We start from the raw sequence: 228,932 nt of genomic DNA, 5'->3' as shown, positions 1-228,932 counted from the left end.
GGAGAGCATCGAGTACCTTAAGTATTAGAGGGGGGGGGGGGGGGTGAGGAACCCATGCCACATCACCCCCGAAGACACCCATACCCCAGCTCTAGCGGTTGTCCTAAAATCCAGCCAAGGCTGCCAGACTGCATTATGGCCATATCCTCCTCCGCCCTCATCTCCTCGTATCTGGCCAGCGTATTAACCGCTTCCATCCAATGGACCCTGGAGGGGCACAAGTTGGAACGCCAAAATCTCGGGATTACCTGTTGGACTGCATGGATAAAAAATCGCAACAGGCTTTTTTTTACGCTTGCAACAGATCACAGGAACATGGACAGCATCGCCATCTCGCAGGTAAGGCCCACAGACAGGCCGCATATATCATTATATAACCCCACTATGTCTGCCCACTGTGCAGCCACAGGGGGGCACTCCCACCAGATATGGAGCATACTTTCCCTGCCGCTGGAACAACGCCAGCACGTGGGGGCGGCCTGAGGGAACATCATGTGTATCCGCTCTGGGGTCCTATACCAATGTGCCAGGATCTTGAAATTAAGTTCCTGTAACCTGGAATATGCAATCCCCTTATGCGTTAGGGTAAAGGCCTTATGCCAGGTTTCCAGAGGGAAATGTCTTCCCAACTCCTCCTCCCATGTCCGTGCATAACCTGGGAGCCCATCCCCCACCTCCAGGTTCAGCAGCATCCTGTAAAGGAGTTAAGTGTCTGGGAGAGTCGGAGGACATGCAGATTACCTCGAAAGGAGTCAGGGTTTTAATCAGACCAGATCCGGGTGTCAGGGATTCCACCGAGCTCCTCAGCTCTAAATAAGTCATCCACGCTCCAGGTGGGACGTGGCGATCAGCAAAGAATTCCGTTAATGGTTTCAGTCCCGATTGGTCCACCACGTCTTTCAAGCGCAGAAAAGGGATCATGGGAGTAAGCAGCTAGGACCTATTTTGCTCGAAGGCTTTGAATTGGGGATTGGCCAGCAATGGCGTGAGAGGACCCGGGACCGACACCAATGCGCTTTTCACTGCGAAGCCCCCCCCAGGACACTTTGCCTTCTTCACCATCCTCATAATTTTTCCAAAAAGTAGTCGTTGACTATCCTAAAAATTTACACCAGGAAGTGGCTAAATTAAAGTGACCAGATTTTCCCAGGGTCAAAGCGGGACATAGGGGTGTGGTCAGGGGCGGGGCTTTTCACTACGCATTATTTTATCTGTCATTATAAAATGTACAGGGCTGGTTCAAAAATAGACGGAGCAAATTCCGCAGCATTTTTGCAAACAGTCAAAATATGTACCATTGGTCTGGATTTTGACTGGAAATTAGCTGCATATCCGCAGCTGAGTTCATACCATCTGGCGCTCTCTCTCACCTTCTCTGTAGGTTTTTTGCTGCTGGTGCTCGTTGGCTTCCGGTTTCCAGCGGCTTGTAGCCACATCACCTGACCAGTGGCATTGCACCTAACCAGGCTACTAGGTACCAGAAGCTGGGGAGCGCTGACAGTGGGAAGCCCTTGGAGGAGGTGAGGGGGAGTGCCGCTACGTATCAGCAGCTGATTTTTAGTCAAAATCTGCACCAATGGTACAGATTTTGACAGTTTTTTTAGCTGCGGAAATTTACACTGCGGACACTCCACAGCATTTCCGCCATGTGTAAACACATCCTAAGTCAGCTTGAGGTACGCTGCCACGTGCAGAGTGGCCACAGTAGTGATAATGTCCCCTATACCAGCCCCAGCAATAATAGTGACCCCCACAGTGGCCACAGTAGAATGAGCACTCCCTTATACCAGCCCCAGCAATAATAGTGACCCCCACAGTACCACAGTAGTATTAGCGCTCCCTTATACCAGCCCCAGCAATAATAGTGACCCCCCACAGTACCACAGTAGTATTAGCGCTCCCTTATACCAGCCCCAGCAATAATAGTGACCCCCACAGTACCACAGTAGTATTAGCGCTCCCTTATACCAGCCCCAGCAATAATAGTGACCCCCACAGTACCACAGTAGTATTAGCGCTCCCTTATACCAGCCCCAGCAATAATAGTGACCCCCACAGTACCACAGTAGTATTAGCACTCCCTTATACCAGCCCCAGCAATAATAGTGACCCCCACAGTACCACAGTAGTATTAGCGCTCCCTTATACCAGCCCCAGCAATAATAGTGGCCCCCACAGTACCACAGTAGTATTAGCGCTCCCTTATACCAGCCCCAGCAATAATAGTGACCCCCACAGTACCACAGTAGTATTAGCGCTCCCTTATACCAGCCCCAGCAATAATAGTGACCCCCACAGTACCACAGTAGTATTAGCGCTCCCTTATACCAGCCCCAGCAATAATAGTGACCCCCACAGTACCACAGTAGTATTAGCGCTCCCTTATACCAGCCCCAGCAATAATAGTGACCCCCACAGTACCACAGTAGTATTAGCGCTCCCTTATACCAGCCCCAGCAATAATAGTGACCCCCACAGTACCACAGTAGTATTAGCGCTCCCTTATACCAGCCCCAGCAATAATAGTGACCCCCACAGTACCACAGTAGTATTAGCGCTCCCTTATACCAGCCCCAGCAATAATAGTGACCCCCACAGTACCACAGTAGTATTAGCGCTCCCTTATACCAGCCCCAGCAATAATAGTGACCCCCACAGTACCACAGTAGTATTAGCGCTCCCTTATACCAGCCCCAGCAATAATAGTGACCCCCACAGTACCACAGTAGTATTAGCGCTCCCTTATACCAGCCCCAGCAATAATAGTGACCCCCACAGTACCACAGTAGTATTAGCACTCCCTTATACCAGCCCCAGCAATAATAGTGACCCCCACAGTACCACAGTAGTATTAGCGCTCCCTTATACCAGCCCCAGCAATAATAGTGACCCCCACAGTACCACAGTAGTATTAGCGCTCCCTTATACCAGCCCCAGCAATAATAGTGACTCCCACAGTAGCCCCAGTAGTATTAGCGCTCCCCTATACCAGCCCCAGCAATAATAGTGACCCCCACAGTACCACAGTAGTATTAGCGCTCCCTTATACCAGCCCCAGCAATAATAGTGACCCCCACAGTACCACAGTAGTATTAGCGCTCCCTTATACCAGCCCCAGCAATAATAGTGACCCCCACAGTAGCCCCAGTAGTATTAGCGCTCCCCTATACCAGCCCCAGCAATAATAGTGACTCCCACAGTACCACAGTAGTATTAGCGCTCCCTTATACCAGCCCCAGCAATAATAGTGACCCCCACAGTACCACAGTAGTATTAGCGCTCCCTTATACCAGCCCCAGCAATAATAGTGACCCCCACAGTACCACAGTAGTATTAGCGCTCCCTTATACCAGCCCCAGCAATAATAGTGACCCCCACAGTACCACAGTAGTATTAGCGCTCCCTTATACCAGCCCCAGCAATAATAGTGACCCCCACAGTACCACAGTAGTATTAGCGCTCCCTTATACCAGCCCCAGCAATAATAGTGACCCCCACAGTACCACAGTAGTATTAGCGCTCCCTTATACCAGCCCCAGCAATAATAGTGACCCCCACAGTACCACAGTAGTATTAGCGCTCCCTTATACCAGCCCCAGCAATAATAGTGACCCCCACAGTACCACAGTAGTATTAGCGCTCCCTTATACCAGCCCCAGCAATAATAGTGACCCCCACAGTACCACAGTAGTATTAGCGCTCCCTTATACCAGCCCCAGCAATAATAGTGACCCCCACAGTACCACAGTAGTATTAGCGCTCCCTTATACCAGCCCCAGCAATAATAGTGACCCCCACAGTACCACAGTAGTATTAGCGCTCCCTTATACCAGCCCCAGCAATAATAGTGACCCCCACAGTACCACAGTAGTATTAGCGCTCCCTTATACCAGCCCCAGCAATAATAGTGACCCCCACAGTACCACAGTAGAATTAGCGCTCCCTTATACCAGCCCCAGCAATAATAGTGACCCCCACAGTACCACAGTAGTATTAGCGCTCCCTTATACCAGCCCCAGCAATAATAGTGACCCCCACAGTACCACAGTAGTATTAGCGCTCCCTTATACCAGCCCCAGCAATAATAGTGACCCCCACAGTAGCCCCAGTAGTATTAGCACTCCCCTATACCAGCCCCAGCAATAATAGTGACACCCCACAGTATCTCCAGCAATAGTAGTTACCCCTTCAGAAGCTCCATAATATTAGCACTTCCTCTAAGCCCCTATGCTTAGGTCTTCCTGGTCTTCACAGTATCGACACTCCTCTAAGCGCTGCTGCCGGCGGGTGGAAGAGTTCGCGCCGGTAGCAACACCTCCTTCCTTTTCTTCTCCTCTTGTGGAACTAAAGAGAAGAGGTCAGGGGAGGAGGAGACAAAGATCCTGGTTACACACACTGCCATCAGTGTGTGTATCCGCCCCACGGTGCTGCACAGTGATTACCCCGCCGATAATCACTATAATGGTGACCCGACGTCCCGAAAGCTGGACAAATGGCTGTCCTGCTGGGGTCCCGGCATTTGATTTCCTGGCACACAAGATTTCCTTAGATGTGTCACATTTGTTAAGAGGCGAACACCTCTTCGTATAATTGTCGCTTTACACTCCACTGCACTTTAGATGAAGACTCGCATACAAAACAGCAGTCCAAGTGAATATATACACTCATACCCCTTTTGCACATTGAACATGGCCACAAGGATTCATCCAGTTCACCACCTCCAGCCACTATGGTTCTGGTTGTGCGTGGGCAGTGAGAGTCTTCAGCCGTGAGCCTTAAGCCACTTCCACACGGGCTTTTTTTCTTGCGCAATTTTGTTGCAATGCGACAGTGCTACAAATCACATGTATGTAGAGACCATGCTTTCCTATGGGTTCGTCCACACGAGCGATATTTTGAAGTCTGCGACATTGCGAGACTGCAAAATCGCGGCATGCATTTAGCGATTTTTTTGTAGCCCCCCTGTTTCCCTATGGAACCTTCTTTTGTGTTGCATCGCACGATGCGGTACGATGCAACTTTGATAGTAGGAAATTCTACTGTCAAAGCCCTAAAACAAGCCCTGTGTGCTTCCCAAAAAAATTATACATCACCTATCTGGCGCTGTCATCTCCGGTGCTTGTCTCCCCTGAAGCCCCGGGACACTTTTCTGTAGACAGCAGGCAACCCTTCCTGGATTAGAGGATTAAAATCCTTGCCTCCAGGAAGTGCTGGCTGTGATTGGTTCTCGAGTGCCGCCGCTTAGCCAATCAGGGCCAGCGCTCAATGAACCAATCACAGCCATTCAATTTTTTTGGATGCACATAGGACTTATTTTTGGAGTAGGGCTGATATTTCAAGCACCCCCCCCCCCCCCCAAAAAAAAAACAAGGCAAAACAGCGCTGCAAAGTTGCGCACCTTTGTAGCAACACAAAATCGTGTTATTGGCGCAAGAAAATGCAGTGATTTCGCACAGAACACAGATGCGATATCGCTGCGATTTTCTCACATCCATATCATTGTCACCCGTGTGAAGCGGCTTGAGGCCGTATTTGTATAGCCAATAGCCAGTTTCACAAGAGACTTGGCTAGAACTTCATTCTATTCTATTCTACCTGACTTACAGTAAATAGTTTACTGTGTAGTGCATGTGTCAAACTCGACCATGGGCCAAATCCGGCCAGCCACATTATTTTATGTGGCCCATGAGGTCCAGACGGAGAAAGTCTCTTCTAGGTTGGAGAGTAGTGAGCTGTGCCAGAAAGACCTTTTCGCAAACCGTGGACTCATTTATCGGCCTGCCGCTGTGTACTGTGATCGTGGCTGCCATCTTGGTCCTACACTGCAATGTTGGGTGCACGAGGACTGAGCGCTGTAGCTGTTACAGCAACCCCCACATCCTTTGGTGTGCACTCCCCTGGCTGCTTCTCCCGCTGAGTCTATCCCACAGTACAATGTCGCTTTCCGGGCTCAAGCAGTAAGACGGCTTGTACATCCCAGCTGGTCCTCCCTACCATCCTGTGGAGAACAGTCTGTTCCAGCCTCTCTGTCCGTATCCTGTGTAGCGGTTTCTAGTACTGGATTAAAGCCTCAGGTGTAGTAGCCGAAGGTCTGGAGAGTTGTCAGAAGGAAAACCAGGGGTCGGTATCAGAAGGTCTCAGTAGCAGTACAAGTGGATGAGGCTAGTAGTGTATTCAGAAGGGAAGCCAGGGGTCTGTATCAGAAGGGCTCAGTAGAATTGCAGAGGAGCTAGAGCTTCATTAAGGCTTGGAGCACAATAATCACACGCTGGTGCAGTGACAGGGTCAGGCTTTTATAATGAACACAATCAGGAACAGAGGCAGGATCAGGAGGCACGGGCTAGATATCTTGAATCAAGGAACAAAGCTGAGAGTCATGCAGGGGAACTATCCACAGGCTGGATGGCTCAGTAGTGTGAGCTACCAACTGAAGCACAGGAAGTCCCGGGTTCGATTCCTGACAACCTCTCAGCCTGCTACAAAGATCAGAAAACACCTTGTGTTATACTGTTGTCTAACCTGTTAAGGGCTCTGCCCTAAGGAATTTTTGGGGAAACTTTCATAAGTTTCTGCTGACTCCCTTAATTTCCACTATATACGCAGCCAATAAGGCACATTAGCTTGTTATTACCCCCATAAAACTTAACCCTTTGCAATCCAATTTTGGATTCAGGGTTTCCTAGGGGTTTTCTCTTTCTGCTATTATACAATGGCGCCACCTGCTGGCTAGAGCCAGTACTGCGGTATGGGACATGCCGGAGAGGCCTCCGACAACAGAGCGGCCAGTAATTATACAGTAAGAATACCCTGCCGGACGTCTTCCGACATTGGAGCTGTACTGCTTTCAATTAGAATGTCTGAAGACGTCAGACAGTGGATTGGAAAGGGTTAACTTTTATTATACAACTTAAAACCATCTCAATTGTCTATTAAAATATGCCGTCTGTGTTTGCACTATACCCCTGATTCCTAAAGACTCCTGCGTAACCAGAGTTTACTAACTGGTATATATTTGTGTACATGCTCCCAACATTTAAAGTCAAATGTCTGTGTTGGGGAACTTGTGCCCCAATTTTTCTGGGCTAGAACCTTGCTGTGGTCCGTCTGCCTTACTCCCCACTCCCTTGTTTTAACTACATCCTTTAAAATACAGTTTTAAAATTTAAAGGCAGCCATAAGACTGATGCGGTCCTCCGTGAAGAGGAGTTTTATACCCCTGTTGTAGTGGACGAAATGAGCCAAGAACACAGGCTGTCTCTACCTCCATGTATCCAGGAATACAGCTATGTATCACATTTCTAGTTATTATCCCTATGAGGGACTACTATGATTGACAGCTTAGAAAGATCTGTTGCCTACAGGTTTCAGATTGCTTTATGCCAGTTCTGTTTCTTGTCTGCAGCTCTGAGATCAACATTCCCCGGAGGTTATATGCAGAGTGAATGTACCAAACCCTGTTCGCAGATCTTCACAGCCGATCTCACTCACTACAATCACAATGAAATGAAATCCACGTTAAAACCTGTCGCTTTCCTGCAGCAGAACGTGGATTTGAAGATCTGCGGTGCGACTATCTCCTGCGAGTGAGTTGGGTTAGAGCCTGGTCTGTTTAGACAGGTAGATGCATCGATGGCTCCTGCAATCTTTCACATAAACTGTTTAAGCTGAACAAGCCAACAATGATTGCATAAAATGAACGACCAACCAAATGCGAACGGGGCGCCTCCACACGGCCTTAGGGCGCCTCCACACGGCCGTAGGCATTTTTATGTGCCCCCGAAGGCACCTTAAAAACGTGTGAACGGGCGCACAAAATCTAACGCTTGTGCACCCTTTCAGATGGCACAGGCCTGGCGCATACATGCCGAGGCTGCAATGCCGTTGGGCCTCCCCTCCCTCCTCAGCTCACTTCCTCTCTCCTCCCGTCCGGCTGTGTGCAATGGGAGGAGGTTGAAACTGGGGCGAAGCTAAGCTCCCGCTCACCCCCCTTGTCCGCAGCCAGCATGGGGAGGGGCGGAGCATAGCTCTGCCCACGTCCCACCCCCTTCCATTGCAAACAGCCGGAGGGGGTGAGAGAAGATGGAGGGAGTTTAGCAATCACGCTGCTAAACTCCCTCCCACCTCCCTTCTCCGACCGCTGTGATTGGCTCCCATAGGAGCCCATGCAGCGGCCGAAGTATTCCGGCCCGAACAATAGTTCCAGGACTATCTTTGCGGCCCAGCATGAAAGCGTCGGGCACTTTCACGCCACGGGAATAGAATGGAATCCAATGCATCAGATTATAGCGTATATCAGACGGACGTGAAAATGGCGGCCGATATATGCTTGCGTGGAAAAGGCCGTAGACAGAACGATTATTGTTCCCTTTTGCTCATTGAACGACAATCGTTCTGTCTAAAGGCACCTTAAGTGCGGAGGAGGGTGGGGGCCCCAGGGGCCACCTAACCTTTGGATAGGTGATAACGCGTGTTCTGGTACAACCCCTTTATGCACATTTTCCTTCAGTCCTAACAAAGCTGGTGTTTTTTTAAGCAGTTTGTTGTGTTTAAACACAAATGAAGCATTATAGAGATAAAAACCATTTATTAGCAATATTATACACTTTATTATACACAGAAGTTACATTTTTTAAACAATCTTTAATCTAGCAAACTTTACCCACAATCTAATTTTTTTTTACTTTATTGGGCTTTTCCGGGCTCTTTCTATTAATGAACTATCCTCGGGCCAGGACACCAGCAGTTCATCATCAGGGGTCGGCTCGTTAGCGCCAAAACACAGTGAATGGAGTGGAAACAGGCAGTTCCAAGCATTGATAGCCCTCATTGATTTTACTAGGAGCGGCGCCTGCTATTACCAGCACCGACCACTATGCAGGGCTCAGCGCTATGTGCTTCCACTCTCTACACTGTGTTTTAGTGCCGACAGTAGGCACCTGAAGAGCTGATTGGCCGGGTCGCGAGCGGAGGACCGCATTCGATCGACTGATTTCCTATCCTGAGGAAACGTCATCAATACAGATAGTCTGGAAAACCTCTTCAAAGGAAAGCAGTCAGCTACTTTTAGTCCTACCAGCTAAGCTTATGGGCTGAAAGTAGGCGACCCGCTAAGTCCGGGGATGTAAGGGTTACAATCTCGTAATCAATAGTAGTTCCCGCAGCACCGTTTTCAATACCCAATCATGGGGAGGAAAATACTGCAACGCCGATCAGACAGGTGTACCAACCTTCCCAACACACAGCCAAGTTGCAAAGAGGATCCGCAGCAGACCAGGAGATGATAAAAGAATAGTCCTTTATTTCAGTCCCAGTACCACTGGTTGGTCTTTATCAAGCAGTGGTCGAAACGTCGCTGCCTGTACTTTCCATTTTATGGGACTGAAATAAAGGACTATTCTTTTATCATCTCCTGGTCTGCTGCGGATCCTCTTTGCAACTGGGATGTAAGGATTATACCTACTTTCTCTTCTCCGTTGTTCCCCCGCTGTCAGCGCATTGAGCGGTGTGCTAAGTAGACCCCTCATAAATTTAGAACGAGAGGACTACTTATCGTGCGCTGCAGCGGTCGGTTTGAGCGCCGACACCAGGAGAACAGCGGAGAAGGTAAGTATAACATTTACATCCCCGGACTCAGCGGTCAGGCACTTTGAGCCCTTAAGTCTGGCTCATTGGACTAAAGTGGCCAATAGAGTTTCTTCAAATGTGTTTTTCCCCAGCTAAAACTATTGAAGATGTGGGAGAGGTTCTCAGTAGCAGATCGTCGGGGTCCGCTGCTCAGAACCCCCTGCCAGGCAGCTGATGAGAACCGGCTACAGATGTCAGGAATGCTCCGTAGTGCAGCAACCCCTTCTGGTATCAGAACTCTACCGTTCACTTAGATGGGAGAGTGCTGCAATACCAAATCTGGCCACTGCACTATAGACAGCATGCCATAGTAGCTTCTCATCAAGTGAGCAGAGTGGCAGAACCCAATGACCTGCTACTTATTAACTATCCAAAGTCATTAATAGCCTTACCCATGACCCTCCACTAAGATTGCACCACGCACCCTCCTCGTGTCATCCACAGGGTACACCCCACTCTCACAAAAGTTGCCCCCCCCCCATGTATCCCTGTCCGCTCACACACAGGTTGCATCCCCCTTTCATATAATACTGCTGCATGAGTGTATAAGTGAGATACTCCCAATGGACCCCCTCGCTCACAAAAACTCAAAAACTATGATACAGACCGCCTAAACTAGCTATACAGTACATCGCTGAGACCCCCAAGTACCACAGAGACCCCCACACCAGTCATACAGTACATCGCTGGGACCCCCAAATACCACAGAGACCCCCACACCAGTAATACAGTACATCGCTAGGACCCCCAAATACCACAGAGACCCCCACACCAGTCATACAGTACATCGCTGAGACCCCCAAATACCACAGAGACCCCCACACCAGTCATACAGTACATCGCTGAGACCCCCAAATACCACAGAGACCCCCACACCAGTCATACAGTACATCGCTGAGACACCCAAATACCACAGAGACCCCCCACACCAGTCATACAGTACATCGCTGGGACTCCCAAATACCACAGAGACCCCCACACCAGTCATACGGTACATCACAGAGACACCCAAGTACCACAGAGACCCCTACACCAGTCATACAGTACATCCCCGAGACCCCCAAGTACCACGGAGACCCCCACATCAGTCATACAGTACATCCCTGAGACCCCCAAGTATCACAGAGACCCCCACACCAGTCATACAGTACATCCCCAAGACCCCCAAGTACCACAGAGACCCCCACATCAGTCATACAGTACATCCCCGAGACCCCCAAGTACCACAGAGACCCCCACATCAGTCATACAGTACATCCCTGAGACCCCCAAGTATCAGACACCCCGACACCAGTCATACAGTACATCGCTGAGACCCCCAAATACCAGAGAGACCCCCACACCAGTCACACGGTACATCACAGAGACACCCAAGTACCACAGAGACCCCCACACAAGTCATATAGTACATCGCTGAGACCCCCAAATACCAGAGACCCCCACACCAGTCATACAGTACATCGCTGAGACCCCCAAATACCACAGAGACCCCCACACCAGTCATACAGTACATCGCTGGGACCCCCAAATACCACAGAGATCCCCACACCAGTCATACAGTACATCGCTGAGACCCCCAAATACCGCAGAGACCCCCACACCAGTCATACAGTACATCGCTGGGACCCCCAAATACCACAGAAACCCCCACACCAGTCATACAGTACATCCCCGAGACCCCCAAATACCAGAGACCCCCACACCAGTCATACCGTACATCCCCGAGACCCCCAAATACCACAGAGACCCCCACACCAGTCATACAGTACATCGCTGAGACCCCCAAATACCACAGAGACCCCCACACCAGTCATACAGTACATCGCTGAGACCCCCACACCAGTCATACAGTACATCGCTGGGACCCCCACACCAGTCATACAGTACATCACTGAGACCCCCAAGTATCACAGAGACCCCCACACCAGTCATACAGTACATCACTGAGACCCCCAAGTATCACAGAGACCCCCACACCAGTCATACAGTACATCCCTGAGACCTCCACACCAGTCATACAGTACATCCCCAAGACCCCCAAATACCAGAGAGACCCCCACACCAGTCAAACAGTACATCCCTGAGACCCCCAAATACCAGAGACCCCCACACCAGTCATACAGTACATCCCTGAGACCCCCAAATACCAGAGACCCCCACACCAGTCATACAGTACATCGCTGAGACCCCCAAATACCACAGAGACCCCCACACCAGTCATACAGTACATCACTGAGACCCCCAAGTATCACAGAGACCCCCACACCAGTCATACAGTACATCCCCGAGACGCCCAAATACCAGAGAGACTCCCACACCGTTCATACAGTACATCCCCGAGACCCCCAAATACCAGAGAGACCCCCACATCAGTCATACAGTACATCCCTGAGACCCCCAAGTATCAGAGACCCCCACACCAGTCATACAGTACATCGCTGAGACCCCCAAATACCAGAGAGACCCCCACACCAGTCATACGGTACATCACAGAGACACCCAAGTACCACAGAGACCCCCACACAAGTCATACAGTACATCGCTGAGACCCCCAAATACCAGAGAGACCCCCACACCAGTCATACAGTACATCCCCGAGACCCCCAAATACCACAGAGACCCCCACACCAGTCATACAGTACATCGCTGAGACCCCCAAATACCACAGAGACCCCCACACCAGTCATACAGTACATCGCTGAGACCCCCAAATACCAGAGACCCCCACACCAGTCATACAGTACATCGCTGAGACCCCCAAATACCACAGAGACCCCCACACCAGTCATACAGTACATCGCTGAGACCCCCAAATACCAGAGACCCCCACACCAGTCATAAAGTACATCCCTGAGACCCCCAAGTACCACAGAGACCCCCACATCAGTCGTACAGTACATCCCTGAGACCCCCAAGTATCACAGAGACCCCCACACCAGTCATACAGTATATCCCTGAGACCCCCACACCAGTCATACAGTACATCCCCAAGACCCCCAAATACCACAGAGACCCCCCACACCAGTCATACAGTACATCGCTGGGACTCCCAAATACCACAGAGACCCCCACACCAGTCATACGGTACATCACAGAGACACCCAAGTACCACAGAGACCCCTACACCAGTCATACAGTACATCCCCGAGACCCCCAAGTACCACGGAGACCCCCACATCAGTCATACAGTACATCCCTGAGACCCCCAAGTATCACAGAGACCCCCACACCAGTCATACAGTACATCCCCAAGACCCCCAAGTACCACAGAGACCCCCACATCAGTCATACAGTACATCCCCGAGACCCCCAAGTACCACAGAGACCCCCACATCAGTCATACAGTACATCCCTGAGACCCCCAAGTATCAGACACCCCGACACCAGTCATACAGTACATCGCTGAGACCCCCAAATACCAGAGAGACCCCCACACCAGTCACACGGTACATCACAGAGACACCCAAGTACCACAGAGACCCCCACACAAGTCATATAGTACATCGCTGAGACCCCCAAATACCACAGAGACCCCCACACCAGTCATACAGTACATCGCTAAGACCCCCAAATACCACAGAGACCCCCACACCAGTCATACAGTACATCGCTGGGACCCCCAAATACCACAGAGATCCCCACACCAGTCATACAGTACATCGCTGAGACCCCCAAATACCGCAGAGACCCCCACACCAGTCATACAGTACATCGCTGGGACCCCCAAATACCACAGAAACCCCCACACCAGTCATACAGTACATCCCCGAGACCCCCAAATACCAGAGACCCCCACACCAGTCATACCGTACATCCCCGAGACCCCCAAATACCACAGAGACCCCCACACCAGTCATACAGTACATCGCTGAGACCCCCAAATACCACAGAGACCCCCACACCAGTCATACAGTACATCGCTGAGACCCCCACACCAGTCATACAGTACATCGCTGAGACCCCCACACCAGTCATACAGTACATCACTGAGACCCCCAAGTATCACAGAGACCCCCACACCAGTCATACAGTACATCACTGAGACCCCCAAGTATCACAGAGACCCCCACACCAGTCATACAGTACATCCCTGAGACCTCCACACCAGTCATACAGTACATCCCCAAGACCCCCAAATACCAGAGAGACCCCCACACCAGTCAAACAGTACATCCCTGAGACCCCCAAATACCAGAGACCCCCACACCAGTCATACAGTACATCCCTGAGACCCCCAAATACCAGAGACCCCCACACCAGTCATACAGTACATCGCTGAGACCCCCAAATACCAGAGACCCCCACACCAGTCATACAGTACATCACTGAGACCCCCAAGTATCACAGAGACCCCCACACCAGTCATACAGTACATCCCCGAGACGCCCAAATACCAGAGAGACTCCCACACCGTTCATACAGTACATCCCCGAGACCCCCAAATACCAGAGACCCCCACATCAGTCATACAGTACATCCCTGAGACCCCCAAGTATCAGAGACCCCCACACCAGTCATACAGTACATCGCTGAGACCCCCAAATACCAGAGAGACCCCCACACCAGTCATACGGTACATCACAGAGACACCCAAGTACCACAGAGACCCCCACACAAGTCATACAGTACATCGCTGAGACCCCCAAATACCAGAGAGACCCCCACACCAGTCATACAGTACATCCCCGAGACCCCCAAATACCACAGAGACCCCCACACCAGTCATACAGTACATCGCTGAGACCCCCAAATACCACAGAGACCCCCACACCAGTCATACAGTACATCGCTGAGACCCCCAAATACCAGAGACCCCCACACCAGTCATACAGTACATCGCTGAGACCCCCAAATACCACAGAGACCCCCACACCAGTCATACAGTACATCGCTGAGACCCCCAAATACCAGAGACCCCCACACCAGTCATAAAATACATCCCTGAGACCCCCAAGTACCACAGAGACCCCCACATCAGTCGTACAGTACATCCCTGAGACCCCCAAGTATCACAGAGACCCCCACACCAGTCATACAGTATATCCCTGAGACCCCCACACCAGTCATACAGTACATCCCCAAGACCCCCAAATACCAGAGACCCCCACACCAGTCATACAGTACATCGCTGGGACCCCCAAATACCAATGAGACCCCCACACCAGTCATACAGTACATCGCTGAGACCCCCAAATACCAGAGACCCCCACACCAGTCATACAGTACATCGCTGAGACCCCCACACCAGTCATACAGTACATCGCTGAGACCCCCAAATACCACAGAGACCCCCACACCAGTCATACAGTACATCGCTGAGACCCCCAAATACCAGAGACCCCCACACCAGTCATAAAGTACATCGCTGAGACCCCCACACCAGTCATACAGTACATCGCTGAGACCCCCAAGTACCACAGAGACCCCCACATCAGTCGTACAGTACATCCCTGAGACCCCCAAGTATCACAGAGACCCCCACACCAGTCATACAGTATATCCCTGAGACCCCCACACCAGTCATACAGTACATCCCCAAGACCCCCAAATACCAGAGACCCCCACACCAGTCATACAGTACATCGCTGGGACCCCCAAATACCAATGAGACCCCCACACCAGTCATACAGTACATCCCTGAGACCCCCAAATACCACAGAGACCCACACACCAGTCATACAGTACATCACTGAGACCCCCAAGTATCACAGAGACCCCCACACCAGTCATGCAGTACATCCCTGAGACCCCCAAATACCACAGAGACCCCCACACCAGTCATACAGTACATCGCTGAGACCCCCAAATACCACAGAGACCCCCACACCAGTCATACAGTACATGCAGCTCCCCACAACTCCTCTAGAGGCCGCCTCTGCTGGGCTCACGTGACCATAGAATGTCACCTGACCCTCTGACGTCAGGCCTCCTTTCACCCACTCCACTCTAGCCTGTTCCCACGTTTGCAGCTGGCGGCTGCTGACATGGCGGTCCCGGGGAAGGCGGAGGGGGAAGCGGCTGCCCGCGGTGGCCCTCTCCTCCTTCCCGGGTCCTCCATGTCTCTCCGGTGGTCCTTGCTGTTGCTGAGCCTGGCGTGTCTGGCCGGGCGGTGTGCGGCGCTGACCGAGGGGCTGTACTGCGGGCGGCAGGTGTGCTACGACGTGCTGGGGGTCAGCAGGGAGGCCGGCAAGGCGGACATCGCCCGGGCCTACCGGCAGCTGGCCAGGAAGTACCACCCGGACCGGTACCGCACGTCCGAGGACCGGGAGAGCGCGCACAAGAACTTCCTGCTGGTGGCCACGGCGTACGAGACCCTGAAGGTACCGGCGGGGGGAGGATGTAGCAGAGCGGAGTGTGCGGGGCCGCAGAGCGGGGTGGGGATGGAGCAGAGCTGAATGTGCAGGAGAGCTCAGTTTGTCACTTGGTCCATCCACTTAAGTAGTGAATCCATGGTGATGGGTCCAGCGGTGGTCCGAGGGGGTCTTCGCCCGGCGCCCCCATACTTTGCAGTGCTGGGATCTGTAGTCCGCTTGTTACCCCGGTTGGGTACTGACTGTGATATTAGGACGCATCGGTTTAGTAAATGGCCCCCATATTTACCCATCTGCTGCCCGCACTTCGCTCCTGACGTGATGTGGGTCACATTCGCGGGCGGTACATGTGTCAGACGTGTTGGGATTCCCTCGCTGTCCCGCAGGTTCCCCAGTGCCGGAGTGTGCTGGCAGCTTCTCATTGGTCGGTGACAGGACTGTCCAGCCTCGTCATCCCTGAGCGGCACACGTATGTCCTGTGCTGACATGTCACCCTGCACCTCGCATTTAGGGCTCATTCACACGAGTGTCGTGTTTCGTTTGATCGCGTGATACGACGTGGCGTATCTTGGGTGCCTTTATGCCTGAGCCTATGGATATTGATGGGCGTGCGTAAATGTGCGCACCGTAGGCAGAACACCCGCGTCTTCGCTCAGTCAGTGTGATTGGGTGGTTTGTGTGCGCACAGTTATGTGTCGGCGTGGGGAAATCGCCTTCTGGTCGTGCAGACATGTGGCGTATTTGTGCGGCCAAAATGCACCGCGTGACCGCGCCATTGTGTAGAATCAGCGCCGCGCTTTACAGAAAGCCACATGGTGACATGTAGGATTACGTCACTATAAGGCTGGGTCCCACGGGACGGAAATCCACAGCGGGACCGCACGGAAGGCCGCTTCAAAACCTGCGCCATTTCAACGGTTTCAAGTGGCTTTTCCGTCTGTATTCCGCTGCGGCCATCTCTCCCCATAGAGAGCCGCAGCGGAAATGGAGACGCAACCAACATGTCGCAGATTTGAATTCTGCGCCGCATGTCTGTTTCCGCGCGGCTCGTCCACTTTGCTGCTCCATCTCGGGTTTAAAAACGCACGCAAAAGCTCCGTGGCGATGTCGCCCTGTGTGATCGCAGCCTGAGGGTGCGACGTCCGTCCGAGTGACTGTAAGGTGTGATTCGGGATGCGAGCGCGATGTGCGCACTTTTTACTTTTCTTTTTAGGAAGAATGCAGCCGTTGCAATAATTGCGTCTACGGGTTTCCGACTTTCACGAATGCAAAAAACTGCAAGTGCTTCTAATACTCTTCAGTGGTAAAAATCACACCGTACCGCGAGGGCAAGCGTAACGTGATTTATTCTTTAAGATCCCGTAGGAAATAATGGGCAAATCGAATCGACCCAAAGTAGGACGTGCGACATTCCGTAAATCGCTGTTGTGAATAATTACATTAAAATCAGTGTGTTATTAATCGCACGCGTTCTGTCTGTACCGCTGTCAGGCGACTCACGTGCAGAACTGACCAATTATAATTGTAGTAATAACGGCCCCTGTACTAATAATACTCTTTATTTGTATAGCGCCAACATATTCCGCAGCGCTTACATAGACGGGGGATACAGAAGGACAAAAGTACAAACATTACAGAACCACGGTTACATAGTAATCCAGGGGTGTCAAACTCATTTTCACCAGGGGCCACATCAGGTTTTTGGTGAACTTCAAAGGGCCGATTATAAGACAGTACAGTAAGGGCCTGTTCACACAAGTGTATTTGCGTACATAATATGCAGAGAACAGAAGCCATTGATGTCAATGATTTCATTCACATGATGTATATTGTCACACAGCAGGACCTATATTGTTTCAAACTACGCACCCCGATAGGCCATTGAAGTGAATGGGCCGCGCAAATACATGGTGAATGCGCAGGAAACCTGTGTATTCAATGCATATTTGCGCACCATCTCAGGGGCCCATCTGCGTTCTTTTCTGCGTGCCCAAATACGCAGGCATAAGCGATTTTCGATTGCGCAAATACGTAGCGTATTTGTGCGACCGAAATGCAATTACGCCCGTGTGAACGAGCCCTAATAGTGACCCCCATAGTGGTCGCAGTAGTAATAGTGACTCTGATAGTGGCCCCAGTAAAAATATTGACCCCCACAGTAGACCAGTTAGTAATAGCGATCCCCACAGTGGCCCCAGTAGTAATAGCGACCCCTACAGTAATATTACTCCCTCCCAGCAGCAATATTACCCACTCCCAGCAACAATATTAACCCCCCCACACAGCAACATTAACCCCCACCAGCAATATTAACCCCTCCCCCCTGCACCAATATTAACCCCCTCCCAGCAACAGTATTAACCCCCACCCACCCAGCAGCAATATTAACACCCCCCCCCCCCCTCCTCCCCTTCCCAACCCGGCAGCAATATTAACCCCCTGCCAGCAACAATATTAACCCCCTCCCAGCAGCAATATTAACCCCCACCAGCAATATTACCACACCACCCGACCCCCGCAGCAATATTAACCCCCTGCCAGCAACAATATTCACCCCCACCAGCAATATTACCACCCCACCCGACCCCCGCAGCAATATTAACCCCCTGCCAGCAACAATTTAACCCCCACCCCCACCCCCCAACACACCAGCAATATTAACTCCCTCAGCCCCGGCAGCAATCAGCATTATTAACCTTCTCCCAGCAACAACAATATTAACCCTCACCCCCCAGCAGCAATATTAACTTCCCCCTTCCCCAGCCATGTGCTTACCTCCACGATCCGAGGAGGAACGGTGCTGAGCCCGGGTGGCATATGAACTTTTCCCACAAGACTTCTGCACTATTGAGCAATTCCAGCAACCTGATTGGTTGTTTGGGGAATCAGCCAACCCAGACAACCAATCAGGTTGCTGGAATTGCTGACTAGTGCAGAAGTCTTGTGGAAAAAGTTCCTATGCGTCCGGGTGTGCACTGACATCAGTGAGCAGCACGGCACGCTTCCTCCCTGAGTTCTCTCCTGCGGAACTGAAGAGCAGGGGACTCAGGGGAGAAGGGACCAGCGCTGTCAGTGTGATTACCAGCGGGGAGCTGCGGCACCCCAGCTGGTAATCACTACAGTGGTGAGCGGCCGTCGGCACGCCGCGGGCCACATAACACAAGGCAGCGGGCCGGATTCGGCCCGCGGGCCTTGTGTTTGACACATGTGTAGTAATCAGTTGATGGAAACAATAGGGGTGCGGGTCCTGCTCCAACGAGCTTACATACTACAAGTAATGGGGGGATACAGAAGGTAAAGGGGCTGGAGATGTGCACGGTATGGCGAGGTGGAGAGTGAGGGGTGATATACACATAGACAATGGTCAGACATTTAGCCATGTGACGGCAGAAACAGTATGACTGCAGGAGCGGTTTATGATGGCTAGCAGGGATTGCAGTCAGTAGGTCAGGGAGCATGTTATCAGGCGGAGTACAGAGAGGTTTGTTTAGGGAATGCGGTATGCCTCCCTGAAGAGGTGCGTTTTTAGAGCACGCCTGAAGTTCTGCGAGTCCTGGATTGCTCGGGTAGCCTTTGGTAGTGCGTTCCAGAGGACCGGTGCTGCTCTGGAGAAGTCTTGGAGGCGGGAATGAGAAGTTCGAATGAAAGGGGCGCTCAGTCTGGTTTTGTTAGCAGAGCGGGGGCTGGGTGATGGATTGAGATGAGGGAGGCGATATAGGGTGGTGCTGCACTGTGGAGGGCTTTATATATGAAGGTAGTGAGTTTGAATTGAATTTTGTATTAGATGGGCAGCCAGTGCAGTGACTGGCACAGGGCAGAGGCGTCCGAGTAGCGGCTGGACAGGAGGATGAGCCTGGCTGCCGCATTCAGGATGGATTGGAGAGGGTAGAGTCTGGAGCAGGGGAGGCCGATCAGCAACGAGTTACAATAATCGAGTCGGGAGTGGATGAGGGCAATAGTAAGCGTTTTTGGGCGTGTCCACAGTGAGAAAAGAGCGGATTCTGTACTACCTTGTTTCCTGAAAAATAAGACCTGCCCTGATGGTTTTTTTTTTTAGGATTTTCAGGGAGGCTTGAAATATAAGCCCCATACTGAAAATAAGCCCTAGCTGTGTTGTATTTAAAAAAAAAAAAAAATTACCTAGCTCGCTTGGCCCAGGTTTCTCCCGCTGCTCTCCGAAGCTCCATCGTGCTTTCAGCAGTCCTCGGCCGCCCGCAAAAGATCGCTTCCTGGTTACGGGATTTATAAATCCCATCTCCAGGAAGCAATGGCTCTGATTGGCTGAGCAGCACTCCAGAACCGATCAATGCAGTGCTTGATGAACAATGCAATGGCTGTGATTGGTTCATTGAGCAATGCATTGTTTGGCTGATTAGCGGTCGAAGAACCAATCACAGCCATCTCGTTGTGGAGGCAGGCTTTATGAATTAGCCAATCAATGCTGCGGCTCAGCCATTTTATGAATCCCGCCTCCACAACACGATGGCTGTGATTGGTTCTTTGACCGCTGCTCAGCCAAACAATGTAGTGCTCAATGAACCAATCACAGCCATTGCATTGTGGAGGCGGGATTTATGAATCCTGTAACCAGCAAGTGATCTTCTGTGGGTGACAGAGGACTGCATGAAGCACTTCGGAGCTCCGGAGGGACCTGGACCAAGCCTGCTAGGTAAGTAACATAAGACCCTGTGCCTCTTTTGGGGCAAAAATTAATGACAGGGTCTTATTTTCGGGGAAACACAGTAATAGTGACCCCAGCGTCAATAAGTGCCGATGAGAACACCGATCCACGCTCTTAACCCCTTACATACATTGATTGATGTGCATCGAAGGGTTCACTGAGGGAACAGGGACATAGAAAAAAAAACATTAAAAAAGTGTCTCAATGCTTATTTTGTTCATTTTGGCAATCAAAAAAACACAGGACTGGTCAAAAACGCCGTATTTACCCTAAAATGGCACCACAGTTTCGGTGGTATCGTAATCGTAGCACAGAAAATGTATTGTGATTTATGCGGCATGACTGATTGGTCAGGCCGGTGTGACGTCCGCGCAGGACCTGCCGGCTGGAGGCTCCATCACAGGTGAGGCTGCAAATACCGCATGCATGCAGCGCTTCTGTCTAAAAGCTGGTCGGAAAGCCGGCGGACCCCATTATAGTCAGTGGGGTCCGTCTGGCGCTGTTCACTTCTGTCCAAGGACGGATCCGTTCGGCCGTGGGGTTTTTCCCCTTTATTGCTCCATGAGCGTAGCGGAAAAAATGCAATCTCCACAAGGTGTGAAGCCGCCCGGACTTGTGGTGGCAGCTACATACACCGATCCTCTAGTGAAGACCCCCGCTCCTGTTCTGTGTTGTCCCACAAGGGACTGGTAAATCCTATAATTATCTTGTTCCCCCCACTAGGATGAAGAGACGCGGAAGGACTATGACTACATGCTGGACCACCCCGAGGAGTACTACCGCCACTACTATCATTACTACAGCAGGAGGCTGGCGCCAAAGGTGGATGTGAGGATCGTCATCCTCGTTACAGTCTGCGTCATCTCGCTCTTCCAGGTAACTAGTAACGGAACCAACTACTAACGGAACCGCCTCGGACTGTCAAAATAACAATTTGCTGGATTGTTCGAATTTGAACAATAATTGCTCAGTGTAAACGCAGCCAACGATTGGCCGATGAGCGGTGACTTGCTTATCTTCAGTTCATGCAGCATAAAAACCATTGTAGACTCATTCTCTAATGGTCGGGTTTAAATACTGTCCGTTCAGTCATTTGCAGATCCTGTAAAGAAAATACGATCTTTGTGTCTAAACTGACCGCCTGAGCGAATGAGCAAACGGTGACGTCAAAAACCCATCGCTTCAGGGAAGTAGTGATCCTCCGGCGCGGCCAAAAGGATCGTCACGTTTTCCATGGCCAGGCACCTTGCATGCACCTTGCTCAGTGTGAGATGTTTTTTTTCGTCCCTATTGAAAACAGTGGGCGCGTGTCGTGTGTTTTTTTTTTTTTTTGTTTTTTTTTTCTTCCAAGCACCACGATGCGGGAAAAAACCGTTTGTGTTTGTGACCCCATTCAAAAGAATGAAATGCACAAATCTCTTGCAACTTCCTCGGCCGTGTGAAAGCAGCCTAATAGGAAAATGCTCTTTGTTGCCATTTTCGGAGTCCCATAACTCTTCCTTTTCCAGCCCATGCTGCCCTGTGAGGCGCATTTCTCTGTGGGGTGAGCTGTAGTTTTTATTGCTCCCATTTTTGGCTAGATGTGACTTTTTAATCCCTTTTCATTCAGTCTTTATTTGGAGACGGGTGAATATAGAAATGCGATTGTGGCACTTGAAATTTTTTTTTTTTTATTAGCGTTCCGCGTGTGATATAGATGCAATACTTAAAATAGTTTGTACTTTTTAGGACGCGGCGATTCCAAATGCATTTTTTTAAAAACTTCTTTTGATAAATTTGAGGGGAATCTGATAAAATGCTTTTTTTTCTTTTAATTACAAATTTTATTTGACTTTTTTTCTAGTGCTTTCAGGATTGATCACTTCTACAGTACACTGCAGCATTTTAGTATTGCAGTATATTGTATTTTTCACTTTCCTATTTTAAGCCACAATTGGAGCTTAATGTGGTTAAATACATGGCTGAGCGAGGAGTCTGTACAAGGCCCAGGGCTACTGTGGCTACCATCAGCACCCCGAAATTGCATCACAGGGGCACCGGATGGTGCGTCAGAGAGGGGTTACCCCGCCTCTGTCTGGCAGTTTACATTCCATGATCAGCATTGACCGTGCATGTAAGTGTCAAACAGCCGCGATTGTTGCCATCTCATGACTGTTTGCTGTGGGTATCCGCTGCTTCACTCTCCCCTGTGACGTTGTGCCTATTGGCTGCAGCAGCCTATTGATGGAGCGTCACAGGCTTACTGCAGCCTGTAAACACAGACCCGGCACGGAGGTCCAAGCTGCGTTACAGGGGATGTGAGAACCCGGCAGAGGCAAGTATAAGCTTTCTTCTTTAGTTTTAGCATGGGGAACATGCTTAAAAAAGTTCTTGGCCAGCCCCTTTAACTTAGTTTTACCTTTTCGCATAACTGAGCAGCACTTTCTTCAGTTTTACAGCTGGAGGAGCAGCTATAATGAAGCCATTAAATACTTATCCACTGTGCCAAAATATCGGATCCAGGCCACTGAAATCGCAAAGCAGCAAGGCCTACTGAATCGTGGGAAGGAGAGGGGGAAGAACAAAAGATCGAAGGAAGAACTGAAGGAGGAAGACGAAGAGATAATTAGGGACATTATCAAGAACAAGATAGACATTAAAGGGGGGTATCAGAAGCCCCAAATCTTCGACATCCTGCTGTTCCAGATAGTCTTGTTCCCCTACTACTTCATCCAGTATGTGAGCTGGTATGCCCGCTGGGTCTACACCTTCAGCATCAAGCGGGAGGAGTACGGCGAGACGGAGAAGCTCTACCTCATCCGTAAATACATGAAGATGTCTCAGTCCCAGTTTGACAGTTTAGAAGATGAAAGGAAGAAGATGTTTCTTGAGGAAGAGCTGTGGATCCGCGAGAATTATGAGGTAAGTGCCACCTTCGCTTCAGCTTCTTTAGGCTGGCGCTATTTTTGTGTGTCCTGAAAGCAACTTCAGCTGCAAATCGCTGATATGTAGCGGCTGCAATAATGCTCAGGAAGTCAGAAAACGCTTCCCGTTCCACCGGCGAGTGATGGAACTCTATGTAATTCCATGTACATTGTCACCCTCCTGCAACTTTGTAAGAACATGACTTCCATTCCTTGTATTACATTTTTGTTAAGCCCTTCCATTGCCAGGACATATCTAATACTTCGTGCCTTATAATGCAGGGTGGCATTTTTTTACAATGTGCCCGCCCCCATGAAATATGTGGCTATTAGCCCCTTAGGCCTCATGTCCATGGGGAAAATCGGGCCCGCTACGGATTCTCCATGGAGAATCCGCAGCGGGTCCCTCCTGCCCCGCGGACATGAGGGCTTAAAATAAGAGTAAACTTACCCTCAGCCGACCGTACAGGTCTTCTCTTCTTCGCGGCCGGATCTTCTTTCTTCGGCCCGGCGGATGTGCTCGGCATGCTGGCTGCGTGCCAGGCGCACCCGCCGGGCACATCTGCCGGGCCGAAGAAAGAAAATCCTGCTGTGAAGGAAGGAAGATCTGCATCGCCCGGAGCAGGTGAGTTTAATTCAGGCTTGGGTCTTCTGCGGATCCGGACGGCTTCCATAGGCTTCAATAGAAGCCTGCGGGAGCCGTCCCCGCGGGAGACCCGCACGAAAATGGAGCATGGTCCTTTTTTTTTTTCCATGCTCCAGGATTTTTTTAATTCACCTTTATTGACCATCCGCGAGTATTTATCTACCTGTGGGTGGTTAATGCATCCCTATGGGGTGCGGATCTGCGTGCGGGTGATCCGCTGCAGATTTAAAATCTTCTTTTTCCCCGTGGACATGAGGCCTTAATGCGCCATGATGTACAGTGACGTCATGGAGGTTTGGGTGTTGAAACCCACTCTATACATCGCAGGTGCCCGCTGTTTCTTGCAGCTGACAGATACGATCAGCACGCACACTGATCTCTGCTTTTAACACTTTAAGTGCCGCTGTAAATTCTGACAGGAACATTTAAAGGTCCCAAACGTCCCTCCGCGACGAATTTGCAGTGTGCTTGTTCGACTTCTATGACAGCCGGGGGCCTTCTGAGAGCCCCCCAGAGCTGTCATTGCAGATTGCCTATCAAGCCTTGTCTGTGACTTGATAGAATGCCTGTTGGATCGCGGTATAATGTAATACTATGGTATTACATCATACTGCAGGAGCGAGCAAAGCATCGTTAATTCATGGTCCCTATAGGGACTTAAAAATAACTTTTTTTAAACTGTGTTTTGCGTTAATTATTAAAAAAAAAAAACAAAAAAAAAACACTTCAAGAATTCTCGCAGCGGGATGCGGCCAGCGGCTCAGCTCCTCCCGGCGTCTTGTCTTTGCTCTGCTATGTGCCAACTGGGGCAGAGTCAGCGCGTCAGCGGTGACAGTTCTGTGCGGGCCCCTCTGCGAGGCTCGCACAAATATACCGCGTTTAGCACAGCTTTTTCAGCGCTGTACAATGCTCCCATTCATTTCAGTGGGGCTGCTCACACAAAGCATTGACAGCGTTGCATGTTCTGTTTTGGGCCGTTTTCAGCCCTGCGTTACTCATTGAAATGAATGGGCACAACTTGGTTGCGCACTTTTGGCAGCGCTTAACGCCCTAGCTACACTGCTCACTCGATACTCACCTTGCAGGTGATGTTGCTGTTCCTGCCGACGCTCTCGGGACTTGTCAGCCGGCAGGGGAACTTACGCTGGTAACAGAGATTCTAAATCCCCGCTGAGCCAATCAGAGCCAGTGCTGGATGCGTCCAATCAGCCGTTCAATGAATGAATGGCTGTGATTGGACACATCCAACGCTGGCTCTGATTGGCTGACTGACAGTCGGCTGAGTCGATCACAGGGATCTGCTGGTTTCACAAGGTCCCGACAGAGTTTGTTGGGGATAGCAGTTTCACCTGCTAGGTGAGCATTGCGATAGATAGAATTTATCAGCAGCTGAAAACGCCGGCATAAATCTTGGCAGCGCTGCTGAAACCAGGCGGAATCGGCAGTAAACGCAGCGTTTTTGCAAACACCTATGTGAGGGAGGCCTAAGGCTAATACTCACATGAAATTAGGGCTGATAGCGCCCCCCGGTTGCTGCAGGAATTCCACATTCGAGAGAATAGTGGAGAATTATTGGTGATGCCCTCGTGTATATAACCGGTGTACCCCGAGATCCTTCAATACACTAATTTATAGGGCTCTGTATGTTATTTTCCATAGACGTACAAAAAAGAGCAAGAGGAAGAAATGAAGAAAAAGATGGCTTCAGACCCTCGATGGAAAAGATATAGGCGGTGGATGAAGAACGAGGGCCCGGGCAGACTCACCTTTGTGGATGACTGACGGCTTGTTGCTCCTCCAGATATTATTTTCATAAAATAAAATATAGGAATTTATCTGTTTGCAACATCCGGGTTGTAAATGTATGACCCACATCTTGGCCTTGTTGTTGGTGCCCATGGGCACGGATAGGGCGACTGCTCACCTCCACCAGACGGCTTCTCCTTTTATAAATATATCCGACAAGAAATGTATTTTAATCACAGGAAGACTAACTTCATCGTCTCGAGGCGACCGCCCGCCGTACCGTTCATGGTGTACCTGCACTGCGGCAGGGATGGTACCTTACTGGCATACACATACCCAGAAGTAGTCCATGATTTGTCCCGGTGCTTTATCTTATGGAGCCGCTGTCATTAAGGGCCTGGCCGAAGGAGTGGACCAAAAATAAACATATTAACAATTTTTAACACATTTTGCATTAAAATTCGGCTACTTCTGTTTTACTGGGCTATGTGACTATTTATTTACCCCACCTGCCCCTACTCTACTCGTTCTAACTTCTATTAATTGCATTAAGTACATAATACCTAATTAAAAGCTATACATGTCTGTGTCACCCTTTCCACCACGGTGCTACGTATCCAGTGTCTTAGGTTCTGGTGTACTCCTTGTAGGCTGAAGTGAATGAGACTCGCTGGGGAGCCTGAGCTGCTCTGCTATTGATGACCTATCCTGAGGGTAGGTCATCATTAGTCAACTATGGGACAACTTCATAATTTCCACAGAAGTGAATTTCAATTCACGGTAAATGAGACGTTTACCGTTTTGTACGTTGCACTTTCTGCCATAATCGGTCACTTCATGGGGAGGTATGGAAACTGTGTAGAACAGTCTACAGGGCTACTTCTGGGAAAGCAGGGTCGGGGAGAAGTTTTCTAGAGAGGTGGGGCCTGGGACTAGCCAAAACATTTCTGGGATCGGAGTGCATCTATTAGCATCAAAGCCCAATCAGCTATAAACTTCATGTAGGTGAATTGTATGAATGGTATTGGGTCAGTTTCCTGAGACACAGTAGATCATTTGTGAGGCATGTAAATGATCACCGGTGAGAGACCATCCAGCTGGACAGGAAACGGGAACCTCCCGAATCACATTGAAGGCAGAAACCCCTTCCATATCCTCAGTTGCTGGCCGAGCGGTGGGTTGTTCTCTCTTGGCTTTTCCCAGCTCCCTGGATGGGCTATGGGTGCCATAGGACCTTTGACATATAAAAGACCTACTGGGTGAAAGTTCCTGGTTCAGTCTCCGCATCAAGCCATTGAAACCTTTGGCTCTCCTCTGTGTTGGATACAGGGCCCCCTTACCTTCAGGGGCCAGTAAGTTCCTTGATGCAGTAGGCTCTATGGAGTCCCTGCAATGCTGAAGTAGGGGTGGGGTGGGGTGGGGGGTGTCTGCTCCATGCTGCTTGGTTGGGGTCCTGGTACTGCTGGGCTACACTTCCTTTCTGCAAGCTGTTCTTTCCCTCTGTGGCTCTGATGTGATGACAGGTTGGAGGTTCTGGTTATGTGACTGGCTTCACTTCTGGGATACAGTGATCATGCGGATCTGTCAAAGGTTGTGAAATTTGGCAGCGTGCAGTGGCCCTTTTCTGGAGCCATTAGTGGTATCAGGAAGGCACCAATAGGAGAATTAGGAGGAAATAGGAGATTGGGGGATAGAAGGAGCTTTTTCAGAAGGGCCCAGGCTGGCACATTAGTATGTTAACACACAGGCATATACCCACACCATGCAGAACAATGGCGATTGGCAGCTCTTGGAACACCCCGATCCAATCCAGGAAACCATCTTGGTAATTCGGTGGGGTAAGAGGGGATTTTCCCCAGGAGCTATTTTTACTTAAGTTCATTTAGCTAACTTTGATTTAGGGCTCTATGGATATTCCGAAGGAGGCTTTCAGCAAACCGAGGAATAGAGAATGTGCTTCATGTAAAAGGAAACTCCCTTTTGCGTCTACTAAAGCCTTGCGTCAGCCTTGCTGGAGAAAGGAGTAGCTGATGAATCTCTATCTTCAATTCAAAATATTAAGGAGATTGTAAAGCCCGAGGTGCAGAGCTCTATGGACATTTTTAAAAGATGTCTTCCCAGTACCTTGGGGGGTTAAATCTCCTTGAGGCCTACAATGCGTTTGGAAGAAACTGGGGACTCCCGTTCTGGTCAGGATGAAATGTTTGCTAGCCTTAGGCGAAGAAGCTTTATCCCCTTCCAATCCAGTGTGGGACCTCGTCTGACATTAGGATTTCCCTGCATAGCTCTGATGTCAGGGGCTGGTCTGCGTATCTATGCTGCAGTATGGAGTGCTGTAGACATATGCAGAACAGCCTCCAACATCAGAGCTATGCAGGGAAATCCTAATGCCCAACAAGGGCTGCCACTGGATTGGACATTCTTTGCAATCCAATTTTGGATTCTGGGTTTCCTAGGGAGATTTCTCTTTCTGTCATTATACAATCACGCCACCTGCTGGCTAGAGCCAGTACTGCGGTATTGGACATGCTAGAGAGGCACCCGACAACAGAGCGGCCAGTAATCTACAGTAAGAATACCCTGCGGGATGTCTTCTGACATCAGAAGCCTTCAATCAGAATGTATTTAGACGTCAGACAGTGGATTGGAAAGGGTTAAGTTAAATCATCAGGACGGGCCATTTTTGTGTTTCAGTTGAGTAATTCCAAGGAATCCACAACAAGCTTTCCCACCCGAAGTAAATAGGGGCTGGGGAGCGTGCGGGTGGCAGGGAACTTGGATTGGAAAGAGTTAAGGTTTTTACGCTTCAGGCGAATATAAAATCCTTGATTAATACAATTTCCCAATCAGGATACTTCCACTCTCTGTGTCTAGGTTTGCTAAAAGGAAGTACCCCCTTAATGAGGAGGAGGTGGCTGATTTTGGGGATGAGGCCCAAAAAATTGATGTATTCGTTGTAAGATTTCAAAGAAATCAGCTCTTCCATTTGAAGATCTAAGATATTTAACCCTTTCCAATCCACTGTCTGACGTCTGAAGACATTCTGATTGAAGGCTGTACAGCTCCGATGTTGGAAGACGTCCAGCAGGGTATTCTTACTGTATAATACTGGCCGCTCTGTTGTTGTGGGCATCTCCAATATGTCCTATACCGCAGTACTGGCTTTAGCCAGCAGATGGCGCCATTGTATAATGGCAGAAAGAGAAAGTCCCCTAGGAAACCCTGAATCCAAAATTGGATTGCAAAGGGTTAAAGTATCCTTTAAATAGAAGAGCAGAGGTCTACCTTGGGGCTCATGTCCACGACCATGTTTTTATCGTGCATCACACGTGTTACACACACACACACGCACGTCATTCACGGTGGAGTCAATAGATTTTTAATAACCCATGCACACCGGTGTGTGGACACTGTGCATCGATACACAAGAGAAATCGCAGCATGCGCCATTTCTCTGCATACGTATGCCGCCTGAGCCCTATACACTTGTATGGGCTGCATATGATACGCCGGCCATACACAATACATTGCGTATACGCATCCCTGCTCTGAACAGCGGGGAATTACAAAATAAATTTAAAAAATCAAACTGTGCATGTGATTCCTGGGTATGCGTAAAGCCATACACAGCCATATGGTCTCTGCATATGTGTGAAATGCTGTGGGGAGACGTGCAGCGGTTTACATAGGGCCGTGGGCATGAGCCCTTATAAAGAACGAGGAGGCAGCGATGACCTGTTTAAAGCCTTGTATTGCAGCCACCGCTGTAGCACCAGATATGGTCGGGTGACATAGAGAACCAATCCTGGAAGCTTCTCCTCCTCTGCCTGAAGTGACTGATTATACTCCAGATGCATTTGAGGTATAGACCTACGGCAGCGGCCTTACGGCTCCGATACACTTGCATTTTTAATGCGATTGTCAATGGGTCTTTCTAATATTAACCCCTTAATGACACGGCCTATTTTGGCATTGAGGACCAAGCGATTTTTTTGGTATTTTTCCATCTCCATTTTTCAAAAGCCATAACCTTTTTATTTTTCCGTGGACGCGGCCGTATAAGGGCTTGTTTTTTGCGTGGCGATCTGTAGTTTTTATCGGTGCCACTTTCGGGTACATAGACTATATCGTAAAATTTTTTTTTTTTATGATAACAGGGAGAGAAAACGCATCAATTCTGCCATAGATTTCTTTTTTTTACAGCATTAATCATGCAGCATAAATGACACACTAAATTTTTTCCGCGGGTCGGTACGGCTACAACAATACCAAAATTGTTATATATTTTTTCGTTTTTTACACTTTTTTGCAATAAAACCCCCTTTTTTTTGGAAATCTTTTTTTTTTTCTCTATAGCTGCATTCAAAGTCCTGTAACTTTTTTATTTTTCTATGTAAGGAGCTCTATCAGGGCTTATTTTTTTCGAGACAAGCTGTAGTTTTTATTGGTACCATTTTGGGGAATGTACGGCTTTTTTGATGCCTTTTATTGCATTGTTTGGGAGGCAAAATGCTAAAAATTAGCATTTTGCCTGTTTTTTAGCGTTTTTTTACGCTTTTTGTTGTACAAAATAAAAAGCGTGTTTAACTTTTTATACACGTCGTTACGGACGCGTCAATACCAAATATTTCCCCTTTTTTATGCTAATAGAAAAAGCATAAGAAAGGGGGTTTGTTGCAATTTGTTTTTTACATTTTTCTTTTTTTTACACTTTTCTTTTCTTTATACTATTTGAGTCCTTCTGAGGGACTTACATCACTGTGCCTATGATCGCTGTCATAAGGCATGGCAAAGCTACTGCTCTGCCATGCCTTATTGCTTATACAGCGATCATAGGCATAGGCAATACAGGACGCCAGTGTCTGGCGTCCTGTTGCCATGGTGACAGGCCGGGCTCTCGCGATGACATCGCGAGAGCCGGCTGGAGACACAGAGGGAGCGCGCTCCCTCTGTGAACTCTTTCCCTGCTGCGATCTACTTAGATCGCGGCAGGGAAGGGGTTAACAGCGGGGGGCGCATCTCCGATGCCCCCCCGCTGTTGCAGCGGGACGCCGGCTGTGACTGACAGCCGGCTCCTGCTGCGGGATATCGCAGGATCTTATGTGATCTCGCGCTATCCACAGGACGTACCGGTACGTCCTGTTGCGGGAAGTACCAGGCTCCCAGGACGTACCGGTACGTCCTGGAGCGGGAAGGGGTTAAAAACGTATCGCACAAAAATGGTAAAGCACCAACTTGTGATACATTTTCACCATTAGGTCCCATTGACATTCGCGTTAAAAAAAGCAAGTGTGTGGGAGCCCTTATCTAATTCAGCAAGAAGAACCTTATGGCCGCCTGCAGACGGGCGGAAATTCCACCCTTGGAAGCCGCCATAGGATTGGCCGCCATAGGCCGTTACATCACAGAAATACTGCAGATTGGCAGTAATAACCGAGCGTTCTGTATTGCATCTTCAATTCCAGGCCTTACCATATGGAATATCTCAGGCCCCGAAGCCTCATACTAAATGGACTGCGGAGATAATGGCTCATGGGAGAGAGCCGGATATAGTCATCATCCCATACCTGGACGATGTCCTCTTGGTTGGTCCCTTAGTGGAGATTCTGAAAGTTCACATCCAGAGGCTTTTTATCGATAATGTCCAACCTCGGCTGAAACATAAACTGGGAAAAAAACTTGTCTTGTCCCAAACATGAAATGCAGATTTCGGGGGTTCCTTCTGGATTCTAGCTTACAGAAGGGGAAATAAAAAAATAAAAACAATCACAGAAAATGGCCGTTACTTACTGACTGGGGAGTGCATATAGGTGCATCCTCCTCTCACCATGCAGGTAGCTGACTACCAAATGGAGGAGCTGTGTGGCATTAAGACTCCAGGGGGAGCCCAGGGTGGCAGTACCAATGTGGTTCACTGATGGATATGCAGGGCAACCCGCCGAATTATCATGGCGTCATTAATAGGTTGCTGGTCTGCATGGTGAACTACATATATCAGAATGGTCTGGCACCCTGTATCCACTATGTGTGGGAGTATACACCAAGCATCCACCCCCCTCATTATCAGGAGGCAGTGTGAGTGGCTGTTTTATCGGTGCCTGCACAGGTGTTATTGGCTCCTCCATTGGTAGTCAGCTACCTGCATGGTGAGAGGAGGATGCATCTATATGCTCTCCTCACTCAGTAAGTAACGGCCGTTTTCTGTGGATTCTAGCTTACAGTTATACCTTCTACCTCAGGAAAAAGCTCAGCTAGTAAAGGAGAGTTGCTTGAGGTTAATGGACTCCAGGACAACTTCTCTCAGACGAGCCATGTCTGTTCTGGGTCTACTGCCTCCATGCACTCCTGGAGGCTCAGGTGACGTCATCGGACCTCCGTGATGTTGGGGTGATGGATTGCCATGGCGACTGGACGCCAGATACTGGTGGCCCGGCTTTCCATTGCCTATGATCGTTCTTGTAAGCGATAATGCATTTCAGGACTTCTGTTCTGCAATGCCTTATCATAGCAGTTGTGGTCAAGTACCGTACAGGCACATAAAAAATGTATTTAAAAAAAATATATAACAAAAGAATCCACTTTTTTTCACAATTTCCTCTTTTTGTATAAAAAAATTAAAAATCCGACATATTTGAAGCCATAATGACCTGTACAATAAGTTTAACACACTTTTCATCCCACAGGGCAAAACCTGTCCAAAAAAAGAGAAAAACTAAAAAATCTGAGACAAAATGCTTATGTTTATTTTTTTCTTCCAAAAAAAAGTGATAAAAAAAGTTGTGTTACAAAATGGTCCCAATAAAGACTACGGCTCGTCACGCAAAAAGCAACCCTCACAGAGAGCACAATCTAATGTATTGGAGCTACAAGTCTGATGCTTAGATTTCGGGTCAGGAGCCCCGCAGTCAGGCTGGGAGACTCATGGGTATTATGGACACATAATTGTGGGCCGGACTATGCTGGGGTGTCACCGGCCGAAGGGTAAAGCTCCAGTACCCAGTGAGCAACTTGTCGGGTGATGTGGAAGTGCCATCACCCGACCAGCAGTGCTATGCCCACTAGTGGTCGCTGGGGGAACGGGTCCGCTGACAGAGCGAAGACCTCCGAGGTGAAGGGGGGGGGGCGCGCTTGGGGCCGTTTTTTACACAAATCCACAGCAGAAGTAAATTTTGGCAAAATTATGATGTGGATTTTCCGCTATGTGCTTACGTAGCCATAAGCCGTGTTCACACTGGGCGGATTTTCCGTCTGGGCTCTCCCCGCAGCATTTACAGTAGCAGCAATGCGTATGAGATTTTAAAAATCTAGTCCAAATACTATGGACCAAAATCCACACAAAATCAGTGCGGAAATCAACATGCAGGATGGAAAGGAAATCTGCAGCCTGACAATTTGCTGTGGATCTGCAGTGTGGATTACACCTTTGAGATTTCAACAAAATCTGCGTTATTTGTGGTGGATTTTGACATGGAATTACTGCGGCTGACAATCTGCAGCACATAGGCCCCCGTGTGGATGTAACCTTACTATAGGGATTGTATGGAGGCATTATTGGGTCCCTCTGTAGTACTAGTAGTCAGCATGCAGTGGTATTATTATTGCACTGTGTGACAGCCAGGAACAACGACGCTTTAAAAAAATAATCCCGCCCCCTAGAGGTTGTTGTTTTGCTACAAAACTCGTCCTGCAGTTCCATCTCAGGCAGATCTGTAAATGATGGGAGTTGTGGTGATTAGAGGGACAGTCTTGTCACCGGAGGCCCTAAAAGTGGTTCCCCCTTGGCCTATAAAAGGCTCTTGGAGGCTCTTTGTGTGTAGTGACCTCTTCTTCCGCTTGTGTAGAGCTTGTTGACCACTAGACGCCTCTAAGACGCGGAAAAGAGATGTCACCCTGTTACCAGAGTCTGAGAGGGGAGAATTGGGGTGTAAGAAGTTGAATGGTCGTAGCCAGGAATTGTACCCACTGGCCGTTCTGACCAGACTGTTAGGAGGTGTTGGGACCAGTGGATGTGTGAGGGCACACAAGGTCACTGGGCTCAGGACGCCCCCGACAGACCACCAGTAGAGAGGAGCGTCTGACCAGACTGTTAGGAGGTGTTGGGACCAGTGGACGGAGGCACACAAGGTGACCGGGCTCAGAACGCCCCCTACAGACCACTAGTAGTGAGGAGCGTCTGACCAGACTGTTAGGTGGTGTTGTAACCAGTGGATAGGGGCACACAAGTCGACTGGGCTCAGGAAGCCCGACAGACCACCAGTAGGGAGGAGCGTCTGACCAGACTATTAGGAGGTGTTGGGACCAGTGGATGTGTGAGGGCACACAAGGTGACCGGACTCAGGACCTCCCGACGGACCACCAGTAGAGAGGAGCATCTAATCGTCCGACAAGCAGTAACAACTGTTCCGTTGTCCACCATCAAGAGCCAGGTGGCACCATCTTTACACCCCTGTGTCTGTTGGAACCATTTTCTAGTGCTTGGCTGAAGGACATTTGGTTTCATGGCGCCCATTACCTGTCCTGCCTCTGACACCCACCTTCTCGTCCATTAGTGGTGTTGTGAACAACGAAAATGGCAAGTTTCCTGCAGGTTAATGCTTGGCCGCACACACAAAGGGTCACAGGAATGTCTCCACACACATTGTCACACTTCCGGGGCTGCCCGGTCGCCAGAATTATCACCTATAGAACATGTATGGGACCATAGTGTCCTCAGTCTACCGCCAGCTAACGACAGCCGTGTGTCACCGTTTTGCTCCTCCGTCTACTGCCGGCTAGCGATGGCCTTGTGTCACTGCTCTGCTCCCCCCGTTTACTGCCGGCTAGTGATGGCCGTGTGTCCCCGCTCTGCCACTTAGTCTACCGCCGGCTAGCAATAGCCGGGTGTCACGGCTCTGCTGCTCCGTCTACAGGAGACTAGTGATGGCCGGGTGCCACCGCTCTGCCCCTCCGTCTACCAGCGGCTAACAATGGCCTGGTGTCACTGCTCTGCCCCTCCGTCTACCAGCGGCTAACGGTGGCCGGGTGTCACCGCTCTGTCCTCAGTCTACCAGCGGCTAACGGTGGCCGGGTGTCACCGCTCTGCCCCTCCGTCTACCGTCAGCTAGTGATGGGCAGGTGTCACCGCTCTGCCCCTCCGTCTACCGCTGGCTAGTGATGGCCGGGTGTCACCGCTCTGCCCCTCATTCTACCGCCGGCTAGTGATGGCCGGGTGCCACCACTCTGCCCCTCCGTCTACAGGAGGCTAGTGATGGCCTGGTGTCACCGCTCTGCCCCTCCGTCTACAGGAGGCTAGTGATGACCTGGTGTCACCGCTCTGCCCCTCCGTCTACCGGCGGCTAACGATGGCCGGGTGTCACCGCTCTGTCCTCAGTCTACCGGCGGCTAACGATGGCCGGGTGTCACCGCTCTGCCCCTCCGTCTACCGCCGGCTAGTGATGGCTGGGTGTCACCGCTCTGCCCCTCCGTCTACCGCCGGCTAGTGATGGCCGGGTGTCACCGCTCTGCCCCTCCGTCTACCGCCGGCTAGTGATGGCCGGGTGCCACCGCTCTGCCCCTCCGTCTACAGGAGGCTATTGATGGCCTGGTGTCACCGCTCTGCCCCTCCTTCTACAGGAGGCTAGTGATGACCTGGTGTCACCGCTCTGCCCCTCCTTCTACCGGCGGCTAACGATGGCCGGGTGTCACCGCTCTGTCCTCAGTCTACCGGCGGCTAACGATGGCCGGGTGTCACCGCTCTGTCCTCAGTCTACCGGCGGCTAACGATGGCCGGGTGTCACCGCTCTGCCCCTCTGTCTACCGCCGGCTAACGATGGCCGGGTGTCACCGCTCTGCCCCTCCGTCTACCGCCGGCTAGTGATGGCTGGGTGTCACCGCTTTGCCCCTCCGTCTACCGCCGGCTAGTGATGGCCGGGTGCCACCGCTCTGCCCCTCCGTCTACCGCCGGCTAGTGATGGCCGGGTGCCACCGCTCTGCCCCTCCGTCTACAGGAGGCTATTGATGGCCTGGTGTCACCGCTCTGCCCCTCCTTCTACAGGAGGCTAGTGATAACCTGGTGTCACCGCTCTGCCCCTCCTTCTACCGGCGGCTAACGATGGCCGGGTGTCACCGCTCTGTCCTCAGTCTACCGGCGGCTAACGATGGCCGGGTGTCACCGCTCTGCCCCTCCGTCTACCGCCGGCTAACGATGGCCGGGTGTCACCGCTCTGCCCCTCCGTCTACCGCCGGCTAGTGATGGCTGGGTGTCACCGCTTTGCCCCTCCGTCTACCGCCGGCTAGTGATGGCCGGGTGCCACCGCTCTGCCCCTCCGTCTACCGCCGGCTAGTGATGGCCGGGTGCCACCGCTCTGCCCCTCCATCTACAGGAGGCTATTGATGGCCTGGTGTCACCGCTCTGCCCCTCCGTCTACAGGAGGCTAGTGATGGCCGGGTGTCACCGCTCGGCCCCTCCCTCTACAGGAGGCTAGTGATGGCCGGGTGTCACCGCTCTGCCCCTCCATCTACAGGCTAGTGATGGCCTGGTGTCACCGCTCTGCCCCTCGTCTACCGGCGGCTAACGATGGCCGGATGTCACCGCTCTGCCCCTCGTCTACCGGCGGCTAACGATGGCCGGATGTCACCGCTCTGCCCCTCGTCTACCGGCGGCTAACGATGGCCGGATGTCACCGCTCTGCCCCTCAGTCTACCGCCGGCTAGTGATGGCCAGGTGTCACCGCTCTGCCCCTCAGTCTACCGCCGGCTAGTGATGGCCTGGTGTCACCATTCTGCCCCTCCGTCTACAGGAGGCTAGTGATGGCCTGGTGTCACCGCTCTGCCCCTCCGTCTACCGGCGGCTAACTCTGGCCGGGTGTCACCGCTCTGTCCTCAGTCTACCGGCGGCTAACGATGGCCGGGTGTCACCGCTCTGTCCTCAGTCTACCGCCGGCTAACGATGGCCGGGTGTCACCGCTCTGCCCCTCCGTCTACCGCCGGCTAGTGATGGCCGGGTGCCACCGCTCTGCCCCTCCGTCTACCGCCGGCTAGTGATGGCCGGGTGCCACCGCTCTGCCCCTCCGTCTACAGGAGGCTATTGATGGCCTGGTGTCACCGCTCTGCCCCTCCGTCTACAGGAGGCTAGTGATGGCCGGGTGTCACCGCTCGGCCCCTCCCTCTACAGGAGGCTAGTGATGGCCGGGTGTCACCGCTCTGCCCCTCCGTCTACAGGAGGCTAGTGATGGCCGGGTGTCACCGCTCTGCCCCTCCATCTACAGGCTAGTGATGGCCTGGTGTCACCGCTCTGCCCCTCGTCTACTGGCGGCTAACGATGGCCGGGTGTCACCGCTCTGCCCCTCAGTCTACCGCCGGCTAGCGATGGCCAGGTGTCACCGCTCTGCCCCTCAGTCTACCGCCGGCTAGTGATGGCCAGGTGTCACCATTCTGCCCCTCCGTCTACAGGAGGCTAGTGATGGCCTGGTGTCACCGCTTTGCCCCTCCGTCTACAGGAGGCTAGTGATGGCCTGGTGTCACCGCTCTGCCCCTCAGTCCACCGCCGGCTAGTGATGGCCAGGTGTCACCATTCTGCCCCTCCGTCTACAGGAGGCTAGTGATGGCCGGGTGTCACCGCTCTGCCCCTCCGTCTACCGCCGGCTAGTGATGGCCGGGTGCCACCGCTCTGCCCCTCCGTCTACAGGAGGCTATTGATGGCCTGGTGTCACCGCTCTGCCCCTCCGTCTACAGGAGGCTAGTGATGACCTGGTGTCACCGCTCTGCCCCTCCTTCTACCGGCGGCTAACGATGGCCGGGTGTCACCGCTCTGTCCTCAGTCTACCGGCGGCTAACGATGGCCGGGTGTCACCGCTCTGTCCTCAGTCTACCGGCGGCTAACGATGGCCGGGTGTCACCGCTCTGCCCCTCCGTCTACCGCCGGCTAACGATGGGACGGGTGTCACCGCTCTGCCCCTCCGTCTACCGCCGGCTAGTGATGGCTGGGTGTCACCGCTCTGCCCCTCCGTCTACCGCCGGCTAGTGATGGCCGGGTGCCACCGCTCTGCCCCTCCGTCTACCGCCGGCTAGTGATGGCCGGGTGCCACCGCTCTGCCCCTCCGTCTACCGCCGGCTATTGATGGCCTGGTGCCACCGCTCTGCCCCTCCGTCTACAGGAGGCTATTGATGGCCTGGTGTCACCGCTCTGCCCCTCCGTCTACAGGAGGCTAGTGATGGCCGGGTGTCACCGCTCGGCCCCTCCCTCTACAGGAGGCTAGTGATGGCCGGGTGTCACCGCTCGGCCCCTCCCTCTACAGGAGGCTAGTGATGGCCGGGTGTCACCGCTCTGCCCCTCCGTCTACAGGAGGCTAGTGATGGCCGGGTGTCACCGCTCTGCCCCTCCATCTACAGGCTAGTGATGGCCTGGTGTCACCGCTCTGCCCCTCGTCTACTGGCGGCTAACGATGGCCGGATGTCACCGCTCTGCCCCTCAGTCTACCGCCGGCTAGTGATGGCCAGGTGTCACCGCTCTGCCCCTCAGTCTACCGCCGGCTAGTGATGGCCTGGTGTCACCATTCTGCCCCTCCGTCTACAGGAGGCTAGTGATGGCCTGGTGTCACCGCTCTGCCCCTCCGTCTACCGGCGGCTAACTCTGGCCGGGTGTCACCGCTCTGTCCTCAGTCTACCGGCGGCTAACGATGGCCGGGTGTCACCGCTCTGTCCTCCGTCTACCGCCGGCTAACGATGGCCGGGTGTCACCGCTCTGCCCCTCCGTCTACCGCCGGCTAGTGATGGCTGGGTGTCACCGCTCTGCCCCTCCGTCTACCGCCGGCTAGTGATGGCCGGGTGCCACCGCTCTGCCCCTCCGTCTACCGCCGGCTAGTGATGGCCGGGTGCCACCGCTCTGCCCCTCCGTCTACCGCCGGCTAGTGATGGCCGGGTGCCACCGCTCTGCCCCTCCGTCTACAGGAGGCTATTGATGGCCTGGTGTCACCGCTCTGCCCCTCCGTCTACAGGAGGCTAGTGATGGCCGGGTGTCACCGCTCGGCCCCTCCCTCTACAGGAGGCTAGTGATGGCCGGGTGTCACCGCTCTGCCCCTCCGTCTACAGGAGGCTAGTGATGGCCGGGTGTCACCGCTCTGCCCCTCCATCTACAGGCTAGTGATGGCCTGGTGTCACCGCTCTGCCCCTCCGTCTACCGCCGGCTAGTGATGGCCGGGTGTCACCGCTCGGCCCCTCCGTCTACCGCCGGCTAGTGATGGCCGGGTGTCACCGCTCGGCCCCTCTGTCTACAGGAGGCTAGTGATGGCCGGGTGTCACCGCTCTGCCCCTCCATCTACAGGCTAGTGATGGCCTGGTGTCACCGCTCTGCCCCTCGTCTACTGGCGGCTAACGATGGCCGGGTGTCACCGCTCTGCCCCTCAGTCTACCGCCGGCTAGCGATGGCCAGGTGTCACCGCTCTGCCCCTCAGTCTACCGCCGGCTAGTGATGGCCAGGTGTCACCATTCTGCCCCTCCGTCTACAGGAGGCTAGTGATGGCCTGGTGTCACCGCTTTGCCCCTCCGTCTACAGGAGGCTAGTGATGGTCAGGTGTCACCACTCTGCCCCACCGTCTACAGGCTAGTGATGGCCTGGTGTCACCGCTCTGCCCCTCCGTCTACTGGCGGCTAATGATGGCCTGGTGTCACCGCTCTGCCCCTCAGTCTACCGCCGGCTAGTGATGGCCAGGTGTCACCATTCTGCCCCTCCGTCTACAGGAGGCTAGTGATGGCCTGGTGTCACCGCTCTGCCCCTCCGTCTACTGGCGGCTAATGATGGCCGGGTGCCACCGCTTTGCCCCTCCGTCTACAGGCGGCTAATGATGGCCTGGTGTCACCGCTCTGCCCCTCCGTCCACAGTCGGCTAGTTATAGCGGGTGTCACCGCTCGGCCCCTCCACCTGGTAGTCATGCCCGTGTGTCACCGCTCGGCCCCTCCACCGGCTAGTCATGGTCATGTGTCACCGCTCGGCCCCTCCGTCTAGTCATGGTCATGTGTCACCGCTCTGCCCCTCCACCTGGTAGTCATGCCCGTGTGTCACCGCTCGGCCCCTCCGTCGGCTGCTCTCTATATATGACCATTGGCCGGCCGGCGGCGCTGCCCCCACTTCCTGTCCCCCGGCTCTAGGCCCGGCCGGCTCCCCTCAGCCCGGCACCTCTGACTGGAGCAGCGCCGCCCCGGCTCCGCCCTCCGGCAGCACTACCGGTGAACATGGCCGCTGCTGTGCCTTCAGCCGCTTCTCAGGATGAGCTCAGTAAGTTGGGGCGGAGGGGTAGCCGGGCGGAGGGGTCGAGTCACTGTCGCCGCCGCCGGGTGTCCCTCCGCCCGCCGTGTGCTGTGGAGGGCGCTGCATCATCCCCGTGTGCGGGCGGGGAGAGCGGGCAGTGCCGGCCGCTACATGAGGGGAGCAGAGGGGCTGCTGAGGGGCGGACAATGGTGGCAGCCGGGCCTCCTGCACAGCCCTAGCTGGAGGGGAGAGCCCAGCGTGCGCTGTCCGCAGCCAGGGGGCACTGCAGGGGCTGAGCGCCCTAACCCGAGGAACAGGTGCGGCCCCCCCTCAGTGGCCCCCCAGGAGAAAAGGTGTGCCCCCTGCTCTCTGCACAGAGTGCAGGCTGGAGTAGAGAGCTCTCACGCCCCCCTGGAGAACAGGTGCGGGCGCTCCTCAGTAAATCCTCATAAACTCTTACAAGTGGCCCCTGGGCCCCCCTGTTGGCCCGCACTGTACCAGGATTTATTCTTTGTGCTAAGGGTTTCCCACGGTCTGATGGGACATAGAGAGTGTGGGGGTGGGGTGGTCAGACTCGTCTTCACCGAGGGCCACATCAGCCCCATGACTGCCGCCAAAGGGCCGATTTGATGGCACCCCAGTAGTAAGTGACCCCTGTATTGGTCCTGTATATATAATGTCCCCTAATTGATGGCCCCAGTACTAATAATGACCCCTGTAGGAATAGTGTCCCCTATATAGGTGGCCCCAGTAGTAATAATGACCCCCATGGTGGCCCCAGTAGTAATAATGACCCCCATGGTGGCCCCAGTAGTAATAATGACCCCCATGGTGGCCCCAGTAGTAATAATGACCCCCATGGTGGCCCCAGTAGTAATAATGACCCCCATGGTGGCCCCAGTAGTAATAATGACCCCCATGGTGGCCCCAGTAGTAATAATGACCCCCATGGTGGCCCCAGTAGTAATAATGACCCCCATGGTGGCCCCAGTAGTAATAATGACCCCCATGGTGGCCCCAGTAGTAATAATGACCCCCATGGTGGCCCCAGTAGTAATAATGACCCCCATGGTGGCCCCAGTAGTAATAATGACCCCCATGGTGGCCCCAGTAGTAATAATGACCCCCATGGTGGCCCCAGTAGTAATAATGACCCCCATGGTGGCCCCAGTAGTAATAATGACCCCCATGGTGGCCCCAGTAGTAATAATGACCCCCATAGTTGTCATCCCAGGAGTCATAATGACCCCCAGAGTAATGGGGTCCCCTATATTGGTGGCCCCAGTTGTACTAGCATCCTTATAGGCCCCCCACCCGCTCAGCCTGCAGCCGCGGTCTGGCAGCTGACTTCTTACCTTGGGGTCTGCGCTGCATACAGACGGCGCACGCTGACCTCGAGGTTGGGGGTCCGCAGTCAGTCTCTGCAGTGTTGCGGTCAGACTGCTGCTGGCTGGAGGGCCCTTTAGGTCGCTGCACGACCGGCGGGTCACATACAATAGGTGGCGGGCAGATGTGTCCCACAGCCCTTGTGTTTGACGCGTGTCATGAGGGGGTGGCGTCCGGAGGGGTGGTCTGGTTACAGGGGGCGTACAGGACAGCGGGAGCCATAGAAACCCCAGTGCGCGGAGTGAGACGTGCGGCCACCATACTGCGGTCCGCTCCACACCATATGCGTCAGTAGCGGGGGGGTCCGCCACACACATGACTATACTCACCATGGCTGCAGCTATACTGTGGCGCCCTCACCGGACAGTGTGGTGCGGAGACGTTCTCTAGTAGTAAGACTCTGCGGCGTGTGACGCCCACCAGCGGGATTACAGCTTCGTCATCGAGGCTTATTCACATCTGCGCTGAGGATTCCGGTTTCCTGCGCCGTTACGGGGGGAGCAGAACAGAATCCCTTGGATGAACGGAACCAAACTGTGGCGACCGGACCCGCTGATTATAATGGAGTCCATTCTGTTCCTGCACCCGTCCGGCATCTTCACCGGACGAAGAAGTCCTGCATTCGTGGCCTTTTTTGTCCGCCATCTTTTCTTTTCTGTCAAAGTGTTTAAATACAAAACCAGTTTAATCTACAATGTAGATGTTTCAGCCGAAGCGCTGTGACCCCGGGTGCTGCCCCCCCCCTGGTGCTGCCAATACGACTCCCAGAAGGGTGGTCATCCAGCTCTTCTGGGCGGAATGTGTCATTGTGCAATGGTTCCAATTTGCCTCTCAGCGGAGTGACAGCGTGAAGCAGAGCTGCTACACCGGTGGCTAGTCGGGAGGTGGAGGTTGGTCTACAGTGGTGTCCTACGGAACACTTACTGTAGCGAGGGGTTTCTATTCAAAGTGCTGTAAATGTATCAATCTTTGCAAATGTGAGAATGAAATTGCCATGACAACACGGGTATTAGTGTATCTTGACGCCACCGGAAGCTAGGGGTTTGACAGGAGGGACGCCCATCTCACACCCCTAGCTCCCGATAGGACCAAGGCTGCCAGGTGCTGGTAGTACAGTGTAGAATGCTGCATGAAGGTGTAATAATGTAAGCCTCCTAACAAATGTTACCCTCACCCTAAGGTCCCCCGCTCAGAGCTCGCAGAGTCACCGCTTAGGCTGCACTGGGTGCATTGTTACCTCCGTGTCCGAAGCTACCCCGGTCACAGCTGGTGGCCTCACATTTTGTTCTCCCTAGCCGTCAGCGTGTGGTCCGTGGACAACGCTCCCCCGCTGCCAGATGCCGCCGTCAGCGCTTCTTGTCCGCACCTGTCGGGACTGTCAGATCCGTGCCATAAGTTCCCTCGCTGAAAGCTGGCCGCCTCATCGCTTCTGGTCCACCGGCGGTAAAGACGCATCCATTGGGGGGACAGGATGCGGGTGTGGTCAAGCAGTGTTTGGCAGGCAGATCAATGTCTGTGTCTCACCCTGGCCCTGTTGCCTCTCTGCAGCTGCCGGCAAGTTACATAGGTTTGCGGTGGGTTTGAGTAATGTGGAGCGCCGCCACAGGCAGTGCTGGAAAGTGTGCCTCAGTCAAAAACCCCAAGCCATGCTGCGTCGTCTGCCTCGGGGGCCAGGAAGGGTGTGTGATCTCTGGCTGTGCCTTTGCAGTAGGCACTACTGGATGTATTTGGCAGCCAAATTGTAATGCCCTTCCAGGACCTATGTGGCAGCATGCTGTACAGCCAATCAGCTACAGGGGGCGTCACCCCCCTGTCAATCTTGACTCCACCTGGATTTCATGGTGGACTCAAGATACACTAATACCAACAACACGAGCTGTACACTTAGGCCTTATGAACGCGGGCACACACGAATTCCGCAGCGGAATCCTCCTGTGCCCGGAGACATAGGATTAAAAGACGGGTTCCTACCTCTCCGGATCCAGCGCGGGTCTCTGCCGTCACGGCCGGATCTTTTTTCTTCAGCATGGCGGATGCATCCGGTCACGCCGGCCAACATGCCTGGCGCATACACAGTGCCCTTTTTTAAAATCTCCTGCTTTGTTGCGTATCCGCGGCTCGTCTGCAGTGACAGCTGCGGTTGGACTGCAGATCGGACGGCTTCCATTGACTTCAATGGAGGCCAGTCCCTGCGGGATCTGCAGGAATATAGAGCATGCTGCAATGCACGCTTTTATCTGCTCTGCGGGCGCCCGTGTCTCCCTATGGGCGGCTTGATTTGCGGATCTCCCGCAAATCAAATGCGCCCGTGTGTATGAGGCCTTATGCCTTGTAAGTTTGATGCATTGACATCTACCACATTTTGTTGCGGAGTGTCGTCTCACTTCAGCAATTCAAGAGTCCTCCAATTTGGTCAAATAAAACGGTCCCTTTTCTTAAGAACTGACGAGGTGGTAAGCTGTAGTGCGAAAGTCAAACACCTCCCCGCTGCTCCCTAGGGTCCTTCTTGGACCAATCCATCCTCGTTAGAACAAGCGAGTGACGTCACCATTTGCCCTCGTTCGGCCTGTTTGGACACGCACCCCTTTTGGCTCGTTCATAGCGAATGTGAAAGACTGAACGATAAGTGAACGAACCAACAGCCATTTTTATGCCTACATAAAGTGAAAGACGAGCAAAAAGTGACTGATTCGTGTTCATCATTCAGTCATTTAGGTCGAACGATTATCATGCGCTTTCACTTTGACTGATTTATATACTATAATCGTTCCGTCTAAAGTGGTAACCGTTGTCAGAGGAGCCGCCCAGTGACCGGAGCCCTCATCAGTCCCTTACATTGGCGCAAGCAGCGTTCATTCACACCCTTTTACACGGGCTCACTCCAGAGCACCCTTGTCCAAGCAGTGATCAGTGCCTTTAGGGATTGGGGGCATCGTACAGGAATGGATTTTAATTGATCGCCGTCCACATAAAATGCGGGCATTAAAAGGCGCATGTAATTTAGATTTTTCAGTTTACACTGGCAGGCACGAATTGCACATTCGGAAGAAAAATCGCAGCATGCTCTACTTTGGTGTAGATTCCGCCCGGACGGCCCTTATTTAAGTAAATGGTGGTGTTCTATCGCCCATACCCAATTCACACTGCGTATGAGCGTCAGAAACGCTTGCAACTTCAAAGAAAAATAGAAAAGACCACATGCTGGCTGGAGGGGAGATCTTTCTTCGGCGCCGACAATCCGTTGTGCGTAGTGTACATCCGCGTGGAAAAACGCACCCGTGATCATTCACAATTACTTTCCGCAAACATTCGCTTGCGGTTTCCGCCCCGTTCGTGTGAGCCTGCCTTCCACAGGAACCATTACTGCAGCCCACATCCATTCGCAGTAAATGGGCAGTCCTCCATAGGTTAAAGGCCGCCTCTTTACACGGGCCGTTCAGTTTTTAGGGTTAGATTGAATGACTAACGATGATATACTGAATGATTATCGGCTCGTCGTGTGTGTTGGAAGTTGCTGTCAAGAATCTCAGGCACAACTCTCTCTTGGCTGTGTGAATGCGGCTCTAGGAAGAAGGCGCTGAACTGTTACCGTTCTTCATCCCTGATCCTGCTCTCCAGAGGGCAGAGGGCCTGCTCCCACGTACCTTAGGCCTTGTTCACACAGCTAGGAGTCCCATTCATTTCGATAAGGAATCTACGCAGTCGTTCACTCAGCGCGAACCTCAAATCCGCGATGCAGAAAAAAAAGCAGCATTCCACTTTTTGGTACAGAACCCTTGTGGAGTAATCGGCTGGTGGGTTAGACCCATCGAATATGGCTAATCCATGTGAGGATCCACAGCGGCTGCAGCTCCTTGGCAGGGGCCTAATCAGAGGCTTGGTGACACATTTCCGCCACGGATTGTGATGGATCCATGTTATGTTTCTCTGACGTAGATTTTACTCGTCTTCACATAGATTGTTATCAGCGCTCGCAAATAATCAGTGAATATTATGGCCAGCTTAAAGGGAAGCTGTGATCCGGTTCACGCTGCTGGACCACAAATAATTGTGTCTTTACAGAGAAAACATGATGGGCACAGACAGTGTTTCTCCAAGAATAAGACCTTGTCTTATATAAATTTTTGCCCCCCAAAAAGATGCTAGGTCTTATTTACAGGGGATGTCTTATACTTACCTACCTGGCTCGGTCCAGGTCTCTCCCGCTGTTCTCCGAAACTCCAGCGCGCTTCTTGCAGTCCTCGGCCGCCCACAGACGATCACTTCCTGGTCGTGGGATTCATAAATTCCGCCTGCGGCAAGTGATGCCTCTGATTGGCCGAGCAGCACTCAAGAACCAATCAGAGCCATTGCATTGGTTCATCGAGCGCTGCATTGATTGGCTGAGCAGCGGTCGAAGAACCAATCGCAGCCATTGTGTTATGGAGGCGGGATTTATGAATTGGCCAATCAATTCTGTGACTCAGCCAATTCATAGCCAAACGCGATGGCTGTGATTGACTGTGCAGCGGTCAAAGAAACAATCAATGCAGCACTCGATGAACCAATCGCAGCCACCGTAGAGAAAACGTGACTCTTGTAACAGTTTGTAACATTTTCTTGTATATGTAGCAGCACAAGTGGTTAAGAACATGACTATTGCCAAGTTTGTAGCGTTGCTTGGAGTAACGTTAGCTGGATGCGGCTTTGTGATGTCCTGGATGCACAAACTGCAGATAAGCCACAGAGGTTGTTTCCCCTCTTGATAAACATAACTTTATATCGAAGGATGTCGTCTTATAAGACTGTAGACTCCCGTATAAAATGGTTACATCTGATTGGTCTTACTGGGTGGGGTTTATACCAACCTCTGTGATCTCTTGTTAACCTGACATGTTTAATGGAAACAGTTTCCTCTTTAATGCAGTGAATGTGTTTTTCCCAACAGATCAGCTTGAACGTGTGTTTTTGCGCCTCGGCCATGCAGAGACAGATGAGCAACTGCAGAGTATCATTTCCAAGTTCTTGCCTCCTGTCCTTCTCAAACTGTCTAGTGCTCAAGAAGGAGTACGGAAGAAGGTAAATCTTTGGCAGCGGACCATTGTTCTGACTTACTAGCTTCTTCCAGGGTTCTAGCATCAGTGTTGCAGGTGGAAGAAATGCTTCAGTTCAAAATTCCCCTATGTGCTTTTTGGAAAACGATTATCATATATAGTGGAGCAGACGGGTCTGACTGCTGAATTGGTTATGCACCCACAGTGATGGCCCTTTTAGGCCTCATGCCCACGGCCGTGACGAACTCGCCAGCAAAATATCAATGCGGAGTCTGCCCCCTTTCCACACACAAAAGACCCCATACTCACCTGTCCGGATCCGCTGTGCGCGTTACTGCCTGGTGAGCTAGTGCGCATGTGCAGTACAGCGTGTGACGCGCTGGCAGTGCGGGATGACACGGCCAGCGGTGGGCAGGGATGAGTAATCATACGATACTTCCACTGTGCTACAATGAAAGTATAGCGTGACGGGCGGCTTCCTTTGACTACAATGGAAGCCAGCTGCGCGTATTCCTGCGACAATTAGAGCATGCCGCTGTTTTTTCACGCGGTAGAATTTGGCAGCGTGAGCATTGAGCTATTAGAACCTAATAGCTGCGTGAAACGTAGCAGAAATCCAGCAGTCGCCATTAGCCGTTATACAGAATGACCTGTCAGGAGCAGATGCTCAACAGGTCGTCACTGCGATAATCGTGACCGCCCGCCGGCCTCCATTCATAAGGAACAGGCAGTCATTAATTAATGGACGACTGCCTGTTGACTAAGGGCTTTCCGTTATTCAGATTTCTACATACAGAAACTGAGCGACGAATTAGAAGCAAATTCTCGTTCATCACTCAGTCGAGGCATGCATTTACACCAAACGATAATCCTTCAAATTACCGCTGGATGGTGGAGTCTGATCGCTTCATTGGCCCAAGTACAATGACCCTAAGGAATCCTATTCCTCCCATCCCTCTTACCCCATTGACGTGCATGTTCGGCTCAGCCAATCTTCCTTGTGTACTCAGCAGGAACCGTGTATGATAGGGGAAGTATAGGAACTACCTTCCTCTGTACAATATAAACCTGTGGCCACGAGAGCCGTCACTGGGAAATGCAGAATTTAAAACCTTTTATTATAATGCATTTAAAATGCAAATATTGTAAAGAAAAGCTGTAGAAAGCTCCGCTCACAGCTGCAAATCCTGCACTTTCTATGGTTTAAATCCTGTGGTTCTCAATAGGGATACAGGAGTGATCCACTGCTGGATACTTCTGGTGGGGCCTCATCTCCCATGGGGACAGAGAATAGAACATGCCCAATCCTTCTTTCCTTTGTCATCCATCATTGGGGGAGAATCAGAGCACCCTTGTGTATTATGTGGCCAGGCTGCTTCTAGTGGAATTGCCAGGATCAGGATCCTATCTATGTTAAGGGTTTCCGTTTTCCTGCTTCATCATGGGGCTCAAGAAAATGTCACCCCGTGGCAAAACAGATCTATCTTGTAACAGGACTGAACAGCGCTGAATGAACCCCATTGACTAGAATAAGGTCCATTCAGTTCCCATCCGGCATTTTCTAAGACAGAATTGAGCTACATGCAGCGCTATCTTATCCTGTGTTTTAATGGAATTTGCTGATGTTAACCCTTTCCAATCCAATTTGTATCCTGGTTTTCCTAGGGGGCTTAATCTTTTTCTGCCGTTATACAACAGCACTATCTGCTGGCTAAAGCCAGTACTGCATGACGTGACACGTTGGATAGGCTCCGACAGCAGAGACGCTGGCAATATACAGTAAGAGAATCCCGACGGATATCTTCCAACATCGGAGCTGTACAGCCTTAAATCATAATGTCTTCAGACGTCAGACAGTGGATTGGAAAGGGTTAATAGACACTCAGCAGATGTTCATCAAATGTGTAGATGCCTCATGCTGTTCTGTCCATATTTCCTTGGAATATTGAGTAGCACTCTCCTCCCACAGGACCTACCGTAATACTGCAAGGCTCAGTTTACTGCCCGTATTGACTTCAGCATCCGCTCGCTACGGACTGCATAGCATTTTAGTATTTGTTTGAAGCATCGTTATTTTGAATGCATGTTACTTGGCTTAGGAAAACCAAACTTTTCATGTTTCCATCTTTTTAGGTTATGGAGCTGCTTGTTCACTTGAACAAAAGGATAAAGAGTCGATCCAAAGTACAACTGCCGGTGGAGACCCTTCTAGTCCAGTATCAAGACCCAGCTGCTGTCTCTTTTGTTACGGTGGGTACAATAAGTCACTGCATCAGATATTCCCCCGATAAATACAACTTATTAGATAAAAACCCAACTTGTTAACGATAAATGCAGTGATGGCAGTAAAGTTGGTAGATAAATAGACAACAGCGCAGTGTAAATAAAGCAACAGAAAACTGTAGCACTTCCTTGTGTGTCCTACATCAAGCGATGTGTGCGCTAGAAGTTTGGGCTTTCTTTTTTTGGTCCCCCTGGTGAACCCTCTGGACTTCAGTTAAGGGGGAAACACGTTGGGACTATTTTCTAGAGGAATTTCATCCTGGACCATCGGTTTATAAATGTTCTGGTGTGGTCACACATGCTCAGGCTTGCTTCTCTCTCTGCTCCATTAGGTATGTGGAGAGATCCCTGGTGTGGTGACCGGCTGCTTCTGAACCTTCAGCATCTTCTCTGCTTGTCGGAGGAGTTTCTGAGCAAGTGCGATTGCAGTAACACTGTCTCGCTCTCCTATCACTTGCTCAGCTTCTCTTCTGACATCACAGAAGATGCTGGAGCTTCAGACTCAGCCGGTCACCACACCAGGGATCCCTCCACTTACCCCAATGGAGTAGAGAGAGAGAAGCAAGATGGAGCGTGTGTGACCACCCCAGATCATTTACTGAGGTGGACTGGACATAGAATGGCTCCTCAATAGAAACAGCAGGTGGCGCTATTCTAGCATAATTTCAAAAATATATTATTTTTAATATATGCAAATGCACAGAATGCTTTATAATTATGGGCTAGATAAACAATATGTATTATGGGACAACCTCTTTACTTTTTATGTTCATGGAGTTGAAAAGCACAATGACTACATTTATTGCCTTTGTGCACTAACTCGCTGGGCTGTAATGGACTTAAATATAATCCCTGCATTAAATCACTTTCTAAAATATGCCTGATTCATCTTGTATTATATGCAATTTCCATTTTACTAGCGTATGCTTTACTGAAGCATTAAATCATACACTCATCATCTCGACTTATAGAATAAGACAGGAGTAGACTGTTGCATTAGTCATAACAGAAACCCTAGATATGGAGGAGGGCTTCAACCATTAAATAATAACTTTATTGATTTAAAAGCATACATCTAACAGGTAAACGCTGAACACGTTTCGGCCAGACGGTGGCTTTGAGGTGAGCCCCTATTCATTTGTTTCCTTTTTTACTTATTGCATTAGTCAGTCTATTTAGGTTGGTCTTTCAATCTAGAATACTGTTCAGACATCCTGCTGAGTTCTGCACGCTCTCTTGGAACATATTCACATACGATAGATTTGTTGCAAGAACTCGGTGACTGAAAACCTCTTCTATTCTTCTGAATGGGTTTTTTTTTTTGCAGCAAGTTCCATTCAGATGATTGGGATAGTTTCATGTTGCTGCAACAAATCTGCCGTGTGTGTGTGTGTGTGTATATAATATATACACACCTCCAATCTCTTTATACTTTCCCACCCATCAGTAATGCTAGTGGTCTTACAATTGCTAAGATCAGATGTTTCTTTACTGAATTCTCCCGCCTTCCTCCATACTGTTCTCCCTTTCTCGCTGTACTGTTTATATTGTGCTTGCACATACATCGGCTGGTTGAATGGCTCAATCATCATTGATTATAACCTGTACGGGATTTCTAGCTTGTCCAGTAACTAGTCCTCATAGGACAGCTTCTTTAATACTACATACAGGGGCTGGTCTGCGACAGCCATTCATTTTCATGAAAAAAAGTTAGTGGAGGTCGTCATTGATAAATGAAATTGTACAACCTGAATTCCAAAAAAGTTAGTATGCTGTGTGGAGTGAGAGAAAAGAATGCAATTATTTGAAAAACTCCTAACCTTATTTTATTCACAATAGAACACCTATCAGAAGGGGACTGTGCAAGAACGAACTCATTTAGAAATGGATGGCAGCAACACATCTCACAAAAGTTGGGTGGAGGAGTAACAAAAGGCTGCAAAATTAAGAAAGACAGCTGGAGGGTTAATTTTTTTAGTAAGTCACATGGCTGTAGAGCATGGTAGAGAGGCAGAACCTCTCAGAAGCAAAGCTAGTCAGAGGTTCACCAATCTGTGAAAAAGCACATCTTAAAAACCTCAGAAAAATTTCTCAGCGTAGCATTGCGACGACGTTGACTAACCCACCATCTACAATACATATTATCAAAGGATTTAGAGAATCTGTAGCAATTCATGTGCACAGGTACAAGGCCAGCAGTCAACATTGGATGCTTGACATCTATTGGCACTCTGGAGTCGCTGCATTAAATACAGGCATGATTCTGTAATGCACATCCCTGCATGGGCTCGGGAATACTTCCAGAAATCCTTGTCTGTGAACGCTGGTCCAAAGCTGATTTAAAACGGACCAAGGCAAAATTAAAAACTGTTCTGTGGTCAGATAAATCAAAATGGGAAATTCTTTTTGGAAGCCACAGACACCAAGTTCTGCAGACGCAAGAGGAGAGGGACCATCCAGTTTATCGGCGCACAGTACAAAAGCCTCCATTTCTGATGGTAACATGGTAACATTGTCTACTTTCAGCCTAACATACTATGTCCATCCAGTTCAGCCTGTTTACACCCCCACTTGTTGATCCAGAGGAAGGCAAAAAACTCTTATGAGGCAGAAGCCAATTTAGCTCTTTTTGGTAGAAAAATTAAATTCCTTCCTGACTCCATAATGGCAGTCAGAATAATACCTGGATAAACATTTGAAATGTTCCTACCTTGGGAGATGAGATGGGAGGAGGCGCTCGGTGGACGATTCTCCAGAGAGCTCTGGAACAAGTCTTACATCCTAACCCACAAGATGTCCATGTCAATTAAGGCCCAGGAACTTAACTATAAAATAGTTTCGAAATGGTATAGAACCCCGGACAAACTCCCCAGAATCTTCCCCGAGGTACCAGATGAATGCTGGAGATGCTGTTCTGAGGTAGGCTCTGTTACACATCTGGAGCTGTCCGCTAATTGCTTTTCTCTGGGGAGATATTGCTAGCTTCTATGGTACGGTGTGTAGGTCCCCTCTGGTTTTGACTCCCGAGATCGCTCTCCTCTCTGTTACCAGGTTCTATCTCTTAGTCCAAAAAAGGTCTTCTGAGACACTTCATCATGCTGTGCACCACATCATCTCCCAAACATTGGAGACAGAGGGGAGTGATCCCGAGGGCTGCCTGGGTGGAAGCTGTAGATTTCATCAAATATATGGAGGATCTCAGAAGCTCTGATCTTGAGCTGGACCTGGAGCCAGTCTACACCTACGCCATTTGGGCTGTCTGGATAGATTTTAAGGGATCTCAGTCTCTCCATAAATGGCTTGTGGACGAATCGTTGTAAAAGGAACCAAAGAATTTGTTGGTCAACGCCTTGTTTTCTCGTTCCCATTTACTTACCTATTCTACTAAATGTACATTTCAGGCGAAGTCGAGGAACTGCCAGTCTCCCCAGGGATCTCCGTCTCTCCTACACAATGGTAGATGTGGCCCCGTCCAACTTTTGTGAGATGCGTTGCTGCCATTAATTTCTAAAACAAAATGGGAAAAAAAAGTTTCCCTTTCCCCTCTGATATGTTCTATTGTGAATAAAATATGGTTATATGAGATTTCCAAATCGTCGAATTACTATTTTCTCTACATTTATTTACATTTTATGCTGACTCCTTTTTTCAGAATTGGGGGTTGTACAATTTGTGTGTCTAGCTGTCAGTAAGTCATTTGTACGTATTTGCTTTCAGAACTTCACAATAATCTACATAAAAATGGGATACCCCCGCTTACCACTGGAGAAGCAATGTGAGCTAGCGCCAAGTCTCCTGACCGCTATGGAGGGCAAACCTCAGCCTCAGCAAGACGGGTGAGCTAGGTTCAGTCCTACGTGTGTAATTGTGTTTCTGAATGTGTATCATGTTACAAAATTAGCCTTTCTGACTTTACAGAGGACTTCCCACGTCTCCTGACACGTCTGTTTTAGGAAAATAGCTGTACTGCCCATAAAGTAACACTTCTGGGGCATCTTTTCTTTGAGCTGTTCTGTTCCTCTGTTTGTTTATAAATTTTGAGTAGGAATAAGGCCTTATGCACACGGCCGTGACGGGCTCCGCAAGCGGAATACCACAGCAGAGCCCGTCACGACGCCCCCCCCCCCCAGAGACCCCATACTTGCCTCCGGATCCGCTGCCCGACGTCCCGCATGACACTCTGGAGCGCATGCGCAGTAAAGCGCATGACGTGCTGGCAGTGTCATGTGACACGCCGGCTGATTCACATGACATGCCCACTGCGTCATATGACGCGGCCAGCAGTAGGCGAGGAAGTGTTTTCACACTATCTTCCGCTGTGCTGCACAGTGGAAGATAGCGTGATGGATGGCTTCCATTGACTGCAATGGAAGCCATCAGCACGCACACCCCCGCGGCGAAATAGTTAGTACATGTGATTTCACGGTGCGTAATTCCACGGTGGAATTCCCCACACTGAGCACTGCTCTATTAGGTTCAATAGAACCTAATAGCTGCGGGACAACACGGCCGATTTCCGCCGCGTAATACGCGGTGGAAAGCCGCCCGTGCGAATTGGCACTAAAGTGACAACTGGGTGTTACTGTTCTCCTTGTCAAAATAAGTGTGTCCCTACTGGACCTATACACTCTATTGCTGTCAGCGCAATATGTTTTTTTAAATCCCACCCCCTACTCCTCCCAAAAAGATTGTATTACATGATAGATGGATAGATAGATGGATATCTCCCAAAAGGGTGCCATTAAAATGCAACTCATCTTGCAAAGAAAACAAGCCCTCAAACAGCTATGTTGATGGAAAAATAAAGCAGTTATAGCTTTTTTTATTAATGCAAGAATGGTAAAATGAAGAAGAAAATGTCTTGGTCATTAAAGGGGCTCTATACTTGCCTATTTCTTCCCCATCAGGCTACTTACCAGATCTTTACGTCTCCCATCTTCTTCTGCAGTCCGGGGGTCACCTCACCTCCAGCTGGCTGGTTCATCTCCTTCCTGTAAGGCTACGTACATTGCTGGCAGTCGTCTTCCTGCCAGCCAATGTACGTTATATCACAGGCCAACAGGGGGAGTGCCGAGCGATCTCAGAGACTGCTCATGGATCAGAATTCCTTCATAGGCAGGGAACGCTACAGCACAGGGATGTGAGCTTCTCATTTCTTCCTGCCGGGTCAGTGAGGAATGCCGCCTTCATAACAGGCCGGCGTGCGGTGAGGTGACCCCGGGGGCACTGCAGAAGCTCAGCCAGGAGAAGATGCGATAAGGAAACTTATGGGAAAGAAATAGGTGTTGTGTCGGTCCGATCTCTGGGAGTTGTGCCTGTTTTGAGTTTAGGTCCCCACTTCTCCGGCCACCCTTAATGCAGGAGCTGTGAGCAGTGGAGGGGGGACATAACTCAGTGCTCCCGGCACCTCACTGTTTTCATAGCTCTAATAAACGTCAATGAAAGTTGTGCAAACAGCATAGCACCGTGAGCTGCGCTGCTTCTGTAACTTGAGCTGCATAAGCAGTGTTACTTGCTGTGCTAAACTGTGTAACATCTACGGAGCGACGGAAACCAGAGCTCATCTGAGTCATGCACGGTTCCATCATCCCGGCCCCCTCCCAATCAGCTCTTCACAGTCATAAAGTTACAAACTCACTGAATTTATTTTCATACATCCTTTCTTCTAGGGCAGTGATGGCGAACCTTTTAGGGGCAGACTGCCCAAACTGCAACCCAAAACCCACTTATTTACTGCAAAGTGCCAACATGTCAGGGGGCGGGGCTTATAACGATGTATGATTTTTACCTCCGTCATTCTAAAAAGTACAGGGACGTCTCAAAATAGACAGGGAGGTACATCCTGTTTTTTTGTTTTGTTTTCCCAACTGGAGTACCATTGGTGCGGATTTTGTCTGGAAGTCGGTCGCGTACCAGCAGCTGACTTCATATTATGCTGCGCTTCCCCTCACCTCCTCTGAAGGCTTCCCGCTGTCAGCGCTCTTCAGCACTCAGTTCACAGCGGCCTGTAGGGGCTTCACCTGACCAGGCCGGTGGGAACCAAAAGCCGAGCAGCGCTGACAGCAGGAAGCCTACCGAGGAGGTGAGGGGAGCGCCGCATAGTATTAGCTGCGGATACGTGGTTAATTTCCAGTCAAAATCCACACGAACGGTATGGATTTTGACTGTTCTTTGGAAGTGGAAATGCTGCAAAATTTAACACGAAAATTTCCGCTGCAGACATTCCACAACATTTCCGCCACGTGTAAACATACCCTGAGTCAGCTTGAGGTACGTGCACAGTGGCCCCCAGTAGTAATAGTACACCCCCCCCCCACACACACGTGTAAACATACCTCAAGTCAGCTTGAGGTAGGCTGCCATGTGCAGGGTGGCCCCAGTGGTAATGGTGTCACCCCCCCCCCCCCCCACACACACACACTTCCACATACAGTAAAATACATCCATCCAGTGACCCCAAAAGTATAGACTTTTTTTGATTAAGTGAATGTATTTGGCTGTTGTACAAAGTACATTCCAGACATCTTGCATAAAACTTACTAAAATATGTGTAAACCACAAAACCTTAGTAATCTGTATTCTGTTCTTCACTTTAATATGCTCCTTCCAGTTTGATGCATCTGCTGATACCAGCCCTCTATCATATGAAGTATTCAGGCGAGCCCTCCAAGACCCCAACAGTGTTTAACCTTGCAGAAAAACCAAAGACTGTTCAGCTGCTTCTGGACTTCATGCTGGATGTCCTCCTGATGCCTTACGGGTAAAATACATTAGTGGTGTTTAATACAGATGATCCTTTATCATGGGACGTATTGACTCTTTCACTTCGTATCTGTGAACATCTGTCAGTCGTTCTGAAGCCGTCTACTCTTAATTCTTGTTTAGATTTGTGCTGAATGAACCCCAGAATCGGCAGAGTGCGCCGTCTGGCCAAGGCTCCTCAGCGGGGGGGACAGGAGGAGTGGGAATCCCTCAGCCTCCACCCGGTTTAAGCTTTTATGCAGCAAAGCGAGTTGTGGGAGACAATCCGTGGACAGCAGAGCAACTAGAACAGGTAAAGCAAGACCATCGTAACTCCTTGGCGATATTCCATGTACTTGTATGTTGGGCGTGCATGGCTTGTGTGGAACAGGCTGGGGAGCCAAGCCCGCTCCATTTGCTTGTGGGTGTCAGATGGCTTTGGCTAACACCCGCCTGTAGTGGCAGGGATTGGAGTCAACTCTGATCCCAGCCATTAGCCAATACCGGCAGGGGCATTTAAATGGCTTAACAGAAGGAGTGGGGAGCGCTCCCCATGCCACCTGAATGGCTTGCTTGTGATGAGATGGTGGGCATCTATTTATTTGGCATGGCATCTTGATTCCTTGTGAAGGCCCCACGGTTGTCATGGATTTTTGACCACTAAGCGCTGCCTGCTCAAATACAATATACTGCAACACTGAAATATTGAGGAATATTGTATAAGCAATCAAATTATCACAAGTATAAGTCCGCTATGTGGGCTAAAAGAAAGTTAAATATATTTTGCCAAATTTGAAGCTTTAAGTAAAAGCTAATGCATCCCTATGGGTGGCAAGAGGTGCGGATTTTATAATTAAAATCTACCCATGGGCATTAGGCCTTACAGTGTCCATAAAAGTAGGATCCGGTAAAATAACGGATTACTTATTCTGCGAGGTGAATGCCGTAAGAAGAAGAAAAAATCCACAACACCAGCATTGTGTAAATTTTATTTTGCCACCCCATCTCCAGAACCTTTTTTCGGGGGTCATATGTACCCCAAGAATGGTATCAATAGAATCTACAGGTTGTCCTGCAAAAAAAAAAAAAAAAAAATCTCCATGTAACCCCATAAAAAATTTTAAAAGCTATGCGGGTCAGAAAATGGCGACAAACCCTCCCCCCTCCCCCCCCCCCCCCCCCCAGGTTCAGCCACGTGTCTTTTGTTTCTTACCATGTCGACCCGCTTGAAAACAATATTTTACATTTTTGCTGCATTATATGACACAATAAATAGTATTTTTGAAGAATATCCCACAAAAAGGGGAGATCCCGGGATTTAAATGTTCTTATCGCTGACCTATAGATGCAAGACTATAGAAGGATCTGTGTGTGTATGTATATAAATATATATGTGTATATATGTGTGTGTATATATGTGATTTATAAAACTTGGGTGCGCTTTTGCTACTCGGATTAATTAAGTCTATCAGAGCTACGTTATGTATTTTGCTGGAGTTTCTTGCTGAATGTTTAAGCTATTTCTCTGTTCCTGCAGTGCAAACTTGGGATAGTGAAGTTTCTCGAGGCGGAACAGGTGCCCGAGCTGGAATCTGTCATTCATCTGGTGATTGCCTCTAGTGACACAAGGCATAGTGTGGCCACTGCTGCAGACCTGGAGCTGAAGAGTAAGCAAAGGTGAGATGCAGCAGACAAACTATCTCGAAGGAGCTTCTCCTACGATGGGTCATCTTCGTTGAACTCGCACTTGGATATTTCTAGCAATATGGTACAACATATAGAGGACTGGCGTAACTATAGAGGATGCAGGGGATGCGGTTGCAACCGGCCCAGGAGCCTTAGGGGGCCCATAAGGCGTCTCTTCATATAGGGAGCCTAGTACTATGAGTAAGCATTATAATTGGGGGCCCCGTTACAGGTTTTGCATTGGGGCCCAGAAGCATCAAGTTACGCCTCTGTGTTAGGGGTTAAGAGAAGTTGGGAGGCCCCAAGATAAACTTTTGCACCCGGGCCCATGAGCCTTTAGCTACGCCCCTGATAGAGTTTTATTCTTGCTCCAGTTCCCTAATCTACTGATGCTGTTTAACCAAAGTGCATATTATAACTTTGATTATGTTTTAATTAATGTTGTTTATTTTTAAGCTTAATTGATTGGAATGATCCAATCATTATCGGCAAGATGTACAAGGTTTACTTGGGAGACATACCCCTTAAAACAAAGGAGGTAAGAAGAATTCATAGCATGACTAGTTTCTTCTCCTTCCCGCCCGGTACTGTAATGTGTAATGAATGTGCATTTATGATTTTAAAGGGAAATGTACTGAAGCCAGAACTCAAAAGGGATCCCGTCAGCACCCGTGTTAAACTGAAGATTGTCCCTCATCTCCTGAGGTCGCGGCTGGCAGCAGAGTTGTTCCCTGCTAATATACAGGTACTTTGGTCTAGTTTTTGCATCGGCTTCCCAAGATTTTTCTTTTCTCTAATTCTTTGAATCTCTAAAAGAGAAGTCGCATATCTTCCTGTATGAACATTGATTGTATGTTGTGCTGTTATGTGACTTTGTCTTCCTGCAATCTGTGAGCGCACAACAAAGGACAGCCTAGGATGACCGCAATGTTCTGCCTAATTGGTTGCAATAGATGAAGTCTGAACTTCTGTAATGTCTTTGATGTTGGAAGAATTCTGTATTAGAATATTGAAAATGACTAAGTAATGTACCTAGCATTGTTTAACGCATTATTGTGCTACTGTTCTGATGTGTTAGCAAATCCATGAGCCTGAGCCCAGCCATCTTGTTCTCCATGAGTCTGAGTCCGGTCACCTTGTCCTCCAGTGGTATATGGGGTCTTACACGATTCAGGACTTCTCTGTTTGTTACTCTCACCGTCCAGGACATATGCAGAAGCTTTAACCAGCACCACAGCTCAAACGCATCGATCCTCCTTCTATCAGCTTTTTTTGCAGTCCAGCTTTCACATCCATACATGGCTCTAGGGAAACAATGGTTTGCACTATCCTGCCTTTAGTTGTGATGGCGATATCCCTACTTTTCCAGATTTTGTCCATGTTTAGCATCGCGCTTCAACCCAATGCTATCCTATGTTTTATCTCTGGCATAGATTCCCCAGCCTGGTCAACTTTTGAGCCAAGGAAGATGAAGTCTCGCACACATTCTATGACCTCCTTGTCGGTTTTGATTGGAATTTGGCCATTTCTTGCATTTGTTATAATTTCAGTCTTCTTTACATTCAGGCAGAGGCCCATTATTTCACTTTCAGTTTTACTCTTACATATCAGCTGCTTCAGACCGGCTTCTGTTTCTACAAGCAGATTTGTGTCATCCGCATAACGGAGATTGTTGATGCTTCTGCCACCTATTCTCACCCCGATTTCCAATTCTTCTAGGTCCATTTTCCACATGATCACTTCCGCATGTAGGTTAAACAAGAGGGGTGAGATGATGCAGCCCTGTCGGACGCCTTTGCCGCTCCCAAACCAATCTGTGTCCCCATACTGTGTTCTCACAGTTGCTTTTTGATTTGGTATAAAGTGATTGACTAGATGTGCTAATACGCCTGACTCTTGTAGGACCTGCCATAGCTTTATGGTCGGTGCAATCAAAAGCCTTGATGTAGTTGATGAGGCATATGTAGATGATGTTTTGGTATTCTCAAGTTTTTTTCCATGGTCCATCGCAGGTTTGCAATATGGTTGCGGGTGCCGCATCCTCGCTAGAATCCTGCCTTCGCATCAGGGGGCGCCGCTTCAACTACTGATCTCAGTCTTTCCTGTATAATTTTAAGAATGATCTTGCTTACATGTGAAATGAGGATTATTGTTCGGTAGTTGGAGTCTCCTTTCTTTGGTGGAGGGACGAAGGCAGATCTTCTCCAGTCCTGTGGCCATTGTGCGGATGCCCATAATGCCTGGCACAGCCCTGTGATGGTTTTCACTGGTACTGGCAGCAGTAGCTCTGCCGGTATGTTATCTATGCCTCGTGCTTTATTTTTGGCTAGTTGTTGCATTGCCATAGACACTTCTGATATGGATATGGCCTTTAAAGACTCCTGCTTCTAGTTGCTTGCAACGCTCATTCCAGTCCACTTCCTTATAGCGTTGTTTTCCTGCATCTTATAGGTGTTATGTTTACTGGCTGTTTCCATAACTGTTCTTTTGGAAATGAACAAAAGAAGCTAGTTTGTGGCAAAGATGGATTTATCTAGTTAACTCCAGTGATTACTGCTAAGGGTACGTTCACAAGGCGGAATCCAACGTGGAATCTTCAGTGCAGATTCCCCCTCTAAGACCATGGCGACAATCTACAGCTAAGCTACACAGATCCACATACAGATTTGTCTTTGTCAATGGGCAAAATCCGCATGTGGAATTGCTGCCTCCTCTGCATGAAATCGCATCAGAAATTCCACGCCTTTTCCCCATTCGCTGACGGAGCTAAGTTAGTACGTGGATCTGCAGCGGAACAGCCAAGGATGGCTGCTGGGAAACGAATGCTCTGTGATCTGTGTTTATATGCAAGAACCTTTTTAACCCCTTTGCGTGTGCTCCTACTGCGTCATCGTACTCTTATGTTGTTGCAGGTTGTTTACGACGGGCTTTTTGGTGGAAACACAAATGCCAAATTAAGGATTTTATCTCTGCAATTTGTGCACCATATCTGTGGAACGTAAGTAGCTGAAATAAGTAAGACGCTCTTATCGCTGCTATACATCAGAGGTTCCTTGGGACTGTAAGGCTGCGTTCTCGCCGGGCGGAAGGTTCACGGAAATTCCGCAAGATTTCTCAAGCAAAAAGGCCGCTTCAAGACCTACGCCATTCGCGCGGATATGTAGCCGCTTTTCAGCTGCAGATATCTCTCCCAATAGAAACAAGAGAGCCCACAGCGGAAACGGCGATACAATCGACATGTCGCAGATTTGAATTCCGTGCAGCTTATCTGCTGCGTTTAAACAAGATTTTTTGCAAATCTCACCCGCTTTGGTCCTTAGTCTCAGGTTTAAAAATGCAGGCGGAATTTCCATGCATTAAGTCCACACGGAAATTCCGCGGCAATTCCGCCCCGTGTGAACCCAGCCTAAGATTGATTGGTAACGGGTGACATTCCTGATGACAAGCTGCTGTATCCAGAACTAGTCTACTAGAAGTGCAGCCCCACTCACTTCCTTCTGGCAAGTTAATCCACATGTACAAGACGTGTTGTATGTTCAGCGCTCTGTTGATCAATACCTGACACAATCTCTGTTTTGCAGTTACATTATTAAAAAAATGGCCTAAACATTTAGAGATTACTGGATTGAAGTAGATTAAGCAAAACCTTAGTAGCTGAAATAAGGAATAACATATTTTATATTAACAGTTGCCCTGATGCTAAAATAAAACCTCTGGGTCCGATGCTACTGAATGGGCTTACAAAGCTGATCAATGAATATAAAGAGGTCAGTAGTCATTATTTTTATTACTTTTTTTAAAATCTGCAGTATGGCCATATTTGGGGATTGTTTGTTTATTATAGGTCAGCTATTAGATACCGTATGACATTAGGATGTAGATAATGTAATGTTGGATTACACGGACAGTGAGCAGAATTTTAAAAATCACTATGGCTATTAGGCCAGGGTCACACGGCCGTACGCGTAAAACCCTGTGTGAGTCGCACAGGATCTTACCGCTATGGAGTCGGCCTATCGTCGCGTATGCACGCTGTCATGCACAGGCTTTCTTTGTTTTGGTTTAAATTTCCCACGACGGCGCGTATATACGCCGCCCATACGCAATGTAGTTATAGAGAGCAATGGGCACTCTTGCACGTAATGCGCTGCAAAATAGAACATGCTGCATTTTTTTTTTGCGCTCTCATGTTACGCAATGTATACATGCAGCTGTGAGCGAAACAGCGTAAGGTAATGTATTTTGTCTGCGAATTACCGTGTATTGCACACATGTACATCATGAGCGTAATACATGGTAAACTTGCGCTCGTGTGAGCCTGGCCTTAACGCAGAAGACAACTTGTACCTTCTCTACATGTTTGGTGTTTATTGAAGCCGTATCGCTGTGTATTAATCGTTGGTGTAATAACGGTATAGATGGTTATTGGCCCTGCTGGGATTGTGTTCTAAGACTTGTTCCCGTATCCTGCACTTCTCACCCTATATAGTGTTGTATCAGGTAAGTGATGGTACAATATATCCCAAAGAAGTCAAGTGTGTACAACTTACTATAAATTATAGGAAAATGTATTTATCATAAACTGAAAATTTGCATTAAAGGGGTTGTCCCGCGGCAGCAAGTGGGTCTATACACTTCTGTATGGCCATATTAATGCACTTTGTAATGTACATTGTGCATTAATTATGAGCCATACAGAAGTTATAAGAAGTTTTATACTTACCTGCTCCGTTGCTAGCGTCCTCGTCTCCATGGTGCCGACTAATTTTCGGCCTCCGATGGCCAAATTAGCCGCGCTTGCGCAGTCCGGGTCTTCTCCTGTCTTCAATGGGGCCGCTCGTGCAGAATGCCAGCTCCGTGTAGCTCCGCCCCGTCACGTGCCGATTCCAGCCAATCAGGAGGCTGGAATCGGCAGTGGACCGCACAGAAGAGCTGCGGTCCACGGAGGAAGAGGATCCCGGCGGCCATCTTCACCGGTAAGTATAGAAGTCACCAGAGCGCGGGGATTAAGGTAAGCACTGAGCGGTATTTTTTTTTACGTCCCTGCATCGGGGTTGTCTCGCGCCGAACGGGGGGGGGGGGTTGAAAAAAAAAAAAACCCGTTTCGGCGCGGGACAACCCCTTTAAGAAGGAAGGTTTTTGTTCTTGAACATGTGATTTCAGCTGTAGATGCTTTATTCCTGATGACTGCTTAGCTAATCTGTAAGACTCATTTTTTTTTCTCTCACTTGCTGTAAAGGATCCAAAGTTGCTCTCCATGGCATATTCCGCGGTCGGCAAGCTCTCGGGGTATGTTCAATAAGACAAACCTGGTAAATACAATTTACAGTCTTTCATGATCTTCACCTTATTTCACTTTTTCTTTCCTTTTTATTTCTGTCTAGTCGGATGCCTGACCTTTTCACGAAGGACTTGGCGTTAGTTCAGCAGTTCTTTGAAGCCATGAGGAAGGTGAAAAAAAACTCTACTGTGGTCCATAATAGTCTTCCCCCCTCTTTTCTAACATTTATTTCCCCCTTGACATTATATAAGCCCTCTGGGTGTCATTCACATTGTTGTGTATCTTCTTTTTTTTTGTCCTTCTCTCACTCTTCCACTGTAGCTGGGGCATTCATAGAAGCAGCATACATAGGAACCCCAGTTACAGGGAAAAACATCCTCCTGTGGTGCCAAGTCATTGGCAGAACTAATCTAAAACCCTGCAACTCTGCTGTGCCATCGGGCACCCAGTGGTCACACGATTGCTGGGTCAAATAACAGAAGTAACACTTCAGCTTTCCCTCAGCACTTGATGAGGGCTATGTAGTGCAATGTAGCCTAGAAAGAAGGCAGAATCAGTTAAAAACTGCTACTCCCTTCTCCTCCGTGTCCTCAGCTGTGTCTGACAGCCAAGGACTTAATCCGCTTCTGCTTGATTGCAGGAGTTTTGATCCCGTGCCGTACTCTCACTACTTGCTGGGATTAAAGCCCAGGACTAAGTGCCATATATTTAACGTGTTTGGTCGTTAAGGGGTTCAGGTCAGGGGTTCTATCTCCAAAATGTAAATATAATGTAATATTTGTCCTCTAGATTCTGGATGGTAGCGTTCACTTTTCTACATCCATGGTAGCTATTTGCATGGGTTGGACTTATGTGGATGGGACTTCAGTTGGTTGGTTGACTGAGTCTTTGTGATGAGCATGCTTGACTGTGAATGTGTTAAAGGGATTCTCCATCTCTAGAGAATTAATGGCTTAAGGGTAAGCCATCAATATAGGATTAGTGGAGATCTGATCTCTGGCGCCCCCTGCTGATCAGCTGAGTAAAGAGGTTCTAGCACTCCAGTAAGGGCCGCATCCCCTTCACTTTTTCAGGGATGGCTCTGTACATTTCATAGTGGCTATACCTGGTATTACAGCTCACTTCAGCTTGGTTCTGTTCAAGTGAATACAACTGAGCTGCAGTATCGGGCACAGCCACTACCAGAAGTACAGCGCTGTGCCTGGTAAAGACTGAAGATGTGACCTTAAAGGCAGATGGATGCTTACCAGTCTGATATCATTGGCCATCATTTTGTAGATCTGGAGAACCCCCTTAATAGCTTGCCGACACTGATTTTGTCAATATGAGCAGTGCATTGGGATGAAGTACAAAGGTGTAGTAACTCCTAGTAAGGATCAGCGTTAAATAGTTTTCCTGTTACCAAGTCTTACTAATTTCCTAGGTAGGATGGTTGTGGATTCCTGGTGTTATATATGTGTTGTGGGAGCTCAGAGGGCTTTTTCGGGTTTATCTCAGTACGGTTGGAATCACACAAACAGTTTTTAGAGTCAAACGGTCATTATGAGGAAGTTATTCTTTTATACTTCCATTTGGATCCACTTCTTGCTTTGGCTCAAGAACTGAATGTGGGATTTCAGCCCAAAGCTCCATCATTGTATAATGAACGGTTATGCAACTTGCGTTCTAATATACTTTGTGTTTTAATACTCGTCATTTTCAAGATCTTTTTTTTGCTGTCAGGGAATGGAAACCTGTTTAAAGGGACAAAGATGCTGAAAATCGATCCTAGTTATGCTATCCTACCAAAAGTGATTTAATTGGGCACCTGAGCTATAATTAAAAGTAGTATTTATTTCTGTGTGTCAATACCTAGTGGGGTCTCCTTTGGACCTAATGACATCAGATACTCTCTGTGGTATCCTTTCTACTAACATCTGATACATTTCAGCTGGTATTTCCCTTCATTCATCCTGCAAACATCTGCCCAGTTCTCTCAAATAAAGTGGACGATAATCGTATTTCCTGACCCTGCGTTTCAGTTCGTCCCAAGGATGTTCAGGTTGGGACTGTGTGCAGGCCAGTCCATCCATATCCTCAAACCAACGTAAAACAGCATTGTGTTGTTGGAATATTGCTGACCATTCGCAGAGTATTACCACTTTGTCAGCAGCACATTATTGTCTAGACTGTCAGGGTACACCTCCATGTTCATGATTCTTGCCACTACAGCAAACGGACTAAGACCATGCCACATAAAACATTTCCAGGCCATAATAGAACCTCTGTCGTACTTAGGCACACTCGGGCCAAAAGCATTACCCAGGTATCCTCCACACCCAGGTATGGCCATCCGATTTGAATATGGAGTACCGTAATTTATCACTTTATTTAATGCTCTTCCATTACTTAACTGTCCAATGATGACACTCCTTGCACCATTGTAGACAGGTCGATGCATCTTTGTCATAATTCGCCAGACATTTGCAGGATGAATGGAGGCAAATACCATACTTTAGAAAGTAATGCACAAAGTATCCCATGTCCTTAGGGCAAAAGAAGTAAAAACATATGTATATAAACACTACTTTTTTGTTTGTTGCTTAGGTGTCCAATTGCTATCACATGTGGATTGATTGTCACAACTAACTTTTAATGAGCTTATGGTTTCCAGTAATTTTGATGATGGGGAGTGAGCAGTCTGCAATGCTCTGTCGATCTTCAAAAATATTGGAACCCTGATAAACGGGAAACTGCGTAATAAGTCAATAGGGTTCGTCAGGTTTGGTCATTATCTGCGTGCCAGCAAATCAGAAAATCGCATAACTCTTCATTAAACAATAATTAATCTTTACGGACATAAAATCAAAGGCCCTTTTAAAAATGTGCAAAAAGTACCAACACTTTTCTTTTAATGTATAGAATAGGTAATTCTAAGCATTTTTGCAATAGGTCTTATTAGCCTATTCTGTTCATCTTTCTTAAACCCTCTTCTGCTCTGCAGCTGGGTGAAGATGGCGCTGAGAAGTCTGCCTTTACCTAGCTTCATAACTGTAGAGGGCGCTCCATCTAGCTGCGTCTGTACCTGTTGTCTCTAGAACAGCTGCAGACACAACTGTTCTGTTCCCATATTACAGTTTTTTAAATTATCTATTACATATAACTTATTTATAACAGCCCTGTGTTCCACCATCCCTGTGGGTTTTACTGCTCTCCCATTCTGCTCATATGCCGCCGTCCCCAGGAGCTGTGAAGGGGAAGCTGTTCTATTCCACATACGGCTTCTCCTCTCAAAGTGCTCTCTCCCCGCCGACAGGGCTTTCAGTGCATCGTGTGTACACTACTATATGTCACTGCCCCTGACAGTGCATTAGGTCCAATGGGAAGCTAGCGCTGTGAGGGGAGAAGCAGTCTACAGAATAGAATTGCTTCTCATTCACAACCCTTAGGAGCAACGACGTATGAACATGGGGGAAGGAGGGCATAGGGCTATTAAAAATATATATATAATACAGACCCTTATTAATAAACTGTGATACAGGAACAGAACAGTTGTGTCTGCAGCTGTTCTATAGTTGGAGCGCCCTCTACTGTTATGCAGCTAGGTGAAGACTGATCTCTCAGCCCTGTCTTCACCCATCTGCATAGCAGAAGAGGGGTTTTGTAAGTGAAATGTACAGAATAGGCTGATAAAGCCTATTGCAAATACGTTTAGACTTGCCTATTGTGTAAATGTTTAATAACACATGCATGCCTGAGAACTAAACCTCGGACTGCTTGTTTGTGTGAATCTCTGATCTTTCAGAATGTGAATATCCTATTCTAACAGCATGAACTATTTCTGCAAAGCAAATATGACCAGCCCAACTTCTTGGCTTGGAAACAATCATGGTCTACTTTGATAAGTTCTCTCGTCGCTTCAGTAAGCTTGGGAGTGCAGTGAAAAAAATTTGTCAAAACATGAATTTCTTTTGAAGAACATGAAGTTCTTTACAAATGAGCTGATTGAAGTCTATGTGCATCACCTGTCCCATTGTGGGTATATCTCCAAGTTCAAATTATTCATCGCTGCAGATTTCTGTCCTATTTGTATTATTATTATTATAAGGGTTATTCCAGTGTTAAGTCATGTCATATCATTGAGGTATGCTATCGTAGTAACACGGTGTGTAAGGCTGAAATATACATATGTCCTTCGAGTCAACCCCCTCCCCACAATGTTCAAAGACTGGTAGAGTTGGAAGTGACCCCCAGGGTCATCGGGTCCAACCCCCTGCACAGTGCAGGATTCATTAAATCATCTCAGATAGATGTCTGTCCAGCCTCTGTTTGAACTCTTCCATTGAAGGAGAACTCCTCACCTCCCGTGGTAACCTTTCCACTCATTGATCCCCCTCACTGTCTAATATCTAATCTGTGCCTCCTCCCTTTCAGTTTCATCCCATTGCTTCTAGTCTTTCCTTGTGCAGATGAGAATAGGGCTGATCCCTCTGCACTGTGACAGCCCTTCAGATATTTGTAGACCGCTATTAAGTCTCCTCTGTCTTTTTTGTTTCAAGCTGAGTCCTCTTAGGACATGATTTGCAGACAGCTCACCATCTTGGTGACTCTTCTCTGAACTTGCTCCAGTTTCTCTATGTCCTATTTTAAATTGGGGTGCCAGAATTGGACAGTATTCCAGATGAGGTCTGACTAATGTCCCATTTAGACAGGCTGAGAGTCATCTAACCGACTTCACGAGCACTGATGTCACCACTAAGGTCGTTGGCACTCATGCAGAGCGTTTAGACAGGCAGAGAACACCGCTGGATCACAGGCTTCTTGCACAGCGCTTCACCTTCTATGTGAAGCAGGTAGCATTTACACTAAGCAAGACTCCCGCAATCCAGTGGTGGTTTTTATGCTGACTGAAGAGTAGAGGGGGATAATTACCTCATGTGATCTAGACTCTGCTTCTCTTAATACTTCCCAGAACTGTGTTTGCCTTTTTTGCTGCTGCATCACATTGTTGACTCATGTTCCTTCTGTGATCTGTTAGTATACCCAAGTCTTTCACATGTGCTGCTGTTTAGCTCAATTCCTCCCATTCTGTATGTGCTTTTTTAATTTTTTTTCTTGCCCAGATAACTAGGAGACTTTGCATTTCTCCTTGTAAATACCATTCTTTTAGTCGCCACCCATTGTTCAAGCTTTTCTAGATCTTATCAAATACTCTCTCTCTCTTCCCTAGAGTTAGCTATCCCTCCTAGCTTTGTGTCCTCAGCAAATTTGATCAGTTTCCCCTCAGTTTCCTCTTCCAGATCGGTACCCCACTTGATGCATTCTTCCACTCGGATGTGCAGCCATTTATGACCCCTCTTTGAGCCAGTTGTGAATCCATCTAACAGTTGCCTTGTCAATCCCATATTTGGTCATTTTTTCAATAAATATAGTATGAGATACTTTGTCAAATGCTTTACTCAGGTCTAGAAAAACTATATCCACTGCATTTTTCTGTTCAGCCCAGTTGGTGATTCTGTTATAGGAGGAAATTAGATTCGTCTGGTATGATTTGTTTGTTACAAACCCGTGCTGGCTCTGGTTAATTACTGCATTTTTATCCAAGTACATGCTGTTTAATAATCTGTGCAAAGATCTTTCCTGGTGTAGAAGTCAGGCTCACGGGCCTGTAGTTTCCTGGATCCACCTTCTTCCCTTTTTTGAAGATAGGGACAACATTTACCCTTTTGCAGTCGTCTGGGACTTCTCTTCTCCAGGAATTTTCTAAGATTACAGCGAGTGGTTCAACAATTACCTCCGCTGCTTCCTTAAGTATCCTAGGATATATTTCATCTGGACCTGGAGGCGTATATGTACTATGCAGGGTGCACATCTGTGAGCTATTGCGCAAGGAACAGCACGATTTATTGTGCTGCCGGGACCGCTCACATCAGCATGGTCACGGCAGTGCCATGTTTGAGGAGGCGGGCCAGCTGACCTAGTAGGCCCAGGTGTCTTTGTTTAAGCCTGCAAAATCGCACAGTTCACAGCGTTATTTCAGGCAGACGTGGGCCTTGCATGCGCAATTATCACTTGTCGTTCAGTCACTGCCGGCATTCACACTGAACGATGATTATTCAGATTTTCTCCATCCAGCAGGATCAGAACAATTATAGTTCACTGTAAAAGGCCCTTACCAAACAAACGGCTCCAGGGTAGGTAATGACCTAAAAAATACCCTCTCATAGTGCCTGCAGGCCATTACCTTCTGGGTCCCCTCTGTCACATGACTGCTGCAGCTAATCACTGGCCTCGTGTGTGTCCAATGTTATTACCATACCGCTACAGAGACACTACCTATTATGGAGCACCAGTATTTGCCTGGTCTTATTATCTGGGACCCTTTTACATGTGTATGCTATAGCTTCTGACTTTATTCTCAACCACGTGAACCCACTATGAGGTAGGCCAAAACTTTTTGAGCCGCGGATCGGACGGCTGCCATTGACTACAAAAATCGAGTATGCTGCGATTTCCTCCCCCTCCTGTTGCGGAAACCACAACTGGTTTCCAAAAGTGCACAGGAAGATTCTATTTCCTATAGCATGCTTTGCGCAGTATTTGCTGTGGAGCCGCAGTGTGGACTCCCACCAGCAGCAAAAATCCACCCGTGGGCAGGTGGCCTAACTGTGAAACCCAAAATGTACATATTTTATTAAAATATCGCTTAAGGCTTTTATTTTATTTTATTTATATGTAATCGATATAAAAGCTACTTCATATCTATTTTCACTATATTTGACGATGTCCGTTTTAAAGCTCATGGAGGTAATCGGATAGCAGAATAAGTGAAGTAAACTGGTATGCTAAAGGAATGCTAAACAAATCCCTGGTACCAATTAGCCAAGGTGCCTAGAAATTTGCCATTTAAGCCCAATTTTTAGGGTTTTTGGCTGATTGTTCTAGCCGGACAGCTAGAAATGTCATTTACAGTATTTTGCCTGTCATTGCATTTAAAGGATTGTCCAGTTGTAAAGTATTGATGACCTATTCTCAAGATCCTCAATAGTAGATTAGTGGGCGTCTGCCATCTGGGACACCCACCAATTAGCTGTTCTTTGGGGCAATGTACTTGTACAGTGAGCTGATTTCTGCAAGAAGTAGACGGCTCCGTTCCCACTGCAGTGGTCAGGATTGTTGTTACATTGACGTGTATGGGAACTTTACCTGCAGTAGCAAGTCTGGCCACTGCAGTGGGAACGGAGCTGTCTGCTTCGTACAGACATCTGCTCTCTGGCCACGTGCATGGGTCCTGAGAACCGCTAGTTGGCAGGAGTCCCTGTCTGTCTACTACTCACGATCTATTTTAAGGGTAGGCCATCAATAGTTTACAACTGGATAACCCCTTCAAAGTTTGCTTTAAAGACACATTTAAACGGTAGTTAATTGCTAGATGTGACTGCAGATCTGCACGCAAATTATTGCCACCCAGTGTGGCAAGTCTGTGTGTGGCGGTCCAACACGTTTCCGCAAAAAAAACTACGTCAAGAGTTAACATTTACATTCTTTTTTTAACTGGTTGCAGGTTTCAAATGCAGAAGATGCGAATCTGTGTCGTTCATGTAATGGACAGAAAGGTTACAATATGTGCATCGGAGCGGTGCCTTCTAACAAGCTGTACACTTGTGTACCCATCATATGAATAGCATCAGATTTTTAGCTTCTGGGAGTAAAAATGAGACTTAATATTAAACCACGCAAATTAACCCTTTCCAATCCAATTTTAGATTCAGGGTTTCCTACAAGGCTTTTTCTTTTTGCGGTTATACAACGGTGCCATCTGCTGGCTAAAGCCAGTGTGTGTGCGCCAGAGAGGCTCCGACAGCGGAGTGGCTGGTAATAGACGGTAAGAATACCCTGTCGAGCGTCTTCTGACATTGGAGCTGTACAAGCTTCAATCAGAATGTAGGAAGATGTCAGACAGTGGATTGGAAAGGGTTAGTACAGGATGTAGACTGCAACATGTAGTAACTTTGCACTATAGTGGGGGGCGCTGATAAGTCTTTGACTCTTCCTATCACAATATTATTCTGCTTGTATCACATCAAAGTATGATGGTCTGTTTTTAATGGTCTGACCTACATTTCATCAGTTTACAGCCTGATTAGTCCGTATCTTTTAGCAGATATGAAGTGAACACGGTCTCCAAACATCAAGGCGAGCTTTCAAAAGGTAACCAGAAATTAGCAGATCAGTGACTAGGCCCGGCGTTCCTGAACTTCAAAGTGAAGATCTGCCTAGTCTTGGCGTGTATGCCTGCCTTGTCAGGTGCCACATTGTCTTGGAGGAATAATCAGGCTACAACTATGAAATGTAGGTCAGACACACAAATATGCTTGGATGCGATACAAGGATTGGCCTAAAAAACAAACCCCAAAAGTATCATAGAGGTGATACATTTACTGGTCAAACAGAGCCTGTTTTCTTCTGGTAGGACAATAAATGTGTTGCCCTTTTATAATACTTTTTGTCTTTTTTATACAAGAGTGTTTAACACCCCTTTGATTTTCGTGGCTAACAAGGTCCCACATCTAAAAGTAGATGGAATGGGAAATGCCAAAGACGTATCAGCAACCGGTCATACAAGAAAATAACCAGAGACCAGAATACCCTTTGATACATTTTCCTTTTATTTTGTAACTTTTACAGACCGAATTCTAACTAACTCGTCCCGTTTTCTCACCTGTAGGAAGACATGGATGTTAGGCTTTCCATCCAAGAAGCCTTGTCAATGATGGTTGGGGCTTACACAAACCTGGAAGGAGCTCAGCTGACCCTTATGGAAGCTCTTGTTGGATCCTACTTAGTAAAGGTGAAAAAACAAAATCATTTAAAGTGGTTTGATTTCTGCAATATAGAAGTAATCTACCTGATCAGCAGTACACAATCTAAAGGCCCATTTACACGGACGATTATCGGTCCTGCACACCCGTGGGAGTTTAGACAATAATCATCCAGTGTAAATGCATGCAGAGACTGACTGATTTAGTTGTTAAGTCATGCAGAAACCTGAACAACTAGCCTTCAGTGTAAACAGCAATCGTGCAGTTCTGAACGACTGTTTGCTTACTGTGAATGCAGGCGGGTGAGGGAAAAGCACTCCCCAGCGACCCTGCCTCCATGCCGGAAGCACTTTGGGCGATGCTCGCTCCTGTGTAGCAGTGCAGGACTGAGCTTCACTGAGACGAGCTGAGGGGCATTGTCTGCCTGACAGTTGGGGGGCTTTAGGAGTTCTGTCCTTGGAGCCACGTATGAGCATGCAGCCGCAGCAAGACTGAGCGCTCTCAGTATACAACAATGCTTACTCCAGCCATTTGATAATCATTGAAAAGAAGCATTGAAAACTCCCAAACCCGGAGAACTTTACTTCCATTATACCCACTTGGTGAAGGGGTAGGTAAAAAGTGTATTCTAATCCTATTTTCTGACTGAGATGTGCTGAATGCGCCCGTCTTGAGCGGGGTGAAGTCCTTTTTACCATCCCTACTGTAAGGGCTGCGTCCACGTGGTACAGGGGTGCTTGGCATTATCTGTCCAGGTTTTTTGGGGTGCGAAATTTTGCACTGTTTACAGAAGCAGGAAAGTGGATGAGAAGACCAGATCTCATTCACCCGCTGTATAAAAGCAATGTGAGGAAATTGTCCTGCTGTGCAGATTTAAAATCCCCAGCATGTCCATCTATACTGTGGATTTCACCCGTCACTTAGCAAGTGGAGGGAAATCCACAGCGAATCAAAGTAAACTATGCCAAACAATCTGCATGTGACACGGGAATGTTTCCACAGAATTATGGCAAAATCTAAAAAAATAGCTATACGTGTAAATATACCTTAAAACGGCGCTTATAGGTGGCTTTTAACTTGCCATTAGTATATAAACCCCAACATATTTTACACCTGGGGAGATTTGTTACGTGATTTGAGCCGGTTTCCCAGGATAAAGTTTGAACGTTTTGGTGCATGATTTGTTTATGCGAAAACTAGTAACTTTTTTTTTTTTAAGTGGGCGAAGCTTAATGGGAGGGGCGGGGCCAAATGCAGCCCAACAGATTTATAACAGAGTATGGCATGAATTTGTGGAAGTTTTATGGTCGCTGTTGCTGTCATATATTTCAGTTTGTGGTGCACGAACAGCCCAAGATGTGCCTTTTTTTGTTAAGAGGCATGCACCTATTAATACAACTAGCACATCTCAGTCCATTGGGCTTTTGTGTGTGACAGATGCATGAAACACTAGTCTTAACCCTTTGCAATCCAATTTTGGATTCAGGGTTTTCTAGGGGGGTTTCTCTTTCTGCCATTATACAGTGGCACCATCTGCTGGCTAGAGCCAGTACTGCAGTATGTGACATGCCGGAGAGGCCAGACAACAAAGCATTCGGGAATATATAGTAAGAATACCCTGCTGGACATCTTCTGACATCGGAGCTACACAGGCTTCAATCAGAATGTAGGAATATATCAGACAGTGGATTAGAAAGGGTTAAATAATCTAACTCATTGATTTTTAGCTACAATTTTAGTTTGCTCTTTTCATTTAGCCTGAAGTACAAGTTCGGCAAGTAGCAGTGAAATTTGCAAGCAACGTCTTTGCTCCCGACCACATACCTTCCAGATATTTGCTGTTGCTTTCAGCTGGAGATCCGTAAGTACTCTTAGGAATCCTTTATGTATGGCAGAGGATTGCATTCTATTTCGCTATGTTAGCGGGGAGCTGAAGTCTAACTTTTGGCTGTCATTTACAACGGGGGTAACGAGGGGTCGATGGGTGCTTCTACGAAATGATTGACAAGAAGTCTAGTTTCTGACTGAGATGTGCTGAATGCGCCCGTCTTGAGCGGGGTGAAGTCGTTTTGCCATCCCTACTGTAAGGGCTACGCCCACGTGGTACAGGGATGCTTGGAATGATCCGTCCGGGTTTTTTGGGGTGCAAAATTTGCACTGTTTACAGAAGCAGGAAAGTGGATGAGAATACCAAATCTCATTCACTTGCTGTATAAAAGCAATGTGAGGAAATTGATCTGCTATCCGAATTTGGAAGCACCCAAGGGGTGGGTGGGTTTTTTGTTTTGTTTTGTTTTGTTTACTTTGTCGGATAACTTTCACATTCATAAAGTTCGAATTCAGTAAAAAATATCACAACACCAAGTTTCTTCTGTGTTGCAGTACTTCTGTACTTGCAGTATTGCAGTATATTGTACATTTTACTGTCTGCCTATTAAGCTCTTCCACAGGCACAGCTTAATAGGAAGAAATTAATTGTAGGTTAGGTGGGGCCTTCACAAGGCCCCCAGGATACCATGGTAACTAAACAGCGCTCTGTAATATCATCATAGGGGGGCTTATGGGACACGGATGGAGTCCTCTTTCAGGCCATTTAAGTGCTGCTGTCAGTACTAAACTTCCCTTGATCACAGTCAGTCATCCAAAACACTCACAAAGTATGTGGTGGGTTCAGCTCCTGAGCCTGCTACATACACTGACCTATATGGTGACTGTCAGAAAGGGGTGAAAATAGTTCAATACTTTGGGTATTACACTGCAAATGTTACATTAAATGTTGTAGCACATAGTTCTAGTGAAAGCAACATAACTAGCTGAAGGATGACAAACCATTAGCTAGGATCAGTGCCATCTCATAAAACCTCTAATGTGTCAGAAGATTTGCTAGGAGGGGTTTGGTTGCTTGGACCTTCACTGATCGCCAGAGAGAAGGTGCGCTGTGCTCACGCGGTGCTCGGGGAGCCTGGGACAGACTTTAATAAAGAGCCATAAGATTTAACCAGCGCCTCCATTTCAGACTGCATATTTCTAATCCTTTTTTCTCACCTGTGTCATTGGTGAACACCACTTAAGACCTTGAGTATAACTGCTGCCACTAGGAGGTGGACACTAAGCACAAGTGTTAGCTCCTCCCACCAGCTATGCCCCTCCTGCAGACCCGGAGCTCAATTACTTTGTACATGAGCAATAGAAGAAACACAGTAACACGGGACATCAAATAATGCAGACCATAATAAGGAAATGACCGTACCATGTAAGATTCAGAGAACACTGAGGATCTCTTATGGAAAGACAACCTTTTGGAAAGGGCCCATGAAAAACAAATTATTGGGTGCTGTGTCCCCAATACAAGATGAGAAATGGGTTTTATGGTAAGTAACAAAAATCCTTTTTCTCATCTGTCATTGGGGGACGCAGCAAGACCTTGGGATGTTCCAAAGTGGTTCCCAAGGGTGGGTAAAGCAGGAGGTGGGTGCAATCAGTATGATGGAACCTGCTGAAGCCTTGGAAGGGTTCTTATCGCCAGGATGGCTGAAGCACTTGTCGATTGGCAAACAAAAAAATATCGCTATAATGGAATGTTGTTTCTGTGCTAGATGTATATGGAATGGTTAAAAATAAAGAAAATTCAGTGTTTATATTTTAGTTTTCAGTATTAATAAGGAATCCTTATGATGGGTGAATAACGTAATTCTACCAATTGTGTTTAATTGTAGGAGAGAGGAGGTTTATGGGGAAGCGCAAAAAGCACTCAGATCATTTTCCGTCGGCCCTGAAAATGAAGGCACTCCACTGAAGCTGCCTCCTTTCCCAGTAATGGTCAGCCATATCATGGATAAGGTAACCTCTTCGCTTACGTCACAGTTAACTAATCAGAAATTGGTTAAATACCATTTATAATTAAAAAAAAAACGGAGTTCCATCAGCACCGCTCCTGTCTCCAATTATTTCTGCTGTCTGGACGCTCTACCTCCTGTGGCACAGAGGGATGTGTCACGTGAGCCGCTGCTTAGAGACCTGAACGGTTAGAGGGGCATCTGTAGCTGAGACTGTATGAGAGGGATATTTGTGGAAGGCAGTTCTTGGGGGCATCTTTACTTGTGAAAAGGGACCGATCCTTCGTATGGAAACTTTTTTTTGTTTTTTTTTTCTTTTAATCCTTTTGCTGCGTTTGTGGTGTGTGTGGTTGTTATGTTTTTTTTTTTTTGTCCCTGTGGGGACGTAAACCATAAACTATGATTCCTTACAATAGCGATCATAGGCCAAGGCGGGTCCTGACAAAAGTGACTGGCATCCAGTTACCATGGAAAAATATCGTCTCTCTGCGATTACATTGCAGAGGGTCGATTACTTAACAGAGGTAGCATGCTCCCTCTATAGACCCTTTACATGCCACGGTGTACATTGATTGTGGCGTGTAGGGGGTTAACAGTTGAGATCACTGTTCTAATCAATCCCCACTATCGCAGTCGGAGGCTTGCTATGGGTGGCAGCTGGAGGCCGTCGCTGCAGGATGGTGCAAGTTCACCATCCACAGGATGTAAGTTAACGCAACACGATGTAAATTACCCTCCAAGCAAGGACGTAAACTTGCGTCCTGTGGCATTAGGGGGTTAAGGACCTTATAGGATAGAGGAGGCATTTATTATGGGCATCATCTACTGTATATTATCCTTAATCCTGTAAATGTCACCAGGCCGCCTTAAGCCCCATTTACACTGTTAGATGATCACTCAAAACTCACTCAAACGATAGTTTGAGTGACAGTTGTGAGCGATCATCCTTGCATACTTTATAGTAGCTAAGTAGCTTCTATAGAATATGCAAGCGGAGCGGGACACAGCTGTGGCCTCTAGTAGAATACAGCTGTTTTGCATAAGCAAACAGCTGTATTCTTCTCAGCTCTGACTGCTACTGTCCCGCTGTGAATTCACAGCAGGACACAGGCACATAGAATCTAATCAGCACAGCAGGCTGATAACAGCTGGTTGCTCAATTCTAGCAAGCTAGAATTCAGTGATCAGCGAATCGTGCACAAAAACTGCACAATGTCCCTGCATTTAGAAGAAAGAAGGATCGTTTAAAAGATGGCTTTGAGAAATTTTCGTTGTGTCTAAAAGGGCCTTAAAACGTCCTTCCCACCACCCAGACGGAGCGTTTGACCAGTAAACCTGTATACAAAGTCGTTCAGTTTAGATAATATTCAGCCAGCTAATACTCTTATTGACCATGTGGTGTCGGGATTTGAAGACCTTGTAGATACAGTATATGGAATTTTAAGTGACGTAACGTTTGAACTGTTATCTTGTCTTTTTGTAGGCATCCGGTAGAATGAAGACTCCTGTGAAGTTTGTAACGACCACGTCTGTCCTCCCCTTTAATCCAACCGCCTTTTTAGAGGTATAATTGTTATTGCTGATTGGCGTAACGCACTGATGTAATGACCTGCTGTGTACGTGCTTCACTTCTACTTTATTTCTCCACGCAGATAATCCTGTATTTGAGAATGTGCCTGGCTCATAGTGCTGGTGTCGATGCCAGCTGCCAGTCTTTAGTAGATATGCAAGATCAGGCACCAGCTCTGGGACGATATGTTAGAGAGCTAATGGCTAATGACATCACCGCGCCAAACTCCCCCAAAAATGGAGACCTGAACCCTGTAGACATGTACATAAGCCTTATTGAACAACTGTTATCTGCAGCTGGAGGTAACTTTACCAAATAATGGGTCAATGTGTCATGTTTTACTGTTTAGTATTGGAGACTAACCCTGTTTAAAGCAGTTTTCCAGGCAGCATCGGGTGTCAGTGCCAGGCTATAGCAGGGTCGGAGCGGAGCTTCTACCCCCGTCTAGTGTCCGGAGCTCAATATTGCAGGTGCAGCTCTCATTAAAATCAATGGGAGCTATGCTTGTAATTGCAGGTTGGGGGTCTCATTGATTTAGATGAGAATGCAATTACGAGCGCCAGTCGCTATACGGCTTGGAACAGTGGCTTCTGCGCCAACCCCGGTGTAGCTGGCACTACATTTTTTTAGAAGAGGCTCTCATGAATGGGTCAGATTCCGCATGCGGGGGAGGCCCACTGAGAATTCTGGCTGTGAGCCTGGCTGCTGACCCTTCATTCTGCAGGTACCTGTATTACGGATGCTGCGCAGGCTTGCAGGCGTTCATGCGCAGTACAGAGCTTTTTTTTCTTTGTATTTCCCGTGTTGTCGCTTACCGATGGTACCGGCAGCCCATACGGATTCCGGGGCAAAATAGCCATGTATGAAGGAAAAATTTAAAGTACATACCTTTCAATGCCCACGTTTTACCACGGGTCGTCAGCACGGAATCAGCAATTCAAATACAGTTGCGTGAGACCGGCCTTACACCTTGTTTATTCTCGTGTGTTTTTTTTTTTTTTATTAAAGCTGTAATTTTATCTTTGAGATTCGCTACAAACAGATTTGTGTTTACATTTCTTTTAATTGCAGGTTTAAAGGTAATGTATTGCCTCCTTGAGATCGTGTCTGTATACCCGGAGAAGCTGGCTGCCTCCTTAGTAGAGAAAATAGATTGGATAAAAGTACGTAGCAGACCCTCGCTGCCTATTTATCTAATTCTTACTCTGTAGTTTTAACCCTTTTCTTTCTCCCTCCCATATTTGTAGTTCGCACACATTCTGTTAATGACGTTATTTACTGCTATCAATAATTGTCTGTGTATTCTCAGAGCCTGATGACCGCTAACAAGGAGGAAATGCGGGAGCTGGCCGCTCAGCTGTTTGCGCTAGTTGTGGTTACGTTACCCGGTCCGGAGCTGGAGTCTAAAATCCAGGGCCTGATCAAGACTGCTAAGGATCCCCATGTAAGTACAGTCCAGGGTGTCCCATCTGCAGTCCTCGAGGCACCCGTCATGTTTTCAGGACATTCTAGAGTAAAGAACACCTGGTTATAGTCAGTGATCGTTGGCATTTTTAGTCAAATGGAACCTATCAGGAGATCCGAATCACTGAACTAATGGCGGTATGAAATACTGACAGTTTCCCTCGCTACAAACTGCTATGTTTTACCATGACTTCTCCCTGCCCAGCTGGATTGGATGGTCTCTCCCCATTTGTATCTATCAATCCAGCCAAGCCCGGCAGGGAGAAGTTAGCAGAAAGCCACACAGATGATCCTTTTTGTCCCTGTTTTCAGCTCGTAGCTGTTTAGAATGAGGGAGCCTGTCAGTATTTCACGCTTCTCGTTGTTGGGGCACATGGCTCTCCTGGGAGGTTTACTTTTAGGCATCTTTCACACGGCGTATGCGTTTTTACATTGTCTGTACGCGCCCTAAAATCACATGAATGAAGAATAGCCGCAATCAAGTTCCGATTTTAATTCGTGTATAATCGGCCATTCACACGAGCGGCTGCAGTGTCTCTAAGAAAAAATACTCTGCAGCGCAGAAATCCTCGGAATGACTGCTAATGCTTAAATAGAGGCAGCTGTCTTTTCCAGGCGTTGCACATAGCTAAACTCCCTCCCCCCCTCCTTTTTTTTCCCCCAGCTCCCATTGAAGTCTATGGGAGCTTCCAGCGTATCTTGGCAAAAGGTAGGGCAAGACCTATCTTTGGGCGTAGTGCATAAAAACAGCGACTGAAAACTGTCACAGATGCGCTATTTTTGCCGGCACAATTTTTTTTTTACGTGGCCAAAAATTGCCTATCTGAATAGATACGTCCGAACCCAACGCTTCAGATGGTCACGATTTTTGGATGCAGCTACATTAGCTGCGTGTATACGGTCGTGTGCAGGCAGCCTTAAGCAGATGCACTAAACCATTGCACTTCTCTTGTAGGGAGCTTGGTACATGGGTATAAATGTGAACATATTTCAGGGTTACCTGATAAACCTTTACTGTTAGTGAGCAGCAATGTTGCTGAGTGCAACGAGGGGATAAAGGTCGTCGGTAAGGAAGTTGGAAGGAAACGGTTTTGGTATTTCTTTACAGAACCCAGAGGCTCAACATGGATCTCTGCTGGCCTTGGGATATCTGATTGGAAGATACTTGGACATCGCCAAAACTAAGAAAGAGCTCCAGATTATGGGGAAGCCAGGATCCTTGCCTCTTCCTGGTCAGGATGAAGCCATCCAAGCTTGTGTGGAAACCATTGGTAAGTCTGTTACATAGGCACATGTGTTTTCAGCTTGACACTTTGTATCGAACATGTTGCTGCATACAAAATGGTCTAGCAGGAAGTTTTACCGTCCGTTTTCTGTTACATATTGTTGTAGCCGTCCATTTCACACGATTGATAGTCATTGAGAGAAGTGAGGTGAGCGCATCGGAGATCTCTTCTGGCCGCTCACCTCCTTTCATGCAAATAGGCAGTCGTTCTTAGACTAACGACTGCTGGGCTAAAAACCAAGTGACTCCCAACAGGTGAGGGATTTCTCGCTGTGCCCTGTCGGTGGTTGTGTATACACGGGACGACTATTCCTTGAATTCGCTATTTACAGCTATTATTCGGGTGATGGCCACCCCGTGTAAGGATGCCTTCACTCTACAGGTTTAGGTCTAGCCAAGTGTGAAATGTAATTGGCTATAATTGACCCATTTACCATGGATGTGATACGCCATGCAGCCACAGTCCAATGACTGCTCCAATTAGAAGGGATTATCATTACATTTACAAGCAGTTTTAGCTAATTTTTAGCTTACAAGGAATGAAGTGTATTTTAACCCCTTAATGACACGGCCTATTTTGGGCTTAAGGACGCAACGATCTTTGGCGGATTTTTATCTGCATTTTTCAAAAGCCATACGTTTTTTACTTTTCAGTTGACTCGGCCGTATAAGGGCTTGTTTTTTGCGCGGCGAACTGTAGTTTTTGTTCGTGCCATTTTTGGGTACATAGACTATATTGTAAAACTTTTATTATTTTTTTTTTATAATCGCAGGGAGAGAAAACGTTTCAATTCTGCCTTAGATTTTATTTTTTTACAGCATTAATCGTGCAGAATAAATGACCTTATTCATTTTTTCTGCGGGCTGCTACGATTACAATGATACCAAAATTCTTATTTTATTTTTTTTTTAGGTTTTTTTCACTTTTCTACAATAAAAACCCCTTTTTAAAGAAATTTTTCTCTTTTTTTTTTTCCGCTGAATTCAAAGTCCTGTAACTTTTTTATTTTTCTATATACGGAGCTCTGTGAGGGCTTATTTTTTGCGAGACGAGCTGCAATTGTTTTTTGTACCATTTGGGGGTACATATGGCTTTTTTGATCACTTTATTGCGTTTTTAGGGAGGCATAATTTGCCTCAGTTTTTTAGCAGCATTTTTTACGCTTTTTTCAATGCAGAATAAAAAGCATGTTCAACTTATTGTATACGCCGGTATCTGGCGTCCTGTTGCCATGGCAACCAGCCGGGCTCTCTGCGATTATATCGCGAGAGCCCGGCAACTTTACAGAGGGAGCGCGCTCCCTATGTGAACCCTTCCCATGCCGCAATCTACATAGATCGCGGCAGGGAAGGGGTTGACAGTGGGGGCCGCATATCCGATGCACCCCTGCTGTTGCAGCGGGAGGCCGGCTATCAGTGACAGCCGGCTACCGCTGCCAGATAGTGCGAGATCAGAAGTGATCTCGAGCTATCCCCAGGATGTGAGTTTACGCCCTGGAGCGAGAAGGGGTTAGGAGCAAAATCCATAAAATGGAAGTACTAGCTTCTTCTAACTGGATTTAATAAACAAGTTGATATATTCTTTTATATTTTCTATATCTATGTGCAAAAGTTTTAGGCAAGGGTGGAAAAAAAGTTGCAAAGAAAGAATGCTTTCAAAAATAGAAGTTAGACCCAATGCCTACAGACAGATTATCGCTGCGCCCACCGCGAATTCCGCAGCAATGTCCTTGCATAGCATGCAAAGAAATTCTTCCATGAGCAGAAATCAACGGCGATTTTCCAGCCCCCCGCCCCCTTCCCCTTCCCTTCGCAGGCAAGAATTGCGGCATGTTCTATTTTGTGAGGGGAAAATCGCTCGGACGGTTTCCATTGCAGTCTGTGGGAGCCGTCTGATCCGATGCGATACCAAAATGCCAAGTTTAAAATTGCCGGGCAATCCGTGTCCTCACCGGCGTGACGGCAGACTCATGCCCTACACTGAGACATTCGCTGTGGATCCGGACAGGTGAGTATAGGGTCTCTGGCCGGCACCGGGTCTGATTCCGCTGCGAGATTTCACAGTCTGAACCCGACCGTGGGCATGAGGCCGTAATAGTTGTTTTTTTGTTTTTTTTTTGTCCAACTAACATTGCAAGGGGGATGAACCCAAAAGAAACCCAGATCAATGTTTGCGGTGACCCTTTTGCCTTCAAAACAAATGAATTTCTAGGTATGCTTACAGAAAGTCCAGGATTTGATAGGATTCTAGTCAGGGGTTTGATTAACCAGTTATACCAAGCCGGTGATAATAATCAGCATTTTGATATGTAGCTTGAAGCAGTCATTAAGTGAAACAGAAGCAGCTTGTAAGAGACTTAATACTGGGTGAGAAACAGCCAAACTCTGTCAAAAAGGTGAGGTTGTGGAAGTCCTCTACATGTCCCAGGTCGTACATCATGGCAAGAGTTAACACAGCAACAAGACACAAGGTAGTTTTACTGCATCAGCAAGGTCTCTGCTGGGACTTTAAAGTAGACTGGGGCTTCAAGATGTGATCTTCAAACTCTTTTGAAAAAAACTAAATAAATGGGTAACATTTAGGACCGGAGACAGTGGTCGGCCAAGGAAACTTAGTGCAGTAGATGAAGGACAACACATGCTTGCTTCCCTGTGAAATCTGAAGATATCCAGCAGTGTCATCAGCTCAGGACTGTCTGAAGCCAGTGGGACCTAGGTACACACATGTATTCAAATAAGTCTTGCCAAAAGTGGTCTTCATGGAAGGATTGTGGCCAAAAAGCCGTACCTTCAATGTAGAAACAAGTGCAAGTGACTCAACTATGCACGAAAACAGCACGTGCTGCCATTTTTCTGAACCTCCGTTCCTAAGAATTTGAAATATTTGAAGGCAGTTTGTTCACCGAAGGGCTGGAGAGCGGTACAATGATGAGTGTCTGTAGGCAGCAATGAAGCATGGTGGAATGCGGTACAATAATGAATGTCGGCAGGCAGCAGTGAAGCATGGTGGAGAGCAGTACATTAATGTGTCGGCAGGCAGCAGTGAAGCATGGTGGAGAGTGGTACAATAATGAGTGTCTGCAGGCAGCAGTGACGCATAGTGGAGAGCAGTACAATGAGTGTCTGTAGGCAGCAATGAAGCACAGTGAAGAGTGGTACAATGAGTGTCTGTAGACAGCAGTGAAGCACAGTGAAGAGCTGTACAATAATGAGTGTCTGTAGCCAGCAGTGAAGCATGGTGGTGAGCGGTACAATAATGAATGTCGGCAGGCAGCAGTGAAGCATGGTGGTGAGCGGTACAATAATGAATGTCGGCAGGCAGCAGTGAAGCATGGTGGAGAGCAGTACAATGAGTGTCTGCAGGCAGCAGTGAAGCATGGTAGAGAGCGGTACAATAATCAGTGTCTGTGGCAGCAGTGAAGCACGGTGGAGAGCGATACAATAATCAGTGTCTGCCGGCAGCAGTGAAGCATGGTAGAGAACGGTACAATAATGAATGTCGGCAGGCAGCAGTGAAGCATGATGGAGAGTGATACAATGAGTGTCTGCAGGCAGCAGTGAAGCATGGTGGAGAGCGGTACAATGAGTGTCTGCAGGCAGCAGTGAAGCATGGTGGAGAGCAGTATAATGAGTGTCTGCAGGCAGCAGTGAAGCATTGTGGAGAGCAGTACAATAATGAATGTCTGCAGGCCGCATTGAAGCATGGCGGAGAGCGGTACAATAATGAGTGTCTGCAGGCAGCAGTGAATCGGTAGAATGAAGGTTCTTGCAAGTTTGGCGCTGCATTACAGCAAATAGAGTTGGGATTTGGTCAGGATTAATGGTGTACTGCACTTTTTAGGTATCATCATATTAGAGCAGTTACACTTGGACAGTGCAATGTCTTCAGAGCAGCTTTTGCCTTTGTACATATTGCAGTGTGCAGATATACACAGAGGATAAATACCCGGCCCCATTACAGTCTGTTCAGTGGGAAACAAACTCTTCCTGCTGTCTGTTGCTTGTCTTTTAATATGAACTTTGAAGTGTATCTCTTTTCAGCTATTACATGCGGTCATGTTTTATGTTTTTATTTTATGTTTTTCTAGGTACATTATTGGATAATGGATCTCCCTTGTCAATAGCTGCAGTTATAGCTTTGGGGGAGATCGGACGCAATGGGGCTCTGCCTATACCAGATGAAGGACCTGGGCTCACCAAAAAACAACTGGTAGAAAACCTTTTGGCCAGAATACCTTCTGGTAAAGAGACAAACAAGGTAAAGCTTATTGTAATGTTATTAAAGGGATATTCCCACAATTCTATTTGTATCTCGTTGTACACAACAAAACAGCTTCTTTAAGCCGCTTCCACACGGGTGACTATCGCGTGATTTCGTCACAATGCAACAATGCTATAAATCGCACGTATACAGAGCCCATATTATCCTATGGGTGCATCCACACGAGTGATGTTTTGTAGCCTGTGACACTGCGAGACTCAAATTGTGGCATGCTCTTTTTAGCCGCGCTTTGCAATTTTATTTATTTATTTTTGCAGCCCATGCATCCATATGGAGCCTTCCTTTCTGTTGCACACACCGTACAAAACCCACGCTTTTGTGCGATGCAACTTTTATAGTAGGAAATCCTACTGTAAAAGCCCTAAACTAAGCCCTAGCTGCATCGGAAAAACAAAACCTCACCTAAGAGGCGCTGTCATCTCTGCAGCGAGTCTCCTCTTCACCTCTGGGACTTGTCTTTAGTCTTCTGCCAGCCATTCCTGGATTGGAGAATCAAAATCCTCGCCTCCAGGAAGGGCTGGCTGTGATTGGTTCATCAAGCACCAGCTTTGATTAGCTGAGCCACGGCACTCATGAACCAATCACAGCCAGCCCTTCCTGGAGGCAGGAATTTTGATCCTCCAATCCAAGAAGGGTTGGCAGAAGACTTCAAGTGCTGGGGAGCTTCAGGGGAGAAGATGCGCCGGAGATGACAGCGCCTCTTAGGTGATTGTATTGTTTTTTTTGTTTTTTTTTTCCTGCAGCTAGGGCTTATTTTTGGGGTGAAAAGTGAAGCCAGCTTCAGACTTCAAAACCGCCACGGTCCAAGTATGTAGCTGGTTTCACATTAATACGTCCCCTACTGATGAAGGATGTGCGGTCAATACCTGTATTCGTCTAGAACAGGTGTTCTCTCCTTTCTGTGCAGCGAGGCAGTGCCTGCTTAGTAGCGCCGTCTTCACTGCACGGGGTGGACATGTTCGTTCTGCACTAGCTGCTGTGTTATGGGCACAACCAAGCAAGTGTACAACTATTATCCACTCCACCACCAATGGTAGTGCAGGAAGCCCTGCGGCACAGTGAACACCGGGCTCTTACCCTCCCAACACCTGAGAGCTTTAACTCCGCAGCTCTGTGTAAAGTTAGGCGTCTAAGTCCTATGTGACGGAGCATCCAAACCTGTGCCGCTCTGTTCTCCTGGTGCTACCCCCATACTTTCGGCTGGGTGCCTTCAGTAGTGCTACTGCATCTCATCTGGTGTACCTGGACTGTGGCTTACCTCTCTCCAGGATGTTTGCCCTTCCCTGCTTTCTTCTTTGACCTGAAGTGTAGAAATGAAGTTGAAAGTGAAAGGAGCCCGGAGGTGAAGGACGGTGCTTGTGGGAGATAGTAGGTCACAATTTGTGGAAAAATATGTGGACCAGGGGCCAGAAATGGTAGAACCAAAGCAGATGTTAAGTATGTGAAGGCATGTTTAGGCTGCTTTAAAGACGCTATAAGACACAATATTTATTTTTGTGTGTGTTTTTTGGGGCGGAGAGGGGGGGGGCGCTTTGATTTTGGGATAAGCCATTTAATGATTTCCTGTTTTGTATTTAAAAATATGATGGATTCGAACTCAAGGTCTGTGCCACATACATTGCACAAGAAATTACGGTTAGCGTCTGTGAGCATGAAAGGGCTTCTCAATGTAGCTTGCTGATACTGTTCCGAGATGCTTGTAAAAAAAACATGTAATTCAGATGAAAAATTCATTGTAAATGTAGTGAAAGGAAACCCAATATAATGTAATGTACTTTTAAAGGGGTTTCCCAGGCAAATACTATTCTATCCTTAGTTGAACGGATGGGATCCACCGCTGGGGATCCCAGCTGATCGGGCGCATGCTGTCAGCGCTATATGCTAGGTACAAAGTAGATGCCCTGTGGGATAGTGGGCGCTGGTAATTTCAGACGCAGCAGTCATTGATTTTAATGAGATCAGCGCCTGCAATTACCAGCGCTGACCACTACACTGGAGTCTGAACAAACTTTGTACCCTGTGTGTTGTGGCACTGAGAGACTTCTTATCAGCTGAGCGGTAGACCCCAGACGATCAACTATTGAGGACCTACCCGGAGGATAGCTCAATAGGATTGGTCCGGCCAACCCCCTTTAAACTGCTTCACTTTCTTGAATGTTCATAACTCTAGTTCCTAGACTATATGGAGTAAGCCCTCTTCTTGTATAATATGACTTGGTCTATATCACTAGTATTGCATCTCATCCACTGCTTGGATCTTCCAGGCAAAAGAACGAGCCATTAGAACGCTGGGCTATTTTCCGGTTGGGGATGGTGCCTTTTCCCATCAGAAGATGCTTCTGCAAGGATTAATGGAATCGGTAGAAGTAAGTTATCAGTTCTTGTGACAGCTCAGTCCAACAGGGTGCCTTGTTACATCCATGGACATACGAGTTTCCTAGTAATGCCCTCCATGCTGTCTGACTTGTTCACTTTGTTTAAGCTTTTGAAACCCTGTTTCCAAACTGTAGCGCCCAAGAAATGGTATTAACCCCTTCACTGAATACCGTGTGATTCTTGGCATTAAAGGGGTTGTCCAATTTGAGATCTTTTTAAAAAAGCTATGTTCTCAATCCATAAAGATCATAATCCCATGCTCGCCCCTCCCAGCGCCGCATCAATGGGTTTCCACGATAGAGAGTAAAAAGTTGTGTCAGCAGCACCAATATAAATCCCAATTCGGACCGGGCTAAAGAGGCAACAGCCAAAGTCACAGGAGACCGAATCCACACTCCTGAGAATGTCCAAGTATGAAGAAAGACTTCAGCGGCGTGCAGGGGTGCAAATCCAAAGAATGATGTGTTCTCCCATCACATACAACATGGTGACATTCTGGGCTGTTGGCCTTTGTCAAGCTTGTTTGTTAAACTGATTAATCTAATATGATCCGATTAGTCTACAGTCCACTCGCTGGATATCACGGCTTTATCCTCTGTCCACATAGAACAGGCGTCTACTTTGTGGCTGCTGCAAAATAATTTGAAAAGCATTTTTTTTTCACCCCAGAATTGAAGAGCTATAGAATTTTTTTTTGTAAGATACAAGTTGTATTTTTTTAATGGCACCACTTAATGCACCATATAGATATTGGAAAACTTTTTACGAATTTTAACCCTTTCCAATTCACCACTGTCTGACGTCTGAAGACATTATAATTTAAGGCTGTGCAGCTCTGATGTTGGTAGACATCCGTCGGGGTTCTCTTACTGCATATTGCCAGCCTCTCTGCTGTCGGAGCCTATCCAATGTGTCACCTCATGCAGTACCGGCTTTAGCCAGCAGATAGCACCGTTGTATAACAACAGAAAAAGAGTAAGCCCCCTGGGAAAACCAGGACACAAATTGGATTGGAAAGGGTTAAGTGGGATGAAATGGAGAAATAAAATGCCAGTGCATCATTTTTCAGAGGGATTTGCTTTTGCAGCAGTAAAAATCACGTTAACTTCCTTCTAGGAGTCAGTACTGTTACGTCTCTATGCTTAGACTCTTTTTTTCCAATGTTTTACTGCTTTAAAAAATTTTGTTAAACTTTCATTAAAAAGAAAAATTTTTTTGTTCAGAATTCCATGACTTTTTTTTTTTTTTTTTTTACTTTTTAGTTTTTTTGGGGGGGAGTGGGGGGGTGTATTGGATTGTTTTTTCACTGCAATCAGAGATGGCTCAGACTATGGCTGTTTGTGGCAGCCGTCACCTGTCAGAAACAGCCGGCATCAACAAGGTATGAAGTGGGCTCAGCTCATACCCACCTTGCACCTCTGTGGTGCATCAGAGGGGGGAAGGGTTAATAGTTCTATATAATCTGTTGGATAACATCTAGTGGATAACCTTTGGTGTGATTTGCAATGTCTCCCCTTACTCTATAGGCAGATGTCTCGGTGGTCCTGATCGTATGCAGATTAAGATGAACTAATGTCTTCATTTTATAGGCAAAGCAAATTGAGCTGCAGTTTACGATAGGAGAGGCGATCACCAATGCATCTGTCGGCACAAAGTCCACAGCAGCCAGAGACCTATGGATTGTTGCAGAGGAGGATTATCGACCTCGTGAGGGTAAGTCAGGTCTACTATTCCTGCACTACATTAATATACAGCTAAGCATTATTGCAGTGTTTTTTTGTTACTTGACTTCAATCATTTTGCTCGTTATTTTTAAAGAGTCACTTCGTTATTTATTTGTTTTTTCCATTATGTGTCGCCACTCCCCCCCCCCCCCCCCCCACCAAGTATTTGTAAGTTGACTAGTAGTAACTTGGTTAATTTCATTCTGTCTGAATCTCCCAGCCTCCATCAGTTAACTGGTTATGATCACACAGCTTTTGTCACACAGGTATAATAGAAGAGATCACTGCTCATTCTCCGGACTATATACTTATGGTCTGTAGTTTATCTAGGTGATGATAGATGGTAATGATAATTAAATTGTCAACCCCTGCAGGCAAAAATGATGCAGTGTTTAGTCTTAAAGGGGTTATCCCATTTCTAGTTGTTTTGCTGCAGCTCCATACATTCTGAGTTCCATTTATTTCAATAGGACTCAGCCTGTAGTATCAACACAGACCGCTGAACGACGTATGGAGCTGTAGCGGAACTGCTAGAAATGGGGAAAAAACCCTTTAAACTAATGGCTGATGCATTATGGGATTGCTTTAAAAGTAAAAAAAAAAAAAAATCTCAAGATTAGTGTCTTATAAGCATTGGAAAGAATACACAGTGGAGACCTCTGCAGTGTGACAGGCGACCAGGTGAGGGGGGCGGGCATGGAAAAAATGTTTTAGCCGGAGTGGCCCTTTAAATTATTTTTATGCATTTATAGAAATTCTCTGTCTTCATAAGTTGAATGTTTTTTTTTCTTCTTTGTTTATGCCAGATGTGAGAGACAATGATGTTGTTCCGTGGGTTTTGGACCAGATTCTTAACAAGCATGTTAACAGTGTGAATCCACATGTCAGACAGGCATCCTGTATATGGCTGCTATCCCTTGTGAAGAAACTGAGTAATCACCAGGAAATAAAGGTTGGTTAGAAGGACAAGATCACCATCGGGTATTACACTATATGGTATATGGATAGATTCTCTCATGCGCACACAGTAATTGTCACTTTAACTGTCTAAGGGTACTTGAACACCGCCCAACTATCAGCTGAAAAATCACTCAAAAGAGCAATTTTGACTGATATTTGTCTCATGTAAACGTGGGACCCAACAGGGTATTGAAGAAAAAAATCGCTCATTAGTCACTAATATTATTCTTTCAGCTCACAAAAACTAATACCCCATTTAGATACAACAATTACCACTCAAAAGCCGTCCTTTGAGTGATGATTGTCGTGTCTAAACGTGCAGCCATCATGCACTATTCACTCATCCCTAACTTTCAGCTAGCTGAAAGTTAACAATGAGCCTCATCAGTCCCGTGCGCTGAGTTCTCAGTGGAATACAGCTGATACTATTGTTTCAGCTGGTATCCCACTTGGAGAAGACAGCAGGAGTATGGAGAACACAGCGCTTCAGCTGTCTTCTGTATACCCAACTTGGAGCACTCAGCTGTATACCAGCTGAGCGCTCCGTAAACAGCAGAAGATAGTGCTTCAGCTGTCCTCTCTATACCCTGCTCGGAGCGTTCAGCTGTATACCAGCTAAGTGCTCTGAGAACACAGCAAAAGTATACAGAAGACAATGCTCCAGCTGCCTTCTGTATACCCTGCTCGGAGCGTCCAGCTGTATACCAGCTAAGTGCTCCGAAAACACAGCAGTTTTCGTAACACGCTAAATGCACACAACGATTATAGCTCAAAAAAGTGCCTTTGAGCGAACTTTAAGCGATAATCGTTGTCTAAATGGGCCTTTAAGGATTTAATGAGCGACTCGGTATAAACAGGCAGTCATTCAACTTTGAATGACTGCCTGTTCACCGTTAATGCTGGGTGGCCCAGAAGATCTTCACCTCAATTCACTGAACGACTGTCACTCCTGTGTGAAAGCACTGCAGCGATAGACGTCCCGTCTGTAAAATTACCCCAAGGCAGGTCAGATTCTGCGTGCGAGAGCCCCCAGCGGAATCCCACCCTGTCCACGGTTGAGAACCCTGCATACCTGTGCGGGCAGGCGGTGGACCTCTGTACTTCCGGGTTTTCTGTACTGCGTCAGACATGCGCAATATAGATACATGGAAGCCATCCATGCGGGAACAGCACAGAAATGGAGCATGCTCCAATTTGTTTTCCAGACCAAAAGGTCCATAAAACAAATCCGCATGCTTTAAACAATTTGCGGACGCCCATGATTCCCTATGGGCAGCCTGATTTGTGTATTCTGCAGGTTAAATCCGTCCGTGGACATCGGGCTTTACTAATGCAGCTACTATTCTCAAGATAAGCTAACCTGAGTTGTTACAATTACTGTGTTTTACACTAGCAGCTTTCAGGTCGATAGGGGTTCGCTCAGCTGCATTTACCTGGAGCGATTAAGACTACTGTATATGCCTGAACGATGGCTGGTATGATTGGGCATATACCGTTCCATTGTCAGCAACATATCGCTGTTTACACATCAGTGTGCGGCCAACAGAAGATGATTCTTGGGGCCACATAAAGGGCACAATGCCCAACAAAGAAAATTTAGATTGTTGGGTTATTGGCGTCACTTCCACACATGCAAATGATTCGTTAGTATCATGGGCTGCATTGGATAAATGTATATTTTATTTCATCCTTACAAACGTAATACATACAGAAGCAAAGACAATCCAAGATGTTTTCCAGTCTGCTGTTGACCTATCTGCAGGATAGGTCATTGGTAGCATATTAGTAGGTGGTCTGCCCTCTAGGAGCCCGCCAATATGTTGATGTGAAGGAGCTTGCAGCCAACCAGAAGTCTCAAAACCCCGTCCATGCTGCTGTTACTCGGTATGATGGTGCAGCTCCTTCCCATTCACTTCAATCCTGAGGATCGATATCAATAGCTTTGGACCGGAAAGCCCCTTTAATATTGCACTGCTTGCAGTATCCTTTCTCCTTTCGTCCGTCTTAGTTCCACACTTATGTTTGCGCTTGTTTTTTTTTTTTTAATGTCTAAAGCAAATTCTGTTCCTTTTTTTTTCTCTTACAGTCAAAGCTCAAAGAAATTCAAAGTGCCTTTATATCTATCCTCTCCGATAACGATGGTATGTACCTTGTGCCTTGACCTGCCTCTTGAAATGTTTGAAACATATGAAATATAAGTTTCTTGTATTTTTTATAAGTTAGTATATTCTGGAAGCCTATAACGTGGTTCACGCAACGGACCTGATTATTAACTTGGTTAATCACTCCAAATATATGTCCCCACACGTATATATAATCATCAATATATTTTAAAAAAAAGTGTGCGTGCGTATATATATTATAAATAACATTTGGAATCCACAAAAGGTCTTGGTGGCTGCACAGCTCTGAGCATTGCCGCGGTACGACATCTGATCAATGCAGTGCAGCCTCCAGCTTTAGGCCTAGAACTGCAAGTAACGATCATTTAGCATAGAAGTCAGAGATTACAAAAATGTACGTTTTTAATGGGGTATCTCCATCTCTTCTTTTAATAGCGGATATGAGGAACCCCTGCTATACTTACCGGCCAGCCCGGCGCTGTCTTTGTAGCTCACATTGAAGTAACTGAGAGCTGTGGAAAATTGTAGCAGTTTCCAGAACTCGGGAGTTACAGAAACAATGTAGCGCACTGTACTCTACGGATTTCATAGTTCTCAATCCTTTCAATAAGAGCTACACAGACCGGGATGGGCTGAAACGCTCCGCTGTTTCCAACAGGTGGGAAAACTCAGCCCCCTTTTTCTGACCATCTCGGCCATGAGAAGCGGAGATGGGAATACTACTTTTAATATATGGTAAACTGGCTTTCTTAAAATCTTTTCCTCCGGTATGCCTTGTTGTTGCATCCACCCCCTTCCAAGTATGGAGGATGAGGGCTGCGTCGTAACCATTCATTAGTCTGCCTTATAATTGAGGGCTTTGTCCTCTACATCAGTACTGCTTGGAATATAACCTAGAATGAAGTATAAGATGTTTACCGCCCATCCCCCACCTTACCTTTATGGATGATTACACATTTTTGTAAACCGTACAACCTACACCATTACATGCAGTGACAAATAGTTGTTGCTGACCAGTCAATATACACTGAATGGCCACTTTATTAAAGTCTCCAGCCCTTTCTTGGTTGGAGTTTTCCGGTATGGAAATGAGACGCATGACCCCGGATTGCAGCATAAGATACAGTGAGCAAGTCTAGCATGGATCAGTTTCAGTATGAATCCATATTAGAATTAGGGCTTTTACCCACTGGCGTTTTTTTTAACGCTGCGCTATCGCTGTGTTTTTTTTACTGCAAATGTCAATGGGACTTTCTAATGTTAAAATCGCATCGCACATCAAATCGCAGAAGCGCAAACTTGTGATTTTTGTGCGATGCAGTTGTAACATTAGAAAGTCCCAGTGGGTAAAAGCCCTTAGTAGAAAATCCAGCATTCTGAGGGACAGGTAATGAGGCCTGCCCATCGGGGCCAGTATTACAAAAACTGCCAACCTTGTGAAGAGTCAAACAAAATTGAAGCCAACTGCAACGCTGGGGCTGCAACCAACATGTCCAAATGCGCAACTCATCGTTTCTTAGCACAGATGGGCTGTAAACAGCAGACGAGTCGAAGTGCCATTGCTGACTAAGAGACACCAAGTCTAGACTCCAGTGCGCGAAAAAGTGGATCACTGAGCAGTGAAAAAACATTGGGTCTTCACGCCGGGCCGATATACGCTGTCCCTCTCTGCTGGGGAGGAGGCACAATGGGCCAGGAGCAGTGCAATGAGCTCCCGCCCCCTCTCCGCCCCTCATTACTATTTGCGATGGGGGGGGACTTATCTCCACCCCCGTCCCGCCCCTCCCATTGCAAACAGTGGCTCATTGCACTGCTCCCGGCTCTTCCAGCCTCCTCCCCCTAGAGAGAGGGACAGTGTATATCAGGCGGGTGTGAAAACCTGGTCGATATACGAATGTCTGAATAAGCCCTAAATCTGTGAACCGTGCCTGTCAGGGGTTGTCCAGTTGTTAACTAATTATGGCCTACCCTCATGACAGGTCATAAATAGTGGATCGGCAGGGGTCCGGAACCCTGGATGTCAGCTCTTCAATGGACACGTGTTTCTATGCTGAGCTGAATTCTGCAGGAAACAGCTCTGTTCCCACTGCAGTGGCCAGGTTTGATATTACAGGCAAATTTCCCGTTGATGAGCATATTAACTTTGCCTGTAATACAAAGCTTGTGGATGGACACCACAATGAATTACTGCTATTCTGAAGGCCAAAGGAAGTCCAATGCATTACTAGATGGGCTTTCCTAATAAAGTGGCCATGCAGTATATCTGAGTTTTGGGAAACTTGAAATGTGGGTACTATGTATGTACGCGTATCCAGTTAATGTCTCAGTCCATTTATCAGCCTAACTCCTTTGAGTCTATTGATAATTGCACACAATCTGTTGCAGAACTTAGCCAGGATGTTGCTTCGAAAGGTCTTGGGTTGGTATATGAACTGGGCAGTGAACAAGACCAACAGGAGCTGGTGTCCATACTAGTGGACACACTCATGACTGGGAAAAGGTACTGTGACTCATTGTCTTTTAAGTGTGTCATTAATCGGGGTATGACTGATACTGCTAATACTAGATTATATGCTTCTGGTGTCTTTATATCGGTAGTTTCTGCAGTTGCGTGCACATTGTGGTATTATTGAGAGGATTGGGATTGCATTTTGTGCATGTGTATTGCTGGGAGTCTAGATCTCGATGAAGAGTTTTTCAAAATCTTGCATTAAACTGTAATTGATTTCTGGATTTTGGTTTCAAAATCTTTACCAAATCTGAACGTGGCCGTACAATGATTTCATAGGGGGTACCACTACAGAAGGAGAATGATGTATTCTAAACATTCTGCCCATATTCACATTTGCTATTTTTGGTTATTTAATTTGGACAGTATTAACCTCCTCACTTTATTCCAGAGCAAAGCATGAAGTTTCTGGAGACACTGAAGTTTTTCAAGGCTCCTCCATTGGCAAAGCTCCAGATGGGTAAGATTTACTAACTTAGCTCACGTTTTCTCTAAGAAGCTAATATAAAGTGGACAAGTAATATTGCAACACCCCAGAGTGGCTTGTCTTGATGGCCGAGTGGTTAAGGCTTTGGACTCAAAATCCAATGTGGTTTCCCCACGGTTCGAATCCGGTTGGCGCCAGAGGGGTACCCCGGACCCTTGACTAATGTGAAGAGCTGGGAGGGTTAAGTGTCCCAGAGGGATGACACGCAGCCAAGGCCAAAGCAGGATTTCAGGCCACCTTCCATACCCCTAGGATAGGGAATGCCAATAAAGCGGGATGAGGGGAGTAGTAGTAGACACGTTCCCACACACCGGTATGCTACGCGGCGGAGAATAAACAGAGACTTGTGTATAGTACCTCGGCTCCCCAGGAACGGTTAGGGCCCGGTATAACTTTACTTGACTTATGCAAACAATTATTTAAAACAATGCAGGTACAATTCTTTTAAGTGCAGGCAGAACAGAGCTCAGAGAGGATACACAGGATAACACCAGTCCTTCAGTTCACTTTATCTGTACGGTACTGCTCCTGGACTGGGAGCATTGGGGGGTAGAGGTCACTCCACAGACACTCCGGCCACTATTTACTTGTAACTATAAATTTCTTTTCTTCCCAAAACTCATTACTCTCACAGAAAAACCGCATCTTGGCAAGCGCAATATCGGTCAGAGATTATCACACTCACCCATGTAAACGTGGCCTAAAGCATAAGTAAATGATTAATTAGAACATGTAAATAAAAATCACTCATCAGACTCCTGGCATGTGCTCTAATTAACTTTAAAGGGGTTGTCTCGCGATAGCAAGTGGGCTTATACACTTCTGTATGGCCATAATAATGCACTTTGTAATATACATCGTGCATTAAATGAGCCATACAGAAGTTATTTACTTACCTGCTCCGTTGCTAGCGTCCTCGTTGCCATGGTGCCATCTAACTTTAGCGTGGGGAGGGGCGGGGGCAGAGATAAGCGTCGGGACTTAGCTCTGCCCCCCTCTCGCCCCCTCCTATTGCAAATAGTGGCAAGGGGTGGAGATGGGGCAGGAGCTCAGTTCCTGCTCCTGGCTCTTCCATCCCCCCCCCCCCCCCCCCCCCCCCTACAAACAAGGACACCGTATATCGACTCGGCGCGCAAACCGAGCCGATATACGGTCGTCTAAATAAGCCCATTCAAGTGTTCAGTTTCTGCAACAAAGTATCTTTTTATGCTGATATTAAGCTCACTTGTATCAATGTTACAATCGCAGTGTTTACATTTGATTCTAACAACTCCTAGGTGCTTCATTTTATTTTTTGTTTTTGACTGTGTATATACACATGGGAAGGTGGAGCAATACCTCTGCAGCGCCACCTATTGGAAGGCAACATTCATGCAAGTCCATGTTAAAGTTTTTAAACACGTCTTGTAACAATTACTGGGAATTGTAAGTCAGAGCCAGAATAACCATGCACAGACAGCTTTGGAGTGATTACCCTTCAGTGATGTGCAGTAGCTTTCTGGCTTGGCTAGTGAGAGGCCTACAGACGTGCATCAGGAAGGGTATCGTTTCTCGGTAAGGAGAGTATCTTGAAGGCATGAGGAGACTTATAAGGCCATCCATGTTCCTCTGGGAAATATGTAAATGAGGTTAAACAATACCTCTGTAGTGCCACCTATTGGAAGGCAGCATTCCTGCAAGTCAATGTTTGGCTTAGAATTCCCAGTCATTGTTACAAGACTTGTTTAAAATGTCTTGTAACACTAGCGCTAGGGACTCCGTTATGAGGGCATGAAAACGGAACCCACAGGCCGAACAGAACTGTCATATAACTGAACTCAGTGGCTCTGAACACCATTGACTTTAATGGCGTTCATTCAGTAGCTGGCGGTCTGTCTTGCCTTTACGGGAGAAAATTGCGCTGTGTGCCGCTATTGCAGTTTTGTCCTTTTTAATGAAATTCAGTGATGGAGCAATGCAAATTCCTGCTCTACAAAAGGTCTGAGCGGGTGGCCTCCTCTCCGCTACTAGGACAGTGCTGTGAGAGCAGAGATGGGCCCTAGCAGGAATACATTGCTGGCACTGGGCGTGCAGGGGGCGGGGCCACCTCTACTAGGACAGTGCTGTGAGAGTGGAGATAGACCTAAGCAGGGATACAATGCTGGCACTGGGCGTGCAGGGGGCGGGGCCACCTCTACTAGGACAGTGCTGTGAGAGCAGAGATAGACCTAAGCAGGGATACATTGCTTGCACTGGGCGTGCAGGGGGCGGGGCCACCTCTACTAGGACAGTGCTGTGAGAGCAGAGATAGACCTAAGCAGGGATACATTGCTTGCACTGGGCGTGCAGGGGGCGGGGCCACCTCTACTAGGACAGTGCTGTGAGAGCAGAGATAGACCTAAGTAGGGATACATTGCTGGCACTGGGCGTGCAGGGGGCGGGGCCACCTCTACTAGGACAGTGCTGTGAGAGCAGAGATGGGCCCTAGCAGGAATACATTGCTGGCACTGGGCGTGCAGGGGGCGGGGCCACCTCTACTAGGACAGTGATGTGAGAGTGGAGATAGACCTAAGCAGGGATACATTGCTGGCACTGGGCGTGCAGGGGGCGGGGCCACCTCTACTAGGACAGTGCTGTGAGAGCAGAGATAGACCTAAGCAGGGATACATTGCTTGCACTGGGCGTGCAGGGGGCGGGGCCACCTCTACTAGGACAGTGCTGTGAGAGCAGAGATAGACCTAAGCAGGGATACATTGCTTGCACTGGGCGTGCAGGGGGCGGGGCCACCTCTACTAGGACAGTGCTGTGAGAGCAGAGATGGGCCCTAGCAGGGATACATTGCTGGCACTGGGCGTGCAGGGGGCGGGGCCACCTCTACTAGGACAGTGCTGTGAGAGCGGAGATAGACCTAAGCAGAGATACATTGCTTGCACTGGGCGTGCAGGGGGCGGGGCCACCTCTACTAGGACAGTGCTGTGAGAGCAGAGATAGACCTAAGCAGGGATACATTGCTTGCACTGGGCGTGCAGGGGGCGGGGCCACCTCTACTAGGACAGTGCTGTGAGAGCAGAGATAGACCTAAGCAGGGATACATTGCTTGCACTGGGCGTGCAGGGGGCGGGGCCACCTCTACTAGGACAGTGCTGTGAGAGCAGAGATGGGCCCTAGCAGGGATACATTGCTGGCACTGGGCGTGCAGGGGGCGGGGCCACCTCTACTAGGACAGTGCTGTGAGAGCGGAGATAGACCTAAGCAGAGATACATTGCTTGCACTGGGCGTGCAGGGGGCGGGGCCACCTCTACTAGGACAGTGCTGTGAGAGCGGAGATAGACCTAAGCAGAGATACATTGCTTGCACTGGGCGTGCAGGGGGCGGAGCCTACTCTTGGCTTAGTTCATCCAACAGTTGCAGAAGGTATATGGATGTCTTCAGGCCATTTTTAATAGATCATAAGAAGTACGTTCATGACCAACCACCAATGCCAATCATCTGTATTATGGTACAGCACTGAATGTTTAGTGCATAACACTGTTCTAAAGTCCTAATTGTTTGCTGGGACAGTAGTTCACTTTGAGGATTCATTGTAAAAGAAATGTGTTCATACAGCAGTGATTATTGTGTAAGTTGTCAGTCCGCTCTTCACACTTGTATGACTGCTCTTTTATGGTTTTTCAAAGACAGGGGCTGTCTACCTACAAGGAGTTGTGCTCACTCGCCAGCGATCTCAGCCAACCGGACCTCATATACAAGTTTATGAATTTGGCTAACCACCATGCTATGTGGAACACAAAGAAGGTAACGTCTTCCCTTTATATCATCTCATTGTTATCCTGTACATGGTTAAAGAGCATCCTGCTGGTCGCATGTACATTATGCAGATGAGTCCCTCATTCCATTTAAGCATTAATATTTGTCTCCCCAACAATACTCCTCCCGTATTTGTATGTACAGTCCTTTGCTCAATCAGCATTTATATGATAAGACCTATTAAACATACACCGATGACCCATAACATTAGGGATGCTGTGAATGTACAGCCAAAAACGCACAAGATACCAGAAACTTCCATAGTTTTTGTGATAAGGTCTCTGACCACACCGCAAGTACAGATGAGGCCCATAAAGGCCATTTTTATTTAGTGACGATGGCATGGGTGTGATATGTTAGGCAGCTTGGGAACAGTCAGTACTTGAAGTTGATGTGTTGTGATCAGGAAAAATGGGCAAGCAGAATGGTCTGAGCGATTTTTGCCAAGACCCAATTATGGTGGCTAGATACCTGGGTCAGAGCGTCTCCAAAATGGATAGTGCTTGTTGGGTGTTCAAAGTACGCTGTATCAAACGCGATTCAAAGAACAACCACCAGTGAAACCTACAAAAGGGGTCACGGGCACCCAAGGCTCATTGATGCTCTTGAAGGATGGATACTAGCCCATCTAGTCCAATCCCACAGAAGAGCTACTGTAGTACAAATTGCTGGCTATGGTAAAAAGCTATTGGAACCCACAGGGTATCCCACTATGTTACATAACTTCACACCGGCTCAACTCACAGGACTGGTAAGGATCTGTTTCCAGCGGTTTGGTGCCAGATACAACAGGACATCTTCACAGGTCTTATTGGGTCTATGACTTGATGGTTCAGGCAGTATTGGTGGCATGATGGGGACCTACTCAATTTTATGTAGTTGGTTTTAACGCTTTCCAATCCACTGTCTGACGTCTGAAGACATTATGATTTAAGGCTGTACAGCTCCGATGTTGCAAGACATCCGTCGGGGCTCTCTTACTGTATATTGCCAGCCTCTCTGCTGTCGGAGCCTATCCAACGTGTCACCTCATGCAGTACCGGCTTTAGCCAGCATATAGCACCGTTGTATAACGGAAGAAAAAGAGTAAGCCCCCTAAGAAAACGAGGATACAGATTGGATTGGAAAGGGTTAAAAGAGTTTTCTAGGCCTTATCAAAAAGTTGCTAAAGGCCAGGAATAGATAGAAAATAGAGATGAGCTAGCATACTCGCTAAGGACAATTGTCGTTAGCGAGTATCTCCCCGCTTGGCAGAGAAGGTTAGGCTGCCGACGCGGGTAAGAGGTGAGTTGTGGCAGTGAGCAGGGGGGCAGAGAGGGAGAGAGATCTCCCCTCTGTTTCTCCCCGCTCTCCCCCGCCGCCGGCAGCTGAATCTTTGCTCACGAGCGGGCAGGTACTCGCTAAGGGCAATGCTCGATCGAGCAATTGCCCTTAGCGAGTATGCTCGCTCATCTCTAATAAAAAACTAAGCCGTATTCACCTATTGTGTCCTACTTGAACCAGCACAGTCCTCGCCACTCCAGTCCCGGAAGCCCCTGCAGCAGTCACATACTGTTCACATGACTGCTTCGGCTCTGGCCTCCGGAGTCTTGTGCCGTCTATGCACATATGACTGTTTGCTTCTCTTTTACATTTATATGCCCCTAAGTCTCAACTTTCATTGTATTTGTCTGTGATGATGATGAGATGACTGCTAACATGTTTTCTCTACAGAACAGGAAGAGTCAGAGTATCATTAGATTTAGTGGTTAATGGTAAAGAGGCAGGATTTTAGGCTTTTCTTAGATATAGATTGTAACTGAATTTTTTTCTTAAACATCGCCAAAACTTATTTAAAGGGTTGTCAGTTTGGGGGAAAAAAAACTATTCCCCATGCAACAACATAACAGTCCTATCAAGCTCTGAGCTCTGTTGTTGGCTGCAGCAGCCTGTGACGTCCCATAAACGGGCTGCTGCAGCCTGTAAATATTGTGCTATGGGGGAAGCCTGGAGCAGTAACTCTCCTACTTATGACTACTGGAACACAAAAGTAGGTAATCACTAAGGTGTTAACGTTTACTTAAAGCATGGGAGTTATGTGCTAACTATATTTACTGCAGACATACTTTTTAGACTTTGGAGATGTTTCTATTTTAAATGTGACCGTTAGGGGTTTAATGCACCCACCACAGGGTCTCCTAGGCTCGTTGTGACATGATTGTGGCCGACGTCAATGTGTCGATGTCTCTCTAAAATAGATTAGCACATAAACTACATTTGAGGTTATGTATCGCTGTCACTGAAAATAACACTTATCTGTTCTTTCTCCCTTTGTGTCAGGGTGCGGCCTTTGGCTTCAATGTGATTGCCACCAAAGCTGGAGAGCAGCTCGCTCCTTTTATGTCTCAGCTGGTCCCACGTTTGTATCGCTATCAGTTTGACCCCAACACTGGAATCCGCCAGGCTATGACTAGTATTTGGAATGCCCTGGTCACAGACAAAACTATGGTGAGGCCGCCGCTTCAGTAGGGTTTCTGACTAATCGGGCGTTACAAAAAAAAATTTTTTTTTGCTCTACATTAGCTATTTGCTGTCACAGGCGTGCTAATCTGATGGGGTCCCCTGCTTAGGAACCCCTCTGTTTAGGCAAGACATCCGTGACCATATTAACTGCTAAGGGGCAGAGATCAGAATGCAAGTAAATGCATGGAAAGGTTTTGCACAAAACCAGGCAGCTTCTTGTACACGATAATGGACCTGATACATTGTTGTTTAACCTAAAAAAGTTCCTCTGGTTCTTTCCCTGGAATCCACTTATGATCACTGCGTCGGTGTTATTTACTGGCGATTGCAGGCCGACACCTGAACTCCTCAGTTCGATCACTGTGGCAGCGTCAATCTGAGCAACGTAATGGTTTTACTAAAATATACTAATATCGTTTATGGTGATGCTTCCTTATTCAGTTCTCAAGGAGCTGCAGCAACTCAAGTTCTGAGGCTTTCCTCCTCAATCCCTTAACGATACGGTTCTTCTCTTTCTTTCCTCTCACACTGCAGTAAAAAGCCCGTTCTATGTTTTGGGGCCTTTCGTTATTTTTTTTTTTTATTATAATTATGGGAAAAGATGTTTTTTTTGCACCTGTTAAAATTTAAGAAAAAAACACAAATTACAGATTTTTACCTTTTTTTTAAAATTGTCCCTATAGGGGACATGAACTTGCCATGGTTTGATCACTCCTGCAGTATAATGTAATAACATAGTATTACATTAGAGCACGATCCATAAGGCAATCTATCAAGGCACGCCTTGATGGGCAATTTGCAATGGAAGCTCTGGGGGCTTTCAGAAGATCCCTGGCTGCCATGGCAATCTAACACCCCACGTTCTCTTTGTAGGGGGGCCATTCAGGAACGTCAAACCATGATCGGGGCATTTAAAGGGCTAACGGCTGCTATCAGCTGTGACAAAACAGCCAGCACCCTCATTGTATGGAGCGGGATAGGCTCCTGATCCCCTCCATACAAACCCCGAACCTCCATGATGTAACTCTAAACCTGTGTTTTGGGGTTTTTTTCCCAGGTGGACAAGTATCTGACAGAAATTCTTCAAGATTTGATAAATAACCTTACAAGTAACCTGTGGAGGATCCGGGAATCCAGGTATGTAGTAAGGTGGTGGGAAACAAGTAGGTAACTCCTTATGTACTACTGCAACCTTGGTGAAGATGCGCTGACCTGCTGATAGCTTCACATAGACGTATTTATGCGCAATACACAGAGAATAGAACTCATTGACTTCAATGGGTTCGTACACATTTGCATATTTTGAATGCACATTTACGTGCCAGAGGTCCCCACAGAAGGCAATGGGGGTACGCAAATGCACGTGCAATACGCAGGGAGATGCATGAAACGCTATGTGATTCTGCTGGAAGAACACATCTGGAACTCGTTAGACAAATTAGCCATTTCAATCCGTGCGTCTGTCTTGCGCGTAAAAAGACGTGGGCAGAAAAGGTGCGGTGCAATATGCTAATTCGTGCGAAAAAAGCCTTGTTCATAGCGCCAAGCTGCGCACAATTGCACTGGAGTGAAGCCAGCATTAAAATCGTGGTCTTTGACACTATTAATGGGTTTTATGTTCCCTTCTCTGCAGCTGTTTAGCATTAAATGACCTGCTGCGAGGTCGCCAGCTTGATGACGTTGTCGACATGCTTCCTGAAATATGGGAAACGCTCTTCAGAGTCCAAGATGATATAAAGGTAAGATGGCGTCTTGTTCGAGAAATAAAAATGCTAGAAAGTGTTAAGTGTGATGTTCACAGACGGCCGATATACGCTTACATCTGAGCAGTACCCCCCTCACCGGCTCTCTGCCTCTCTCCTCTGAGCAGTTTGCAATAGGAGGGGCCTGGGCTGAGCTCCCGCCCCTTGTCCATAGCCAGCAATGTGAGTGGGCTGGATAGGGTGGAGCTTAGCTCCGCCCTCTCCCATTGCGAATGCTGGACTGGAGGACAGAGGCAGAGAGCCGATGAGGGAAGGGGAGGGGGGGGGGGGGGACTGCTTAGATGGAAACATATATCGGCCGGGTGTGAAAACCTACGCTCGTTTTAATAGTCTCTGAGCTTTACGGACTTGTCGATGGCGCCACATCTGGTTGTGCTTCGGTGGTGTATTGACATGAGTCCGTTTTTGCTGTAGCAGAATCACAATACACTTGACACAGAGCTCTAAATGCATCGGCTGAACAATTATTTCATCCATCTCCTTTCTGCATCACATAAATATGCATCATGCAGTTGGAGTTGGTTCCATGCTGCTCGGCCATTAGCTGCCCTTACATGCTGCTCGGCCATTAGCTGCCCTTACATGCTGCTCGGCCATTAGCTGCCCTTACATGCTGCTCGGCCATTAGCTGCCCTTACATGCTGCTCGGCCATTAGCTGCCCTTACATGCTGCTCGGCCATTAGCTGCCCTTACATGCTGCTCGGCCATTAGCTGCCCTTACATGCTGCTCGGCCATTAGCTGCCCTTACATGCTGCTCGGCCATTAGCTGCCCTTACATGCTGCTCGGCCATTAGCTGCCCTTACATGCTGCTCGGCCATTAGCTGCCCTTACATGCTGCTCGGCCATTAGCTGCCCTTACATGCTGCTCGGCCATCAGCTGCCCTTACATGCTGCTCGGCCATCAGCTGCCCTTACATGCTGCTCGGCCATCAGCTGCCCTTACATGCTGCTCGGCCATCAGCTGCCCTTACATGCTGCTCGGCCATCAGCTGCCCTTACATGCTGCTCGGCCATCAGCTGCCCTTACATGCTGCTCGGCCATCAGCTGCCCTTACATGCTGCTCGGCCATCAGCTGCCCTTACATGCTGCTCGGCCATCAGCTGCCCTTACATGCTGCTCGGCCATCAGCTGCCCTTACATGCTGCTCGGCCATCAGCTGCCCTTACATGCTGCTCGGCCATCAGCTGCCCTTACATGCTGCTCGGCCATCAGCTGCCCTTACATGCTGCTCGGCCATCAGCTGCCCTTACATGCTGCTCGGCCATCAGCTGCCCTTACATGCTGCTCGGCCATCAGCTGCCCTTACATGCTGCTCGGCCATCAGCTGCCCTTACATGCTGCTCGGCCATCAGCTGCCCTTACATGCTGCTCGGCCATCAGCTGCCCTTACATGCTGCTCGGCCATCAGCTGCCCTTACATGCTGCTCGGCCATCAGCTGCCCTTACATGCTGCTCGGCCATCAGCTGCCCTTACATGCTGCTCGGCCATCAGCTGCCCTTACATGCTGCTCGGCCATCAGCTGCCCTTACATGCTGCTCGGCCATCAGCTGCCCTTACATGCTGCTCGGCCATCAGCTGCCCTTACATGCTGCTCGGCCATCAGCTGCCCTTACATGCTGCTCGGCCATCAGCTGCCCTTACATGCTGCTCGGCCATCAGCTGCCCTTACATGCTGCTCGGCCATCAGCTGCCCTTACATGCTGCTCGGCCATCAGCTGCCCTTACATGCTGCTCGGCCATCAGCTGCCCTTACATGCTGCTCGGCCATCAGCTGCCCTTACATGCTGCTCGGCCATCAGCTGCCCTTACATGCTGCTCGGCCATCAGCTGCCCTTACATGCTGCTCGGCCATCAGCTGCCCTTACATGCTGCTCGGCCATCAGCTGCCCTTACATGCTGCTCGGCCATCAGCTGCCCTTACATGCTGCTCGGCCATCAGCTGCCCTTACATGCTGCTCGGCCATCAGCTGCCCTTACATGCTGCTCGGCCATCAGCTGCCCTTACATGCTGCTCGGCCATCAGCTGCCCTTACATGCTGCTCGGCCATCAGCTGCCCTTACATGCTGCTCGGCCATCAGCTGCCCTTACATGCTGCTCGGCCATCAGCTGCCCTTACATGCTGCTCGGCCATCAGCTGCCCTTACATGCTGCTCGGCCATCAGCTGCCCTTACATGCTGCTCGGCCATCAGCTGCCCTTACATGCTGCTCGGCCATCAGCTGCCCTTACATGCTGCTCGGCCATCAGCTGCCCTTACATGCTGCTCGGCCATCAGCTGCCCTTACATGCTGCTCGGCCATCAGCTGCCCTTACATGCTGCTCGGCCATCAGCTGCCCTTACATGCTGCTCGGCCATCAGCTGCCCTTACATGCTGCTCGGCCATCAGCTGCCCTTACATGCTGCTCGGCCATCAGCTGCCCTTACATGCTGCTCGGCCATCAGCTGCCCTTACATGCTGCTCGGCCATCAGCTGCCCTTACATGCTGCTCGGCCATCAGCTGCCCTTACATGCTGCTCGGCCATCAGCTGCCCTTACATGCTGCTCGGCCATCAGCTGCCCTTACATGCTGCTCGGCCATCAGCTGCCCTTACATGCTGCTCGGCCATCAGCTGCCCTTACATGCTGCTCGGCCATCAGCTGCCCTTACATGCTGCTCGGCCATCAGCTGCCCTTACATGCTGCTCGGCCATCAGCTGCCCTTACATGCTGCTCGGCCATCAGCTGCCCTTACATGCTGCTCGGCCATCAGCTGCCCTTACATGCTGCTCGGCCATCAGCTGCCCTTACATGCTGCTCGGCCATCAGCTGCCCTTACATGCTGCTCGGCCATCAGCTGCCCTTACATGCTGCTCGGCCATCAGCTGCCCTTACATGCTGCTCGGCCATCAGCTGCCCTTACATGCTGCTCGGCCATCAGCTGCCCTTACATGCTGCTCGGCCATCAGCTGCCCTTACATGCTGCTCGGCCATCAGCTGCCCTTACATGCTGCTCGGCCATCAGCTGCCCTTACATGCTGCTCGGCCATCAGCTGCCCTTACATGCTGCTCGGCCATCAGCTGCCCTTACATGCTGCTCGGCCATCAGCTGCCCTTACATGCTGCTCGGCCATCAGCTGCCCTTACATGCTGCTCGGCCATCAGCTGCCCTTACATGCTGCTCGGCCATCAGCTGCCCTTACATGCTGCTCGGCCATCAGCTGCCCTTACATGCTGCTCGGCCATCAGCTGCCCTTACATGCTGCTCGGCCATCAGCTGCCCTTACATGCTGCTCGGCCATCAGCTGCCCTTACATGCTGCTCGGCCATCAGCTGCCCTTACATGCTGCTCGGCCATCAGCTGCCCTTACATGCTGCTCGGCCATCAGCTGCCCTTACATGCTGCTCGGCCATCAGCTGCCCTTACATGCTGCTCGGCCATCAGCTGCCCTTACATGCTGCTCGGCCATCAGCTGCCCTTACATGCTGCTCGGCCATCAGCTGCCCTTACATGCTGCTCGGCCATCAGCTGCCCTTACATGCTGCTCGGCCATCAGCTGCCCTTACATGCTGCTCGGCCATCAGCTGCCCTTACATGCTGCTCGGCCATCAGCTGCCCTTACATGCTGCTCGGCCATCAGCTGCCCTTACATGCTGCTCGGCCATCAGCTGCCCTTACATGCTGCTCGGCCATCAGCTGCCCTTACATGCTGCTCGGCCATCAGCTGCCCTTACATGCTGCTCGGCCATCAGCTGCCCTTACATGCTGCTCGGCCATCAGCTGCCCTTACATGCTGCTCGGCCATCAGCTGCCCTTACATGCTGCTCGGCCATCAGCTGCCCTTACATGCTGCTCGGCCATCAGCTGCCCTTACATGCTGCTCGGCCATCAGCTGCCCTTACATGCTGCTCGGCCATCAGCTGCCCTTACATGCTGCTCGGCCATCAGCTGCCCTTACATGCTGCTCGGCCATCAGCTGCCCTTACATGCTGCTCGGCCATCAGCTGCCCTTACATGCTGCTCGGCCATCAGCTGCCCTTACATGCTGCTCGGCCATCAGCTGCCCTTACATGCTGCTCGGCCATCAGCTGCCCTTACATGCTGCTCGGCCATCAGCTGCCCTTACATGCTGCTCGGCCATCAGCTGCCCTTACATGCTGCTCGGCCATCAGCTGCCCTTACATGCTGCTCGGCCATCAGCTGCCCTTACATGCTGCTCGGCCATCAGCTGCCCTTACATGCTGCTCGGCCATCAGCTGCCCTTACATGCTGCTCGGCCATCAGCTGCCCTTACATGCTGCTCGGCCATCAGCTGCCCTTACATGCTGCTCGGCCATCAGCTGCCCTTACATGCTGCTCGGCCATCAGCTGCCCTTACATGCTGCTCGGCCATCAGCTGCCCTTACATGCTGCTCGGCCATCAGCTGCCCTTACATGCTGCTCGGCCATCAGCTGCCCTTACATGCTGCTCGGCCATCAGCTGCCCTTACATGCTGCTCGGCCATCAGCTGCCCTTACATGCTGCTCGGCCATCAGCTGCCCTTACATGCTGCTCGGCCATCAGCTGCCCTTACATGCTGCTTGGCCATCAGCTGCCCTTACATGCTGCTTGGCCATCAGCTGCCCTTACATGCTGCCTGGCCATCAGCTGCCCTTACATGCTGCCTGGCCATCAGCTGCCCTTACATGCTGCCTGGCCATCAGCTGCCCTTACATGCTGCCTGGCCATCAGCTGCCCTTACATGCTGCCTGGCCATCAGCTGCCCTTACATGCTGCCTGGCCATCAGCTGCCCTTACATGCTGCCTGGCCATCAGCTGCCCTTACATGCTGCCTGGCCATCAGCTGCCCTTACATGCTGCCTGGCCATCAGCTGCCCTTACATGCTGCCTGGCCATCAGCTGCCCTTACATGCTGCCTGGCCATCAGCTGCCCTTACATGCTGCCTGGCCATCAGCTGCCCTTACATGCTGCCCGGCCATCAGCTGTTTTTGACAGCCATCAGCAACTGTCAAGATCAGACTTACTGTAGCTTCAATAGTAGCCATTAATTATTTTTATGCTACAGACAAAGCTAACCATGCATAGAAGTAACCAACGGACCTCCAGCGCCCTATCGCGCATCTCGCTATGAAAGAAGGGTTTTTAAGGGTCAGCAGGGCAGCCTGGGGCTTAGTGAAGACTCCCAGGGCTGCCATGCATGAATGCCTGTTTAAGCTTTGTAGATAATTTATTAAAATATGCTATATACTGTAATACTGAAGTATTGCAGTACATGGTACAAGCAACCATAAGTCCAAGTACCTTTTTTTTTAATATAAAGAAATGAACGCTGTAAGTTTACATCCTGGCAGGATGGTAGGTAATGCAACAGGATGTAAACCTGCATCCTGTGGGTGGCGCAGGCTCAGAAGTTAGCCCATGACATCCCGTAGCAGGAGCTGTCTGTGACTGATAGCCGGTCTCCCGCTGCAACAGCGGGGATCGATAACAGCGAGTCCTGCTGTTAACCCCCCTCTATGCCACAATCAGTGTACACCGTGACATGTAAAGGGTTTACAGAGAGAGCGCGCTCCCTCTGTGTCGTTGTCAGCCCTCTGTGTTGTAATCGCAGACGGCCGATGGATTGCCATGGCAACCGCAAACCAGACACTGGTGTCCCAGCCTGCCGTGGCCTACTAAAACTATTGTAAGTAATAAGACATTGCAGGACAGAAGTCCTGCAATGCATCATCATAGTGATCATAGCTTTTATGGTTCAAGTCCCCTATAGGGACACACAAAATGTCGAAAACAAAAACCTTTATTGTTGTAATGGTATCAGCCCGCAGAAAAAAATGGTCATTTCGGCCGTATCGACTGAAAAAGTTATGACTTTTGAAAAGTGGAGATGTAAATCCCCCAAGAATTGTAACTTCTCTATGGTCAAAATATGCAGCGTCACTAAGGGGTTGAATCATTGTCCCATTTTTCTTATAAAAGAATAAATGGAAAAATTCAAACATAATTGGTATCATAGCAACCATAAATGGGGGGGGAGAAAGTACAGAAAGACAGAAATGGATTTACATTTTGCTGCCCGGTCTCCAAAAAAATGTAATAAGTTATCACAAGGTTGTATGTACCTTACAGTGGGGCTAATAGAAACTGCAGCTTTCCCCACAAAAAATGATCATTCATGCAGCCCAATCATTAAAAAAAAAAAATTAGAGGTCTCAAAATATGGCGACAGAAAGTAATTTTTAAGTAAGTTTTAAAAGTTTTGCTTTTTAAAAGTAGTAAAACATAAAAAAAAAACCTCTATAAATTTGGTTTTGCAATTGCTGTGACCCCAGTATAGAGTGCATCATTTACTGCTCCATGAATACAGTGAAGACTGAACTCCCCAAAAAGGTGGAATTTTTTTCCACCCCACGTTTTTATGATTTTCTCATACATTGTTTGGTACATTAAATGGCGCCATTTAAAAAAATGCAACTCTCCTCAACGAGAACACGTGTGCGGTCTGCATGAGCAACTACCTGTTGGTTTGTAGGCTTTATACTAGTGCTTTTTCATAACCAGTATGTAGCAGAATCTAGAAGCGGCTCTCGGGGGGGGGGGGGGGGGGGACGGGACGGTAATTAAGTTGTGTGAGAGCAGCGTCTTTATTTCCATTTTTCAGCATTCTTACTTCCTTTATTTCTCACCAGGAATCTGTCAGGAAAGCGGCAGAACTGGCTCTGAAAACTCTAAGCAAGGTACATCTCTCCTTTTTGATACATCACACACACGTGTGTGTCTATGTATGTGTATATAGGTATGTGTGTATAATATTACACAGATTGAAATTAAAAATGGATTGTTCAGAAGCTAATTCTCCAACAATTGCGCGTCTCCTGTGGCCTAATAAACAGGGTGATCAGAAAGTAGTGGGGCCAGCATGTTGGGCGATACCGTCATTAACGCAACGTGGAATCGATTCCAGTTTGTGGAGTTGGACTCTATAATCATATGGAAATATGTCTTGCCTTTATGGAAAACATATGAAAATTGAAAAGTATTGTAGCCAAGCGATCATCACTAAATGTACTTTCATCTATTTCTGAGCAGGTATGCATAAGGATGTGTGAACCATGCAAGGGAGCAGCTGGGCAGAAAACCATTGCTGTTCTATTACCGTGCCTTCTGGACAAGGGAATTATAAGCACAGTGACTGAAGTCCGGGCCCTTAGGTAAGTGGAATAGCATTACTGGAACCATCAGCAAGCTGTGAGAGAAGGAGGTAAAATAATAAGCGTATCTAACCCAAACAGGGAAATGTGAGCTGTCTGTAGAAAAAACTTTCTAAATATGCCTGTCATTGCAGCAGCCTCTTCACTATTTTAGAGGCAAGCAATAAAATTGTGACTACAGTTACTATACAGGCTGTAACTCAGGATGCAATCTGTTAACTTCAATGGTTTATGTATATTAGTTTTGTAATTATAAATGTATTTTTCTTCATATAATTGGAGATGCTGCAGCTTGGGAATAGGCCCTGTCTCTAGGATGCCTCCTCTCATCTGTCCCTCTTCATTGTGTTAAGGAGAAGCCGTTCTGTGCTGACAGCCTCTCCTTTTCCCAACATGCACATTCTCTGTCGGACCCTCATGCACTGTCAGTGTATGCCACAACCTGAAGCACTGACAGTGCTTGGGGTCCAGAGGGGAACAGGTGTGCTGTGATGAGTAGAAGCTGTCGATGTAGAACAGCGTCTCTACACAGTGCCAGGGAACGGATGAGAGGAGGCAGGAGAGGAATACAAAGCGTGGAGGACAAATCAACCCACCACAGAAAAGTTATGGAACAGCTATTGGGAAAGTGTGCATGAAAACAAATTAAATAAAGACTAATATGGACAACTGTTGTGCCTGTACTAGAGATAACAGATGGGGGCTTCCTGTTCAGCTATGCTGTTGGCTGAAGACTGAACTATCTAGCTGCATAGCTCAGCATGGGTTTTCTATTCTATTAAAATGTAGAGAATAGGCTAATAAACACATTGAAAAGCGTTTATCATCTATTCTGTACATTTAAAAAAAAAAATAAGTGCGATTCTACTGAAAAGTTATAATAAGACACACAATTCAGGACGCTATAACTAAATACATTTAAATATAAAAAGTGAAATCAAGTAGGAAAAGCTGTACTCTGCTGATGTGGGTTTACTTAATTTATTAGAGCATACCTTTTATTGTATTAGTGCAGACGTTTACACCTAAAAAATGGCATTAACAGACTTCACTGAAAACCAGATATAATAAGTATGTCCTGCTAATGTTGTAAATCATGGCTGAATCACTAACATAGGAGTATTTATATAAATCAATAAAGGTTATGTTTTACTCCTATCAGGTGTCATGAATGATGCCCACTGCGATGGAGCAGCATCTCTCTCAAAGTTCATATATTAACCCCTTCCCGCTCCAGGACGTACGTTTACGTCCTGGAGCGTTGGGGTATGTATGCAGAGAGGTCGCGGTCTGCATACAGCGCGGGCGTCAGCTGTTTACTACAGCTGACACCCACGGGCAATAGCTGCAATCGCTCGATCGCGGCTATTAACCCTTGTAATGCCGCTGTCAATTCTGACAGGGGCATTTAAAGCCCCCGAACGCTGTTCGGGGGTCCAGTACGGCCCCCCCTGCGGTGAGATCGGGGAAGCTATGCAGGTGTCATGGCTGCCGGGGGCCTTCTGAAAGGCCCCAGGGCTGCCTTGAGAGACTGCCTATCAAGACATCCCCATGGGGTGGCTTGATAGGCTGCCTGTCAGAATGCAGGAGCGATCAAAGCATCGCTGGTTATCGTCCCCCAGGGGGATTTAAAAGTAAGGTGAAAAAAAGAGCAATACTTTTTTTTTTAAAGTTTAAATCACCCCCCTTTTTGCCATATCTATAATTAAAAAATCGAAATAATAAAATATACATATTTGGTATCGCTGCGTCTGTAAAAGTCTGATCTATCAAAGTAATGCATTATTTACCCCGCACGGTGAACGTCGTCCGAAAAAAAAAATAAAGAACACCAGAAACGCACTTTTTCAGTCACCCTGTCTCCCAGAAAAAACGCAATAAAAAGTGATCAAAAAGTCTTACGTATACCGAATTGGTGCTAATGGAAACTACAGGACAACCCGCAAAAAATGAGCCATCGCTGAACTACGTCAACGGAAAAATAAAAAAGCTATTGCGCTCACAAGATGACCGCAGAAAATAATTGAAAAAAATTAACTGTCTTTGGAAAAAAAAATAGTAGTATAGTAAAAAAAAAAACAACTATATTCTATGGGTCAGTACGGTTACTACGATACCAAACTTGTAAAGTTATCATGTCGTTTTTGGTGCAGTTTGTGCGCAGTAGAAACAAGGCGCACTGAAAGATGGCGGAATGTCCGTTTTCACTACATTATATGGTACATTAAAGAGCACCATTAAAAAATACAACTCGTCCCGCAAAAAACAACAAGCCCTCATACAGCGAAGTCGATGGATAAATGAAGGAGTTACGTTTTTTTTTTTTTTTAAGGGGGAAGGAAAAAACGAAAATAAGGGGGGCCGTGTCATGAAAGGGTTAATGAAACCAATCAAGGTTGTGTTTTAGTCCTATGTTAGTAATTCAGCTAAAAAATGGCATAGCCTGGATTAGTTCTCTGTAATGCATCCTATTGATGGCTGTCACCATGCTTCTTCCTATAACGTTATGTGACACCTGGCTCAGCGTTGAACATTCAGGTAAATGACGGGCGAACAGGAGTTTATTGTGGAACAGAAATTGTGCAGCATTTCAGCATCAGGTCTGTCCGTGTCTAAACAGGGGCCACTTCGGTATTGTTTTCCCCATCTCCTCTGTTCGCGTTGTTTTTAACAGTTAGCCTGTTAAAAGTAAATTACCTACGACGAGTGAAGTAAAAGTTAAGTAGCTACGACATGACTTAGGCCTCATGTCCACGGGGAAAATCAGGCCCACCGCGGATTCTCCATGCAGAATCCCGCAGCAGGTCCCTCCTTTCCCACGGACATGAGGCCTTAAAAAGATTTACTTACCTGTCCGAACACTGCGGATCTTCCCTCTGTCGCGGCCAGATCTTCTTTCTTCGGCCCGGCGGCTGTGCTCGGCACCCCGGCAGCCTGCCGCATGCATGCGCCGTGCACTTTTTTTTTTTTTATTAACTCCTGCTCTCCCGCGCCGGAGAGCAGGAATTCATCTGCGGGTGTGCCGCGGATCCGGACGGTTTCCACTGGCTTTAATAACTCCAACTAAAATGGAGCATGCCGCGGGTGTTTTCCCGCAGACGCAATCCGTGCCTCAAGGAAAAAATGACATCCGCAGGTATTGAACTACCTGCAGGTGTCCAATGCATCCCTATGGGGCGCGGATCACGCGTGCGGGAAAAACGCTGCAGATCTGTCCCAATACATGCGCAGTTTAGTACTTGTGGTAATAACCACAATAATCCTTATTCCATATAATCCCAATTTAGTTATTCTATGGATGTTCCTGTGTGCTGACCGAGCACATGAAGGTCATATAACCCTGTTGCTTACTGGATGCTATGGGTCACATGTCCAAGTCCTATTGAGTTTGGTCATGGATGCATTACACAAGACTACACGGTAGATTGGTATAGCCCATGGACCAGTGAGATAGCGGACCAATGCACTGATATGAGAAAGGGATTTGTATATACATGTATATTAGTAAATTGCATGATTTTCTGTTCTGTAAGCAAATAAAAACAAGAATACCCCTTTAACTAGAAGCTTTACTCGAATGCCCATCTGTACCAGGGATTTAATCCCATATGGCAGTGCCTGGTGATGGGACTCTAGTACAGAGCACACCACTGTAATGTAGTTATCTAGACAGTTATCATTCAGCTCCTTTTTTAATTTTTTTTTTTACATATTTGTTTTGTTTCCTTATGAATTGTGGAAAAGGAAAAAGTGTAACTAAGGCCCAGTGCCCACGGACGCATTTTGCTGCGGAATTCGCAGTGAGACGCCCGCTGCGAATTCCTCAGCAATGGCTGTTTATAGATATGCTAGGTTAAATGATTCTTCCCTGCCAACGAGCAGAAATCAACTGGTATTTTCTGCTCGCGGGGAAGAATCGCATCATGTTCTGTTCTGTGCGGAAAATAGCACGGACGACTTCCATTGCAGTTAATGGAAGCCGTCCGTCTCGCGATACTTCCGCAATGAACACTGCAGAAGTATTGCAGGAATCCGCGACATGTACTGCACTGCGCACGCTTGCAGGACAAGACACTTGCGCACGGATCCGGACAGATGAGTATAGGGTCTCTGGGGGGCCCCGGGTCTGATTCTGCTGCGAGATTTCGCACTCTGAATCCTACCCGGCCGTGGGCATCAGGTCTATGGCATAACGGCCTGTTTTGTATTTACTTTGTCTTCTGAAGCCCAATTACCGATCACTTAAACTGGATGCCACATGTTTATTACTCTTCTTCCTAGTATCAACACGCTGGTGAAGATCAGTAAAAGTGCTGGGGAATTATTGAAGCCTCATACCCCGAAGCTCATCCCAGCTTTGCTGGAATCGTTGAGTGTCTTAGAACCTCAGGTGCTGAATTATCTAAGTCTCAGAGCTACAGATCAGGAGAAGGTAGGTGTTACCTAATACCATCATCTGGTTCTCGATTAAACCAAGCTTGCTTTAAACGCTACTACTTCAAAAAGTTATTGGCCTACTCTTCAAGTAGGATCTGCGCTGCGGCCCTGCCAATTAAGTCCGCTTCAATTCACTCCCAAGCTCCTCTGATGCATGTCTAGTTCAGAGGTACAAGAATAAGAGATGAATGTGATCTTAAAGTCATAACTGTGGAATTGATTTGTTCTCATTTGAGCAGGCTGCAATGGACAGTGCAAGACTAAATGCTGCGAAATCCTCCCCAATGATGGAAACCATAAATATGGTAAGTCTGTTTGATGGATTATAGTCTTTGTGCTCATTATGTAATAATTATGATAAATCCAATAATAATATTTTAACCTAAAAATGACACTTTTCAAAAGAAGAAATACCTGTCGGTACTTAATAACCTGTTTGTGACTTCTGTAATCACCAAACTGCTAATTTCACATTCCATCGTCTCAGTGGATGCGCATAGAGTTCCATACATGGTTGCTCACATGTAGTGCTGTAAAGTTTCAGTTTGAAATACTACATTGCATCGCTGCTTCTTCGCAAACCAATGGAACCAAAGGTTAGTCAGGCCTGGTTACTGAGAGATTGCTTTCTTCTTACAGTGTATTCAGCATCTGGATGTCAATGTCCTGGCTGAACTAGTACCAAAACTTTGTGAATTGATCAAGAGTGGACTGGGGTTGGGCACAAAGGTAAGAGTCCAAAAAATACAGAATCCTTTTTTTAGAATTCAGATTCTTCTTGCTGTGTGACACTTTTTCAGTAAGAAGAAGATCTTTTATCAAGATTTTAGCCTGAAGTCAGGGGGATCAGGCAGTGCCTGAGCCCCCTGACCACTGTCTTACTTAATTGGACAAGGCTCTCATGAAGTGCTTTCCCTGATCAGAGGCAGGTTATTGGCAGAATCCTAAAACAGATGTCATGTTTATGGCCAACCTTGGTGTTGTCACACTACTGACAAGGCCTTGTAGCCAAATAGAATGTTTACTAATTGACCTTTTTAAGAAGATGATTATTCCACATTCAACTGGTAATTAATTATCTGGCAAGGTCTATGTCTGGCCTCTGCCATGGCCAATGTAATACGATATCAAGCAATTCATCATGTGGCTTATTGTTTATCCTCTACCGGCTGTGTATAGCCAGCTTTACAGTATCACTCATTATGTGCTCTTTGTTAAAGGGAGGATGTGCCAGCGTAGTTGTATCTTTAGCGACACAGTGTCCTCAGGATCTGATGCCTTATTCTGGTAAGTTGTCATCTCTGTAGAAGTGCTTGAATACATTTAAATCACTATGTTCCCATGTATTCTACCATCTCCAATCTGCACGAGATCATATTTGCAGCACCATCAATTGGAGGGCTGTTTTCCTATAAATCAATATCCGACCATCTAACTGGCCTTGGCTTATATTCCCAGTCATGTTACAAGGCCGGAGTCTTTTGCTTCAGAGGCATTGTATCATCTCCCATTGGAATAGCAAATTTCCTAGAGGAGCATTGCATGCCTTTATAGGACTTTTCACACCTACCAGGCGGTTTCCACAAAAATAAAGTATACCCTTCTTGACCCATTGCATGTCTTAAACAATCACTTGAAGCCTAGAATTCTTAGAGAATTTTTAATATAAAGAAACTTAAGGCAGAATTAAAAGTATAAATTGTGCTAGAAAAAAAATATAATAGCGCAGCATATTTTGTGAAAATAGAGCAAAAACCACTTTGGTGTACGTGTACTAATGTTCACTCAAGTCATGTAAATATTCAGTCTTTTTAAAGGGAAGGTGTCATCTGAAAAAGACATGTTGTTTAAATCAAGTGTTTGTTAAACTTTTTTTTTTTTTTTAATTAATTGCAAAAAAATCCTGAAAACTTGCAGTTTTCACTCTGAACCTCATCATAGGCTGCCGCTTCCCGTTCTGTAGAGATTACTTTTCAGGAGTCATCTCATTATCACAGGCAGGATTACAATTTTGAGATGATGATTCCAATATATAAATAACGCAGGACCCTCCATTCACAATAGGGGATGTCACAGCTCACCTCCTCCCTGTACAGTGACCTCTCTGCACAGATCATGCCTAGAACACTCTCCCATTAGTCAGTGAGTCATCTTCAGACTACAGGTTCTCGTGGCCGCTGTAAGGCTGCATTCACAGGTCGCAGGAATGCTGCAGTTGTTCCGCAATGGACAAGTTTACTTTAAAGTGAACGTGATTAAAGCGAATCCTGATCCCGTGTGGAGGGGAAAATACTGTGGATTCTCTGCTGAAATGGTGCTAAATCAGCATTTAGAGATCTGTGCCTTAACACATTTCCAAAATGCTTCGAACAGCAGCTCGGCAAGATGGCAGCCCCCGCAGTCACATACAGAAAATTGTATAAAAAAATTACAATTAAAAATAGAAACTAATTAGAATAAAATGTTTCACTATCTGTTTTCATTGTTAAAAATATATATATATACGCGATACATTCTGTCTAAAACATGATAGAGAACATGAGCAGATGGCTTAGTATCTCCGTATAATAAGTACCTTTTTATATAATAACAAAATGTATCTCAAATACTACTTTTTTACCATAACAGATTACTAGGAAGTAAAGAGAAATTTTTTTTTACTAAACTTTTTTTTTTTAAATCTTTGTACAGGAAAACTGATGAGTGCTTTACTAAATGGATTGTGTGATCGTAACAGTGTAGTACAGAAGTCATATGCCTTTGCTTTGGGACATTTAGTTCGGGTAAGTTTTTTTTATTTTTAGTTATTTTAATAGACTTTATAGTTGGATTGGGTTCTTAATTTGAATCGTCTTTGTATGTTGACTATGTATATTCTGAATGTATTTATTCACAGACAGCCCGGGATACTAGCACTGAGAAACTTCTCCAGAAGTTGACTGGCTGGTACATGGAAAAGGAGGGTGAGCAACGTTCTCCCATTTCAATAGATTTGGCCATCATAGTCAATGTATTGAGTATAACATATGCAAACGCTCAACTGTCCTCAATAAAGCTGGGTTAACCACTCATGTGAAGGATAAAGGATTCCATAGGAATCCAGTGAACTTCAGTCAGACTATCACGGCTGATGTATTATGTAGTTTACGGAATATCCTTGTAGTTACTGCATGAAGCCACAGGATACGGTTTCATGTGAACTGGGCTCTGATCATTGTAACAATCTATGACCTGTTCTTCTGTGTTCTCTTTATAGAGGCGGCATATAGAACAGGATGCACTTTAACAGTTCATGCCATCAGCCGCTACAGTCCTGATGTGGTAAAGAAGCACGAGGGCATGGTGTTACCATTGGCCTTCCTTGCGATGCACGAGGTTCCAGATGATGATAAAGGAGAAAAAGAAGACTCAAACCCTTGGAGAGAAGTGTGGCAGGAAAATGTGCCCGGTATGTAAAGAGATACTTAGGAGCTAATGAGCGGAGTTTGATGTACAAAACTAAATTTACAGGGGGTCCCCATTTTTTCTGAATCCACTGTGATGTTTAGTCCTTCCAGAAGAGTACATATTTGTTAGTATGTGACCTAAGGGTCCCCCCGCCCCCCAATCTTTATTCATAGCACTGTTGGATATCCCAAATTATAGAACCATTCCAGTTTTATTTTCTGACCTTTCAGAAGGCTTGAAAGTGGAAATTCCTTAAAACAAAGATTAATACATTTTTTTGATCTTGCGTTAAAAAAAAAGTCCACAAGAATGTAATTATGAAGATACTGTAATGTTTACATTTGACTCTTTGCTAGAAGCAATCGTACAGCATACTTTTACTTCTGTAATCCACAATGCTGCTATCCCTTAACCCCTTCAGTGGCGCGCCCGGAAATTTTCCGGGACTAGCTCCACTGCCCATATGATATAGCCCCGAAGATTTCCAGGCTGTGTTTCACTATGGGACCTGCAGAGCACATTGCTATAAGCTGTAGCAGTGTGCTCTGCCTGCACAGACCCACACAGAACAGTGCAGGACTTTAAAAAAAGAAGCAGGAAGATATTACCCATCTGCCGGTAACTTCCCGCTTCGTTTTTTTTAAACTTCTGTACTGTTTTGTTTACAGGTTGCCACGGAGACATTCGGCTTGTCAGAAGCTGGCCGATGGTCCCTGTGGGAGGGAGAGCTGGTGATGGGCTGTCAGAGGATAGCCGGGCACCAGCTCTTACAGCAGACAACGGAGAAATCCTCCGATCCCTGCTGTTTAACCCTTTACATGCTGTGGTCTATGCGACCACAGCATGTAAATAGCTGTCACCATCGGACCTCCGCAATGTGATCAGGGGGTCCCAATGGGTCTCTGTGGCACCCGGAGGCTTGAATATAGCCTCCGGGTCTGCCAGCTTAGGCTATGACGCTCAGACGGAGTGTGAGCATCATAGCCTGTCTAATACCTTGCTATACCTCAGTATAGCAGAGTATTAGATTAATTTTTTTTTTAAATTATGCAAGTCCCTTAAAAAAACATTTAAAAAAGTTAAAGTAAAAAAAAAAATAGTAATAAAAATTATAAAAAAGTTAAACGACCAAAACCCCACCTTTCTCCCTTTACTTTGTAAAAAAATTAAAAACAAAATGACCCAGAGAAGGAAGTTAGTACATTATTTGACCCCTTAATAAATGCAGCGCTGAAAAACAATTTTTTAATTTATTTATTTTTTTAAACTGTGAAAAAGTAGCGAAAAAGAAAAAACATTATAATTTGGTATTGATATAATCGTACTGTCCTGTAGAATTACTTTAATATATTATTTATACTGCTCAGAGAATGCAGTGAAAAATAAAAGTAAAAAACATGCCAGAATTACAGATTTTGTTAATCTTGCCCCTAGAAAAAATGGAATAAAAAACAAGCAAAATTTTACATGTTCCTAAAAATTAGATAAATGAAGACTAAAAGTTCATCCCGCAAAAAACAAGCCCTTCTAGGGCCCTGGCAATGGAAAAAAAAAATGATACGGCTCTTAGAATGTGGCAACACAAAAGCAAACCTTTAAGAAGAAAAATGTTTTAAATGTACTAAAATAGCAAAACATAAAAAACTGTATAAACTTGGTATCGCCGGAATCGTGCTGACTCAGAGAATAATATTATCACATTATTTATTCTGCACGCTGAACGCCGGAAAAATGAAATCCAAAAAACAATTGGCAGAATTTCTTTTTTTTCCCCCACCAATCTCCCTACAAATTTTTTTACAAAAGTTATGCAATACATTATATATACCCAAAAATGATGCCATCAAAAAGTACAACTTGTCCCGCAAAAAACAAGCCCTAATATGACTGTCAGTGGAAAAATGAAAAAGTTATGATTGGCCCATTTAAAAAAACCTTACCTGGTGGGTCTGAATGGGTGGTAAGAAACCCACCACTCAAGGGGTTAAAGGGAATGTAACAGCTTGAACATTCTGTCTGAGACAGCTTGTTATAGAGCTGGAGGAGGTGAGTAGATACAAGTTATACTGAATCTTTTCCCTTAAAGCTATATATTTTATTCATTTGAACCTCTGCATATTCTGGGTTTCGGAGTCCAGTGGGCGGTCCGATCAATGATTGCCTGCCTATTTTCTGTATATACACTCATACACACCTGTGGACCGCCCATTGGACTCCTAAAGCCAGAATGTGCAGTGGTTTAAGTAATACAGGTTATACTGAATCTCTGATGCTCTATAACATATCGGCAGCTGGGACAGCATGTTCGAGCTGACAGATTCCCTTTTAAAAGGATATTCCTAGCTTGACCCATCCTGGCTCTGATGGGGATACTTCTGTGCACGAGGCAGCCAGGCAGGTCGAAAGTGGACATGTCCATAAAAGCCTAAGATGGGGATAGGAACACCCCTGTAAACTTTTAGCATAACTTTTTTTTTTCTTTTTTTTTTAGATTCTTGCTAGTTTGCCCTGAAAAAGAAATCTAGTCTGTAATTCAATGCTTCCCTTAATAGGAGAGAACAGCCCACACTTATGGAAAATATGTAGAGATGAGCGAGTAGTGCCTTAGCAGAGTATCCTCCTGCTTGTCTCTAAAGATTCGGGGGGCAGGGAGCAGCGGGAGAGAGCGGGGAGGAACGGAGGGGAGATCTCTTATCTCTTACCCCCCCCCCCCCCCCCCCGCTCCTCCCTGCCTACCGCCGCAACTCACCTGTCACCCGCGCCAGCCCCCGAATCGCTCGAGTAGTTAGCCTTAGCGAGTATACTCGCTCATCTCTAAAAATACAGTCACAGTATTGTAGTCTGACACTCTGTGTAGCAGTTTGCATTTGTTACAGCTGAAGGGACATTAAACTAATGGCTACTAACATATGCAGGAAGTATCAGTGGCGGCATCCGATTGTACATGGAAGAGTTGATAGACATTTCTCAGAAAGCTCTCCAGTCTCCGTCCTGGAAGATGAAAGCACAAGGTGCCGCCGCCATGGCTTCAATTGCAAAGCAGCAAACTGGATCGCTGGTTCCTCCACACTTGGGAATGGTGATTGGCACACTCTTGCAGGGTTTACCAGGAAGAACGTGGACTGGAAAGGTATGGACTGAATGTTAATAAGCATTACAAGCTGTAATACCCATGCCAAAGGCATATTTATTTAAATAGTTATTTTCAGTAAATGGCCACCCTGCAGCTGCCAGCCGACGGACCTCTAGCATTTAAAGGACCACTCCAACAAAAACACATTTTTCCATACCTGCGCAACTCAAAGGACTGCCTGTCGCACTCAGGCGGTCTCCTCTGTGTATTCCAGCCACTTCCATGCAGTGCAGCCCCCTGTCTGATGCTTATGAGGCACCATCTTGAGACTGAGATTTTTTTACTTTGTTTCACATCAATCCCATGATGCATCAGCACAGCATTAGTTAAGACTATATTATTCTGCCTGCTGGAGGGTGGGCAGTTTAATTATCATTACCTTTTATAGTCTTTTAAATACGCTATAGCCCCTAAATATACAATCAGGAGGATGAGTTGTGATCTCCTCTATTAGAACTGTGTGACAGGAGTCGTGTGATCACCAGCAGTAACTGTTACAGGAATACCTATATACACCTGTAAGTTGTTTCAGTGGTAGATCAATATGACAGCATCACAGAAACTGAGAATCTGACTAGAAAGGGAAGACCTAACCCCCAAGTAATAGCAAGGCAGAGGCAGCAGCATCAAAGGTGTAGAATAAAGTTTAAAATCCTTTTATTGCTTCCTTATTGAAAAAGACATGTAGTTGAAACGTTGCATTTTGCTATATGGAAGCAATAAAAGGATTTTAACCCTTTCCAATCCACTGTCTGACGTCTGAAGACATTCTGATTGAAGGCAGTACAGCTCCGATGTCTGAAGACGTCCGGCAGGCTATTCTTACTGTATATTACTGGCCGCTCTGTTGTCAGGGGCCTCTCCAGCATGTCACATACTGCAGTACTGGCTCTAGCCAGCAGATGGTGCCATTATATAATAGCAGAAAGAAAAAAAACCCTAGAAAACCCTGAATCCAAAATTGGATTGCAAAGGGTTAAACTTTATTCTACACCTTTGATGCTGCCGCCTCTGCCTTACTGTTATGGATTGACCCGGAATTGGAGGTCCATGATCCCACGGACTGGTGGCTGTGCATATATCTACCTCGCCCATTTGGGAAAGCTGTGTTTGAGTGCTGCCGGACCTCTATGTATTGGATATAACCCCCAAGTAAATCTGAGCTGGACAGATGTTGAGATCACATGACCATCTGATGAAGAGGAGGCTGGGAGATTCAAACAGAAATAAGTAACCAAGATTACACTAGCTCACTTCTATATACTGGGGGATAGCTGTATAATGAATGAATTTAACAAACAAGGCTACAACCCCTGTGAAGATGATATGACCTAAATCTACATAGAATTTTGGACCTATTTACATGAAAGTTACTATGGTGTTCACAAGTGACAAAATAGGATTTTTATTAGTATAAAATCTATTTCTCGTCTGTGTCATTGGGGAACACAGTAAGGCCTTGGGTATAGCTGCTGCCACTAGGAGGCGGACATTAGGTACAAAAAGTTAGCTCCTCCCACCAGCTATGCCCCTCCTGCAGACCTGGAGCTAAATCCGTTTCTAATTAAGCAATAGGAGAAACACAAATTGGCTTCAAATAATACAGACCATAATAAGGAAATGAGCGTACCTTGTAAGATCCAGGAAAGACTGAGGATCCTTTCTGGAAGGACAACCAGAGCCTGTGAATAATGATTATTGGGTGGATGATGTGCGCCCAATGAACAAGATGAGAAATGGATTTTATGGTAAATGACAATGCTGTGTTCTCGTTTGTCATTGGGGAACACAACAAGACCTTGGGATGTTCCAAAGCAGTTCCCAATGGCCGGTAAAAGAAGGTGAGTGCAGTCCGTATGACGACACCTGCTGATTCATGTGGCCAGGTAGGGGGTGATGCCCTTGGCTTTACAGGATATGCTGTGCGAAAAGTCAGATGGGGCAGACTAGAGAACAGCGTACCAGAACATGGAAGAACATGGGATCCCTTTAGGGTGGGAGGGGAGGCCGGCTTCCTGAAAAACATCACAGCTCTGATTTTTGAAAAAATCTATACTTGCCTATTCCTCCACAGTCTGTCTTCTTACCGCATCTTCTTCTGTTCTCCTGACTCCTCCAGTCCACCAGGTCACCTCACCTCCAGCTGGCCGAATCCTCTTCTTCCTGTTTTGGAGCGTCCATTCTCGGCAGTCTCCTTCTAGCAGGTCAAAGTACGCTACATCACTAGTGACTTAGCATTCACTGCCTAACAAGGAATGCCGGCCTATTTCCGAGACTGCGCATGCCTCGCCGCGAGTGTTTATATACTTATTGATGCGAGACTGTGCGCATTTGCAATCTCGGCGGTAGCATGGCATAGGAGTCTGCATTCCTTGCTAGGTTATGAATGCTACGTCACTAGTGACTGGGTACATTGACCTGCATGAAGGAGACTGCCGAGAATGGATGCTTCATCACAGGAAGAGATGAGGTGAACCGCGGCACTGGAGTAGCCAGAAGAAGATCAGCGAGGAGAAGAAGCAGTAAGAAGACTGATGGGGGAGGAATAGGTAAGTATTGATTTTTATTTTTTTGATTTTTTTTCTTAATGACTGAACCCATTTAAGGTCCCAAGAAAACCTGTAGGTTAAAAGGCATCTACGGTATATGAGCCATGCCTTGCAGAGGATACCTGATATCTGACCGTAATGAGAGTAGGGACAGAACCAAAGCTTTAAAAAGGCTGAAAAACAGGTAGAAAAAGGAAAGAAGCTGAAGTACAGTTTCATCTCTCCTTTGCTAGTGGCCAAAGCAAGCCAAGATTATGGTAGAATCAATGTTAAAAATGTCTTCTGTGCTTCGTCAGAGGAGAAGAGCTCACTCTCTGAGCTGGTCTGATCACATGTGGAGATGTTGTCCACTTCTGGAATATAGCAGGCAAAGAGAGATGCCATGTGGGACTCAGTCTGCCGCAGGATGCTGGACAACTGACATGACCCTGGCACCACTTGTCTTTTTTGGATTGCCTAGGTAGGCCATTACTGTAGTGTTCTTCAACTGACCTAAGCAAGAAAAGGGCACCTTGTAAATGTAGTGAATGAATGGTAGAGGGAAGACTAAAAAATGCAGGACAATAAGTGCAAGGGGGATTCTGGAGAGAACTGTACCTGAATGCTGGAAAGTATAGGCCAGACCCTCTTTGGGGAGGAAGGCAGCCTACTAGACAGTGATCCGCTAAGGGAATTAAGATGGCCAGATGGTCCAAAGTGAGTGTGAAATTTGGGGGGAGGGAAGTTTCCCTACTTACCTAGCCTAGGATATTTTCTTAAATAAGGTGCTTTAGATAGAAAAAATACAGCAGTGCGCCCCCCCCCCCCCCCCCCCGACACTCCTTCCCTTGGTGAGGAAGGGGCTCGCCCTGCAGGGGGTCTGCCTCCTACTGACACAAAGCTAAAACTGATTTAGCCCGGGGCCTGCAGAAGGGACCTAGCTGTTGGAAAGAACTAACAGTCTTGTGTGCTTGGTGTCCGCCTCCTAGTGGCAGCAGCTATACCAAAGGTCTTGCTGTGTCTTCCAATGCCATACAAGAAACTTACTGTAATGCACATAACTGTTTGTGCAGCATGTAATAAACGCGCATATATATATATATATATATATATATCTATCATATTTTTCATATAATTTGCAGGAAGAACTCCTGAAGGCTATTGGGACAGTGGTTTCCAGCTGCAGGTGAGGACTGTTCTTTCACGTTGCAGAAATCTTTAACATTGTCTGTATTTTTAAATGTACAAAAAAAAAAAAAAAGATTTAATTAAATGGAAAAAAATTCAGAACTAAATTGGTATCGTCACACTTCGTTTGTTATTCATTGACTTGTATGTTGTGAAGTGCTCCCAGAGTTCACTTCTGACAGATGACTGATGCCATACCACTGTACACTGTGCTCTTTGGCTGTTGCGATTTAATTCACAGTATTCTTTTCTGAGATGCCCGGCTACATTGGGAGGCACAACAGGTGCCAACATTTTTTTTGGCATCAGGGCAGCCCATTGGACATATTTGGCTTTTGCTCTGGTCACTCATCAATGAGAAGGGAGAAAACTGGAGATGAGCACGAGTACACTGGGCTAGGCACTTCTTTGCTACAATTTCTGGGCCAGCAATAGTGAGCCTGAACTTATTGCATATGTCATTTAGTAAGGGCAGCATATTCAATTTAAGGTTATATTCAATGGAGATATTAAATATTTTTAAGCTTACTATGGTATGAGGCCAGCAGAGAATTGGGGAGATTCCTTTTAAAAATAGGTTTTCACCCCACAAGCATTTTAATAGCATATTAGCCGTACCATTAATGTATAATCACTTAGGTCTGTGTTGCAATCCTACAAGTAGGGGTTTGTTGGCTCTTTTGAGCGATAATCGTTGCATGTAAATGCTACCATCGTTTGCTTTTCGGCCGAACAATGATTTTTAGTTCAGCATAAAATCCATAATTCGGCTAGGTATCTGATAGCAGGGACCACATGCTGTGATTTTCCACCAGTGCTGATAACATTGTTTTCAGCTGCTGTCCCGCCGGAGAACAATGGAGCCGTATGCAGATAACGGACCACCTACTGTTATCTGCATACAGGGAAGGGAATGAAGCTAATATACTAATAATAGGCATTAGTGCCCATTAGTAGTTTATGCAAAATGATCGCTCAAAACTGTTACTCAAAGTGTCTTTTGAGCGATCATCTTTGCATGTAGATGGGGCTTTAGGGTACTTTTAGACGAGCCAATTCTCATTTGTATGAGCGACTGACGTCACCACTAACTTGTTCACACTCATCTTGGAATTTAACACGTTTGTGCTGGTGCTGCCTACAGACTCCGCAAAATGGAAATTTTGGGTAGGCAAATTTACACTTTTTCCTATAGCGTACAATTCTCTTGTTTTGTGCGTTACAGTACACAGCTGAAGGATCCGGTTCCCGCACAACCAAGCATAGACGAGATTATTCAGGCAGTATTAAAAGAGTGCCGGAAAGAAAACGTCAAATACAAAATTATAGCGCTGAAGTGTGCGGCAGATGTGGTGGAGTCCACAAAGGAAGATCGCTTCCAGGAACTCGCTGACATCCTGTTTCCCTTCATTAAAAAGGTAAAGTCCATATCATTAGGATGTGATAAACCGAGTCTAAAAAGGTGTATTTGGGGTGTTGGAATCCAGTGCTTGTTTATAATACAGTCATTACGGTGGGGATATGTGCAATCGGAGAGATCCACTATGGAAGTCGTTGAGCAGGGCTGTAGGGATTTGACGGCACATTTGGGTTTAGAAAAGAGTCAAAGCCCTTGTGACTTGTGCTGTATCTATAAGATGTTAATTGGGACCAAAGCATTCAATAAAGAGAATTAATCACTGGGAGAGACCCGTTTACCTTCCAAGCGGTACCTGCTAAGTGGTCCCCATGCTACCAGATAGCTGACCAATCCGTGTTGCAGAATGCTATGAGTCCATGTAACCTCCTTCACATTCTAATATGTGAGGTGTCATGCACGTGACTTGGTCCCACTCTACATATTGGTTGTTTCCAAGTTTATTTCATGCAACCCCCTACATAGGAATTTGGAGTCCATGCCAGGGATGGGGAAGCATTCGTTGGCTTGGTTTTCCATGGCCTAAGTTAGATCTGTCCTAGTTATGAACTCCCTTCCAATGTATGTGCATTGTGTTATTACTCATTAATTAAACTGGGAGATGGAAACCTGGATATTTTATATGCAGGTGACATTTACTATCTCCGTCCTCTTATATCTCAGTGGAGATCTGATCGATTTGGCCCAATTACTACTAGGAGACTTTCCAGTTAACAAAGGAAGATAGTTTTGGTAGGAGAGGCCTGATCTCCCTTCTAGAGGGTTTCTTTCAATGAACATCTCAGGAAATGTCTTGTTTCATTCATTGTTGTTGTACTCAGGCTTCTAAGGAAACTGTAGGTGCTCGCTCCCCGAAGGAGGAGGAGGATGAAGATGAGAATGCAAAGGCAAAAGAACTGCATACAGAAACTTTAGTGTGTGCCTTCTCAACTCTAGGCAAGGCCTGGCCCAGAAGTCCTGACACACAACGTAAGTTATACCGACGGAGTCCAACATGTCCGATACAAACTGGAGCTGCATCACTGCTTCCAACCTTCTCTAAACTAGCTGGAACGTGACTTGTTCCTGTAGGCAAGGACTCTGCATGTGTCTTCATACATGAGGCCCGTGCTGTGAAAGAATACCATTATTAAGCTTTACAGCAAATACTTGAATGAAGTACATATATATTATTGTATACGCCTCACTGCGCTTTTTCATGGTATAATAGGTTGCTACCGGTTTGAAGTTTGCAAGTTAATGTGTGACCGGTTGAAGCTGAGCACATGGAAGGTTCAGCATGCCGTCCTTCAGTCCATGAACGCATATTTTCAGGGGTAAGTTTGGTCACCGTGAAACTAAATATCCGTCCTCTGAGAATGGGATATAGATCACTAATTAACAAAAAGACGGTTTACATCAGCGGCTGCCTGCAAAGCACTGTGGGTGGTGTATCGAGTCATCAATACTTTGTAGCAATCGATCATATGCACACATAACTTTTTAATCACTTTGTTTTCAATTTGGGGGTGATGGGCATGACCAAAAAGAAACTGTGCCAGAATGTGTTTTTTTTTCTCCCCTTTCCCCTTTCCCCTTTCCCCTTTCCCCTTTCCCCTTTCCCCTTTCCCCTTTCCCCTCTCCCCTCTCCCCTCTCCCCTCTCCCCTCTCCCCTCTCCCCTCTCCCCTCTCCCCTCTCCCCTCTCCCCTCTCCCCTCTCCCCTCTCCCCTCTCCCCTCTCCCCTCTCCCCTCTCCCCTCTCCCCTCTCCCCTCTCCCCTCTCCCCTCTCCCCTCTCCCCTCTCCCCTCTCCCCTCTCCCCTCTCCCCTCTCCCCTCTCCCCTCTCCCCTCTCCCCTCTCCCCTCTCCCCTCTCCCCTCTCCCCTCTCCCCTCTCCCCTCTCCCTCTCCCCTCTCCCCTCTCCCCTCTCCCCTCTCCCCTCTCCCCTCTCCCCTCTCCCCTCTCCCCTCTCCCCTCTCCCCTCTCCCCTCTCCCCTCTCCCCTCTCCCCTCTCCCCTCTCCCCTCTCCCCTCTCCCCTCTCCCCTCTCCCCTCTCCCCTCTCCCCTCTCCCCTCTCCCCTCTCCCCTCTCCCCTCTCCCCTCTCCCCTCTCCCCTCTCCCCTCTCCCCTCTCCCCTCTCCCCTCTCCCCTCTCCCCTCTCCCCTCTCCCCTCTCCCCTCTCCCCTCTCCCCTCTCCCCTCTCCCCTCTCCCCTCTCCCCTCTCCCCTCTCCCCTCTCCCCTCTCCCCTCTCCCCTCTCCCCTCTCCCCTCTCCCCTCTCCCCTCTCCCCTCTCCCCTCTCCCCTCTCCCCTCTCCCCTCTCCCCTCTCCCCTCTCCCCTCTCCCCTCTCCCCTCTCCCCTCTCCCCTCTCCCCTCTCCCCTCTCCCCTCTCCCCTCTCCCCTCTCCCCTCTCCCCTCTCCCCTCTCCCCTCTCCCCTCTCCCCTCTCCCCTCTCCCCTCTCCCCTCTCCCCTCTCCCCTCTCCCCTCTCCCCTCTCCCCTCTCCCCTCTCCCCTCTCCCCTCTCCCCTCTCCCCTCTCCCCTCTCCCCTCTCCCCTCTCCCCTCTCCCCTCTCCCCTCTCCCCTCTCCCCTCTCCCCTCTCCCCTCTCCCCTCTCCCCTCTCCCCTCTCCCCTCTCCCCTCTCCCCTCTCCCCTCTCCCCTCTCCCCTCTCCCCTCTCCCCTCTCCCCTCTCCCCTCTCCCCTCTCCCCTCTCCCCTCTCCCCTCTCCCCTCTCCCCTCTCCCCTCTCCCCTCTCCCCTCTCCCCTCTATTTTAATAGTTTGTGGTTTACTTTTTGTTTAAACCACACTGTGCTTTTAAGACTTTCAGATTTTCCTGGTGAAATTTTTTTTTTCTAGCACCTTTTAATATTTTTCAATATATAAAAAAAGTGACTTTTATGTAGAGGAAGGCTCCCACGTTGTTTTTTTTTTTCCAATTCACCTCACTTAAGTAAAAAAAAAAAAAAAGGGTTCCTTCCCGACTCCAATCCAGCAATCAGAATAATCCCGGATCACCGACCCTTCTGAAGTAATCATTGATATAACATGTAATATTGTAACACTCAAGAAAGGCGCCCAGCCCCTGTTAACCCCTTAAGTAGTAAGTGCAGTAAATATATAGCGCTTGGTCCTGGGCTTTAATCCTGGCCGATAGCAGAAATATTTTGTGGGATTAAAGCCTCTGCTCCTGCAATGAAGCAGGCCGGGTATTATTCACAGCCAAGGACCAAGAGGAGAAGCTGTTTTTAACCGCTTCTGCCTTCCCCTTTCACTCTTTAGTACATAGCGTTGAGCACTATGTAGCTTGGAAAGGAGAAGCATTACTTCCACTATGCAACCCAGCAATCATGTGACCGCCAGGTGCCCTCTGTCACAACGGAGTTGCAGGGTCCTAGCAGCCCCTGAGCAGCTCTGTTAGTGAACCACTTGGTCATGTTTTCCCCTGTAACTGGGCTCCTATGGATGCTGCTCCTATGGATGCCCCAGCTACAGTTAAAAAGTGTGAAATAAAAAAAAAATCAATGTGAATGACCTGCAGAGGTCTTATATAACGTCAAAAGGACATAGACAGTCAAAAAAAATTTTACAATGACCCGCTACCAACCAAAACAGTCGTCCTATGCACCCTGTAATCCAAACTTATAGAAAGTATATGTCAGAATGTCTGAAACAAATAGGGAACCATTCCCGTACTTTATTTTTAAAGTTAATATATTAACGCTAAAATAAACTATAGATTTAAAAAATCTTTTTTTTTCTTTTTTCTTTTAGCTTTTTAACCCCAGTATGACGAAAAAAATCGAAAAAAGTCAGTGAAAAAAGACATAAAGAAATAGCCCTATATGTCACAGAAAAAGAACGCAGCAAAAGAGAATAGGGCAGTAAAACCACCACATGGGTAAAATCCCTAAATAGTGTCTGGTCCTTTTTAGGTACAAAACAGCCTGGTCCTTAAGGGGTTAAACTCTGCCTGAGGATATGGTGATGGCAAATTCACTAGGAGTTCCATAGTCTCACTGCTCTTACAGTAAAGAACCCCCTTCTATGTTGTGTAGAAACCTTCTTTCCTCTAGACGTAGAAGGCGCCCCCTTGTTACAGTCCTGGGTATAAATAAATGATGGGAGAGATCTCTGTACTGACCCTTGAAATATCTCTACTAGAGATGAGCGAACGTACTCGTTTCGAGTACTTACGCACCCGAGTACCGCCATTTTCGAGTACTTCAGTACTCGGGTGAAAAGATTCGGGGGGCGCCGGGGGGGCGGGGAGAGGCGTGGCGGTGCGGGGGGTAGCAGCGGGGAACAGGGGGGAGCCCTCTCTCTCTCCCTCTCCCCCCCACTCCCCACTGCTACCCCCCGTGCCGCCACGCCGCCCCCGAATTTTTTCGCCCGAGTACGGAAGTACTCGGAAATCGCGGTATTCGGGCGAAAAAGGGGCGTGGCTGAGCACGTTCGCTCATCTCTAATCTCTACATAGTTATTAGATTCACCCCCTTGTTACAGTCCTGGGTATCATAGATGATGAGAGAGATCTCCTGTACTGACCCGTGATATATTTATACATAGTTATTAGAGCGCCCCCTTGTTACAGTCCTGGGTATAATAGATGATGGGGGAGATCTCTGTATTGTCCCCTGATATAGCTGTACATAGTTATTAGAGCACCTATTGTTACAGTCCTGAGTGTATATATAGATGATGGGAGAGATCTCTGTACTGACCCCTGATATATCTATACATAGCTATTAGAGTGCTCCCTTGATAGATGATGGGAGAGATCTCTGTACTGACCCCTGATATATCTATACATAGCTATTAGAGTGCCCCCTTGTTACAGTCCTGGGTATATATAGATGATGGAGAGATCTCTGTACTGACCCCTGATATATCTATACATAGCTATTAGAGTGCCCCCTTGTTACAGTCCTAGGTATAAATAGATGATGGGAGAGATCTCTGTACTGACTCCTGATATATGTATACATAGTTATTAGAGCGCCCCCTTGTTACAGTCCTGGTTATCATAGATGATGGGAGAGATCTCTGAATTTTTCCCCGGCATATTTATACATAGTTATTAGGTCGCCTTTTTTTCTAAATAAATAACCCCAATTTTGATAGCCTCTCTGGGTATTAAATCCACTGATACCATGTATTACTTTAGTTGCCCCCCTTTGTACCCACTCAAGTTCTGATATGTCCTTCCTGAGTACTGGTACCCAACACTGTCCACAATACTCCATGTGTGGTCTGACCAGTGACGTTTATAGAGGAAGAACAATGTACTAGTCATGAGCTCCTAGACCTCTTCTGATGTCCCCCATGATCCCATCTGCCTGTCACTGAACCTGTAGAAGACCGGAGAACTGTTCTATTAAATAGTATGATGTTTGTAGTCCTGTGGTATTTCATCGTGTTACTGAGAATACAACTTTGTTTATGATGGAACATTTTCAGTAACCATTTCCTATTTTTCAGCTTGCTGATCTTAGAAAAGGAGCATTCAGACATCGCAGCCCTTAAAGAAATCCTCACAGAAGCCTGTCCTGCGCTTGTACATTCTCTAGGTACTGTGATCTGTCACCATCTCTCTGCTCTCCTCTCCGAGGGCGGTAAGAGGTAGTGACCGGCACGCTGATTGTCTTATGTGAGCTTCTGACAGACATAAAATAGATCACTGCAAACTACTTCGCAGACACAAGTATCGGCACACCGAGGACTATGGGAAGTAGTCCTAAATAGTCAGAGCCGCACCAGCCTCCAGCTACTGGTTGTCAGCTGTCTCTCTATGTGACTGGAGGGTGGGTGGGGCTAGCCTGTAGCTCATGAATATCAAGGACTACTTCCTGGAGTCCTCTGTGTGTGCTATTACTGATTTTAAAATGAACCTGTCTGACAAACTACTTCACAGATACATAAGACAGACCTATCGCTGTCACTACCTTATGCTGCCCTCCAGAGGTAAGTGTGAACATACAGGTAGATCACCTTGAAGACATTGTTATAAGGGTCGCAGATAGTTTTCTCATGAGTTCCAAAATGGCTTGCACAGACAATTCTATCTGCCTCCAGCCACCACTAGAGGGAGCTTATCCAACACGGTTTCATTTTCTGTGTGCAATTTCTACTTTTATACACTGAATTTTCAAAGATTCTAAATCTACCAGCAGAATCCTTCTTTACCTATTTGTAAGTTTGACTTGTAATGTGAGACTACATAGGACGAAAAAAAAAAGAATTGAAGTCTTTGTGTGTCTCAGGAGCTTGTAGCATGCCCCCCTTCTCTGCTTAACTGTCCTCTATGTGGCTGTAAGCCTCCCCCCCACTGAAGTAACATTAAGCTCCGCCTCAATAGCTAAGCTCCACCTCTGCATCGGACTCCGCCTGAAGATGAAATGGATCAACCGGAGATGGACTCCTACCTACTCTGCAGGATTAAGACTTTGTCGGTCTGCAACATTTTCTGCAAGTCCCTGAAGCAGATAGTTTGGGCAAGATGGCACAGGTTTACTGTTCCTTCTATAGCAAATCTGCAGCCAAGTGGTTTCTGGAGGTAGAAGTTTATCATTTAACTCTGCAGTAGATGTGATTCAAAATTGGGGTCTGGGGGGTCAAAACTGGTTGCAAGGGGAAGGGGTCATCATTTTTGGACATTGGTTGCCATCTTGAGCTGCAGTATACTAATTTTCCCTTTTTTTTTTCTTTTACAGAAAATAAGAGTTATGCATCTGTAAGAGCAGAAGCTATCACTGTAGTAGAAATACTCCTTAAGAAACTTGAAGGTGAGTGAAGTAAAGCTGAGAATCAATTATGCATGTTGACTTTTTAGAGACTACAATTAAAGGGGTTCTCCCACTTCTAGCCGTTTTCAGACAACTCCGTATATAGCATAGTACCAGGTTGGTACTGCAGGCTCAATCCCTTTGAGTTGAAAGGGACTCGGCCTGCAGTACCAACCCTGGCCACTGCGCAGAGTCTCTTTCACTTTGATAGGATTCAGCCTGCAGTACCAATCTGGGCCACTGTGCTATATATGGAGTTGTCTGAAAATGGCTAGAAGTGGGAGAACCCCTTTTAAGGAAGCAGGTAGCCAATCATTTGCCTATATGTGCAAGGCCAGTGTTTTTGGTCCCTCCTCCTTTCTAAATTGCTTCCCTGCCCAACTAGCTTAGTCTTTCGTGTTGCAGTTGGGATGGCGTGTATGGACAGTTGACAGCACTGCAGCCAATCATTTTATGTGTATAGCCTGCTTTATAGTCTGAAAAGAAAATTCAGCCATTATGGCGGATTCATCCAAATATGTAATTGAAAAGAAAAATCAGAGGTGAGAGAAAAAATAAGGACATTATTCACTGAAAAGGAAGCCTGTACTGCAACACCTGATAGACTGCAGGCGGCACAATCGCTGTAGACCCTAGTAGAATGCAGTGGGCCATACGATAATTTGGAGGGGTCGCACTCCTGTATAGTGAGGCGCACCTATGTGTTGTTGGTATCTTTGGTATCCGTTCACATGTGCAGACTATGGTTGTTTGCAGTCACTCCTCCCCAATCTGGGCTGGGTTGAGAGTGGCTGCAGTATTAATTTGGAGGAGCTACTTGTTCAATGCAGACTATCGTATGGCCCACTGCATTCTACTAGGGTCCATGGCGATTGAGCCTGGCCTGCAGTCTATAAGGTGTTGCATTACTGGCTTCCTTTTCAGTGGAAATCTATAATTGGCCTTCATGTGATCCGTCTACAAGCAGAAACGAGCAGCAGTTCTTTACTTTGTATCCTTCTAATTCCAGATTCAGAACAATGGGAAAGCCTTACATTAGACAACAGAAACCTTCTCCTTACGTCTTTAGCCGCCATGGAGCTGGACAGCAGGCCAGACCTGAGAGATAAAGGATTATTGCTCAAGAAGAAGTTGGAGAACTTAAATTAATGTGTATAGAATGAAAACCCGCGCAATTAACCCCAAACCTGTTTTGTGGATTTTGAGAATTTATCCCAAGATTACACTGTAGCATGCCTCATTCCTCACCTACAATAAATATGTCCATGAAGTCTGTTCTCTGGTACATTTGCTAGGTCACACTGGTAGCTAAACGTAGGCTTAAAGGGAACCTCCCCCTGGGTTCATGCTGTCTGGATCACGGGAGCCCGTTGCCTGTGGGGGGGGGGGCCTGAAATGGGGCCTTTCAGAATAAACACACTTTGATGTTTTTTATGCAGGAACAGAGCTGCGAGTCACAGGCGGACCGCGCTGACCTCTCCTCGTAGCATTTTGACTGACAGCTCTTATACAAATGAGGAGCCGTCAATCAGCAGGGCGGGCGGAGATCCGTCGCGGTCTGCCTCATTGACTCATAGTTCCATTCCTGAGTCTAATTTCAAAGTATGTTTTAATCTGAAACACTGTATTGCGGTTACGGCCTCCCAGTGCTGGGCTCACGCATCATGAACAGTGTGGCAGGTTCACTTTAAGCAGGTTTACGTGAGCATTTTCTGGAGTCCCTCTGTACTACATCCGTATAAATTCTAAATTCTGCTTCATACTTCGAATTGGTCAATTGATTATATGTATTTTGTTATAAATAACGGTCTTTATCTCCAATTTCCTGGTAATTGTTTTTATTTCTCTGTTCACTCTTATGTAGCTTAGAAGGGTAGGGAACAAGAGGGAGCTAAATTTAAAAATCTAGGCAAAAAATTACCAAAAAATCAAAATGCTGTGGATTTACTGCAGTTTTCTTAAAACCACAGCATTTTGTGGTAACCGCAGCAATAATTAATTAAATGCTCACCCTGGACACCATTCAGGCACTAATCTGCTTTTAGTGCATATTCAGACGCTCAAGTCCCGTCCGATAGCGACATGGATGGAACCTGGACATGTGAAGAACACTTCTGAACTCAATGTCACAGCATCGCTACGAGAGAAAGTCGCTGCATGTCCTATTTTGGGCGATTACTCGTTTTTACCGTTGAAGGCTATTGGTAACACCTGGGGTTCTTTTGTTTGCGGTTTTGCTTTAAACAAAAAAAAACCATTGTGTTCACATCCAGAATCCCAATTGTACAATGCGGAGGAGCCCGAGGGTGGGGGGTACTTATAGTCCCGCTGTTGCTGCTCCAAGTTGTAGGAGTCACTGTAGAGAGGTGAACCAATGGGGAACTGTACTGGCTGAAGTCTAAGCCAGCGAGCTCCCTTATTGGGCCAGTGCTTAGTAGTCCCACCTCCAGGCGGGGCTGGTCCCTTATTACGCTGGCCTAGGACAAGACTCAGTGGAGCAGCGAGCTGCCCGGCGCTGTTAGATGTGCTTCCTCCTGCCCTATAGTTCTCTCTGGAGCTGTAGTTAGGCCAGTGCCCGGCAGTAGTACTGTGAGTCTGAAGGCATCGCTCATTGGGACCTTAAATGCATTGCATGGCTCGCGAGGTTTCCGATTGAAATTAGTGGGAAATTCTTCAGTTTTTTGTTTTTTTTTACTGTGCAAGAGGATCAGAATTTCACAGAAGTGATACAAGGTGTTTTTGCCTGAAAATTTGCCTTGCACCTGCGAGTAAAGCACATTGCTGAGTTTCTCGGGGCGATATTGCGCTCGCCTGTGGGCGGTTTGGACTGGGGGGGGGGGGGGCGGGCTTAAGCTGACAGTAATGAGACTATCCAGATCAGCCACACCAGTTGCATTAATTCAAAAGTTAGTTTACCCGAGATTAGTGCGATGCGAGATGCACAAATATGAACCCCATTCTTTTGAATGGGGTCATATACGTGTAATTTTTTTCCCCCTACCTCCACAGGGAAAAAAAATAAAATAATCACTGCATAAAGTCACCTGACAGTTTTAAGTGACAGTTTTGAGCAATCGTCTTTGCATAGTCTATAGTAGCTAAGCTACTAGAGAGCTCTGCAGGTGGAGCAGGATCACGCTGCTCTCACTCGGTGAACAATACAGCTGTCCTGAAGAAGCAAACGGCTGTATTCTCCGATTACAGCAGTCATCCTGCTCTGAACTACCAGCGGGACACAGTGTAAGAATCTTATCAGCGCTGCCCACTGTGATAACAGCCTGCACCGCTGACTAGTTCATCGCTCAATTCAAGAAAACTAGAATTGAACGACTCGTGCACAAAAACTGCATGATGTGCGTGCAGTTAGACCCAACGATTCTCACTGAAAAGACTGCTTTGAGCAAGAATGATTGGAGCTAAATGGGCCTTAGGTCTGCATCTTGAAGTTTGTCTGACTTCACATACAATTTCTTGAAGACTCGGAAACTGACAGCTCGTGTTGACTCAGGTTATTGGTAAGAACGTCCAGTTTGGCAATGAAGGAAGAGATCATACCTTTTAGCCTTAATGAAATTCATTTTGTCTCCTTGTAGCTTTGTGCTAACCTTTCGAAGCTTGTCAAATATGTGTGTGAGATAGTCAGTCAAGACGCTGTAGTTTGATTACATCACAAAGGCTTGGGTCAATCAGCCGAAGAAACTGCTACAGTGTCAAAAAGTTTGTAGAAGCGTGGTAAGCTCTTTCCTCACTTCGGTGTGGAGGAGTAGACTATCGAAATCCTCCTCATGGTCTTGACAGAGCTTGCAGAAAAGATGTTTGTTCAAAGAGTGTGCTTTTATCTTAGCATTAATTACAAAGCGCAGAGAATCATGCAATCGGTCACAAATGTTTAGCAACAAGGTGCTGCCGGTGGGTCACACAGTGGACTGCCATTATGCCAGGTCTAGATTTTAAATGGGCTATAAATCCATGCTATCGACTAATCATGGATGCAGCTTCATCTGTTGCACAAGCAGGTACATTTGTTAAAGGGATGGGGGGGGGGGGGGGGTTCCCCCTCTTGGAAAAATTCTTCCACTCTTGTATATAGAGGAGCCTTTCATGTCGGTTACATTTCTGGTCAACAGTTCCTCCACTACCTCTTCTTTCCGATTAATGAAACAAACGTAAGCTAGCAGCACTGCTTCATTATCTAACCGTTGGCTTGTTCATTTGCAGTACAAATTCTGTGCGCTGAAAAGGCATTTGTTGGCCATTAAAAGGTATATCTACAAGTTTACTTTGTTCTCTGAGAGAAATCACACAACCGCTGTACAAATACATCAGTGGAGCAACTTGGCGCTCCCTCACAGTGTCCAATATATAGAGCAACCAGCATCCTGAGTAAACAGATAAATTAGTCTGAAAGTCCAAGGAATTACCCACTTAGTCCCTTAGAGCAGGGGTCCCCAACTCCAGGCCTCAAGGACCACCAACAGGTCATGTTTTCAGGATATCTTAGGGAAAGAACACCTGTGGCAATGTCTGAGGCAGACAATTACAATCACCTGTGCAATACTGAGGAAATCCTAAAAACATGACCTGTTGGGATCCTTGAGGACTGGAGTGGGGAACACTGGCTGAGAATAGTCCGTTGTGCTTTCAATGAGCTCAACCCACAGTTTAGTGATTACTGTACCTTACCCATCCATGAACAACTTAACGTTTACTATTGTAGTTCTACATTGTATTGTAACAGTTACCCAGATCCATGCCTTATGATTATTTCATGGATCACCCCTTTGTGACTAGGATATACCCTCCATATCATTTCTCTTGCACACTCACTTTACCTAATGTGCAAGTTCAGTTGTGCCAAGCTAAATGCATCCAATCCTTTGGACCGTATCTTATGGTATTTGTGTCCTGCTTTACTTTTAAGCTATGTCTTTGTCAACCAACTCTTACCATGGGATATTCTCCTTAAAATCCCTCCATGAAGGGGTTGAGGAATCAGCGCAGCACTGGCTGGATATCAGTTTTCTTGCAATATAGAAGAGTTTTGCTACCGCTAGTTTTTGGCGCTCCTCCACTGGTATATCCCATATATCCTAGGACACATACTAGTCGCAGATCCACTTGTAACTACGTGTCAGATATGTTAATATACCCTTACTGCAGAACTTGAATACGCGACCTGCTAAACGACATTGCAGTTTGATTTGTTATACATTTCATTTGCGACCGATAACGGCTCCGCACGACTCATCTGGAAGGTCCAGTTAAACAGTTAATTCCCATTTCTTCATACATAAAGAGAAGTGTCAGTTTGTAGGTGTTTCCAGAGTATAAACAGTCACAAACTCTTGGACTGCACTGCTTTATAGTTCACAGTAGCGATGATCAGAGACCTAGTAACACTGTGCGGCGCCGGCCCAGCAGCCAGGAAGGCGAGAATAATTCTATTTTAAAGTCTGTTGAAATAAAACTAGGCTACGCATTCTGCCACCAGAAATCGGCAGCTTCCTTCGGCCCAGCAGCGTTCAGCAATCACCTTCGGGCATAGAAGAGGAACGGGCAGCCACCAGATAGTGGCTTTTCTGGCACCCTAATAGTCACAGCACTTAAGTGAGCAGCTCCGTATACTGAACCCTTTGGTACTCATCAGTCCAACAAGAGACGCTTTCTTCTTGTATTTTTATTAGAGTGCTAGCTTTCAAGTCGACTACATATGAGCAGAGCATTGCAGGTAAATGCATACATTTAGCCTTCATATATTGTAAAATTCATATTGTGATACAATAAACATTTCTTTGATAATATATACAAGTGATGAAATAAGACAGTCATTAAGGAATTCTAAGCACAAAGATAAATAGAGGAAATGTTCGGTCGTATTCAGCCCTGATTGGCCGACATTGTGGAGTCCATTAAAGTCTCTAAGGATCCCTTACTAATCTACTTGCATGCGGCTTCTTTTTTCCTTTGCCTTGTTCTTGTCCGCTCTCTGCTGGCCGGCGGATCCTCCTCCGTTCGGATTCTGTGCAAACCGGGCGACTGTAGACACTCCATCCACAAATTTGGTCTTGAACAGGACGTTGGCGTTGTTAAACATCCCATCTTTCAGGGATACAACTACGAACTTTACGAGAAGGGTTTAGAATTGGTCAGTCATAAAAAGTGTCAGCAAATCAAAGGTTAACACTAGACGATATAAAAGAAAACAGGTACGATAAATCCAAGAAAATATATATCCTTACTACCATGTTTCACTGAATATAAGACCGTCATTAATTTTTGCCCCAAACGAGGCACTAGGTCTTATTTTCCTTACCTAGCCGATGCAGTCTGGGTCTCTCCCACTGTTGGAGGTTCCTGCACTCCTCAGCCGACGACAGATCATCCACTTTCCATTCATAAATCCCACCTCCAGGAAGCAATGGCTCCGACTGGCTGAGAGCAGATCTCGCTAAACCAAGTCAGAGCCATTGCTTCCTGGAGGTGGAATTTACGAATCTCCCGAGCAGCAAGTGATGTTCTGTCGGCAGCCGAGGTATGCAGGAAGTGCGGCGGAGTTATGGAACCTAGACCGCAGCTGCTAGGTAATGTATGTTTTTTTTAATGTATTCTATTTTCCGGGTAGGGATTATATTTCAAACCTCCAAAAAAAAAAGCCCCCCCCCCCCCCAAATCAAGGTAGGGCTTATTTTCGAGGACACAGTTTAAACTGTGATGCAGAAACCGCCAAATTTGTAATCGTGGGGCATCTTGTTACTCTTAACCCCTTAAGGACACTTCCCCTGTTTTCTTGGAGACACGGTGGCAAAAAAAAAATGCAACTGTTTTTTTTCTTCTGACATTCAACATGAGGGATAAATAATGTATTACTTTGATCGGATTCTTACAGAAATAGAAACAAATGGGATTATTTTATTTATTGAAAATATGAAAAGGGAGTGGGAGTCTCTAATAACCTTTAATTAATACAAAAATAAAAAAGCAATCTGCAAATGGCAGCCCTGGGTGCTGTCAGAATCCCCCACCCCCCGATTGCCATCACTAGCAACCACCATTAGAGATGAGCGAGCATGCTAGCTTAAGGATGCTCGAAAGAGCTTCAGTTCTTTTGAGTAACTGACTACTCGTCTGAGCACACACAAGGCAAGCAAGCAACCCACCCCACCAACGAGAGCCAGCCAGCCAGCCAACCCCACCGAGAGCCGAGCCAAGCCACCCCACCCCACCCCACCAACGAGAGCCGAGCCAAGCCACCCCACCCCACCCCACCAACGAGAGCCGAGCCAAGCCACCCCACCCCACCAACGAGAGCCGAGCCAAGCCACCCCACCCCACCAACGAGAGCCGAGCCAAGCCACCCCACCCCACCCCACCCCACCAACGAGAGCCGAGCCAAGCCACCCCACCCCACCCCACCAACGAGAGCCAACCCACCCCACCCCACCAACGAGAGCCAGCCACCCCACCCCACCCCACCAACGAGAGCCGAGCCAAGCCACCCCACCCCACCAACGAGAGCCACCCCACCCCACCCCACCAACGAGAGCCACCCCACCCCACCCCACCAACGAGAGCCAGCCACCCCACCCCACCCCACCCCACCAACGAGAGCCAGCCACCCCACCCCACCCCACCCCACCAACGAGAGCCAGCCACCCCACCCCACCAACGAGAGCCAGCCACCCCACCCCACCAACGAGAGCCAGCCACCCCACCCCACCAACGAGAGCCAGCCACCCCACCCCACCAACGAGAGCCAGCCACCCCACCCCACCAACGAGAGCCAGCCACCCCACCAACGAGAGCCAGCCACCCCACCAACGAGAGCCAGCCACCCCACCAACGAGAGCCAGCCACCCCACCAACGAGAGCCAGCCACCCCACCAACGAGAGCCAGCCACCCCACCAACGAGAGCCAGCCACCCCACCAACGAGAGCCAGCCACCCCACCAACGAGAGCCAGCCACCCCACCAACGAGAGCCAGCCACCCCACCAACGAGAGCCAGCCACCCCACCAACGAGAGCCAGCCACCCCACCAACGAGAGCCAGCCACCCCACCCCACCAACGAGAGCCAGCCACCCCACCCCACCAACGAGAGCCAGCCACCCCACCCCACCAACGAGAGCCAGCCACCCCACCCCACCCCACCCCACCAACGAGAGCCAGCCACCCCACCCCACCCCACCAACGAGAGCCAGCCACCCCACCAACGAGACCCACCCCACCCCACCAACGAGAGCCAGCCAACCCACCCCACCCCACCAACGAGAGCCAGCCAACCCACCCCACCCCACCAACGAGAGCCAGCCACCCCACCCCACCCCACCAACGAGAGCCAGCCACCCCACCCCACCAACGGGAGCCAGCCAACCCACCCCACCAATGAGAGCCAGCCAACCCACCCACCCCACCCAACCAACCAACCACCGGGAGCCAGCCAACCCACCCAACCAACCAACCAACCACCGGGAGCCAGCCAACCCACCCAACCAACCAACCAACCACCGGGAGCCAGCCAACCCACCCAACCAACCAACCACCGGGAGCCAGCCAACCCACCCACCCAACCAACCAACCAACGGGAGCCAGCCAACCCACCCACCCAACCAACCAACGGGAGCCAGCCAACCCACCCACCCAACCAACCAACCAACGGGAGCCAGCCAACCCACCCAACCAACCAACCAACGGGAGCCAGCCAACCCACCCAACCAACCAACGGGAGCCAGCCAACCCACCCAACCAACCAACCAACGGGAGCCAGCCAACCCACCCAACCAACCAACCAACGGGAGCCAGCCAACCCACCCCACCCCACCAACGAGAGCCAGCCAACCCACCCCACCCCACCAACGAGAGCCAGCCACCCCACCCCACCAACGGGAGCCAGCCAACCCACCCCACCAATGAGAGCCAGCCAACCCACCCACCCCACCCAACCAACCAACCACCGGGAGCCAGCCAACCCACCCAACCAACCAACCAACCACCGGGAGCCAGCCAACCCACCCAACCAACCAACCAACCACCGGGAGCCAGCCAACCCACCCACCCAACCAACCAACGGGAGCCAGCCAACCCACCCAACCAACCAACGGGAGCCAGCCAACCCACCCAACCAACCAACCAACGGGAGCCAGCCAACCCACCCAACCAACCAACCAACCACCGGGAGCCAGCCAACCCACCCAACCAACCAACCAACCACCGGGAGCCAGCCAACCCACCCAACCAACCAACCAACGGGAGCCAGCCAACCCACCCAACCAACCAACGGGAGCCAGCCAACCCACCCAACCAACCAACCAACGGGAGCCAGCCAACCCACCCAACCAACCAACCAACGGGAGCCAGCCAACCCACCCCACCCCACCAACGAGAGCCAGCCAACCCACCCCACCCCACCAACGAGAGCCAGCCAACCCACCCCACCCCACCAACGAGAGCCAGCCACCCCACCCCACCAACGGGAGCCAGCCAACCCACCCCACCAATGAGAGCCAGCCAACCCACCCACCCCACCCAACCAACCAACCACCGGGAGCCAGCCAACCCACCCAACCAACCAACCAACCACCGGGAGCCAGCCAACCCACCCAACCAACCAACCAACCACCGGGAGCCAGCCAACCCACCCACCCAACCAACCAACGGGAGCCAGCCAACCCACCCACCCAACCAACCAACCAACCAACGGGAGCCAGCCAACCCACCCACCCAACCAACCAACCAACGGGAGCCAGCCAACCCACCCACCCAACCAACCAACCAACGGGAGCCAGCCAACCCACCCAACCAACCAACCAACGGGAGCCAGCCAACCCACCCAACCAACCAACCAACGGGAGCCAGCCAACCCACCCACCCAACCAACCAACGGGAGCCAGCCAACCCACCCACCCAACGGGAGCCAGCCAACCCACCCAACCAACCAACCAACCACCGGGAGCCAGCCAACCCACCCAACCAACCACCGGGAGCCAGCCAACCCACCCAACCAACCAACCAACCGGAACCAGCCAACCAACCGGAACCAACCAGCCAACCAACCGGAACCAACCAGCCAACCAACCGGAACCAACCAGCCAACCAACCGGAACCAACCAACCAACCGGAACCAACCAACCAACCGGAACCAACCAACCAACCGGAACCAACCAACCAACCAACCAACCAACCAACCAACCAACCAACCAACCGGAACCAACCAACCAACCGGAACCAACCAACCAACCGGAACCAACCAACCAACCGGAACCAACCAACCAACCGGAACCAACCAACCAACCGGAACCAACCAACCAACCGGAACCAACCAACCAACCGGGAGCCAGCCAACCAACCAACCGGAGCCAGCCAAGCCAGCCAGCCAACCCAGCCAACCACCGGGAGCCAGCCAGCCAACTCAATCAACCAGCCAACCACCGGGAGCCAGCCAACCACCGGGAGCCAGCCAACCACCGGGAGCCAGCCAACCCAACCAGCCAACCACCGAAGCCAGCCAACCCAACCAGCCAACCACGGGGAGCCAGCCAACCCAACCAGCCAACCACGGGGAGCCAGCCAACCCAACCAGCCAACCACGGGGAGCCAGCCAACCCAACCAGCCAACCACGGGGAGCCAGCCAACCCAACCAGCCAACCACGGGGAGCCAGCCAACCCAACCAGCCAACCACGGGGAGCCAGCCAACCCAACCAGCCAACCACGGGGAGCCAGCCAACCCAACCAGCCAACCACGGGGAGCCAGCCAACCCAACCAGCCAACCACGGGGAGCCAGCCAACCCAACCAGCCAACCACGGGGAGCCAGCCAACCCAACCAGCCAACCACGGGGAGCCAGCCAACCCAACCAGCCAACCACGGGGAGCCAGCCAACCCACCCAACCAACCAACCAACGGGAGCCAGCCAACCCACCCAACCAACCAACCAACCAACGGGAGCCAGCCAACCCACCCAACCAACCAACCAACGGGAGCCAGCCAACCCACCCAACCAACCAACCAACGGGAGCCAGCCAACCCACCCAACCAACCAACCAACGGGAGCCAGCCAACCCACCCACCCAACCAACCAACGGGAGCCAGCCAACCCACCCACCCAACCAACCAACGGGAGCCAGCCAACCCACCCACCCAACGGGAGCCAGCCAACCCACCCAACCAACCAACCAACCACCGGGAGCCAGCCAACCCACCCAACCAACCACCGGGAGCCAGCCAACCCACCCAACCAACCAACCAACCACCGGGAGCCAGCCAATCCACCCAATCAACCAACCACCGGGAGCCAGCCAGCCAACCCACCCACCCACCCAACCACCGGGAGCCAGCCAACCCAACCAACCAACGGGAGCCAGCCAACCCACCCACCCACCCACCGGGAGCCAGCCAACCCAACCAACCAACGGGAGCCAGCCAACCCAACCAACCAACGGGAGCCAGCCAACCCAACCAACCAACGGGAGCCAGCCAACCCACCCAACCAACCAACCAACGGGAGCCAGCCAACCCACCCCACCAATGAGAGCCAGCCAACCCACCCACCCCACCCAACCAACCAACCACCGGGAGCCAGCCAACCCACCCAACCAACCACCGGGAGCCAGCCAACCCAACCAACCAACCACCGGGAGCCAGCCAACCCACCCAACCAACCAACCACCGGGAGCCAGCCAACCCACCCAACCAACCAACCAACCACCGGGAGCCAGCCAACCCACCCAACCAACCAACCAACCACCGGGAGCCAGCCAACCCACCCAACCAACCAACCAACCACCGGGAGCCAGCCAACCCACCCAACCAACCAACCAACCACCGGGAGCCAGCCAACCCACCCAACCAACCACCGGGAGCCAGCCAACCCACCCAACCAACCACCGGGAGCCAGCCAACCCAACCAACCAACCACCGGGAGCCAGCCAACCCACCCAACCAACCAACCAACCACCGGGAGCCAGCCAACCCACCCAACCAACCAACCACCGGGAGCCAGCCAACCCACCCAACCAACCAACCACCGGGAGCCAGCCAACCCACCCAACCAACCAACCAACCACCGGGAGCCAGCCAACCCACCCAACCAACCAACCAACCACCGGGAGCCAGCCAACCCACCCAACCAACCAACCAACCACCGGGAGCCAGCCAACCCACCCAACCAACCAACCAACCACCGGGAGCCAGCCAACCCACCCAACCAACCAACCAACCACCGGGAGCCAGCCAACCCACCCACCCAACCAACCAACCACCGGGAGCCAGCCAACCCACCCAACCAACCAACCACCGGGAGCCAGCCAAACCAACCAACGGGAGCCAGCCAACCCACCCAACCAACCAACGGGAGCCAGCCAACCCAACCAACCAACCAACGGGAGCCAGCCAATCCACCCACCCAACCAACCAACCAACGGGAGCCAGCCAACCCACCCAACCAACGGGAGCCAGCCAACCCAACCAACCAACGGAAGCCAGCCAACCCAACCAACCACCGGGAGCCAGCCAACCCACCCACCCAACGGGAGCCAGCCAACCCACCCACCCAACCAACCAACCACCGGGAGCCAGCCAACCCACCCAGCCAACCCAACCACCGGGAGCCAGCCAACCCACCCAGCCAACCCAACCACCGGGAGCCAGCCAACCCACCCAGCCAACCCAACCACCGGGAGCCAGCCAACCCACCCACCCACCCAACCAACCACCGGGAGCCAGCTAACCCACCCAACCAACGGGAGCCAGCCAACCCACCCAACCAACCAACCAACGGGAGCCAACCAACGGGAGCCAGCCAACCCACCCAACCAACCAACCAACGGGAGCCAACCAACGGGAGCCAGCCAACCCACCCAACCAACCGGAGCCAACCAACGGGAGCCAGCCAACCCACCCAACCAGCCAACCAACGGGAGCCAGCCAACCCACCCAACCAACCAACCAACGGGAGCCAGCCAACCCACCCAACCAACCAACCAACGGGAGCCAGCCAACCCACCCAACCAACCAACCAACGGGAGCCAACCAACCCACCGGAACCAACCAACCCACCGGAACCAACCAACCCACCGGAACCAACCAACCCACCGGAACCAACCAACCCACCGGAACCAACCAACCCACCGGAACCAACCAACCCACCGGAACCAACCAACCGGAACCAGCCAACCAACCGGAACCAACCAGCCAACCAACCGGAACCAACCAACCAACCGGAACCAACCAACCAACCGGAACCAACCAACCAACCGGAACCAACCAACCAACCGGAACCAACCAACCAACCGGAACCAACCAACCAACCAACCGGAACCAACCAACCAACCGGAACCAACCAACCAACCGGAACCAACCAACCAACCAACCGGAACCAACCAACCAACCAACCGGAACCAACCAACCAACCAACCGGAACCAACCAACCAACCAACCGGAACCAACCGGGAGCCAGCCAACCAACCAACCGGAGCCAGCCAAGCCAGCCAGCCAACCCAGCCAACCACCGGGAGCCAGCCAGCCAACTCAATCAACCAGCCAACCACCGGGAGCCAGCCAACCACCGGGAGCCAGCCAACCACCGGGAGCCAGCCAACCCAACCAGCCAACCACCGAAGCCAGCCAACCCAACCAGCCAACCACGGGGAGCCAGCCAACCCAACCAGCCAACCACGGGGAGCCAGCCAACCCAACCAGCCAACCACGGGGAGCCAGCCAACCCAACCAGCCAACCACGGGGAGCCAGCCAACCCAACCAGCCAACCACGGGGAGCCAGCCAACCCAACCAGCCAACCACGGGGAGCCAGCCAACCCAACCAGCCAACCACGGGGAGCCAGCCAACCCAACCAGCCAACCACGGGGAGCCAGCCAACCCAACCAGCCAACCACGGGGAGCCAGCCAACCCAACCAGCCAACCACCGGGAGCCAGCCAACCCAACCAACCAACCACCGGGAGCCAGCCAACCCAACCAACCAACCACCGGGAGCCAGCCAACCCAACCAACCAACCACCGGGAGCCAGCCAACCCAACCAACCAACCACCGGGAGCCAGCCAACCCAACCAACCAACCACCGGGAGCCAGCCAACCCAACCAACCAACCACCGGGAGCCAGCCAACCCAACCAACCAACCACCGGGAGCCAGCCAACCCAACCAACCAACCACCGGGAGCCAGCCAACCCAACCAACCAACCACCGGGAGCCAGCCAACCCAACCAACCAACCACCGGGAGCCAGCCAACCCAACCAACCAACCACCGGGAGCCAGCCAACCCAACCAACCAACCACCGGGAGCCAGCCAACCCAACCAACCAACCACCGGGAGCCAGCCAACCCAACCAACCAACCACCGGGAGCCAGCCAACCCAACCAACCAACCACCGGGAGCCAGCCAACCCAACCAACCAACCACCGGGAGCCAGCCAACCCAACCAACCAACCACCGGGAGCCAGCCAACCCAACCAACCAACCACCGGGAGCCGGGGAGCCAGCCAACCCAACCAACCACCGGGAGCCGGGGAGCCAGCCAACCAACCAACCACCGGGAGCCGGGGAGCCAGCCAACCCAACCAACCAACCACCGGGAGCCAGCCAGCCAACCCAACCAACCACCGGGAGCCACCCAGCCAACCCAACCAACCAACGGGAGCCAGCCAACCAACCCAACCAACCCAACCAACCAACGGGAGCCAGCCAACCAACCAACCAACGGGAGCCAACCAACCAACGAGCCAACCAACGAGCCAACCAACGGGAGCCAACCAACCCACCGGAACCAACCAACCAACCGGAACCAACCAACCAACCGGAACCAACCAACCAACTGGAACCAACCAACCAACCGGAACCAACCAACCAACCGGAGCCAGCCAACCCAGCCAACCACCGGGAGCCAGCCAGCCAACTCAATCAACCAGCCAACCACCGGGAGCCAGCCAACCCAACCAGCCAACCACCGGGAGCCAGCCAACCCAACCAGCCAACCACCGGGAGCCAGCCAACCCAACCAGCCAACCACCGGGAGCCAGCCAACCCAACCAGCCAACCACCGGGAGCCAGCCAACCCAACCAGCCAACCACCGGGAGCCAGCCAACCCAACCAGCCAACCACGGGGAGCCAGCCAACCCAACCAGCCAACCACGGGGAGCCAGCCAACCCAACCAGCCAACCACGGGGAGCCAGCCAACCCAACCAACCAACCACGGGGAGCCAGCCAACCCAACCAACCAACCACGGGGAGCCAGCCAACCCAACCAACCAACCACGGGGAGCCAGCCAACCCAACCAACCAACCACGGGGAGCCAGCCAACCCAACCAACCAACCACGGGAAGCCAGCCAACCCAACCAACCAACCACGGGAAGCCAGCCAACCCAACCAACCAACCACCGGGAGCCAGCCAACCCAACCAACCAACCACGGGAAGCCAGCCAACCCAACCAACCAACCACCGGGAGCCAGCCAACCCAACCAACCAACCACCGGGAGCGAGCCAACCCAACCAACCACCGGGAGCGAGCCAACCCAACCAACCAACCACCGGGAGCGAGCCAGCCAACCCAACCAGCCAACCACCGGGAGCCAGCCAACCCAACCAGCCAACCACCGGGAGCCAGCCAACCCAACCAGCCAACCACCGGGAGCCAGCCAACCCAACCAGCCAACCACCGGGAGCCAGCCAACCCAACCAGCCAACCACCGGGAGCCAGCCAACCCAACCAGCCAACCACCGGGAGCCAGCCAACCCAACCAGCCAACCACCGGGAGCCAGCCAACCCAACCAGCCAACCACGGGGAGCCAGCCAACCCAACCAGCCAACCACGGGGAGCCAGCCAACCCAACCAACCAACCACGGGGAGCCAGCCAACCCAACCAACCAACCACAGGGAGCCAGCCAACCCAACCAACCAACCACGGGGAGCCAGCCAACCCAACCAACCAACCACGGGGAGCCAGCTAACCCAACCAACCAACCACGGGGAGCCAGCCAACCCAACCAACCAACCACGGGAAGCCAGCCAACCCAACCAACCACCGGGAGCCAGCCAACCCAACCAACCAACCACGGGAAGCCAGCCAACCCAACCAACCAACCACCGGGAGCCAGCCAACCCAACCAACCAACCACCGGGAGCCAGCCAACCCAACCAACCAACCACCGGGAGCCAGCCAACCCAACCAACCACCGGGAGCGAGCCAACCCAACCAACCAACCACCGGGAGCCAGCCAACCCAACCAACCAACCACCGGGAGCCAGCCAACCCAACCAACCAACCACCGGGAGCCAGCCAACCCAACCAACCAACCACCGGGAGCCAGCCAACCCAACCAACCAACCACCGGGAGCCAGCCAACCCAACCAACCAACCACCGGGAGCCAGCCAACCCAACCAACCAACCACCGGGAGCCAGCCAACCCAACCAACCAACCACCGGGAGCCAGCCAACCCAACCAACCAACCACCGGGAGCCAGCCAACCCAACCAACCAACCACCGGGAGCCAGCCAACCCAACCAACCAACCACCGGGAGCCAGCCAACCCAACCAACCAACCACCGGGAGCCAGCCAACCCAACCAACCAACCACCGGGAGCCAGCCAACCCAACCAACCAACCACCGGGAGCCAGCCAACCCAACCAACCAACCACCGGGAGCCGGGGAGCCAGCCAACCCAACCAACCAACCACCGGGAGCCAGCCAACCCAACCAACCAACCACCGGGAGCCAGCCAACCCAACCAACCACCGGGAGCCAGCCAACCCAACCAACCAACCACCGGGAGCCAGCCAACCCAGCCAACCACCGGGAGCCGGGGAGCCAGCCAACCCAACCAACCAACCACCGGGAGCCGGGGAGCCAGCCAACCCAACCAACCAACCACCGGGAGCCGGGGAGCCAGCCAACCCAACCAACCAACCACCGGGAGCCGGGGAGCCAGCCAACCCAACCAACCAACCACCGGGAGCCGGGGAGCCAGCCAACCCAACCAACCAACCACCGGGAGCCAGCCAACCCAACCAACCAACCACCGGGAGCCGGGGAGCCAGCCAACCCAACCAACCAACCACCGGGAGCCAGCCAGCCAACCCAACCAACCCAACCAACCAACGGGAGCCAGCCAACCAACCCAACCAACCAACGGGAGCCAGCCAACCAACCAACCAACGGGAGCCAACCAACCAACGGGAGCCAACCAACCAACGAGCCAACCAACGAGCCAACCAACGGGAGCCAACCAACGGGAGCCAACCAACCAACGGGAGCCAGCCAACCAACCCCCGGGAACCAACCAACCAACCCAACCAACCACCGGGAGCCAGCCAGCCAACCCAACCAACCCAACCAACCAACGGGAGCCAGCCAACCAACCAACCAACGGGAGCCAGCCACCCAACCCCCGGGAGCCAACCAACCCACCCAACCAACCCCTGGGAGCCAGCCAGCCAACCAACCCACCCAACCAATCCCTGGGAGCCAGCCAGCCAACCAACCCACCCAACCAACCCCTGGGAGCCAGCCAGCCAACCAACCCACCCAACCAACCCCCGGGAGCCAGCCAGCCAACCAACCAACCCACCCAACCAACCCCCGGGAGCCAGCCAGCCAACCAACCCACCCAACCAACCCCCGGGAGCCAGCCAGCCAACCAACCCACCCAACCAACCCCCGGGAGCCAGCCAGCCAGCCAACCAACCCACCCAACCAACCCCCGGGAGCCAGCCAACCAACCAACTCACCCAACCAACCCCCGGGAGCCAGCCAACCAACCAACTCACCCAACCAACCCCCGGGAGCCAGCCAACCAACCAACTCACCCAACCAACCCCCGGGAGCCAGCCAACCAACCAACTCACCCAACCAACCCCCGGGAGCCAGCCAACCAACCAACTCACCCAACCAACCCCCGGGAGCCAGCCAACCAACCAACCAACCAACCCACCCAACCAACCCCCGGGAGCCAGCCAACCCAACCAACCCACCCACCCACCCAACCAACCCCCGGGAGCCAGCCAACCCAACCAACCCACCCACCCACCCAACCAACCCCCGGGAGCCAGCCAACCCAACCAACCCACCCACCCACCCAACCAACCCCCGGGAGCCAGCCAACCCAACCAACCCACCCACCCACCCAACCAACCCCCGGGAGCCAGCCAACCCAACCAACCCACCCACCCACCCAACCAACCCCCGGGAGCCAGCCAACCCAACCAACCCACCCACCCACCCAACCAACCCCCGGGAGCCAGCCAACCCAACCAACCCACCCACCCACCCAACCAACCCCCGGGAGCCAGCCAACCCAACCAACCCACCCACCCACCCAACCAACCCCCGGGAGCCAGCCAACCCAACCAACCCACCCACCCACCCAACCAACCCCCGGGAGCCAGCCAACCCAACCAACCCACCCACCCACCCAACCAACCCCCGGGAGCCAGCCAACCCAACCAACCACCCAACCAACCCCCGGGAGCCAGCCAACCCAACCAACCCACCCACCCACCCAACCAACCCCCGGGAGCCAGCCAACCCAACCAACCCACCCACCCACCCAACCAACCCCCGGGAGCCAGCCAACCCAACCAACCCACCCACCCACCCACCCAACCAACCCCCGGGAGCCAGCCAACCCAACCAGCCAACCCAACCAACCAACCCACCCAACCAACCCCCGGGAGCCAACCGGAGCCAACCAACCAACCAACCGGAGCCAACCAACCAACCAACCAACCAACCAACCGGAGCCAACCAACCAACCGGAGCCAACCAACCAACCAACCGGAGCCAACCAACCAACCGGAGCCAACCAACCGGAGCCAACCAACCGGAGCCAACCAACCGGAACCAGCCAACCGGAACCAGCCAACCAACCGGAGCCAACCAACCAACCGGAGCCAACCAACCAACCGGAGCCAACCAACCGGAGCCAACCAACCGGAGCCAACCAACCAACCAACCGGAGCCAACCAACCAACCAACCGGAGCCAACCAACCAACCGGAGCCAACCAACCGGAGCCAACCAACCAACCAACCGGAGCCAACCAACCAACCAACCGGAGCCAACCAACCCAACCCCTGGGAGCCAGCCAGCCAACCAACCCACCCAACCCCTGGGAGCCAACCAATCAATCACCGGGAGCCAGCCAACCAATCAATCACCGGGAGCCAGCCAGCCAACCCAACCAATCACCGGGAGCCAACCAACCAACCCACCCAACCAACCAACCCCCGGGAGCCAGCCAGCAAGCCAGCCAGCCAACCAACCCAACCAACCAACCCCCGGGAGCCAGCCAGCCAACCCAACCAACCAACCCCCGGGAGCCAGCCAGCCAACCCAACCAACCACCGGGAGCCAGCCAGCCCAAACAACCAGTCACCGGGAGCCAGCCAACCCAAACAACCAGTCACCGGGAGCCAGCCAACCCAAACAACCAGTCACCGGGAGCCAGCCAACCCAAACAACTAGAGATGAGCGAACCTACTCATTTCGAGTAATTACTTGATCGAGCACCGCGATTTTCGAGTACTTCAGTACTCGGGTGAAAAGATTCGGGGGGCAGGGGGGGAGGTATGGCGGCGCGGAGGCAGCAGCGGGGAACAGGAGAGAGCCCCCTCTCTCCCCCCCCACTCACCCACGGCGCCCCCCGAATCTTTTCACCCGAGTACGGAAGTACTCAAAAATCGCGGTACTCGGTCGAAAAAGGGGCGTGGCCGAGTAGGCTCGCTCATCTCTACAAACAACCAATCACCGTGAAGCCAGCCGGCCAGCCAGCCCAAGCCACCAATCACCGTGAAGCCAGCCGGCCAGCCAGCCCAAGCCACCAATCACCGTGAAGCCAGCCGGCCAGCCAGCCCAAACCACCAACCACCGTGAAGCCAGCCAGCCAGCCAGCCCAAACCACCAACCACCGTGAAGCCAGCCAGCCAGCCAACCCAAACCACCAACCACCGTGAAGCCAGCCAGCCAGCCAACCCAAACCACCAATCACCGTGAAGCCAGCCAGCCAGCCAACCCAAACCACCAATCACCGTGAAGCCAGCCAGCCAACCCAAACCACCAATCACCGTGAAGCCAGCCAGCCAACCCAAATCACCAATCACCGTGAAGCCAGCCAGCCAACCCAAACCACCAATCACCGTGAAGCCAGCCAGCCAACCCAAACCACCAATCACCGTGAAGCCAGCCAGCCAACCCAAACCACCAATCACCGTGAAGCCAGCCAGCCAACCCAAACCACCAATCACCGTGAAGCCAGCCAGCCAACCCAAACCACCAATCACCGTGAAGCCAGCCAGCCAACCCAAACCACCAATCACCGTGAAGCCAGCCAACACAAACCAGCAATCACCGTGAAGCCAACCAACACAAACAACAAATCAGGTTGTGAATCCAGCAGAAGTGTTGTGGAATATAGATATATGTGCTGGGGAGGGGGCATTCGACTCCCACTGTGGCTGTTGGCAGCAGGTGCCAGCTACCAGAAAAACAGCTGGCACCTGTATTGTATGGAGTAGGATCTGCTCCAGATCACACTCCATGCAAACCCTGCTTGGCCATCTACATTAGATACAGATTTTGCGCAAAATTAGCACATTTGAGCCAAGCCCCTCTTAGAGACCGGCATATGCATCAGTTTTTTTCTACATCAGATTTAACCCTCAGAGTGGCTTAGGCCTCATGTCCACGGGGAAAATCAGGCCCGCTACGGATTTTCTATAGAGAATCCGTAGCGGGTCCCTCCGGCCCCGCGGACATGAGGCATAAAAATAAGAATTAACTCACCTCTCGCCAGCTCCGCATCTTCCCTTCGCCGCGGCTTCATCTTCTCTCCGTCGCGGCCGGATCTTCTTTCTTCGGCCCGGCGGATGCGCAGGGCACGTCGGTGCGTGCCCCGCGCATGCGCCGGCCCGAAGAAAAAAGATCTGGCCGCGACGGAGAGAAGATGAAGCCGCGGCGAAGGGAAGATCCGGAGCGGGTGAGTAAATTCCGATTTTTGTCTCCCGCGGATCCGGACGGCTTCCATAGGCTTCAATAGAAGCCTGCGGGAGCCGTCCCCGCGGGAGACCCGCATGAAAATGGAGCATGGTCCAGATTTTTTCATGCTCCATTTTTTTTAAAATCACTTTTATTGACCATCCGCAGGTATATATCTACCCGCGGGTGGTCAATGCATCCCTATGGGGTGCGGATCCGCGGGCAGAAGAGTTAAAATCCACTGGATTTTAATTCTTCTTTTGCCCGTGGACATGAGGCCTTATAGTTGAACAAATGTGTTCCGTTCGACCCAACAGAGGCGACAATATGTCAATATACAGTATAAATGGAATGGCTACTGTTTCACACACCTGCGACTGTCTGAAGTGCGTACGAAGCATCTGACCAATGTTCTGGGTATGAGAAAGATCCAAGGCAGCATCAACTTCATCCAAAATATAAATTGGGGCAGGTTTGAAGAGCAACATGGCAAGAATAAGAGACAATGCCACAAGCGAGCTGAAAAACAATATACACAAAAACATTTTAGGAATAGAAGACGCACCCAACTATAAGATACACCCAGGGTTTAGATAACAGAATATTGGACAAAAATACTTCAAGCTAATTAGAGAGGGTTAATGGCATGGATCTCGGAACAGAGAAGACAGTTATTCTATATTTCAAATTACATACATGGCACAACTGATATAATCAGACTGGTAGAGCTGGAAGGGACCCCCAGGCTCATCGGGTCCAACCCCCTGCTCAGTGCAGGATCACTAAATCATCCTAGGCAGATATTTGTCCAGCCTTTGTTTGAAGACTTCCATTGAAGGAGAACTCACCACCTCCTGTGGTAACCCGTTCCACTCACTGATCCCCCTCACTGTCAAAGTTTTTTTCTAATATGTGTCTCCATACAGATATACAAAGCTGGTTTCAGACAAATGAGTGTCCTGGCCTGGCTGTTGTCCACTGACCCGTACTCACTATCTAAAAGCCTCCAGGTGCCATAACCTATTGTGGCACCCTGTAGTCACATTGCAGGGATCCGATAGGTGACACGGGGTGTCCCCCTCCGTCAGCATTGACTGCTGTATGTAAAGCGTTAAACAGCAGGGATCAGAGGTTTCTCTGCTCCCAGCAGGTGACGCCGGAGCCTGGCTGTCATCAGAAAGCTGAGCTTCTGCTCCTGTTGGCACAATAGACCTACGTGAGTATTCCAATGCAGTGCCATAAAAAGGCATGTGCACCAGAAGGCGGCTCATTAGGGACCGCTGTTTATGTGTGATGACTAAGGGGATGAGACGTTACGTGAAACCTAGTCTTGGCAATTTGTGGTCTTCGTTTTTAGAGAACAATACTTACCGTTGCCCTCCACTTAGTTCTGTCAGATTTTCCTTCCATGTACTGCCCAAAGCAACTTTAAACTCCAGTCCTTCTAGTACACCCCGCCCTTCCGGAGGGGCCAGCATGGCATTTGATCCAGGTAAGAGTGTTGAAAAGATAGAACCAAAGTCTTTATTCACCTGGAAAAATAGAAGCGGCATCGTTACATCACCTGGGTGAAGGCCTAGTATGGAGAATGGCCAGTGGAAGATGCGAATAGGTGGCACTCACCACTGCGGGTCTTGATAAAAACCAAAGTCTTTATTTCATGTGAAATTTAAAATAGAAGACGTCCTGCTGTTAAGACGGGCAGCGCTGAGTGCCGCATACTCACTTTTAGGTGTTTGGAATTCCAGTGCTATTTGCTATCTTTTTGTGTTGCATACTTACTATGGAGAACGGTAATAGCATAAAACTATATCAAGTACCCCGACGTAACAAAGTCCAGAGCCGAGCGCCAGCATTAATTACCTTTTGCCAAGCAATGTTCAAGGCCTCATTTTTTTTCTGATCAAGTTCTTGAATAGTGTCCAAAATCTTTGACTTGTCATTCTCCACTATCCTCTTCTTCTTCATTAAGTCATTGTACTGCAGAAACAAACGGATTACTTGGTCTCATTCCAGAGAGCAACTCCTACTATAACAGTAAGGCTTCATGTCCACTTGCAAATTCTGATTTAAAATCTGCAGCGTTTTTCCCGCACGCGGATCCACGCCCCATAAGGATGCATTAAACAACCGCAGGTAGTTAAATACCTGCGGATGTCATTTTTCCCTGCAGACGTGGATCCGCATGCAGGAAAAAATTCGGACATGCTCCATTCAATTGCGGGTCTCCCGCAGGCTTCTATTGAAGCCTATGGAAGCCGTCCGGATCCGCGGGAGACCTAAAATCAGAATATACTCACCTGCTGCAGGCCGCGCGTGTCTTCCCTTCTTCCCGGCCGGATCTTCTTGCTTTGGCCTGGCGGATGTGCCTGGTGCATGCGTGCGGCACGCAGCCGGCGTGCCGAGCACATCCGTCGGGCCGAAGAAAGAAGATCCGTCCGCGAAGAAGGGAAGACACACACGGCCCGCAGCAGGTGAGTTTATTCTAATTTCAGCCCTCATGTCCGCGGGGCAGGAGGGACCCGCTGCAGATTCTCCATGGAGAATCCGTAGCAGGCCTGATTTTCCCCGTGGACATGAGGCCTAAAGAAACCATCTGGAATAAGCAAACTAAGCAGAAAAAGTGTCAAGCCACAAATTATCCTAGAAACTGACGCTTTATAGCAGAAGAGGAGCCCACGGTCCATCGACACTGCTTTTATAGAATAAACCTTCACATTCCTCTTAGGACAGATCTATGCTTATCCCAGATATTCTTACATTCATAGGTTTTCCAACCACGTCTGGTGGAAGTCTGTTCCACGCATCTACTACTTGTTCGGTAAAATGATATTTTCTGACATGGTTTCTTATCTTCCCCCCAACTAATCTCAGATTATGGCCCGTTATGAAGTAGATCTGAAGATTCCCCCGCCTTGATATAGCTGTAGCATTTCAGAATGAAGCATACATGGGCGTGCTGCACACACCTGTCCTGGGTTCAGGCAGCATGAAGCAGGTGACAGATTCGCGTTAATACTATGGTATTCATATGCACCAAAATAGGTTCGGCCGCTTCTTTATTCACGTGATTGCACAGCGCATGAAAAGATACATTCAGTGAGCAAACCCGTTAAAATCAATGGGATCTGTTCAGTGTGTATGATGTGTTGCAGGGCACCGGGTCTTACCCTTTCTTCTGCTTGTGTTAGCATATTCATGGCTCTCATGTTGACATTGCGGCCCAGCTTCTCCTTCATTTCTTGCAGTTTCTGTAGTCTCTGACCGGCAGATTTGGGGTTGTTGTTTTTGAAGTCATAGGCTGTGTTTTCTTGACCGAAAAGATGCTTCTCAGCTGAAATCCACTCATAGTCATTGAGCATCTTTGCAACCTTAAAGCAAACAGAAGTGTCAAATTTGGTCAAACTTTTCATAAATAACTATAAACATGCTTTTTCTACAAACAAAGCTTTTTTTTTTTTTTTTTAAAGATATGCAGTTTGGTATTAAAATAGTTAGCAAATTGGTTGCATTAAAGAGCACACCGTACATCGGCAGCCTAGCCTGTTACCCTGGCAGCAGCGTCAGCGCTGTCCTTTTTGTGCTTGCTGATGTTATGTTCCAGCTCCTTGATCTTGAGCTGCGTGTCGTTGTTGCTTTCCCTTATCTTGCCAGCTTCAGTTGCTTTGCTCTTGATTTCTTTGTCGTGACCCATGATGATCTCCTTTTGTTTGGCCAGTTCTTCTTGAGCCTTCTTCACTATTTCCTGGAGGAAGGAAAAGTATATTTTATACACAAACGAATCAGAGAACGTTTCACTGCGGTTTGTTTTATACATCAGTCAACAGATAATACCTTGTTTTTAGCCACTTCTTCCACCATCGTATCTACTTGTTCCTGGTAGCCCTTTAAGGCTTCATCCACAGCTTCAATCTGCTGCTGGTAAGTGACTTGCTCTCTTTTCAGTTCTTCAAGCTCCAAAACAAGAGCATCAACTTCCTAAAACATAAACAAAGTCATTAAACTTTTACCAGGAGAAGAAAGTTTTATCACAGCCCTAAAACATCCCAAACTGGATGTCCGGCAAATCAAATAAAAACATAAATAAATCACCCTCTCATTAAAGCAATATCAGTCAATTGCCACACATCAGCAAGTGTAGATGTCTATGTATTTGCCTTGCAACACACGCACACGCACACGCACGCAGAGCAATAGCCACTCTTACAAATCTATTACCTTGCAATTGCAGCCATCCCAACCCCAGAGGACAGGGCTAAAAGGACAGAGGTTCGTCAAAATGTAATAAAATCAGGTTTTTTTTAAACATCAGCAATCCAAACCAATCTTCTTGGAACTATCAGGCTCGGGATACATGGTGCATCCGGTTACATACGACCAAACTGCACCCACCCGCGGTAATCAGTGGCTGCATGATTTTCCTAGTAAATCATGTGACCACTGGCACTGTGGGTGGGTGCAGTTTGGCTGCATGTAGTTAGCTGTACTGTATATCGTCAGACTATCGGCCAGCTGTTTTCACAGTTGGCCAATATACGCTGTGATCTGATGCATCGGATTCCAATGCATCAGATCACATGACCGTATTCCCACAACGTAAGAGCGGCCGGCCAGCCAATATATGGGCCGGAATATGTTGGCCACTGCATGGGCCGACATGGGCTCATTACATACTAGGCCAATCATGAGTTATGTTGTGGGGTTGGGGGGGTGTGCATGTAATTGGTGCGTCATGGTCAATTATATTTGTATTGTGCTTCCTTTAAATAAATCAGAAGATCAGAAGAGTATTGGGTGCTGAGGGAGAGCATCCATCAGTTCAAATACATATATTCATGCATGAAGCTTCTCATTATAACCAATCTGGAGCAGATCAATGAAGCCTTCTGGAATAGGATTTATTCCCATAACAGCATATATGCGCCGGGGCCCATGCCGTGTGAATGGGCGCAAACATTAGATTTGTGCGCCCGTTCACGAGCTTTTACGGTCCAGATGGTAGCGTATATCGTCCGGCCGTGAAAACGGCATCCGGTATACGCTCATGGGAATGAAGCCTTAGCGTTAGGTTTTAAAGTTTCTTCTAAAGAAAATCAGAATGTGACACCAACTTGTTGCTTCTCTTTCATCTTCTTATTTGAAGCATCTGCTTTCTTCTTTGCTGCATCTAGTTTCTGCTGCGCTTCCTTCAATTCTCTCGCTCGTTCGGCTTCTGCATTTTTCATCTTGTGCTCAAGCACTTTATACTTTTCTTCTGCTTTTTTCTGGACCTCCTTGGTTTTCTTTAGAGTTTCTTCACATTCATCTATTAGGAAGAGGGACACATTTAAGTTACATTCTCCTACAAAATGAAGGCTAATCTAACATCAGGTTATTTCTGTGTTACTGCGCACCTTCGCTCCCCTGCTGATCTGACACTAGACATGGAGGGACGACTAGTGCACAATGGGCAGTATAATTGCTGGGGCAAGTGTTAACACCCAAGGAATCTCATGCACAAGGCCTCGGCAACTATACTGCCAAATGGGCACTAGCATCTCCTCTCCCGAAGGAGGATGGGGACTGACTGGACACTTGTGCGTCATTTGCAGATTGTGGAAATAGTCTTGGGTCTTAAAGGGTCTGTCCACTAATGGGGCATATGCACATCATGGAGGATAGCTCCAAGCTCAGGGCCCCCCACTTTACAAGCCAGGGCAACCAATGACAACCTTGTTTCCCACGGTCACCCTTTCATTTATAGCCACAATGTAGTGCTTTCTTTTGCCGAGAGAGTCAAGGCCTGAAACACCCCCTAGCTGATTGTCAGGGGTTCTCCAAATCCGAACCATCACTTGATTACCATGAAGGCTTCATTACAAAGGTAAGAGAAAAGCGAGTCTGGGGATAGGTTTCCTTCTCATCGGTGCCCCGTTCCTGTGCCTCGTCCATGCAAAGCTGGTGCATGCAAACTGCGTTACTTTTCTGATAGCTCTGAGATAAAAGAGTACATGCGCAAAACCTTCTGAAAGAAGTCCCGCTATGTGAGCGCGCCAACTTCGCAGGGACATAGCGTAGGCAGGGGGCACCCAGCGAGTATGAAACCGCTCCCCAGACTCCCCGCTGCCTCACCTTTGAGCCCAATAACGTAATCGATTAGGTTCCAAGGTGATGATGGGTTCCCTTTAAATTAAAACAGATTCTCACCAATAGTTTGTTTAAGTTGTTCCAGTTCTTCTTGCTGCTTGTGATAGGAGCTTTGCTGTAGTTTAGTTTGAAGGAGATCAGCTTCCTCAGACTTTATCTCCCATTGCTGTTTCACCTGTCGATACCTGTGTGAAAGGACAAATAGCGTAAACTGAACAAAGCTGATTCTATAAAGGCTATTCCCATTTATTCATCCCTCTGATTACAGAGGTCTCACATTCACCTCTATGAGCATTACAGAAACAGGGTAAAGGCTGCTTTGGCTCTTTCGTACTCCTGGCCAGCAGTGGCTGCGGCAGTGTGTCGGGATATGGGACCCCCCCCCCATTCTGGTGATATGTGATTATAGGGGTGGGACCTGCATCTATCAGATATTTATGGCATGTCCTATGGACCTATTTAGTGATTCCATGACTAGACGTTTTGCTTTGTGTTTATCAGCAATGCTAAGCAAAACAATCTATATTCAACATGAGAGGCATACATTGACTAACCAGAACATTGAATCAATGCCCAATATTGTAGGGTCCCCTCTTGTATTCCAAAACAGCACTATACTATTCTACTATAGCTATGATAAAAGCCTATTAGGCTCTGCCTGAGCCAGGGTCTATCAGGCTGAATAACATGGGAAACATGGAGGCCTTCGTCAGGGTTCTGGCCGTCAAGGGAACCCATCGGATACTTCGCAATCACCCTGTGGGGTGCTGATGGGTGACAGAAAAAGCCCCCCCCAATCTCCTGTCATCTGCTTACATGCTGCAATTTCTATTGATTGTGTCATGAAAGGGGTTAAACTAGCAGGTTCTGAGATTTCTCTGTTCTTGGAAGTTAGAGCAGGAACCTGGCTGTCAGTAATCTGTCAAGCCACTGCATTAAAAAGATGTATGTGCAGATTTAAAGTCCATTAGTGAGTATAGTAAAAAAGCATTTTGCCCGTCACTATGGGGTTAATAATGGTACAAATTCCAATGTGGTTGCAAATAATCAGCCTTTTGTTTTCTAATTAGGGGTAACCCACAGTTTTACTGAGACTAAGGCTGCCTGCAGACGAGCGGGTCGGATCCAGGGGCGAGAATTCTCGCCGCGGGACCCGACCTGAGCGCCTGCAGAGACGAGCGCGTACTCACCCGCGCCCGGCGGCCCTGGCTCTTTCATGTGCCGGCTGCCGGACAGCCGGCGCATGCGCAGACCGGAGCCAGCGGCCAGGTGAGTGACGTTTCTGTGCGTGGCTCTGCGAGTCCCGCACAAAAATAGGACATGCCGCGGTTTGTTTGCCGCGCGACATTTCGCGCGGCCGTCTGCATAGGAGTGCGTATTGTAATGCACTCCTATGTAGGCTTTCAGTGGCGGAAATCCCGCGGGAAATCTCGCCGCGGGATTTCCGCCCGTGTGCAGGCGGCCTAAAAGTCCTTATCCTAGACACAAACAGGAAAACTTTCTAGCACAAACAACTGCCCCAACTGGGACTGGTTCTCTTTCAGAAGAGCAAAGAAATAACAAATTTGCACAAACTGGTAAATTGTGCATTTTCTAGTCCCTTGTAGCCCCATCTGCACCACATCATTACGACATCTTGATGTATTTGTATATTGTAAAAGTCTGGTCTTCCCTTAGCAGAATGGCACACCACACCTTTCAGCCGTATTCTTTAAGGCAGCCAGCTCTTTTTCCACCGTCTGCAGTTCTGCCTCCTTTGCTTTCAGTTCCTCCTGAACATCTTTGATCTCCTGCACCTTGGATAACACAGATGGGGCCTGTGAACGGGCGCCTGGGGGCAAAAAGTTACAAATGTTTAATGCAGTATCAGATGTAGCATTAGGCCAGTTTCAGACGACTATATTGTAACAGGCCAATACTAGCTCATTAATACAAGTGTTACAGACAACATCGTTCTTCGATCTGTATTTGCCCTGTAGAAAATAATGTCAGTAAATGCAAACAGACAAAAACGGGTCATGCGCAATTTATGAAGTACGGCCATGTGAATAAACACAAATTTACATTAAAGGGAACCTGACACCTGCCTAACGGGGCATAAACTAACTTATGGTGCTGTGTGATTTTTTTTTTTTTTTTTTTACCCTTGTCCGCTCACTGGATCTTACCACTGTGCTTGGACTTCAGCGATGGGCATAGGAAGGGAGAGAGTAGAAAAATACATACATCACATGGCTCCCTGTCACCTACCCAACAGCACCATAAGTTAGTTTATGCCCCTTTAGGCAGGTTTCAGGTTCCCTTTAAGCGCCATATTACAGTCCACAAAACACAGACCAAATATGGTGTTAGAATAAGCTAGTCTGAGCCTGGCCTAAGTGAGAATTATTTTACATCACTTCTCAACAGAACTAATAATACAATGAGGCAGTTTTTTGTAAAGTATGTACAAAGTTACCTCCACTCAGTGTTCCTTGTGGATCAAAAGTATCGCCTCCAAGAGTCACAGTTTTGGTTAACACTCGCTTGTCAAAAGTCACTTTTTTAGCATTGTCCAGTGTGTCGCAAACCAATGTGGTACCAAACACATACTCCATAGCTTTTTGGAGCTCCGAGGCATATCCAACCAAGGAAAGTGCAAGATGTACATTGTCCGCTCCAACCTACTCAAAGGAGAAGGAAAAAAAAAGGCGTTTCATTTTTTTGCATTCCTCCAGAACAGATTTAACATAACCAAATGATGAGGCAGCAGATACGTAAAAGGACACTGAGGTTAAGAGCTAAACGAAATGCATACCAGAGTTTTGGCTACATTAATGGTATTCTCTCCTAGACGGCGTGCTGAGATTTTATTGAGGGGGATGATTGTGAATCTCTGCTTCAATTCTCCTTTTTCCAGCAATTTTTTACCTGTAACCTAAAGTGCACAGAAAGAATATATTAGTACAGAATATATTAGCACAGAATATATTAGCACAGAATATATTAGCACAGAAGGCCGTTCGATATTTTCCCGAATTCTTTCAGAAGTGGAAACTTACCTCTGTATCTACCACAACGTTGTACAGCCGACCGCCGGCCACCACTTCCAGGGCTGTGGCAGTAGAAACGTCTTTCACCGAGATCAGTGTAGCTACAAGCCCCTTCACACGATTCCTATCCCAACCCTTTTCTGGGTCCCTTATGAGATACAACATAGTACAGTACAACAGATCCTTCGCTTAAACAGTCTTTTAACATTAGCATTCTATTCCATACAATGCATCAAAGTTATACAATTTCTGGAGGAGGTAAATGTTATTTTCTATCGTAGTATGGGTTCAGTCTGCAAAGACTGCAGGAATAGGACTCAATGCAAACCAGCTAGTAGTAGGGTGCATATCAGTGGTGTATGATATGTGGTGAAAGACAGCATTTTGGATAAATTTTCCTTAAAGGGGGTTCGGTCAAAAATAATAATAATTCTGTGTACTTACCTATTCTTCCCCAGGCAGGCTTCTTACCAGATCTTCCCCTGGCTCCTCCAGTCACTCGGTCACCTCACCTCCAGCCGGCCTGATCCTCTTCTTACTGTTATGTAGTGTAGTGCCGGCATTCTCCTTCCTGCAAGTCAGTGTACCGGTCACTAGTGACGTAGCGTTCACTGCCTAGCGGGGAGTACAGATCCTTGGAAGCCTGCTTTAGTGCGCGGGGTCTCGCCGCTTTACATACTACATGAATAGCAGTGAGACCCCGTGCCTGCGCAGTACAGCAGGCTGCTGAGGATCGGCATTCCCTGCTAGGCAGTGTACGCTAGGTCACTAGTGACTGGGTACACTGACCTGCAGGAAGAAGAATGTCGGCAATGTACGCTTCGTCACAGGAAGAAGAGGATCCGACCGCCTTGCAGTGAGGTGACCTGGGGGACGATTGGAGGGGAGAAGATGCGGTAAATAGACTGCCTGAGGAGGAATAGGCAAGTATAGAATTTTTTTATTTTTTTTTTAAAATATCAGAACCCTTTAGTGTGTGCATTCACCTTTTTAGAACCAAAACTGATGAATTGCTAAAAAATGACGTGCATAACAATTCTCTAATATGCATATGTGGTTATAACGGATCTTAACGGTAATGAGCACTTGGACTACATTGCAGAGAAGCTGAACCAGTAAAATACTTATGTCGAGAGAATAAATTACTCACTGGTAAATTGGTTTTTCCGTTAACCTCCAAAATACAGTAAGCACAGGAGGATTTCATCATCTCCCAGGAAACATACAGAACAGGAGGTGCCTCCTCGCTGCCTCCACTACAAGCTATAGTTAATGACAAAGCACCTCAAGAAAGGCAGAAAAGAAATCTATAACCTCTTATGGACACGGCTTATTCCCCCCCCTTTCCCTTTTTTTTGGAAGTGGAGGAGAAACCAAACATTGAACAAAAAATAAAAATCTCACAACTCCTCTTTCTATCAACGTAGCGTCCGGCGACTTGACTTTTATGGTATGAATTGCGTTTTGTCAATGGAACTCTTTAACCCTTTCCAATCCAATTTGTATCCTCGTTTTCCTAGGGGTCTTACTCTTTTTCTTCTGTTATACAACAGCGCTATATGCTGGCTAAAGCCAGTACTGCATGAGGTGACACGTTGGATAGGCTCCGACAGCAGAGAGGCTGGCAATATACAGTAAGAGAACCCCGACGGGCGTCTTCCAACATCGGAGCTGTACAACCTTAAATCATAATGTCTTCAGAGGTCAGACAGTGGATTGGAAAGGATTAAATGTAGCATATAAAGTACTAATATATTTCTAAGGGGTGTGAAATACAAAATATTTGCTCAGTGAAGAGGAAGAAACCCTTCCATGCTGAAGCACACTTATTAAATGGTCTTCCTACTAATGGCGGCGGTGTTGTGGCATACCTGTACTCAAAGGCAAGGTTGGAAAAGCGAGCCCTCAGCGATTCATAGGTCTCCCTGAGGCGCCCGACGTTACGGGATATCTCCCTGCGCTTTTCCAAAAGCTGTTCCTCTTTTCCATCTAAAACAAAAGGATTTATATTAAAGAAACCTCTGCAAAAATTACACATTCATTCCAGCTATAAAGGTCCGTTTATGAAGCGGCTCTCAGACCTTCATAGTTGAGTTTCTTCATCTCCACTTCAAGTTTTTCCTTGCTTTTCTTCACAGCTTCAAAGGCCTCGTTGTCCTTCTTGTAGCCGCTGTCCATCTTCTTCACCTCAGCCTGCTTGGTTTTTAGCTCCTGCTGCGCATGCTTCAGTTTCATCTGAGCCTGGAATATAGAATTGGTTTTAGATATATTATCTTTATTCCAGAAGGGAAATGAGATTGACGAACCATGGACAACAAGGCCAGTCTGGCTCTATGAGGATCATTGGGACGCCCTTCATCTTGACCGGTTCCATAGGATTACTAGGGCGTCCACCACCAATACTTGCGGATCACAAGACCATGTAACAAAGAGCAGGAGCTGACCGTTGAGCCTGGATGCTATCAGATCTTCTGGCACGCCTCATTTGGCACAGATGGACACGGGTGCGCAGGACTAAAGAAAGTGGATGCATTGCTGGAAAAGAGCGAGTTTGCCCCTCAAAAGCTGGTCCTTCACCTGAACAATGTCGGGCAATAGGTTGAGCAAGGCAAGATGTCATAATGTGGTCAGATTGCACTTCGGGCATTTTGGGTAGATCATCAACCTTCCGATCGTGTCCAGTGCCATCTTGAGACTTTCTTCATTGCCCCTGAGGAACGGAGGCTTGTTGAGGTTGTCCAACATTTTACCCTCAAGGTACAGCGAATTGCCACAGAGGAACGAGCCAATAGCCTAGCCGCATCCAGGGAGGTCTTGCAATGGAACTTGCCTGCTCGGAAGAGCTAGCTCTGCTAACTTCTCCTGCGGGGCACCGGAGAGGAGGCCTTTATGTAGGTGTTTTGCCCACTCAGAAATAGTCCTACTAACCTACGAGGCAGCGAAAAAGGAGTGAAGGGCCAACCCGGTCACCCCAAAAGATAACATGCGAAGAATTTCAGTCATCTATCGTGCAAGTTCTTAAAAGAGGACGCATCTGCCAGGGAAAGGGTAGTGCGTTTGGATTGGCGAGACAATGGAGCATCACCAATGGTGAAGAGGACCACCGTTCCTCAGGGAACAGATACATAACTTACAAGTGCTTGGCCTTGAGAAAACATTTATCCAGGGCTGACCACAGCCTCCTCAAATTTCACATGAGTGGGTAATGTCTTATGCGAACGTCTAGGACGACGGAAGTAAGAGGATTTTGCAGTGGCATCTTGGTCTTGCACATCGCGCATTTCTTTAATTGCCTCTATGAGATGGTCTATCCTGATGGAGAATTTGGCAGATTGCTCCTCATCTAAGAATCTGATCTTTCGACCTCAGAGCAGGAGCTGTCCCGGAAGGGAAATTACAAATTCGGATGCTGCACTTGAGGGCGAGGCAGAGGAAGGTGGCAACTGGGTCTGACTCTGCGATCTTGAGGACCGCTGGCGTTTAGAGACCATACCGCGCACGTTCCAGTAGGAATGATTCCTCAGCATTGGACCCCTCAATCAGATTCTGGCTGTCAGCATCTCCACAATGGACCTAGAGGCCCATTCTATTACCTTGCAGAATGGCAGCATGCAGGTCCTCCTCCAACTAGGGCAGGGGGATGGGAAGGGACTGGAAGAAGGGCCCTTATATTTGCCTTCCCCTGGAAGGAAAGTGCTAGATGCTGTGGTATCAAAATCTAGCCTGATTCTTCGCCTTTTCTTGCCTCCTTTGGTGGGGGAGAGGAGCCCAGGGGTCTAAGCGAGAGGATCTTCGCTGGCAGGTGACAAAAGTTAGAGCTTCTCCGTGCCATCTTGCCTTCAGGAAGTAGAGAAGCAGCCAGGAAGTGCCAACCCCAGTGTTCCTCCGCAGTAGGGTACTACAGGAATTGTGTCACCCTGTGAACCCAAGGAGTCCAAGAAACTCCAGGATCTTGAGGACCTGCAGCAGGAAGGACTGCCTCCCATTGATACTAAGCTAAAACTGATTTAGCCAAGTGGCTACAGGAGTATAATAACTGCTAGGAAGATTCAATCTAATGTCTTGGAGCGAGCATTATAAAAATACCGTATATACTCGAGACAATAAGTTACACCAGAAAAAAACTGGGAAAACTTATTGACTCAAGTATAAGCTGAGCTATACTCGAGTATATACTAGGTAAAAAAAAAAAAAAAAAAAAAATAGATTATACCTACCCGATAATCGGGTTTCCAGGAGTCTCCACGACAGCAACAATTGAGATTGCCTCCTCCTGATAGGACAGGAACATACTGAGAGGTTAAAAGCTCCCCCCTTCCCTCAGTGGATTCTAACGAATTGCCGGGGTAGGAGCTTAAATTAAATTTTTATTTATTTATTATTTTTTGTTTGTTTGGTTTTTTTTTGGAAAATTATATTCTATAATTTCTTTTCTATCAATTTAGGGGGGGGGGGGGGGGGAAGGTACGAGTGCTGTCGTGGAGACTACTGGAAACCCGATTATCGGGTAGGTATAATCTATTTTTTCCCCAGTCGTCTCCACGACAGCACCAATTGAGACGTACCAGCTAAAGTTTCCCTAGGGTGGGATTGCTGCCGAGAGGACTTTGCGGCCGAAGGCCATGTCCTCGTCCTGCTGCACTTTTACCCTATAGTGTTTAATGAACGTGTGGGGCTTCTTCCAGACTGCGGCTTTGCATATCTGCTCGACCGAGGCTGAGCCATGTTCAGCCCATGAGGATTCTACTGCCCTTGTAGAATGGGCTTTAAGAGCTAAGGGGATTTCCTTCCCGAGGGCCTTATAGGACTCTATGATGGCCAGGCGGATCCACCTGGCTATGGAGTTTTTTGCCGCTTTGCTCCCTTTGTTTGGGCCGCTGAACTGGACGAACAGGTTGTCGTCCCGCCTCCAGTGGCTTGTCGCGTCTATGTAGCCTAGGACTGCTCTCCTAACGTCCAGGCAGCTTAGGGTTTTTTCTTCTTTGCTTTTAGGCTTACTGAAGGAGGGAATTATGTCTTGTGACCTATGAAAGTGTGATACTACTTTCGGCATGAAGGCAGGGTCCATTTTAAATACTAATTTGGAGTCCGAGATTTTCAGGAACGGGTGGCGAATGGACAAGGCCTGCAGCTCGCTAACCCGTCTTGCCGAGGTGATGGCTACTAAGAAAATGGTCTTGATCGTAAGCATTTTTATCGGTAATGCTTCGATTGGCTCAAATGGTTCCGTTGTCATGGCTTTTAGGGCCCAATTAAGGTTCCAGTCTGGGCAAACATTTATGGGCCTGGGTCGCAGTCTAGCTGCTGCTGTCAGGAAGCTGCTGACCCATCTGTTGTCTGCGAACTTTGTGTCACATATGGCGCTAAGGGCTGCGACCTGGACCTTCAGGGTGCTTGGAGAGAGGCCCATTTCTAGACCCTCCTGCAAGAACTCTAAGATCAAAGGGATATCCGGGATAGAATCCCCGGAACCCCTTTCCTGTCTCCATGAGGAAAACCTTTTGGTAGATAAGGTGGGTCGTCTTTTTCCTGCTGGACATTAGTGTTTCGACCACTCTCTCTGAGAACCCCTTCCCTCTTAGTGAGGATTCCTCAAGAGCCATGCTGTTAAGTGGAGCCTGTCTATGCCCGGGTGGTTCAGTGGCCCCTGTGATAGCAGATCTGTCCAGGTCGGAAAGGTGACTGGGTCCTGGACGCTCAGTGTTGTCAGGAGACCAAACCAACTTCTCTTGGGCCAGAAGGGGGTCACCAGGATGAGCGTGCATACCTGGGTTCTGAAATGTTGCAAGACTCTGGGAATCAGCGGTATAGGAGGAAAGGCGTACGCCAGCCCCTCTCCCCAGTCCTGGCCTAGGGCATCTATTGCTGTGGGACGATCTCCTGGCCGGAGGGAGAAGAAGTTGCTTACTTTGGCGTTCTCCCTGGTTGCGAATAGGTCTAATTGTGGGGTCCCCCACCAGTTGGTCAGGATTCTGAATGCTTCCTGGGAGAGAGACCACTCTCCTGGGTCTAACTGCCTCCTGCTGAGAAAATCCGCTTTTTGATTTAGTCTCCCCTTCAAATGTGTTGCTGTGATCGAAAGGATCCGGCCCTCTGCCCAGCGGGGAAAATTTTTTTTTTTGCGCGATGTTTTGCAGGGCGGGAGACCTTGTGCCCCCCTGGTGTCGAATATGGGCGACCGCGGTGGTATTGTCCGACAATATCTTTATGTGCTGGTTCTGTAGCGAGTTTCCTAAGGCCTCATGTCCACGGGGAAAATCAGGCCCGCTCCGGATTCTCCATGGAGTATCTGCAGCGGGTCCCTCCTGCCCCGCGGACATGAGCGCTGAAAATAAGAATAAATGAGAATAAACTCACCTCCCATCCGCTCCGTTTCTTCTCTTCGCTGCGGCGTCATCTTCTCTGCGTCGCGGCCGGATCTTCTTTCTTCGGCTCGGCGGATGTGCATGATGACGTCGGTGACGTGCCCCGCGCATGCGCCGGGCCGAAGCAAAATGATTCGGCCGCGACTGAGAGAAGATGGCGCCGCGGAGAAGAGAAGAACCGGAGCGTGTGAGTAAAATCAGATTTTAGGTCTCCCGCGGATCCGGACGGCTTCCATAGGCTTCAATAGAAGCCCGCGGGAGCCGTCCCCGCGGGAGACCCGCATGAAAATGGAGCATGGTCCGGATTTTTTCATGCTCCATTTTTTTTAAAATTCCTTTTATTGACGATCCACGGGTATTTATCTACCCGCGGGTGGTCAATGCATCCCTATGGGGTGCGGATCCGCGGGCAGGAGAAGAGTTAAAATCCGCTGCGGGTTTTAATTCTTATTTTGCCTGTGGACATGAGCCCTTACTGCTGTAGGACCTGCCATACGGCCTGTAGCTCTCTGTAATTGGAGGATTGTTCTTTTATCCTTTAGGACCATGGGCCCTGAAGGAACTGGTCCCCCACATGCGCTCCCCATCCTCAAGCGCTTGCGTCCGTTGTGATGTGCGTGGCTGGGTTTTGTAGCCAATGAACCCCTCTCCGCAGGTTCGCTGGGGATGTCCACCAACGCAGGGATGTTTTTACTGTGTTTGGGATGTACATTCTTGCCCCTAGAGGACTGTTTTTTGTCCCACGTGGATAGGACTGAGGCTTACAGAGCTCTGGTGTGAGCCTGGGCCCATGCTACTCCTGGAATGCATGACGTTAGGCTTCCCAGGAGAGACATGGCTTCCCGAATTGTGCATGATTGTCTCCGTAGGAAGATTTTGACCAGCCGTCGGATTTTTTGTATTTTTTCCTCGGGCAGGCAGGAGCATTGAGCGCTATGCCCAGAAACGGTTTTTCCTTGCCGGGGTTTAAGCTGGATTTTTCCCAGTTTATGACCCATCCTAGGGACTGGAGAAGTTCTAGCACTATCTCCAGGTATTTTGTTAGGAGCTCCCTGGACTCTGCTATTATCAAAATATCGTCCAGGTAGGGTATTAGGATCGACTTTTTTCTCAGGTAGGCGGCTACCTCTGTCATAATTTTGGTGAAAATCCTGGGTGCTGAGGAAATCCCGAAAGGCAGGCATCTGAATTGGTGGTGCTCTATTCCTTTGCACATATCCACTGCGAACCTTAGGTATCTTTGGGACCCCTCGTGGATCGGTACGTGGAAATAAGCGTCTTTTAGATGGATGGATGCCATGTAGGCCCCTCTGGGAATCAACTTTATTGCTGAGGAGATGGACTCCATTTTGAATTTCCTGTATCTGACGCAGGCGTTTAGAGGCTTCAGATTCACTATCATCCGCTGTTTCCCGCAGGGTTTTCTTACTAGGAAGAGCCTGGAATAATGGCCCTGGGTTTCCTCGTTTCGAGGTACGAGGGATATTGCGTTTAGATGTTGCAGCTCCCGAACGCTTTGCCTTAGTAGGTGTAACTGTCGCCCTGAACCTCCCGTGGTATCGAATTTCCTTCTGAGGAGGGACACCAGTTCTATCCGGTATCCCTGCTGCAAGATCTTTGGGATCCATGGGCCTTCGCAAATCGCGGCCCATTGATCCGCAAAGCTCCCCAGCCTTGCCCCTCCGGGGATGGCGTCAGGGTCTCTGCTTTTTGGCTCCCCCTGGTGGGGATTAAAGAAGATATTCCTTCCTCTGCCCCCCTTAGGGTAACTCCAACGTCCCGTCTTGCCCTTGCCTCGGTAGGTCTCGGGCTGTTGAACTGGGGCATGGAAGAAGGTCTTCCCTCTCTGTGGCTTTTCTTCCGGGAACCCCCTCTTTCTGTCGGCCACCTTCTCCAGGATCTTGTCCAAGTCCGGTCCGAACAGAAACTGGCCGTAGAACGGGAGGGCGCATAGCTTATTTTTAGAGGCTAGCTCGCCTGACCACGACTTCAGCCATAACACCCGTCTGGCTGAGTTAGACCGGGCTGTAGCTTTCGCCGAGAGCTTGACTGTTTCGGCTGCTGCATCTGCTAGGAAATTTGTTGCCATCTGCAGAACAGGGAGCGAGTTTAGGATCTGTTCCCTTGGCGTTTTATTAGTTAAATGTAGCTCCAGCTGTTCTAGCCATACTCCCAGAGTCCGCGCCACGCAAGTGGCTGCGTTACCTGGCCTGAGTATGTTTGCCGCTGCCTCCCACGTTTTTTTTTTTTTTTTTTAGGAGGCCTTCAGCTTTGTGATCCATGGGATCTTTAATTGTGCAGCGTCCTCGAAGAGCAGGGTCGTCCCCTCCCAACTTGCGCAAACTTCCTCCTCGAATGGGTACCTTCTTTTTACCCCTCTAGCGGAGAAGGAGCTTGCGTCTGGTTTCCTCCACTCTTTCTGGATAATTTTGGTGATATTCTTGTGGTCAGGGAAGGTATGCTTACGCCTCTCCCCTAGTCCCCCGAATATCTCATCCTGCAGGGTACGTGGTTCTCTGGGCTCTTCCATTTTTAGTGTAGCCCTGACCGACTTTAATCAGTTCCGTTAAGTCGTCCTGATGAAATAGGTACTTTTTGTAGTCCTCCTCACCTGAGGACTCCTCGGCCGCCGGTTCCTCTTGCTCCGACCCGATTGAACTCTCGGAGTCGGAAGGCTCCTCGGGAACGTACGCCTTTTTGTGGCGCTTAGCTGGCGGCGCTATCTGTGATGTTAGGGCTGATCGAACCTCTTCTTTCATCAGCTTCCTAACGTCCTCCATGAATCCCCCCCGATTCCTCTTTGACTAGCCTAGCTACGCATGCCTTGCATAGAGGCCTCTGGTACGTAGCTGGCAGTCTTGTCCCGCACTCCACGCATTTTTTGAGTTTTGTTCTGGGGGGGGGGGGGGGGGGGGGGGTCGGGGGGGTCTTTTTTTATCCCCCTGACAAAAGAGCATTTTTGCGGGTAAATATGCAATTTTCCATACACAATGCACTGGATATTTGCATTGTATTTTTTGCCGCACTGGCTACTTACGGCCGCTGAGGCTGAGGTTTCAGCTGTCTCTGGGGCTGGAGCACTCATTACTATACCGATGCTGCAGACACCCTGCGACCTGTAGTGCTGGTCCACCTTCTGGCTTCTCTCAGGTTCCTTATTTTGAATTTTTTGCGCTCCCGCGCTAAGCCCCGCCCCCTCTGTGCGTCTCCTGATGCGAGCGTGATGACGTCACCACGCTGGACACGTGACGCCCCCGCCCCCCCCGTCAAAGGGCTTCCTGGAGCGCCGCGACTATACGAGGAGGAGGAGGGGGGGGGGGCTGAGGCTCCCGCTTTGTACCCCCCATGGGCCGCCGCGGGAGGAACCTGGCCCGGGGGCTACCACCCCGTGTGGCGTCCCGGGAGTCGTCTGGCTGGGAAGGGAGGACAGGCTGACCCACTGCCCTCCAATCCGCCCGTGAGTATGCTTTGGCTGGCTTCTCCACCAGCCCCTCTCAGAGATCCTGCCTCCTGGCAGGACAGGAAGACACTGAGGTAAGGAGGGGGGGGGGGGGGGGGGGGGCGGAGCTTTTAACCTCTCAGTATGTTCCTGTCCTATCAGGAGGAGGCAATCTCAATTGGTGCTGTCGTGGAGACGACTGGGGAAAAACCCTCCCTTCTCACCTCCCAGCCGGCGTCTGTGTCTGTGCGACAAGCTGCTTGAATTCTCCCCGCTGTCATTCCCCACCATTCTTTCTGCTTGGCTCTGTCAGTGCTGTGTAAGTAAGCGCTGTGATTGGATTGAGCGCCAGCCAATCACAGCCGGTGCCCGATCCAATCACAGAGCTTACTTACACAGCACTGACGGCAGGGATTTTGAAAGCCGAGCAGGGAGATGACAGCGGGGAGAATTCTAAAGCAGCTTGATTGGCTGTGCATGAGCGAGCACCGGCTGTGATTGGCTAACGCTCAATCCAATCACAGCTCTTACTTACACAGCGCTGACGGCAGGGGATGACAGAGCCTAGCAAAGAGGATGTCTGTGGATGACAGAGGAGAGAATTCAAGCAGCCTGCCGCACCGCCCCCGGGGACACAGATGCCAGCTGGGAGGGGAGTATGGAGGTTTTTTTAAGCCTTGCCTGACTCGAGTATAAGCCGAGGGGGGCTTTTTCAGCACAAAAAAAAATGTGCTAAAAAACTAGGCTTATACTTTAGTATATACAGTAAGAGGGCATCATTTGTAATAACAGACAGGGCTTAAATTAAAAATGCTTCTTCCAAACATCCTTAAAAGCTTGATAACAATTGACCGTACAGAACACCCTATGTGAGTCCGGCCTTGTTTAATTTTAGGACAACGTAGGGTTGAATGCAAAGGAATTAGAACCCATAGATTATAAAGTTTCTGAAAAATTATTTCAAAAAGGTAAGCATTCTTGTAGGGAACAAAAAAAACACAGACAGAAGACACGTACCTGCTTGGCCTCAGTTTCTGCCTTGCTGATGTCATTCTTGCAGGTCATCATCTGTCCTGCAAGCGTGGCATCCTCCCCATCCTCATTACTGGACAGCCCTGCGGACACGGCATTGAAGTGTTGCTGTGCAGCAGTGAAGGCGTCTGCATCTTTCTGACTGGCCTCCTGTAGGGCGCTGAAGCTGTCAGTAATCTTCTTAATTTCCTTGTCTTTGTTCGTTAAAGCCTTTGCATCCTTTAAAAAGGGTTAAACATGTTAGCTCTATACAAAGTGTCCCGATCGGCTACATCTTCTGCTCATCATACCTCTTCCATACTCTTGGACAAATCCTTGCGTTTCTTCAGTTCACCATTGAGGTTCTGCTTCTTCAGATCCAAGGCGCTCTGAGCTTTGGCCCCGGCTCTTTGAGCTTTGGCGAGGTCTTCTTCTAGCGTACGCAACGCACCGCCAATTTCCTTCAACATAAAAGCAGGCGATAAGCATTTACTTCTATAAAATAAGGTCATTAATTCCAATCTGCTGATAATATAAAAGTGTACAAAACAGGTAAGAACACTGAGAAGGGAGTCTACAAGAATACAGTTAAAGGGGTTTTCCAGGGAAATGCGATTGATGAGCTGCTATCAGGATAGGTCTTCAATAGTTGATCGGCTGGGGTCCGTTGCCCAATCAGCGGCACAATAACACAGAGGTTGGAGCGGAAGTCTCCACGCCAACCTCAGTGTAGTGGCCGGCGCCTGTAACTGCAGGCCCGGCTCATTGATTTCAACGCGAGCTGTGCCTGCAGGTACAAGCGCAATAACAACCGCTCAGCTGATCGGTTTGGATCCCGTGTGAGGGACCCCAGCTGATCAACTATTGATGACCTATCCTGATAGCAGCTCATCTGGAAAATCCATTTAACCCCTTAAGGACATGGCCTATGTTGGGATTAAGGACGCAACAATTTCTGGTGGATTTTAATCTCCATTTTTCAAAAGCCATAACCTTTTTATTTTTCCGTTGACGCGGCCGTATAAGGGCTTGTTTTTTGCGTGACGAACTGTAGTTTTTTGTTTGTTTTTTTAAATCGGTGCCATGTTTGGATACAAAGACTATATAATCGCAGGAAGAGGGAATGTATCAATTCTGCCTTAGATTTGTAGTTTTTTTTTTTTTTTTAAGCGTTAATTATGCAGCATAGATGACACAATACTCTGACGCACATCCGGCGGTTGCAGCGGGAGGCCGGCTATCCATGACATACAGCTCCCGTGAGATCTCTTGCTATCCCTACGCCGTAAGGGTATGTCCAAGTTGCAGCAAGTACCCCACTCCCATGACAGACCCTTACGTCATATGGAGGGAAGGGGTTAATGCCACAGGTGAAAGCATTTGTATACACAAGTCATATGCCGACTTCACGCGACCAGGTCGGATTCCACACGCTGGATTTCAACTGTGCTGTTAATTGCGTATGGGCTGCGGAACAGAAGGCCTCCATAGCAAAATTGAGCAAGCTGTGCTTTTGCCTCTGCTCGCAGAATGTGTGTGTGAAGGACCGATAGCACATTGCCTTTCAATGCGCGATATTTGCTGAGGATCCTCTGTACCGACACTGATTGCGGATTCCTAAATAGGAATCCGTTCGTGTGAAGCCGGCCTTAGAATTAAGTGAAGTTACGACATATTTGCTCGGTGTATTTCTAACTGATCCACTTCAAATGTTTCCGATGCGGATCTGCCACAACAATCCACAGCAGAAATCTAAGGCTCAGCCTCGGAGTTCTGCCACAAATTGGCATGCAGGCTTACCCCATTCAAGTAAACAAACGTGCGGCCGCTACATCAACTACATCAAGTAGTGACATTAAACAATTTTTTCTGCTCCGCGCATTTTACAATCTGTGACATATGAACGGTTACGCGGCTCCCATTAAGCTGAAAAGGGATGTAAAAACGTGGCAGTTTCTAGCCCAGAATCCGCACCAATAAGACTGTGTGAACACGGCCGTACAATGTATCACTTATTTAGGTCTCACGCGCCAGGTTAGGATGCGCCATGAAAAAGGGCGGCCAAGGATGGCTTCATACAAGCATGATACCGGAGCACAATGATGCCGGTGGTTCAGGCTGTAAGATCTGTGGTCGCTCCCGGACATCCACCCATTACCAGCAGCAGATGCACTAGTCAATTCGCTTGAGGGGTGTGGAGCACTTGTTGCCTGTTACCCTCGCACATTATACTGCAAGAAGCAGAATAACTTTTGATCAACTTATTTTTTATCTAGTAAAGAGGAACTCTTCATCTGAAGTAGACAGCGGAATATTGATCATTTTTCATAATACACCCGTTAATACTGCTACAAGAATCCCTCCTACCTGATCTCTCTTCTTCTCCAGCTCCACTATCTCTTTGCTCAGCTCCTTCACCTTTTGTTCGTTCTCAGCCATCGTCTCCTGAAGTTTCTGAATGGAGTCCTGCATCTCCTTCAGTTCCTCAGCAGAACGCACTTTGGTCTCCTCTGCACACAGAAACTGATAGGCCACATACAGGCGGCTCAGATGCTCGATTTCTCTTGAGATTTTCTGGTATTCCAAATAAGAGGATCTTTCCTTTAAAAATAGAAGAATATCTGATCAAATACAATTAGGATCATTGAAGCTTTACCTGTGCCAATTCAGTGAGAAGAGGATGAAAACCAGGAAAGGTTCCCCCCGGACTAGAGTCTTGCTATTCTCCGTACAAGGTATACAAGAAAAGCACTGGGGTCTGTAGTAACCGCGATGGACCTCAAAGCCAAACCTGACTTCCCTTTATTAATCCATTAGGAACCAGACACTAAATAGACGGCGCTCGGTTCTGGGCTTTAATTCCACCCGCAACAACCGAGATCAGTGTTAAAGCCGATTACGGCTATTAACACTTTAAATGCTGCCGCCAATTCTGGCATCAGCATTTAAATGTCTCAATCAGTCTTTGGGGGTCTCAAACAGGCCCCTTGCAAGGAGCCTCAAGGGATGCAGCTTGGTTTTTATGGTAGCTTAGGGCCTTCTGAAGGACCCCAGGGGGTGCCATGTAATTCTGTCTTTTAGGACATGTCACAGGCCCTAATAGGACGCCATAGAAATTCCACATATTGCAGTATGTGGCATACTGTGCGGGAGGGGGGGGGGGGGGGGGGGACGACAATAAAAACGACAGAACTGAACTTTTTTGTATTACCCTTTCTCCAAGAAAAAAAAAAAATTGAATAAAAAGCAATCCAAGAGTCATATGTACTCCAAAATGGTACCAACAGAAACCGCAGGTTGTCCCGCCGTGAGCCCCGTCATTTTAATACCACTTGTATTATCAGTAATCTAAGTAAAATACTAAATGTAAGTACTTACCTCTTTAAGTTTGTGTATAGTCGGGGAGATTTCTTCCTCCAGAACCTAGAAAATAATGCAAACCATCTTTTAGGTGTGTTCTATATCCATTACCATAACCAGCTCCTCACTGTGGACCCCAACCAGTGGCGCAGGAGCATCCGGGGTCTCCCCATAGGAGCCCTGCGTTACAGCAATATTCATTGGCTACAACATGCACGTTACTATTACTGATACATGCGAGACCCAGAACAGCGGCAGTTTAGTGGGTTTATACCATTCGGTCACGTTTCAAACTGAAATATCATGAATTTGTGTTTTTCTACATTTGTTAGGTTGACATTTTTTACATCAGCACGGCTCTCGGCCATTACTCAGTTAAAAGCAGCTGAGAATATATAAAGGGTTGAGGCATCTTTAAACAGTGTGACTGAGGAGCATGAGGGTCCGACAGCACTACAAGCAAGCATCGCTCCGGTGCTTTACAAAGGAGCACTAGTTGTTTAGATCAGGGTCCCCAACTCCAGTCCTCAGGGACCACCAACAGGTCATATATTCAGGATCTCGTATAGTAAGAACACCTGTGGCAATGTCTGAGGCACCGACAATAATTACATCACCTGTACAACACTGAGGAAGTCCTGAAAACATGACCTGTTGGCGGTCCCTGAGGACTGGAGTTGGGGGACCCTGGTTTAGATGAATAGAGGCGAAGCGGCCGGGGATCGTTCCTGCCCGCCTCCACTCACAGTAACAGAAGTTGCTCATATATTGTTCCATTTCAGTGAGCTGAAAACAGAATGACTAGCGACAACTGAGCGACTTCTCGCTTCGCATCCCATCAGGATTCATGTGTACACAGGTTCGAGAGTCGCCTGAAATCACTCAATGGAGCGATTATTCGGCTGGGTATTGGTCTGTGTAAGGGTACCTTTGGGTCTTCTGACTTATCACACTGAGAAGCAGCGAGACTAGCACCACTTACCGTCTGGATTTCCTTCAGCTTGGCCTCCTTTTTCTCGATCGTTTTTTGAGCGGCCACTTTTTTGCATTCATACATTCTGGTGCCTGCAGCTTCTTCGATCATAGCTAGAATCTTTACAAAGGAGAGATGGTCACTTATCTAGAATACGTAGCAAAACACGCAAATGGAAAGTCCAAACAGGAAGGAGAAAAAAAAAAAAAAGGAGGGGGGGGGGGGGGTGCGGCAGGGAAAGAGATCTCTCACTCTCTTCCTCCCACCCCCCACCCCTCGCCCAAGCACACTCGGACCATAAGCAGTTACTCGAAAAGAGCGATGCTATCTAATTCCCATCTTATAAAGGGATGGCATAAGCTAGTGAAATGCCACAAATTTAGGATTGGTGGTGGTCCAACCTCTGAGATCTCGGAAGGGATTATACTGCAGATAGGACAAACAGTAAAAGAGCCACAGCGCTACATTACTGCTCTAGCCCCTTGATTCCCAGCAGGGCCAGTGGAACCCCCAGAGGTCAACCCCACCCATCATAAAGAGGCAGCATATTATCACTTTACAAGATGGGAAGGACCCTGTAACGCTGCCGCAGCTGGGCGCCTTAGAGGTTTTTTTGTACGCGTCAATATGTAGTTTTGTTGCTTGTTGCAGTAATTTTCTCATGGAGTTCAACATGAAAAAAACCTGCAGCACAGAAAAAAATGCACGTAAAAACTATAATCGCCATTTGCAGTCAAGCAATTTTATGAGCAGGACCTAGGTTACTGAAAATTTTTTTAAAAGTACTAAAATGCGGATTCACTGCAGTTTCCACCCGATTCATCTTCGAGCACACCACAATTTTAGTTGTAAACCCGGTGTAAAAAGCGCCATGAAGAAACACCATATATTCACCTCCGGGGGCTTCATGTTCAACACTTTTGTTATCCTGCCCTGAAAATAAACAGAAACAAACACATAATGTAGAATATTACAGCAGTCGTCCCATAAAAAATATTGTTTACAGTTAAATCCAGTCCATAATGCTAAACATTTTTGTACATATTCCAGGACTAATGTTAGAATAGCGCCACCTGTCTGTTCCATCCACCTCAGTTATTGTTCCACTGCTCAGTCTTGCTTCTCTCTGCTCTACTGCATAGAAGCAAAACTGTATACCTGTGTCCACCATGAAACAATTAAAAAGTGGGACGCAGAAAGGCTCTTCAATGGAAACAGCAGGTGGCGCTATTCTATCAGCAGCCCTGGAATGTCTGGGGGATAGAAGCATTTTGTTCAATAAGTGTAAATACAAAAAATATGTAGATTTACAGGTTGGATTAAAAAAAAAAAAACAACATTTTTTTGTGGGACAACCCAAGTAACACGAAATACACTTTACAGAAAAATATATGCAGCAAGAGTTTCAATATTCAAATATCAAAACCTGAACCCCTGCAATAAGATGTAATATACCATAATACTACCAATTATTAAAGGGCTTACTCAGCAGCAAACTATTGACAGCCTATCCTTAGGGTGGGCCATCAATAGTTGATCAGTGAAAGTCCCCTGCCCAAGACCCCTGCTGATTAGCTGTCCTCTGAGGCGCTTGTTCAGAGACGATTTGTGCAGGAAATTCCCACTGCTGTGCCAGGCTCTGTATTACAGATAAAGCTCCGATCAGAGTGAATGGATACAATACCAAGCCTGGCCACTGCACTGAAAACGGAGCTGTCCACTTCCTGTAGAAATCATCTTTGTGTACAAGCACATGGGCCCAGTGAACAGCAGATCTGTAGGCTTCCTGGGCAACAGACCCTCAATTTAATATTAATAGCCTTGCCTTAAGCATTGACCATTAACAATTTAAAATTGGACAAGCCCTTTAAAAAGGATCTCAGAAGGACAGTGGAAAGCCACTGTGATGTAACTGATGGACATTAACAGAGTGGGGCTGTAGGTTTTACGGAGTACAAACAGGGCAAAAAAAAAAAAATTTAAACTTTATGGCAAAAGTTTTAGTTTTCCTCCTGTAGGGAGCGCCGCTCTATGTAAAAGATTATTCAATAACAATTCTGTATAAAAAGAAGTGTAACCTTTAATAGTATATAAATGCGATATGCGATAAATGTTGATAATCGGGAGGAGTGTCATCCCTCCTTAAGGAGAGCACCCAGAAGAAGAGTGCAGACACCTAGTAGGTGAGTGAGGAGACTTATAAGGCCATGCACGCTCCTCTGGGTAATGTATGTAAATAAGGCCCCGTGCACACGGGCGGAAATTCCGCAACGGGATTTCCTGCAGAATTTCCGCCCGTGGAAGCTGCCACAGGATTGCGTTAGCAAACGCAATCCTAAGGCCTCCTTCCCACGAACGGATTTCCGCCGCGTAATTCGCGGCGAAAATCCGCTGCGTTGCCCGCAGCTATTAGGTTCTATTGAACCTAATAGCACAATGCTCACGATGCGTAATTCCAGCGCGGAATTACGCACCGCGATTTCTCCCGTCCTCACCCGCAGCATGCTCTATTTTCTGCGGGTGAGGACGGGCTGTACGCACTGACGGCTTCCATTGCAGTCAATGGAAGCCGTCCGTTCACGCTATCTCCCGCTGTCACCAGCGGGAGATAGCGTGAAAAAACGCTTTCCCGCCCACCGCCGCGCGTCATATGACGCCATATGACGCGCACGGCCGCGTCACGTGACGTGACACGGCCGGCCGCGTCACGTGACACGGCCGGTGACGCGCGGCGGTGGGCGGTGACGGGCGGTGACGCGCAGCGGTGGGCGGGGAAGCGATTTCACGCTATCTCCCGCAGGTAAGTATAGGGGCTCTGGGGGGCGCCGTGACGGGCTTCGCAGCGGAATATTACGCTGCGGAGCCCGTCACGCTCGTGGGAAGGAGGCCTAAGCAGACGGCCGCGGTTTGTCCGCGTGAAATCTCGCGCGGCAAACAAATCGCGAGCCCCGCACAGAAATCTCACTCTCCGGACGCCGGCTCCGGTCTCAGCATGCGCCAGCTGCTGGCACATCAAACAGTCTAAGCCGCAAAAGCAGGTGTTTACGCACTGGTCCCTGCAGGGCCGCAGGATGGGCCCCGCTGCAAAAATTCTCGCAGCCAGATCCAGCCCGACCGTCTGCAGGCGGCCTTAGGAACATGGAACAATACCTCTGCAGCACCACCTATTGTTCCATCTTCCTTATTTACAAGATGCTGATAGTCAGGATTTTATACCAATGCCCTAAAACCAACATCCGCCTGACAGTACATACCTGCATGATGAGAAAATGAGGATTATTAACATTGAGACCAACAGAACCAAAAAGATCTTGGACTCGCGTGTTGTTTGCATTGACTCCATTTATGAAATATTTATTTCTGCCACCAATGACGACCTGGGGGGGGGGGGGGGGGGATAAAGTGTGTAAGAAAATAAGTGGGAAAAAAGAAAACCAAGTCTTGCACCAAGATGTTGTGAAATACTTGCCTGTCTTGTCACGGTGATCTCATTATGTGCCTCAAATCCCAGCGGGCTCTGCTTTTTATCAAGATTCTCAAACGTGATGGAGACTGTGGCCTTAGTGATGCCGGCCTGACCATTTTTATAGACGAGGTCCTGCAGGTTGGAGGCTCTTACCTGACAAAATCAGAAAAGGTTTTCACAAATCAAACCGATGATGCGGCCTAGATAGTGAAGAATCATAACATTGTGTAGGGGCGCGTTCTCACGGGCACATGCAAATTTTGGTCTGTGAATGCGCAGCGTATTTACGGGCCAAGATGCGCTGATGCCGTGGGTTTTTTTTTTGCCTCTTAGTGGTCTTTTTACTTGTGTAAAAACAAAATGTAAAAAACACATTAAATTGTATCGATTTGTAGGTAAATATGTAGCGTACGGCGGGCTTCCTGTGTATTCACACACCCAGTGATTTCAGGGGGCTTCTAGATGCAGAATACGCACCAAGAAAGGATGAACCAAGGATGTACTGCACATTTTAATCACACATTGCGGGTGGAAAAAAAAAATATGCTCAAGTGAACAAGTCTATTAATGGGTTCTATTCACTGCGTATTATGTGCGCGAAAATTGCAGGCGGAATGCGCTCCGCAAATACGCCGGTGTAAATGTCCCCTTATAATTGCCACATGTATATATACAGATAGTCCCCGACTTGTGAACATTCGATTTACGAATTTCGCAAGATACGAACAATCTGTCCTGCACAGTATGATGTAATGCTATGGCAATACATCATACTGTGCAGGGACCGGGCAGGCTTCTATCAAGCCTGATAGAAGCCTGTCCGGTCACATCGCAGCTGCTAGGCCACATGTTGGATGGAGCGGGATCCACCCGCGATCCCGCTACATACAACCATTTGTTCAGACTTGCGAACAAATGGACTTGCGAACGGGCTCCTGGAACGGAACCTGTTTGTAAGTCGGGGACTAACTGTAATTGTTCTCAATCACTGCCATCATAACGGAATTCATTCTGACGCGCCGCCCGGAGAGGTTGCTGGGTGAAACAGATAGACGTGAGTCAACGCCAAACAAGAATCGCGCGCTTCTCATTCGTCTTTCAACCGGCATAAGAATCAGCGCGGGTCGCGCAGTTGTCGGACAGTTCGCACACTGATCTTCAGATTAATGTGAGACGCTGAGCAAGAATGGTGCGCTTCTGCCTACATAACATCCACACGTCTTACCTGACTGAGGTTGGAGATGCCGAGGAGGAAGCAGATGGAATCCAGGATATTGGACTTGCCGCTGCCGTTAAGTCCGGTAATCGCATTGAAGAGTGGATCGAAGCCATTGATCTCCGTTCTCTGAGCATAGGACTTAAAGCCCTCGATGATGATGGACTTGATGTGCATCTTCTCGATCGCACTACCTGTAAGAATAAAACATGGTGAGCCTTGGTCTGTGCGGGTACAAAGAAGGCAACAACCACCATCCTGGTGTGGCTGCGAAATAATACAGTCACACCAAACCAACATGTAGTGAATGCGGAATTACTGCCCCCATTATGAGCTGCCAGTCAGGTGATGCGAGTGATGGCTGTGTTATTGCTGTACCTGCATTCCAAGAGGTTCTTCAGAATGAACTTCCTACAAAAAAAATGATTAAAGGGGAACTATACTTTTTTTGGCGTGTCACTTTGACATGTCAGAAGCGATGATCCAGGCTTTATAAAAGGTTACGTCCGCAGGGCATAATGTGGCACAGAAGGGCACATACCCCTCCAATGATGGGAGAAGTGTACGAGGGCAGAGAGCCCAACCACTTGGACCTCCTAGTGAATGGGCATGGGTGACTGCCCTTCCATTGACTTCTATGAGACTGACAGATAAGTGCGGGCAGCACTTGACCATCACTAACAATGGTGGTCACACACACCACCACTCCACTCATCTGAAGCCTTCGAGGTGTGTGGGACTGCCGGGGTCCGGTCCCCAGAGATCATACATTTATGACCGATCCTTCGGATAAGTACTATGTTTTGGGTGGGATAACTCTTATTCCCCATGAGCCCCACAAACCAGTTATGGACTTCTAGGTGTTGCGTAACTGAGTCTGGGGAGCCTCCTTATACTTACCTTCCTCGCCAATCGCCTGCATTTAGCGGTAGTTTCAGCGATCACGCTGGCAACGAGGAGGTCCGTAGAACACTTACATGCCCAGACGCAGCGGGTCGCCTGCCATCAGCCCGTGAGCTTAGCTCATAGGTGACAGATCCCCTTTATTCCCCATTTTGCAGGACTCACTGGCCACGGGTCTCTTTAAGCCCCTTTTCCACCGGCAGCCGTCCCAGTGACGATCCTTCTGTGCTCTTACACAAGAGAATCATCGCTTAGCGATTGAGAAGGGAGCGGGCCGGAGACGGAGCGGGCAGCGGACAGTAAGTAGTCGTCTATGAACGGCTCCCACAGGACGGCGCAGCGGCCGGCTATCAATAGTTTATGGTCTGCATGAGAGATCCGCACGATAATCGTGTTGTGTAAAAGGGGCTTTAACCCTTTGCAATCCAATTTTGGATTCATGGTTTCCTACAGGGTTTCTCTCTTTCTGCCATTATACAATGGCGCCATCTGCTGGCTAGAGCCAATACTGCGCTATGGAACATGCAGCAGAGCGACCAGTAATATACACCTTTACAGTCTATTACCCCAACTGCAGGGAGAAGTGACTGGTCACGTGCCATGCAGGGGTCTGGGAAAGATGGGTGACAGTCAGCGCGACCTACCGGTTGTCACTCAGCTCTCCCACAACACACCTACACGGCAGGGAGAGGGGGGTTTAGGAAACCGTCAGCAGGAAGCAGTATTCAGTGCCCATGTGCCGCACACAGACCGGCGCTCACCCAGCACCAGCAACTCAGCGGACCGCAGGCTCTTCTCGGCTCAGCGCTCTTTTCGCGCCCGGTAACTTTGTATCAAACCCAGTGAGGGTTGCCGGAGGTGTCCGTAGTAACGCCTGAGCCGATTTACATCGCAGAACGGTAATAAAGCAACAAATGCCCGTTGGAATAATAATCTTTAAAGCCATTATGCCGGGAAACCTGCAAATGATTTCAAATAGATTGAAACTTTGATGTCAGAATTGTCTTTCAGATACACTTTAAGAAACAGGCGTGAGGGAGACAGCCTAACTCAGGGCACGCTCCTCTAGCGAGGCCCCCAATAGGGCGGAGCGGGGATTTGAATCATGAAAGTTAGAATGTATCGGCTCCTTAGAGGGGCTGCGATCACGTGACTTCTACTACTTTTTGGCTTTTCGCCCCCCCCCCGTGGCGCTGCAGATGGAGCCCCCTAGCTGCCGGCCAGGAGCTGCTCGGACGTAACATGGATAAATAGTAGCTGTGCAGCCTGCATGACATCTCCTCGTGTGTGGGGGGTGCAGGGAGCATGGAGGGGTGTAAGTGGGGTGGGGGGGTATAAACTGTAACCTTAGTGCCATCCCTCAGCTGTACGCAGTCACTGTCTAGGACTTGTGCATGCAGAGAAAAAAAAGTGCATTTTGTGTGTAATGTCCTGCGCAAATCTGCGCATGTGAACGAGCGCTGAATCTGGCGGACAGAGTGTAGCAATGGCTGACGCCCCATGGGCGATTCATAAATGGGGGCTTATTCACACGAACGATAGCGTTGAACACGTTTTGCACAAAACTCGCATGGAAATAAAACACATTCTTTTAAATGGATTCATTTATACAATCGATTGTTTTCTCAGTTCCTCGCGGCTCCGCCGTGCGCCCTGAATGTTCGCCAGGTCCGACTGGTCGATTTCTGTTATCATTTACACCAGCTTCTTCCTAAACCCGTCGCTCCGGGCAGCCACACCAAGCCCTGCCAAATTTTTGGAAAAGTGTCAGGACCGGCCAAAAAAGGAAAAATCACAAATTTATGTGCAAACATCCAGTTGCACAAAAATGTGTGAAATGTGTTAGACTTGATGATGATGATGATTATCCGTTCAGTCGACTCTTGGTCATCGATCTCCATGTTTTCCTATCTTTGACCGCTTCTTTCCGTTCTTCCATGTGCAGGTTTGTATCCAGATGTCGCCGATAGCCTGCAATGGCTAAACGCGATTTTCTCTTCACAAGCGTAATTTGATTGCGATTTTCCGCTCGAAGAGAAGTCGCAGCACGCTGCAATTCTGTGCGAATTCCGTCCGCTCCGCAATCCTTCCACAATCATCATTGCTGAAAGGCTGTGGGATAATCCGTACTGCACCTGTACATCGGCCGGAACATCCGCAGCACAGATTAGAAGACTGCGGACAGGTACGTGGGGGTCACCGGCCGGGCACAGGGGCGCATTCTGCTGTGGGATCCCGCATGCACGATCCGACCCGGCCGTGTGCAGCCAAAAATATAACTATTATTAGAACTGTCTAAAATATCAAACAAGGGCTGATAAATACCAAAATATAGAAGTCTACCGTGGCCAGGGGCATTGGTGTGGAGACAACCCCTCAGCCTCTGGGCACAACCAAACCAGACAGCTGCGGCGGCATGGCTCAGCCGAAGATGACCATCGATGATGATGATTGGGGGATGGAAAATTTGTGCATGAAAGTCGTGTTTCCAAAGTAGTAATAATAATCTTTGTATAGTAGATGGAAAGGACACTGAGATTGCGGAAAAAACACCTATTCCTCAGAGGTAGGCCGGCTGCACACAACCGGGTTGGAGCCCGCAGCGGAATCCATCCCTGTGCCCAGCTGGCATCCGCGTGTTCCTGCTTTCTTTGCCGGCTGTACAGCGGATGGTCCAGCAAGGACTCCGGTGGATGCCAGAGTGGAATACTGCATGGAAGTTTGCAAATTCTGTTATATAAAATTTGTCTAATTAGGCTGCCTGTCCACGGGCGTTGCTGTATCCTGCGGCGGAGCAAGAGCCTGCAGATGGATCTCCACGGTTAGCCTATCTCACAGATAGGCTGACCGCAGAGAATCGCAGCATGCTGCTAATTGCCGGCCGCGAGCAGAGAGTGCTATGCTTCTCCGCTCGTGGACAGGGGGGCTGCGTTGCATTCCCTGTGGCCGGATTATCGCCGCAGGGAACGCAATGTAAAAACGCCCATGGACAGGCAGTCTATCACTATACAATATCCCACCAATCAAATGAAAGTGCTGGACTATAAATAACACATTGAACATCTAAATATAGGAAACTATATACATACCAATCATTATTGAAATCACAAAGTATGATAAAAGCAGGCAAAGTATGCAGATGAGCGAAAGATGGGAAATCCATCTAATAGCTCTCCGTATCTCTTTAATCAGATCATTTTTATTGAAATTATATTTTTGAATACAATTACCTCTTAATTTCAAGACAGTTTTACATCCATAAGTATAATATACATAGGAGATATCATCATGCCACCCAAACAATACAATGAATCGTAACTATATTTAAGCAAATCATGATCTCCCCCAACAAAATAAAATATTTAGGCACATACGAAAAAAAAACCCCTACCTCTTATCCACAACTCTCACCTCTCTCCCTCGCCCCCTCCTAATCCCATCAGCTTTTCTACGATGCCTCATTGCAACCAGCACTCAATGTGAACCATCCATTATATACATCAGACCATCTTCCCCAAATTTCCTCCAACTTAAACAGCCTCTTCTTTTATATATCCCCCCCCCCCTCTCTAAACACGTAACCTCTTCTATTTTTGTGACAGAATCTCCTTCTGTCGGAGGGTTGGGGGCAAGCGGAATCCTAACCCTCTTAACGACACAGGGCGTACAGTTACATCCTGTGCAATCAGGGTTTGTATGGAGTGGCAGTGGGGGGTTGATCTAACTCCATACAATGTGGGTATCGGCTGTTTCTTACAGCCGTGAACTGCCTGCAACAGTTGATCCTAACCCAGCTCTAATGCAGGGGCGTAACTATAGGGGATGCATTGGATGCAGTTGCACTCAAGCCCAGGAGCCCCTAGGGGGCCATACAGCCTCTTTTCTCCTTATAGGGTTTATAACCACTTCTGCCTTCTCCTTTACATGCTACATAGTGCTCAATGAGCAGTATGTAGTGAAGAGAAAAAGCGAAAATGTTAATTCCATAATTCGACCTAGCAATCATGTGACCTCTGGGTGCCCCCTGCCAACACAGAGCTGCAGGGTCCTATCAGATCCAGATCAGCTCTGTTAGTGATTAGCACTACTGTGATAATTATTGTCACTAACTGGGGCTCCTGTGGATGCTATAGATGCCCCAGCTACAGTGGAAAAGTGTCAAATTAAAAAAGACAATGTGAATGACCCCCAGAGGTCTTATATGATGCCATGAGGTACATAGACGTTAAAAAAAGTTGCAAAAATAACTTTCAAAAATTGTAGAATAAGATAAAAATATATATATAAAAAAGAAAACGACCTACAGCAGACGCCAACCTAAACCATCATGGCCTGTAATCTGTGACTATAGAAATTGTATATCAAAACGTCCAGAAAAAAATAAGGAATCCTTTTCTGGACTTTATTTTAGTGTAAATATATAGATTTTAAAAGTAAATTATAACTTAAAAAAAAACTTTTTAGCCCTCTTTCCCTAAAAAAACTGGAAAAAAAGTTTGTTTTTGCGCCCGCTTAGATGGCACGGGCACGGCGCATATACCCCAGGCTGCAATGCTGTTGGGCGTGGGGAGACAGTTTAGCTCTGCTAAGCCGTCTCCCTCTTCCCTCCCCCTTGCCGGCTCACGTCCTCTCTTCTCCCCTCCGACTGTTTGCAGTGGGAGTGGGCGGCACGGGAGCAGAACTAAGCTCCCGCTCTTGTCCGCAGCCAGCAGTGGGAGGGGTGGAGCTTAGCTCCACCCCTGTACCGCCTCCTACTGCAAACAGCCGGAGGAGGGGGGAGGGAGTTTAGCAGTCACGCTGCTAAACTCTCTCCCACCTCCCTTTGCCGGCCGCTGTCATTGGCTCCCACAAAGATAGTTCCAGGACTATCTTTCCTGCCTGGCGTAAAAGTGCCCGGTACTACATTGGCCGGCTGGGTGCTTTAACGGCACAGGAATGTGTCTTTGTGATCTGATGCATTGGAATCCAATGCCTCAGATGGTAGCGCATTTTGGCTAGCCGTGAAAACCTTACCTTATCCTAAAACCTATTTTAGTTATGTTTTTACAGTTTGCTAACTATACTATATTTTTGAAGCAGAGCAGGGATTGTGTAGAGCTTCACATTAGTATATGGCACTTAGATGCTTAGGCCAACAATGTATGCATGCTACAAATTGCCCCGATTCTCCTCGGTCAGCCTATCTATTAGATAGGGCTGATCGGCAAAGATTCGGCGACAGCTCCTGCTCCCGGGCGGCGTCCCCCACGGCGGAGATCTGCAGCGGGACTTCTCAACGCTCGTGGACAGCCGACCTTATAGCCGATATAAGAATTGCAGGAGCGTTGCATTACATCATTCTGTTCCGTGCACAAGGATGAGCTTCAGCTGTGACAACAAATAGTGGAGGGCACAGTATGTTCTCCTTTCAAGTAGAACCCTTTTGTTTACAAGCATTGCTACAACCTCTTTAACCATTTAATACCTGCATCTCCCTTTGGAAAAATTAACAAGCATTTTTTTTTTATTTTATTTGTCTGATTAACATGTATTGCATCCATGTAATAACAAACACTTTGTAGAAAACACTCCCAGCAAAAGAGTGCAAAAATGTTATCAAATCCTACCATTTACTTAAACAACAGGACCTGTCAAAGAGAGCGATTGTTGCTCCAGCAGTGACCTGGGACTCTATGACCTGCTCACAAATATAGCCATCAGTAACAAAGGAAATGCTAAATTATGTCTACATGATCAGCTAAGTCCCAAAAGTGCAGATAGAAGGTACATAAAACGAAAACTACAGCAGAAATGTGAAGAATCTCTACTGAGAGGAAATTATAAAAGCAGCACACAATATGTCTAAATATGATCCAGCGCAAGTCAATGCCTACTGAAATAATCATCAGCTATTCCATCCTTAACCCCTTAGGGGGGTTTGACACGGGCGAGAAAATCGCACGATTTTCTCCTGATGCGACAGTAAAAGAGCAGATTATGAAACCAATGATTTTTAGTCGTTTTCCTATCGGCAATGTTTTCACTGATGCGATGTTGAGAGAACAAAAAATCGCGGCCTGTTCCATTTTTCAGCGATGTGCAACTTTCTTTTTTATCTTCCATGTTTTCCTATGGAGCCTTCTTTTTATCGTGTCGCAACACAACAAACTTGTGTTGCAATGCAATTTTATTATTAGAAAGTCCCTATTGACTATTTTGATTTTAAAAAATTGCGCGTTTTTATCGTGCAACTTTATTGCAAGCAGCGGCAATGCGAGATTATTCTAAAAAAAAAGCATTGCTGATGCCCAGAAATCGCGGGAACAAAGACGCAATTTTTCCGAGATTTTCTTATGCCAAAATTGTGATCACCCATGTGGAACTAACCTTAGTGACCAAGCCTGTTAGCGCCCATATGGCCAGGCCAAATATTGGAAATCTGACATGTGTCACTTTAACATAGAATAACTCCGTAAAGGTTTTGCATATTCAAGTGATTTTGCATTGTTTTTTCGCCACATGTTGTACTTCATTTAGGTGGTGAAAATAGACCGATAGAATTTATGTATATTTATTAAAAGCGACAATATTAGGAAAATTTTGAATTTTTTTTTTTTTTTTTTTTCACATTTTCAACTGCAATATGTCAAATATATGCAAACATACTGTACAAAATTTTGATGAGATATATATTTCCATCTGTTTACTTTATTCTGGAAGAAGACTGGAAAACGTTTAGTTTTTTAACCATTTAGGAGATGCACAAATTTAACATTAATTGTTAACATTTTAAGAAACATTTTGTTTTCCTACACCAAGCCAAGATTGCAAAGGCTCATGGGTGTCAGAATGACCCCATTTAAAAAAAATAAATATCTTAAAGTATTCACTGAGGGCTGTCAGGAGTATTTTGACCGCACAGTTTCTTTTCAGGAGTTAATCAATTTAGCAAATATGTCATTTTAAACACAGGTTTTTCCTATAGTGCACATGAAAATGAGGATTTGCACCCCAAAATGAATACCCTTATTTGTCCCGTGTTCAGAAACATATCCATTGTGGCCCTAATATTATATATCTGTATGCACAACGAGGCCCAAACCAAAAGCAACAGCCAGTGGCTTTCAGAACAGAGACTTTGCATGAAGGTGATTTAGGCCCCATTGCCCACTTGTAGAACCTTTGAGCTGCCAAAATGACAAAGAACCCCCACAAATCACCCCATTTTGAAAACTAGACCCCTTAACGAATTTATCTAGGGGTGTACTGCGTATTTTTACTCCACAGTTTTTAGATGAATATAAGCAAAGCAGAAGGAAAAAATAAAAATTTTCATTTTATTGGAAGTTGTGTCCTTTAAAAACAGTTTTTTTGTACAGCACACATACATGAATGAAGACTTTCACCCCAAAATGGATCCCCCTGTTTGTTCCGTGTTCAGAAACATACCCATTATAGGCCCACTCTGCTTACTAGACACATGGCTCGGCCTATAATGGAGGGAGCACCCGTTGGATTTCAGGGCGCAACTGAATAAATTCCAGGCCCCATTGCCCACTTGTGCGGAAAAAAAAAAATCAACTCCCAAAAAATAATCCCCCCCCCCCCCCCCGCTTCCATTTGGTATTCCCTAAGTCTTAGATAAAAGTAATGCTGTAAACTGTGTGGTAGGTCTAAAGACAGGTAATTACGGAGGCTGGTTGGGATGGGCACATGGGGCAATAAAACCGTGTATCCCTCCTCCTTCCAAGATTGCTGCAAATCAACACTTTTTTGGGGGGTATTTCTTGACCTTAGGGATGGGGTGTAAAAAGTGGCGCTCTGTGAGGCTTCGTAAGCCTGCTGAGGTGCGGCGGTCTCACACAGAACAACAAGCTGCTCCTGGAACTGCAGGAAGGCGAGCGCTCCTGGGGCTTCTTGTAAAATACGTATTACAGGTAGCGGTCTGAATAACGCCGGGCTCACGCGGCCATATGTAGAATCCGCTTGCAGAGGCCCGCAGCGGATCCCAGCTGTGAGCCCGGCCGTGGTGCTGAGTACGGCCATGTAATGTACTGCGCATAACTGCCTACTCACACAGGCGATCATGCGCAGTACAATTTTTTTTGTTTATTTTTTCCGCACCGTCGCTTAGCGATGATGCGGATACCCGCAGCCCGTACACAATGTAGTTGCTTATAGGCTGCGGGTATATCTACAACCATGGAGCGCTATGTTGCAGATATCTGTGGCAAAATAGAACCCGCTGCGTCTTGTTTTCTGCTAGTGGGTTACGTAATTCCGGCCCGCTAATGTGGGCGGAATTGTGTTATCCAGTGTATTTGAGTAATCCGCATATTACCGCGGATTAAAAACATGCGGAATCCACAATTCTATCTGGTTGTGTGAGACCAGCCTGAGGTAGATCGCTACCTTTTTAGCACTATGGTTCCGACATTTTTACAGCAGCACTCACCCCAAATAAACACCCAACAGAGTGTAGCAATGTAGGGATGCGCGCCCCAGAATTTGACCCAGATCCAGATAAATGTCCAATGCAAAATAGAAAGGTGCAATTTCAGTCCAAAATATTCATATTTTAATCCTCCAGTGGTCACACAGCAGACAGCGACGTTTCGATCCCAACATGGGATCTTTTTCTTTTTATCACGTGACCAGGGACCGCTCAACATGGCCTCCGGTCACTGCTTCAGGCTATCAGCTACCTTTAGTAGCCAGGAGCAAGGAGATTTTAAATTCACGGGGCCCTCCCCAGCTTCTGCGCTTGCGTCAGCCATTTTACCGACAGGTGCATGCAGCGAGGCTGAGGAAAGGTCCTCAGATAAAGATTAATTGTCAGAGGCCTTAGGTAAGTAATTTCACCTACCCTCATGGATCGGATCCATGACAGGAGGTGAAAGTTTAACTTTTTTTTACTTTTGCATTAGATAACGGCCATCACGGTTCTTGGCTACCTTTTGGTAGCTAGGAGCAGGGAGATTTTAAATTAACCCAGCAACACGCGACTTTTGCGCATACTCCTGGCATTCTGGATTCTGGTAACGGGCACATGCGCAGAAGCCAGGGTAAGGTCTACAGATATATCAGCATATATATATTAGGTACGTAATTTCAACTCCCCTCATGGATATGATCCGTGAGGGGAGATGAAACCTAAACTTTTTTACTTTACATGATTGCCATTATCCATTGGATAACGGCAATCATGTGACCAGGGACCGCATAATACGGTCCCCGGTGACATCTTCCTGCTCTCAGCTACTCATACTAGCCGGAAGCAGGGAAATTTAAAATCTCTCGAGCTCTCCGGCCTTCTGCACGTGCGCCCGACATTTTACATCTGGCACGCATACGCAGAAAATGCCGCAGAACATCAGAGGACACAGTTGGGTAGTTCCAGCTTCCCTCACGGATCCAATCCATGAGGGGAGCTGAAACTTTTATTTAACTTTTATTTACTTTTATGCGATCACCGTTATCCATTGCATAACGGTGCTCGTGTGACTGGGGGTCGCGTTTCACAGCCCCTCATGACAGCTCCAAGCTGTCACATGCACAGCCCTTGCGGCTTTAATCCTAGGGGCGAGCGTGTTTTTACAGCATGGGAATTAAAGCCCACAAAGGCAGGACGTAAAAATACATATGAGCGGTCACTAAGGGGTTAAGCTCTGTTCACACTAGCACCATTGTTTGACACACCACTACAGCTAGGACAGATCCATTTTCTAAAAGTTCCAAACGGATATTGACAAGTCCCATTGATTTTTATGGAAAAGATTGAGGGGCCGGCATCTTTGACCCTGTTATTCTTGCTATCAAATACACTCATTGTCAAAAAGAATCCATAACCTAGAAGGAGTTGTGAAAATCAAATGAAACTTTCTCCGTGTGATTGCAACATTGATCCAAGTAAGTGATTACAATATCAGAGCAAAAAGGATCATTTACTGTGGAAAACTGAACCCTTGAAAGGAGGTTCTAGCTTGGATACAAGATGTTATACCGGTGGCATGGACATATGCAGGTTTTGTTTGATATCCTGCGTCATATTTGAGCCTGTAGGTCATGCAAACTCAGACTGTCAAAGTTGGTGTCTGAGATGGACCCATACATGTTATATTGGCAATAAATATGATGACCGTGGAGGCCATGGAAGTGTGGCAATGTTGCGGAGGCACTCCTATGACACCCTTGTGTGTGCTGCGGAGAATTATCATTCTGGAAATTGCCTTCCTGGAAGCCCTGGCATGAGAGACAACACATACGGCTGCAGGAGGTCCTGAACATATCCCTGAGCTGTCATTGTCCCTCGTACAAAAACTAGGGGTGCCCGACTGTCATATGTGATGGTCCCCAGACCATCAAACCAGCAAAGAGGGCAGTGTGCTGCTCCACAGCAAAGGCAGGTTTGAGCGCTAACCCCTAGCTCTCCTAATATGAACAAGGCTGTCATCAGTGCCAAAACTAAACCTGGATTTGTCGCTGAAGACCATGATATTCCACTTCGTAGCTATAAAGTTTCGTCGTACAGAACACCACTTCCAATAGAGGTGACGGTGGGTGTCAAAGGTATTTTATGTAATGGGCGCCATGAGACCAAATGTCCTTCAACCAACTGCCTGGAAATGGCACCGACAAACACAGTGGCCTGCAACTTTGGTGTGACCTGTGTCTGGATGGCGGGCAACAAAACAGTTGAAGCTGCTTTCGCTTGTTGGACGATCATCTCTACTGGTTGATTGTTTCCTGAGCCCAGTCGCCTTGTGTTCCCTCACACATCCACTGGTGCCAACACCTCCTAACAGTCTGGTCAGAACGGCCCAGGTGGTAGGCAATTTGTCGATACGACCATCTAGCTTCTCATATCCCAATAATGCACCCCTCTCAGACTCTGGTAATCAGGTGAAATATCTTCTCTGCGTTGTAGAGGCGTCTAGTGGTCAACAATTTACACAAGCAGGAGAAGAGATCACTACACACAAGGAGCCTCTGAGAGCCTTTTATAGGCCAAGGGGGAACCACTTTTAGGGCCTCAGGTGGCAAAACTGTTCATCTAATCATGTCACTACTCTAATCAATTGCATATCTGCCTGAGATGGGACTGCATGCCAAGGTTTGCAGCAAAATGACAACTTCTAGGGGCTGGCTATTTGTTTTTTTATAAAGAGTGTCTACTGAACTGCCCGACTAAAATTACAACAGAACTCAAAAACAAAATGTGAACACTGACGCAATACATAAACACTAGCATGAAATAATGCAGTCAATCAGAGTGGCCAACAAAACTAATTACCTACTTACAAGACAAACCCAAAATATTGTCTTTAGCCGACCCTAGTTACTGGTACTGGTACTAAGATTAAAATACATTTGACTCAAAACTTGTTGATGCCGTTATCCCTGCATTTGGTTATGTGATACTGTTTTCCCTGACAATATTCTGATCCCTGGAAAAGTTAAATAGTCATCCTGAAAGGGAAAGTCATGCACAAGTTCTTCTTCTTATGATGAGAAGCCCTATCTCCTAGTCCTTATGCATATTTATTAAACAATTACCACTTAACGCCTTTAGTGACACGCCTGGGTAATCTCTGGGGCTTGCTGCACTGATCATGCAGTTAAACCCCCGGAATATTTCCGAGGACAGCTCTAGTGCTGAAATGTGCAGAGCACTGAGCTGTCATCTGAAATCTTCCAGGGTTTTTACTACATACTCGGTGCAGCAAGCCCCAGAGATTTCCCTGCCATAATACCAACTGTCAAAGTAGTTCAAATACTTGCGAGATTAAATTGTATTGTTGACTCATTTAAAAAACCTGCCCTGTGAGGCATGAAATGGTAATAATAAACCTTCCACTGAAGAGGTTAAAGGAACCATTCAATGTATGTGCACATGCGTATATGAGAGATAAAAATTTTCCAGGCGCCGTCTGAACTCTATAGCATAGTACAGTGGGCTGAAGTTGGCAGTAGTAGCTTGAGCAGGTACTCTAACTACAGCTTGTGTCACTTTGGTGGCTACTCCACCCAAAACGATGGCACATGCAGCAGGGGGATTACACAAATGAATGTCAGCTGTACCATTGGTATAAAAGTCATGTGATGCCAGTGCCCCCAGTCACGCGATCGCACTTATCCAGTTGTACCATTTGAAATAAAGAAACTAGTAGTAAACCAAAGACACACAGTTTACTTAAAGCTGGCAGTTTGATGACACAGTACACAGTTGTCTATTGAACACTTGATAACAGTTACAACACTTTTCGGTCCCTGTAAATGAAGTACCATCTTCCCTCAACTCTCTCTCTTCTGAGAGATAAAGCTACTGAGCTAAGGTCCAAGCTGGTGACATTTTAAGAACTACTTATGGAGGAAGTGTAGCAGGCTCCCCTGTGGACTTGCTAACTTTTGCATGGACATAATAACTCACAGTTGATATGTCTGCTCTCCCTCCAGATTCAGCGGGGTCTGCCCTGGTTTAGGCTCCCACTTAAGCAGGGAGGAAAAAGACTCCGATAGCTGGCTCCACGACTTGAATCCTAGCTTTGGCTAAAGAAGTCTCGGCCTAGGTTAAGCCAAGCTTGACCGGTGGCAGGCTCGCACTGGCTGCTCTAAGCCTAAGCCTGACTCCCATCTTCCTCCCTTCTCTTCTCTCTCTTCCTCTCACCATTCTCCCTCTCTACATTGCTTTAGGCCTAGTTTTTCCCTAACTCCTCCCCCTAACGAATCCTGAGCTAGACACGGATGACTGATAAGACACAGAACACGGTAAGGTGAACTGGGCACAGACATAAACAGGTTAGTTGACACTGATACCAGACAGTGACCTTTTGATGACCTGGGTAGGTCAATACACATAACTCTACCACAATTAGCAGTACAGACATACACGTATAGACATACATAGACATTCCACATGAGGTAGCCAACTAAGTGCTGTGGGGCCCTAACTCTGGGCCACTGCAATAGGAAATAGCTAAGGACCTTTTACTGTTGGAAAAGAATGGCTAAAATTGGTTTTAAAACCTACTAAATACATTTTTTAGCTTCCTTCTATACTCCAGAATCTTCAGTCAGTTCACAAAGATTGCACACACCCGAAGCACAATCATTTGGTAAAGGTTGGGCACACTTACTGCATAGACTCTGCCTGGACTTCCTCTTTGTCTTTTCCCCATCCTGCAGAGAGATGGGCATTTAAACAGAAAGAAAACAACATGACAAGCCACCAAACTATAATAGTAGCATTAAGTGGGGGACCAAACTACATTCCATCACAAAAGTAGAGGGGAGATACAACCTGGTAGAAGTATCAAGCCATAAAGAAAGCCTGTCCACACCATTCAAACCCTAAGGAACTCACGAGAACATTAGATCCCATTCAGGCACAGTAGCGCCATACACCTGTAACCTCATGCATGTCCAGAAACTCATCCATAGAAGGAGACTATGGGAGCATCTTAGCTGTAACAGTAGCATATGTAGATGTGTCTAGAGTACCACAGTAGGGATCTACACCATCATAGAATCCTCTATGCCATATGCAGCTGCACCATGTTCACCAGGGATGCTGCAGGTATATGAGGAAAACACAAGGTGGGAAAGTGAAGCACCTTGGAGTCGTCCTTGGCTTCTACACAAGTTGCCGGCTCAGTAAGTGTATATTCAAATGCACTTCTTATGTCACAATTTTTTATTATGATTACTGCAAAACCAGTTGGGATGCGCCGAGATTTTTGCAGCATCACAGCAATATCAGCATCACATCCGCATCAGTGCAGCACCCCTCCCCAGATACTGTTTACTTCTGCTTTTTCCCAGTTCGGACACAGTATTAAACCTTCATGCATTGCCCGCGAACGATAGGGAAACTTCTTTACATTCATAGACAATTTGCTCACAAAATTATCAGACATTAAATACAATATGAGTCATAAAGAATTTAAAAAAAAATTAAAAAAACACCCTATATTCCATTGTTAGAATATTTTCCTGAAAGTAAAGTAAAAAACCTAGCCTGCGTGAACTTGTTGCATTCCTTCTGTTATGCCTTGTATATGACCTCAGTTCAGCATGTCAACACACAGGAAGCAGAACTGCTGATTCTCAATGCATGGTGTCAACAAAAGTATTTTTTAATTGACTCCTATACATCCGCTGTTGAAACACAGAATTTCCAGTCTTGCTTTCACCTTTGTAATTACCATCCAGTAATAGATATAGGTGTTCTTCTAGGTATAGCTGTTATGAATGGCATGACAATGAACAGATGGAGGCAAGAAAGTTTGTGCACTTCAAAAAAAAATTTTTCACATTATCATTCATGCATTCACTCTAATTGTAAAGTTGGAAACACTACAGTCCCAGAGCACAGGGGCATTACACCAGCTCACTACAGCCCTGCAACAATACAGGGTCTAGCACATATAACAGAGGCAAGTATGTACAGGAGCACCATAGTTTCTCATTAGTCCTGTAGTCCAATGGCGGACCTCCCTGATACAGGGGTTGATAATGGTGACCTCCACTCATGGGCCTTTACTCTGGCTGAGTCTGCAGCTTTCTGTAACGCACATGACTCTGACGTTTGCTTCACTCATGAACTGATATTCTTCAGATTTAGCACTACCATGCCCTCTGAATCAAGCAAGGTAAGCCAATTTCCTGCCACTAAGGTCTACAGCGCCAACTTACGTCATCTCATCACCATCTCTTACTGAACCTGGTCACTCCAGAGAGAGCCTCCCTCTCCTCTCACACATCAGTGCTTTGCTAGGCCTGGGCCGCAGACGTCTTCTCTGCTGCTTTGGCCACACTATCGTCAACAGCCATACCATTGTTACTATAGTCACATGACCACTTTCCTCAGCCAAGGACTCTAGTCTGCTGTCTCACTGGCATCACCAGAGGGGCCAGTTCTTTCCTTAATGGTGTTGGATTTCCAGGACCAGTGACGCGCTAGCCTTACACTATTTGCATCACCGATGACATGTTTGGTATGACTTGTTTGTTACAAACCCATGCTGGCTCTGATTAATTACTCCATCCTCATCCATGTACTTGCATACATGCCGTTTAATAGTTTGTTTAAAGATCTTTCTCGGTATAGAAGTCAGGCTCACCGGTCTGTAGTTTCCTGCATCCACAGTCTTCCCTTTCTTAAAGCTAGGGACAACATTTGCCCTTCTCCAATCTTCTGGAACTTCTGTTCTCCAAGAATTTTCAAAGAATACGACGAGTTGTTCAACAATTACCTCTGCTGCCTCCTTTAGTATCCTAGGATGTAATTCATCTGAACCCGGAGACTTGAATTCATTTAAGTTAGCCAAGTGTTCCCTCACCATCTGTCTGTTTATACGGGATAGATATCCTGCATTCTTTTATTCCCTTAATAGCACAGGGAAGATCAGCTAATGTTACTTCTACTTTCTGAGAGAAAACAGATACAAAATAGGAACTTAAAAGTTCGGTCTTTTCAACATCATTTTTAACTAAGTCAGCATTTTCATTCTGTAAACATGCTTTAGCATCTTTGACTTTTTTTTTTGTTTTGACATACCCCTAACATCCTTTTATTGGTTTTGGCCTCTCTTGCAAGCCTCAATTCATTATTAACTTTAGCTTTTGTGGTACTTGCCCTACAGTTTCTGCAGACCGCATTATATTCTTCTTTAGATATGTCCTTACTTTTCATTTGATAAACATATTTTTCTCCCTTCTTAGCATGTAAGTTCTGTGTTGATCCACATTGGTCTCTTTAAATACTCCTAATGTTTCCTTCTTTTGGGAATTGTTAACGATTGTGCCTTGAGAATCTCATTACGCAATATTTCCCAACCTTCTTGGACAGTTCTGTCCTTAGGGATAAGCAGCCATTGGATCCTTCTTACTCTTTTGCTGAGTTCATTAAAGTCTGCCTTTCTGAAATCCAACCTGGACGTTTCAGTCTTCTCAGGTCTTCCTCCCCTTGTTATCCAAAATTAGCATGATCACTGCCTCCTAAGATCCCAGCCACCCGTACTTCCTCAACCAGATTACCTTGTTTTCTCTTCTACCTTTTGGAAGATAAAGTTGTCAGTTGTCAGGAGTACCCCTGGTGCCCCCACACATCCCAAAGTAGTACCCATGGTGCCCCCATATATTCCACAGTAGTACCCACAGTGCCCCCACATATCTCACAATAGTGCCCCTGGTACCCTCACACACCCTACAGTAGTACCCCTGGTGCCTCCACATATTCCACAGTAGTACCCCTGGTGCCTCCACATATTCCACAGAAGTACGCCTGGTGCCCGCACACATCCCACAATTTTGTTTCTGATTGGATCTTTCATGCAGACCATAAAATCATCGTTGTTCTGCTGCTGCATTGTTCAGTATAAACAGGCAGTTGTTCATCTATGCATGACTGCCTTTTTACTGTGAATGGAGATGGGCAGACTGGAACAAGGAGCGATCATCGCTGGAACAGCCGTTGGGCGCTTCAGCATCTGACAATCATCCCATGTAAAAGGGGCCTAACTCTGGGTCCTTGTTATGTGATCCTAAGATGTGCCTAGGAAGTACTGAGGTTCTTCTATTCTTTGATTGTGTTGTTAGTACGGAGCATATACTTATGTTGTGCATTTTTATACTTTTAAGCATACAATATCTTTGTGCCTTTATGTTCCTGGTGGGGAGTTAATGCGGCAGACTGTTGCCAACTTACATGCCAAAATTTTAATAAATACCTTTGAAAGATAAAAATAGGAAAAAATATCCATAGTAATTCCATAAAGTTTGGTACGATTGATGTGATCTGTCACGGATGTTATTCTCCCCAGAGTCACTAAGGTCCCAGTTAACTCCCAGAGTGCCTCTTTAAGTGATCTTTATCTTTGAAGACACACGTAGTTTAGTGGAGTGATTGGGTTCTGATCTGGGGATGTCGACAGCGTGAAAATAGTGCTCCACCATGCCTGCCAGTTTTAGCCCTGCCATAGTTTATTGTATAGGGAATCTTCTCCTGGGTGTGAATGCCGTTGTTATATAAATGTTTGTACTCTCGGTACCGGTTATATTACCTCGTTATTTGCACCTGCAGTATTGTTTCTGCCGTTCTTATTTCTATTGTTCAAAAATGCTGAGCTCACGAAACTCAAAACTGAGATTTATCTCTAAGTACTGCCAAGACTTTTGCATTGAATTGTGTAGGCATGTGAGAGGAAAGGTACTGGAGGGAGTGTACGTCTCACCCAGGTGCTTAGCCTGGGTGAGAGAAAAGTCCAGGACAGGACTTCTTGTTGGGTCCCAGTTAGTTCAGCTGGTTCCACTGAGCTTGTTACTGGGACATAAATGACTGCAAGTCTAGTCAGTCTGGGAGTGAAAACAAGTCCATTGTGAACTTCTGGTTATTTGCTGACAAATGCTGCATGTTATTACTCAGTAAGCAAAGTACTGCCTAGTTAGCGCCTCTCCAGGCAGGTTTTTTTTGTCTGCTTATAGCACAAAGTTTATGTGCTGAAAATGGCTGTTTTCCACAGATTTTTTTTCTATTGCCGGAATAAAATAAAGCTGGATGAACTTTATATGGACTGTGCGAACAAATCTCTCCCCACACCCAATGCAGACATTGCCACATATGGTGGAGGATGCGGGCAAACCTGGTTGCTAGGGGCAATGACATGACAATCTGTTGATATCAAAGGACTCAGTCTGCTTATGTCTTGGGTGAAACTTGCTTCTACTATGCAATCACAGTCCACTTTCTTTAGAGGAGCTTGTTAAGCAGCTGGTTTAGGCAAATGCCCAGCAGCAGGAATAAATTCCTCTGCTGAAAAAAGCCCTTTTGGGGCGCCCTGAGAGAAAAGATGAAAAGGCCCCTGAGACTGTAAGTGCAAGAGAGGCTGTGCAATCGTCTCTACAGAAGAGGACTACTGATCCCACTCTCACAAATGCAGGAGAAAGTGTTGTCATATTTGGTGTACTACAAGGACCAGGTGCTGACCAACAATCTCCCCATTTTTCCATGAATAATGATCTTTTGTATAGAGTAACTAAAATAATGGGGAGATAGTTGAACAGCTGGTCGTACTTAATTCATATAGACATAAGGTCCTCGATATAGCACATAATCATGTACTTAGGCCTCATGTCCATGGAATAAATGGATTTACAAAATCCGCACGGGTCTCCCGCATGCGCAATCCGGGCCCATAGGTGATTAAACACCTGCTGATCACATGTGCAGGAAAACAACCGCAGCACGCTCCATTTTCATGTGGTTTTCCCACGCGGACGGCTCCCATAGCTTCCATTGAAGCCAATGGAAGCCGTCCTGATCTGCGGCACAAGAGCAGCTGTCACTGCGTCCGTGCCGCGGACTGCGGGAAAGCAGGAGTTTAACAGGAAAAAAAAAAATGACAGCATGGCGCCAGGCACGCCACCAGCGTCCTGAGCGCATCTGCTGTGCAAAAGAAGATCCGGCCTGCACGGAGAAGAGCCCCGCAGCGTCCGGACAGGTGAGTATAATGTATTTTCTGGCCTCATGTCTGCAGACCGGCTGGAATCCGCTGCAGGAACCGTGCGGGCTTGTGGACATGAGGCCTTAGGGGACACTTGCAGACTGATAAGATGCAGGACAGAGTCCTTCAAAGATTCTCTGGCCTGTTATTCAAGGAAATAGAATAATACTTTGAATCTTGCTCCACGATTCAGATGACAGCCCCTGTTTCACACTTTAGCAGCACATCAGTGCTTCTCCCTACTATCGAGGTGTCATTTAGGAGAATTAGTATGGATTTAGTGTGTCCCATAGTCACGCTACCAAGAGGACATCAGTATATCCTGGTCATTCTAGACTATGCTACTTGTTACCCTGAAGCTGTCCCTTTAAGAAATATAGCTACCAAAAGTATTGCAAAGGAATTGCTCTATATGTTTTCCAGGAAAGGGATCGCTAAAGAATCTTTGCTGACCAAGGGACACATTTAATGTCAAAGATAATGAAAGATTTATGCCAACACTTTAAAATTGAGCACCTACGTAGCTCTGTGTGCCACCCTCAGACAGATAGGTTAGTGGAGAGGTCTAACGAGATCCTAAAGAAGATGTTAAAAAGGGTATTAGAAAAAGATGGGCGTTAGTGAGATGTTATTTCTAGGTGAGCAGAGTGCTGTCTAGTTGGTGTCCTGCCGGCCAGGTCTTTTGTTTCTGTTCATAGCACAAAGTTTACGTTCTGCAAGTGCCCGTGTTCCACAGATTTTTTTTTCTGTTGCTGGAATAAAATAAAGCTGGATGAACTTCATATGGACTTTGTCTTTGCCGATCCCCACCCCCAACGCGGTCGTTATCACAGTTGCTATATTGTTTTATTGTCAGTTTAATAAAACAAGTTTAACCCCCCAAGGGCACTTTCTTTTTTTGCTATTTTTGTTTTTTCCTTCCCACTTTTAAGAAATCATAAGTCCTTTTTTATTTATCCACCAATGTAGCTCTCTGAGATTGTTTTGTTGCAGGATGAGTTGTGATTTTCAACTGTACTGTTTAATGTGCCATATAATGTACTGAAAATTTATTAAAAACTCTAAGTAGAGTGAAACGGAAAAAAAGCACAAATTCTGCCATCTTTGTGGGGGTCTTGTTCCTACGGTAAACATACTGCAGCAAAAATGACATAACTTTAGTCTATGGGTTAGTACAATTACTACAATACCAAATTTATATAGGTTTTTTTTTTTTGGGGGGGGGGGGGGTTGGTTGCTGTACCACTTTTAAAAAGATAAAACATTTTTGGAAAAAGTAAAAATTATATTCTGCCGCCATCTTCTGACAGTGATAACACTTTTATTTTTCCTGTTTTTTTGCGTGACATCCTGTAGTTTCTATTGGTACCATTTGGAGTACATATGACTTTTTGTTTGTTTTTTATTAATTTTTTGTTCTTGAAGACTTTCTAACCTTGTTTTTTTTTTCTGACGATGTTCATTGCTCGAGGTAAATGTGTTACTTTTCATAGATCAGACTTTTATGGACGCAGCAATACCAAATATGTTTTGGGGTTTCCTATTTAGATTTTTATTTATATTTTTTAATAACATTTTTTAAAACTGATTTTTTTTTTACTCTTTGTCTCCCCATAGAGGACATGAAGTTGCGATTGTTTGGTCGCTGCTGTAGTATGATGTAAAAACCATTACATCATTTTGCAATTTATCAAGCCATGCCACAGAAATCGGCAATGGCAGCCCAGGGGGCTTTTAGAAGACCGTACGCAGGGCCATGGCTGGGCTAACAGCTATAATCCACAGCGGAATGTAGTTACGCTGATTCTCGTTTGAAAGAGCGAATGACGTCGCTGCTAGATCTTTCGCTGTCGTGCCCCCTGTTTAGACAGGTAGGTGCTGATCGAATGCTGTTTAAACCGAACAATAAGCGAACGAGCCAACGATGGTTTTTATGCGTGGAAACGAAACGTGAACAATTATCATTCAGCATTCAGTAATTGGCTCGCCTGCAGAATGAATGATTATTGTTCACTTTGACCTGTTTGAACGTTAAAGTGGTTTTCCAGGGAGAATATCATCAGGATAGGTCATCAATAGTTGATCAGCTTGAGTCCGTCGCTCGAGACTCCGACTGATCAGCTGAGCAGGTCCATGCTGTCAGCGCCGAATTACACAGATGTCAGAGCGAAAGCAGCGTAAGTCTTCGTGCCGCCCTCTGTGTAGTGGCCGGCGCTTGTACCTGTAGGCACAGCTCACATTAATTTCATTGAGAGCTGTGCTTGCAGAGGCTTCCACTCCGACCTCTGTGTATTTGCGGTGCTGACAGCATGCGCCCGCACAGCTGATCGGTCGGGGTCCCGAACGACGGACCCCAGCCGATCAACTATGGATGACCTATCCTGAGGATAGGTCATTAGTAGTATTCTAGAAAATCCCTTTAATCGTTCCATCTAAAAGCACCTTAAGAAGTGAAGAACGTGTAGTCAGAGATATGCAGACAGTGTGCCTAGTTGTTTTTCTTGTTCTGTTGCATGTACTGACCTTCCTCCTATTTCTTTAGACTGTTTTGCATAACGGAGGAGGAGACCGCAGGGAAGCTAATGTGAGTCAACGGCTAACTGCGTATAAAGTAAACTGTGACAGACTTTCCTCAGTTAGAGGATACATGAGCCTACTGCAGCCATGGAATCAGCCGGAGATACGAAGCACACCAGGATACAAATGAAGCATGCCTTAATCATAGCCATCATTATCCTCACAACCTTATCACTCATTGCATCCATTGTGCTGATCACGATTGGATATATGAACCCTTTTGGCATGGTTGGACTTGGAATCCTGGGAGCAGGATGTGTTTTATACTTTTTAACCATTATCTTTCTCTGCTCGACCGGCATATGCGTGAAAAACAAGTACTACCCTGATGAAAATGACTTTAACGAAAAATTGCCACGATCCGCCAGTGAGGATATATCTCTTCTGAAACCTGCTGCGAATGTGACTTCACCTGGACATAATGAAGTGGGATGTAGAAATAAGACTGAACGTCCATCGGATAACAATATGCTTCCTTTGTACTCAGTATCCACTGTTTATTCCTCTGTTTCTTCATCGGTGTCTATAGTTCCTGACAGAACAGTGTACGATGCTGAGGGAGCTTTGGACTGCAATGTCTTCTCATCTTCCCTTACTGCCATGCAACACACAGATATAAAGTTACAAGAAAAAGTTAAATTTAAATGGGGATCAACCGAACAAATCAACAGCGAATCGACATCTGAATGCAAAATAAAAGATTTGGAAGAGAGGAATATTACTGATGTACCCATTTTTCAAAGTAATGGAAAGTCTATGTCTGATATCCCTCGCCAACGTAAACCTGTGGTGATGGATTTTGTGGAAACTACATATCCCGGTACTGAAGAAAGCCAGTTGATGAACCAGCATAATAGTGGCCAAAGTAAAGAAGAAAGTAATACTAATACAATATGTGGGAGAACCAATAATATGTCTGAAATGTTATGTCCAGTGGAAGGTCCACCAAGCTCTGCCACTCAAGCCAAACATCTTCAAGACATGGCTAAGCAGCCAAAACATATGCATGTAAAGAAGGCAACAAATGAGCTGCCAAGGAAATATAGCCAAGACTGCAATCAAGCTGTGCAAAAGAGGAATATCCATACTGGTGAAAAAGACAACCAAACACCTGATAAAGGTTGGTACGTCACATCAGAAGGAGATCCTTGCCTTCACAATCCAAGGGTTCAGGTCCCAACAAGTAGAGGTTTAAACATTATGCCAACTGGTGTTTCCGAGGCTGAGAAAAAGCACAGATCTTGTGAGAAGCTACATAGGTTCAGTCAAGAGATAACTGAAGTATCTCAGCAAAACCTACCACCAAACACTTGGCCTGATCATTCGGAAAAAGGAGAATTGTCCAACCGGATGACAATAACAGAGCAGCTAAGTACAAAGGGTGAATTCAGGAAAAAGCCTTGAACTAGAAAAGACTTCTTCTGAGACTTTGTAGAGTCCACCAGACTCTTAATGTTTCGAAGAGAACTGACCAAAATGTAATACCCAAATATATGTTTGTGTCATTGAACTTTTATTTTGGAGTGATAACATAAGGTCTTGCTGAAGCCAAGGTAAATATTAATATTCTTTTTTTACTGTGAAAACTGTGTGTGTCTCTCCTGAAAACTATTTACTGTACTTGGCAAAGTGCCGGGCATTTACTAATACTATATCGCTGCCTGACAGAAAGCTGTGCTTTTAGTGTGTTGACTTTATAGTGACCTGTATCGGGAGAGATCCTCAAAACATTTCTTTTCTATGAAAAAATACAAATACGAAAAATAATGAAATATTAAATATTGTGTATTGGTAGATTATTCAGGAATGTTATAGATCTAGGCTATGTTTGCATTTACATTTGGAGCCTCCACCACAGATCCCGGATCCACAGATCCCCTAGGAAATGCAGGACTTTTTCATCCATGACGGATAGTGGAACAGAAACCGAACAAATCCTATTATAATCAGTCATGACCATTTGGCGCCATTTGATTCTGTCATAAAATGGCCAAGGGATTCCCCTTTCCTCCTCCCATTATGGTGCATGAATACGGAATCTCCTAATGTAGGTTTGAACATAGCCTTATGTATGCATATGATCTCTTTTAGTTAGAGATGAGCGAGCGTGCTCGTTTAGAGCAATTACTCGAACGAGTATCGCTTTTTTTTTAGTAACTGCCCACTCGTCTGAAAAGATCCGGGGGGTGGTGGGTTGCCGGGGGGAGAGAGAGAGCTCCCCCCTATTCCCCCCGCTCCACCCCGCCGCCCCCCGAATCTTTTCACACAAGTAGGCAGTTACTCGAAAAAAGCGGTGCTCGTTTGAGTAATTGCTCTAAACGAGCCCGTTCGTTCATCTCTACTTTTTAGGGTACATTTTTTTAATGTTTTTTGTACTCTAGTCTCTAAGATAAAGCAAAAGGTTTGGATAGGAAAAATATCAATCACGTCAAACCCATATTTCATCTGAATCACATTTTCATTCAGTCGAGTAGAGATGACCATGTGTACGGCCACAAGCTATCATGTAATCAACTCAAGAGCCTTTGCCTCATATCCATAGTTACAATCACTGCTTTGTGTAAACCAAGTTTATAAGACATTAAGACCACATGTGTACATGTTCATTTTCTATTGTTACACAGTTGCATATATGATCATCTAGTCTCAAAGGTTTAATGACTCTTGAGTGCTACAGACGGGTTAGTCATGCTGTATTCTTTTGTCAGCACCTAGTAACCACGAGAGTTTAGGTAGAACCCTTATACTATATATGTTACAACCAATGGCCTGAAGATTTGGTCAGTAAAGAGGCAGTATACTGGCAAAATCTTCCAGCCATTGGTGGCCGTGAGTGGTCGGGTTTTTGGTCACAAGAAGTTTACTGCAGTTTGCAACCCTCCTGCAGCTATTCTGGCTGATTTTGTGGCTCATTTATTTACATTACACCAGTGTCCCCCCAACTCCAGTCCTCAGGGACCGCCAACAGGTCATGTTTTCAGGATTTCCTCAGTGTTGCACAGGTGATATAATTATTGTCGGTGCCTCAGACATTGCCACAGGGGTTCTTACTATAGGAGATCCTGAAAACATGACCTGTTGGGGTCCTAAAGGGCTGGAGTTGGAGACCCCTGCATTACACAACAGGAGAATGTGCTAATTAAAAAACGTTTTTTTCTAGAGGCTACTTTGTTATAGAATAAAATACTTTTCCCGTTAAATGGACATATTTTGTTATTTATATGCCTTTATACACTGTTATGTTCCTAGGACTTTTAGGAGTTATTAAAGAATAACTGAATTAATCACTATTGATGCAGTTTGAGTTTTGTTTGTAATTTTAAAAAAACACACAAAGGAATTTGTAATTGGCTGGAGTAGTTAATACATGTAAATATTTTAATTATAATTAAATAATTATTTTAAAGCTTAAGATGGGAGTGGTCAGATTCTACTAACTAAAGATAGAAGGAATTGAAAACATCACTAAATACATCGAAGCCCACTTACTAATGCAGTGACACTACGGGCAACACTACTGCTTAAAATGGCTAATTCGTCTAATGAGTTCCAGATGCGTTCTTCTTCCAGCCGAATTCCGCAGTATTTCATGCATGTCTTCGCGTATTGCGCACGGATACTACACAGCAGTACTGCAGGGCTCGGCCACGCAACATATACATAACCCAAGCTTTAGAAGATTATTGCAAACAGCACTGCTATGTGCTCCTTCTGTGTAACTATTACAACGAAGCATGCCCTGAAAGAGGAAAGAACTATACAAAGACCCGTACGTCATTCCTGAACAGTAGACTAAGGAACACTCATCGTCTTAACAAACACAATGACAACTTAAAGGGTTCGAAATTTGCATCACGATTAGGCCAAACAGCATAAATAGTTACGCTAAAATGCCTGTTTAATCACCGCATGAAACTAGAGAATGTTGTTCGCTGAGGATATTTGTATGTACAGTAAAACGTCTCCCAGTTGGAGGTTGCTCTACTTTTCTCTGGATCAAACAGCTAGGTCTGGTTTCACATCTGCAGCAGGGATTTCACTTTTTTGCACCATTCAGGGAGCAGGAAAGGGGAATCCCGGCTGCTGAACAGTTCCATCCCTGGACAGAGCTGACCAGCGTTGGGTGGACCCCATTGACTATAATGATTTCTGCCCATTTTCTGCTTGGCTTTTGGACTGAAGTATTTTCAGCCAGATCTGCGATGGAACGTCCAGCCAGAGGTTCCGACACATATGGGAAATGGGCCTTAGAAGGATGGACATGGCTTTTTTCCCCCCCATATAACTGTGTGTGCATTGTAGATGATGACAGAACTACAGGCAGAAACGGAGTACAGGGCAGTCAATGACTCCACGCACCTACAGTAAAGGACTCAGGGAGATGTAAAGCAGCTATGTACCTGCATTAGATAACTTGTATAACGCAAGCACATTTTGTTTATGCATAAAGTGCTCAAATAAAGTACTAAACTCCCCCCCTCCCGCCCATTCCCATTGCAAACAGCCGGAGGGGAGGAGAGAGAGGCAGAGAGTCGGTGAGTGGGGGGGGGGGGGGGGGGGGGAGGGAAAACAGATGGTAGCGTATATAGTCCGGCCGGGAAAACAATGGCCGATATACGCTCCTGTGAGTAAGACCTTGGGGTGATTTCACAGATAGGTTTCTGTAGCAGTTTTTTGAGCCAAAGCCAGAAGTGGGTCCAGCATGAAGTCAAAATATAAGACCTTTTATATTTCCTACATCTTTTGAATCTACTTATTGCTTTGGCTCAAAAAGTGCATAACAAACTGTAACAAAAAGCTGTGTGTAAACCTCCCATTACCAGGGCAATACAGGCTCTTGCACATTCACTAAATAAAATCTGTACTACCCTGTTTCCCTGAAAATAAGACATACCCTGAAAATAAGACATAGCATGATTTTCCAGAATTTTTGAGGATGCAAAATGATTTTTCAGGCTTTTTGAGGATGCTTTAAATATAAGCCCTACTCCAAAATTAAGCCCTGCTAACAGTGAATTAAAAAAAGTCAATTTAAATAGTGTCCAGGCAGCTATACATGAAAAAAAGTTAAACCTTTTTGAACAAAAATTAATATAAGACACTGTCTTATTTTCGGGGAAACGCAGTAGCATGTTGCCCCCCATGTGCTGAGGTTGAGCTAGTTAGCGGTCCCTTTATATGGTAGGTAAACTGCACTTAAAGGGGTTCTCCCGCGGCAGCAAGTGGGTCTATACACTTCTGTATGGCCATATTAATGCACTTTGTAATGTACATTGTGCATTAATTATGAGCCATACAGAAGTTATCAAAAGTTTTATACTTACCTGCTCCGTTGCTGGCGTCCTCGTCTCCATGGTGCCGACTAATTTTCGCCCTCCGATGGCCAAATTAGCCGCGCTTGCGCAGTCCGGGTCTTCTGCAGTCTTCTATGGAGCCGCTCGTGCAGAATGCAGGCTCCGTGTAGCTCCGCCCCGTCACGTGCCGATTCCAGCCAATCAGGAGGCTGGAATCGGCAATGGACCGCACAGAAGAGCTGCGGTCCACGGAGACAGAGGATCCCGGCGGCCATCTTCAGCGGTAAGTATTGAAGTCACCGGAGCGCGGGGATTAAGGTAAGCGCTCCGGTAAGCTTTCTTTACCTCCCTGCATCGGGGTTGTCTCGCGCCGACCGGGGGGGGGTTGAAAAAAAAAAACCCCGTTTCGGCGCGGGACAACCCCTTTAACGATCACAGATCGCTAATACAGCAAGTCGTTAGGTGCATGCTTATTTGCATATACATACGTTTAAAAAATTTGGGGCCTTTTTTCATTTGCATGATCATACTTAATACCTAGTTTAGACAGTGATTCTCGCTCAAAATTCGCTCAAAAGAAATCTTTTGATGTCAAGCGGGGTCGCTTGTCTTCTGCATCCAGCTGTTCTCTTCGTGGAGCGCTCAGCTGGTATACAGCTGAGCGCTCCGAGTCGGGTATGCAGAACACAGCTGGAGCGCTGTGTTCTCCATACCTCGGCTGTGTTCATGGAGCGGGATACCAGCTGAAACAATAGTATCAGCTGTATCCCGCTGTGAACTCCTGATAAGGCTCATCGTTTTCTTACAGCATGCTGAAAAACAGCGATCAGCAATGGCTTAACGAAAACTGCACGATGTCAGTACAGCAAGACCCAACAATTCTCGCACAAAAGAGGGCTTTGAGACATTTTTGAGCGAGAATCGTTGTGTCTAAACCAGACTTAAAATAGTTTGTCTCCCCACCTTCTAACAGTTTACATTATTGTCAGCAGCACATTCATTGCTTTCACAATGCAATCTCCTGCCAACAAACAATAATTTTTAGGTAAACATAAAAGACGCGAACAAACGAACTACCATTCGTTGTTTGACCACTTGACATATTTACATTCGACAATTATCAGGATCGTTCGGGTGATAAGCTCCCTGTGTTAAAGGCCCTTTAACCCCTTCCCGTCCCATGACGTAAGGGTACGTCATGGCAGGGTAGTACTTCCCGCAAAATGACGTACCCTTACGTCATAGGAATAGCGCGAGAGCATAGCAGATCTCGCGCTATCCCGCAGCGGGAGCCGGCTGTCAATAGTAAATGGCGTCCCGCTGCGACAGCAGGGGGCATCGGAGATGCCCCCCCCCCCCCCCGCTGTTAACCCCTTCCCGGCCGCGATCTAAGTAGATCGCGGCAGGGAAAGGGTTCACAGAGGGAGCGCGCTCCCTCTGTGTCTCCAGCCGACTCTCGCGATGTTGTTGCAAGAGCCCGGCTGGTTGCTATGGCAACAGGACGCCAGATACCGGCGTCCTGTATTGCCATAGCCTGTGATCGCTATAGTAAGCGATAAGGCATGGCAGGAGGGAAGTCCTGCCATGCCTTATCGCCGCGATCTGCAGTCCTGCTGTGTAAGTCCCTCAGAGGGACACAGACTGTGTAAAAATAAGAGAAAAATAAAGTACAAAACATAAAAATGTAAAAAAAATGTTAAAAAATACTTTTTTTATGCTTCCTCATATTAGCATAAAAAAAATTAAAAATCCCACATATTTGGTATCGATGCGTCCGTAACGATGCGTACAATAAATTGAACACACTTTTTATTCTGCACGGCAAAAAGCGTTAAAAAAAATGCTAAAAAACGGAGGCAAAATGCTAATTTTTAGCATTTTGCCTCCCAAAAAAACGCAATAAAAGTGATTTTAAAAAAACGTGTGTACCTCAAAATGCTACCAATAAAAACTACAGCTCATCTCACAAAAAATAAGCCCTCAGAGAGCTCCATCCATGGAAAAATAAAAAAGTTACAGGACTTTGAATGCAGTGAGTTTAGAAAAAAATAATAATTTCCAGAAAAAGGGGTTTTATTGTGAAAAAACGTAAAAAAAATATTAGAATTTTGGTATCGATATAACCGTACCGACCCGCAGAAAAAAAATGTAGTGTGTCATTTATGCTGCATAATTAATGCTTTTAAAAAAAGCCAAAAAATCTATGGCAGAATTGATGCTTTTTTTCTCCCTACGATCATAAAAAAAATAATAAAAGTTTTACAATATAGTCTATGTAAACAAAAATGGTACCAATAAAAACTACAGTTCGCCACGCAAAAAAAAAAGCCCTCATACGTCCGCATCAACGGAAAAATAAAAAAGTTATGGCTTTTGAAAAATGGAGATGAAAAAATACCAAAAATCATTGCGTCCTCAACGCCAAAATAGGCCGTGTCCTTAAGGGGTTAAAAGGACCTGCTGTCTCTTGTGACATGTCTGTTTTAGTAAATCCTTGTATTCCCCGTAATATAACAATTTTGCAGCAGTTTTTCTTAGAACTCTCCGTTATACTGTTCCTCTGTTATTCCTCTTAGAAATGGTTGAAGGAGTTGACAACTGGGTGTAACCATTCTCCTTGACATAGTGGTGGGTCCCTGCAGCCCGAGACTAGCAGCACTGATTGGACAATATGAGAGTGAGCTGGAACATCCCCTACTGGTAACACTCAGTTAGCTATTTACCCAATTTCTAGGAGGAATAACAGAGGAACAGCTCAATGCAGAGTTATAAGACAAGATGCTCCAGAACTGTTATATTACGGAGCCTTTTATACTATATATAGCTGTATATATGACGCAAAGTGGTTAATCTTTAGCATGTGCCCTTTAGTTATATGATCAAGTGTGACAGCAGCTTCATACTAAGCTTATACTTCTAGTTTAGTGCCAGCATTATGGGTTTCAGCTCCTCTTAAAAAATTTCAGAAATCATGAAGCTTTCAGATTGGACGAGGTCATAAAATATTCACACAATATGCTCTTCATATTTATAATTTTCAGTAAAAACATTTTTACGGGGGCTCAGCTTCGGCACGGCACCAAGCTTGCACCGAATCCTACCATGCAGCTATGACCATCTGCCACATCTAGATGAACCTTATTGGACAGGTACTACGTTCTAAAACTGACCTCTCTTTGGGCCAAAGGTCTCCAATGGACCAAGGGAATGCAGGATACCTGGCCATATGGGACAGATGGGTAAATGAAGTGCAAGACAAAAGTAAGGTTGACTACTCCCCAAAAAATGCAATGCTTACAAAAAATAATAGTCAGCACTTCCAGCAAATGCGCTGGAATATTAGTTTATCCTCGAACCCCTCAGCTAGGGTTAATGTGCACGGTCATTTGTCCTCCCCATTTCAAAGGAATCTCCAATAGAACTCGTCAGAGGTGTCCTCTGTCACTTCTTATTTTATGTTTAGAGCCCCTGTTGTGTAGGAATCATGCTAATCCAAATGTCAAGGAAGTGACAGCAGGAGGTTCCATGCATAAGGTGGGTGGTTATGTGGACGACCCCTGGATAGTGGGTGGTGCTGGTCGTTGTAGATGCAGTGCCGATTCGCTGATTGATTTAAATGGGAGCAGTGCCTGCAATTGCCAGAACTCGCCACTACACAGGGATCGGAGCTGTCTGCTTCCATTCCATGCCCTGTGTATTGTGGCACTGTGAACAGCTAACCATCAGGGTCCAGAGCAACGACCCATTTAAAGCTTTATTTTCAGTACACACAACCAAGCTTTCCACTTTAATGTGAAGGGTAAGAATTTTAATTTATATAGATAAAATACAGTTATGTGAAGAGAAATAAAGTACCGCCTATCAATGCAGTAAAGAAAGGACTAAAAACTCACATATAAAATACATTAATATATTAATTAATATTAATACACCAGTACACTGAACCCCTTAAGGACCAAACGCAGTAAATATACGACGCTTGGTCCTGGGTTTTAATCCCGGCCAATAGCAAAATATACGGCGCGGGATGAAAGCCTCTGCTTCTGCAATCAAGCAGGAGCAGGTCGGGTCCTCAGCTGTCAGTCACAACTGAGAACCCAGGGGAGGAGGGAGAAACTGTTTTTATCCGCTTCTGCCTTTTCCTTTCCCAGGTACATAGCACTCAATGAGCACTATGTACTAAGAAGTGGTAGTGATTCTTCTGCTATGTGAGCCGCCAGTCATGGGACCGCCAGGATCCCCTAGCACAGCAGAACTGCAGGGTCCTAGTAGACCCTGATCAGCTCTTCCAGTGACTATTGTCACTACAGGGAATATTTCTCCCTGTAATTGGGGCTTCTATGGATGCTGCTCCTATGCATGCTCCAGCTACAGTGAAAAAGTGTGAAAAAAAAAAAAAAAAAGACCATGTGAATGTCCCTCAGAGGTCTTATATAACGTCAAAATATTATAAAATAATATAAAAACCCACGCCAACTGAAACCGTTGCCGTATGGGCCCTGTAATCCGAAACCATACATATTATATATCAAAGCATCCAAAACAAAATGAGGAACCCACTCCCATGCTTTATTATAGCGTAAATATACTAATTAAAAAAAAACAACTATTACTTCTGCTCCAAATAGAATCATAGAATGGTAGAGTTGGAAGAGACCTCCAGGGTCATCGGTCCAACCCCCTGCTCAGTGCAGGATCACTAAATCATCCCAAACAGATATTTGTCCAGGCTTTGAACACTTCCATTGAAGGAGAACTCGCCACCCCCTGGGGTAACCTGTTTCACTCATTGATCCCCCTCACTGTCTAATATCTAATTTGTGTCTCCCCCCTTTCAGTTTCATCCCATTGCTTCTAGCCTTTGTGCAGATGAGAATAGGGCTGATCCCTCTGCACTGTGACAGCCCTTCAGATATTTGTAGACAGCTATTAAATCTCCTCTCAGCCTTCTCTTCTGCAAGCTAAACATTCCCAGATCCTTTAACCATTCCTCATAGGACATGATTTGCAGACCGCTCACCATCTTCGTAACTCTTCTTCAAATACACAGAGGTCCTTATAGTTTTTTTTTACCAACAATAAAACTAAAAAACGGATTAAAAAGTCAGTGAAAAAGATATTTTAAAAATAGCCCTACATGTCACACAAAGAAAAAAAACGCAGCAGAAATAATTTTGTTAGCTGAAGGAAAAAAATAGGGCAGTAAAACCACCACATGGGTAAAATCCCTAAAAAGTGTCTGGTCCTCTAGGTACAAAACAGCCTGGTCCTTAAGGGGTCAACAATCATTGAGTACTGTGATTTGGCTGCATCAGCCTGCGACTTACCCCATACATAGTCTACTGTAGTCTGTAAACAGGTTGACCAGGAGATTTTAGTGGGGGGCATGCAGGAAGCCGGCAGCGGTGAATACGAGGGGCTGCTGATAAGTCTTTGGCTTCACCCAGAAAGAAACGAGATAGGAAGATGAAACTTTACATTTATTCCACATCCTCTCCACTGATCCCAACACACTTCTTACATGGGGATTCCAAGTTCTGTAAGCCTTGCAAAAAGAAGGATTTTGGTTGCACCTCAAACCAGTCATCCGTAGCAGCCATGGCATCAGAAATGGGGTGCAATTTGTTCCCCTTGAGGTGTTTCTTCAGGTTTGGAAACAGATGATAGTCGGAGGGAGCTAGCTCTGGTGAATAAGGCGGGTGGTCAACCAGCTGGAAGCCTAGCTCCACCAGTTTTGCCGTGGTCGCTTGTGCAGTGTGAGCGGAGGCGTTGTCTTGCAGGAACAAGATTCCATTGGACAGCTTGCCGCGCCTTTTGGCCTTCAGAGCTGCCTTCAATTGGTCCAAAAGTTCAATGTAATACCTTGCATTGATGGTGCAACCATTGTGAAGGTCGTCCACTAGCAGCACGCTCTCCTTATCCCAGAACACAGACGCCATCACCTTAGTGGCTGAGAACCACTGGGCCTCCACTCTGACTGCTCCCCCTAGTGGTGGCTGTATATATCTGTATGTAGTGAGCTCCCCCTAGTGGTGGCTGTATATATCTGTACACAGACGTCATCCCCTTAGTGGTGGATTTTTGCACCCTGAACTTCTTTGGGCGAGGAGAACCACTGTGCCTCCACTCTTTTGACTGCTCCTTGGTTTCAGGGTCATACAAAAAAATCCAGGTCTCATCCATAGTGACCAGTCGATCCAGGAAGTTCTCATCAGTCCGGAAACGCTGACAGTGGAAGTTTTCACTCACATGCTTTTCTGATCGTATAAGCTTATTTATTATTTCCTGCCATGGAGGAACAATTTTTTAAAAGATTTCTTGGACAACCCCTTTAACCCCTTGAGTGGCGGGTTTCTTACCACCCTGTCAGACCCACCAGGGCAGGTTTTTTAAATGGGCCAATCCTTTAGTTTCCACTAATTTTCCAGTCGCATTCCAAGAGCCATAACTTTTTCATTTTTCAATTGACACGGCCATATGAGGGCTCGTTTTTTTTTGTGGGACAAGGCATCATTTTTGGGTATATATAATGTATTGCATATCTTTTGTAAAAAAAATTTAGGGAGATTGGGGAAAAAAAAGAAATTCTGCCATTTGTTTTTTTTAATTTCATTTTTACTTCGTTCAGCGTGCAGCATAAATACGATTCCGGCAATACCAAGTTTATACAGTTTGTTGTGTTTTGCTATTTTTGTACACTTAAAACATTTCTTTTTTAAAGGTTTCCTTTTGTGTCGCCACATTCCAAGAGCCGTATAATTTTTTTTCCATTGCCAGGGCCCTAGAAGGGCTTGTTTTTTGCCGGATGAACTCCAGTCTTCTGTTATCTATTTTTTAGGAACACATAAAATTTTGATCGTATTTTATTCCATTTTTTCTAGTGGCAAAATTAACTAAATCTGTAATTCTGGCATGTTTTTTATTTTAATTTTTCACTGCATTCTCTGAGCAGTATTAATGATATATTAAAGTAATTCTACAGGACAGTACGATTATGCCAATACCAAATTGTAATAGTTTTTTTCTTTTTCACAATCTTTTAAAAAGAAAAGTAATAAAAGTTTAAATCACCCTCCTTTTTCCATATCTATAATAAAAAAATCTAAATCATGAAACAAAAATACATATTTGGTATCACCGTGTCTGTAAAAGTCTGATCTATGAAAGTAGTGCATTATTTGCCCCACACGGTGAACGTAGTCCGAAAAAAAAAAGAACGCCAGAAATGCACTTTTTCAGTCACCCTGTCTCCCAGAAAAAGTGCAATAAAAAAGCGATCAAAACGTCGTATGTATTCCAAATTAGTGCTAACATAAACTATTTGGCATCCCGTAAAAAGTGAGCCCTTGCTAAACTACGGCGACAGAAAAATAAAAAAGTTATTGCGTGCAGAAGATGCAGCAGAAAATAATTTTTAAAAATTAAATGTTTTTGAAAAAAAATACAAGTAGTACAACAAAAAGAAAAACTATACAAGTTTGGTATCATAGCAATCGTACCAACCCATAGAATAAAGTTATCAGGGCATTTTTGTTGCAGTTTGTGCACTGTAGAAACAAGACGCACTGAAAGATGGTGGAATGTCATTTTCTTTTCAGTTTACTCCACTCAGAATTTTGTAAAGGTTTCTCAGTACATTATATGGTACTTTAAATAGCACCATTGAAAAATACAACTCGTCCCGCAAAAAACAAGCCCTCATACAGCGACGTCGATGGATAAATAAAGGAGTTATGATTTTTTAAACGGGGGAAGGAAAAAAAGAAAAGGGGGGAAAAAAGGGGGGGCCACGTCAATAAGGGGTTAAATAATGTACTAACTTCCTTCTCTGGGTCATAACGATGCAGGGATATCACATGTGTTATTTTGTTTTTAATTTTTTACAAAGTTAAAGGGAGAAAAGTGTTTTTCTTTTTTTTTCTTTTTAAAAACTTTTTCTTCCTTTAGGGGACTTCCACAGAGACTCATCAGGACCCCCTGATCACATTGCAAGAGTCCGATGGTGACAGCCCCATTACATGCTGCAGTCGGATAGACTGCGGCATGTAAAGGGTTAACACAGCAGAGATCAGAGGTTTTCTCCATTGTCTGCTGTGTCAGAGCTGGTGCCCAGCTATCCTCCGACAGAGGGAGCCACCTCCCTCTGTCAGCCATTTACATGCTGCGGTCTCTTGTAGAACCAAAAAAATCGGTTCGAAAGTCAGATGGAAAAATCTCCCGTATGAAAGTGGCCTAAATCAGGTTACTGTAAGTTATCACTGATAGTCACAGCAATTCAAGTGTTCTTCCTAAACAATATTACAATAATCAAAAAGTCTTTAAAATATGTTTAACATAAAAGCTTGGTTTAACCCCTTAGTGACCAAGCCTGTTTGCGCCTTAATGACGGAGCCAAATTTTGGAAATCTGACACGTGTCACTTTAACGTAGAATAGTTCCGTAAAGGTTTTGTATATCCAAGTGATTCTGACACAGGTTTTTCCGCCACATGTTGTACTTCATTTAGGTGGGGAAAATAGTCCGATAGAATTTGTGTTTATTTATTAAAAGTGCCAATATTGGGAAAAGTTTGAAAAGATTGTAATTTTTTCACATTTTCAATTGTAATATGTCAAATATGTGCAAACATACTGTACACATTTTTGCTAATATATATATATCCATACGTTTGCTTCATTCTGAATGCACATTTGAAAAACATTTGTGTTCTTTTAACCATTTAGGAGACGTACAAAAATATAACATTACTTTTCAGCATTTTAAGGAACACTTTGTTTTCTTACACCAAGCCAAGATTGCAAAGGCTCATGGGTGTCAGAATGATAGATACCCCCCCAAATGATCCTATTTTTAAAACTACCCCCCTTGATGTATTCACTGAGGAGGGTCAGGAGTATTTTGACCCCACAGTTTTTTTCAGGAATTAATTCAATTTAGAGGAGAGAAAGTAAAATTTTATATTTTTGGCAAATATGTCATTTTAAAGACATATTTTTTTCTATAGTGCACATGAAAATGAGGATTGACACCCCAAAATTGACAGATCTGTTTGGGGGTTTGTCTTTTGCAGTAGAAGCTGTAGTCTTCAGTCAGGGTTATAAATGACATTTTGATCTCTTGGTAATTAATTCTTTGGAGGTGACGGTAACAAAGCAAAAGAAAATAAAAACCAGCTATTCTCCTGTTGTACTTTAGGTTGTTGTTTTTTTAGTCGCTGTGAGTTAGGCCTTATTCATGCGACCATGGGGCTAATTTAGCTGCATTAAAAAATGGCAAGCATCTGAAGCCTTGGATTCCAATGTAATCATTCAGATGAGCGATTTTTAGCCACATAGAAACATCAGGGCACCGGGAATAACAGGACATCGGCGACCGAAAACGGCTTCCGATTTTATACAGTGCGTGAATAGATAGGGCGAGACCTATCTTTTGCCGAGATATTCTGGAGGCTCTCATAGGCTTCTATGGAAGCTGAAAAAAAGGGAGGGGGAGGGAGTTTTGTAACGTCCAACTCCGGGAAAAGAAAACAGCTGCCTCTAGTTAACCATTAAAAATCATTCACACTGCAGCGCATATTTTGGCTGATATGCTGCAGCTGCCTGTGTGAATGGACGAGAAAACGTTAATTTTGATTGGGACTTCATCACAACGTTTTTCTTTTCATGCAATTTTTGGCAGCGATGTAGTGAGTGTAAAAGTGCATACGGTCAAAGAGTCATAGAATGGTAGAGTTGGAAGAGACCTCCAGGGTCATCGGGTCCAACCCCCTGCTCAGTGCAGGATCACTAAATCATCCCAGGCAGATATTTGTCCAGCCTTTGTTTGAACACTTCCATTGAAGGAGAACTCACCACCTCCCGTGGTAACCTGTTCCACTCATTGATCCCCCTCACTGTCTAATATCTAATCTGTGTCTCTTCCCTTTCAGTTTCATCCCATTGCTTCTAGTCTTTCCTTGTGCAGATGAGAATAGGGCTGATCCCTCTGCACTGTGACAGCCCTTCAGATATTTGTAGACAGCTATTAATTCTCCTCTCAGCCTTCTCTTCTGCAAGCTAAACATTTCCAGATCCTTTAACCGTTCCTCATAGGACATGATTTGCAGACCGTTCACCATCTTGGTAACTCTTCTCTGAACTTGCTCCAGTTTTTCTGTCTTTTTTAAAGTGGGCTGCCCAGAACTGGACACAATGTTCCAGCTGAGGTCTGACTATATTTCCCCCTCTTTCCGTTTGATCATATTTTCCTTCCTCTAACATGTGTGCAAGTTCTGTGTCCATCCATCCTGGTCTCTTTAAATGCTTCCCATTCTTCCTTCTTTTAGGGATTGTTAACGATTGTGCTTTGAGAATCTTACTTCACAATATTTCCCAACCTACTTAGTCATTTCTTTCCTTATGAACATCCAGCCATTGGATTCTTCCTATCCTCTTTCTGTGTTCAATAAAATCTGCCTTTCTGCAATCCAACCTTGAGGTCTGAGTTTTCTCAGGTCTTCATCCCCTTTTTATCCAAAATTCAATGATAACATGATCGCTGCCTCCTAAGGTCCCAGCCACCCTTACTTCCGCAACCATTCCCTCCCTGTTGGTAAGAATTAGGTCCAAGATAGCAGATCCCCTTGTTTTCTCTTCTACCTTTGGAAGATAAAGTTGTCAGCAACTACGGATAAGAATGTGTTGGATCCATTATTTTTACCTGAGATTCCCAACAAATGTTCGGATAGTTATAATCTCCCGTGATCACTATGTTGGGCTTTTTTGAGAGCTTGGCCATCTGATGTAGAAAGAATTCCTCCATATCTTCTGCTTGTCCAGGTGGCCTATAGTAAATGCCTACAATAGTGTCCTTTCTGTTGTTCTCTCCTTGTATTCTTACCCAAACAGTTTCTACAGAACTCCCATGTCTGAAGCTTGAATCTCTGTAGAGATGAATGTTTTCCTAACATACAATGCAACACCTCCTGCCCTTTTTAATAAGGTCTATTTCTTACTGGTCATGTGAAGGAGGCCTTATACAGTGAAGCCGGTGGCACACGGGTGTATTTGCACACACAATATACAGATTATAGAACCTATTGATTTCAATGGGTTTGTTCACCAGCATGTATTTTTCCTGAGGATTTTAGTTGAAGAATAAACCAGCGCACCGTGCTCTATTCTCCTGCACATGTGCACAGCAAGAGGTCTCATAGAAGTAACATAGAGGGTACATAAATGTACACGAAATATGCTAGGAGATGCGTGAAACACTGCGCAATTGTACAGGAAAAAGAACACATCTGGAACGTGCAGAAAAAGCATCTTTAATTCTGTAAGAACACTACACTGGTGCACATAGGCTTATATGACGCTGCCATAAATGACATCTTCGCTGCATCCTGTGGTCAGTAGGATTACATTTGTATCCAATTTATATAGTTTTGTAACATTTTATTACTTTTGCACAATAAAAACAATTTAAAAATGGTGTCACTGCATTCAAAGATCCGGAACATTTGTGTTTTTCTGTCTACAGAGCTGGACCAATGACCGACTACTATAATTGGCCCAAATATAAAAGCAAACAATTACAATAAAAGGTCCGGCCTCCTCCACCCCTTAATAGCCGGCCATCTCTCACCTTATTTCCCTTTCGCTGGTGACGAAACCATGAGATGTCAGAGGAGAGGGAGAAGTATAAAATTCCACTGAGCTGTAATCACCAGTAAATGTAATTGTATTCTTAATATCTTATGGAGTATAGATATAGTGTAACACTATACATGTAGTACCGTAGTATCTTATTCTGAGCATGTGGTGCGCCCGCTATGGTCCGGCACATCCTAATGCCAAACAGTTATATTCCTGGAAACAAATTTTATATTAATTTTAAAAAAAGGCCCGGCCTCCTCCACCCCTTAATAGCCGGCCATCTCTCACCTTATTTCCCCGTCGCCGGTGACAAAACTAAACAATGTCACAGAAGAGGGAGAAATATGAAATTACACTCACCGGTAGTCAGCGGTAAATGTAATTGCAGCATTAATATGTTATGAAGTCTATGTATACGGTGACACTATACATAGAGTATCATAATATCATCCTATATTGGGCATGTGGTGCGTCTGACATGGTCAGGCACATCCTAATACCATACATAAAAAGAAAAAAAAAAAAGGGTCCGGCCTCCTCCACCCCTTAATAGCCGGCCATCTCTCTCCTTATTTCCCCGTCATCGATGACAATACTAATAGATGTCATAGAGGAGGGGGAAATATAAAATTACACTCACCAGTAGTCACTGGTAAATGTAATTGTATTTTTAGTCATTTATGGAGTATATATAAAGTGTAACACTATATATATAGTACCATAATATCAACGCACTCTGGGCATGCGGTGCGCCTGACATGGTCAGGCACATCCTCACACCATACATATCAAAAGAAAAACAAAGATATACCACCTGTATGCCAGATGTAGACATGGCAGTAATCATCCAGCTTGGTCTGATGGAATTGCTGGGCTGCTCCTGATGACATCATCGGTGTTCTTCTGCTTCTCTTGATGGTCTTCTTGGGGCTTATGAGATCTGGCTCTGATGATCTTAAAGAGCCGGTGTGCTGTCCAGGGTTTTCCAGTTAGTGCTGACAAATGAAAACCCTGTGAATAAGGCCTGGTGGTCTGCCGATATGGCCGAGTGGTGAGCTTCTGCTGCCTCCATCCTCTTGAGATTAAATGGTCTTGAGCCGTGCTGGATGTTGTTTGACTATAAGAAGAGGAAGCATAGGGATTTAGCTGGTATTATAACTTCTCATGACAGCACTGGATTACAGTTCAAAAAAACAAACTAATTCCTGTATAAAAATTTATCACCCTAAGGGCAAAGTCAGACGAGCGTTTTTTTTTTTGCTTGCACCTACGTGCGCAAAAAAAGGCATGTCTGATAGAGCCAGTGGCTCCCTATGATTTGTTCACATGTCTGTCTTTTACAGGCGCAAAATACTCATACTTGTAAAAGATAGGACATCCGTGCCCTGGGTGGGTCCGTGCGACGCAGAAAGATTCCCCATGGAGAGTCCCCTTATCACTGAACACTGTGACAGCACTGTCACAGTATTCAGTGACAAGGGGACTCCCTGTGGGGATGAAGCTGTCACAGCTGTGGCAAAGGACCATGATGCCATCCCATTGCTTTCAATGGGGCCGTTGCTACTGCCGCTGGCCCCATTGAAAGCAATGCGATGCAGTCAACCCCCAGAGTGACTTTCGGGGTAGGGCTTGAAACAGAAGCTGCTGTAAAAAAAAATGTGTATGTGTATATATATATATATATATATATATATATATATATATATATATACACACACATCACCTCTCTGCTGCTGTGCAGCTCTGGCGCATGTTCTCGCTGACTGCCGGCACTGCTCTAAAGCACTTTCAGCTGGCCGGGGATTTAAAAATCCCCGCCTCCTAAAAGAGCTGTGTCTGATTGGCTGAGCGCTCAGCCAATCATAGGCAGTGCTCAGCCATTCATTGAATGACAGCTGAGTGCTGCCTGTGAGTGGTCACAGCGTTCAGCCAATCAGAGGCAGCGTCATTGAAAGCAATGGGCATGGAGCTACAGTCAGGTGCATTTTGCACATGCATGCAACACTTTTTTTTACGCAAAAAGGACGCTCGTCTGACTGAGCCCTAAGGCCAAATGCAGACGGCCGGGGAGGAATCCGACTGTGAGATCTTGTAATGGAATCAGACCTTGTTCCCCAGCGGTGACCCCTGGCTTACCTGTCTGCTGTCTTCTTTCTTCGCTGTAGATGTGCCGGCTGGTGCGCAGCCACACATGCGCAGTGCAGAGCTGTTGCACCGGCGATGATGCAGATGTGTGGCAACTCGCTGCAGGATGGGCAGCTTCCATTGACTACAATGGAATTTGCCCGTACGAGCCTCACACTAGAATAGGACATGCTGCGATTTTTCCCCCGGCAGCAGAAAATCGCAGTTTATTTCCGCTCGTGGGCATGGAAAAGTGTTTTGCTTAGCATGTCCTATGGGCAGTATTTGCTCCAGATCCCGCAGTGCAAATACGCCCGTGGGCATTGGGCCTAAGACTACTCGCACACGGACAAACTTAAACTTGTGTCTAAGATTCTTATATGGAACTCACATCAGCCGGCACACAGACACACCATCCATGCGCTGTCCGATGTGCCGGACATCACACATTATCATGTGCTATTCTTGTTCAGATATGAGACAGGGGACATGCTGTAAATTCTATTTTCCATGAACTATTCATACGAGTAGAAAAAAGTCCCCCGTAAATATACCCGTTCTAATGAATCCGTTTCATTTTTGTCCAACTTTCTAACCAAAAAAATCGGTTCGAAAGTCAGATGGAAAAATCTCCCGTATGAAAGTGGCCTAAATCAGGTTACTGTAAGTTATCACTGAGAGTCACAGAAATTCAAGTGTTCTTCCTAAACAATATTACAACCTAAACATTCAGGACATATACAGTATATAGACCAAGGAAGCTGATAAAGGTGATATTAGGGCTACAGCCCACGTCTAGCACCATAGTGAGGCATAGACATATACAGTATATACACCAAGGAAGCTCATAAAGGTGATATTAGGGCTACAGTCCACGTCTAGCACCATAGTGAGGCTTAGACATATACAGTATATACACCAAGGAAGCTCATAGCGGTGATATTAGGGCTACAGCCCATGTCTAGCACCATAGTGAGGCATAGACATATACAGTATATACACCAAGGAAGCTCATAAAGGTGATATTAGGGCTACAGCCCATGTCTAGCACCATAGTGAGGCATAGACATATACAGTATATACACCAAGGAAGCTCATAAAGGTGATATTAGGGCTATAGCCCATGTCTAGCACCATAGTGAGGCATAGACATATACAGTATATACACCAAGGAAGCTCATAAAGGTGATATTAGGGCTACAGCCCACGTCTAGCACCATAGTGAGGCATAGACATATACAGCATATAGACCAAGGAAGCTCATAAAGATGATATTAGGGCTACAGCCCACGTCTAGCACCATAGTGAGGCATAGACATATACGGTATATAGACCAAGGAAGCTCATAAAGATGATATTAGGGCTACAGCCCACGTCTAGCACCATAGTGAGGCATAGACATATACAGTATATACACCAAGGAAGCTCATAAAAGTGATATTAGGGCTACAGCCCACGTCTAGCACCATAGTGAGGCATAGACATATACAGGATATACACCAAGGAAGCTGATAAAGGTGATATTAGGGCTATAGCCCATGTCTAGCACCATAGTGAGGCATAGACATATACAGTATATAGACCAAGGAAGCTCATAAAGGTGATATTAGGGCTACAGCCCATGTCTAGCACCATAGTGAGGCATAGACATATACAGTATATAGACCAAGGAAGCTCATAAAGGTGATATTAGGGCTACAGCCCATGTCTAGCACCATAGTGAGGCATAGACATATACAGTATATACACCAAGGAAGCTCATAAAGGTGATATTAGGGCTATAGCCCATGTCTAGCACTATAGTGAGGCATAGACATATACAGTATATAGACCAAGGAAGCTCATAAAGCTGATATTAGGGCTACAGCCCATGTCTAGCACCATAGTGAGGCTTAGACATATACAGTATATACACCAAGGAAGCTCATAAAGGTGATATTAGGGCTACAGCCCACGTCTAGCACCATAGTGAGGCATAGACATATACAGTATATACACCAAGGAAGCTCATAAAGGTGATATTAGGGCTATAGCCCACGTCTAGCACCATAGTGAGGCATAGACATATACAGTATATAGACCAAGGAAGCTCATAAAGGTGATATTAGGGCTACAGCCCACGTCTAGCACCATAGTCAGGCATAGACATATACAGTATATACACCAAGGAAGCTCATAAAGGTGATATTAGGGCTACAGCCCATGTCTAGCACCATAGTGAGGCATAGACATATACAGTATATAGACCAAGGAAGCTCATAAAGGTGATATTAGGGCTACAGCCCATGTCTAGCACCATAGTGAGGCTTAGACATATACAGTATATACACCAAGGAAGCTCATAAAGGTGATATTAGGGCTACAGCCCACGTCTAGCACCATAGTCAGGCATAGACATATACAGTATATAGACCAAGGAAGCTCATAAAGGTGATATTAGGGCTATAGCCCATGTCTAGCACCATAGTGAGGCATAGACATCTCCCATTAGTACTACTATGACGTTATAACATACCAAGCTGAACCAATACAATTTCTGCTTATACTCACTGGTACAGGAATGTGTGGTGGTCGCATTTGCAGGGCTTCTACCAAATCCCAATTGATATGCCGGAAAAACCTCTGGGCTCTGATGTCACCGTGGACCCCTAAGCGCGTCGTAGGATCTTCCCGGAGGAGCTAAAAAGGAAAAAAATATAATCTAGTGCTTTGAACTATTATTACTGTCCTGGTCTAGTATAACACGTACTACATAGAGAATATATTCACCTTCTTGATGATGTTCTTCGCCTCGATGTTGGAGGCATTAAATCGTCCTCGATGATACTTGGACCTGCGGGTAACCATGATATTAAGAATGATACCTAAGGCATACCAGTCGATGGCAGCATTGTACTCCTCCCCGCTCAGCATCTCAGGAGCCATGAAGTCCGGCGTTCCAGCATATCCGGAGGCTGTGCGGTCTCCATAGATGTCCTCGAGGGCCAACCCGAAGTCGGCGATCTTTAGATGGCCCGCTGAAGTCACCAGGATGTTATCCGGCTTGAGATCTCTGTGAAGTAGAGGAAACAATGGTTTATTCCCATTCATACTGCTAAGAGGGAATCTGTCCCATTAGCTGATTTACTTTATAAGTATATGAAGATGTTACCTAATGTGCGCACAAACATCCAGAATTAATATACCTAAGTATGTTTTATATCAGATTCCAAACCATCTACTATAATATAATCTGGGATTACAGACCCGGCCTGAGTCCATCACACCTAAAAAAGACAAGAATATATTTACCGGTGGACGATGCCCTTCGCATGCAGGTGTTGGATACCGCATACAAGTTCCGCTGCGTAGAAACTGGCACGAAGGGGAGAGAAGAGAATTAGTATCTGGAGGCTGACAGAAAGCTCTGAAGAACACATAGTACAGAAGAGCAGAATATCCACCATGTGAGGTTATTACTATAGACTGCAGGGATCACACATCTCATTCTTCATGCTACATGTTCTCTAATCCTATCTTATTCTGCATACTACAAACATGGGGATAAGGACTCCTGCACAGGGCAGCGCCATATGTGTGTGTGTTATAGATCAGTGGGCTCTCTGTGCGACACCCTATAGAGCCTCGAGAAGATATATCATCCACCGGAGCAATGCAATATAATGTTACATGCGGTGGAGCATGGAACTATTTTTTTTCTTTTTGCAGATTAATGGCCGCCAAACAGTGCCGATATACAAGAACAGCCATTTCCCTGCTTTAGGTGCAGTCCTATGCAAGCACTGTGTGACTTAGAGTTATGTATAAGAGATGCTGCTATTACTATGTGAGATCCATGATCTACAGGTTCAGACCATATAGAGAGTAATAAGCCTAGAATTGGATAAAAGTCTTTTAACAAAGTGTTTCAGTACTAACATCCACTGACATAACTATATATTCTCTTCTCCATATAGGGAGTCCAGTACTATGAATAAAGCATTATATTTGGGGGCCCTGTTACAGGTTTTACATTGGGGCCCAGGAGCTTTAAGTTACGCCTCTGCGTTAAGCAGTTAAGTGAAGTTGGTTGGCCCCAAGATAAACTTTTGCACCCGGGCCCATGAGCTTTAGCTACGCCCCTGCTAACATCCTATAAATGGAGAGTATAGTTGCAGCTTCTGAGTATAACACTCTATTCTATGTACAGTCCCTTAATGAATGGAGTCCATCATTGGAGCTTGTATGTGGGCAGTAAGGCTAACAATCTAAAGGTTCCTTTACACAGGACTACTATAGGTTGCATAAGCGCCCAACAGCCATTCCATGAAGAGCCGCCCAACTATCGCCCCTGTGCTTTACAAGGAGTGATAGTCGTTCTGTGAATGGAGGCTGAGCGGTTGAAGATCATGCTGACCCGCCGCCTCCATTCACAGTAAACAGGCAGTCATGCATTGTAGAACGATTGCCGGTTTACACGGCCGATAGTCGCTTGGTTTTTAGTTCTGCTAAGTGACTCTGACCAGTGATCGATTTCTCGCTCCATACCCAGTACACGGGACGGCTATTGCCTGAATTTGCTGCTTCCAGCGATAATTGCCCCATGTAAGGGTAACTTCACTCATGTACTGTCCTCTTCATGTATGACCCACAGGGAGATGTTTATTAGCTTGCGACTACATTACCGTGCACAGGGGCTGTCGAGACACCCCTTCCGCTGTAGAAGTTCATCGAAGTCTCCGCAGTTGATGTATTCCATTCCGAGCAGCACCAGGTCCTGCCATACAGAAGAGCGATACAAGAATGTGAATGTCTAGGATCAAGTTACCAAATGATTGCAGCGTCTTCATTCTATACAGACAGGAACTATCAGAGGTTGATCCAGGGATTATTCTGACTGCCATTATGGAGTCAGGAAGGAATTTTCCCCCCGAAAGGGCTAATTGGCTTCTGCCTTTTGGGGTTATTTGCCTTCCTCTGGATCAACAAGGCTGACCTAGATGGACATTGTCTTCATTCAGCCTCACATACTATGTTACTATGTTATACAGAGGCCATTCTCAGTTATTTCTCCATCATAGATGTAGACTATATGACGACGGGGGGGATGGGACAGTTACATGTATGATGGATCAGTAAGCTCAGTACTGGTGATAATAAGGCTGCAGCCCGGCCCCAGGAGAGGTGTAGCTTATACCTCATACAGCAGCCGTTCTCCATCTAGTTTCACTAATAATGTACATATAAGGTTTTCATGTTTGCATCATACAGAAGACGCCATCTCAGTCGCAGTGGCATCCATAGACTATTTACAAACCGTTTGCCTACATTCACATATTTTTTACACAAAACCCTTTTCCCTTTAACCCCTGAAGGACAGGACACTTTTCATGTTTTTATTCTCACTTCTTCATCCCGATTTTCAATGCATACATTTTTTTCGCCATATGAGGGCCTCTTATTTTGCGAGACGGGTTGTGTTTTAATGGTATCATTTAGTCTACTATATAATGTATGGGAACAGTTTTACATTTGTAAGTGTGGTGAAATGATAAAACGCACTGATGCCATTATCCTGCAGATCTTACTGTGACACAACGTTATTCTGTGGGTCGGTACGATAATGGCAATTAGCAAACTTATATAGTTTTTATTAAGTTTTACTACTTTTAACCTGGAATATTAAATTTTCAAAATTCTTGGCACCAGAGGGATATTAATTTAATTTCTTTTATGGCAACAAAACTGTACTGATCTTTCATTGGCTGCAGTTATCATGTGGTTTCCTGTGACATCATCTGTCGCAACAATCACCGGGAATGCAGCGGGCTCAAGGGCTG

At 47.6% G+C, this 228,932-nt stretch overlaps 4 protein-coding genes across 7 annotated transcripts; 2 read left to right on the top strand and 2 right to left on the bottom strand.

Moving 5' to 3' along the window:
* Positions 1 to 15,554: 15,554 nt before the first annotated feature.
* DNAJC25 (DnaJ heat shock protein family (Hsp40) member C25) lies at positions 15,555 to 26,390 on the top strand. Its single transcript, XM_066604427.1, has 4 exons — positions 15,555 to 15,944; positions 21,340 to 21,492; positions 23,047 to 23,517; positions 25,825 to 26,390. Exons 1-4 carry the CDS (start codon positions 15,609 to 15,611, stop codon positions 25,945 to 25,947), a joined length of 1,083 nt encoding a protein of 360 aa, XP_066460524.1. The 5' UTR covers positions 15,555 to 15,608; the 3' UTR covers positions 25,948 to 26,390.
* A 13,680-nt stretch (positions 26,391 to 40,070) lies between these two features.
* Positions 40,071 to 133,944, top strand: ECPAS (Ecm29 proteasome adaptor and scaffold). Of its 2 annotated transcripts, none has more exons than XM_066604426.1 (49): positions 40,071 to 40,162; positions 46,449 to 46,579; positions 48,688 to 48,804; positions 52,555 to 52,673; positions 55,448 to 55,597; positions 55,723 to 55,891; positions 57,116 to 57,255; positions 57,721 to 57,802; positions 57,890 to 58,009; positions 60,177 to 60,262; positions 60,953 to 61,031; positions 62,504 to 62,553; positions 62,649 to 62,715; positions 71,253 to 71,375; positions 73,104 to 73,207; positions 75,063 to 75,186; positions 76,666 to 76,746; positions 76,835 to 77,054; positions 77,824 to 77,915; positions 78,062 to 78,196; positions 79,325 to 79,487; positions 83,590 to 83,759; positions 86,048 to 86,149; positions 87,749 to 87,869; positions 88,687 to 88,835; positions 90,930 to 90,984; positions 93,352 to 93,466; positions 93,867 to 93,935; positions 97,620 to 97,737; positions 100,069 to 100,236; positions 101,309 to 101,388; positions 101,885 to 101,990; positions 108,690 to 108,737; positions 109,090 to 109,211; positions 113,493 to 113,643; positions 113,888 to 113,953; positions 114,288 to 114,377; positions 114,869 to 114,935; positions 116,340 to 116,431; positions 116,545 to 116,611; positions 116,905 to 117,096; positions 120,011 to 120,225; positions 123,899 to 123,942; positions 125,170 to 125,362; positions 126,183 to 126,330; positions 126,572 to 126,677; positions 130,820 to 130,908; positions 132,052 to 132,123; positions 133,133 to 133,944. In XM_066604426.1, exons 1-49 carry the CDS (start codon positions 40,120 to 40,122, stop codon positions 133,270 to 133,272), a joined length of 5,550 nt encoding a protein of 1,849 aa, XP_066460523.1. In that variant the 5' UTR covers positions 40,071 to 40,119; the 3' UTR covers positions 133,273 to 133,944. The 2 variants fall into 2 exon arrangements, with proteins under 2 accessions (XP_066460523.1, XP_066460521.1); XM_066604424.1 differs by having other exon boundaries at positions 87,749 to 87,872; positions 88,690 to 88,835.
* Positions 133,945 to 137,785: 3,841 nt separating this feature from the next.
* SMC2 (structural maintenance of chromosomes 2) lies at positions 137,786 to 183,836 on the bottom strand. 3 transcript variants are annotated; one of them, XM_066604421.1, is made up of 25 exons: positions 183,765 to 183,836; positions 182,110 to 182,294; positions 180,888 to 181,037; positions 180,673 to 180,795; positions 178,313 to 178,351; positions 177,428 to 177,538; positions 176,464 to 176,508; positions 175,453 to 175,686; positions 173,397 to 173,546; positions 173,092 to 173,325; positions 164,352 to 164,511; positions 164,142 to 164,259; positions 162,280 to 162,418; positions 162,036 to 162,155; positions 161,697 to 161,901; positions 160,934 to 161,069; positions 159,299 to 159,423; positions 158,224 to 158,417; positions 156,947 to 157,090; positions 156,663 to 156,857; positions 156,283 to 156,483; positions 154,976 to 155,092; positions 154,484 to 154,644; positions 153,484 to 153,631; positions 137,786 to 138,244 (listed from the first exon to the last, which is right to left on the bottom strand). In XM_066604421.1, the coding sequence occupies exons 2-25, from the start codon at positions 182,275 to 182,277 to the stop codon at positions 138,056 to 138,058; spliced, it is 3,606 nt and encodes a 1,201-aa protein (XP_066460518.1). In that variant the 5' UTR covers positions 182,278 to 182,294; positions 183,765 to 183,836; the 3' UTR covers positions 137,786 to 138,055. The 3 variants fall into 3 exon arrangements, with proteins under 3 accessions (XP_066460518.1, XP_066460519.1, XP_066460520.1); XM_066604422.1 differs by having other exon boundaries at positions 183,648 to 183,776; XM_066604423.1 differs by lacking the exons at positions 180,673 to 180,795; positions 180,888 to 181,037.
* Positions 183,837 to 222,085: 38,249 nt separating this feature from the next.
* LOC136627082 (protein kinase C delta type-like) lies at positions 222,086 to 226,568 on the bottom strand. Its single transcript, XM_066602025.1, has 3 exons — positions 226,405 to 226,568; positions 225,664 to 226,165; positions 222,086 to 222,106 (listed from the first exon to the last, which is right to left on the bottom strand). Exons 1-2 carry the CDS (start codon positions 226,557 to 226,559, stop codon positions 225,862 to 225,864), a joined length of 459 nt encoding a protein of 152 aa, XP_066458122.1. The 5' UTR covers positions 226,560 to 226,568; the 3' UTR covers positions 222,086 to 222,106; positions 225,664 to 225,861.
* Between the last annotated feature and the right edge of the window lie 2,364 nt (positions 226,569 to 228,932).

This window comes from Eleutherodactylus coqui, chromosome 5 (genome assembly GCF_035609145.1).
Source record: "Eleutherodactylus coqui strain aEleCoq1 chromosome 5, aEleCoq1.hap1, whole genome shotgun sequence".
NCBI classification, from domain to species: domain Eukaryota; kingdom Metazoa; phylum Chordata; class Amphibia; order Anura; family Eleutherodactylidae; genus Eleutherodactylus; species Eleutherodactylus coqui.
Note: the sequence above shows the minus strand (reverse complement) of the source record. Positions and strands in the feature narration are given on the sequence as shown.

What these genes read in the sequence shown, in the direction of transcription:
- DNAJC25 (XM_066604427.1), top strand. Translation starts at nt 15,609, where the DNA reads ATGGCGGTCCCGGGGAAGGCGGAGGGGGAAGCGGCTGCCCGCGGTGGC. An exon ending in CGGCGTACGAGACCCTGAAG is followed by an intron (nt 15,945 to 21,339) that starts GTACCGGCGGGG and finishes TCCCCCCACTAG; the next exon opens with GATGAAGAGACGCGGAAGGA. An exon ending in GCGTCATCTCGCTCTTCCAG is followed by an intron (nt 21,493 to 23,046) that starts GTAACTAGTAAC and finishes CACTTTCTTCAG; the next exon opens with TTTTACAGCTGGAGGAGCAG.
- ECPAS (XM_066604426.1), top strand. Translation starts at nt 40,120, where the DNA reads ATGGCCGCTGCTGTGCCTTCAGCCGCTTCTCAGGATGAGCTCA. An exon ending in GTCCTCCTGATGCCTTACGG is followed by an intron (nt 55,598 to 55,722) that starts GTAAAATACATT and finishes ATTCTTGTTTAG; the next exon opens with ATTTGTGCTGAATGAACCCC. An exon ending in TCTTTGAAGCCATGAGGAAG is followed by an intron (nt 62,716 to 71,252) that starts GTGAAAAAAAAC and finishes TCTCACCTGTAG; the next exon opens with GAAGACATGGATGTTAGGCT.
- SMC2 (XM_066604421.1), bottom strand. Translation starts at nt 182,277, where the DNA reads ATGCACATCAAGTCCATCATCATCGAGGGCTTTAAGTCCTATGCTCAG. An exon ending in TTAATGTAGCCAAAACTCTG is followed by an intron (nt 161,902 to 162,035) that starts GTATGCATTTCG and finishes TCCTTTGAGTAG; the next exon opens with GTTGGAGCGGACAATGTACA. An exon ending in ACAACTTAAACAAACTATTG is followed by an intron (nt 158,418 to 159,298) that starts GTGAGAATCTGT and finishes TCTTCCTAATAG; the next exon opens with ATGAATGTGAAGAAACTCTA.
- LOC136627082 (XM_066602025.1), bottom strand. Translation starts at nt 226,559, where the DNA reads ATGGTGGATATTCTGCTCTTCTGTACTATGTGTTCTTCAGAGCTTTCT. An exon ending in GCGAAGGGCATCGTCCACCG is followed by an intron (nt 226,166 to 226,404) that starts GTAAATATATTC and finishes TCTACTTCACAG; the next exon opens with AGATCTCAAGCCGGATAACA.